The sequence below is a fragment of the Carassius carassius genome, chromosome 7 (assembly GCF_963082965.1).
Source record: "Carassius carassius chromosome 7, fCarCar2.1, whole genome shotgun sequence".
Taxonomy (NCBI): domain Eukaryota; kingdom Metazoa; phylum Chordata; class Actinopteri; order Cypriniformes; family Cyprinidae; genus Carassius; species Carassius carassius.
In genome coordinates, this window is record NC_081761.1 from 11,163,475 (window position 1) to 11,451,832 (window position 288,358).

Genomic DNA, 288,358 nt, shown 5'->3' on the forward strand with positions numbered 1-288,358 from the left:
CATTAATACACTCACAGACATCAATATTGGCATATGAAACACAACAATGATGACATGCTTCATGCCAGTATACAAAACACATTCATGGCTCTTTTTCTTTCTTTCTTTTTTATGTCACCATTGTTGAGAATTGGATGACAACAAGACAAATACAGCATTTCAATGTAATAATGCTACTATAATCGCAGTAACACTGCTGTATAAATCAATAAATGTATGCATTTAGCAGATGCTTTTATCAAAAGCAACTTACAGTGCATTCAGTCTAACATTTTTTACCTATCATGTGTCCCTCTGGGAATCAAACCCACAACCTTGTGCTGCTAATGCAATGCTCTACTACTTGAGCCACAGGAACAATATAAACACAGTGCTTTATTGTATTAAAATGACTAAAAATTACTTGCTGAAAATTCATAGCAAATAGTTCCCAGGAACTTCCTTTAAGATTACAGTAAAAAAATGTAACAGTGTAAACTGCATATATAAGTAAAAAAAAAAAAAAAAAAATATATATATATATATATATATATATATATACATTATGTATTATGTAGCTATTCTCACATTGTAGCCTACTTATCCTCTAGGCATCAATGTTATGCACATGAATCAAATCCAAGAAAGCGGCATTGTTAATGTCATTAACTACAACAATGCATTTATGCTTTAACAAGTAAATTGATTACAATCTGTCAAATTAATATGAACTAAATATAAATCTTGTATAATGTGAATAATATAATATTTATTCAACTGTGTTTTACAAACAGCTAACTGCTGCACACTAATTGTTGCCTTTCTTTTGTTTTGTGATTGTTTTCTGGATAACCTGTCTTACCACCACCAACCCTCTACACTCTACACAATAATGGAGGTGCAAGAAATGTTGTGCTCATCATCTACGAATAAAGAGTATGTAGACCTCACTCCAGTCATGGGGAATAGTGGAGGCCCCGCAAGGAGCACCTGTTACTCCTCAGTACCAACAGGGAGAGCTTGTGCCTGCCAGGTCCCCTGAGGAAGACCAAGAGGAAGTACCTCTGCCAGGCTCATTCCCTGAAGCGGCAATAGTGTCCACCTTGGGCCAAGAGGAAGCACCAGTGCCTATCTTGTCCCCTGAGGAAGTGCTGGTGGCAGATGGGTCCCTGCAGGGAGCACCGGTGCCTGCCAGGCAGCAACTGAAGGGAAAACTAAAAATGAGAAAACATGAGACTTTATTTAACAAGGGATGCCATCTTGACACCCTTGCCACTAAGGCCCCCAAAGGGACCACCAAGGCCTGACATGTCTCCAAAAGGAGCATCAATCCCCGCTTCATCCCCTGGAGAAGCACCTGTTCCCACCAGGTTCCCAGAGGAAGCCCCGGTGCCCGCCTCAGCCCAAGTGGGAGCCCCAGTGCCTAAAGAATCACCAATGGCCTCCTTGCCTCAAAAGGAAGAATCTGTTTCTCCTCCTTTGAAAAAGCCCTCATGGCAGATGGTTGCCTACAGGGAGCACCTGTGCCTGCCAAACACCGATTTAGGGGGAAATGAACGTTTCAGAAAATATGAGACTTTTCTAAAAAGCGATGTCATCTTGACACCCTTGCCCCTAAGGCCCCCAAAGGGACCACCACCAAAGCCTGCTAAGGCTCCAAAAGGAGCAGCAGTGCCTGACTCATCCATGGGGGAAATACCTGTGCTCTCCTTGTCCCCAAAGAAAGGGCCTGTGCCCACCTCATCTCAAACAAAAGCACCAATGTCTGCCTCATGCCAAGGGGAACCACAAGTTGTCCACTGCAACTGCTGAAGAAGTACTTGTTCCTGCCAGGTCCTCAGAGAAAGCAGCGGTGCCTGCCTCATCCCAGGAGGGAGCACCTCTGACCACTGCATCCTCAAAGGAAGCACCAATGCCTGCCATTTCCCTCAAGAGATCACCAGGACTCTCTGTGTCTCTACAGGGAGCAACCAAATCCACTCTAAAGAGACCATGCCCATGGAGCACTGGGGATTTGGTAAGTTTCTCCTGTCTTTCATTTTTACTTTTCAGATACATTAAATAAATAAAGAACATCTCTATTTCAAATCCTTCCTATTACTTTTCATTCGAAATTATGTTTTGATTTTGTCTCTCATTCCACCAACCCATTACATGATGTTGTCCGTTCTTTCAACGGGAAAATGCAGATGTTGCTCCGCACAAGAAAATCTCAAAAAAAAAAAAAAAAAAAAAAAAAAAAAATATATATATATATATATATATATATATATATATATATAGTCTTTGTGGTCCAGGGTCACATTTCTAAAATGACAATGAAAAGAGGCAAGGCATAATCGGAATGTGGACGTTTTTTTTTTAATGCAAACATCAAATGTTTGTTTGCCTTAGTGGGTAACCTGTTGTTCATGTGTAGGAAGCCATCTATCCAGCAGAGGGCGATATTGTAGCGCAATAGACTAAGTCAGAGGATGGTTACTGTTTAGCCTGTTGAGTACACCATATGGAGTACACTTCCTGGATGCTTAGTTACCGCTGTGTCATCGGAATCCTGTACATTGCAAGCTTCCACTAACAGGATATTTTCACGAATTTGGTAAGCTTCGACTTTATTGTTTTCAAACATTTAAGTTTTAAGTGTTGTGTTTTGTCAATCTTCACTTGTTGTCCGTTTGAACATTCATAAGCAGACAAAGAAACGCCATGAACACGGATGCATAGCTTTAAGATTTTTTACAGATATTAAATAGACAATTTGCATTGCAATAAACACTTTGATTCACTTGTGCACTCGAGTAATTAATTTGATAGACATTCAGAGTTCTTAAAATGTGTTACTGTGTTAATCCAATATTAGCAGAGAACTTGACCTTCCATATATCTATGACCTTCCTTACAGTGGCTGTGTTTTAAAGTCCACACCTAGAGTAGAGCGCGTGGCTGAGCGCTGTGTGAACTCGCTTGTTTGGAACACTATCTAGAAAGTCTGCTCACGAGGGACACGCAGCCATTATTTGAATTATCTACAGCTGTAGGATGTCTTGCTGGTTCTCATTTTGCTCAACCAACTCTTTTTTTTTCTTCTTCACAGCACAGCTGTTAAAGGGTGGCTGTGACATAGTAATGTGTGGTGTGTTTTTCTCTTCTCGTGCAGCTATTCATTGGCTCATCGACAACAACAACAGCAGAATCATCCATCCGGCGCGCGGGCGTGGTTATCATTCTGCCGCGAGCCTGTTATAACGCGCTATACGTCTCCAGTTACACTTCGAACAGCTCCCAAAAGAGACGATTTTCTTATCTTAAAAAGAGTCATCGTTAAACGTTTGGAAATGAACGGAGACTGCGTGGACGCGCGGCGCCAGGACACAACAGAGTAAGTTGATCTTGACGACTGTTGCTATGCAACTTTTGAAAGTGGTTGACAGTTCAGAACAGTATTCAGTTCACTAACACTTGCTTTTCTTTTTTTTTACCATGTTGTTAACATATGTAAACCGACTTGTTCCTGCCTGTTTATAGCATTTAGGACTAATGACGTGAATTTAAACTTTATTATTTATATTAACATATGTGACCCCGGACCACAAAAGTCATGAAGGTCTTTTTTAATTATACATAATGTGAAAGCTGAATAAATAACTTTTCCGTTGATGTATAGCTTGTTTGGATAGGATACAATATTTGGCCAAGATGCAACTATTTAAATGTGGAATCTAAGGGTGAAAAAAAAAACTAAAACAAAATATTGAGAACATTGCCTTTAAAGTTGTCCAAATGAAGTCCTTAGCAATGCATATTACAGAACAAAAATAGTTTTGATACATTTCATATTCTAATGATTTTTGGCATAAAAAAAATCTTTAATTTTGATAATTTGTTGGCTATTTCTACAAATATACTCATGCTTTTTAACACTGGTTTTGTGGTCCAGGGTCACACATTATATTTAGTCCATAAACTTCCATAAACATTACAGTCCAAAATTTATAAAATATAAATTAAAGAACAGGACCACACAAATCGGTCTAGCTATTAATCTCTCATATTAAATAGAGCTTAACCCTTTGATGCACAATATGGGTCTAAAGTGACTGGACTGAGTTTATTTTTTCTATATCTTTGCAAGAAATTAATTTCATCATTAAGAATTCCTCAATTAGCTTGTTTTTTGGTCATCACAAATCCTTATTTTTTTATTTCTTACTTTTTGAATAAAAATCATTTTTGTATCACTTCCCTTCCTTCTAATGCACAAAATGGGTCTAAAATGAGGGATTTTTGTAACTTGTGCATCAAAGGGTTAATATTCCTGCATGTAATCTGTTTGTCCAGTCCTGGTAAGGATGGGGCATCAGGAGCACAGGCCATGGAGGTTGATGCTAAAGCCCAGTCACATGCCTTCAGATACAGTCTGAACTACCCCAGCATTGGACACTGCATAATCATCAATAACAAGAACTTTGATCGCAGGACAGGTAACTCTTGTTTTGTGCTGTTGAAGGTGTTGTTTTTGTAAAAGTTGTCAGTTCGAATGCTCATCAAACTCAGATGATTGTTTAAATGCATTTACCTTATGAACTGAATGGTAATCAGAATAGACTCTAGGCAGGGATGTACCAATATCAAAATTCTTGCTGATACAGATGATTGTTATTTTGATCTTGGATTATAATTCTTAAATGGCCTGTATTAAATATTGACAATTGAATCCAATAATAGCCTATAGCATGAGAAATTCATAAGCAATTTTTTTGTAGGATAGTCATTTTTTACTGGAAGCACCACACATGTAACAAGGATGGGGAAAAAGTTCTTAAACATTAAACTCTTAAACATTTGATATTTACACCCTTTGTGAGCAAAGTTTTAGACAATGTAATAACTTTATATAGCATTTGTGGGATTTAGAAAATACAGTCTGGGTTAAAAATGACCAGATCACAAAATATGATATAAAATAAATATTAATAAATGCTCCTGGTGAAGTGAAGTAACATAGCATTATACGGTAATTGGAAGTATAAAAGACAGATATTAATTTGGGGTTCTGCTCTATCTATCTATTTTGTCACTATTATCAATATGTCATGAAAATATTATGCAGTTTTATGCATATTTGTCATGTAAATCTTTTTGTGCTTTTTTTTCGTAGTCATGTAGTAACCTGTTCTTGACTTCTTTCAGGCATGAACCAACGGAACGGTACTGATGTAGATGCAGGAAATGTAATGAATGTGTTTCGGAAGCTGGGATACACTGTGAAAGTCTACAATGATCAGACAGTTGCACAGATTATGCAGGTTTTAACTGCAGGTATGGTGCTTTCAAATAAATTCTTGTATTTTGTTTCTTAGCACTTTGACTCCGTATCAGTCTATGAATCTTAAAGTGCCCCTATTATGGGTAATGAAAGGTTAAAATTTTGATTTTGGGTGTCACTAAGAACAGTATAACTTGCTTGTAAGGTCAAAAAATATTTTTATAGTCTTATAATATGCATTTATTTTTACCTTACTTGCTGAACGACTCCCAAATTTTTCCAACCCCCTCCTTTGCGTGACGCTAATCTGCAGTGATTGGTCCGATTGGTCTTATTTTCATTTCATCATCAGGGCTCGACATTAATGCTTGTCCACTTGTCCGAGACAAGTGGATTTTGTGAAGGGGCAAGTGAAAGAGAATTTTACTTGCCCGACTGGACAAGTAACCTAATCAAAATATTAATAACAAACAATAACTAATTCAGCACCGAAACTTGATTCTGATTTTATTACTTTCAGTGTAAACGGTGACTAATAACAGATAACGTATTGACCGTATCGAGGTCGCATCAGTTGAGGCTCATGCAGCCGGTCTGACTCGCGGAGAAATCAAATATTCTGTATAATATATACAACATCACATGACCAGGAGTGATGGTTTCCGAACATTCAGCTTGATTGCAAATGTGATGTTTATTTAACTAGAATTGTATAAAATCAATAAGTAATATTAACTGACTTACATTTTAGACACATTATGGATCATTTTTCTCCATTTCAAACAAAAATTGTTCTAAGCAAAGCCACAGCAGAACAGCCGAGCAACACACAACATTCTTTCATTGCTAAATGATTCATTTTTGAACGAGTCAATGAATCAGTGAGCCATTTATAAAAAACGTTACTTGCTTTATTTATTGAATGAATCAGCCATTTGAATGAATTGGTTGAACCAATGATTCACTCATTAAGACAGTAACTTGCCACCACCTACTGGTGGTTTAATTTCATATTTAAAAGTATCATTGCATTTTTCCAACATTTCAAATTTGTATGTCAAAAAGCAAAACATTAATCTAATAACATTATTTATGCATTTGGACGGATTAATTTTGTTGATACTGATTTAATTTGAATAGTAACAACCATATGGTGTCTTATTATTCTAACTTAAAGCATTAGTTCACCCAAAAATAAAAATTATGTCATTAATAATTCATCCTCATTCCGTTCCAAACCAGTAAGACCTCCGTTTATCTTTGGAATACAGTTTAAGATATTTTAGATTTAGTCCGAGAGCTCTCAGTCCCTCCATTGAAACCGTGTGTACGGTCTACTGTCCATGTCCAGAAAGGTAAGAAAAAATCATCATCAGAGTAGTCAATGTGACATCAGAGGGTCAGTTAAAAAATTTTGAAGCATCGAAAATACATTTTGGTCCAAAAATAGCAAAAACTACGACTTTATTCAGCATTGTCTTCTCTTCCGTGTCTGTTGTGAGAGAGTTCAAGTTTGTCATATCCGGTTCGCGAATGAATCATTCGATGTAACCGGATCTTTTTGAAACAGTTCACCAAATCAAACTGAATCGTTTTAAACGGTTCACGTCTCCAATACGCATTAATCCACAAATGACTTAAGCTGTTAACTTTTTTAATGTGGCTGACACTCCCTCTGAGTTTAAACAAACCAATATCCTGGAGTAATTCATGTACTCAAACAGTTCACGTGGAGAGAGAACTGAAGATGAACACCGAGTCGAGCCAGAAAATGACAAATGGAGACATTTAATCAGTTTAGGAAAATATTGTCCTTCATAAAGTTAAAAAAGTGTAACGGCAATCAATTTAAGGCAAATATAAAAAATATGCTGATTAAATTAATACCTGATGGAGCACTGATGAGGCTTCAGAATAAATTACATTTGTGCCAAAAAAAAAATCCTTTTTTTTTTTCCCCTGGACAAGTAACTGTTTTACTCGGACAAGTGAATGACTGATTTACTTGTCTGAAGGACAAAGCATAATGTTGTGCCCTGATCATGTATGTAATGCCTGTTAAAGCAGCTTTTGTGCAGGGCTGTTTTGTGTACAGTGTTAGCGGGGAAACCGCTATTTTTATTTTTCCAAAAGCAGCACCTAGTGGGAAAGAATTAATTTGCATTTTCATTCAGACCAATACGAAAAGAAGTGGGCTGGCAATATGCTTATGTTTCGGCTCGAGATTCATTTTAAAAATGACTCGTTTCAATGATTCAGAGTCGACTCTTTCTTTTGAGAGACAAAAATTTATACACTTTTTCAGATTTAAAACTTTGCAGGATGTTTTCATTCACTTAGAGCTGCACACTGCATGAAAGGTAATTTTCAAAAATCCATAATAGGGGCACTTTAAAATCCCAAAAATGCCTGTTGTTGAGATCAGGCCTTAAGTAAGGGATAATGCATGGCTATCTGTGCATTAAACAGTTTAATGCACAGCTAGCTGTGCATTATCCTGCTTATACCATGGTCATTATCCAGCATTGACAATTTAAAGCTGTTAATGATATTTTCAGCGCAATATTTGACCAGAAAGGTAAAAATGAGTTATTTTGTCAGTTATATCTCGTTAGCTCTAGCATTCTGCCCGCTTCAAATCAGACTCAGAGATGAATTAGCGCAGTGAGATCAGTTATTTGAATGAATTATAGCATTTAATTTGTAATTATCGATCGATCGATTGATTGAGAGAGAGAGTGTGTGTTACTTGCATCTATGCATCTTTCTACAAAAAAAAAGCTGTGTTTAGTCACTTCAGAAACAGTGATTTAACCTCCTTGTTGCTGAGGAGGTAGGATATAATGTAGCGATGTATTATTAAGGCTATTTTATTAAAGTCGTGGGGCAGCGCTGACAACAAGTGTGCGGCACGCAATCTGTGATCTCCCTCCAACAGCTCTTTCATTAAAAAGGTCTTAAAAAGTCTTAAATTTAACTTGTTCACATCTGTAGAAACCCTGCACTCTGTTTTTGTGTCGGTTTGTGTGCATCAATTAAAGCTGCGCAATAATATAGAATGATGAATAAACTAACCTAGAACTACCTGTGCATTAAACGTTTTAAAGCATACCTGCCAGCCAATCAGAATTGATTCAGACCGTGGTATGTCATTATTAAAATGTAACTATGCCTGTTAATAATTAAAACAGGCCTGTTGGTGTTATAAATGAAATATTACCAAATTACACTGAATCAGTTGCCTGTACCCAGGTGTTATGGTAGTTCTTAATTATACTTTTTTAGTTTTTTTGATCAATTGTGAGTATACATGGCTGTTTGTTGTTCTATCACAGTTGCCCAGGATGACCACAGACGCTGTGCTTCGTTAGTGTGTGTAATGCTCAGTCATGGAGATGAGGGATTGTTTTATGGCACTGATACTTCTGTGGAGCTCAAGACCTTAACCAGCCTTTTCAGAGGAGACCGCTGCCCATCACTAGTGGGAAAACCGAAACTTTTCTTCATACAGGTATGTCCAGATTATCCTCTAATGTTTGTGCATTAAAATGAGTGAGTTTTTTTCTGGGTTGACGTTTATAACAAGCTGGCTTGGAGTGCTTGTTTCCACTCTTGAGATTTACGCTGGTTTTGTTTATTTAGGCTTGTAGAGGTACAGAACTTGATCCTGGTGTAGAGGCTGACAGCTCCGATAGTTCTATGAGGATTCCTGTGGAGGCAGATTTCCTCTATGCCTACTCTACGGCACCAGGTACAGAACCATGCAAACCACACAAACACTTCCTGTGAATATCGGATAAAATAATCACGAAAAGTTTGAAGCCGGTAAGATCTAAAAAAAAAAGTTGTTGATACATTTATTCAGCAAGGACAGATTCAATTCATCAAAAGCAATAGTAAAAACAATTATAATGTTATAAAACTTTTATTTTCCAAATAAAAGCTGTCCTGTTGAACTTTGTATAAATGAAAGAATCTGGAAAAAGCATCAGTTTCCACTAGGAGTGTGCGATATATATCGTCTTCGATAATAGCGTAATTGTTGTTTTAACAATGTGCAATTTGACCTTATTGAGTACTTAGCAAAAACCATTCATAACCCCTACAGAGTGCATGCATGTATTACGTGAAATCTAGACCTAGTGTGCATATATTAAAGTGCGTTCTTTCACTGCATGATTGAGTCTAATAAAATGCATTTAGAATGATCACAAATTCAAGATTTGAAGGCAGAAAATGTATTTATTTATACCACTTCATAAACTTAAGAGTGCTGTTTTTCTTGATTACAAATGTGATATTGATTTTTTACAACAGTTCAATAAACAAGAAGTTAATTAAGAGACTTACTATATAGATGCCATATTTCCTGATTTTGTGCTATTTTAACAACAAAAATAATTCCAAACACAGCCACAATGCTGTTTTGCATTTCTGAGCAACATGACCGAGTTTCCTTTCGTTTAAATGATTCAGTTCAACCGCAGTCACTAACTTATTTACAGTCACTTGCTGCCACCTACTGGCGGTTTTAATGTCACGTTTAAAGTATTTTTTATTATTGAAATAATTTCAAATATCTTCATTTTATGTTTAATATCAAAACATTTTTATGCATTTGTAACTGTGGGTTAAATGCATTCATGTCCTGCATTTAAAAGTGGGTAAATACATCTAAATTCCCCTTCAGATGCAGCTTCAGTGTTTCCTCTGCATTACAAAGATACATTTTGTTGATACTGATTTAATTTGCTTGGTAACAGCCCAAGTATTCTATTCTAATTATTCTTATTCACTGATTAAAAGCAAGAATTTGACTCAAAAGATAATGGACACTTTTAGAAAAAAATGGCTTCATAAAGGTAAAAGTGCCTGTTCAATGTAAAAATCTGTTTAAACTTATTGGAAAAGATTTTCTCTCAGTGTGAACTGACCACCACACAGAATATGAAGAATATTAAAAACTTTGAGTCAACTGTCCATGGTAGTCCTGAAGATATCAGCACAATAACCCACTCAGCAAGAATATAATTTAATTATCGTTATCAATATAATCTCAGAAATCGCACACCATTTGTTTCCACAGAAATATTAAGGAGCACCACTGTTTTCAGCGTTGATAATAAGAGATGCTTCTTGGACCAAATCAGCTTATTAGAATGATTTCCAAAGGATCATGTGACACTGAAAACTAGAGTAATGACTGAACTAAATTCATTTTTTCATCACAGGAATAAATTGCATTTTAAAATATCTGTTGACATAGAAAACAGTCATTTAATAATAGTTTGCAATATTATAGTTTTAACTGTTCTCTTGTGTCTAATTGTGGCTACTGATAGTGTTTCTTATTTTTTTAGGGCTGCCAATAAATTTTTTATTTTAATAAAATTAATTGCATGATGTGCTGCTTAATCAGTTAAGTAGTCATATATATTGGTATTTACTGAGAAAATCCTAATGAATATTATTTTAATACTTCACATGTCAAGTGAAGTTTTTCTTAATGGGTTCCTCTTTCAGGTTACTACTCCTGGAGAAACACCCAGACTGGTTCTTGGTTCATTCAGTCCCTTTGTGAAATGATGGCAAAGTATGGCAGAGAACTAGAGCTCATGCAGATCATGACCAGGGTCAACCATAAAGTGGCACTCGACTTTGAGTCAACCTCCAACCAGCCTGGCTTTGACGCTAAGAAACAAATCCCCTGCATTGTCTCAATGCTCACCAAAGAGATGCACTTCACTGCTTGAAGGGACAAGGGAACTATTAGTGATTCTTGTATTTCAGCTATTCTGTAAACGCAGCTATAGGATATAGATTTAGGGATGAGTTTAAGACCCTTTTTTCACAGTAGCATTTGCTGGTCATGCTCACTTTGGAATTTCTCTGTCTCAGGAGTGGTGTTATGGTTCTTATTGGGTTTTACAATACTGTATGTGAAAACAGGTACTCAGGTTTTTATTTACCTTGTGACTAAATACCATTTTGCCTCTGGGTTTGTAATTAAAATATAATAATGAACAATCACCAGTGGCTGGAGAGGTTGGGATTTTTTTAAAATTACATTAATCAGGGACTTTTATAGGCTACTGCACTAGTTTGACTGTTGAAATGGGAATCGTAATTGGGCATTAAATTGTTGAGATTATCTTAATCGAAGCAAAGACAGTGTGCTAATTTAACGTGAAAAAGCAAAGAACAACAATCAGAACTATTCCCAAGTGCCTGTCAGTGAACCATGTGAACAGATTTTGGTGCTACTTCTGAAATGTCATGTGTAGGTTTCTATTAGGACACAAAGCATTTTTTTTAGGGCTGAAACGATTCCTCGAGTAACTCGATTACAAAAAAATGATCGAGGCAAATTCCTCTGCCTCGAAGCCTCTTTTAATTTATTTTAAATCTCACGTCAGGTTCTTTCGCAATGATTTTTTTTTTATGTGACACAACGCGTTTACGTCACCCACAAAGCGGAAGGAGACAGAAGCGCTGCATCCGAAATCTCATACTGCATGGAGTCAGCAGTGTTTTGATTTGAGGGCGCGAGCAAACGTGAAGAGAACGTCGTGACGTGTGTCCATTGCAAGATAGAGCTGGCATACCACAACTAGGGCCCTATGATTTCTGCGATGCAGAAAACGCGGAGGGAATCGCGGAATCCAGTCATAAAAACGGAATTTACAGTTTAATGCGGAATGGCACGGAATTTGCCACATTTTGAATGAATTAATCAAAAATAGGTCATTGCACGTACATCAAATCACGATATGGACTAATATCTGTAAATATTAAGCCGGAACAGTCTATTTAAATATGAATCCTGCATGTTCTGCGTGTCTCTGTTAATGAATGGAGCAGAAGCGCGTCTTCCTTTTTTTAACACTGAAGCGCGCATGACGCTCCGGTAATTTCAGCGTCTGCTGTCTCCCTAAATAAGGACTTAAACACATGAACAACATCTGCAGAACTGCACTGACAGTCACTTCATGATCATTTGACCGTTTGATTTGAGTAAAACTAGCGTCACATCACATACACAGAGCTGTAAAGGTACGTCAACCCGTCAAAATAAAAGTCCGGTTAAAGACTATTCAGCAGAATTTACATAGCCTACTACTACAAAAAAAAAAAAAAAAATCAAACATTATTTTTTGGGGGGTTTAATCTCACAACATTTCTTCCATGTTTTATTTTTAATAGTAAATCCCCTTTGTTTACCAAAAAGTTAAGTTAATTTTCAATAATTAAAAGATAAATTAAATGAATGTTCATTTGTTTGATGTTTAATGTGCATCTCAGAAAATGCTTTATTTTAAACCCCAACTGAATGGCACTTAAATGCACTTAATTCATCTGTCAACTTTATTGTCATTGTTCACAGTACAAGTATAGACAGAGAAACAATGGGTAATAATTAAATGTTTATTTTGATGTATGCATTGCATTCTATGCATTTAAAAAATACAAATTTTTTTTTTTCTAAAAAAGGAAACTTAGCTGTTCATTTTAAGAGACCCAGGAGTCTTATTTTCTCTTGCATAATTAATATTACACTTTAATTAAGCAAAAACACATTTTATCCGATTACTCGATTAATCGACGGAATTTTTGGTAGAATACTCGATTACTAAAATATTCGATAGCTACAGCCCTAGTATTGGTGACATCTAGTCCATACCTAAAGAAAGAGAAAAAAAAATTCAAATTGACAGCTATGGATTTACACTGGAGTCTAGGGGCTAAACAACTAAAAAAAAACACACACACACTTTTTTTAGTATTAGACACCAATACTACCATAGTGCTTAAATTATATTTAATCTGGACTGTCTCTTCAAGATGATTATGTAAAGCATGATAGCATTAGTCACCTGAGAAAAGTCACATAGAATTCTTTCAGTTAAGGTCATGCATGCATTGCGTGTTTGAGATGTTCCTAATGTACGCATACATAAAAAAAAAAATTAGAAAAAAAAACTTTGTTCATGTTTATTGTACAATCATGTTTACTATACATATATGCTTTTTTTGTGTATAAGCCAGTGCTCTTGTACGTATTTTAACAGCTCTGTAGTGTTCTGTATGATAATACATATTTCACTGAGATTCTGAGTAGGTGTTTCATTAAGACTGAATATTGAGCATGCATTTAACACATATTTAAGAACATTTTCTATTATAATCGACTGATGATTGGAGACTATAGAAATGTATTTCCAGAGGATAGTTGCATCTATCATGGGTGTTTGTTGGTTACTATTATCTTTAATATTTAGGTTGGGAAATGTTTTCTGTGACAAAAAAAAGTGTTTAGAACACTGACTGCCAGTGAGACTAGTTTCTTGAATTTCAAGATGGGTGTTTGTATTTAGAAAGCTTGTTCAGGTGTATCAATATAGCCGTAGGCTCAGGGGTGTATTCCAGAAAGCAGGGTTAACTTACCGTGAACTAAACCCTGAACTCTCGGTTGATTAACCCCAAACCTTGCTTACTCGATGTATGTGGTTCCAAAAAAAATACTGGAGTTCATTCAACTCAGAGTATGTTCCTGGTTAAAACTCAAGACACTCTCAACAGAGCGACGAATCGACGAAACGGACGAGAAGAAAAAGCGTGCCAAGCTGTTTCTTTCTTCTTCTTTTGTTCATTAGTTGTTTACATGCTTAGTGCATATCGGCACCTAATATCTGTGCAATCATTTAAAAAAAAATTTCCATTTAATCTTTAATCCTTGAGAATGTGAATTATATTGTTTGTTTTTTGCTAATTATACATTAAGTCATATCAGATATGTATTTTGATCTAGAATTTAGACATTATATACCGCTACAATGAGTTCTATGACCAATGCAAGGCGGAAAGAAAAAAAATCTGGACACGTGATTTATTTTTTTGCCATATGTCTAAACATTTTGTTACTATTTTGACAACTTTCTGATAAAGCTCTATTTGGTTTTCTTTTGGAAATATGATTCAAATTCATACTGAATGCATTTATGACTGTAAAGCATGTTTGTGTGTGTGAAAATCGTGCTTAAAATCAAAATCGCAAAATTGATCAAAGAAATCGCGATAGGTTTTTTTGTCCATATTGCACAGCCCTACTACTGTATATAGGCATTTCTGCAAAATATAAAACAGAAATACTGCAAATCAGTTATGCAGTGCTCATATATTTTTTTTAAATACAGGCACTGGAATCATTACCAAAGTTAAAGAACAGGAACCCAAACACTATTAAGAGAATGCCATCGGTTTATTTCTCTCTTCAACAACTACATGCTACAAATAACTGTTTGCACAATTTACATGATCCAGAATACAATAAAGATGTACAAATATAAATAGACAACCTATATACACGTGTTAATCTCCAGAAGAGAGGCACATTTGAGATTTCAAAGTGCTGTTAGTAGAATCGGGAGTATGACAGGAACTAATTTGTGTAAACCAATGTCATTTCACTGTCAATTTCAGTGGAAATGATTTATTCAGATATGAATATATATATATATATATATATATATATATATATATATTTTATATATATTTTAAACACATGGTTAGGTTTACAATAACAAAAGCATTGTGACTTACAATCAAAAGCATACATTTAAATAGTAAACACTGATAAATATCCATTACAGAAGTTTAATAGAAATAACTATATTTTAAATAAGTTTTAAGTAAATTATCTGCACTTGGATTAACAAATCAGAAACATATCAGCACTTTGTGGCATATGAATATCAGCTGTCTCAGTCTGTTCTGTTGTATATGATCTTGCAGATGTGCTCTCGGTTATTAGACTGGCATTCACTGACCTAAGGCATTGAGGTGGTTCACTTCCAGTTTTCTTGAACTGTCATTGCAAGTGAATAGCAGGGCTCATGATTTGTTTGGTATGTGCATCGCTGGCAGGACTATACTTCACCTCTTTTGAGATGACTGTGGCACATGACAAAAGAACCAGATACAATGGTCCTTCTCTCCCCCTCGCTCCTGTGTGAGTGACACAACAACACGACAGAACTGGAGCATCCCTTTCATAATCATCACCACTCCGCAAGTATGTTCTAGTTCAGCGACTCTCGCGTAGATGGCGTCTCTCTCTACTAGTTCACATTTTGATTTTAGCATAGAGCTGGTCAATCTGCTGTCTGAAGTGGTTTCTCAGCTCGGCTCTCTTTGCTTTCAGTGTTGGTGTGAGAAGTCCATTCTGAACAGAGAACATTTCCATGTGCATGACAATGTCTCTCACCTACACACACACACACACACACACACACACACAAAGAGATTTTAATAAAAAAATATACAATAATTTGTAGTGTGTTAATACTATATAACATAGCTTAAATATTATAAGTATAATAATATAATATTGTTCTAAAATAATTGTAATATTTATGAATATATTATTTTTATAAGGTTATTGGACATATCAACCATATATAAAAAAAAAAATAGAAATATCATGAACATTCCTGGTGTTATTTATGAGTTAATGAACCCCAATACGATAAATTTAACCGACTCCCAGGGGTCCACAGACCCTGGTTGAAAAAAAGACCCTTTCTCGAGTACTTCTGTATTTTGAGTATTCACAACAGATAAAACCAAATAAGAAGTTAACAGATAAATCGTGTAAAACATTTTACAGTATGTGAAGGTTTGTGATTTGTGGTACATTTGTCAAGAAGTAAAAGAGTTGGTTTTGTACATGAACCTGTTCAAAGGACTTCAGTCCAGCTTCTTTCCCTAGCCGAATGATATCTTCCAGGATGGCATTTTTGAGTTCCTGGTTAAAACAATATCAGAAGTCAGGGATGGTACAAGTCCTCATATTTCATCAAATATGAATCCAAAGCCTCCAAATCCGAAGTGTTGTACCTTGCTTTTGCACATTTCAGTATAGGATCCCTCAATGCCTCTTTTCTTTGCCCATCCAGGCAGAAAATCTGGATCAGGAACCACAATGCCCACTAAACAAGCCTACAAAGAGACACAGGACGGGTTTACTCCAATGATCAATAATAGCACACACACACACATATATATGCTAACCCAGACAGCAACATAGTGTTGGCCCAGATCCGGCCCGCATGAAATCCAGGTGTGGGCCTGCTCTGGGCCGACACTGGCTGATGTCTGGGAAAGCACATCCACACTCTGATTCACTGCTATGAGGAAGCCACGGTCATTCAGTCCCGTCTCTCACCTGCAGACTGTCTCCATGTACAAAGACCTGAGCCAGAGGGTCACTGCGGATGTAGATGTTCTCAATCTTCTCTGGAGCGATGTATTCACCCTGGGCCAGCTTAAAGATGTGTTTCTTCCTGTCTATAATCTTCAGAGTCCCATTCTAAAACAATAAATACTCAACTTCACTAACTAATTAAAAGAAGGTGGAAGGGTTCTGTTCTCTTAAAACGCAATAATTAGTTTGAAAATATGTTCAAAATGTGCAAAACTTTAATGCTTCACTTATCTACAGTTGTATTGACAGGAGCTTGTGAGGTTTCCAGTATGAGTTTCAGTGGACTCACAAGCATTAATATGCACATTTTTAAAAAGAATTCTAAAACAAATTTTTTTTTAGAATACATGGTGAGCATAAAATACAAGACATTTACTCATAAGTTAAGGCCCTTTCACTCAAAGAATGATAACCATAAAGATAACTATAACAATAACTATATTAGTGTGTGTTTATGCTGCAGTTAGGAGAGCATAAAAGGCTTTTCGAAAGAAAATTGTAAAGGGTAAAATGAATACTAAATATGGTTAGTGAGTCAGTCACTGAGTTGATGTCAGTTCATTTTAAAATCTGATTCACTGAATCAAGTAGAAGACTTGCAGAAATAAGGACAACTGATTAGGAGACACAAAAAACAAAAATATTACAAATGAGAGTAAATAAGCAGCAGAAGTGCTAAGAGAAGATGTGAAATTTACCGGAAGCCATTTGCCAACATCTCCAGTGTGCAGCCAGCCGTCTTTATCTATGGCTTCTGAGGTTCGCTCTGGGTCCTTCAGGTAACCTTGAAACACATTTGATCCTTTCACACACACCTGTGTAAAACACCCACACACACCAGTCAATTGAGAGGTACACCATTAGCATTATGCCACAAAAAGAGCTTAACTTGTATTGAACCCAGAATATTCCTTTAAAATTCAATATTTTAACTGTTGACAAACCTCTCCCTCTCCATTTGCTGCAAAATAATTCATCTCAGCCACATCCACAAGCTTGACGAAGTTACAGGGCAGTGGTGCTCCCACATGACCTGAGAGCAGAGACCAGGAGAGTGTGTGTTACTGCGCAGGTTGTTTATACTGTATATAATCCAAGGTGTGTCTGTTTGGTTTTGTGTGTTAATATGTGTACAGTACACTGACACTGTATTACCTGCTGTCCAATCTCCAGGAAGTGACATAGTGCAGCCTGCAGTACACTCTGTCTGCCCATAACCCTCATAAAACTTAAAAAAGAATAATCAAAAAAACAAAACAAAAAACAATAACCTTAAAACCAGTTGTGGGAATCCTGACTAGCAGGAGAACAGAGATGTGTGTGTGTGTGTGTGTGTGTACCTGGCAGCCCAGCGCTGCTCGCAGGAAGGTGAGGACGGTGGGAGAGACCGGAGCGGATCCTGTGATCATAAGCCTCACACGTCCACCCAGACTGGCCTGCAGGGTCACAGGAGAAAGATTTAGGTACACAAAGTAGCAGAAAATTGTTGTCACAGTTCAGTTTGGAGTGTTATGTTAATACTCAGTTACTAAAAGATTAGTTCAATTAATTAACAATCGCATTTTATATCTGGGTGAGAGATCTGGACAAGCTATTGTAGATTCGACATAAGCAGAAAAACTCTGTAAGCTTTTTTTATCTATTTATAGCATGGCTTAATATTGTGGTATTTTGGTGAAAAAAAACCTTCACATAAATGCTGTTGTTTTGAACTTTCTATAAATCAAAGAATCCTGAAGAACAATAAATCACCTCCCACAAAAATAATACACAATAGTACAATGGTTTTCATGATAAAAAAATGTTTCCTGAGCAGCAAATCAGCATGTTTGAATGATTTCTGAAGGAGCGTGTGATACTGAAGACTGGAGTAACAATGCTGAAAATTCAGCTCTGCCACCGCATGAATAAATGACATTTTAAAATGTGTTCAAATAGAAAACAGTGATTTTCAGTTATAATAATATTTCATAATCTAACTTTATTATTGATTAAATAAAAGCAGACTTGGTGAGCATTGGAAACTTTTTCAAAACTTGACAAAATACCAAGAATGCTAACTGACAACTATAAATGTAACTATAAACAATATAATTTCCATTCCCACCAACACACTCTGCAGTTATGTTATCTGCCACTTTAAGAGCTTGGGTGAATTCTGATCAAGGTAAGGTAAGGTAAACTTTTATTGTCCCCAGTAGGGAAATTTGTCTTGGGCCGTCACCCATGCTGCAACCATACAATACACACATTAGACAAATACAATTCTCAAAATACACAAAATATTAATACATAAAATTACAGCTCCATACTTACTCTATTTAACAATGTTTTTTGATGATCATTCATCAGCTAAAAAGATCATTCTGAAAAGGATTCCAACAACATTGTTCCTTTGCATCCATATTGTTATAGTTGTGTTGAGGACTTACACATATAGAGAAAAAAGACTCATACGTCAGAATGCTGTTCATAGACTTCAGTTTAGCATTCAACACAATCATCCCTCAACAGCTCATTTACAAACTGATCCAGCTGGGGCTCAACACTTCCCTGTCCAACTGGCTGTTGGACTTTCTGACTGGAAGACCTCAGGCAGTACGGGTCGGCAACAACACATCCACCACCATCAAACTCTCCTCTTCACTCTGCTGACCCACAACTGCGCAATGCACACAATTCCAACCTCTTCATTAAGTTTGCGGATGACACGACTGTGGTGGGTCTCATTAGCAACAAAGATGAGACAAACTACAGAAGCGTGGTGAGCCGCCTGGCCAAGTGGTGCAGTGACAACAATCTCTCTCTGAACGTGGAGAAGATGAAGGAGATTGTTGTTGACTTCAGGAGAGCGCACACTCAGCACGTTCCTCTGACCATCAACGGTGCGACTGTGAAGAGAGTGAGCAGCACCAAGTTCCTGGGTGTGCACATCACAGAGGACCTCTCCTGGACTGACAACACTGCAGCACTGGCCAAGAAATCACAGCAATGTCTTTACTTCCTCCGCAAAGTGAGAAGAGCCAGAGCCCCACCCCCCATCATGTACACCTTCTACAGAGACACCATCGAGAGCATCCTGTCGAGCTGCATCACTGTGTGGTATGGCGCCTGCAACGCGTCCTGTCGAAACACTCTGCAACGCATAGTGAGAGCAGCTGAGAAGATCATTGGTGTCTCTCTCCCCTCCCTCCAGGACATTTATGGAACCCGTCTCACACATAAAGCCCTCTGCATCACAGGTGATCCCACTCACCCGTCACGCTGCCATCAGGGAGGAGACTGCGGAGTCTCCAGGCCAGGACCAGCAGACTGAAGGACAGCTTAATCCATCAGGCTGTCAGGAAGCTGAACTCGCTCCCGAACTTGCCCCCCCTCTGCCCCAGGCACCACTGAACTATGAACCCTCTTTTTTTTACATTCCCTTATTGTATAGTTGTTTCTTATATTTTATATTTGATCTAGATTTTTAGGCTCTACTGTTAATGTTATCTGTATGCACCGGGGGTCTGAGAGTAACGCAATTTCGATTCTCTGTCTGTATGTACTGTACATGTGGAAGAACTGACAATAAAGCAGACTTGAATTGACTTGACTTCCATGTTCTTATAGAACTAGAATGAGCTTTAAACTTTACATTCATAGTTATTGACCTTGATGTAAACGAGCCTTTGGATGAGACGTGATTTGCTTTTGTTTTTTGTTTTTTTCCATAAATGTCAGACATTTGGATGCTGAGTATTTTGGAATTTGTGTGTTGCTAGGCAACAGAGTCTTTATAGGTGCTCTATGGTTTCATCTGATTGTTCTGTTCTAGGGCTCTACACACTCTTTCTCCATTTCTTCTGGTTACCTGCACTTTGCTGAAGATCAGTTTGTCCCACATGCTATCCTTCCTGACAACTCCACTTTTAAGCTCTGCCTCTTTCCTGCTGGTGGCAAAATCCAGAAGCCATCTTTTGAGAGGAGTGTTCGCTTGTCCGAAGATCTTAATGCAAACACACAAATGTATAATGAGCAAAGATCACGGATGTATTTAAGTACAGACTTCAATGCAAACAGTTTATGTGTGTAAACTTAACACAAATACCTTATCGAACATGCGGTTGAGTAGTCTGGGCACTACAGGAAATATAGTGGGCTTAAGAGTCTTCAAATCATCCATCAACAGACGGATATCACCCTGAAAATATCCTATCCTGGCCCCGTGGACCAGAAGCACACCCTACATACACAAAAATCAATTATGCAACAAGAATATAATGCCAGTTTGTTTCTATAGAGGCACAAATACAGTCAAGAAATTACAATAACAGTTCTGTTTGTAAGAAACAAATCCATTTTCTGGCCAGAGCACAAGTACATAATACATAACACATCCCCCAGTGAAAAAGTTCATGTGTTCTCACATCAAAATCAAATTCAACAAACACATTTGTTTAGAACTATTTTGGACAGTTTTTGACTGTAAATGCTGCATGATCTGTGCATGTTCTCCTCTGATTCAGAGGAATTGACTCTTTCGCTGGAGGAAGCATTATGGATGGAAGACTCTGTCGGAAGCGGTTAAAAATTTCTTACAAACACACCACTTTTCACTTTACAGGACATTAATTGATAGATTGGAGTCATGTGGGTTACTTTTGGATTATTATGATGTTTTTATCAGCTGTATTGGCTCCAATTCTGACGGCACCCATTTACTGAAGAGGATCCACTTGTGAGTAAGTTTTAGGTGAACTATCCCTTTAAGTACACTACAAACTAAATTTGTTACAAACTGTATAGAAAATATCTGAAACAATTGTTTAATGACAGTGGGCATGCATAATACATACCTCGACCACTCTCTCAAACATGTGTGCTAGTGGCAGGTAAGAAATGTGAATGTCTGTCTGGTTGAGCATGCAGTGAACCTGTAAAACACGCACACACATGTGCAGTGTGAAATGCAGCGTACCTCTACTACTCTTTCAAACATATGTGCTAGCGGTAAGAAGGAGACAAGAACATCTTGAGGACTAGGTTTCAACAACCCCTAACCACACACACATACACATATACAAATACATCAACACAGGACAGGAAACAGATAATTACATGAGGAAATGAGGCACAAGAAGAGGTGAACCTAACAGGAAGACAGAACTTGATTTGAAGAAAACATTTACTAACATGTATTAAGTGACAAACAAAATGAACGGAAGATGCTCCTAAAAACTTCCCAGATATGATCTGTCATTTAAATCTCACTGGTTGTCATTTTTGCTCGTTTTCCAAAAAATGCTTCACTACAGTTTAGTTTTCGAATTTATAGCGCATGCCTTAAAAAAATCTCTTGGCTTACCGCTGTAACTTTAATGAAAGCAGAACAATTGGAAACAACATTTCCATGTGTGATCATTGCTCCCTTTGGACTTCCTGTTGAAAAAAAAAATAATAATTTATTCTTCAAGTTGGAGCACTAAAAATGCCAAAATATTGCCTCATCATATCCGGTCATATCTGAAAGAGAAATTAAATATGTGTTCTATGTGTATTGTTTGTAAACGGAAAAAAAGGAAAGAAATTGGACAGAAAAAATTATTTCTTTTCCTGTGAATTTCTGAAAAATGTATTAGTTTTTCTTTTTAAATTAATTAAAATGAATTTGGACTAGGGTTGTCAAACTCCCTAAAATGACAAAAAAACATCATAAATGTGATTTGTATGACTCAGGTGCTATAAGTCCTCCAAAGCCTTCTAAAGGAATAGTAATTATTAACTGAAAATCTTGAAAATGTCAAAATAATTATGCCTATTTAATTACAATTAAATGCATATATAAATACATATATAAACCCTTTTACCTGTAGTTCCACTTGTGAAGCAAATCAGTGCAAGGTCCTCTGATTTAGGTGGCTAGAAATAAAATCAAAACTAAGATGCATTAAATTACCATGAAGCAAAAAAGCAATAATAAAGCAACCAAATAATCAATTCACTATTCGCATATAAAGTTACAAGTCTGTAAATGAATACAGCGCTCAGTTTTACTCACAATGGGTGTCTTGTAGTTCACTTTGCCAATAGCCTGCCAAAAGAAAGACTTCATTTAGTGAAGCACAAATACAAGATTAATGGGATCACTGCTTACCAAGGGCGTCTAAGTGTGTGTGTGTGTGTGTGTGTGTGTGCATGTATGTGTGTTTAATCAAACCTCAAGCTCCTCGAGGCTCAGGATCTCAATGCCTTTCTGTTGTGCCTGTGCTGTCAGTTCACTGTCATAGTTTTCCATGATCACTATGGTTGTGATGCTGTGTTTCCGACCAGACACACAGTCCAGGATCAGACGAGCCTTATCCGCGATGTCACAGATCACAGTGGAGATGCTGGCTACAACACAGGCTCTGTTACAAATTTCTCACATTTTCAACATGTCACAATGTCAACACAATTTCCAACTTCTTTCAAATCTCCAAATGAAATTCAAATTAGTTCTGGTGATTAATTAAATACTTAAATGGGATTAAATATGAAGCATTTTAAAATTATTTATATAATATCAAGTTCAGGCTGAATGTCGCAAGGCTGATAGATTCTTTAGAAGCAATCTAATCACATCATGATTGTACATGTTTGGACTGGCCTCTGCTGATTCAAACAGATTCGATTAGCCAATGCTTGCTGAACTTTTAAATAGCCTGGTTCAGTTTTAGAGTTCCTCTAAAACCCTCCACCTCCCCCAGCTCCACCTGTCTAGATCTGCTATAAGCTGTATGCTCAGCAGTAGCAGCGTGAATAGTTGCTCTAGCCATCCAAGACCTAGTATATTAATTTTGTCATATCCATTATCATGCTAAAACTATTCCAAGAGTTCTTATGATTGAAATAAGATTACTAATGCTCTAATTAACAGGATTTTCTATTACAGTGAACAAAACACTTTTCTAAAGTAGGACACAGAATTGGTGCTACATACTATTTTGAAAGTCCTCAATAATTTTTTTTTTCTAATACTTATTTGCAGAATTAAAAAATGAATATATGGGAAATATACAACTATTTCACAGAATTGGGAAAAGATGCTGTGTGCTTACTTACCTTTGTCAATGATATAGCTGATGGCCTCTGTACCAAGTGTGTCATACAGTGGCACTGCCACCAGTGAATATGTGTAACATGCCAGCTCTGAAATCGTCCACTGCAGAAATGTGCACAAAACTTAATCAGTTGTGGGATGTACATACTTGCTAATCTTATATAGAATTAATCTAAAATGAACAAAACAGAATTGCAAAGTGTTGCCACACCTGCTGTATAATAAGCAAAGCAATCAATGTACTGTAGAATTCAAGCCTGACCATCAATGTGTAACAAAGTAATTAATTAGATGATATTTTGATCATAAAAACCATCATGTTAGAGGTAGACAACTTCAGAAATCTGTGCCTGTGAGCATGTGATTACCTCTGGCCTGTTCTGGGCAAAGATGCCAATGTATTTGTCTCCTGTTTGACAATGACCTCTGTGTAGTAATGCTGAACCTGCGAACTCTGCCCTGTCTGCTACCTACACACATGAACAGCATACGAAAATACAAAACTTACTCAAATGCACAGCCATATATGATAAATTGCAAACCAGACAGAGTTCAATAAACATCCACAGAAAAAAAGGCTAAACTAGCTTTATAGAAATCTTACCTCTTTATATGAAAGCCATTTATATGGCTTGCCCGGTTTACGAGATCCCAAACAAGGACCATTATCTATAAAAATAGAACACAAAAATGTAAAAGATATCAAACATGATGACAAAAAAGAGCTGCTTTTTTGGGTGAACTACGGATTTTTAACGAATTGAGGCAAACAGCTATTTGACTTACTTGACACTCGTAGTCCTCGTAAGAAAAATTCATACATCGTCTGAGCGTCTTTGTAGTAGTATGTCATGTATGTGTCACTGTCCTGTAGAATAGACCGACGTGCATTTCCACTCCCCTGAAAAACAAAGCCAAAAATCTATGGTATTATGAACCAAACAATTAAATAACTCCTTACTCCGGGGAAAACCACTCCTGCTCGGTTCCCAACAGACAGCTAATCTGGGAGAGCATGAACAGAAACAGTGCAGCAAACAGTGGTTTTAAAATGTACATCAGAAATCTTGTTACACCATAATGCCAATTAAATTTGAGGACCAGAACTAAACATTAATATCATTTATGCATAAACAATGCTTACAGCAGAATTAGGTTTAGAATTTGTTAAAAAAAAAAAAGACTAGGCCATTAACAGCAGAGGGAAGGAAGACTTCATGCTAAAGGAATTTACAGATGATAGCTGTCCAGTGGATCTGACTGGCTTTATAGCTGCTGCCAACATGCTTCAGGGTGTTACCATAGCAAACATACAAGAAATGGTGAGAATACACAACTCTTTCAGGCAAAGACAGAGACAGAAATCAAGGACATGCATTGCAAGTTAGCGTTTATATTTTTTATAGTCTCTTTTGCTCACCAAGTCTGCATTTATTTGATGAAAATACAGTAACAACTGTAATATTACAAAATATTATTGTAATTTATTTTATTTTATTCCTGTGGCTCAAACAAGTATAACATGGGTTTGATTCCCAGAGAAAACAAGAACTGATAAAATGCAAACTAAAGTGACGTGAAATTCAGCCAAGTATGGTATACTCAGAATTCATGCTTGCATTTAACCCATCCAAAGTGCACACACACAGCAGTGAACACACACACCCGGAGCAGTGGGCAGCCATTTATACTGAGGTACCTGGGGAGCAGTTGGGGGTTCAGTACCTTGCTCAAGGGCACCTCAGTCGTGGTATTGCCGGCCCGAGACTCGAACCCACAACCTGTAGGCCACAACTTCCCCAGAACTATACCTTCAATGCAATGTCGCCTTGGAAAAAAGTGTTGGCCAAAGGCATGAATATATGTAATGTATTTATATATATATATTTATTTATTTATTAATAGTGTCACATGATGATTTATTGGTTAATCATCATCAGTTTTAAGAATGTTAAAAATAGTTGTGCTGCTTAATGTTTTTGTGGAAACCATTAAAACATCTTTTTTATTATTATTATTATTATTATTTATTTAGTTATTAATTTAGGATTCTTTGATTTTGAAAGAAAGCTCAAAATAACAGCATTTATAGAAATCTCTTTTTATTTTCTCCCCATAAATGTGCCTGCTGAATTAAAGTATTATTTTCAAATGGTAGTGTATTCACTTTTTCAAGCTTTTCTTTTACTGTCAGGAAGTAGACAAGATCTTAAAAAAATTAAAAACCTTGCTATGTGTTAGACTTACTCAGATCTGTCTAGTTGTTTCTATTTCGCTTTGGATAAAGGCGTCTGCTAAATGATTAAATGTAAAAATAAATGATAAAAAAACACAAAATGCAAGAAACAGCAAACACTTTCTCCACCAAGACCTTATTGCATGTATGTCTGAGGAAACAGATGGGTAACTCAGGAAAGAGTTCATGAATGCATACAAAAAGACAGTTTTTTGACACAGCTAGTAACCTTTTCACATGTTGGGATAAACCCAGAGGAAGCCACAGTCTGCACTACTAAACTGTTTCTTACAGGAAGTTTGAAAATAATCATCATCATCGCATCAGACGACTTCACCCTTTCACCTCTAAAATGCATTCAAAGGACTTTGAGTTAAACATGTTTAAGAAATTTGAATGTGATGGTGTACACAACTTCTTATGACCTTGGTGGATTTGCAAGCCATGGCTGCTAAGTAACTGTTGGAAACCAGAATGCACTAGTTTTTTAATCAATCTTCAGGGAATCCATTTTTAATTTAATTTAATTTAATTTAATTTAATTTAATTTAATTTAATTTAATTTAATTTAATTTAATTTAATTTAATTTAATTTAATTTAATTTAATTTAATTTAATTTAATAATTTAATTTAATTTAATTTAAATTTAATTTTTTAACCAGGTGGTCACAATGAGAATTTCCAATGAAGAATTAGTCATTTGATTTCCAAAAGTTTAAATTTTGCGTCAAAACACATTCAGTGGGTTAGTAACACTGAAACAAGATATCCTCAAGTGCAATGTGTATTTTGCTATCTTTGCCAAATAAAGGCATAATCAGAGGTGGAAAGAGTACAAAAATATTCTACTCAAGTAAAAGTACCATTACATTAATGAAATTTTACTTAAGTACAAGTAAAAGTACCAGTCTAAAAAATCAACTCAAGTAAAAGTAAAAAGTAGCTCATTTAAAATTTACTCAGAGTAAAAATTACTTAGTTACATTTTAACAGTGGGAGGGAGTCAAAAATGGGACAGGCCAAGGGTGTCAAACTCCTGCACAGTCCTGCACAGTTTAGATATAACCCTAATTAAACACACCTGATCCAGCTAATCTAATCATTTAGGTTTATTTGAAAACTACATGATATGTGTGCTGGAGCAGGGTTAGAACTAAACTATGGCTATGGCCCTCCAGGAACTGAGTTTGACACCCCTGGGATAGGCCTATTAATCTCAAACTAGTTGTTTTTAATTAAAGGAATCAGTTATTTAGAATAATAAAACATTTGGGCTGTTACCAGGCAAATCAGTATCAACAAACTCATCTTTTCAATACAGAGGAAATGCAAAAGCTTCATCGGACGTGGCATTTAGATGTATTTACACACTGTTTAGTGCAGGACAAGAATGCATTTAACCTGCAGTTACAAATGCATGAATAATGTTTTGATATGCCAGACATAAAATGTTGAATGCTCATTTGATATTATAAAAACTTAATTATAAAAAAAAAAAATCAAAAGATACTTTAAATGTGAAATTAAAATGGCCAGTATGTGTCAGCAAGTCACTGTTAATAAGTGAGTCATTGCGATTGAACCAAATCATTTAAACGGTTGATTCATTCAGAAACGAAACACTGTCATGTTGCTCAGAGATGCAAAATTTTGCTTTGGTGGCTGTGTTTGGAATAAATTTTTGTTGTAGAAATAGAGCAAAAACCGGCAATATGGTGTCTAAAACGCAAGTCTCTTAGTTTATTGTCCTGTTGTAAAAAAAAAACAAAATAATAATATATATATATATATATATATATATATAAATATATATATATAAATATAAATATATATTTAATAAATATAAATATATAAATATATATATATATATATATATCAGTGGCGGCTGCTGGTCTTTCAAAGAGGGGAAGCTCATTTTCGGCCTACATTATAACCCTCTGATGGTCTTCATTTGTAGTGACACTCTGGGTCTTTTTGACCCCAGACAATAACATTTCTTTTTGTAATAGTAAAATATTTAAATTTTTTACAAATATAATTTTACTCTGTTCATTTATGTTTTTACTAAACTTTGTACAGTTTTTGGAGGATTTAAATCTTTTACATTTCTATAAATAAATAAATATTTATTTAAATAGGCTTTTTTTTTTTTACAAAAAAAGAAAAAAGCATTTCAGGTAAAATTCACTTCATAAAAGACCCAGATTTCTGACTTTCATACATGGGGATACCATGGATAATTTTATAAGGTTTAATGTAAGATTTTTGCCCATTTTTGGGGAAATTCAGTTTAAAAATTGTAATAAATCACTTTAACCACTAGATGGCTATAGTGTGTGTGTCTGTGTGTGTGTGTGTGCTCGCACATTTTCAATCTGTCTTAGTTACCAATTCAATTTTGTGGTGGTTCTGCATTTTACAAATATCAAGAAATATTGCCGCAGTTTGTCTTTCGAATACACTTGAGAAATCCGCGATCATGGGACTGAGCGTGAAACAGCTTCACCGACTTCTTATGGTGCAGACCGCTGTCAGTCAAAAGGAGATCGACAGATCCTCCAATCATCACGCGGAAGCCCAGTCTTCATTCACCTCCAGAGACGCTGAGCGTCCATGGGCGGGACATAATCGCATCATTTATCCAATGACCGTCTAGCTTCGGAGCACTGAAAAAAACTGTTCAAAGCAGCCCCATTGAAGTCGCTCGGCTTCATCAGGGAAATGCACTGTGACGCTACGGGAATGTATGAGAAGAAAATCGAGTCAGCCGACATGTAGCTGATTAACACAATACATAATACACAATAGTACATATTTGACAGTTGTTGTTTTTTTTTTACATTACGTGGGGTTGATGTCTTGTCGAGATTTTATAAACTGCTAGTTTGGTCTCCCTAGGCAAGCACAGCATACACAGCATAAATATGGGCAGGGGTTCACTTAATTTCCTTCAAGTTCAACTTCAGAATATGACGGGGTTTCGTTTTCAGCGGTGTCTGCACCACTAACGCCTGTTTTGTCCGTCTGCATCTTTCTTGTGATTTTAGCGCCAGTTTGCCCTCCTGCCCATTATTTACTGACATAGCTTCCAGGGAGCGATTTTTTTTTTACTCCGTAATTAATGTGTTTTAAAATGTAGCGAAGTACAATACTTCAAACAAAATATACTTAAGTAAAAGTACAATTACAGATTAAAAAAAATACTTAAAAAAGTAGAAGTACACAAAAAAGCTACTCAATTACAGTAACGCGAGTAAATGTAATTCGTTACTTTCCACCTCTGGGCATAATTAATTGTCAGTAATCTCAAAATAAAACAGTGACCACTTCATTGCATGTCAGAGAATTAATGTTATTATCTAAATGGTGTTTTTTTGTTTTACATGTAGATCATATGGGTCCTTCCTGTTTATGTGGCTTGAAAAAGAAAAGTAAAATGTATTTTATACACATTTATAATTTTATACACAGTCTGATTCTGAAAGACTATTCTTACCCTGGACAATTTCACCTCACCATTGATTTTCATTGGTTTTGCTGTGTAAAACCTTTGAGGAAGCATTCTGACACTTACCTGTACCTCCACGGACTGCATGGCAAGGTCACAGGGTGGTTTAAGTGCTTTGGGACGGGTGGCCAGCCAGTATGTGGTGATGGCAGCGAAAGCGCCCATGCCCATGAGGGTGTTGGTGGGTAAACTGCGCACATACTGCCTCAAGTCGTCCAGCTCAGGTATCCGCAGGTGCCGGATCAGATCCTGGGCCTGCATGGCTCTGCCAATTCAGCTTACTCACGTCTGAAAGAAGAAAACAAAGAAGGAGACTGTAGTTGAAGAGTAATTCAACATTTATTTTTTGATACAGTAGACTTCAAATGCACAATTATATTTATGGTCATCTTTCATTGTATCCCTGTATTTCTCTGCCTTGATCGTGACAGCTCTATATGAGCAGAAAATGGGGCTATAATAAAAAAGGCAATAAATATTTCAGCTGCATCGGCCCATAGCCTCTAGCTGTGTTTCTCTGTACAGTCTCTCCTCATGGAAGTGGACCAATTACAGACAGGAAGAGGGTCCTTCATTCAGCTGAGACCTCAGAGACTTCTGCAGCTTGACTTCACTGCTCTAACAACAAAGTAGAAAATTTCCTCTAAAGGGTGGCAGCTTCTTTGTATCAGTGTTTGCTGATAATATCTCTGAAACCACTTGTTCTTCACACTGAGGGTGAAATTAAGTGCTAAATCCTGTGAGGAGAACTGTTAATGTGATGCAGATAATATGGCGGGCCTTCAACTCAGAGGTCTGTGTGACATTGATGCACTGTTTCATATTCAGACCTCTAACATTTAAACTTCAAGAAATATAGTAAAACAGTAATATTGTGAAATATTATTACAATTTATTTAACTAAAGTCTTTTTGAAAAGTAGTATATTACGGTTTACATCAACATTAAAACATTTGTACCAATATTGTTCTATTTAGCATTATATAATAGAGTCACGGTTGGTAAAACCGTGGCCTCGGGTTTTGCACTATGTGGGTGGAGTGAGTGTGTGTCTTGCGTCAGCACTGATTGTTTCATGTGGGCGTCTCCGTTTATTGTTCATTATCACCAGCTGCAACTCATTACCCATTCCCTACTTATTGCCCTGTCTTTCGTTTTGTGTTTGTCAGAGCGTTGTATGCAGTCCCAAGTGTTACTTCCTGATTCTCTCGTTCCTGTTTCATGTTCTTCTCGTCGCTGGATTGTCTTGTCTCAGAACCCCATCCACTCCTCAACTTCCACAGACTTCACCACTCACCTTCACGGCTCTCCCACCGCAGTTCCTGTGTCATGCTCTCCTGCTGCCAACTTACCACCACGTCCTGGATCACCAGTGAGCATTGTCACTTCCCGGATCGCTACCAGACCTGCAATATTCACCCAGACTCCTGTCTTCGTATTATTTGTTTGTCTGACTGTTTAATAAATTCTTATTACTTGCACTTGCTTCCTCACCTCCTTCCATACATTACAGAACGCTCTGACCAACATGGAAGCAGCGAGTTCCACTTCTCTCACAGACTTTATTCTCCACAGCATCACCCGCATGGATCAGCAGCAGGAGAGCATAGTTAACACCGGATGCGCGGTCCAAGCGCTGGTGACACAGGTGTCTGAGCTCACCAAGCAAATCCATCAGTTGACCACTCCCACTGCGCCACCCACACCGTCCGTTCCCCGGGACATCCCCGAGAACCACTACCGGCCCGAACCTCGTCTTCCGGTGCCGGAGAGCTACTCTGGTGAGCCTAATTACTGCAGAACATTCTTGACAAAATGTTCCATGCGTTTTTCCCACAGCCTCGCACCTTTGAGACGGAAGAGTCCAAGGTGGCGTTTGTCCTAACACTACTCTCTGGTTGGGCCGCTCTGTGGGGAACGGCGGTGTGGGAGAACCACGACCCATGCTACGCCTCATTCCACTCCCTCTCCGAGGAGATGAAGAGGGTGTTCGACCGGCCTGTGGCCGACAAGGAAACGGCCCGTGAGCTCGCGGATCTTAAGCAAGGAAATCACTCCGTGGCTGACTATTCCATCAAGTTTTGCACCTTGGCGGCTGCGTGCAAGTGGAACGAGGAGGTCCAGAGGAATATATTCCTGCATGGGTTGGCCGACCGTCTTCACAAGGAGATCTACCTCGAGTTGCCAACCAGCCTCAACGGACTCATCAACTTGGCGCTCCGTGTGGACGCTCGGATTGACCGTTTGTGGGCCCAGACCAGTCACACACACCTTCTCAGTACCCCGGAGAGTGGCAAGTCTCGTGCTGCTTCTCTTCCTCTGCATCATCCCTATGACTGTGCCATAGAGTTAGTTCCAGGTAAGTCCCCGCCTAAAGGCAAACTTTACTCTCTTTCCATTCCAGAGAGGGAGGCCATGGAGAAATATATTTCTGATTCTCTGGCATCGAGGTTCATCCGCCCTTCCTCTTCTCCAGCGGGGGCGGGATTCTTTTTTGTTGGTAAGAAGGATGGTTCTCTGCGACCTTGTATTGATTACCGAGAGCTGAACAACATCACGGTAAAGAATACCTATCCTTTGCCGTTGATGTCTTCAGCATTCGAGAGGTTACAGGGAGCATCTGTCTTCACAAAACTGGATTTACGTAATGCTTATTATTTAGTCCACATCAGGAAGGGGGATGAGTGGAAAACCGCCTTTAACACCCCTAGAGGGCACTTTGAATACTTGGTCATGACGTTCTGGCTCTCCAACTCGCCAGGGGTTTTCCAAGCACTCGTGAATGACGTGTTGAGAGACATGGTAGATCAGTTTATATGTTTACCTGGATGAAATACTGATTTTTTCCTCATCTCTCCAGGAACACGTGCAACAGGTCTCTGTTCCAGAGATTACTAGAGAATGGGCTTTTTGTCAAAGCGGAGAAATGCGTATTCCATGCACAGTCTGTTCCCTTACTAGGGTACATCGTCTCGTCTGAGGGGAATACGTATGGATCCTGACAAGGTTAAGGCTGTGATAGATTGGCCAAGTCCAGATTCCCTACAGCGGTTTCTGGGGTTTGCCAATTTTTATCTGCGTTTTATTCGCAATTTCAGCCAACTAGTCTTACCTCTGACCGCCTTGACCTCCCCCAGTACTGCGTTCAGGTGGTCTAATACAGCCGAAACTGTATTTTCCAACCTCAAGAGCCGCTTCGTTTCGGCTTCCATCTTAGTAGCCCCTGATCCCACACGTCAGTTCGTGGTGGAGGTCGACGCATCAGAGGTAGGAGTAGGTGCAGTTCTTTCCCAACGTGCTGCCTCAGACGACAAGATGCATCCATGCACGTTTTTTACTCTTTATTTATCTCCTGAGTGGCGTCATTGGTTGGAGGGGTCAGGGGAACCTTTCATTTTCTGGACCGATCATAAGAACCTAGAATATATTAGAACTGCTAAAAGACTCAACTCTAGGCAGGCTTGGTGGGCACTTTTTTTCGGTCGCTTAGATTTTTCCCTATCGTACCGCCTTGGTTCCAAAAACTTCAAACCTGATTCTTTTTCATGTCTTTTTGATCCTTCCGAATGCCCGGTGACTCCAGAGTGCATTTTACCTCAGAGTATAGTCGTCTCCTCACTCATATGGGAGGTCGAATCGAAGGTCAAGGAAAGGAGTTACGGTCCAAAATTATTCAGTGGGGTCACTGCTCTAATGTAGCTTGTCATCCAGGGATAAGCCGCACCAACTGCTTAGTAAAGCAACGATTCTGGTGGGCAGTGATGGCTCGCGACGTTCACGATTTTGTTTTGGCCTGCTCAGTTTGCGCAGTGGAAAGTCGTCTAACCGACCTCCAGATGGGCTTCTTCAACCACTGTCTGTCCCTTCGAGACCCTGGTCCCACATCGCTCTAGATTTTGTTACCGCCCTCCCGCTCTCTAATGGCATGACAGTCGTTTTGACCGTAGTGGACTGATTCTCGATGGCGGCACATTTCATTCCTTTGCCCGAATTACCTTTAGCCAAGGAGACAGCGGTCACTGTTATTGATCACGTCTTTCGGTTACATGGCCTCCTGGTAGACGTGGTTTCTGACAGGGGATCCCAATTTGTGTCCAAATTTTGGAGAGAGTTTTGTAAATTGTTAGGAGCGACGGTTAGTCTGTCTTCGGGTTATCACCCACAGAGCAACGGTCAGTCTGAGCAGGGAAACCAAGATTTAGAGAGAACGTTGCGATGTTTAGTCTCCAAGAATCCTTCTTCCTGGAGCCAACAACTCTCTATGGTTGAGTACGCTCAAAACTCGTTACCAGTGTCAGCCACGGGCCTCTCTCCATTTCAGTGTAGCATAGGTTACCAGCCACCTGTTTTTCCTAGTCTGGAATCTGAAGTCGCGGTGACAAAGAAGACCTAAGACAGTTGAGCAACTAGAAGCCTGTATAAGATAAGAATGGGACAACATTCCTATTCCTAAACTTGAGCAACTTGTCTCCTCAGTCCCCAGATGTTTGCAGACTGTTATAAAAAAAGAGGGGATGCCACACAGTGGTAAACATGGCCTTGTCCCAATTTTTTTGAGATGTGTTGATGCCATGAAATTTAAAATCAACTTATTTTTCCCTTAAAATTATAAATTTTCTCAGTTTAAACATTTGATATGTCATCGATGTTGTATTCTGAATAAAATATTGAAATTTGAAACTTCCAAATCATAGCATTCTGTTTTTATTCACTATTTGTACAGTGTCCCAACTTTTTAGGAATCGGGTTTGTATTTACAACACTGTTCCAGAACAGTTCAACCCAAATATTTGAGTGTTTGCAGCACATTTTATGGAGGATTTTTTTCTGATCCTGGGAGTGAAGACTACAATGCCAGCTGTTCTGACTCACAGTCTGTAAGTATGTTTACATGTTTAAAGGATTTGCCACTGACGATTCAAACACGAGTTTTAAGCAGTGTAGAGTTGTGCTTGTTGTTTGTCGTTTCTTCAATCACAAATGCAGACATGGTTTTATGTTTACACGTGATGCAACGTAATGCATAAAAAGACAGTACAAGTCATTATAATCTGTAATTATGCCCCCACTGGATGCAATAAATGGCTTGTTTGTAATGGGTTTTATTGTTTTTGTCCTGTCGCACTGGTGTTCTGACCAGGACACACATCACAGTATGGTAAGGGGCTAACATTTCCGTCACATGCTTGAGGCATTCGGCCAATCACAATGCACTGGATAGCTGGCCTATCAGAACACACCTCCCTTTTCAAACCGATGAGCTTTGTAAAAAATATTATGCATTTCAACAAGGCGGGGCATAGGGGAGAAAAAATTATGTACAGTATGTGGAAAATGTTTTTTTTAAACCTTAAACCACATAAACATTTCATTACACCAAATACACAAAATAATGTTCTTTTTAGCAGCATCATATGACCCCTTTAAACCCTGTACGTAGTCTGTTTTAGCAGATGCAATCGTGTGTATGTGTGTGTGTGGTTGTTATGTATGTGTATGAAGTGGGTCTTTTGAAATGCATCAAAACACATGGAGTTGCTGGCATGCCACACATCAATACAAAGCGTACTGTTGCTTTTCTTATCTCAGAAACATAAGCACACAAATCCAATCCAAAGAGCTGACATTGCTGTGTTTGTGTGCGAAATTCCTGATGAACAGCACAGCAGCTGATAGTCGTGTAGCAGATCTGCTCTTTAATACGAGAACAAGAGATGTGTGGCAGCTCACACACTCTGCTACTTAAACACAATGCAGTAATTCACAAACATAAAGAGAAATTAATTAAAAATATTTTTCTATAATTTATTGGTGCGGGTTCAATGGTTTTTATAAGATATTTAACACTGAATTCTGAATTCACTTTTAAAAGCTTTTTTCAACATCATTGAAGGTTTAAACATCTGTTTGTGGCTGCACATTGTTCAATTGAGTTATTCCAAAAATATGTACTGCTTATGTCCACATAAGTCTGTTTCTAAGAGGGTTAAATTGACGGTGTGTGTGTGTAAATGTTAGTGCCAGCAGCTGTGTGTATCTGGCTCACAGATGGGAAATGTCATGTTGATCACATGGCAGGACTGACAGTACTTGTCCCTGAAGTGAAAACTAACCTCTCTCCATACTTGGGCTGCAGACAGTATAAACCAATGACAGAGCTACACTCACAATCAGCCCACTGGGAGAAAGACAGTGAGACAGACAGACAGACAGACAGACACACAGACAGACAGGAAGTCCAACGGCAGAAGCCAGAGGAACTTTTTATAACTCACACAGGTGAAACTTGTAAGAAACCCGGAAGTGTGTATTTGGCACAGAAATACTCTGTTATACGTCCAAATAATTTTTGAAACTTTTGACCATGTTTAGCATGAGAATCCTACTCTTTAACAGTGTAAATAACTCGACATCCATGAAAAACCTTTAATGAGGATTCTTTTAAATATCAACTTGACCTCTTACGTTTCAACTAATTTTTTTTTTTTTTTTTTTATAAATTTTTTTAAATTAGATACAAATCAAGAAACTAATTTTCAAAAACATCTAAGCAACAGGAGAATCTACCAAAGGGTTCTGCATTTACTCTTAATGCTGAATAAGAGAAACAACTGAGATATTAAAGATACTTTAGGCTGAGAAAGCTCTGTAAAGCATTATGTCACATAAATGGAACCCAAATGGAAAGAGAGAGAGAGAGAGAGAGAGAGAAAGAAGCTAGAAAAAACAGATGTTCTGACAAATGGGATTTAGGATACCAAACTCATGACAGACACACACATGCACACACACGTTTGAAGTTCTGTAAAAGCTTGAACATGTCAAGGTGAATGTGCAAATGCCATAAAAACTCATGATGGAACAGACGCACAAAAACAGGAAAGAAATATTCTCTACCTGCAAAATGGAACTAAACACTGATGAAAATGATATACAAAAGTATTCTCTCTGCAATGAGTCAAAAAACAAACAAACAAAAATAATGGTAATAATAATATACACTCACAGGCCACTTTATTAGGTACACCTTGCTAGTACCGGGTTGAACCCCCTGTTGCCTTCAGAACTGCCTTTATTTTTCGTGGCATAGATTCAACAAGATGTTGGAAACATTCCTCAGAGATTTTGGCCCATATTGACATGATAGCATCACACAGATTTGCCGGCTGAACATCCATGATGCGAATCTCCTGTTCCACCACATCCCAAAGGTGCTCCGGTGGATTGCGATGTGGTGACTGTGGAGGTCATTTGAGTAAAGAGAACTCATTGTCATGTTCAAGAAACCAGTCTGAGATGATTTGAGCTTTGTGGCATGGTGCATTATCTTGCTGGAAGTAGCCATCAGAAGATGGGTACACTGTAGTCATAAAGGGATGGACATGGTCAGCAACAATACTCAGGTAGGCTGTGTTGTGTAAATAATGCTCAAGGTTATAAGGGCCCCAATGAGTGCCAAGAAAAAAATCCCCCACACCATTACACCACCAGCAGCAGCCTGAACCGTTGAGACAGGGCAGGGTGGATCCATGATTTTAAGTTCTTTACACCAAATTCTGACCCTACCATCTGAATGTCGCAGCATAAATTGAGACTCATCAGACCAGGCAACGTTTTTCCAATCTTCTATTGTCCAATTTTGGTGAGCTTGTGCAAATTGTAGCCTCGGTTTCCTGTTCTTACCTGACAGTAGCAGCACCCGGTGTGGTCTTCTGCTGCTGTAGCTCATCTGCTTCAGGGTTCGAAGTGTTGTGCATTCAGAGATGGTATTATGCATACCTTGATTGTGATTGAGTGGTTATTTGAGTTACTGTTGCCTTTCTATCATCTCTAACCAATTTACCCATTCTTCTCTGACCTCTGACATCAACAAGGCATTTTGTCCACACAAATGCTGCTCACTGGATATTTTCTTTTTCTGACCATTCTCTGTAAACCCTAGAGATGGTTGTGCATGAAAATCCCAGCATATCAGAAGTTTTTGAAATACCCAAACCAGCTCGTCTGGTACCAACAACCATTCCATGTTCAAAATCACTTAAATCCCCTTTCTTCCCCATTCTGATGCTCGGTTTGAGTTGCATTGAGTTGCATTGAGTTGCTGCCATCTGATCTGCTAATTAGCAATTTGTGATACCAAGCAATTGAACAGGTGAGTGGCTATATATATATATATATATATATACACACACACACATATATATATATATATATATATATATATATATATATATATATATATATATATATATATATATATATGATTTTATCAGACTGTGACATAAAAGCTATTTGCAGTTTTATAAAAAGATCATCCCATTTCCATTTTAATTGGAATGGCATATTTGTCTATCAAACCTTTTAATTGGTTATTTTTGGGGAAAAAAAGCACTGCTTTTTTACATTTCTGAGAAGTCAAACTGGACATTTGGCCCTTAGTATCCCATAGTAATATGTTGTGTAATTCCAGCAATTGTATCTCATAAAACTGACATCTGCATAACTGCAGAACTCCAACAGCGGCCCATTCACATTTTTTTAAAATAAGGATTGTGGTTAAAAAATAAATAAATAGATAAATAAATAAATAAAAAATCTTGTCACATAGATTTCGTGTTCTCCAGTCTGTCAGAGCATCATAGCAGCTGTTGAAATATTCATGGGCTCCCTGAAGGAAAGACAGCTAATGCACACTGATCTAGATAGATGTTTTTGTCCGTCTATGTATTGATAATCAGAGAAGAAAGAGCAATGCAATCCAACAGACTGGTAATCTTAAAAGCAACAGCCAAGATATAATTGAGGAGCACTATCATTTTATTTGTCCATTAGTTTTATAAAATATGTATACAATATATTAATAGCTTTCATGGATAAATTACGATAAACAATATATGACAATGTCTTTATTTGTCTTTATGTCTTAACAATTCAGTCGAGACATAAATGTCTTGATGGATTTTGTTACAAACATGCAGCTTTTCGCATCTTATAATTGGTGGACTGGAGACATTTGGATCACCTGTTGATTATTGTTTTGTTTTTATTAGCTGTTTGAACTCATTATGATGGCAGTGCACCCACTCCTATTCCTTAAAATTGCTATGCACAACCCATTAACTACCAACTTACATCAAGCTTATTTCACCAGTCATCGAACAGTAAATGACAGACACAAGTGTGTTCACAACTATACACCATATTTGTGTTTTTCTATGATCTAATTCTACATGTTTTCAGAGGTTTTATATGAATCTCATTATTTCATGGAAGTTAGTCTTCCAGAAGCTACAAATAAAGACAGACCAGGCTACAGATTATGGTCTGAAATGGGCTTGATCATGTTTAAACTCTTTCTAACACCTAAAGCTTTCTATAACAAGAATAAAAGTGGAGCAGCACATAATACAAACCATTTTCTATAGAAGCCCAGAGGGCAGTTTTGGCTTTTGTGAGAAGAAAAACTTACAATAGAAATGGAAGGTCTGAAATTCGAGACAGGTGCTTTTACAAATACTGTATATTTAACAGATTCTTTCGAAATTGTCTATAGAATATGCAAATATCAATACAAAGAACAAGAAGTTAAAATTTCTATGTAATCTTAACCTTGAAAGAAGGTTAACGTGACCACAAACCCTGAAGATGCAGAACAAACTGTCTGCATGAATATGAGAAAAACAGAAGGAAATGAAAACAGCATTACCTCAGACTGCTAGAAGGCCAAAATTCCGAACATTCCTGAGTGAGTCTGCTGCTCATATACCACAAACTAGTTTAAAATTACAACATATTCACACACTATCTTTTTTTGTTTACCCTACCACAAAGAAAAAAAAATATTGAAAAAATATACAAATATATCTTTCTGTTTCATGCAAAATTCAACTATCTGACATTAATTCTTACATTATCTCTTCTGCTTTTTTAAAATAGAGGGAAAGTGTGAACTGTAAGTAAATTTTAATTAATTACATAAATATAATTCCCCTGATGTGATTATGATCCAAAAATAAGTTAATCTTTCAGCCACTGCATCAACAAAATGAGGCCAAATTAACTGTGTTAAGAGGTCTTCTCTTCTGCAAACCTGTTGCATAACCATGTTCTATTTGGATGTTCTCTCTGAACCTTTATTACCTTTTTTTTTTTTTTGCATCAAATAAATTGCATGTCAAGCATTGCAGGTTAAATGTTTCATAGTTCATGATGGCGCCTATAATTTGTGATGATGACCAGTGATAATTGATATGGGCAAATGGAAGGTAACACGACAAAAAGTGATGCGACAACATGCCGAGGACAAGCGCTGCATTGTTTCCATGTCCGATTTCGTTCTGTATTAACTAATTATCTAACAATAGAGCACGCGAAGCACCGACAAGCGTCTCAGACACGCTCCATCTCCGCCCCTCTCTTTGTCTTCACACGAACCTCCGCTGAACTTCAGCCATCACTGACATAAGAGTGCAACTGCCAAGTAAATGCATGTTGGGTTAACACTTATACCTAGCTATATATTGTGGGGAATTTTTTTCTGCTTAATACACAAGATGTGGAGGCGCTCTTTGCTGCGTTCGCTCGTGCTTTGCTCGGTCCAATTTCTGATTGATTTCTTCTTTTGAGTCGGATCTTTTCAACGAATCGTTTGAACCTGTTTACAAAACAATCTGTGCTATTAGATCACGATTTGGACGGAACTGGCCCCAAACGGTTCGTAAGCTAATAAATCAATTAATTTACTAAAAAAAAATAAAAATTACAGATTCGACCAATGACTGTGCTGATGGTATAAATCATTTGGAGTGAACCGAGGATTTTGACTGATGGGGAAGTTACTTTTAATAGCATTAATATTATAAATTACACACATAAAGCGCAGTGGAACTGTATGAGTTACATACAGACCAGGGCAGCATTCAATACGATTTATCATTACATATTATTTACATCAGGCGTAGTGTTTACTATGCAACAACTGCACGTCAGAAGTAATTTTTGCATTGAAACCGGTTGAAACCATTACAGTCGATGGTTGAAACGAACTGTTCAAAAGAACCGATTGAACCTAAATGAGTCTGTTTCGTCCCACCTCTACGATACTCTGCTTCAAAAAGAACTCGCTGCATGAAAACATCCCCAAACGTGGCATCATCGCTGCATTTATGTGTTAAACTGAGCAAGCATATGAGGTTGAGCAGATGTAGTGACGCCCAATTTGCATTTGAACGGTTTTCTCCGTGATATATGTATTTAATGTGCACGGTTTGGATGTTTTCAAGCGTTATTCGTTTCCATCTACTAAAATAATAATATAAATCCAGCCAAAATAAAGGAAGAACTGTACAAACCTGAATGGTGTAACTGTAGCGTCCACACAGCTGTTAATTGGAGGCGTGTATGGCTCTCAGAACTGTCTTCACTCTTCAGATAGAAACCGGACGCTCGACCAATCAGAACACCCGTTTCATATCTACACTCGTACGAAGTAAAAGACTGAGTTTAATTGGCTATTTTTGGGTAAATTTGCATACGCACTGTTGTGACGTTAATAAATATAAACTGCGATGTTCTCTAATAAAGCGGATGAAGATTCAGTTTTTTTTCATGTATTCATCTATTAGTATCCTAATAAATATGAGTTATAAAAATATGTGACAAGTTTATATAAGTAGGCTACAATTAGTCTAGCTACATGATCAATAATTACACTTTCTCTGTTGACCATAACCTATATAACACACTTTTCGTTTTTTAATAAACTTTATTGCTAGTCATTAGCTTTATTAGCCTAAAATGTATGCATTTCATTTTTCACTGAGAATGAAAAATGAAAACTCTTCCACATAAATGATCAAGGTTAAATCTGGCTGATACAAAACGTGAGATCTGAGAAGTGTATCAAAAGTGCTCTTTCTTTCTTTCTTTCTTTCTTTCTTTCTTTCTTTCAACAAGAGTTTAGTTTACTTCTATGTCTCCCTCTAGTGAGCATGACTAGCGTTCATGTTCAAGATAAATTTATAAGGGGAAAAAATAGACACGAGGCTTTACATTTATGCAGTGAGCGATATATATATGATTTCGGACGATTTTTCTGAATATTAAGGATGCTCTATTGTGATGCATGAACAATGCTGAATGTCTCGTGTGAAGTGATGCAGAGGAGACTCACGGTGGCGCGCGAAGCTAAAGGATTGTGTGTGTCTCTGGACGGGGGTCATCACGGGTCATCGCCTCTTGCATGACAACACATCGTCTGGAGGATCAAAATTTTTTCCCATCAACGTAGGAATTTTAAATCTAACAAATGTGCGCAACATACTAAATGACAAAAGTTTATAGCATGCGTATTATAGGGTACTTGCAGATGCGATTGCAGCTACAAAACCGCTTAGTTGATAATTAAAATAAAGAGCTAATAAAACTAATAAGTTAATAATGTTGAAACTATTGTCTGACCCAAACATAAATTAATACACGTTTTTTAATAAACAGAATTCAAATTTCTAATGATTTTTAAGACAATGGCTTCAAAGGCGACGTGTAAGTTTTGTTGAAATCTCCACACGATGGCGCTTTGGATTTAGTAGTAATTAACCTATCCAAGTCAGGCAAAAGGCATCTTCAAACATTTTCTTTAACTAAAAGTTTTCTAATCAAGTTCTGAGAAGGCCATGATCATTACAGGAAAACAATATAAATGATCAATATTGATTTAGGCTATTTATTTATTTTAATCCACAAGTAATTATTACACTTGAAAGAAAAGTGATGTTTTATCTATCAGAAGTAAAAAAAAAAAAAAAAAAAAAGTAAAGTGTAAAGGCAGTAGGACAGGGCAATTACTTTTTACTTTTTAAACCACTCAATAAAAGATTTGCCGTGGCAACCCTTCACACAAGCGCAAGCATCCCCTCCTGTCCGAAAAAGCCCAGACTGGTTAGTGTGTCTGTGAAAAAGTCTTAGGTTGGTTGGGAAATAAGGCGAACTGTACTGCTGTAATCAGGGTGACATGCATGACTGCGCTCCTCTAATTCTCTTTCACATGGATAGATCCTTACAGACAGAGTTCAGCTTTCAGGTAGCCCCTCTTTAAGACTGTGATCCCCATACAGAAGCTGGTTTAGACAGCTTTAAACAGCTATATGGCACAGCAATGAAACATTGATTCGACAATTAGTAGATTTTATGACTTGTATCAGATACAAACACCTTTACCCAGACTCATACATTTTTATAAATTATACTTATATTTTTGTCAATTCTTTATTCAGTTAATCAGAATTTTTTTATTAGTATTATAATTCCAAAACGTTGTATAGGCCTAGTTTTAATCACCTGTGTATGGAAATGAAAAAATAAAATGATAATAAATCTTGTCATTCAGAAAAAAATATATTTTCATTCAGAGGGCTTTGTGATTATAACAGTAAAAGACTAAAAAAAATGCTACAGTAAAAACCTGTTAATTGGTTATCAAAATGAGTCATTGTACAATTTACAGTATATATATATATATATATATATATATATATATATATATATATATATATTCCCTGCATGACACTTCATATTTTATGTTTTTTATGAAATAACTACGTTTCTACTTAGTTTTTTTCTTATCAGTTGTGTACATTAGGGTTTTATCTTGCATCTAATGTTGTTAAATTAATGTTTATTGCATTATTGCAGTATCATGTGTGTTACTATGATGGTGTTTAGTGTTTGTGTGAATGACATTGTGCACCTTATATATACTTTCCTCTTCAGCTTGTTGAAGAGTTGTTTGTGATGAGATTTGATTCATCATGTGACTTTCTTATCACCATCTGTTTTTGGTGTTTATCAGTATTACAATGGTTCAAAAACGTTGTTAGTACTTCAATATGCTGGTTTAAAACATTACATCAGTTAATGAAATACGTTTTTATTATTATTATTGTGAACTTAAGTCTGTAAAACCTAAAATGTTGCTACCATAGTTTAACGGTGAAGTTCTGGCAACCACTGCTGTAGGTATTCTATCGTAAATGTCACGGCTTTTTATTTTATTTTCATGTTTTATTTTTTTTTTTGTCATAAATATCATTATTTAAAAAAAGCATTTTTAAAATTGTTTAAAAGGTAACGTACGCACCTGACCATAAAACAAACCAAAACAAATAAAAGAGTTTGGTTATTTTTTAGTTTTTACACTTTATAAAGTACAAAATATACATTTGACATGTTATATTTTATAATTGTATAATACATATCGACAATTATTTATATAACGATAATAAAACACATTTGCATGTGAATATTTTACGCAGTGTCATATTTGCATGAAAATATATCAGGAATGTGTAAAAACATTTAAAACCAGACGTTTGAGAAACACAACTGCACAATTGTCTTTTTCATATAACGTATATCATTATTAGCATTAAATATGGGATGAACTTGTTGCGTGCACTGAAGCTTTGGTGCAGCTTTGTGCATTCTTTTTTTTTTACTTTAAATGCTACCTCCAAAGAAACATAAATGTGGAATATCAGCTCATTCTTAAGATGTTAAAATACAGTAATCTTTTTTTGTATTGGTTTGTTTGGTGTAATGTTGGACAATTAAATGACATTGTGATTGGAGAAAATTCTGTTGACGTATTGCTCTTCTTCAATGCACAACACACGTTAAAAAAAAACACCACCAGATCATAAATAGTCACATTACAGAACTTAAGGATCCGAAATCAAGTTAAAAAGGTTTGTTGTGTCGGCTCCAAAGAGCGTTTGCATAAAATCTTGTGGTAAATTCAACAATAAATGTAATGGGATTTTATGCTTTAGTCTGTTTCACTGGTGCTTTTCTTTTGCGCGCTGTATAAAAAGTCTCCGTTGCTTTGGATATCCAAAGGGCTTGGATTCTTTAAAAGAAAAGAAAAAAAAAAAACCTCACATCTTTGATTTTTCCCTCCATGATGCAACACGATCTCGCACTTTAAAGCATAGCCAACCTTCAGGATTAAAACGTTCCCAGTGAAAAAAGCATAAGATCCGGGCGTTTTGGCGCATGAAGTCCGAGGCTGGGAGCCTGGGAGAACACAATAAACCTGTTGTTAACCTTGCTGTGAAAATATGTTTGATGAAAACAGCCAATTATTGTATGAAATGTATTCAAGTATAAAATAATGCCCTTTGTTGGGCCCAAACTTGAGCAATGTGGGGGTACAAAAGTCCCCTGTGGCATGAATTGCGCTTTGGCGTCGCCACTTGGCGCGTTACCCAGACCCCTCTATACGCGATTGTTTCTTTCTTTCTAATGGCATTTACCGGATCAAAACATTCTGTTAATTCGATCAGAAAGCTTCACCCTTCACAACAATACCAGAATAATTTCTTCCAAAGTTTGTTAAGTTGACCGAAATTAGGCAAATGAATAGAGGTCTCCAGGCGCAGGTGACGGAGAATAATGCGCGTCAGGACCAGCTGCATTCTTCTTTATTTCTCCTTTTCTTTTCTTTCACTGCATTATTAAAATTTAGGCCAATGAAACTATTCATTCCGCTCAATAGACATTTTCTTATAGGATAATAGGATACAAATTGAGCCCCTCTGAAGGGAATCCAGCGGTGGGTAACCCTCGTGTGCCAAAGACGTCTGGAGTCTCTAACATGGTCGGAGAGGCCGCTCGTGTGCCAGGCCGGGTCCCCACACCTGCCGAGGCCCCTAACAAATCTAGAGAATGTAAACAAAAACCCGTAGCCTATGAAAGATGGACGTGTCACCAAGTCGTGTGAGAAACGCCACGAACAAACGGGGGGACTCCGTCTCCAAAAGGTCTCCCCTGAACTCGGCGGAACAGCCTATTATGTGCTTACTTAATTACTATAATAACAGTAGACAGGCTTTAAACCTGAGACGGGCTTGGGATGGAAGTTAAGATGGCTTGCTGGGACCCATAAACAGGCGATCGTGTGAGAAACGTGACGTGGAGCAGAAAGAGACGCCTTGCTCCGGGGCCTTTGTTTTCAATGCGCGCGCTGCACTGCGCTCGCTCGCGAGTCATCTCCAACAAGGCCTGTTACCCTGCAAATAATATTCTACAACCTATCACGTGTCTTTAGACAGGCCACGTGGATTAACAAAGTAGGTCTGCCCCCCGCTAGCCCACAGCTTCAGGTTTTACTATTTCTTTAACTGATCCTAAGTGCACACATTAACCAAAAGCTCGCCTTTAATCCTATGGAATAATTTAGACCATGAATGCGCCAGAGCTTTATAAGCGGCTGCCTCCAGTCAGCTCATCTCAGTCTGAAGCGTCTGGAAACAGCAGAACCTATTACTACTAGTCTAGCTACAATAGTTCCACAATTCTATCATTTTTTCTATATTTTTTAAATCAAATGATGGCGTCTAAGATGAAGGATCGCAAGGTATGTGGATACTTTAGTGGCGCACACATGATGCCAGTAACTGCATGCAGTCCAAATACTCCTTGCATGTTTTATTTTGATTTTTCTACCGCTATTATAACTATTAACATGTTTCGCGTGATGTCAGCTTTTTCCAGAATTGCACAATATTGATATTTTCTACCGAAACAAGCGTTTCAGTATTGCTCGCGCGCATTTTCTGAAGACTATATAAGGGTGGGCTATAGACCGGTAGCTATTACTTGATTTCCCTGCTCTTGAATTAAATGCAAGCCAGTGTTTTATACTAATTAAATTAATTATATTTAGTAACTTTATTGCGATGTAAATGCGCTTTCCGTTATTTATGTAGACTATGTTTTGCGCGCAGGGAAAGAGAAGCGCGGCTCTCCATATGACTAACATCTTATGTATATGACAAATGTAATTTACAGTAGGCTGTTTTTTTTTTTTTTAACAAATAGCTTATCTTCCCGAGTTATATCGTGACTTCATATTCGCTGACTGCTTTTTCCATTTAGAAAAACTTATCCGGCTCACAATACAGCCAAGCTAATTTTGTGTTTGGTAGTGGCACTTTTCATCCCTTTACTCACTATTATCTTATTATGTTCTCTTCCCACAGAAAACTCCTGTTTCTCACAAGGTCATTGAGAAAAGAAGAAGAGACCGAATCAACAGATGTCTAAACGAGCTGGGAAAGACTGTTCCTATGGCACTGGCTAAACAGGTGCGCAGCTGAAACATTTAAGTTTGAATGCGCTAAGTGACAATGTCTGCATTAATTGTTAGAGCATATATGATGACTGACCGGCTTCGTGTATTAAAACAGAATTCTGGGAAACTCGAGAAAGCAGAAATCCTGGAAATGACTGTGCAGTATCTGCGCGCGCTCCACTCCGCAGACTTTCCGCGCGGGAGAGAAAAAGGTGTGTAAGAAATACCGATACACCACTTAACAGATTAACAGATTTAAGTACATCAATTAACACACTTAATAACGATTCCTCGCTCACACCGTGAAAGTCAAATTATTCACTTTTTAAAACGTCAAATCCAGCCCTTTCTTCCCTGCTCATCTCTAACACCGTTCTTCGTTTTCGCAGGAGAACTGCTGACAGAGTTTGCGAACTACTTTCACTACGGCTATCACGAGTGCATGAAGAACCTCGTTCACTATCTGACCACCGTGGAGCGAATGGAGACCAAAGACACCAAGTACGCACGGATCCTCGCCTTCCTGCAGTCCAAAGTGGTTACCGAGCCCGTGTTCGGCTCGTTAGGTACAATCTCTCCAGACCCTACGGACCTTCTGTGCCAGCTGGAGTACCAGAGTCCGAGTCCAACCGAGTCGGTGTTTCAGCAGAGCCCTCCCGGACACTTTTCCTGGCACAGCTCGGCGCGGAGCCCCACGCTCGCGTACCCAGCGATGTCTCAGCACAGCGGATACTTGTCACCGGTTCAGGGACTCGATCACCATTACATGAACTTCATCGGGCACTCACACCCACACAACGCCTTCAGCTTACACAATGCACAACACGCTGCTCTGTAAATACGTCTGCGGATGTCCTTAATTTATATATGTGTACATGTTTTATTTTAATACGTAGATGGATCATGAAATAAATGATGTTTGAATAAATTCTGAGTTTGGCACGATGTTGGAAATTCTTTATGCTAGGAATCGTTGATGTAGTGTGTTCTCCTTGGGATCTTCTGAATACTCTAGTATTAATAAATAAACGAAATAACCTAATTCATAATTTTAGCATAATTTGAGCCAAAAATAAATAAATAATAATAATGGGCATGAACAAGGAAGTAGACAATGTGATGTTTTTTTTTAATGAATCAAGTTCTCTTAACAGCCCAAATTTTATTATGCATTTAAAATCTGCCCAGCTCCTTTCAAATATTATAACATTATGAGAAAACAAGCTAATTTTCATTTATTCTGATGTTTTGAACTGAGCATAGGATAGCAAATAGGTTTAGGGAACATTTATGCATCCACTTTGGTTCTGAAGTAGCATTGTGTTATGATAAGTTAGAAGAGGAAATTTGTAGGGAAAATTTTACAATGAATAATGAAATTAAATAAAATGAAAAATAAATAGAACTTTTTATGAGAATGTAACCTAATAGCTAAATATTTATCTGTCCATCATTAAAATATTTTATTGCACAACAATACTTCAAGAAAATCTAATTCTTAATATCAGTTGTGACATGCACAAATTCTTATGAAGATACCATGGCTAAATTTGTCTTTCTAGACTGTATTGTCTCTTAAGATTAACCCTTGGCGTAATGGTCTGTTGGCCTGAGACCCCTTGATTGACAATAAGCCTCTTTTTAGGGGAATCCATTTGGACACAAATCCAGCCCCCCATCCTATCCCAGTGTCTCTCCCACCTATATTTAAATAGGATGCAAATAACAAATCAAACTGCTAAATACTAAGTATTGGAGTGAGTTTAATGGATGTAAGATGTTTTAACACAGGCTGTTTTAACAGAGGCAGTGTTCATACGGCTACAGTTGCAGTAATGAGTTTGTGAACAATTAAAAAATATCTACATTTCTGCATTGCTTACTCATAAAATGAGTCTTATCTTAATCCAAGTCACCATTATTCAGACAAATACAAATTGACTAAACTAATAACACACAAAGAAGCACTAAACCATGATGCCTCTTTCATCATGCTTTACAGTGTTGGGAAGAGGTTTTGATGTGTGTGTGCAGTGGCCTTTTTCCTCTGAACAAAGCCGGTTTTGGCTCTAAATATTTTTTTTCCAGCTTTGTAGGAAAAAAAGGGAGAGTGGCAATATATTTTTTATTTTTGTAGACAAAGTATATATAGATTCATGTACACCCAGGTCTTTAGCAATGCTTTCTTAGCCTTTCCCAGCTTTGTGCATCTCTGTAATGCTTTTTTAAGGTCTAATGAAAGCTTTTGGGATTGAGGCATAGTTCACACTAACCCATCTTTCTCGATATTTGTCAGCAGGCTTTGTGTGCTTTTATTCATCTGTTCTCCTTGATTGACTGTCGAAACACAGAGCTTCAGTTACATTCCATACCTACTCAATGTCTTCAGCAAAACTGAGAAACTTAAAGTGTGAAAAGTAAAGCTGTGTTTGTGAGTTAGATTGAGTTCATAAATGAGCAATGCAGAAAACCATAAGGGTTCACAAACATATTCTTGTGATGTCAGTCTTTCCCTCTCTCACACAAACATACAACGCTTTCACAATTTTCTACATCAATTAAATCTTCATTTTGCATACAAAAACAAATTTCCCTGTAATTCTCAATATTTTACTACTAATAAAAGTAACACATTATTTAATTTTATTTAAAACTGTTTAAGTGAAGTGGCACTCAGCCAAGTATGGTGATCCATACTCAGAATTTGTGCTCTGCATTTAACCCATCCGAAGTGCACACACACAGCAGTGAACACACACACACACACTGTGAACACACACCCGGAGCAGTGGGCAGCCATTTATGCTACGGCGCCCGGGGGGGAGGTGGGGGTTCAGTGCCTTGCTCAAGGGCACCTAAGTCGTGGTATTGAGGGTGGAGAGAGCACTGTAGCACATGCACTCCCCCCACCTACAATTCCTGCCGGCCTGAGACTCAAACTCACAACCTTTCAATTGCCAGTCCAACTCTCAAACCATTAGGCCACGACTTCCCATAATGGACTGCATTTATATAGCGCTTTTAACAGACCACATGACCATCCAAAGCGCTTTACAATTTGCCTCACATTCACCCATTCACACACTCATTCATACACCGACTGCGGTGTCAGCCATTCAAGGCGCCATCCAGCTCGTCGGGAGCAGCTGGGGTTAGGTGTCTTGCTCAAGGACACCTCAAGACACTTGGTCAGATGGAGCCTTGGATTGAACCACAAACCTTCCAGTTTGTAGACAACCTACATGAACCACTGAGCCACTGCCGCCCAATTTAAATATAAAGCTGTTAGTAATTTAAAAGAACTTTTCTTTTTTAAACATTATAAATGAACCCATTCATTACATTACACTATAAACCACAACAGTAATTTACTTTTACAGTGTGTTATATTGACTGTAACTAATGCACAGCTATATATGCTTAGGCCATATTACACAGTGCCGTTATATATGTGATATGTGAATCAGTCTCAAGAATATGTGCCATTTCCATACTTGACTTAAGCAAATCAGACAGACAGTTGCTCACTGTGGCCAAGATCAGCTTAAGGGAAAGACGGCCACCATAGTGGAATATAAAAGAACTCTACCCACATTGCATATCATTTTACCAGGTTCCAGTCAGCCATGACGCTGATTGTTTCTGAGATGTTGGCACTTGTGTCCCACCCTCTTTAACTGTAGAGGGTTTACTCTCTTTGGCCTCTACAATGGCATAGAAGAAGTGAGCCACGCCCCTCTCTCCACCCCCGTCCCGCACGCTTCTGACACCCCAAATACTACCAGAAACCAATATCACTCAGAGCTCCTCAAACAGGACACCTGAGAGAGAGAGAGAGAGAGAGAGAGAGAGAGAATGAGATAAAGAGCTAAAGGGACATAATATCATGATGGGAACAAAACCGGTGTGATTCTGTCCTGAAAGGTGACTTATCCCTGGGACCTCTCCTTCCCAAAGCCTGAATTCATCCCATCACCGTTAAGTCTTTCTTTAAGTAAGTTGTATGGCACCAGCTTCCAAAAAAGCACCACGAAAAGAGAAAAGGGAGCGAGAGGGATTCTAGAGAAGGAGTGAGAAGTTGTGGTACTTTGGTGGGGGTTGCTCCATTGTGATGGAGCTGAAAGGAAGACAATTTTGGGTTCCTTGGGCTTCATCCTTGAGTGGACTTGAAGAAAAATAATCAGCCCCTTGAAATCAAAGCTCCTAAACAGAGCGCCAGAATTCAGGCATGAGATTGGGAAGCAGGACACAACCACACACTCAGATGCAATATTATATTATATTATATTATATTATATTATATTATATTATATTATATTATATTATATTATATTATATTATATTATATTATATTATATTATATTATATTATATTATATTATATTATATTATATTATATTATATTATATTATATTATATTATATTATATTATAATATAATATATTATATTATATTATATTATATTATATTATATTATATTATATTATATATTTTTAATATTATCTTAAAACATTTGTTTTTATCGTTTATTTATTTTTGAAAGAAGTCTCTAATGCTCACCAAGGCTGAATTTAATTATTAAAAAATATGGTAAAATATTGTTAGAATTTCAAATCTGTGTTTCCTATTTTAATATATTTAAAAACGAAATGTATTCATTTTGATGGCAATGCCAAATTTTCAGCTGCCATCACTTTAGTCTTCAATGTCACATGATCCTTCTGAAATCACTCAGGATTCAGGATTTCTTTGTACAGAATTTACTTGAAATAAATATTTTTCATAATTATAGATGTTAAATTGACACTGTCATTTTTTTATCAATTTAATGCATCCTTGCTGAAAGAATTAAATAATTAAAAAAAGTTTTGATGATAGTGGATGCATCGAAGCTCACCAAGACCCTCCGATGTCCAAAGAGAAATAGGATCTGTCTTAGTGCATGTACAACACAAACACCTGCATTAGCACTTTTGGGAAGAAAAGCACTGGTGCCTGTCATCCAACTGTCAAAGCAAGTAACTGATTGATGAACAGACAGATACATGGATGGATGAACGGATGATTGGGTGGATAACACAAGCTGTTTGCCAAACTGTGTTCAAAACATTGGTGCGGAAAAGAGGAGAGAAGAGGAATAGAAGACAAAGAGGGCATGCAGATGGGAGAAACGATAATGCCATGAAAGACGAAAGCGATGAAAGAGCACTGAGTGACCAACAAGCCAATATTAGTTTAAATCCGCAGAGGAAACACTGTGTTAAGCGGAGGGAGAAGAGCTGGTAAAATTAGAGTCTTTTAGCTTCATCACATAGTATGAATCAAAACAAATGAAGCAGAGCTAAAATGGCTTAGGGTTTTATTCTATTGTCATGTAAAATATCTTAAAATGCCAAAGAAAGCAGCCAAGAAAGTTTCTTATCAGAAAATTTCTTAAAAGAGAGACCATATTACTCCTGTACTGCAATCCTTACATTGGCTTCTGGTCAAATTCAGGATTGATTTTAAAATTCTCTTGTTTGTCAATCTCTCGTTGTAATCTAAAATCAAAAGGAGATGGTGCTTTTTCTGTAGTAGGTCCCAAACTCTAGAATAGTCTCCCATTCCATGTGAGGTCAGCTCCATCGGTAACAACTTTTAAGTCCTATTTAAAAACGTATTTGTTTTCTGTAGCTTTTGAATAAGATATGTTTATTTTATTGTATGATTTTAATTTTATACATTTTGTAAAGCACTTTGGGGCAGCGTCTGTTGTTTAAAAAAAGTGCTATATAAAAAAAGTTGCTTGCTTGCTTGCTAATACACAAGTGATTTTGTTGAGAAAACTGCGGGTCTTTTCTAAACTAAACACATAAGAGACTGCTGGGTGGTGCATGAAACACCAGTGTGGTGATGTGGTGCTTCATATTCCCGTGTTCACTCGAATGACTTTAGCAGAGGACATCCGCCTGAGAGCCTTCTCAGATAGTAGTCCAGATTTCACTGCATCTTAAAAATGTCCTTCAATAATATGTATTTAGAAACAAAGACATTTTTATATTCAGTTTAAACAGTTTTGGTGTAAAATTTGCAAAAAAAACTTTTTTGGATTTACTAGTCCTTACAGTTACAGTCCTGTGAAACATTTATATAGTACAAATAATATACCAAATGTTGTTCAAAAGGTTGTTTAAAATATGTTTTAGAAGTATGTCACAAGAGTATTTCATATCTAAGAGACTGAAAGCAAATTCAGTTTAATGTAATTACAATGTTAATCAATTTGCAGTAAAATCAGTTGACAAACTCTTTTTACTTGAATCAGTTTTATTACGCACTGCTTTGAAAACATGAACACACACTACACTGTAAAGCATTGAAATACAGTTCATTTGACTCTAACCAAATCTAATATAAAGAAATACAATATTAATGTCATGATTATAACTTGAATATTGATTGTGTGTCTTTATTTCTGCATGAAGCTAGTAGGGTTAATATATTTAGTTATATATTATCTTAATATTATCTTGCATCTTGCATGGCAACAGCTCCAACTTACAAATGTACTAAGTCAATTTAGCTATCATTTGTTTTAAACAGCTGACCTATTGACTCCTGTGGCTAAGCAGGTGCTTGGTCTGCTGGTTGTGACTGGATGTCCTGTGTTTGTCCATTAGGAGCGGGCGGTAGTCCAGGAGTCCAGACGGGTGTGTGTGAAGGGTAGAGAACACACTCTTCAGCTCTTCCTGGCTCTGACACACTCCAAACAGCTGTAGCACAGCACCCAGCTCAGCTGCAGACAGAAGCCCAGTGCCGGAGCCATCCATCCGGGCACAGGCCTTGCTAAGAGCCCTGGCCTTACGCTGGAGCTTCAACACCAAAATACAAGAGGAAAATGTAAATTTTAACATTCATTAACACATAGTATCGCCTATAAACAATGCATAACCTTTTTCCTGATCTTGCTACTTAATGTTTCCGGAGAGGCAACTTCTTTAGTTTCTCTGGGAGTCTGCAGAGCAGCTGCCATGTTGGATCCATGCTTCCATATTTGACTCTGGGATAGAAAAGGCTTGAGGAATTCTGTATAGGATACGCTGATATGAAAAAAAAAAAAACATTCCATGAGGACATGAAATGCTCAGTTATGTCTTATCTTATAGATTTATATTTTGATAAAGTTTTGATAGGCTTCATCACAAAAACATATTGATACCTGTGTTTTCAGTGCTTCAAGACATTAATAGCTTTCAATATTACCAATAATAGTATGGTCACATTTTATTTTAAGGTCAAATCCTCGATATTAACAAACCATTAACTACGACTTTTACGTCAATAAATTTGATTTTAAATTTGCTGCTTATTAATAGTTAGTAAGGTGGTTGTTAAGTCTAGGTATTGGAAAGGATTACGGATATAGAATATGGTCATGCAGAATATGTGCTTTATAAGCACTAATATTCAACCAATATGTTAAGTTACTAGTTAACTAGTTAATAGTAAGAACTGGTCCCTATAATACTAAAGTGTTACAAATTTAATCATATTCTTTTGCAATTGTTCATGCCAGTTTACTTGCAACGGATAAAACATTGTTGGTTTTAAACCTGGTCACAAATTATCAGTTATTTTATTCACAAACTGAAGTATCACATTTCTTGATTTGGTAACACCTGAAGCCTTTTTGTATAATACATTTTAAAAAATATTCATAATGTGCATTGTAATGCATTATATATTTTCATAAGAAACTGTAACCAAAGTTCAAATGCATTTGAATATTTGTACATTTCTTGAAATGAATTGCCTGTCATGTGTTTTAATTCTTTATACTTTCTAAAGGTGTAATAATTATAAGAAATGCATTGTAATGTATAATGTGGTTGCAGTTTTAATGATATCAAAATGCATTATGAGGTGCATTTCAAGACATAATTAATGAATTAAAATACTTTTATACTGCATTATATATGAAGGCTTCAAGCAAAGTGTTATATAATCATCACATCTCCTATGCATGAATGTCTTGATTTATTTATTTATCTGTTTTGGTCTTCCCTAATGTAAGTGTATCTACCTGCCATCAAGGTTGATGTCAAACTTCTTGGCCAACAGATCACACTCATACTGGCTGAGATGAACACACAGACTCATAAGGATGTCTTTAAATTCATCACTGCTAACAAAACCTGTTCCAGAAAAGTCCATTTCGGAGAACTCAGTCCAGAGCTCAGAAACAGACAACTCCACCTGTTTGCGAGAGAGAAACCAGTTCATAAAATTATCTACATAACATAATCATATCTCAGCTCAAAGAACTTTACACCATCCTGAGGTATTTCCACACCCCCACCTTGGCCCGTAGAGCATCCACTAATATATCTGAGACGCAGTTGAGTCTTTTGGAGAGGCGCATCAAGTCATTGTCTCCACGTTTGGGGGGATTGTGCTTGGCATTGGGGTAACAGCAGGATTTGGGAGACGGGCCAAAGTGACGTATAAACTGTTGAAAGTCCACAGATCCATCCTGCTGAGTGAACAATGAGGACCACAACCTCCGGACCTCTCCACGAGTTACCTCAGGATGGAGCTCTAACCTGAGCAGGGCGAGAGAAAGAATGACAAACAAGGACAGAGGGATACATGATGGGGAGAGGGAAATGGAGAGAATAGTGGGATTCATGAATGTAAAGAATACACCTCAAATTCTTAGAAGAATGCAAACACTGTACCCTTTAAAGCCCTCCAAACCCCACATACCCCCCCCCCCCCCCCCCACCCCACCTTATTTATCTGAGCTGCATTTAAGCAAAATCTTGGCAACCAACAGCACAGAAGCAACAGTTTCTCTTACACAAATCACGTTTAAAGAAAGGACAGTACTGTGAGAAAACACACTATAAGGGGATCTGACAGCAAACAAACACCAGTCTGTATCACACGACCCTGATCTCCACTCTGTTTTGTTAAACATGGATATTTAATTAGAAAGGTTACATGCATTTGGTCTTAGGTACTTATATTTACAGTAAAGCATGTGCTGTATTAAAATAGTATACTTATTAGGTTAGGTTATGTTTTATTTAACTATATACTATAATTCCACAGTGAATACACTATACATTAAATAATTGGGATCACTCAGATATTTTTAAAAAGAAGTTTCAAAGAGGGTCTCTTATACTTAAAAAGACTGCATTTATTTGTTTGAAAAAAAAAAACCCTGTAATATTGTGAACTTATCTATTTGAATATATTTTAAAATGTAATTTATTCCTGGCAAAATCACAAAGCTGAATTACTCCAGTCTTCAGAGTCACACGAACCTTCAGAAATAATTCTAATACTCTAATTTGGTTTAAATAGTATTTATTCGGGGCTTAAAGTTGATTAAAATATGTATTTCATTTTCTTTGCCAGGTATTGTTATTAAAGACTGCCCTTCATAATCTGAGGACGCGTTCAGTGTTTAAGGATGTTTGATGTACTGACTAATATTAGTATACATATTTTTACTAAATATATTTAATAGTTTTTCAATCGTTACACTTATACAACATATGTGTTTTGAATGTGTAATTGATCTTTGTGTACTTTTAATTGTACTTAATGAATTACGTTATATTTAATTGTTTTAGGCTTTTCAGAGTAAAACTGTGGTCACATTTATCATTGTTTGGTAAATATTTGGTTTAGTTATTTCTATAGGAATCCATGCAATCTTAAATCTGTGCTTATTTCGCAACTGGTTCAAGTTAGTCCCGCAAATTCTCTCCACTGAAAGCTGCTCGGTTTGAAATTGACTTCTGTGTGAGCTTTGCGTCATAAATCATTGTGCTACAGACAATAGACAATGGGCCTTTTTTGCAATGTAACATTTAGCTAAACAGACCACACCTTAAATGTGCAAAGACACAATTTCTAACACATGAATCTAGAAGACTAAATTTCTCTGGCGCTTCAGTGGGTTCCTTCAGTTCAGTTTGAACTATTGTATATGTGGCACTGATACAGTACATGTGAACATACACATATGCATTTGTCTCTGCCTTGTAAGAATCCATCAAAGAAGCAACCGTTTCTCACCAGACACACATGCACACACACACGCACGCACGCACGCACGCACGCACTCATACTCAGTGCTCACTGTGGGAGCCAGAGAAGTTGGCACTGATATGTCAGCCAAACCCTCTGTGAACTCGGCTGCTGTAAAGCCTGTTAGTGTCACTAATCTCTGAGCTGGCGAGGAGAGTTCAGTTCACCTTGGACTGGTTGGCACCGTTTCTCTCTGTGTCTGTGCACCAGTGCCACGCCACAGATTATGCAAATCCACTCGCGATGCCCCCCATTCAGACCACGACTCCTTTTAGGCCTGCCGCCATATTGCAGCCAAAAAATGAATAGAGAGATAAAAGAGGGTGATGTAGAAAATGAATGAAAAAAGGGAGGGAGAGAAATCACAAAAGGGTCAAAGGAAGATCTGCAAAAACAGCACAGGGAGGGGAGGGACCAGAGTAAATAAACAGATAAATAATTTATAGAAATGGAGGAGTTTCTCACATGAGCTGAACAGTTCGGAAGAGTTCAGGACTCTTAACTCAGGTCACCACAACAATGTATTAAATTCACAGACAAGAAAGAAAAGAGAAAGATATGGGAGAGGCGTAGAAGACAAGTGAATCACTTAAAGAGCAATTACATGATGCAAAGTGCGATTAATACAGACAATGACAAGAATACATTTCTTCCACAATTAATATTATGCAATGTCATGCAATTTATTTCATATGTGTTCATTTTGATATTTTTGGTGGGGCATAATTTCAAAGCTGGGGTAAAAGTCTAGAGAAATCCTAACGTCTACGGAGTAGTTTGGTATAATCTTTTACTATTAAGCAATTCAATTTTGTTTAAAGTTCACTGAACTTTAAAATCAATATTAGTGTGATATGACCAATAAGCACCAAGTCATTTACTTGTCATACAAAAACAAAAAAGGAAAGAAACAAATATATAAAAATAAAATAAATATCTACTTTTTATTATATCATTTATTTTATTTGTTAATTTGTAAAATATATATATATATATATATATATATATATATATATATATATATATATATATATATATATATATATATATATATAATGTTATAATGCCTTCAGAATTCATGATTCAATAATTCATGATATTGGGAAAAATGATAATATTTGAAAATAATAGTTAACCTACATGTAACCTACATGTTATATTTTCTAATGAAAATGTGCTTTTTGGCCATGTAAAATATTGGGTGTTTTGGTGGTTGCCAGGGCTATGTGGTTGCTAGGATTTTCCGGGTTGTTGCAAAGTGGTTGACTTTGCTTTTAAAGTTACAATAAGTAAACTTTTATTATTTACTGTATGTAGCAAAATATTTTTATTATACAGGATGAGACACAAGTATAATAAAAACTATATATGTGCAATAATAATAGTAATGGTTGCAAGCACCACTAACTGAGCAATTCAGATACACAGGACAGTACAGTAGTGTAGCTAAAAGTGAAGCAGGCATGGGAACATCTAAACAAGCGTGCAGTAGACCATAGAAAACCAACAGCCTCAGATCTTCACCGTGCCAACAGCTCTCTCAGACTCCGTACACCAAACACATTGTTATTCATGGGAAAAAAAGAGTAGGTTGTTAACTTGCACAATTAAGGCATCATTTGCCAAGAAAAAAGGCCTGCTTTCCGTTGCCATTGTCTTAGGAGACAAAAGAGTGCAAGAGCTCTGTAAGACCCATGGCTGGGAGACTCGGGCGGACCGCATAGGTCTTGTGAGACACACAAGGGATGCTTGTGTCACGACCACTGACTCTGGGAGACACCCAGGACATGAACACCGCCGGGAAAGACGTGAAGTGATTTGGCATGGTGTTAAAGACAATGAGGAGGAATGCATTCCACATTCCAGCATATTCTTCAATAGCGTGTGTGAGACAACTATATAAATGTCCTGCAGATAATCTTCTGAAGTATAAACTGAAGTAACTAATAAAAGACTAATAAAGACATTATGCCCGAAAACAAATCAATTATTCATTTGATATTCATGCATAACATAGGCTGTCAGTATTACTATTATGCTCTACAGGTTTGTATTCAGGTTTGTAAATCAATGGCATATGGAAGAAAACCAATGTAAGGGAATATTTTTATTTTGTGTAAGTGGCTCATCACCTTTTAAGCAACTGGTACATGTCCTCCTGAGTGAGACGTCTGGTATTTTTCTCATCCAGTTCTTCAAACTCTCTAAGCACATCTCTATAACGATTTGCCACCAAATTCTTCACCAGACGAATCAGCTGAAACACAATAAATGTGCATTAATGGTACTGATCTGGAAAAGTTTTACTTGACGTAAAGGAGTTTAAAATATACTGTATAGTGTAATGTACTTTGTATTGTACCCCTAAACAAAAAAATCAAGAAACTGTAATAATAATAAATGTTCCTATTGTTACTATTATTATTACATTCAGGATTATAATAGTTATTAAGATTTATTTATTTTTTTGTTTTTTGATTCCTGTTTAACAGTTGTTTTCACCTGTATTTTTATTTTTCTGATGGTCCTAGACAGTTTTTTTTTCTCTGGGAGAATCTAGACTACTATTCAAAAGTAGTTTTATTTTTAAGAAATTAATACTTTAAATTAATACATTAAATTGATCAAAAGTGAAGACCATTACACTCTTTTGATCACTCTATTCATCAAAGAATCCTGAAAAAATTATCACAGTTTCCACAAAAATATTAAGCACGACAAACGTTTTCAACATGTGTTTTGAGCACCAAATCAGCATATTAGAATTATTTCTGGATCATGTGACACTGAAGACCAGGAGTAATGGCAGCTGAAAAGTTTGCCATCATGGGAATGAATTACAATGTGAAATATATTAAAATATGAAACATGTTATTCTACATTGCAATAAATCTCTATCTAAAAATATGACATTTTTGATCAAATAATTGCAGTCTTAATGAGCATAAGGGACTTCTTTGAAAAACATCAAGACATTTTACCAATCCCAAACATTTGAATGCTTTAGGTTGAATTTTTTAATTGTTATGTAATAACATGAGATTGTACCTCATGGTCTCTCCGATCATCCTCTGAGCCCTTCTCCTCACATGAATCACGGTTCAAGGCAGGCTGGGCGGGTGTCTGGAAGAGGCTGGGAACTCCTTTCCTGAGGGAACAAGAAGAAGTTCTTTGAGGCTATAACTTTGGTTTTAGATCTTTTATTATTACCTCATATCATACAAGAGAAGCCCTGAGAAACCCTAAGAACGAGCTATTCGCTTTGTGCCATTCTCGCTTGAGTGGCAAACAGGGAGAGCTACAAGACCTGACATGGAAATGGCCTTGCTGCACTGACCGCTTTGAGAGCAACTGGAGTGGTCAAACCAGGCAGACACATGATGAGCTTGAAGTGTTAGCACATGAGAAATGCCAGATGCACAAAGCCCAGCCTCGGCTAATGAGTTCCCTGTGCGCTTGGATGGGTTGATGGGGCTCGGCTGAGCAGATAGCTGTGGCTCTTTTGTGCTCAAGAGAGGACAGCCACTCCCTAGGCTATAGGCCAGTGGTCTGGGCCATCTTAGGGCCACAGTCCAAACGAGGTGGGCGGACTGCTGGCTTGAGAGGTCACGGGCTAGAGCAGAGTTAGTCGCACTGTGTAAAGGAAGAAATAGAAAGGAGAGACAGAGAAATATGGTGAGATTTAAAAGACACAGATTCTTCAAATAATGCTGATAGCAGTTCAAAGAGGCAAACACCAGTGACACTGACTGCAAGAGGCATTATGTTTGTGTTTGTGCATTGTGTTGATGACAACATGAACGTGCCTTTAGGATTTTCTCAAGACTGACTGCTCTTTTCAACAGTTAAGCTGACCTGAATGAGCCAGGAATAGCAATAGGCCACGACTGTATGGTAAAATAAGTGTTTACTATAAGCTCTGCGAGAAAAGTTCCTGAAAAATCCTACTAGACAAAGAGGGAGTCTCCATTTGCCAAACTGCTTGTCACAGCAGAAAAAAATTTAGAGCTAAATACTGAGAATTCATCATATTCAGCGGTCGAGTCTATTAGTGGACCTCTTGGATGCCGAGGGAAGAGACCTTGTGACCCAGCCACGGACATCTCAGCAGGACTCCCATGTCCAACAGCCCTGCCACAAAACTAACACAGCAGGACGTGACTTTGGCATAAAGCCAAATAAACACACTAGCGTTTCACAGACAAACTAAAAAATGGAATGAGACAAAGATCCTCTGTAATTCGAAGATCCATAGAAATTCAAACTCTAAAATCTAAGTCATTCCCTTGCTAAATTTTTTAATTTGAATAAAGATTTTATTTTTTATTTATTTTTTTCTGATTCCATGTAAGCTACACCTATAAGTGAAGTAAATACTTGGACGTGACATTTCATTTGAATGGAAGCACTACAATTGTTTTAATGATAATAACAATAATAATAATAAACTAGTAATAAATAGTAGTAATGTCAAATAAAATATCAATAAATAGTAAACTTATAAAATAAAAAAGTACTAGAAACTATATATAGTTTCTATTATATATATTCTATATATCTATTATAGCTTTCTAAACTGTACAAACATTAGCAGCTTTCGCAATTGTTATCAAAAAAATAAATAAAAAAGAAAACCCTTCAAGGTAATTCACATGTCTCTTTTATGCCCATTAGGGGGCACATGGCTCTTAAGTTGACCTAATAGTAAAGCTGGAAAAAAAAAATCAAAACCTTTAAGTAAATGTATCCATCCAAAAATGTGCAATGTTTTAGAATATGATTGGCTTGTAATACAATTTTATTTTATTTTTTTACTGATATCACAAGACTTAAAAAATAAATAAATAAATAAATACTTCACTTTGCACCAGGAAGAATATATCACTTGTTGTAATGTTATATAGATATGGAAGAAGAATTCTTAGAGAGCAGGAACAAATTCAGTTTAACATGATTTAATGCTGTAGTTAGTTACTTTTCTGTATATAATATATATATATACAGTACAGACCAAAAGTTTAGACACACCTTCTCATTCAAAGAGTTTTCTTTATTTTCATGACTATGAAAATTGTAGAGTCACACTGAAGGCATCAAGGGCTATTTGACCAAGAAGGAGAGTGATGGGGTGCTGCGCCAGATGACCTGGCCTCCACAGTCACCGGGCCTGAACCCAATCGAGATGGTTTAGGGGTGAGCTGGACCGCAGACAGAAGGCAAAAGGGCCAACAAGTGCTAAGCATCTCTCGGGGAACTCCTTCAAGACTGTTGGAAGACCATTTCAGGTGACTACCTCTTGAAGCTCATCAAGAGAATGCCAAGAGTGTGCAAAGCAGTTATCAAAGCAAAAGGTGGCTACTTTGAAGAACCTAGAATATGACATATTTTCAGTTGTTTCACACTTTTTTGTTATGTATATAATTCCATATATAATTCCACATGTGTTAATTCATAGTTTTGATGCCTTCAGTGTGAATCTACGATTTTCATAGTCATGAAAATAAAGAAAACTCCTTGAATTAGAAGGTGTGTCCAAACTGGTCTGTACTATATATATATATAAAATAAGTAATTTTTTCTTAATATTCTTAATCATATAAAACCCTCCAATTACTCATTTTAGTTTTAATTAAATGTTTTTTTTTCAATTAAATCTTTAGTAAGGTAGTTGTTAAGTTTTTGTTGCTTATTAATAGTTAGTAAGGTAGTTGTTAAGTTTGTGCTGCTTATTAATAGTTAGTTTGTTAAGTCTGTGCTGATTATTAATAGTAAGTAAGGCAGTTGTTCAGCTTAGGTATTGGGTCAGGTTAAGGGATCTAGAACATGGTCATACAGAGCATTAATGTGTGCTTTAAGTGCTATAAGTAGTAATAAATAGCCAATATTATATAAATATGCATGCTAATAAGCAACTAATGAGAATTTGACCATAAAATAAAGTGTTATAATTCAAAGGTATAATTTGCTTTTAAAATTGTCCTCCCCCATATCTGCTTAGTTCTGCGAGTTCAAAATGTGTGATGGCTCTTGAATTTAAAATTAGATTTAGATGCTGTATTACTTCGATTAATATACATGTATTTCAGATTGCCACCCAAGTTCAGATCTTATTCAGAGTCATTGGCAGACCCCCTCTCTGCCTCAGACGACTGATCTTCAGAGAGGAGAGACAACATGTTGTTTTAACAGACGAGGGGTTGCTTGAACTCCTTGCTGACCCACTGTTCTCCACAAGCTGGAGATGGAGGGATTTGAAATTAAAAGAAGAGGGAATTTGAGGGAGGAAAGAGTCCCATCACTCGCAGAGACGAGACGCCCACAGAGATAACTTCTGAATGAATGGGCTGCTTATTTTGCTTTCATTTCATCTCGTCTGAGGATGGATGGACTGAGTGAGGAAGTAAAAGAGAGGAATAAGTAGATGCACATTTATCACGTTTGCACTGTATTGTTCTGTTTAATCTGGGCCACCATCTGAGAACAGGAGACGTGTGTGTGTGAGAGGAATGTGTGAAAGAGACTACAAGAGCCACATGAGTGAGCTGCAGGGGCTCAGACTGAGAATGGCTGTGTGTTTGTGAGATTCGCTTTAAAAAGATAATTTACCCCAAAATTACAATTGTCATCATTAACTCACTCTGATGTTGTTCCAGGTCAGTTTGCAGTTTTGGACCTTTCATTATATGGACCTGAACTTTCATTGTATGGACAAAAACAGCTGGAATGTTCTTCAAAATATCTTCTTTTGAGTTCCACAAAATACATAAGCGTTACAGCTTTGATGTATGATATGAATGATACATCAAATCAAGATGCTTGTAAAAAAAAAAGTGTGCTATTAGTTTTCCAAACAATCAGTCCTAAGATTTGACATAAACAAACTTTCTAGAAACCATCCACAGCAACAACCAAAATATAAATATAATATAAAAACACAGCTGTTCAAAAGTTTGGGGTTGGTTAGATTTGTAAACATCAAAAAAAAAAAAAAAAAAGATGATGATTACCAATGCTGCATTTATTTCCTCAAAAATAAAATAAAATGTATTATGTATATATAAATATATAAATATCTATCTATCTATCTATCTATCTATCTATCTATCTATCTATCTATCTATCTATCTATAAATACACACACATATGGTATATATTTTTAAATTATTTACTGTATTTACATGTATATATTTATAATTATAGAATTTATATTATATAAAATATTTTTAATATATAAACATAACTTGTGTATATATGGTGTATAAGCATTACTCGCTACTGTCTTTCCACAGTCAAGCTGCCTCATAATTTGTGTAATGCAATTTTGATATTAAAAGTGCTTTTTAGGTTGTTTTTTTTGATGGTCAGTTTGTCTGTCAATATCGACCTCCATAATTTTATGTATGTTTTCAATGCCTCTTTCATACAAGGAGTCACATTGTATAGTCACCAGTGTGTGTGTGTTTGTGTGTGTGTCCAGTTTCCTCTACAGCTGCAGCTTCAGCGGATTACCCATCATCCACACGGCAACATTACACAAGTCGTTCTTTGAACAAAAGTCATGGCTGCTATTAATGAGATGGTAATCCTGGGCACCACTGCCTCCCAGATCTGCTTCCACTGACAGGGGAAGAATGTCCAAACGGCCTGCTCACAACACCCAGCACAACACTGAGGCCATTGTCAGCAGTGCTGGTCTGAGCCCTGGACCCAGCTCAAGGAGTTATCCCCTTCCATCCCGATCCTGTCCCCACACCCCCGTCTCTACCCCTTCACACCCCATGAATAAAAATGAAAGCCCTAAATGGGTGGAGGGACGAAAGGAAAGAGAGAGAGGGACCGAAGAGAGAGAAAGAGGAAAAACAAAATGTTTTGCTGGAGATTAGGGTGGGATATCTGGGATTTTGACGTCTGAGGTTCCCACACGAAGATCTGACATCTACCCATCCTATAACTGCTTGGCTTCTCGGTCTCACCATAGGGACCACACAAACTGTGAGGGGCCCAACAACCCTTTAAAACCACAGAGAGAGGCAGACAAATCCAGTCGAGGCTGATAAACTATGAATTACTAGATGTCCACAGTATAAAAACACTAATATAGTTAAATCTTTCATAATGGAGGTCATGTAAAAAGTAAATAACTGATGACATATTCTTCAGATCTTGACTCCTTTTGAGTAGTAAATATGCAAAGGGAATACAGTGTGAAATCAACTCAAAAATTTCTAGAAAAGTATGAATTTCCAGATCTGAGTTTCTTAAAGGAAACTGAAAGGGAATATAATATAATATAATATAATATAATATAATATAATATAATATAATATAATATAATATAATATAATATAATATAATATAATATAATATAATATAATATAATATAATATAATATAATATAATATAATATAATATAATATAATATAATATAATATAATATAATCCCCTTTCAGGTTCCTTGTTCACCAAGGCTTCATTTACTTAAAAATGAAGTTTAAAAACATGTTTATTGTAAAATATTAGTAAAGTCTTTAGTGTTACATGATCCTTCATAAATAATTATAATATGCTGATTTCTTTGAGTTACACACAGATCAAAATCATTTCATTTTAAATAGAAATTGTCTGTATCATTATAAATGTCTTTACTGTCACTTTTTTATTACTAATATATACTTTTGAACAATGTAATATAGTTAAATATTTCATGCTAGAGGTAATCAAAAAGTAAATAACTGATGATATATTAATTAAGATCTTTATACAGTCAAAAGTTTACATATAGAATTTGCAAAATGTTAATTACTTTACCAAAACAAGAGGGATCATACAAAATGCATGTTCTTGTTTATTTAGTACTGACCTGAATGTGATATGTCACATAAAAGATGTTTACATATAGTTCACTTCACAAGAGAAAATAATAGCTGAATTTATAAAAATGACCCCGTTCAAAAGTTTGCATACAGTACACTTTATTCTAAATACTGTGTTGTGACCTGATTGATGCATTTTTATTTTTATTTTTTGTGATTAGTTGTTCATGAGTTTGAACCCTCAATTGTCCTCGGTGTGAAAAGATGGATCTGAAAATCATATGATAATTTGTTGGAAAGGGTACAAATACACAAAAATATGTGGGATCTGAATTGATTGATTGATTTATTAATTTATTGATTTATTAATTTTTAAGAAAAGAAGGCAGTTTAACTGTTCAGGACAAACAAGGTACACATGAACAACTATCACAAAAAAAATTAAAAAATTAAAAGCTTTGTAATACACATTATTACAAATCAAAGGGATGTAAACATTTGACTGGGACATTTTATACATTCAACTATTATTTTCTCTTGTGGACTATATGTAAACATCTTTTATGTGAGTTATCTTATTCAGTTCAGTACTAAATAAACAATAACATGCATTTTGTATTTTGGTAAAATTCTCAATTCTCAAGGTTTGTGTAAACTTTTGACTTCAACTGTACTTTTTGAGCAGTAAATGTGCAGAGGGAATACATAAATCTGTACAAGTTATGACAACCACTGTGCAAATGTATATATTTTAACAACAAACAGAGATGTTATAATTTAGAAGTTGTTAAAATTATTATTATTGTTTTTATTATTATTATATTAAATTTGGGGTCTGTTGTTAACCTTATATTAATGAAAAAGGGCTCCCTATAGTTTAGAACATAAGCTAAGGAGGTAGGCTAGATTTTAATTCCTTTTTTATTTTTTTATTTTTATTATAAGTAAACAGTAAACCACTGTTATGTTTAGTTTTCCCCATTCCTGTACCGAAACCATACCAAACTGGGATGTGAAAACTAGGTACATACCAAACATCATGTTTGTGTCCAGTAACGCCCCTATTATATTCAGGGATAAGGGGTAGAAACATAATACATTTGCATTCCCTTTGTTTGTTACAAAGACATGGTCCAAGCTGACCAAAGACACAATTAAAATTCAATAAATTCTGCTTATTTTAAACAGCCTTTCATCATCTGGCTCCTGCTCTTCCTAACATCTGGCTGATAAATACTTCAAGTTATCAGCAAAATCTGAGATTTCAGAGGTCTGGATCTCTATATATATATATATATATATATATATATATATATATATATATATATATATATATATATATATATATATATAAACATGATTTCGGACAATACACATGAACACAAATGTATTTATTTTGTATTGTTGCTATTAAATGTTCAATATAAGGCCCAATAATGTGATTAAACTCAGAAGAAAGCTGGAGCAGGATGTGAGCGATGGTAATCTGGTGAGGTCTGAATGTTGACAGCTAAAGCTCTTGTCAAAGTTTCACCCAAACAGAGGAAATGCCACACAGGAACTAGTGACACTGGGATCGGGCCGCTTTAGCATGAATGATTTAACATTTCTCATGGGAGAGAGGGAGAGCAAGAGAGAGAGCGAGAGTTTGTAGCTGTCATTGGCGGGGCATGGTCGGCCTTTCTCACTGTTCTCCGCAAGTATAGAAGTTTTAAAGTTTTCTTTCTCTCTATTCACGAGGTCCCTTGGTGCATGGGCTTTTTCCCCACTGTTAGTATTACAAAATCCCCATTCACTCTAACCCTTGTCATCTGTCAACTAAGCCAGGCTGGTTTTCTAGGTCTTTATCCCCTACACACACTGAGAGAGAAAATAAAATGAGCAGCTAAGCTTATACCCTACCCCCATTTGATGCATGCACACACCCTAGAAACACACACACACACTAAAACCAAATGTCTCAGAGCTGCTACTCTAGCAGATTAAAATTCATTACCCTGGTCTATTTAAGAAACGTTTACATTGCGTTGGTTATCGTGGGTCATTCATTAGGTGGTTAGGGGAGTTCACATGGGTCCCCCAGGGTGGTCAGAACCTAATCCTCATCTCCAAACATTTTTAAGCATCTTCACACACAAACACATAATGTGATAAGCTCATTGCAACAAATACATACCATATTTGGTTATTCTCTTATTTCTCTATTTACTTGTTTCTTGTTCTACATGCTGCATTTACTTTGTCACCGGTTCACTGCTGTTTTCGACAGCATCCGTTTGAGTTCAAAACATTGTGTTTAAATTTAAGTTTAGATATTACGATATCTTACAAGTTTGGTTGATTCAGCAATTCTTTGGTAATTGAAATGAAAATTATTTATGCCAGGGAATCTCTCAAGAAAATACTTTTAAGTTAAAAGACTGAAATGTAATCTGACTGATTTACAAAAGCTTGTTCAATTCTAGGATGATTGTTCTTGCATATTAGCTTCAGTCTTGTACACATATATAAAACTGTTATATAGATTAAAATATATATAATAAATTATTCATGTTTAGGTTAACGTATTTCTTTCTGAGCCATCCTGCCAGTCCAGCACAATGACAAAAATACAAAAGCAAAGAACAGAGCCGCCCTAAAGCATGATGTCACTATAGACCTAATCTCTTCCCTCATCTTGAATACAAATGACGCAAACTGTTGTAGCTATATTTACAAAAAACAAAAACAAATAAATAAATACAGAAATAATACCTTACTCAGAGTTATATACAAATATAATTCAAATGCTTTTCATTTAAATGATGGCTTGCCCCCCAGTGCAAGGGGTCGACACTCCACCTCTCTTCGTCTGATAAGGTGGATGTGGAGACTATTAGGGATTCGCCACCCCTATTGCCCCATTATGAGGAGCTGTTGGAGGTGGTTACTCCTGCAGTTGATAAATTAAAAATCGAGTGGCCTGCAGAGAAAAAATCTGAATCGCAGAAAAGTAAATTAGATGAGCGGTTTCTGCGGCCGAGACAGCCACCTCCAGCCTGGAGCCTTCCCTTTTTTCCCGATCTCCACGAAGAATAGCGAGATCGTGGAAACACCCTTATTCGACCCGTCTCTTCGGCCCCGACTCTCAATATTATGGCAATGTCGCGGGGCTCGATGAGCGAGGGTACAGAGCGATGCCCCGGGTTGAGCATACACTTGCAAGCTATCTGTCACCTGATTCGGCGTCGTCTCTGAAGGCTCCGGCCTTGCCCACAAAACCGTTAAATATATGTGGCAGCAGGTCAGGCGGGGGCGTGCCTTCACACTATGGCCATCCTCCAAGCATATCAAGCTGACCTGCTGAGAGATGTAGACGAGGGAGAGGGGATCAAGTCCGACGATATTGCAGAGCTTAGACGGACCGCTGATCTCTCCCTCCGCGCCACCAAAGAGACTGCTCGTGCGATTGGGTGGTCTATGGCAGCCTTGGTGGCCGCGGAGAGGCATTTATGGCTGACCCTGTCTCAGATAAGAGAGCGTGACAGGGTCTGCCTCCTGGACGCCCCGCTTCAAGCCTCGGGCCTGTTCGGCGACACAGTCAATACTGTCGTCGACAGGTTCCAGGAGGCACGCAAACAGGCGGCGGCATTCCAGAGTTTCCTCCCTCGTCGCTCTCGTGGGTTATCTGGGCGGGAGATACCCACGCCACAGGCCGGCTCCTCATACCGCGAGGCTCAAAAGCAGAGTGTCGCCACTCGTGCTCCCCCACATCGGGACCGAGGGTCTAAGCGACGCTCTGAGTCGGGGACTTCCAAGGCAAAATCAGACCTTCGTGCAATTATCGAAGCTAGGAAGTCCTCGACAAAGAGGTCCTGACGCCAGAAGCGCAGCGACCCTGAGGGTAGCCCCTACTGGGGTAGAGCGGTGTCCACCTCATTATACGGTGCCCGTCTCACCCCAGTGCCCTCTGGAGGGCGGTCTGCCAACCCTGCCAGTGTTTCAGGGCGCAGCGGTCTCCCATGAGTGTCACTCCCAGTTATGTCCGCCCGTGAGCGTAGCGGAGCTGGGAAGCTCGCCACCCCTTCGGGGGCCTCTTACACCAGAGATCAGTCTCAAGAGACTGATTCCCTTAGTACATTATTTAGCAGCATGGAAACTACTGCCAAATGTATCTCAATGGGTCCTGCACACAGTAGAAAGAGGCTATTGTATTCAGTTCGCCCGTCCACCGCCGAGATTCAATGGGGTTACACCGACAGTCGTTGGCCCCCAGCAGGCTCTGGTGATGGAACAAGAAGTGAATACCCTATTAAGGAAGGAGGCCATCGAGGTGGTCCCTCCTCTAGACAGGGAGTCCGGGTTTTATAGCCGGTATTTCATAGTTCCAAAGAAGGATGGGGGGTAGCGTCCGATCTTAGACTTACGTCAATTAAACCTCTCAGTAATGTCACTGAAGTTCAAAATGCTCACTGTCTAACAGGTTGTAGCTCAAATCAGATCCGAGGACTGGTTTGTCACAATAGATCTCAAAGATGCATACTTCCATATATCCATCCTTCCACAACACAGGAAGTTCCTGAGGTTCGCTTTCGGGGGCAAAGCCTACCAAATATCGAGAACTTCCCTTCGGCCTTGCACTCTCACCCCGCACGTTCACGAAATGTGTAGATGCGGCTCTGGTACCCCTACGTATGCAGGGCAGCCGCATTCTGAACTATATCGACGATTGGTTGATTTTAGCTCAATCAGAGCAGATGGCAGTTCGACATTGAGGTGCCATTCTCATCCATATGGGGGAGCTGGGTTTGAGACTGAACGCCAAGAAGAGTGTACTTTCTCCAGTTCAGAGAATCACCTATCTAGGCCTAGTGTGGGATTCGACTATGATGCAGGCATGTATGTCTCCTGCTCGGATCGAGTCAATCCTTTCCTCAGTCAAGAGAGTCAGAGAAGGCCAGTCACTCACTGTCAAGCAGTTTCAGAGACTGTTAGGGCTCATGGCAGCTGCGTCCAACGTGATACCTTTTGGCCTCCTGCACATGAGGCCCCTGCAGTGGTGGCTCAAGACCAAGGGGGTTTCCCCGAGGGAAAATCCATTCCGAACTATCAAGGTAATGCGGCGATACCTTCGTGCATTAGACATATGGAAGAAACCTTGGTTCCTGAATCAGGGCCGGGTGTTGGGAGCTCTTGGTCGCCGTGTAACGCTAGCGACATATGCGTCCCTCACCGGTTGGGGTGCGGTCATGAGTGGACACCCTGCCCGCGGTCTGTGGAGTGGTCGCCATCTGACATGGCACATCAATTGTCTAGAAATGCTAGCAGTGTATCGAGCATTGAAATATTTCCTCCCAGACCTCCGTCATGTGTTGGTGCGCACCGACAACACATCAGTGGTCTCTTATATCAATCACCAGGGAGGTCTGCGTTCACGCCCCTTATACAAGCTGGTATACCAGATCCTCCTGTGGTCCCAGGGCAAACTCCTCTCGTTAAGAGCAGTATATATTCCTGGGAGATTGAATGTGGGAGCAGACATGCTGTCGAGACAGGGGCCGAGGCCCAGGGAATGGATGCTTCACCCCCCGAGGAGGTGAAACAGATATGGCAGATATTTGGCAAAGCTCAGGTGGACCTCTTCGCGACTCAAGAGACATCACAATGTCCCCTCTGGTTCTCTCTAGTTCACCCAGCTCCACTTGGACTAGATGCCATGACACAGACCTGGCCGAGGCTTCGTCTGTATGCCTTTCCCCCCACTGTTCTGCTCCTGGGAGTTCTGGGGAGAGTACGCCAGGACGGGGTCCGTCTGTTGCTAGTAGCCCCGTTCTGGCCGGGCCAAGTATGGTTCGCGGATCTGGTCTCTCTCCTCGACGGCTCTCCATGGGAGATTCTGATCAGGACAGATCTACTCTCTCAGGTGCAGGGCAAAATATTCCACCCTTGCCCAGAGCTGTGGAAGTTGGGGGTTTGGCCCCTGAGGGGGCACAGTTCATAGCTTCCGGTCTCTCAACTGAGGTTGTTGAGACCCTCCTCCAATCCAGAGCTCCCTCTACGAGGAAACTGTACGCCCTGAGGTGGAAACTCTTCACATCATTGTGCAGAGACCACCAGCTTGACCCTGTTAACTGCCCAGTTGGTACAGTTCTTGAGTTTCTACAAGCTAGGCTCTCTGCGGGGTTAACTCACTCCACTTTAAAGGTGTACGTGGCGGCCATAGCTGCGTACCACGTCCCTTTCGATGGTCAGTCAGTGTGTAGGCACCCCCTAGTTACACATTTCCTCCGCGGTGCACTGAGGCTGAGACCTCCAGTACGGTCCCGTATTCCCCCGTGGGACTTGGTCGTGGTGTTAGAGGCTCTCTGCAAAGCTCCATTCGAGCCAATTCAAGATATATCAGATAGACATCTGACCCTTAAGACTGCCCTGTTACTGGCTATTACGTCTCTAAAGAGAGTTGGAGACCTTCAGGCCCTTTCGGTGGCCCCTAACTACTTAGACTTTGCCCCTGGTATGGCCAAAGCATTCTTATACCCTCGAGCGGGTCATGTTCCCAAAGTTCCCTCTGTTACACCACAACCTATTGTACTGCAGGCCTTCTGCCCTCCTCACTTTCGGGAGCCAGACCAGGAGAAGCTAAATTGTATGTGTCCAGTGCGAGCGCTGGACGCATACGTCCACAGAGCTGCCCTGTGGAGAAAATCTGACCAATTGCTTGTTTGCTATGGTCCTCCTAAAAAGGGTTCCCCTGCCTCTAAGCAGACCCTTAGTTGTTGGATAGTCAAGGCTATCAATGTCTCCTATGAGTCCTCTGGTCTTCCCCTTCCTTTGGGAGCCAAGGCTCACTACGCTACGCGGAGTATGGCTGCCTCTAAGGCCTTTCTAGCAGGTGTGTCCCTCTTGGACATCTGCAACGCTGCGGGATGGTCCACGCCCTCTACATTTGCCAGATTTTACAATTTCTTTATGTGAGCCGCTCCTGGTTCTTCTGTCCTCATGCCTTAGCTGTGCTCTTCGGATACACACTAGGCAGGGGATTGGTAGTCTGGCAGCATTGGCACATCGTTCCCCAAAGCGCTTTTGACGCAGCTCGAGTTCCTGAAGAGGAACGTCTCTAGGTTACGAATGTAACCCTAGTTCCTCGAAGGAACGAGACGCTGCTGCGTCGCAGAGCCATACTCCCGGCACCCCTGCCGGCGCTTGCTTCCCTACTCGAAGCTGAAGACAGCTGCGTGGCACGTGCCTTTATAGCTTCCTGGTCGCTACGTCACCCAGCCTGTGACGTCACGCTCTTCCATTGGACTGATTGCACACGATATTCAGAGTTGATCTTGCCAAAGGCGTTTCCCCAAAGCGCTTTTGACGCAGCGCCTTGTTCCTTCGAGGAACTAGGGTTACATTCGTAACCTAGAGATGTTTTCATCCAACGAGTCAAAGAGAACAAAAACGTCACTTCCTGATAAACTGGTGATAAATATCTCTAAGAAAACTGGGAGAATAATTTTCATATGTAATAAATTACTAGCGCTTTAGAGAGAGCAGACAGTACACAATAAATATGGTCATTGCTTTTAGAGGTGGATGCCTGCTGTTTGGGAATGCAGTCATGTAAGACTTGGAATTTATTCGGTAAATGTGTTTCCATCATAGTTTGATCAGATATAAAAAATTTTATCCTACTCAGTTGTGCGCATAAGTTTTTTATGCGCATTTTTAGAATTTATGCGTATCCTGGTGTTTCCATCCAGCATTTTTATTTAATTATGTATTTTTTTTTTTTGTGATAATCCAAAATAGGTGGATGGAAACATAGCTAGTGCAAAAAATATATATTATTTGAAATCTGAAACAGATTGCAAGACTCCATAAAAATCTCTTCTTAAAAAAAAGCTCTAAAAAGTTATTTTTAGTTTGAATGGAGATTATTAGTCAAATCATTCTTAGTCAATTACATTTGTAATATTTATGTGGTACTACTTCTATGCTAATTAATTTTTACATTATGAAATAACATTCAACAAATCCAAAGCTAGCGTGCAGTGAACAGTGATAAAACAAATGCTGACCTGACCGGTCAAAAGGGTCTGTACCTTGTGTCAAAGGCTGCCATGAAGATCGGGTACTGCACATTTCCGTGGCGGTCTAGAGGGAGCCTGTCCAACAGCTGCTCAAACTGAGGGTCAGAAATCTCTAGGCCAAACCTGTGGAGAAGGTCAGGGGAAGGTCAGCACGAGATCACTGATGTCACCACAGCCGAGAGTCCACTCATCAGGGCCAGCCAGTCCAGCAGGCCTTAAGCATACGCCACTCATTGACCCCCTTGCACATTGCAGAGTCAAGAGGTCATAAGGTCAACTGCCCTCTTCACCCGGGCCATCGCACAGAGCTGGACACACAGTGGCCAGTCAATCAAGGGATTAGACTTTACATACACGTATGCACACTCTAAAATATTCACTCACATAAACTACAACCATCACTCGCTCCAGAAAACACAGATAAAGACAAATGAACTTATCAAAGATTATGAATAAAAATGTGAGATTGTCCTTCAGAACAGAAAGACACGGTCCACACCGACTACAATGCTACATACTCAAACAAAGAGGATTATGGTGAGGTAAATGTGTTTTAAAGGACAGAGAGAAAAGACAGGGAGTTTAAAACTTTCATAATATGACTAAATTGGGTTATCACTCAATTTAGACCCAGACCCAGGGCAGGGTCCTTCTAGAGGGGGCACCAGTCAGGGTCCTGGTTTACTTGCAGTAGGCAAGAGAAGACGTGACCAAAGAAAAAATACAAAATAATTAGTAATTCATCACATGCAGATGTCAGTCTAGTACAGTCAGTAGTTCACAAACAGAGTGCCAGAGCCCAATAGGGGGTCTTTTTTAAACTTTCAATGTGCTGCAAGATGGCTTAAAATTATGCAATATAAATAAAGATCAAAAAATTTAAATGTTAGATGACATTGTATTTCTTAATTTCATTGGACGCCTCAACAACAAATCCCTGGAACAGGATTCTCAGTCTTGAAAACCTGGATATATGAGGGATTTGTAAAAGTGTGATTTATAAGTCAAAAAACAAACAAATAAATAAATTCATGTATATTTTTATAATTAATTAATGAGAATAATGTTGTTCAAGTTATGTAAAACTTTGTAAAAAAAATATCAGGTGGATATACCTACCTACCTGTAGACAAACAACTAGAAAAGTCACTTGAATTCAAATGTGATAAAAAGCAAATATTCTGAAAGTAAGACTTGATTAGACCATGTGAATGTGCAATTTCAGTCAAAACAATTGAGAAAAACAACTTCTGCATGCCTACAATAATCATGTATGCTTAATTCGAGATAGAAATAGTATACCTGCTCTCCACAGCAGCTCGGAATTCTTCTTTACTAACGGTCCCTTTATTGAGCTTGTCAATGTTCCTATACAAATACATACATGCAGAGAAACACACACATATATTTCTAAATGAAATTACATTCAATTTTCAAACAGCATTAAAGCATTTTCCAAACTCATAAGCTTTAGGTAAGAGAATATGCTTTTCAAACTCAAGAGAGATGCTTTAAAAGATCTAGAGTTAAAAGGCTTCAAAATGAATCTAATTTGAGCAGAAGGGTTTCTGTGATGAGGTTCTTAGTAACAGTGCAAAGTTATAATTAAATAGACCAAAAAAGTGCCAACCTTCGACCCTAAATTTAGTGAAACATCTTGTGTGTTAAAAGAGATAGAAAAGATACCTGTTCTCAATTTAGTGTGTGTTAATGGGGTCTTGGTCTCAAGGAGAAAAGTGGAGAAAGAGTAGAAAGAAGAAAAGAGAGAATGGGGTTGGACTCACTGAAAGGTCTGGAGGAGTGAGAGGTACTCCGACTGAAACAGGCGAGTTAATTTGGCCTCTATGGCACTTAGAGAGGAGACACAACTGAGGTTCTCATCAGAATGAAACCTGCAGAAAATGAAAAGATTTTTCAAAACACTTTTTTTTCTGAAGAATATAAAAAAGATTAAGGTTCAAACATGCACTAGGAACAACTCTGAGTAAGAGTTGATTAAAAAAAAAAAAAAGTAAAGTTAGTTTGGAGTAAAGTTCTATCATCTTTTGTTTACAAGTTGCATTTGATATAACATTTTGTTTCTTACCTTCTGCAATAAAATTCATAGATTGTAAAGAGAGGCTTTAGTATCCTAATACTTTCTGGGGCCACTGTATTTTGTCACCATAGTGAAAGGTTCTATACATTGCAACTGTTTGTTTGCCCCATTTTATTCATCCTCCAATCCTTTAAGCTGTGGACCACCCCAATCAAACCAAACACAGTCAGTCTAGGCCTAGTGTTCAGCAGCTGTTTACTGATCTCTGTGTGCTGGGTGACCCAGGGCAGGGGAGAACTATGGGCTGTGAGCTTGTTTGAAATGGAAAGAGTTTGACTACAAGGTTTAAGATCACTTTCTCTGGATGCTTCTGTGTAATTTGGGTTCTGTGTAAGCACAGAAAAAACTCAAGAGTTTCTATTTCCACACTGCACTGTTACCGATGACCGAACAGAATTATCTGCTCATCAGAATCAGTTTTGAATGTGGTAATGTTCAGATTAAAACCCACAATATACACTGAATACTATTAGAGTAATTTGATCAAAAATACAATAAACACAATACTATTTTTTACTATTTAAATTACTATTTAAATATATTTAAAAAATGCAATTCATTGCTGTGATGGCAAAGCTGAATTTTCAGCATCATTTCTCCAGACTTCAGTGTCACACAAGCCTTTAAAACTTGTCCGAATATGCCGATTTGGTGCTCATGTAACATATCTGACCACAAAACCAGTTATAAGGGTCAATTTTATCTAAATTGAGATTTATACATCCACTGAAAGCTGAATAAATAAGCTTTCCTTTGATGCACGGTTTGTTATGATATGACAATATTTGGCTGAAAATCTGGAGTCTGAGCGTGCAAAACAATCTAAATAATGAGAAATTTCCTTTAAAGTTGTCCAAATGAAGTCCTTAGCAATGCATATTACTTATAAAAAAATTAGTTTTGATATATTTACTGTAGGAAATTTACAAAATATCTTCATGCAACAATCTTTACTTAATGTTCTAATAGTAATGTACAATATACTTGCTAAAAATATACCCAAGCGATGGTCCAGGGCAACATATATTGTTATTATCAATTTTGAAACATTTGTCCTGTTTAATATTTTTTTGTGGAAACTGACATTGATTGATTGATTGATTGATTGATTGATTGATTGATATGAATAAAAAGATGAATAAAAAGTTCAAAATAAGATAGAAATACTGTTTGTGGCATTGTAAATTGGATTCATTTAATAAATCTTTGATGAATGTAACTATTCATTTCTTTCAAAAATAAAATCTTGCTTACCCCATACATTTGAAGAGTAGTGTACAAAGTATTCTCCTTGCAAAATTCTGATAAATATTCTGATATTAAATTTAGATTACAATTGAATTATATATGTGTCATGTAAATTCAGCAAAGTGATTGTCATATCCCAGTAAATTCAAAATTCTTGTTTCTAGAAATCAGAAAAAGACTGGCAACTGGTATTAATCCACTTGAATATGGTCTGTTAATTTCTATTTATATTATGCCCCTATGGAAATATTAGGAATGCCCTCTCTTGCCACTGATGAAGCATATTGTTGCAGTTGTTTGGAACCTGGAGGGATCAAAGCTCCATATGAGTAAATATCTTTAGGATATTGCTGTGATGTAAATCTGACCTGTGTTTTGGGTTGGAGATGATCTTATGAGTGATGCCGTCTGAACTTCTGTCCTGGAAGGTGCGCAGAAAGTTCAGGTACTGTACACAACCCTTTTTTAGCTTCAGACCACACCGAGACAAAAACAGACCCAGGTGCTCTCTCTTCAGATGCAGGTCAAACTTCCTCAGCACCTGCAGAAAGTCTGCACCCCTCACCTACAAACAGAACGCAGGATATTTACATCAATCAATAAGACTTAAACATTTTTTGTACCAGTCTGTTTGTGAAGTCTGGTGGCATTTGCTACCTTTCCACTGTTCTCAAGATCCAGTTTATCAAACTCAGCTTTCATCCTCTGAGCTCCTTCCCTGAATCTGTCCTTCAACCAATCCTCTATGGCGATAGAAGTGTGACGCTCCTCTTCCGCCTTAGAGAGTGTCCTAGCAGGAGCTGAGGGAAAGAGGAAGGTATGACAGGAAACTGTGTATTACATTACTATTTAAACATACTAATAACAGGCCTCTTATAATTTAGTCATCTGATGAGCTCATTTTAAAACAGGCAAATGCTTAATCCCTAAAGAGAAGACCCCTGACGAAACAGGACCACAGCACCCTCTATAGGTGGACTGTTGCTCAACTACACATTAGTATAAAGCAAACTAGTGTCTCCAATACCAATGCAAAACTTGTCCCTCTATTTCTGAGACTATCAATACTATTTTTCTATACTTACTTCAATTAATCATTAAAGTACAATAATATCTGAAGTTCCATTTACTTTTAATTATAAAAATGATTGGACACAAACAGTTCTACAGACTACTGTTGATACATTTGATTATTGATTATTTTCTAAACTGACGGATGAGGATACGTTATAATAAAATTTTTTTAATGATTCAGCTGATGAAACAGTACTGGTTAGTCTACAAATGAGATTATCATTAGCTTTACCTTTGGTGTCTTCAGCTTTAACAGAAATAGAAGTGTTTCTCTCATTGTTTGGTTCAGTCCTTCTGCTCAATCCCAACTTCTTTAGAAAAATCGTCTGCTTAACTGCACCAAATCCATCCAGATCTAGCCTGTTTAAAAGAGATGGAGAATTTTTTATTACAGTTTTTTATTACTATTATTATTACAATTTTATTCTAAAATCTATAAAGCGATTTGATAGCAGAATTAATAAATGAATAATAAATAAATGAACAAATAAATCAATTCAAACCTTTTCCACAATTTTTCGAAATCTGGATCTTTCAGGTGAAGCTTGAGTTTGTTGAGGATATTTCTGAACTCTGGGGCAGAAATCCAGCTTTCAGTAAGATTGTCTGACTTGCACAAAACCTCTACACTCTCCAGAAACCTACAGTAGGAGAAATGGTTTCACAATCATCACAAACAGCTACTCAAGAGCTAATTTTTCATGTTTAAAAATAATACATTTTTGATTAATAGAAAACTCAAAAGAGCAGCATTTATATGAAACAGAAATCTTTTGTAAGATTAAAAATGTCTTTACTGACACTTTTTATCAATTTCATGTGTGCTTGGCTGCTGAATACTTTTTTTTATTAAAATAAATTAATTATCAACATCATGATCTTATTGAGCCCATTTTTTTTAAGCCCAAGAATAGTGTATGCTGTCTCAGTGTGACATATTTTAATCCTTCAAAATACTGACATACTGATTTTTTTTTAATTTGGCTTAAAAAAAGAAAAGTATTTTTTTCTTTTTTTATTTGGTTTATTTTTCCATGCTTTTGTTACCATATATATATACTTTTTTATTATTAATTTTTATTTGTGTGTATGGGTGTGAGAGAGACCCTCTAGGAGCATTGAAGAAATTGTATAAAAGTCCTGTTTTTGTTTCTCCTTTCTTTGTCTCTCTCTCACACATACACAAACTGTCAATCATACATATGATTGTCCTTATTTTGTCCCTTTGTGTCTTTCACTTATCCTTTCTTTCTATTTTCAATCCTTTTGGATTCATAAAGCTGCCTTTTGCACATTTTTATGTGTGCCACATTTCTCTTCTTTCCTGTTGCTCTTTCATCTTTATCCCTCTCTTGCTGTCTTTTTATTCAGTCTTTCCCCCCCCTTCATCCTATCTTTCCCATCTCTCACTTGGACACTCATAGTCAATGTGTCTGTAAGAAAGAGAGGGAAAATGTGTGAGATTAGTCACAGAGATTTCTTTCTTTTTTTCTTTTTTCTTTTTTGCTCATGGCTGGAGTGTGTCTTGGTCTGACCAGGTCTTACGCAATCAGTATGACACACACACCAACCAACCACACTTTCACACTCTCGTGCACTCCCTCTACAACCTTATTGTATTACACTGATGCTTTAAACAGTTAAGTACAATAGTTACAGTATTACAGAGAGGGAGAAATGGAGGGGGCTCCAGAAGGGTAAGCTGCTTTGCTGACCATCCTTTTGCTTTCTGTCTACCCTGGGCACAAGACGGACTCTGAGCTCCCCGCTGGTGAACTTTGAGTGCGAGCAGTTCACAGTCTCTGTTTCTGAACCGTTATCTCTTTCTAGAGCACTGTTTGTGTGCTAACTTTTCTTTTTTCAAAAATCAGCATTAAATGTACATTAAATCTACAAATACAATTAAATTTAGCTTTAGCTGCTTAATAAATAAGAAGATAACTTACACTAAACACAAAGTATTTAAGACCTGTTCTTGCCTATTTTTGTTCCACTAACATTGCACGTCCAAGAGTAGTGCGTTTCCTGAATGTATATTTGAATGAATCAGTGTTTTCGAACGAATTGGTTGATTCAAAGAGTCACTGAAACACTGCCACCTGCTGGCATGACGATATACTTTGCAGAAAGAGCTGTTTAAGGGGTCATGACATGAGAAATACAATTTGCCTTGATCTTTTGCCATATACAAGGACGTTATACAATTAAAACATGCTGCAAGTTTCAACGTCCTCCTCATTATAGCCTACACAAAGCATTTTTTTTTTTTAAATCAAGCTCCAAAAATGGGTTGTTTTGGATCTGAGGTGACTTCATCCGGCCACAGACATTTGCATAAACACTGGCTCCAGAGCAAGACATCGACTTGCTCACTGGCATTCAGTAACGGCTGACATATGGTTACACTGAATGTGAGTTTGCAAAAGAAAACAGAAATTACAATCACTGCTGCTATTTCATCTACACTGGGTGTTCACGTTATGACAGTCCACCTGCTTGAGTCTGTCATACATGCAAATGGAGTGAAAGAACGTTTGCTTTTGGTTTACGTTTGGTTTAAACAAGTTCATTTCGCATCTGTATAGATATCAGAAGTTTCCAGCATAACGAAAAAAGTGGATCGTTTATTTTGAATGGCATCCCGGATCATATCAGAGGATTGATCTGAGCGTTTTGTTTTATAAACAAGACACAGTGTCATTGAAGTTCACAAAGAAACATTTGATGAAAGATGAAGTGGTGCCAGATCTGACTGCAGCTGCATCACAAACCATAAGTAATTGATTTCATAATGCTTTATCTGGAAATGATCATGTTGTCAAAACACTCAAAACAACATGCAATAGCAAGAAGGCATTGGTTTCCTATGCAATGACATTATTAGCCAATCATAACAGTGTAAGATTCCTGTCATGTCTTAAAGGACCCGCCTCTTAAAACAAGTCATTTTAGACAGAGTCAGCTTGCAAATAATACATTTTTCACATATTTATTTGTTTGTTTGTTTATTGTTAAAAAAAACTTTATTAACGTTATAAGTAAACAACAGGGAACATATTAAAATAATAATAATAAAAAAAATCCATATTGTGGCCTCTTTATTTTCTTGTTATTTTTTGTTAATTAGGTGATTTGAAATAATTGTTTATGAAGTAGCTTTTGATATTTTGATAATAAAACATTTTGATATTTTATTCTGAACTTTCCCACATGACAACAAAGAATATCATATTCAATATGGCATTCCTCTAAAGTTCACTGACCATTCATTTCAGCAAAACTATAGCAGTGAGTCAGGACTGCAGGGATCTCACCTGCTGCGTGCAGGTCCTCTCAGCAGGGCCATTGTCTGAGGAATTGTAAGAAGACCTGCGGGGTTACTTTTATTGGAGTCTGGGTCTTTCAGGGCACCATAAAACTCCTCAAAACTGATAAGCACTCGGTCAGAGAGGTGCAGACTGCACACAGAGAGCAAAACATTATATCTTTTAATTAATTATATGGCTCTTGAAACAATAATAATTAGACAGGCCTTTAAAGTACAACAACACCATTTTTGTTTTAAGAATCGTTAGAGCATTGTCACTACTTACCAAAATAGAAGGTTTTTCAGCTGTTTAGCTGTGACAGGCCTCCTTAGGAAATTTGTAAGGATTTCAAGTAAAGTAGATCTAGGAAAACAACAAACTATAAGGCAATGGGGGAAAATCTGATATTTACATCTCAGATATGTGTGTCTGTTTTCACCTGTTCACCAGAGGTTTGCCATCAGGGTGGTTATTCTTGAACAGGATTTTGAGCATCAGAGCTCCTGTATTTTGAATGCGCTCTTTTAGCTCAACTTCCAGCTATAAAAGAAAGAGTGAAATTGGTATATTGGTTTAGTGATGTTTCTGTATTTCTGTCTTTCTTTTTTATAATGCATTTATACAAAAATCAAGAGGTCAAAACTAAACACTCAACATTACTTTCACTTGCAATCCTAACACACTGAATTGAGTTTGTTTTTTATTTACTTTTCTGGAAATGATATATTACAGCAAATCAACTGCTGTAAATGAAAGAACTGAGTTTGAATTAATTTTTTTTTTTTCTTTTTTCTTTTTTTTGTGAACCAAAAACAGCATGACTGGATTGAAATTGAAAGATTCTTCAAAGAAAGAATATTATGAACCAGATCAACTCCTGAATGAATGATTCTGATTGGCCAGTTCTTTTAAAAATTGAGCAAGGCCATTATTTTCATTTTTTGCTCAAATGACTTTAATGAGCTGGTTGTTTTATTACGAATCATATGACAAATATAGTCCAGTTCCCAAACGACTGACTCTTATGAGTTGACCAAATGACCAAAATATTTATGTTTATATATATATATATATATATATATATACAGTATATTTAATAACTCTTACGTTGCATGTTCCTTCCCGGAGACCATCCACATTTATGCAGATATAATTTGACTGAGATAAATGAACTAAACAATCATAAACTGATCACAGAAGATCTGTTCTAAACTAAAGGGTGTAATAATAACAGAGGTAATCTCCACCCTATGGGCAGCATGCATATTAATTTAGAAACTGCAGTAACTGAAAGATTTTAAAGGACTGAATGTATTAAATATGATGAGTGACAGCATTTTGAGCTTTTTTTGTGAGCGGGATTGGATGAAGTACGTTTGTACGTTTACCCATACACCCTCTCTGACTCTTGTGACGCGCGCGTGTGTGTGTGTTTGTGTGTGTGTGTGTGTGTGTGTGTTTGTGTGAGTGTGTGTGTGCGTGTGTGATTGTACCCCCACTGTGTGCCTAAGGCAGCTCTCGTGACCAGGCGGAGTCGAGGGGGCATGTGTGCTGGATTCAGTCGGTCAGACAGACAGGACCCCAGGGATAAGACTGGCAGGGTTAATCACACACAACACCCCCTCTAGAAGACAGACACCTGCAGGTTTCCAGGACTTTCTCTCTCACAGACTTATTTGCACATGTACTCCCTCCTTCTCCTTCTCTTTATCTCTCTTTGCTAATATCCCTCTTGGGTAAACTCGGTGTTAACCACTGAGATGCAGCTGAGATTTTATCAGTTCTTATGTTTTATTCTACATGAGCAGTAGCTCTGTTTCTCAATGGGATAATGCCAGACTTTGATGTCAAAAGGAGGAACACAGGACAGCAACTTGGTCACTGAGAGGAAACACATGGGGATACTTGAAAATATCCCTGTATTCATGCACTGCATCCAGAATTATACTCCATTGAACCACATGTGAATGGAAAGCTATGCAAACTTATACACAGTGCTCCAAAACATATGTGAATGTAATATATATATAGATATTTGGCACTAATATCACTTATCTCATCACTTCAACTATGCACCTCAATCCACATGCAAAGTATGGAATAATTCTGTTTTTATTATTATTATTATTATTAGGTTTTTGAAAGTCATCTCTTACACTTACGAATGCTGCATTTATTTGATCAAATACACAGTAAAAATAGCAATATTTCAATATTAAAATTTAAAAGAACTGTTTTCTGTGCTATATTTTTCAGTATTTGATGAAATTTGTTTTTTTTTAAATTTGAAACAGAAATCCTTTCTAACATAATAAATAATTCTAAACATTATAAAATATTTTATTTAAAAAATTATAAAATAATAATAACTATTATTAGAAGTGTATCATTGTTTCCTCAAAATTATTAACTGTTTTCAACATTGGTAATAAAAAGAAATGTTACTTGAGCACTAAAATTAGCATATTATTATGATTTCTGTGACACTGACAGGAGTAAAGGCTGCTGAAAAATTCAGATATACCATCACAGGAAAAAAACAAAATTTTAATAAATATTAAAATAGAAAATTGTTCATTTAAATTGAAATTATATTTCACAATATTACGCCACAGTACAGCATTTTGAACAAATAAATGCAGATTAAATAATTATTATTAATAAACAATATATCTTTTTTTCTTTCACGTAGCATAACACCTATTTTAAAACCTTTAGGATGAATATCATTCTTGAATAAATATCATAAAATAACCTATAATTCCTGATTTGTGTACCTGATCTGTTTGATCGGTCATCCATGGCTCAGTGCTGGAATAAGTTGTATGAGAGACTCTGCTTATGGAGCGATTTTCTGATGCTGCCCTATGACCTATAAAAGCACAAAATAACAGACACATTACAGCATTAAATACATCCATAAGGAATGGGTGACCAAGGTAAAAAGCAAAAAAAAAATTCCAAACCTGGTAATTAAAAAAAAAAAAAATGCAAATATTATTTACAATAAAAATTATGCTTCGTTTTCTGGTACTATATATTTTGATATAATGGATACTAGTCCTTTAAATTTAAATTATAAGTATTTATACAATAAGTAACTGAGACTGAGCAAGAAAGATCTTTAAAATTTCACTGACCACCAAACAGTTCATTCCCGTGATGAGACAGCGCCCCCGTGTGGACTAAAACGTCGAACGAAACCTGAGCAATCGTAAAACTTTAGTAAAGAACCGGTTTTGGTTTCATAGTCTCTTGAACTCTGAAAAAGTAGTCTAATAGAAGCAGTTTTCGTCCAGGAATCGGCAAGCAGGCTACTAGCTACTGTTGACTGAAATAGTAGGCTATTTATTTTCTTGTAAAACGTAGCCTACTACAATAATCTTTGTTTCCTATTTATCTGTGTTTATTTTTAATTAATTAAATTAAATGAAGGCCTAACTTTACATTTAATTTAATTTAATTAGCATTTTTTATACCAGTAAACGAATTGATAAAAGTATCTTTCCCGACATTTCTGATTGACTCTCTTCAATGAACTACACTAAAATAATTTAAAGACTGAACGTATTTTTTTTTTTTTTTTTTTATAATTCTGAAATAATCTCATAATTTGCCAGCAATCTACCGAGGGCTGAAAATGCTTTAGGTACATTTCTATATTTTCACCTCAAAATTAGTTAAAAGAATCGTTTACGGAAATGATTTCTAACTGCGTAAAAAGTCAAAAGCAGCCGTGATATAGATGTTTCACAGTCAGCAGTTTATCAGTCCTCTGGCGCTGTTTCTAGTGCTGAAAATCTGAATTACATCAGACCTCCATAAATTCACAAATCATTAGCATTACATTATGATCAGCCTTCGTACTATAACGAGTTCCATCAACGATCAGGCTAGTGACTCACGGAAGACAGGTAATCTGGCTTTATCCTGGTCTTGGATGATTTCATCTGCCTCGGAGATTAGCTCTGGGATGTCTAATCCTCCTCTTTTTCCATTTTCCATCAGGGAACTGATATCACTTCTTCTGCTCTCACTGCGAAAAGCAGAGTCCAGGCTTTCTGTCCCTGGAGACTGAGGTCTGGCTCCTCTCTGAGGCATCCAGCATCTCTGATCTCTGCCGCAGTCTGTGGAATAACCCCGGAGAGAGATGAGCTCTGGATCTCCAAGTCTCGATGAAGGGTGCTGAATGGCCGGGAGCCGCACAGAAGCCACCGTGGACATCCTGACTGAAGGGTTTTAAATCCTAACACAACTCTTCTGAGAAGCGCTTTTCCAAAGTGAGTTATGCGCTAAGAAAGATGATTTAATTTGATAAATTACGCATCAAGCTCAGGCGCTTTATAATGCCTTAAATGTCAAAAGTGTTGAATAGTTTTAAAAGAGACACTGTCTGCTTACTCTTTTACAGTAGACTAGCCAAGTTGCCCTTAGCAACAGCAAGCGCTCGCGCCTAGGGTTGCAGATTGCACGAGCAAATCTAGAAGCGCGTGATGTTCGTACGCGAGACCATCAAGAGTATCCGTGAGTGTGTGTAGGTAATTGATCCTTAACCTAATCCGTAAAAGAAAACGTTAGCACTAACGAGCAGGCTTATTTTAACTATTATTAGGCTACATTAATAAACAAATTTGCAAGTAAGTTTTGGAATCCGTTTTTTTTCCATGCATATTAATTTTTTTTTTAATAATATTCCAGCTTCAAGGGAGAGAGAAAGATAATTATATGGCTTTGTTCTGAAATTTGAGCTGATGTGTTATTACAGCCTTGCACCCATTAAAACTTCCATTGTGTTGTTAAGAATTGTCTCCTGCTTTGTTTTTAGTTACATTCAAAACACCTCAAGGATAATTCAGCTGTACTGTAGCCAGGAAACAGACCTAACTAACAGACGGGGGTTTGGGGAAGGGGGATGGGGGGTTCCTTGTGTCTTATTGACAATCTGTCACGTGACACACGAGTGGAGGTCGTTTAACCTCAAAGTGAAACTTATGCTATAATACGTAGGGCGAGTTCAGAAAAGTGGAATAGGCCTAGTTCTCAAAGTAGTTTCTTGATCAGTTTTTCATGTAAACAACAGGAACCAATCAAATGCAGTAACTAATAATTGGCAGTAAGTTTGAATGAAATGCAATGCCTATGTGCATTTAGAATCAGCACAAAATCACAAACACACACACACACACACACACACAAAACTTCATTGAAATAGCATTCCTGTAAACATCTAATGCAATGTAGACAAGGCTCTGTGGTAAAATTACTACTGCTTACAAATTTTGCCTATTTTAATTTTATAACATAGCTATAAAACGTTGTCCCAGCGGTAATGAATCGAATAGTTTTATGGCAATACATTTGTGGGCTATTAGAAATAACATTTGTCCTTTAAATGTCCCTAGTTCCATGACCCGGGACATTAACTAACTTACGTAAGATTTATAGCCTGTGACCCGGGATATTTATTCAGCTTCGAGATTCTGTTCGGTCTCTCGTGTATCCATCATCTGCTCCTCTCGCGATAATAAGTGCAGATATATTAGGAGCAAACACGAGCACTAGTCCATTTGAAGGGACGTCGCTGGGGTTCTTACTGTTGGTGAGATTGTCATTCAGGAGATAGGACATCATGTCTGACGCGGTGATCAGCTTCTTGAAGGATTTCTTGGCCGGTGGTGTGGCCGCTGCCATCTCCAAGACAGCTGTGGCCCCCATTGAAAGAGTCAAACTGTTATTGCAGGTACGGTTTAAAATCAGGATAAATTAAGGAATAACTATTCACAGTTATTTTAAATAGCTCAAAAAATTTGCACGAGTCACAGTTGCGTAGATTAAAAAGAGGGTGCCATGAACATGCATTAAAAGTTTTTTGTTTTTTTTAGTAAATTAATCGAATAATTAAACATGGTAGACTAACCAAAAGTAAGAGCTTTACTGATAATGCATATACAATTTATGGCGCTGTCCATGGTGCTGCTTTATAAAGCGTTTCTAAAAACTGTCAAAAAGTGTAATTTCAGCACAGAGTCAGTTTAATTAATGTTAAATGAATGTTATTTTTCATTTAAGTAGTGCATTTCCCAAAACAATTGTGGATACTACTGCTATTGATAATAATACATTGAAATATTTGACCTTGACAACTTCCGTCACTCTTTCCATCAGTGCCAGAGTTCATCAAGGCCAATCATGTGTGCTAAGATCGTGACTGTGAAGAGCAGCGATATTTGGTGTAAGTTTAAAGTTAAAAATAGTCTAGATGCTGCAACCCAATACTTAAACCCCGCGCACAAGTGGGGTATGACGCCAAATGCAGCTCGCGCACGTGGTCAAGCGGATCCCTGAGTGTAAAGAATTAAACTATTTTTATTTCAAATCAGAGACAGCTTTTGGCGTTTCCCATACAAGATGATCATGCAGCATTGGCACATAACCATAAATAAAATCTCGAAAATCCACAACATATTAACACAATTCATATATGATGTGATCACAATGATATAAAGTGTGCCACCTGATGCTCCACAGGTCCAGCATGCCAGCAAACAGATCACAGTTGACAAACAGTACAAAGGGATCATCGACTGTGTAGTGAGAATTCCCAAAGAGCAGGGATTCCTGTCTTTCTGGAGAGGCAACCTCGCCAACGTCATCAGATACTTCCCCACACAAGCCCTCAACTTTGCCTTCAAGGACAAGTACAAGACGATCTTCCTTGGAGGAGTGAACCAGAAGACCCAGTTCTGGCGTTACTTTGCTGGTAACCTGGCCTCTGGTGGTGCTGCCGGTGCCACCTCTCTGTGCTTTGTCTACCCTCTCGATTTCGCCAGAACAAGGCTTGCTGCTGATATCGGCAAAGGTGCAGCGGAGAGAGAGTTTACTGGTCTTGGGAACTGCCTTGCCAAGATTTACAAGTCTGATGGTCTTAGGGGTCTCTACCTTGGCTTCAACGTTTCTGTCCAGGGCATTATTATCTACAGAGCTGCGTACTTTGGTGTCTATGATACAGCTAAAGGTAAGCAACTAATGGAAAACATCTGACGTGGATAAAACAAACTGCTTGTCAAATATACCTCAATGACATTGCCTAACTCTGTCACTCAGGTATGCTCCCAGACCCCAAGAACACGCACATTGTCATCAGCTGGATGATTGCCCAGACTGTCACAGCTGCTGCTGGTATCATTTCATATCCCTTCGACACCGTCAGACGTCGTATGATGATGCAGTCTGGACGCAAAGGAGGTAGGCCAAGGGATCAGGCAGTTTAGCACCAACTTTTTTGTATGAAAATAAAAGCTTCTTGACGATCAATCTAACGCACACTTTTCTTTCCCAAAAGCTGACATCATGTACAAGGGCACAATCGACTGTTGGAAGAAGATCACCAAGGATGAGGGAACCAAAGCTTTCTTCAAGGGTGCCTGGTCTAACGTGCTCAGAGGCATGGGTGGTGCTTTTGTGCTGGTCCTGTATGACGAGATCAAGAAGTTCACATAAACATTCTCCATCCACCATGTCCATCCCACCAAAGGAAACCCTGAGAGCTGTGTGTGTCTTTATTGTGTGGAGTGTTAACAACCAGGGAGATGTAAGTGTACTTAGCCAAACTGGCCCTGGGGTGGACTGAGATCATGTGATCGTAGGTAGCCACTGCAGCCTCCACCCCAACACTTGTAAATATATTTAAATCTACATACTGCCCTTCAGTTTTAGATGACTTTCAGTATGGTCAGGTTGAAAGTGAATTTTTTTTCTCATTTATTTATTTGAATCAATCAATAATGTTCTACAGTGGCTCCTCTCTTCAGCAGCTAGCTGAACACATTTCCTCCCGGACTGAAGTGGCTGTACACTGGAAAGCTGACTGTTCTTGTGGTGTATTCCACCTTATGTGTTCTTTTAATAAGAATAAAGATGAAAACACTTCTTGGTGCTTGTGGTTTCTTTCTGTGACATTATTATACGTCTCACTGTCAGATCTGACAAATTTGATATAACAAAGTCAAAAGTTTTGTGTCAGCTCTGTAATGGTAATGAACTCATATTAGTTCAAATTCCTTCACAAACGTTTACATGAACAGAATTAATGAATAACTATTGAAATTTCATCAGTGTCATATTAGGCTCCACAATATACATTACATACACTACCATTCAGGTTTGGGGTCAGTGAGATTTTTTCAAAGAAATCAATACTTCTATTAATCAAGGATGCATTAAATTATAAAAAAAAATTCTAATAAATCCTGTTCTTTTGAATTTTCTATTCATCAAGGAATCCTGTATCTCAGTTTTCCCAAAAATATTAATCAGAACAACAATTTTTAACACTGACAATATTAATTTGTTTTTTACCTGAGAACCAAAAAGCATTTTAGAAAGATTTCTCAAAAATCACATGGCACTTAAGACTGGATTAATGGCTACTAAAAATTCAGCTTTGCCATCATAATAATTTACTTTTAGTTAGCTATCTCAAATTGTAATAATATATATATATATATATATCTTTTTTAGCAAATAAATGCAGCCTTGGTGAGCCAAAGAAACCTCTTTTACATTAGAAACATTAAAATATCTTACCAACCTCAAGCAGTATAGTGTATAACATCACTATATTAGATAAATTAAAATATTTTATATTATAACATTAATATATGCTTACAAATAAAATTTACTAAATTTACTTTATTTACTAAAAAAAGTAAATAAATCATTACTTAATGTTGAATGTGCATTAAATAATGATCTGCAAAGAAATATATGTAATGCTTTTTAACTGCATTAAAGTGTCATTATACTGTTATAACAGTGAAGGCTGAGTAAAAGCCAGTAACAGTAACTAGTAACAGCAATGTGAGCAAAACAACATAACAGAGGCTTCCTCATAAATTACTAATATGCCAGTCTGTGTGCTTGCATAATTAGCTTGTTAGTCTGTCAGCAAGTGTCAACCAGCCTTTTCTAAAGCACTTTAGAAGTGACAGGTGAATAACTAGCATTGTTACATTAATTGTAACAGACGGGGAAACTGTCTGAGCATGTGTGTCACTTCATATCAGCATGCCAAGTATTCAAGTGTCATACAGCTGGGTCAATAAACAAATCACTTTGCCTCCTGAAAAATGTAACACTGAAAATCACCACGACTAATAAAGCTTTATTTCACTTAGACTTCATTTCTGACAGACGTGTCACGTAATTAATTATTCTGATAACTGCAGCAATGGCTTTACAATACACCTCTTAAACATACATACAGTCTTTTTGCTGTCTGTCACATATAGGCACTAGTTTGCGTGTGAATATCTCAGAAAATGGATTGTCACGCTTTATGGTCCTGAGCAGTATTGACTGAATTCACTTAAGTCTCCTACCAAAGCTAAAAATAACATATATAAAAAAGCCACACACTTTCAAATAATTTAACAGATTGTTGAGCTGTGTAGATTTTCTTACAAGTATTTTAATTCATATCACTCCACATCTGGAGAAATTACCATGAGCTCAAGACGTTTTGCAACATTTATCCAAAAGGTTTTGTGTTGTGACCTGCAGTCATATTTTCTACTTACAGAACATGTAAGTGAAAGTGTTAGGGGTAGAGAAAGAGAAGGAAAAAATATGAGGATCAGGACCAAGCAGGACGTGGTGTTGTACTGTTGAGTTTAGCAGTTTCCGGTCTAGATTTGTGAGGACTACTGCCAGGTCTTGAAGTCCTTCCTGTATTCATGGAAATACAAGAGTTGTGTTACTGGTACTGTTAATTTGAAGTTTAACGATATTAAATATGTTTAACAAAATGAAATGCATGAAATTCAGTTAAAGCACTTAGACATTACAAAAGTAGTTTGAGTTCAATACACAAATTTCACTAGTTAGACAAGTTTATTAGTAAATAAAGCCCTACCTAGCAAATATATTATATATATTGTATAAAAGATAAAAAATGTATATCTGCAACATGCAGCTGAATTTGGAATAATGTAATAGAAATGACATGCAGATAACTGAACATACTCTCTTCATTTAAAGTGCTTCATACAAACTATGGTTTAAATGTGTATGTTGTGTGTAAGAAAGTACCAGGTGTTTTGCTGGACTTGAGTTTGACTGGTGGAATAGCTGTACTGTGTGTTCCCAGGTAATGGCACTGCCGCTGGTAATCAGCAAGCTGTTCATCTCGGGTCATGCCAGGAGTGGGCTTCACAGATTCTAGACGCTTCAGGAATGCCTGAAACCACACATATTTACACATACAATAACATACAAATCAATTGATTCAATAAAATTATTGGTTGAGGATACTTCCTATTAAACATTGTGTTATACAGTAATCACAGATTAAATTCACTTTCTGAACTGAATTCAACATACAGTGGGTAAAATATTTATTTTTTATCCCCTGTTGATTTTGTAAGTTTGCTAACTTACAAAGAAATAAAGGGTCTGTAATCTTTATAGTAGGTGTATTTTAACAGATAGAGACAGAATATCAACCAAAACACCCAGAAAAAAAAAACCAAACAAACAAAAAAACACATTATACAAGGGTTAGAAATTGATTTGCATTTCAGTGGGTGAAATAAGTATTTGATCCCCAAGCAAAACATGACTTTGTTCTTGGTGCACAAAACCTTGTTGGCAAGCACAGAGGTGAGACATTTTTTGTAGTAAGTCACCAGGTTTGCACATATCTCAGGAGGGATTTTGATCCACTCAGCTTTACAGATCCTTTCTAAATCTTTAAGGTTTATTGGCTGTTGCTTGTCAAATCGAAATTTCAGCTCCCTCCACAGATTTTATGATTGAGGTCTGGAGACTGGCTAGGCCCCTCCATGAGCTTAATGTGCTTCTTCTTGAGTTCTTGAGGTTCTCATTAAAGATTTTATAGTGCATTTGCCCCTCAATGTGGTGAAGTCGTCCTGTATCCTTAGCAGAAAAACAGCCCCAAACTTTTCCACCACAGTGCTTGACTGTAGGGATGGTGTTCTTGAGGTCATAGTCAGCATTTCTCTCTCTCCAAACACAGTCAAAAAGCTCAATTTGGTCTCATCTGACTCCCAAGCCTTCTCTGAATCATTTAAATGTTCAGTGGCACTTTAAACTGGCCTGTACATGTGCCTTCATGAGCAGGGGGATCTTGCGGGCACTGCAGGATTTCAGTCCATTGCGGCGTAGTGTGTTACCAATGTTTTGCTTGGTGACTGTGGTCCCAACTGCCTTAAGGTCATTAACAAGCTCCTCCCAAGTAGTTCGGGGCTGATCCCTCACCTTTCTCATGCTTACCCCATGAGGCGAGATCTTGCACGGAGCTTCAGACCGAGGCTGATTGATGGTTATTTTGTATTTCTTCCACTTCCAAATAATCAAACCAACAGTTATCTGCTTCTCACCAAGCTTCTTGCTGGTGTCTTGTAGTCCAATCAAGCCTTGTGCAGATCGACAATCTTGTCTCTGACATCCTTTGACAGCTCTTTGGTCTTGCCCATAGTGGTGGGAGGATTGGAATGGAAGATACTGATTGTGTGGACAGGTGTCTTTTATACAACTAGTGAGTTTACATTAGGAGTAACTTCTTATAGTGGCAGGACTAATCTGTGATCCACATGGGGACATAACCAGTCGGTGGGAGCCAGAATTCTTGCTGGTTGGTAGGGGATCAAATAATTATTTCACTTACTGAAACTCAAATAAATTTCTAACTTATATATAATGTATGTTTTTCAGGATTTTTGGGTTGATATTCTGTCTCTACCTATTAAAATAAACCTACAATAAAAATTACACTTGACAATTCATTTCTTTGTAAGTGGGCAAACTTACAAAATCAGCAGGGGATCAAATATTTTCCCTACTGTACAGAATTAGAACATTAATTATTATTACAAATTAATTATTATTATTAGCAGCCTGGCCAATATCATCTTTATTTAGCTTGGCCAAATTAATTGTTGTATAATGATGGTTTAAATAAAAAAGACAATGACATGACATGTCAATTAAATTGTGCAATAATTTAAAGTCACAAATTTACATAAATCTATAAATATTTGATTATTACTAATGAATACTTTTACACTGTATACAATTTTTACCATTAATTAATAAAACAATAATAACAATAATACTTTTTTGCATTACAGTGATGACAATTTTGGAAACGTGCTTAATTGTCACAAAAAATACCACAAAGGTCCTTTAATAGACTTTTAGCAAAACGTTTTTACTTCTCTTTTTCTTTTTAAAGGTTGATATATGACAGAAATTTTCTTGACATTATGTGATTTATCCTAAATAATAAAATCTTTTGGACATCTATAAAGTAATATTAACTAGCCTCAAACAGGATAACCAAGAAAATAGTGTGCCTACAACTATGTACTCTGAAAAGCCACAGTGAGCCATTGAGAATAAAAATAACCAGTGCACAAGGATCAGAATGTCACAGGCTGTCATGCCTCCGTACGTCGGTACAAACAGCCGTTTGGAAATTTCCAAGTAAGCAAAACCCATGAAAAGAGCTGGGACTGGAAATAGAGTAAAGGTGAAGTTAGAGGACAGCTCGCTCACTGCTCTTAAAGAAAGAGAGTGGCTGTCTTGTACTTGGTCTTTTGTTCCAGCATTAGTTGCTAGGCAGTAAAATGCTAACAAGACATAGTGGAACATGCAGCCTGAGTCACAGCTCATATTCCCTTTTCTACTGATTAAGGGGTGTTTTAACTATATTTTATTTAATAAAAACTCGCAGAGAGGAGGGTCTAACTCTCTAAGGAACTGTGAGGTCTATAAAGATGGCCGAAAAAAAAAAAAAAGTCCAGCATGTGGGCAAAACTGCTTCCACCTGTCTCTTCTCGTCTCAGTCAGGTGGTAACTGTCTCTCTGCTTTTACTGGCTGAGGCTGACAGTGCCCCTACCCCATGCACACACACTTTCACAGAATACTAAAATAAGCACTCTGTCAGAACACTATTACATCAATGAATAAAAGTAGAAAAACAATCCAAAAATACACTACCATTCAAAGTCTGGGGGTGGTAGGATTTTATGCTCATCAAGTCTGCATTTATGCAATTAATGTAATTAATTCCTGTGATGGGAAAAGCTGAATTTTCAGCAGCCATTAGACTTCATTAGACTTCAGTGTCAGATGATCCTTCAGAAATCATTTAAATATGCTGAAAGAAACATTTCTTATTATTAATTTTAAAGGGTTAGTTCAGCCAAAAATGATAATTCCGTAGTTAATTACTCACTTTTATGTTGTTCCAAACCCTTAAGAACTTTGCTAATTTTCAGAACACAAATTAAGATATTTTTGATTATATCCAAGAGCTTTCCAACCCTCCATAGACAGCAGTGCAACTACCATGTTCAAGGCCCAGGAGGTAGTAAGGACATCATTAAAATAGTCCATGTAACATCAGTGGTTCAACCTTAATTTTATGAAGCTACAAGAATACTTTTTGTGCACAAAGAAAACAATAATAACGACTTTAACAAATGAATGAATTATTTTTCACAAGCATTAAAAATGCTCTGTCCCTTCTCCTATGAACACTCTGATTTCCTGGTTTTATGAAGCCCCTCCCTCAGAAATACGCAATGGGCTTAGATTGGTTGGCTGGTCCAGTGTGTTTTGATTTGCTAAACCACCTTGTACAGTCCAGAAACGTCACATCCCTCACACCAGTGGCATTATACTGTAAACAATGACGTCTTCGATATTACTTGTCAATTTGACCCCAAATGATATCCAAATAATATTAGTTAAGAGGATCGTGCAGAACTTGTGCAAGCAAGCAGGTTTCAGAATGGTATGTTTTTTTGTTTTTTGTTGTCATACTTTTAGATGCACTGTTATTTGTATATGCTACTGCTTATGCTTGCTTCTAATATACGGTTTATCCTGATTAAAACTGTAATTCAGCACAATACATGATTGCATTGTAGCATTTTTGTAAAGTGATTGTTTATTTTGTAACAGTAAGAAGTGTTTGCCAGAAAGTACTGTCCGCTACCATGGTAACCGTGTGCTTCTCAGATGTTTAACAGTTTTCGTAGCTATGTGGAAAAATATAACTGGAACACAGTTCATTGATGGAGCTGAGCTGATAATCTGAATGAGAGAGAGAGAGATGCAGAGTAGAGCGTGTGCAGATCAGGGCGACGTGAGGAACAGAATTAAGAACATTGCTTTAGAAAACTGAAACTTGTGAATCCATTAAAATCGTTAGAAGACAGAATCCTGATTCATATATGAATAGATTTTTTTGGTGCACCCCATAGTTTTGGCGCTGTGGCAACAACTCTTCCTCTTCTCTAAAGCAGGGCAGCATGGCGGGGTTTCTAAACATTTCTGGGTTTTTGATATCAACAACTGGGAAGTAGCTCATTGTAGTCCCTACCAACTGTATTTGTAGGAATTAAACTGCCAGAATTGTAAAATTTGCGTTGAACTTTCAGCGTTGTTACTTTGTTACGTTGTTCTGATTTGTGTGCCCTAAAATGACTGATTTTGCTGCTGCTTTTTTCAAAATTTGTGGTAATATTTGTGGCCTTTCTTATTGTTTTGCAGTGAAAATATACCACAGACAACACTGTTATGACTTTTATGACTTTGAGAAACACTGAAGGTCTCCAGACTAACATTTGAGGAAAACCAGCACCAGTGCCATGAAGTTCTACAGAAGCTAGCACCAGCACCTGACAGTAAAGCACTCACCCTAATCGCAGATGTATCTCTGAGATGTCTATTTAATGTTTGCATATACATATGCGAGATGTATAGACATTTAGAATGCATGTAAAACTGCTTCTGAGACGTTTATTAGAGTACACAGCAGATGTTTCCCAGATCTTTAGCAGACGTCTTATAGATGATTGATTTACAGATGTTCTTGTAGATCAGTCATGATGAGAACGCATGTCTGTTCATTCCATTTTTGGAACTGAGACACAACCTTTCTTTGACTGAATGTGCATTGCGATGACGTCACGAGACACGTCTAAGGCCAAAATCTGCAGCAATTACGAAAATTTGCGAGCTTTGTAGCTCAATTGGTAGAGCATTGCGCTATCATGGTTGGGGTTTCGAATCCCCGGGAACACATGATAGGTAAAAATTGATAGCCTGAATGCACTGTAAGTCGCTTTGGATAAAAGCGCCTGCTAAATGCATAAATTTAATTTAATTTAAATTATTTTTTTAAAGGGGAAGTCGTGGCCTAATGGTTAGAGAGTTGGACTCGCAATCGAAGGGTTGTGAGTTCAAGTCTCGGGCCGGCAGGAATTGTGGGTGGGGGGAGGGCATGTGCAGTGCTCTCTCCACCCTCAATACCATGACTTAGGTGCTCTTGAGCAAGGCACTGAACCCCCAACTGCTCCCTGGGCGCTGCAGCATAAATGGCTGCCCACTGCTCCGGGTGTGTGTGTGTGTGTGTGTGTGTTCACTGCTCTGTGTGTGTGCACTTCGGATGGGTTAAATGCAGAGCACGAATTCTGAGTATGGGTCACCATACTTGGCTGAATGTCACGTCACTTTCACTTTTCACTTTCAAAATCCTGGATTGAAATCTTACGGGTTTGGAATGGGATGAGGGACAAACTAATGAAAGAATTTTCATTTTTGAGTGAACTATGAGTTAAAAAAATGCTGCTTTATATTTTTGTGGAAATCGTTAATGAATAGAAAGTTCACAAGAACAGCCTTCTTTGTAAAATGTGGTTTTGTAAGACATATCTTTACTGTCACTTTTGATCAACTGAATGCATCCTTGCTGAACAAAGTATACTTTAAAATATTTTTTACATGCATATGCTCAACAACAGCACACTCAAATATAAAATCTCTTGCTTGAATGAGGCTGACAAATAATTGAAGTTTATCTCTTAAAATAGGAGTTGCTCTCAAGTGTGATTTAAGTCTAATCTAATGCTAGAGAGGACTTCACTGCATAACTAAAAAGATGGGGAATATCTCCCTCTGGTGGAGTGAGAGAGAATATTTTCTTGTTACTTTAAAAGACTAACCAGATTTTCCTTCTGAATTCGCTCTTGCTCTCGTTGTCTGTTGAGGGTGCTGTGATAAAGGCGTATGGGTGGTGCACTACTCCTGCGACTGCTGGTTTTCGAGCAGGAAGACCTGTCGTTACGTGAACGTGCCGATGACCGGGACAGTTCACATAATAGCCGCTGGTTCTCCCGATCGATATCCCGTACCTCTTTATTTTTGAAGGAATAGTTCTTACGGCTGCTGCCAACACTGCCAGGACTGGAGACCATAAGTACTCGGTTTAATTGTTTCTCTGCATTTAAAAACGCTGCAAAGGAGAGAAAGAGACTCTTAAGAAACAACCACAACAACAACAAAAAATATCTCGATTCACAACACAAACCTGGTCCATCCTCTCCTTCTGAACTTATACTGTCCTGACCATCTGAAACATCATTTGAAACCTTCTTCTCAGTAACACTGGGCTGTTGTTCCTGTTGAACATCTTTTGCCACAAGTTCAAAAGGCAGAAACACATCAATGAACTGAGAAGGACTAACATTTGGTGACGAGAGAGGGGTAACATCAGTAACTGTGTCTTCAGATTCTGACGTTTCTTTTTGTCGTTCTTTCTGGTAAACTGAACCGACCCGCTGATCTTTTACAGGTGATTTCTGAGATTGAAAAAAGCTTCTCTCTTCACTACTGGGGGAGGACTCAGGGTCAGATTGTGATGAACGGCTACAGCTCAGCTTGTGGAATTTTCCCGCAGATTTTTTAGGTGTTCCGTTGGACACTTCCTTATGTTTCATTGATCGCGTGACTGGGGATATCACATCCTCCTCACTTTCATCGTCACTACGATGGTATCCATCATCATCGCTGTTAACATTAACATTGTGTTTACTCAGTTTAAAATCATCATCCAGCTCTCTTTCCTCATCAGATAAGTATGAATGCAGACTAGATCCTTCATCTGATTGCCCATTGTTCACGGTCTCTAAACTTTTGGCACTTGGGAGTGATGAAGAGCCTTTGAAAAATCCATCACTACTTCGTCGCTCTCTTTCATATGCTGTCTCATCACTTTGCCCCTTGCTGCCCCGCTTTGAATCATCATCCAGTTTTGCTTTATCTTTACTGTTCCTTACACTTTGAGCTTCACTTCCTATCTGATCCATTGAAACATGGGATTCTTCACCTGTTTTCTTATCTCGTCTTTCCATGGCCTTCTGTTTATTGAGCTGCCCATCATTAGAAGCAAGTCCACTAGCTTCACAGTCACTGTCAAAGAACGAGTGGTAAACTTCTCCCTCTAGCTCTTTGGGGCTGTACATTTCTGGAGCGTGTCTTCCAAATATTCCCTCATTCAATGGAACCTGAATGGAAAAAGAAAAAGATGTTGCAGTAAAAATAAATAAATAAAACCAAATTACTACCAACAACTCTGATAATGATTCATGCATGTGAAAAAAAATAAAATAATAATAAGTCTATGATTCACTATATTTGTTATTTTAATTCACCTCCTCAACAGCCGTTCCTACTGCCCAGAATTTTTTTTTTATACTTTTAAAATAATTTTATTAAAAAAAAAAATTCTAGCTATTCTAATGTCTTTCTTTTCTTTTAATTCTAAACATTAATCCTTGTCCAATAAAATCACAAACAACCGGAAGTCATGGGGGTTCACACATGGCCAGACATAACACAATCCTATAAACAAACAAACAAATAAAAGTAATCTCAATATTAAGGGAGTGGTAACCGATTTAACAGAAATGACAATGTTTAAACCGATTATCAGTGCCTCTCTGTTGTTTCCTTGCATTTATAAAAACAACAATACACTGGAGAATCTTTCATAGCTGTTAAGCTAACGGGAAAAAGCAAAATTTACATTTATAAAGCAGAGATTAGAGCAGTGTATCTGAACATGCTTACAATACACACACAGGGTCATGTTTCAAAAGCTGTTTAGCAATGCTGCCCCAGAATCAGACTGGCAAGCTCTGCTATGTTTAATGTATGTTACATATTTTATTTAATTACAAATTAGACAATAAATTTAGTGTATAGATGCAAAACTCGCACAAGTCATACGGCTAACGTTAGTTAGCAGCGCCTACCTTCTGAAATTCACATCAAAACATGCGCGACCGCGACACTGTCAAACTAAATCTCCAAAACACAAAGCTAACGTCTTCATTTTATTTCCCTGTATATCTTGAAATGCTGTCTAGAAAGATGTTGTTTGAAGATAAGAGCTAAAACAGGCTGTTTCAGTTGTCCACCTCAAGTAGGCACAGAAGAGTGTGTGTGGGTTCGTTAGCTACTGTAACTAGGTGACGTCATTTTCTCAAAGAGTTCGCGCCGCAAAGACAGTGCAGTCTGCTGTGTTTATTTTCACTTTATTTGTTTTATTTTGCACTGGTATTTTGTTTCTTACAACTAACGAAGCTGGGATATTATACAGTTGATTTGCCATGTGTAATGCATCCACTCCTGTTTTTATACATGATCCACTCCCATATAATGTTGAATAAAAGTTGAAAACAGTTGTGTCGATTCATTTTTTCAGATTCTCTCTCTCTCTCTCTTTTTCTTTTTTCGGGATTCTTTGATGAATTGAAAGTTCACTGTTCTAAAGTTTGAGTTGTGTAAGCTAATTATTTTCATTCATTTACGAGAAAGAAATTAATACTTTTATTCAACAAGGATCTGTTAAATTGATAAAAGTTGATGGTGAAGACTTAAATTAGAAAATATTTCTATTTTAATTTATATTTTGTCAATTTATATTATTTATATTTATAAAAAAAAATAAGCTTATCACAAGTTCCAATAATAATAATGATAATAATAATAAAAATAATCATTAAGAGGCACAACTGTTTCCAACATTGATGTGACACTGAAGAGTGGAGTAATGGCTGATGACCCATTTAAAAACCCTTGCCATACATGTCCCATGAATGAATGAATAACAAATGCCTTAACAACATTATTACATTCATATCAATACATTAAAAAGAAAAGATATGTTAAGGATGTTTAAATGCTGGTAAATGCAAGTCAATTTATATCTTTTATGTCTAATTTTTTATTGTCTAAATAATGTGTTGGACTAAATTGCATGTGATGCATCATGCATTCATTTATTTATGTCAGTGACATATCAACCATCTCTATCCAGGTGAGCTGCATTTTTTAATCTTTGTAATATCACTCAAGCTGTTAAACAAGCATTAACTGTGTCTGTTATAGGCTGTTATAGCCTGGTACAGTAGGCTGTGTGACAACTGTACATGTTTACTGATGCTGCTGCCAACTCTTTCTTAAAGGCTGGCATTCTGCTAGATTGTGGGCGTGCAGAACACAAGTGGCATGGCAGATCCATCATCCTCACACCTGGCAAAGGCAAGACTTGCAAATCCACCAACCATATTCAGATGCCACCCTCTGCTTCTAAAAAAAAACGTATAATAGGCTATTTGCACTTGTACATGACCAAGTAAAGGACAGTGTAGAGCTGTGCAACAACGCTTTATATGTATTAACATAAATTCACCTTTTCAGTTTTGTTTAACGTAATTTGTGACAGATAATTCTGCAGCAAATAAAAGAGTGTTAACATAATTTGAGAAGTCAGTAGATGCAAAATAACCATAAACTCATAAGCATGAAGGAAGAAACAACAACAACAACAACACAGTCCAACAAAAACAGTGTAATTTGTCTTTGACCAACTCATTTCAACTTCAAAATACCAGTTCGATTTCTTTCTCAAATAAGACAGGTACAATTTTCGGAAGACCATAATGTTAACAGTTTTTTTCAGCAGAGTATCTCAGATGAACAAACTGCGTAAGTGTGGAACTGCACAGTTTGTCCGCGAGCTGTTGGAGGATTGATAGAGTCACGTTATAATGACCGCCCATTCTCGATCATGATTGGTCGGTAACAAAGAACCACGTGTTCTAAACAGCATTACTTCTGCTTTTTCATTGTACTTCATGGGTCTGTGTGCTTGTTTGATTGCAGAACACTTCTGATCAGCAGCGAAGCGACTGTGTCTCACGCCCAGTTAAACTTTTATACGGAATATTATTTGTGAAATTATCGGACATCATGTTTTTGCTTGAGACAGAGTCGGTGAGTCAATTAATGAATTGATACTATTATGTGCATGAAAAGAAAACATCATGTCTAAGTAGAAAAAGAAAATCCTGTTTCAAGCATTTAAAAATAATAAAAATGATATTTGTAAATTATTAAAACTCGAACGCGCTTTAAATCTTTTATTAGAAAACGGTAAATCTTAAGGTTCAAATGTTGTTTCTGTTTCATTACACATCCGTTCAGCTGGACTGCACGAGTAACCTTTTTGAAAGCGGGTTCGCGGTGAATGGAGGTTTGAATGGTCCCGGACTGTCTCCTGCTCATCTCCTGGCATACGGAGGGCAGGCTTTCTGCTTGCTTTGGCTGTTGCATTTCCTGTTTCAACTTTTTGTGACTTTCTTAAGGACGCGAGTGGAGAGACACCGATGCATAAAGCAGCCAGAGCGGGCATCTTGGAGTCCATCAGTGTGCTGATGGCAAGTGATGCACATTTTGAGTAAGTGTATCGTTTCATATTTCCTGTTTCAAGCATTTGTTTGATAGAGAGAAAATGCTAAATATTCACAATATTTGCATATTTAGAAACCAAAAGTATAATGCCATACTTGGTATGAAGTAGGCTACATGTACATTTATTGTCCCAATCATGTTATAATCTTACTTGGTTGGAAATCATATTTTATCGTCTTTCGTCACAGTAGCCTGCCACATGTTCGTAAACATAAGAGTTCACATTGAAATAATAATTATATATTTTCTCCCCTTAAGAATATTGTTTTCTTTGGTTATCCTTTTAAAGATTTTCATATGTTCAATATCACTTTTTGGTATTATATCACACACACACACACACACACACACACACACACACACACACACACTTGGTGGTTTGTCTCACTTTAAAACATTCATACAATCTTATAAATTACAATAATAATATATATTTTAATTTCATGTATAAATTTTTTATTGTAAAAACTATCAAAATGTAAAATCAAAAGACATTAAAATATGTTGTATGATTAGAAAATATTATTTTTATTTACACTACCATTCATAGTTTTAGGGTCATTAAGATTTTTCTATTGTTTTTGAAAGTACAGTCGTGGCCAAAAGTTTTGAGAATTACATAAATATTAGTTTTCAAAAAGTTTGCTGCTAAACTGCTTTTAGATCTTTGTTTCAGTTGTTTCTGTGATGTACTGAAATATAATTACAAGCACTTCATACGTTTCAAAGGCTTTTATCGACAATTACATGACATTTATGCAAAGAGTCAGTATTTGCAGTGTTGGCCCTTCTTTTTCAGGACCTCTGCAATTCGACTGGGCATGCTCTCTATCAACTTCTGGACCAAATCCTGACTGATAGCAACCCATTCTTTCATAAATACTTCTTGGAGTTTGTCAGAATTAGTGGGTTTTTGTTTGTCCACCCGCCTCTTGAGGATTGACCACAAGTTCTCAATGGGATTAAGATCTGGGGAGTTTCCAGGCCATGGACCCAAAATTTCAACATTCTGGTCCCCGAGCCACTTAGTTATCACTTTTGCCTTATGGCACGGTGCTCCATCGTGCTGGAAAATGCATTGTTCTTCACCAAACTGTTGTTGGATTGTTGGAAGAGGTTGCTGTTGGAGGGTGTTTTGGTACCATTCTTTATTCATGGCTGTGTTTTTGGGCAGAATTGTGAGCGAGCCCACTCCCTTGGATGAGAAGCAACCCCACACATGAATGGTGTCATGATGCTTTACTGTTGGCATGACACAGGACTGATGGTAGCACTCACCTTTTCTTCTACGGACAAGCTTTTTTCCAGATGCCCCAAACAATCGGAAAGGGGCTTCATCGGAGAATATGACTTTGCCCCAGTCCTCAGCAGTCCATTCACTATACTTTCTGCAGAAGATCAATCTGTCCCTGATGTTTTTTTTTGGAAAGAAGTGGCTTCTTTGCTGCCCTTCTTGACACCAGGCCATCTTCCAAAAGTCTTGGCCTCACTGTGCGTGTAGATGCGCTCACACCTGCCTGCTGCCATTCCTGAGCAAGCTCTGCACTGGTGGCACTCCGATCCCTCAGCTGAATCCTCTTTAGGAGACGATCCTGGCGCTTGCTGGACTTTCTTGGACGCCCTGAAGCCTTCTTTACAAGAATTGAACCTCTTTCCTTGAAGTTCTTGATGATCCTATAAATTGTTGATTTAGGTGCAATCTTAGTAGCCACAATATCGTTGCCTGTGAAGCCATTTTTATGCAACGCAATGATGGCTGCACGCGTTTCTTTGCAGGTCACCATGGTTAACAATGGAAGAACAATGATTTCAAGCATCACCCTCCTTTTAACATGTCAAGTCTGCCATTCTAACCCAATCAGCCTGACATAATGATCTCCAGCCTTGTGCTCGTCAACATTCTCACCTGAGTTAACAAGACGATTACTGAAATGATCTCAGCAGGTCCTTTAATGACAGCAATGAAATGCCGTGGAAAGGTTTTTTTGGGATTAAGTTAATTTTCATGGCAAAGAAGGACTATGCAATTCATCTGATCACTCTTCATAACATTCTGGAGTATATGCATATTGCTATTATAAAAACTTAAGCAGCAACCTAATAATTTCCAATATTTATGTAATTCTCAAAACTTTTGGCCATGACTGTAGTCTCTTATGCTCACCAAGGCTGTGAAATAGATTATATTTATGATTACAAACAGTGTTGAAAACAGTTGTGCTGCTTAAAATTTTAGGGAAACCATAATACATTTTCAGATTCTTTGACTTTCTATTTAGCCTATTTTGTGTGACAGTCTTTACTGCCACATTTGTTGAATAAAAGCATAAATTTCCTTCAAAAGAAAAAAGAATCTTACTTTTAATATCTAAACCAGCTGACACCACGCTCTTAGAAATAAAAGGTTATTTTTTGGCATCAATGATTCCAGAAAGATGCCATCCATGGAACCCTTTCATTCACATTTACACTGGAAAAAAGGTTCTTTAGATTAATTATTAAAACGTTCCAATTTCTTTACTGAAAAATGCCTATCTTTGTTAATGTTATTATCAATGTTTATATAATCAATCAAAAGGCACAGTTAATACAATTCTTGAGATTAGACATAGGCATATTAATTTTCAAAAGAGCTCAAACATAACAGGAATGCCATAACAGGAATTGTTAAAGCAAACATCATCCTCAACAACTATAACCATCTTATGAAGAGAAACACTTCTCTAATTAACTATTCAATTTTCCACTCAGCATTTGCAACAACGGTGGACAGACAGCCGAAGATATTGCATGGTCTTGTGGGTTTGAGGAGTGCGGGAGGTTTTTGAACATGCATCGCAGAACACGAGCCTTAAAGAACGCTTCATCATCCTTCTGTGAACAGCACATACTGAGCAGCACTCTTGCAGGACAGAAGAGAGGCCGTGAATGCTCCAGTGCTCAAGACGGAAAGAAAGCACGGGACTGGTGATGAATATTCTCAGAGAGAGAGAATTTGAAGTAACATATAGAATGTTAAACCATTACTGGTGTGAATGGTAAACAAAAGTATCAGTATGTGGACATTTGGTATGGAGCCTCAACAGTCAAGATAAATTGACACTGTTCTGGGTTCAGTGATTTGGAGTCTTAAGTACAATAGTAATGACTGACACTAGTACTCCAGAACAGTTCGGAGCCACGCTCCATACATTTACCTGCCAACATAGAGCAGAAAGGAATCAAGGAAAAGGGAGAGAATTTTAACTTAAAATTTAACTTGGATCAAGTGTGTTGTGAACCAATCACATAAAAACCCTGATGGCACTGAAATACTTTCAGAGTTTTATGACGCTGTATATATATGTGAATGCAATGAGCAAAAGAGAAGAGAGCTGACTTCCTGCCAAGCTTGGCTAATCAAGACTTTCTAAATAAGGCAAGATTAGTTAAGCAGAGGTTCTAGTCTCCCCAAAGGTCTCTGAGAAAAGTCAGAGATTTTGCAATAATCAATGAATAAGAAAACATTTGCCGTTTTAGGAAGATATTTTAGCTGCTGTTTCTTTTTTTTCTTTCTTTTCTTTTTTCGTTCTTATCTTATGTAAATGGTATATCTTGTGAATTTAATGTATGATGAACTGGTAAAAGTCTTGAGGATATGTTGTCATTAATATCATCCGTTTGCAGCTTGACTGAAAATCAAACGTGATGTTTCTGAAATGAAAGTAACCTTTAGCGTGACTGAGAATGGCTGTTAAAATAGGCATAGACATTTAAAACAGTTTAAGGACAATGAGTAATAAATCACTCTTTTGTGACATGTCGGTTTGCACTCCTTGATATGATAATTGAAATCATACTTTTTGTGTATCAATAAAAGTGGATAAGTGTCATGCACGTGACTCAGATGGTCTTGGGTCTCTGGGGAAGGCAGAGGTTGTAATAAGCATTTTGATCCCAGAACTCTGGCCCCTTCCATCCACACCAGCCCTGAAAAATATCACATCAGTGAATGAGTTGTTAATTATGAAGTTAGTGATGTTTTAAACCATATGTTACAGTTTAAATCCCATGTGTGTCTGGATATAATGAAATAAAATATTGTTGTTATTATCAAAATAGATTGTTATTATTAAGACAGAATAGAACCATTCTATGTTTGTTTATTTTTAATTCAAATGAAAAGGTCTCACTAGTGTAGTGTTGTCAAAGGTACTGTACTTTGTCAGTTATGGTCTGCGGTTCCTCTCCAGCAGTAAAGTGAGGGTCCAAGATAAGAAAGCGTATTTGTCCAGTGTTCTCACTCCATGCTACGCCTAGAATAGTGTGCGCAAGTACTCCACCACCTGGCGAGAATAATATTGGCTTTATTTTTCAAATCTAAAAATAGCAACAACAACAAAAAAATTAAGACCAGAGTTCCTTCAGCCCTTGGTTGCCAGCTCGGATCCCTGATCCCTAACAGAAAGACAATCATTTTTATAATTGAAACCATTCAGAAACTTTTATTGTGAATCTATTTTAGCACAGGCATGCATCAGCTTTAATTAAACTTAAAGCTGGAATACCCTACAGGGCTTGCCTAGATTTTTGCCCTGATTTATAGTCTAGAGGAGTCAGTGCTACACAATCTGACTTGTAGCAAATTTGTCCCAGTTGACAGATTTCACAGATTCCCAGTTTAGGGCATCCAGCCAAGGATATCAAATACTTTTCATATTCTGAGTTCATTTTAGACCACATATTTTTGTGCCTGGAACTGTGTGATCCTTTGTTATGATACTATGTATTCAAATTTATTATGATAAAATAAAAAAATTGTATTCCAGCCTTTAACCAAAATACATAGCCTCTTGCAGTGGTATATGGAAGAAAAAGTGGCCAGTTTTTTCTGAATCTATTCCAGAAGAATGTTTTTACCATCCAAGAGGAAAACATTATTACCAACCTAAACAAATGAACATAATAAGCAAACACATTAAACACTCGATATACCTGACAAGCATGATCTTTGAAGTGACCCCCAGCAGCTGATAAAGGACAGTGTGAACTTTGATGGAGCCAATCCACTGACGTGTCGTGAACCCACAAATCATGGCTCTTTATCCCCATCATCCACAAGAGCCTGAAAAAGCAACAAATGTTCCTCTTAAATACATATAAAAAGAAAGCAAATTCCACTGTGTGACAATTTTCTGTACTTGCTGGATTGTGTGTGTGGGCACAGCTGTCTGAAGGGAACTATATGCACATCCCCAGCCATCATCATCCACACAATCCTGCATGTAGTGATGATAACTGTACACTCCCTGCACCAGATACAGCTACAGAGAGAAAAAAACAAGACAAAAACAAGAGTGTTAATGGTTAAACTTTACTTCTGACATCAATAGATTTTGCTCTTTAAAAAGTGCTGATGAACATATTAAACCACCTTTAAAATGGGTTGTTCACCAATAAATGAAATGAAATGTTGCCATCATTTGCTCACCACCCATGCAATTTTCTTTGCCATTTATCATCAGTTATGCCAATCTTTAAGTTAACAAGCCAAATGTGCCATTGGGAAGATCTGATCCGTTTCTCATTTAAAACTATCATTTCACTTCAAAAGTTTTTGACCATAATTTAACAAAAGTTGTATGGAATATTATGTATACTGGCGTATTTTTTGTAGCTTGGACTGTCTCTGTAAAAAAAAAAAAAAAAAAAAGAGCAGTGTGAACTTTTTTTTTATATTATCCTTTTGTGTTGAAAAGATAATATATATATACAATACAGACCAAAAGTTTGGACACACCTTCTCATTCAAAGAGTTTTCTTTATTTTCATGACTATGAAAATTGTAGAGTCACACTGAAGGCATCAAGGGCTATTTGACCAAGAAGGAGAGTGATGGGGTGCTGCGCCAGATGACCTGGCCTCCACAGTCACCGGGCCTGAACCCAATTCAGATGGTTTAGGGGTGAGCTGGACCGCAGACAGAAGGCAAAAGGGACAACAAGTGCTAAGCATCTCTCGGGGAACTCCTTCAAGACTGTTGGAAGACCATTTCAGGTGACTACCTCTTGAAGCTCATCAAGAGAATGCCAAGAGTGTGCAAAGCAGTTATCAAAGCAAAAGGTGGCTACTTTGAAGAACCTAGAATATGACATATTTTCAGTTGTTTCACACTTTTTTGTTATGTATATAATTCCATATATAATTCCACATGTGTTAATTCATAGTTTTGATGCCTTCAGTGTGAATCTACAATTTTCAATATCATGAAAATAAAGAAAACTCTTTGAATGAGAAGGTGTGTCCAAACTTTTGGTCTGTACTGTATATATATATATATATATATATATATATATATATATATATATTTATAGGCTGCGTCAGGGAAATGAAAGGCATTGACACGTCTCAAGTACGGCCTGTCACTTGGCAACTCAAACCTCCTGTGTCCTATACACAATGGAAGGTACCTGGTTTAGAGAGCACTCATTTGAGTCAATAATAAATAGCAATTCTTAAGATTGAGATATTGTCCAAAATTCTGTGGTCAGTAAGTTTATTTTTTGAATAGATGGGTCCAGGCCTCTTATGCTCACCAAGGCTGCATTTATTTGAACAAAAATACTGGTAAAACAGTAATAAAGTGAAACTTTATTACAATTTAAAGTAAATGTTTTATTTTTCTAGGAAAGTTTAGAATTTATTTTATTCCAGTGATGACAAAGCTGAATTTTCAGCAGCCATGACTTCAGTCTTCAGTGTCACAAGATCCTTCAGAAATCATACCAATATGGTGTTTTGGTGATCAAGAAACAGATTATTACTATTATTATTAAAGTTGAAAACAGTTGTGCTGTTTAATATTTTTGTGAAAAGTGTATTATATTTTTCCAGGGTTCTTTGATGAACAGTGAGTACAAAAATGTTATTACTTTATTATTATTAAAATAATCTCTCGCTCTCTTTATATATATATATATATATATATATATATATATATATATATTTTGTCTGTTTATTATTATTCTTACTGACGCTAAACCAGGAGTGTCAAAAATCGGTCCTGGAGGGCCGGTGTCCTATAGAGTTTACCTCCCACTTGCCTCAACACACATGACTGGAGGTTTCAGGTGTGCCTAGTAAGACATAGGGGTGTAAGAAATTATCGATTCACGCGAGTATCACAATATTTTGTCTGATGTTATTTCTTGATTGTTTGTTTTAGTTTTGAGTTTATATCTTGACCGCTATAGCAGTTTTCATTTATAAATTTAAAATTTAAAGGAAATACTAGCATAAGGGCACTCACCTAATGTTAGCATGTAATGTAATGAAATAATCTGTAATGTAATGTAAGCTGAAGTGTGGCATCATCTGGGTGAAATCCAAGCGGAAAGGTTCTGAAAATTTTCAACATCTATTTATTTTATTGTTTTACAATTGTTTGCTTTTCTTCAGGAATCCAGCAAGCACTTTATTTTTCATTGATACTAAGCAGATGTAATTATTTTGTTCGAAGTGTTTAACTACTATAATATAAAAAAACAAAACAAAACAAAACAAACCTTGCAAACTGAAAGACTCAACTAATTACTGTAATAAATTCAAGCCTCTCAACTGGGTGACATCAAATGGCCACTCAAAAGCCCTCCAGAAGGCCTTCTAGAAGGCCTTGACATAAGAAGACCTGTTTCTCATCTCCTGTCGTAGTCTTACAAGATCCATTTTGGAACCTGATGGATCTAGACCAGGGTTATTTAAATATTGCCCTGGAGGGCCAGTGCACTTTGGGATCATTAAAAAAAAATCACAGGTAGGTGGGTTTGATCAGGGTTGGAGCTAAACTCTGCAGTGCACTGGCCCTCCAGGGCAAGATTTGAATAACCCTGGTCTAGACCATACTGCTTGCAAAGGCGCCGCAGCAAATCAACCTGCACATACAAGGTTGGAATAAAAAATTATACAAAAGATTTATTTGTTTGTGTAAAAGCAAAACAACAAGACATCCTTAAGATTGGTAAGCACATCTTCTAGCCTCTCTTCAGTAACTTCAAGTTCAGCTTCTTCAGTAGCTGGTCTTGGGGCGTGCATCTTGGCATACTCAGTCTTTAACAAACGGTATCTTTTCTGGTGTTGGGAGTCCAGTAGTTGTATGATGGTGACACAAAAAAGGATTTTGACAGGCACCTGAAAAAATTTACATTATCATTAAGTAAAACAGTGAAACCTTCTAAATATATACATTTGGTTAATACATTCCTTTGCTAAATTTAGTATAATGCAATTATTGTAAAATAAGTGTAATTTTAGCTATGTATGATGCAACATATGTCTAACTCTAACATAAACAAAATAATTCCTTTCTGCCCAAGAGGCGCTGTCAAACTATTTCAGCAGTCACGGATGCAATAAAGGCTTTCATATTGACTCAACCATCATACTCATGTGGTGGAGCAGGAATGTCACTCACTGGAATAAGAATTCTCAATGAAACAAAGACCATGTATTTTTTATATTATTAAGTAACTAATTTTGATATGACCAACCAGGCATACTAAATGTCAACTTTTTGTGAAGAGCCATCACAACAACTGCTGGATGGTTGCCGCTCTTAACACAGAGGTATGTGTATTTGTGGTCTGTTAGTGCTTCAAAATGCATGACAACATGACGGATTTAGTCTTTACTTGGAAATTTCTGTGTGTTGTGGTCTCCAAAATCTCCACAGCTCTGCAAATGGCATGTTTTGACAAGATTATTAGCACACAGACGATATAAGAACACCATATAATTAATTCCTTCAATAACATCAATCCTGGAGTGAATGGAGCAGGGTAATGCACATGTGTAATGACATCTGAAAATGATCCTCAAAATTGTGCAGATCATCAGTCCACTCTTGATAACAACATTTTAGACCAAGTTGCTGCATTTGTGGTAGTATGTTGAAAATCCTGTTTAAAAAAGAAAAATGTATTAAATCACAAACAAAAATGATTTATACACACAGCTTAACATAGTGATGTTACAATAATTAGATTTTACTCATACTTACCCTCAACAATGCCAGTGTATGTTATAAGCTTTCCTTTAGAAGTAACTAACACTGGCCCGTACATTCAGAGCAAACAGTCTTCTTTGGCACAAGGTGTTTGGGAATGTCAGTGAGCCCATGATGTACAGTATTTCTGGTGGAGTTTTGGCTGGTAGTGTTTTGTTTTTCATCAGGTAATACACCATCTTTTTTAGACCTTTACCACTAGGCGATAATCCAATCTGGTACTTTCCTGACAAGCTCAGTAGCCCCCTCACTGCAGAACGCAAGATCTAGGGGGTGTGGTTGGATCCACATCTGGGGGTGGAGATGGTAGAGGTTGATGGGTTTAGGGATCACGGGGTGGAGACTGGTAAGTTTATGTATATGTAACGTGGGAGGAGTTAAATCTGGATTCAACCACGCCCCCTGGATCTTGTGTTCTGCATTGAGAGCCATCTCAACAAGCATGTTCTTGTGCTAGGCACTGTGCATGTCTGTCGATGGGTAATGATACAAACAACTGCCTGTGCAGCTGGAAAAGATGCCACCTGGCTATGTTTTTGTGCAAACAAGATCCTCTTGGCTTAGCACAGGGACAATGCCATGTGTTGCGAGTGCTGTCATAGGAAGCAACGACTCTACCAAGTCTGCTGTAGTATGACACTTTGGATTCATACACAGAAATGTACTTCTTTGTAGAAGGACCTCCAATAGTCAACTCAACAGACAATGGAACACCAGCCAAATTTGCTGCTGCCTTTGTAGCCACACAGGTTGCCTTGGTCTGTTCCCCAAAGACATTTGGGGCTATCATGTCTACCAGAACATCTTCATCAAGGACAACTGGTATCTTGTTGGGCCATGGACAGAACTGCAGTGACTTCAAATGTATACACTCAAAGTGCTGAAAGCCACTTCGAGCGGCAAATTCTACACTGGAAATGCATTCATCCATTTCACATGTGACAACAGGATGTGGACCTGAGGTTTTTTTCTGTACATGGATTACAGAACATGGTCTGTGAAATGACTTTTCAACCGCATATATACCACTCACTGGGTCAATGCACTGTGAAGGTAGGTGACGGTCTTCCAAAACATCACAGATCTTACCAGTGTGCTTTCTTTTAACATGAATATCTAGATTTTTCTTGTTGACAGTTATTCCACAATGACCGCACTGCACTTTTTTCTGAATACGCAATTTTTTGGGAACAAGCAGGGATTTAATAGGCAAAGGGACACCTTCAGCCACAGCTGATTCTTTAAAGTCAACTGGTGCACTGGGAACAACTGGTTCATTGATGTCAACTGATGCACTGGGGACAATGGGTTCACAGGTGACAACTGGTTCACTGATTGTAGCTGGTTCAACAGTGGCTGGTTCTGTAGGTGGAACTTGTCTTTTTTTGCATGATGCTAAATGTTTTACAATCTGGATTTTCCTTATAACTGTGTTTGGGCAATAGCAACAGTGAAAATGTGCCTGTTCTCTACACTGTAAGTTGCACTTGACAATCAGGAATTCTGAAAATGAAAACAAAATGTATATTTTACAGTAAATAAAGGGATGACACTTTAGTAAAAGTGGCATAAGTTAAAGTTGTGGTAATGCAGGCATGATAGAACTGATTAAATAAATGAACAATTAACGCATTATTATTATATATATAATAATATATATAATAATATTATTATAACGCATTATTTTGATTATTTTACTAAAAACTTAATTCAGTGTATGACTTATGACATTGGCTAATGAAAGATGCATGCTAAAAAAAAAGTCAACGATACATTATTGTATTGTTCAAGCGTTGCAATACTGCGAGGCTAACATTAAACAAATTAGGCAAAATTAGCACCCGTTAACATCAGTAAAATAATATTAACAATGACTACGAATAAAATAAATAAATCAATTGCCTTCATGGTGTACTGCCAAAGATAAGTGGTTGCAGACATGATTCTCCACCACATGAAGATTCATGGTGGGTTTGAACACTTTTGGTCCGCAGAAGGGGCAATGGTAATTAGAGCAACAGCTCTGGCATCTCTGAAGGGCAATCTTCTCATCCCGCAGCAACACTGTTCTGTGCATCTATGGACAATGTCAGATGTATTTCAAATGTTATTTCTTGCCAAGTTAGAGATGAGTAACCTGGCTAGTGGGCAGTGTGTATTTGTGTATTTACAGACGTACACAACATTAGGAATCTATCTTGACTATATTATTAATCAAATGGAGACTTACATTGATAAGCGTTAACGTTGGCGACCACGGTCTGCAATTTCACAAATATCTATGCAGGTTCTTCTTCTTGTACTATTTAATGGCGGTTGACAAGCCAACTTATGGTGTATTACCGCCACCAGCTGGACTGGAGTGTGAAGCATTAACGGGAAAGATGGAAAAGAGGGCGAAAAAAAAAACATGTATGCAGGTTCATCCCGTGGAACAAAGTTCATAACGTAAGAGGAGTTGGATCTGGATCCAACCTCGCGCCCTGGATCTTGTGTTCCGCAGCAAAGAGTATAGAAAACCAAGAGGCGAAACTCTGTTGCTTTTTGTCAGTGAGGACCATCGCTTAAGTTAATTTCGTATCACAGGGAAAGTAGTCTCTTAGTGCCCCCTGCTGTGACTGCTCAATTTGTAAATAATCCAATATATATATTTATATATATTATAATATATATATATTTTTTTTGTTCGTTTCATAACAAGCAATTTTTCTTGGTAAAGTTTATTTAATTCATTTTTTAGACTTCAACTGTAAAAATAAACAATAGTTGTGGGAGAGAAAAAAAATGGCACAACAGTTATGAAACCATGACAATAATATTTAAAATTTAATGACAGAATATTGTTAATGAACTTTTTATCAAATCGGATTAATTAATAATGATACAAATTAAAATTTATATATTAAATACAATTTAATACAATTTAAATAACAAAAAGCATCCACTTTACTCTTACACTTTTACTGGCTATTATTTCAAGTTAACATATCTGTTTTAGACGCCATTCAGTTCTCTGATATATTATCCAGATCTTGTATTTCCTCTTTTTTTTTTTTTTTTTTTTGATTCTTTATTTCTTAAACAATTTAGATTTATAACTTTACAAAAAGAATCCCAAGATCCGCCCACATTCATAAGATACAGAGATAAGTAGAAAAAATAAATAAAAATAAAAAATAATAAAAAATAAAATAAAATAAAATTAAATAAAATTAAATAAAAATAAAAAAAAGAGAGAGAGAGGGGAATCATTGTTTAGAGGTATAACCAATACCTCTCAAGATTTCAAGAGGTCTGATAAAGTCTCAACAAGGTCCAACCAAAACTGTATTGTCCTTCTGGTGGCGTATTTCCTCATTCTTCATGGCTATAAGTTTTTAAATTGAAGATTTATCTGCTATGATGTGTCTTCTCCTATCATTCAAAAATAAAGTAAACTTGTAAGTAGTAAACACAATCAATATTTTCAGCATTTTTAATGTTTGTTTCAACTAGTCTTTCCTGGATGCTGAACTGGGCTTTACTGTGGTGGACTGTAAAACAAGACTCTCAGGGGTTTCCCTGAGACCGGCAGCTTTGTTGTTTTCTTTCAGCTGCATTGAGATGATGTTAGTAAGGCTGATATATTCCTTATGAAGCCTCTTTACTTCCTGCCACAGTAGATTCCTCTCAGTCTGCACAGTGAGCAGGCAGCACTTTAGTTCATCCAGCTCCTCCTGAACTCTCTCTGCTCTACTCTCAGCATCTTTTATGACCTGACCGCTGTGGTCGAGTCTCTCTCTTAGAGTCTTCTGATGTAGCTGAGTTAGGATCTTCTTCTCTTCAGTCATTTCTCAATCCTGTTGCATTCCATGAGATTTCCCGACTGGTTCTGTTAAGTTAAGTTATTCACCTTCTCATGGAGCACAAAGGCGGTTTATGTAAGTTGCTGCGTCTCCTGGTGTCTCAAGATCTTCAGACTGAGGTCTGTTCTGCTTTAAGACCTCTGTAAATCTTTGCCTCATTTGCTGGTTTTTAATGAGAAGTGTTTTTTGTTCTTTGCATCCAGGTCTTTGTTGATGTTTTTAAACTCTTTAAACCTCTTCACAAATCTCTGCAGCTTTGTTTCGCATTCTCTTGAATAGGTCTCCATCTTTTTCAGCTTCTTCTTAACTTCTAGGTTTTCTTTCTCTAATTGTGTGCACTTTTCTAAATACGCCTCAAATGGACACTTACGGGTAGAACAGCTTGCTTCTTGTTCTTTCTTATTCAAGCTAACCTCTTTAAGACACACAGTGCCTTTAAGGTTTGTGGATGTGAAACTTGCTGTCCATAGCATGGTCTCCTCCTGCTCTTGTTTGTATGGCAGGGTTAGAATTTAACCCAAATGGTGAAATACTATCTGAAAATCTGGTCTTCTCCATGATATCTGTGGCTTTGAGAGATGTGTGTCCTTTATCAGGTCTATGTAAAGCTATTTGCTTTCTCATTTAGTTAAGTAATACAAGAAGCTTCTTTCCTTTTGTGTCTGATTCCTGAAAAGGATAACCTAATTTACCTCAATTTAGAGTAGCAACCATTTGAACCGATTTTAATTACTAAAAACAAGAAATATATCTACAATATCATGTGTTATCACAACTGTGTATGTTAAACCAACTGAGTAAAATTAATTTAGGTCCATTCACACCAACAATACAAATACCGTAAAGATAACTAACATAATTTTATTAGTTTATAACCAAGGTTTTATTTAAAACCTAAATATATAAAAGGAATAATATTAACAGAGCAGGAGTAAATTTACATGTATAACCTATTACCTATTAGTAACATTAGCTAAATTGTACAAGATGCCAACCTTTTTTTAGGCTATACCATTTATCTCCTAATAATTTTTAATATTTGCCTCATTAGGTTATCCTGATTCTATCTGTGGGTGAAAAAATACATTACCACGAAGTGGAAGACACTTTAATTTACTTGGGCTACATTAATTTGAGTATATCTATAGTAACATGCTAGTTAATCAATTAAAGATATTAGCTGCGTGTTAGTTCAATATTGTTTTATTGGGTAATTTTGACGATCGATTTAAGGTTATAAATTTTTAGGTTCAAAACTTACATTATCCCTCTGCTGATCTATTAATTAATATACAGCATGCAGTCTATTGTTTGTTGGTATTGATGATACATATATTTGGCTATACACTGTATACCATGGAATGGCATCACATCACTCCAGGTGACAGTATAATTCCAAAGCAGGCTTTTCTACAAATAATAACAGATGAAGAGCAAAGAAGGAATTCAGAACTGAAATTAATAAATGTTTACTTGTAACTCCTAACATATAGTCTATTGAATCAGTAAATCTTCCTGTGACCTGCAGGCACATCAAGACATCAAGACAGACATTGTTGGACATGCTCCCCTTTTCTGCTCAAACACACCTGATAAAGAGATATTATGATTCTTCAAAAAAACAAAACCTTTATTCATACACACATATTTTAGTCAACACATCCTACTCCTATAAAGTTAGTGCAAAAAACTGCAACCCAGCACACGACACAACAATGCACTATCCATAAATGTGTCTCCATAAATGTGTCTCTTAGTATCTGGTGGACATGATTGTGCTTGAATTGTGGTGAAATTTTATGCCTGTGGTTAAAACAAGATGTTCGTAAACAGGGTAGCTGACTTGTAGTATGTGTTCTCATGTAATTAAAAGAAGAATGAGAAGGTCAAAGGTCTGGACTCTCAGGAGGCTTTGCCCTGGCATGAGCATGGGTTTCACAGTATAGCTCATCATCTATAAAATAGTATCCTTTTTGCTTAAGGTTTTCTTCACATTCAGCGCACACAAAACAGTCCGGATGACGAAACTTATCCTGAACCTTCACAACCGTCCCACTGAGAAAACAGACAGACAGAACCAATCAGAGATAGCCATGCACAGAGATACATTTAACGTTCTTAATTCCTGAATAAAACTATGAACTTCCACTGTCCTGACTTACATTATGCCGTTACCACACTTATCACACATTGGTAGCTTGTGCAAGTTCCCCGCAGGAGCAGATGACTTGGTCATAGGGGCGCGGACTTTCCTTGTCACTAATGGACGTGTACCTGTCAGTCAAAAAGATCTGAATCAGTCATGTTTACATTTTGTAAAGCTGAATGAATCCAATCCAGCTGGAGATTTTGGAAGTACTGTTTAATGTAGGTACCGTATTTTCCGCACTATAAAGCGCACCGGATTATAAGGCGCACCTTCAGTGAATGGCCTATTTTAGAACTCTTTTCATATATACTGTAGGGTGCACCGGATTATAAGGCGCATAGAATAGAAGATACTGCAGTCAAACGTTTGACTTGGTTTTGCGTTATGCATCCACTAGATGGAGCTGTGTAAAGGGAATGTCAACATTTTGACAGAGCACCTCGATCCATATATAAGGAGCTCCGGATTATAAGGTGCACTGTAGTTTTTTAGAAAATTGAAAGCTTTTAAGTGTGCCTTATAGTGCGGAAAATACGGTATCCTAAACACTGCAATTTGAATATTTGTTTACATGTGCAATATCTACCGTATTTTCCGGACTATAAGTCGCACTTTTTTCATAGTTTGGCTGGTCCTGCAACTTATAGTCAGGTGCGACGTATCAAAATTAATTTGACATGAACCGAGAGAAATGAACTAACAGAAAACATTACCGTCTACAGCCGCAAGAGGGCGCTCTATGCTGCCAGAGATGCTGATCAGTGCTCCTGTAGTCTACACTGAGCGCCCCCTCGCGGCTGTAGACGATAATGTTTTCTCTTGGTTCTTGGTTCTAAATAAATGCGACTTATAGTCCAGTGCGACTTATATATGTTTTTTTCCTCATCATGACATATTTTTGGACTGATGCGACTTATACTCAGGTGCTATTTATAGTCCGAAAAATACGGTATTCAGAGGAAACATGTCACCCGATCTAATATGAGCAAAACCCCCAGTTTTTTCTTAAGGACTCCTAAAATAGGTCAGAAATTTGTTTTGGCAAATATTCCAGTGTTGATTTAATGTATTATTTAACAAAAGTGAACAATAATGCAATATTGATGCCGTAGATCAGCGTTACATCTAATATGAAGTGTTCTTGAGGGTTAAGTGTGTATATGCATGTGGGTATTATGTTCTCACTCTTGTATTGTTTATAGTACTGTATATTGTATACTTTAAAAAATGCAGTAGTAAATAAAACAAATATTACTGGAGCATGTTTTACAAGAAAATACAATTTCAGTTTGTCTACTTAAAGTGACACATTTAATTCAGTATGTTCAAATGAATGTGTTGAACTTGCCATTTCTTGTTTTTTTTTTTTTAATCAATTTACTAGCAATTTATGAGTGGAAACTGTATCAAAGTAAATCCTACCCCATTTTTTTAGTGTGTAGTGCACATCCAAGAGTGCATAATAAATATGCAGTCTCTCTTGTTTTTGTGTCTTTCTGTTGCTGTTAATGTGTGTTTGTCATACCCTCACTGTCAATAAAGCTCTGTATTGCTTTAAAGGATCCCGACTGTCGTGGTTCATGAGGTTCATCCTCATCTTGATCTCTTTGCAGCATCCGATATACTTCGGACTCCTCTATATTGTTAAGTTTCCTAGGACTACACACACATAATTTCAATGTAGAATCAAACTGGATGTTCACTGGATTTCGATAAACAATGATACCCGAGCATGAAGTGTGTGAAGTGTTGAACATTCACCTTCCTGGTTTGCTATGGATGAGGCCCTTGAGTTGCCCTTGTAAGGCGTCCTGGATATTGCCTGAAGAGTAAAGGCCAATAGGGGAGTTGTAGGTTGGGCTCACCACCTGACGTGTTTCATCGATGTTGGCTGCGGCCACAAATGGCGAAGCCTTTCGATTATGGCCTGTTCCTATTGGACTGTACTCCTTTCAGGCGAAATTATAAGCATTAGATCATATCAGACCACATTATACAGATGGACATCGTACACAAAATATGAAGACACATACTTGTCTCTCTGCCTCTAGGTTCATTTTAAATGGATGGCTTTTGTTTTGTTCAGTGACACTTGGTGACCACAGCTTAGTCTCTGGTCTGCAAAACAATAATATGATCTCATGTGTAATTATTTCCTGCTTTTCCTATTTGGTCTGTTTAGAATTATTCAAATACATTCAAACCCCCCAAAATCTTAAAAAGCTAATGTACATCAACTGCCATCTAATGCATGTGGTGTAGTGTGCAAAATTATGTGCTGCTGTCCAGCAAGTTCTACCCAAGCACATTCATATGACCTCTGACCTCTCTACAGTAAGTGTGAGCTGGTAGGTGGCATCCTTGATTAGATTCTGAGCCTCAGAGTGCATCATGTTTTCTGCAGAAACTCCATCTATCGCTAAGATGATGTCTCCTGGAGAGAGGTTGACTCTGGAAGCTTTACTTCCTGGTGATATCTGAAAACACACAAAAAAGTAGAGCCAACTATAGGAGCCAACTAAAATTGTTAGCTAATAGCAAAGCTCCAATTCCCATTCTTACTCATGTTTAATATACACAAGATGTTTAAAAAGTAAATTCTTCTTCTTCTTCTTCTTTTCTTCTTTTTTTTTTGCAAGCAAAGGTCTTTTTGGAATAGTAATATTTTAAGATGAACACTTACTGAAGAATTATCCATCTTATTAACATCAAGTGATTGTCATAAAGAGATTTTGAAATATTATGTTGAAATGTGAATAGCAAATATGATTCACAAGACTTTTGAGGAACATTTACTTGTAAATCTCTCAGTCATCAATGTATCATTGCTTTGTATGTTTTGCTCCTCACAATAAAAACTACAGAGCGTTGATCATTAAAATAAGCATTTAAATGTGATTTTACTAAGACTTACTGTATTACTGGAAGATGTAGAGTGATCACTGATTTTTATATGCATTTTATTTAAGCCTGTTAAACTGTTTTAAAGATCTCATTGATTTCATATCAGAATTTATAAAAGTCAGCAGCTGCTGACCTGGTATGTCATAGGAACCAGAAGTCGCCACAAGGATAGAAGTAGCTACTAGTAAATGTTTACCTTGTGGGGACATTTTTAGTCCCCATGAGGAATACGGTTTATAAATAATACAGAATTAAGTGTTTTGAAAATCTAAAAATGCAGAATGTTTTGTGTGAAGGGTAAATCTATAGGGTGAGGGTAAGGGGATAGACAATGAAGTTTATACATAAAAAACCATTACATCCATTGAATGTCCTCATAAAACATGGAAACCTGTATCTCTCTCTCTCTCTGTTTGTGTGTGTGTGTGTGTGTGTGTCTGAATGTGTATGTGTAAGTCCTTGTCATTGGTATGTGCACCCATGTAAACTACTCTCCACAGTAAACATGCTGGGGAAAATAACAGTCCCAAGAGAAGTTCTGCAGTCCCGCTGTTATCAGTGCTCAGAACAAACTGCTGGAGAAGAATTATATGAAACTGCACATGCACTGCATTATTTGACTTGCATTACATGAGCAGAATGGCATGCATTATGCTATAAGAACCAAATGTAAAGGTGCATCCATCATATCGTTCATATATCATAAGGCATTCTGGGTGCAGAGGGGTTATCTGTGGAATTGCACTGGTTTGGAAATGGTTCAAATCCTGACTCCTACAGTAAATAAGCTCTTTATCAGCAAGCACAAAGAAGGATCAAGAACCTCAATATGTTTCTTATAGTCTCTTATCCATTCATCCCAGATGTACTTTTAGTACTGCAGAGCAGCTTTCTTTTTTAATTTGATTTCTAAATTCATGAGTCCCTTTATACTTTATATGCTCAAATATAATCCACTATAAGGCATTTGCTCCACAAACAGAGCAGAACAGACACAATCAAGATGATTTTCACATAGCAAAACAAAGATTTTTATTCTGTATTTATGTCTTTTTTTCTAGTTAAATATCTCAACATCCTTAAAACATGATCAGTCTTGTTCATAAGTACAACTGCATAATATAGCAAGTCTGTTTTAAAGGCGCAATATGTAATTTTTCTGCTTTAAAAATAGCAGATATCACTATATCTATGTTATATATATATGTATATTTTTGTTGTGTACTTACATTATCCCGACAGTTTCCACGAACTTTCAAATCCGGAGAAAATTATAGTTTAATTAGAAGACATGGCATGTTTCTTTATTTCCGTTTTGTCGCCCGTCTATGGCGTCATATAAACTTTGACCCCTCTAGTTTATCTAACTTCCTGCGGAACCGCCAAATACAAAGGTGAACAGAAGCAAAGACGAGACGAAGAAGAAAAATTAGTAGCTAGCCTTTATCGAGACTATTATATTTTATATTTATATTGTTTATATTCATATTTATACCTCAATCAATAACTTGGTTATGGATCATGATTATGCTTTGCCTGCACGTTCCGTGAAGCGCAAACGTACGGGTGAAATAAATGACCTGAGAAGGTTTTGGGACGAAGAAGAAACGAGACACGGGTAAATATTGGAGTTGCATTTCCAAGATAGAGAGAGCTTCGTGACAAGCTAAACTACAGAGAGATGCTTGCATTCTAATAAACAGGTATGCATCCATTCAGCTAACTGTATCTATCCGTATATTTTGTGAAACGATGATGTCTTGTGTAAAACGCAGACGGACTAGCTCTCATGTAGAGTATAATGTAAATCTACATGTGTTCTATATCTAGCTGGATAAAGTAGCTTCAAATGCAGTTCACTATCTTGTTCGATATCATAGTATAAACGTAGCCTAATTATAATTATTAACGAAAGGCAACCGTGTTTTTTTAACATATATTACTACTAGCTAGATGGAATATTGATTTGATAGGGGTCTGATAATTCATATATCTCTCCGTTCGAAAATACGTGATTGTCAAAATACTAAGGCCGGTGACACACTGGCTGCGTGGCGTCTCTGCTGCGTGCCAGAAGCGTGGCGCGCTGCCTCACGTTTTCTGTGTCTTTACACACCAGAACCGTGCCTGACGCGGCAAGCCGCGCTGCTGCTGCTGTAGGTGACATAGAGGGAGACAGCCGACAGACGAGGCTCTTGTCTTCATGACAACAATATCTATACTTCATGTTGAACATAAATATAAAGCCTACTGATAAAGGACACCGTCAACAGTATTGACGGCAAAATAGACTATGTTTGACAGGTGCAATATTTGAAAATCGATAATTATTTATTTATTTTTTAAATTCCATTTGTATCTGAATTTGTCAACCTATAGACTTTCAAACATCAAAATGTCATGAATTAATATGTATTTGTGTACAAAATTACATATAAACATATTTTCCTATTATATTTTGCCTGGAAACGCTTGAAAAATAGGCGTCGGTTCTATTTCTAGCATGCACACGTTTTCTGCGCGGCTCGAGCCGGGCCTGAGACACGCGTCTCACGCAGACAGTCTGCAAGCTCTAACCTATTAACATGGGAGCCGAATTAAAAACTGACACAACACGCAGCTGAGACGCTTGCGCCACACATCCAGTGTGTCGCCGGCCTCAGTTAAAATGAGTGAGGAATGTGGGGAGCGACAGAGCACGTGTTCCAATGAACAACTCCCATGAGCCTACGCTCTTTCCCGACGTCATCAAAGTACGTCTCATGTTATTATTTTGATTGAGTGACCCCTGGTGGCCAAAAATTCCGTACTGCACGTTTAAGCATAAATCAAACAACATTTTGTAATGTTTATGTAATTTTATATCACCCAGTTCTGTAAAATCCAGTTTTAAACTTGATACATTTTAAATTCTCAGTTTCTAGAATTCCACACTTCCACACTGTTTATTGTCATTTCTAAAGCCTACAAATCCCATTCTTAAATTTTGAGTTCAGTCCAACAACCTGCTGTTGGTAAAACAGGACTGTTTTCCAAACACTTTGATTAATAAAGTCCAGGTTACAGTCCTAGCTGTAAGTAAAAACAACCCCCAAGGCCCAGAGACAGAGGACAGGAGGGTGTTTGACCAAAAATGGCTGTACAATGTTGATATTAAATAACAGTGTCATGCTGAACCGCAGAGTGAGCAGAGAATGTTCCAAGTGTGAAATCTCATTAAAGCAAAGTAGAAATCCAAAACTAGAGCTGCACAAAGAACATAGGCATAAAACCTCTGTACAAACAGATCAGCACTATAACTTCATTGTGTATTTCAATACTGGACTTTTAATAATGCATTAGGTTGTAACACAGTAAAAGTTATTTAAACAATCCTTTATTTTTATTATTATTCTTGTGTAAAGTATCTAGATTATGTAAAGATTCAGTTTTCATTACATATGAGTTTTAAGAAGCTTTTATGAAAGGCTTATTCTATGACTGTTTGGCAAAAGGCTCAGTTTGGATAAGCACAGCCAGGACGTTCCTCCAAAAACACAACAACAACAGAGACGTTTGATTCAGACTGTGCTCTTATCGCTCTTTTAGACTCTCTCTGACATTTGTTTAGACGCAGAATACACAAATCCACTGCCACAACAGGTGTGTGGAACCAAATGTTAGTTCCAGTGTCAATGATTCATCAACAATTTTAGCTACACACATAAATAGAGCATGAGGATAGCCATTGTTCTCCCCCATGAAACATTCTCTTTTTAAATGATGACAAACTGCAATCCTCATGTCAGATTTTGGTGTATACAGTTTTTTCTATCAAATTGTCTTGTTTCTTTTCTTTTACACACCCTGTTTGTGTTTTATGGATTTTATTAATTCTTTATCAGTATTATTTATTGTGAGGCACTGTGAAATGTCTTTTATTTTTATATTTGTATAGATATATCGTCCCCTTGGAATTATAAGGTTCTATCTGACATTTTTGTCAAAATTTAGTTATTCACATATTCTTATTCTGTGTCAACGTATTCAAATTATGTGATAGATTTTTTATGTTGTGTACATTATGGGACTTTTTATTTAAAAAACAATAAGGTTCTATCTACACAGTCAAATAGAACACAAAAACTTTGAAGCTCAATATCTCAAAACTACTCGGAATGCAGATAGAACCTTAAAATTCCAAGGGGACGATATGTCCATATAATGATAACAACAACAATGATTATAGTTGTTTTTATTGTTATATGAATTAACATATTGTTTTTCTTTTCTAAAGGAATTACATTTTTACATTTATCTAAATTTTTATAACTTATCTTCATAAATAACACAATCAATGAGAAAAATAATTCATATAGGCCATATGAACGCACTTCCTAAAACAGATAAGTGATTCAGCTGTCATGTCTGCTGTCTGATTAAGTGTATTTGTCTATATCTATATTGGTGATGTAAGATGCTATTTCTATAAATGTTACATGCCCTTGTGGACATGAGAAAGTTCTTTACAACACACAGTGCACTTTTGTTTTTCAGTGATTTACAACTGAATTAAATCCAAATCTGGTAAATCTACACACACACACACACACACTCACTTTGGCGACGGTGAGGGGTTGGCTGAAGTCCCGTCCTCCAATAAGACGAAAACCCCACGGTGCGTGTCCATCCAGCACAACAGAGAACAGCATATCCACAGCAGGTGTGTGTGTCTCGAGTGTGATGGTGAATTCAGCTCGAAATCCTTTAGAGGAGAAGGAAGACCACTCCTCCAAAGTGAGGGCTATCTCTCTCTCTTTATATCTTTCTCTCTCTCTTTTTTCTTTTTCATAATGCTCTTCCCTCTCTATCTCTCTGTTCATCTCTGCCTCTTCTCTGCCCTACTAAATTCTCATTTTACTCACTACATTTCTGTGCTTCTTTCTCTCCATTTACATCTTAATCTGTTTTATCACATCACCAATCTTAATCACCTCAATCTGATATCAGAATGATACATTAATGGCAGCATGCCAAGTTTGTTTACACATTTTTTTCCCCTAGTTGTCTATCTGTCTGTCTGTCTATTTAGGAATATGCCTACACTAGTGCAAAAGTAAAGACAAAATAATTAAATAATTTTTAGTAAAGAAAGAAAAAATTGAGGAAATAAAAACAAACAGTTTATTTATTTACTTACTTTTTATTCAATAGTAACTTGCATACTTGTTATTGGCCTATAATTGGTTTAGAGTGTGAGAAAGAAAATTATACACATGCTATTTTACTTCTAGGGTGGTCAGTTTGGATCAATTTCACTTTTGTTGATTTATTGCTTCCTAAATATAAGTTGTTGACAATGTGTGGCCGTTTTTTTTTATAGTTTAAGAGGGTTAAGCATTAGTTCAAGGCGCCCTTTACTGCTAGTATAAGAATGACTGATCTTCGAAACATACAGCTTCCAGAGATGGAGGCAGCAATCTGCTGCCCACCCTGGTCCTCATGGCTGCTTGCATGGGCCTGAAGACGGGACTCACTGCTTCTGCCCTTATTTGGTGAGTGAACAATGTGGAGGCTTGTGAAGTCTCACAGGCATTCTTTTATTGCCAATCTGGATCACACTGTTACACATTTAAGAAGAGCCCAGTTCAGTTTCTCTAATTTTTAAATCTTCTCCTCTTGTGTGGCCTAATTATACTCTTCCAATCTGTCTAGTAATTATAAACTCAAGGCAGCAGACATGGATCCAAATGTAAACTCTTCTCTGTTTCCTTCCATTGCTTTTCTCAGACACAAACAGTTGGGCTTACTTCTCCTCTCATCTTATCTGGTCCATTCCTACTTTTCATTCTTTTGTTTCAGGCCACTTTAAATATATAAACATAAAAAACTGAGCTCTATTATAATACATGTATATTCAGGTTTAACAACAATGTAACGATGTACCCCAAAGACATTGCCAGAAATCAGATTTCAATGGGCCAGATTGATTTATTCCATAAAAGGGGGTAAGGCCAAACTGAATAAAAGTCAATGACCGTAAATCCTTTATCCTTTTTTATCCCCATACCCCCCCCCCCCCCCCCGGAATTCTTTTGTTGTAAGATACCCGTGATTTAATGGTGATTTCCTTTTTTATTTCAGACTGTTGGCAATACAGAATATTACAATACAGAAGTCAATCTACTTCATCTCATTATATTGTATCCTGACCCCGATATACCATCCTGTATTCTGTCCCTAAAGAGCTAGTATAACTGTATAATCTCAAAAATACACTCTCAAAAGAAAAAAAAAACACCTGAGACTGTGTAATGCTGAACAACCAAACGTTTTATTAACAAAATTTATTATGTACATTAGTATTTACACTAAAAAAAAATACTCTGCAACAAGGAAACAAATCTAAATAAATATAATAACCTTTTTCTATTATAAACACCATTTACCCTCCAGTACACTCTTTATGTACGTTTATGTTGACTGCAACATTCTAAGTTAAGGTAACGTTACAGGCTAATTGACATTCAGTTACTTGCTAACGTAGCATTTTATCATCCTGGGTAACACATACTATCACCAGTTGATAATATTTTCCACAGTAGAATCTTCATTTGAAAGCCTAGTCAGTCAATACTGCTAGTTTATTTATGTGGCTCGCTAGTTATTTTGCCTACTTACACTCTGACTCTGCTTTATGAAAAAGCTTCTTATGTCCCCTTTTTTCTTCTTGGGTGGCATGTCCAAAATTACAAAAAGGGGCAAAAAAACGGAATATTAAAATGTTTTTACTCTGGCCTTTGTATGTGGCAGAGAGACAGCCCTGGTAAATTACCGTCGGCGTCGTCAACATGCGCACACACACACACACACACACCACCACCACCCGCTCGCTGCTAGTGCAAGCACAAAAGTAGTCCCGGCCAGCGCGTGTAGCCTGTCAGATACCCCGCCGCCAATCAAATTACGGCGTTTCTTGTACTGTCGTCGTCCTGGCCGTTAGAATCGATCCAAATAGCAGTGCAAAGATCCAAATAGCAGTACAAATGAGCTTGCTAAATATTGGTGGGGACAAATTTGTAATCTCAAAATATTGATAGGGACTAGTACCTACGCCCATGATTGTAATGCACTTCTAGGTGGTTGTCCTGCTTCTAAAATAAACAAGGTACAGGTAGTCCAAAAATTCAGCGACTAGAGTCCTTACCAGGTCAAGAAAATATGATCATATTACACCAATTTTACAATTTTACACCAATAATTATTAATTAATTATATTAATAATGTTCATCGTCTAGCTGACTACGTCTTGTATACATTTTTTCTAAAAATCCTGTCATAAGTGCACAAACTGACAGCCACCACCATAAGCTACTACTAAATATTGTAGAAACATAATTTTCTGTAAAGTTGCTTTGTAACGATTTGTATTGTAAAAAGCGCTATACAAATAAACTTGAATTGAATTGAATTGAATCTACTCATAATGATTCCTGAAAAAAAAAAATAATATATTTAATATAATTTCTTAAACATCATGATTTCTTCAGAATCTAAAGAATAAAGTCTTTACACTAAACACTAAAGACTGCATTAATGGCTGCTGACAATTTAGCTTTTTATCATAGGAATAAATTTAATTTTAAAATATATATTAAATTACAAAACAATTAAATAATAATGTTTGACTATAAAACTGTATTTGCTGCATTTGGTATGAAGTAAATGCAGCCTTGGTAACTACAAAAACAAACTAAAAACAAAAATGTAACTGAATGTAAACTACAAACAAACATAACAAATATTAATACTGATAAAATACTAATACACGTTGTAGTTTTATAATTTAATGCCATGTAGAAAATATTTAATGTCCATTAGTGAAATCATTTTCTTAACCTGTTTTTTTTTTATGTATTTTTTTTTTTTTTTTTTTTACAATAAATAACAATCGCTTTGCTATTTTAGAGTTTTTTTTTTGGTGCAGACAAAACTTAAAATGTTGCAAAATACTTGAAATGCATATAAAAAATTAAATCCCACAGTTTGTACAGGCAATGATAAACAGAGGCTCAAATAACTAAGCAAAAATTTATTGGATATGGAACAACAAAAAGAGACAGAGGGAAAGAGAGACAGAGAAAGATAGAGAGAAAGAGAAAGAAATCTTTATTTGAAAGTGAGCAGGTTAAACTTGATTCTCTCAAGCTTATCAGCTCATCAAGCACACACATCAAATAACACTATATGCTGTTCAGTCAAAAGGCTATACGGAAAAGGCAAAAAATATCTTCCAAAAATCCACTGTCTTTAGTAGAGGACAGTAGTTTGCAAACTGTGACAAAATCTCCTAAATCCAGTTTGACTAGAGTGTGCATCAGTCTCCATCCTGTACTGAAGAAAGTCCTTTATTAGTCCCCAAGAATCCTTTTTGTCTGTTTTTTGCATACGTTTTCTTTCTTTTTTTTGCACCAGAGTTGTTGAAGAATAAATTTGGCACATGGGATGAAATATTAAGGACTAAAACAGATGAAAGAAAGCAAAAGTGAGAAAGGAAGGGCTTTATAATGCAAGTGAAACTCATTTACATTACAATACAAAAGGACATATAAAGAATCAGGAAACAGCCGTGAAGCTGGAAAATGCAAACAGTGTGATTAAAACATTTTAAAGCTGAAGTGTGTCATTTCTGTCCCATCAAACATTATTGCAATTGTTTTCAAACAGGTTTCCAAAACACTTCCCATCTGCCATTGGTCAGGCAAACAGAAAGCCCCACCCCAAACTCATACCATTGATCGTGCTCAGATGAACAAAGCTATAAATTATTCAACCTATGCAAGGTTTACTTAGTTGTCCCTGCATGTTAATCTACGAAAGGAGATAATATTTTATTACTCAAATTCTTACACACTTCAACTTTAAAGAAAAAAAAAATAGAACCAATAAATGTTTAAGGTGCTTTAAGATTGCTCTGCTGTCTGTGAAATTCATAGACACACTTTTCCTTATACTGAATATACATACTTGTAAAAGCCAATGCAACAAAAGCTTTATGCTTTCAGATGAGAACACAAAAAGTGATACACTTAGTGCAGAAAATACTGATATACAAATCCTTCGAAAAACATAACACTTTGAACGTCAGACAAGCATACAGACATTCATCAAAGACCAACAACTCTCTCTATTATGTTATATGAGGCAATTTTAAAAGAGTGAATCTCATGAGAATCGTGGCAGATAAATGACATCATTTAAGTTTTATATCAGAGATCAAACTTTCAAAATTACGTTTTAGATAAATTAGTTAATTTAGGTTAACAAATAAGAAATTGAAACATCAGAGCAGGCTCACCTTGTTGTTGTAACATTGTTGTCAATCATTACTAAAACAAGCAATGATTTAATCTTGATTTACATGTTTGTTTGTTTGTTATTTTTATTATTTCTTAATTTTTTTTTAAAGCTGGTTCACTGACACCTGGTTTACAATTCTAAAACTCAGTCTGTTCATAAAAATTCACAAGTAAACATTAGAAAAAAGTTCACTAATCAAATATTTGTTACCAAATTCCATAAAAGCATCTTTTCTTTCCAGAATGTCAATGCAGTTTCAACAGACAATGTATACAAATACCCACAATGCACTGATTACATTATCCTATGGTATATGAATGATTGCCACTTCAGCAACAGCAAAAATTGCTCAATGACAGTTATTTTCTAATTCTGTATGTCAAAAGTATTGTTACCTATACAACTGTTTAAAGCACATCTGGTCCTATCACTTATTGATTTTGGCCACACACAAGGGGAATGAGCAATTTCATAATTGTCCAGGATTTCACCTTTAGCTAATTTTAATAAAACTATCCATCCTCATCTATAACCAGTGGACTCTATTGCTATTAACTTTGTACTGTTTAATACACAATACTCATACACACATACACACACTCAGTTGAACACTGATGCCTGAGGTTTCTTCTCAGACACACTTTCCCATGTGTCTACTATTTATACTGATCTACTGACCTCACTCAATACCATGGCTGCTTCAATCCTCGCCATACTAACTCTGAGTTAGTGCATCCTGAAAAATAACAAAATGCCAATATAACAGGAACAACATTCATGAATGAGCTGTTGTCAGAATAGCAGATAAAAGAACAGTAAGGAGACTCTGTGATGGCAAAAAAAAAAAAAGAGCTCAAGGTGAAATAAACTTCAGTTGTGTGGACATGACAGAGCTAAAACTGCTGTGGTTGTGAACACACTCACACATATGGACACACACACTTTCTCAAAGGTGAGGTGCCTTGTTGGCCCTACACAGTAGGCACTGGAGTGGCCATATTTGTGCCATTTCTTCCTTTTTGTTAAAGCGGTTTAACATAGTTTCCTGGGAACGTTCCAAATAACCTGGTTCTCCGCGAGGTACCTAAAAAAAGAGCAAAAAAATCAGCAAAGCATGATTACATTACATAATGCATAAAAGATGATAATATAATGTACATTATGTACAAATGTATTTGAAATATTTGTTTTGTAACAATGTAAAAGTCTTTTTTAAACAGCTTTAAAAATTTTATCAATTTTATACATCCTTGCTAAATAACAGCATTAATTTATTAAAAAAAAAAATCTTGCTGACCCCCAAAATTTTAATAGTAGTGTACATACATTTAATTTATTAAGTCATACTGAGTAGTCTCATTAATAAAAAAGTATATACCATTTGCAGAGGTGCTGTAATTATAAAAAAAAAAACTTACCCACAAACCAGCCATCATCACATTTCTCGATAACATCAATAACGTCCCCATCCTTCAGCTCCAGCTCATCCTCATTACGAGGCACATAGTTGTACACAGCTCGGAAGCTTAAGTGAAATTAAAATAATTTACATTTGTAAATGTGCTGTTTATGTTCAGACGGTGAATAAACAAAATAACAGTGAAACGTATCTGAAAAATTAAAAAGTTTACTTACGGGTCACCACCTGAATGCTGAGAATCCTGCATCATTTTCTGAGAGAAAGAGAGAGGGAAGTGTCAGTATGGTGTGCATACAAGACTCTAAGGAGTCAGAATATCATGCCAAATCCAGCCACAGGATGTCATAGTGTGAGACTTCATCGCCATCACAGAGTTTAGAGAAGACCTGTTGTGTTACAACACACACAAAGAGGAAATCCACCCATGATGCGTCCAGAGAATTATAAAAGGGATTAGAAAGGACTTCATTTCCCAGTCTGCACTGCTGCTAGTGTCACAGCACACTCCATCCTACCCTTCTTGCTTTATTGGGTGATAAACACGGAGATAAACAGCGCCTCCTGGTGGAAATGGGGCTAAGTGGTGGCTTACCCTCAACCACCACTTCCTGCTTATAAACTGTCTGCAAGAATCAAATTCAAGGCAACCAATCAGAGATCAGCACGCTCATACAAAATCCATCTAAGTGTTATGTACAATGTCATTTTCAGTCTTAAGCTTAATACCAATGTTAATTCTATTTTAGTTTAGTCATTCCTTGAATTATTAGGGATATGATAACTTCAGTCCAAAACATAGTTATACATATAAAAACTCACCCTCCTCACTCACACTATTATCAATACGTGCCATATTTAATATAATGAAATGATGAATATAAAAACTGTCATATATCTTGCAATAAAAAGTCATATTAATCACTAGCTGTTAAAGGGGTCATATGACCTAGCTAAAAATCTGGTGTAATTTGCAGTTTAAGGTTAAAAAACCAAATAATTTTCCACATACTGTACATTATTGTTTCTCCTCTGTGCCCCGCCTTTCTGAAACATGTCGATTTCTACAAAGCTCATCGGTCTGAAAAGCGAGTTTATGCTGATTGGCCAGCTATCCAGTACGTTGTGATTGGGGTGGTGAATACCTTAAGCTTGTGAAATGTTACGTCCCTTAACATAAAATTGAAACGACATCATATGGCCCATTTAAGATCTAATAAGTACAGAAATGCAAGGATGTACAGATATTAAAATCTTGTCTGATACACAAAAATCAGTCATTAAAATAAAATAAAATAAAAAATATGTAATTCTGTCACTGTATGTTATGACTCATTAACAATAAATTGCTAATCTTAAAATTATATACTGTTTGGTATCAATTAAAAATAAAAATAATTAAAAATAAACACTAATACTAAAACAATAATTAAGGAATTTTCTGGTCGACTAGTAGTCGTTCATTTGAAGCATTAGTGAACTAATCGCACGTTTATTAATAAACCATTTAAATCATTATAATGAGTCTTTCATTGCCTACATAGCCTAATAAGTGCTCAAGCACATGCATAAAGCTTGCCACAGCGCACCGCAGAAGTAATGATTATGAATGTGTCAGGAAAAAACGATAAGGAGACCGCATTTACATTCACAGAGACACCACTCAAGTTCACAGAGACAGAGACAGCAGAAAGCACATCCTGTTTGCTTTCATTATTTTACAGGATTTATTACTCTTATCCATATGACAAAAATAAGAGAGTATTTTAAGAGCAAGTGATGCACCTGCGCCTCCATCTGTCCTGCAGTGATCACTACTGATCATCTTCCACACGCTGCACAGACACTTCAATAGTGCACATCTCTCAAGCTTAAATATAGAAGATTAAGTGGCCATGTAAAGTTGCTAATACATGTTTCAGATGAACAGCCATATTTGAGGTCGATGAATGATAGGCGAGCATTTGGATGTCCTGCCTGATGTACTGTATTACCATAGAATTGCTCTTAACAATCTGTCCATCACGAACTGAGTGACTTCACTAATGTCGATTTATATTTTTATGTTTTTTTCTGTGGCTAAAAATTTTTTGTAGACCATGCCTCTTCTGGTCGACTAACGATTAAGGTGGGCATACACGGTGCGAATTCGGATTGTCGGAAGATCGTATGTCCACGCACACGACACGAGTGAGTTTATCTGAAAATCGTACAGACGAGGTGATATACGACATGATTTTACGACCTGCCAACTTCCGAAGCAATCGCACAAAGTTGATAGGCGTGTTCAACCTGAAGCAGCGCTGCACAGAAGGATCACTGTATGACATTAAAGTACCATGTGAGCGATAAGGCTGGGCATACACTATGCGATTTCTGTGCTATTTCGGCAAGGTACCAACTCACACTGTACGAGTAGATCGCATAGGATGTAAAGCCAAAGCTCACTATTTTTATGCGCTCACTGTACGGTCCGATCTTCAAGTTGCGATTTGACTGCTCACACTAACGGCAAACGACGCACGAAAATGCTGAAAATCGGCCCGACCTGAAAAAGAGTCGCATGAGTCAGAATTCGGCTCAAAATTGGATGAAAATCGCACAGTGTATGCCCGGCTTAAGAGAGCACACGGATCCAATGCATTTGAATCGCTCTCGCTATACTTTGATGTCATAGAAGTGATCAAGTCGAATGCGTGTATGGTTTATGGGGACACAAATGTCTATAATGACATGGGTATTACAACGTAAACATGGTTTATGAGCACACTTCCCGTGCCCTCGTAAACCAAATGTCTTTAAAAAAATACTAAACGGTGTTTAATTGAAATTTTAAACATGAATTTTTTCATTGATTGATAGAGGTAGTGAATGGGGATAGAATACACAGTTTGTACAGTATAGAAAACCGTTACGTCTATGGAGAGTCCCCGTAAACTACATATGCGTGTGTGTGTATGTGTGTGAGAGAGAGAGCAAGAGAGAGAATTAAAAAGCATGGTACACGCTGCTAGAAAAATCATACAGCGCTCGCTGTTCCTGTCAGAGTTCAGCGAGTTTATCCTCCTGGTCAATAGCGTCAATAGTCCACATTAGCCGTGGCACTGCAGTCTTCGTCTTTCTTCTTCTGTGGTTTTCCTAGTTCATGATTGGTCAACTTCAGATAGATCAACAAATCGGGTCGTTAAACCACACGTCACAAATTCAAACCGATAGCTCACAAACTTTTTAGACATGTTTAAAAATTATCGGGAGGTCGGGAAGTGCTTGTAAGGCACTCTGCTCGGCTCGTAATTCCTCGCACATGATACGAGCCACGACCATACACAACGATTGAAAAAAATTGCATGCGAACTCGTACGACAGCAAAAATCACACCGTGTATGCCCACCTTTAGTCGACTATTAGGGGGCAGCCCTAAATTCAGCATGCATAATTTAATATCCAATTTCAGTCAATAAAGGTAAATCAATAAATCAATTAATAATCAATATTGTATTGATAATATTTTGCATGGCAACAGAAAACACCAAAAAGGCACCATAAAAGTGGTTCATATGTCACAGCTTGGCTCTGCTCATCAGGAACAGCATGGCAGCTTGATATTTCTATTGGTGTTTGGAACAATATGAAGATGCATATATAATAACAACATTTTCATTTTGGGGTCAACTAGCCCTTTAAGAACTTACTTAAAACCCTTGTCATTGTGTCAAATTAATACTTCTGCAACACAAGCCTTTTTTCCCCTGAGGGTTCAAGATGCATAACCACATATGATCATATGATACTTTTAATCTTTGTTTAATGTTGAAAACATTACAGGTTGTATCACATGCATCACACAGCAACCCTGAATACATTGTTTTGTTCATTCTTTTTACCTTAATCTTAGGAGAACGAAGATGTGAACGTGGGGAGAGAGGAGGAAAAGAGGGCTGAGTGGAGACTACAGGCACAGAGGATGGAGGAGGAGAGGTGAGGAGTGAAGGAGACCTGGGAGGAGATGGGATGTGGTCTGAAGAAGATGGAGGAGGAGAGGGAGTGGAGGGTGGAGAGGCTGGAATAGTTGGTAGAAGGGGCTGGCAGGAGGAATAAAGAGGAGGATGCAAAGAAGGAATAGGAGATGAAGGAGGAGATGGAGGGATTTGGGAGAGATGGGGAGAAGAAGAGTGGGAGGAAGGGATATTTGAGAAAATAGGAGTGGAAGTAAGAGAGGAAAGGTGAGTGGATGGAGGAAGGGGTTGCGGAAATGAGGGAGGTGGAGAAGGAGATGACTGATAGTTAGAAGGGAAAGAAATAGGCAAAGAAGTAGGAATATTGAGAGTCGATGAAGGAGGAGGAGGAAGAGGGATTGGGGAGTTTGGAGGAGATGGAGGAGGAGTGGAGAGAGATAATGGAGGGAGAGGAGAGTCTGAAGGAGAAGAAGCAACTGAGGTTTGGAGGACAGAGGAGGAATAAGGCACCAAAGGAAGAGATGAAGCAAGAGGAATAGAAGAAGGAGGAGGACATGGAGAAGCTTTGGAAGAAGACGGTGGAGAATAGTGAACAGCAGAGGCAGATGATTTAATGTGTGGTGGAGAAAAACTAGTGGAAGAGAGAGTAAAGGAGGAATTAGGCATGGGGGAGGTGGAGAATGGCAGAGATGGAGTGATGGAGGAGGAGTCAGCCTGGCAAAGAGAAAGACAGAGCTGTTCAACTACAACTTCCACAACTTTGAACTAGATTGTCAAAGTTATACACACGACTAGTGTGACAAAGACTATTAAAAGGGGCCATATCATAGTTAACAGGATTTTCCTTGATCTTTTGAAACAGGATTGATAGGTAGCTATATATTTATGTTCAGAAATCTTTACCACATAACCACCAGTTATCGTATCAACCCCCTGTTTTATTATTTTTAAAAAATTATTTTTTTTACAATAATGAGAATAAGACTCTGTTAAACACTGTGGCAAAGAGAATTTGAGGGATAAAATAAGCTCTATTGCCCTGAAAATAAATATAAAATCTTTAAATATTTTTTTCTAATAGTAGACCTTTTTCCCCTATTCTTTTTTTTTTTGTTTTAGCAAAATTGTTATCTAGACACCTTTCCAAGCTATATTGGACACTGCTTAAGACCTGCAACCAAAAAGTAACCATTGTTTCTTATATGTCATTTACAAGTCTCTTCACACCAAGGACAATAACTGTAATAATAACTAAGGATTTAATAATCATTATAATTCCATAAGAATAGGGAAGTCCACGCCACAGCTATAAGAATAACAGCAGAAGAACAATATAGCTGAAATCATTTTCTTTTTTGATTAACTCATGAATGATAAAAACATTGACAGCCAATAAGAATCCATTGCTTGAGCATTTAAAGCAGCAGACAACAATAACTGCAGCATATGCTTATAATATAACAGAACATTATAATCATTGAGTGGGCATACATTTGTGGAATTTAAAGAAAAAAAACAAAGTTGAATATGGCCCCTTTAATTTAGTCAATGAACATGCAAATAATGTTCTGTACAACATTTTTTTTTTTTTTTGAAAGTTTTCAGAATTTAAAAATTGTATTGTTAAACTTAAGGTTATAAGAGTTTTCACACCAGACTATCATGCTTTTGTCACACTGCATGTTCTACCTCTTTTTTTGAAACAGTTTCCAAGCCTGATCTGTTGTTTGTTTCATCATCCTCTTCCTTTATGTACAACTCAGGAAGTTCCTCCCATTTTATAGCCTCTACTGGACTGTAAATCTCTGTTTTCTCATTCAAAATAACTGACAGCAGCTCCTCAGCCTTTTTCTCATAGATATCATGATGTTTATCCAGTATATTTTCTGATTTGTGGCTTGCACTGATGGACAGTGGCTTATCAGGTAATACTTCTCGTTTAGCCATGTTTTTTGATCGACTGGCCAATCGGAATTCAAGTTCATTATAAAGTTGATTTTTCAGAAACATTGAAATAAGTTCGCCATGTGGGTCAGGTTTGTTTATTAGCCGGGATGGGTCATAGTTTTGTTTCATGCTTTGCTCCTTTAAATACATGTCTTCTAAGAAATTTTTACTGTCATGCCCCTTTCTTTCCATTCCTAACAGAGCTTGATTATGGCCTGTAATCTGTTTCACTGGTAAACCAAATGTTTCTGGTACATCTATTGCTGTCAGATCATCTCTGTAGAGATGTTCATGAGAATAAAGCAAAATGTTTGAGAACTCTGAAGTAATTGGTCCTTGGCTAGGAAAAGGGGAGCATTTTGAGGAAAGCCTTCGCACAAGTGGAGCGGGGGACTGGGAGCCAGCGTAGTGTAGATTGCTGGGTAATGGAGGAGGGGTGGGTGGGGGTGGACTGCCACGGGAAGATGGGTAAGTGGTAGAGACACCCAATGTGAGAGACAGCCATTCGCTAGTGACTGTCTGAAGGTGTGTCTTAGTGGCAGAATCAAGACACTGCAAATGGGAGGACTCTGTATAGTCCTTGAGCAAAGGAAAAAGAAATCAAGGAGACTGGTTTATGAACTTATTGGACTTACAGGACAGACAGACAAAAACCGATGCTATAGACTTACCTTATGTGCCCTGTATGTGTGCTTGTCTCCTTGGTGACTGGGGCTCTTGGAAGGAGAGCCCTTGGTCACATCGACATAGGACATTGGGAAAATGCCCTGCTTGTTTGAACCAGGAATCTTTCCTTCATACCAATTCTGATCCACCTTCCTTAAAAGGATCACTCGCTCCCCCTACAACAGCAAAAACATGCATGCATGCTTTAAATATGCAATTCATGGTGGGGTGCAATAGAGAGTGCATGACTGAAAGATGGTAGTGTGATACAGGGGTTTATACTCACCTTTCTAAGAGAAAGCTCCACGTTAGTGTCAGCATTGAAGTTGTATCGTGCTATGGCTTCTCCCATCTCTCGAACCTGAGCCGGAGGAGGGGGCCTGACAGGCTGCCTCCGCTCTGGAGACGCCACCTTCTAAAGGAGAAAATGAGAGAAATAATGAGGAAGCGAGAGGGAATGTGATTACGCATGTGTCAGCATTTAGTTCAATAAAATAGATTATTTCAAATTTACCTCGACATAAGAGATGGGGAAAATCCCAATCCGTCCTCTGTGTTCCCCTTCATACCAGTTACTGTCAATCTGTCTGATGATGCTGACAGCATCACCTTTCTTAAAGGAAATTTCCCTGCAATATGCAATAAACATGCATATGTGACCATAAACATTAATTACATATACAATAAAGAGAACATTTATACCAGTGACTCGCCTAAATCTATATTCTGTATATCACATTTCTAATTTTTCTACTGAAGCAACCAAGCTGACAATTTCATGCAATGACACTGAGCTCAGAGCAGGATTGCTGATCCAGAGACCAATTTGACATAAAGCAAGTTAGTATGCAAGAAGCACAAGAGCAAAAACTGCACGAAGGAAAATGCAAAACAAATTGAAAGAAAAAGCTTTGAATGGATAGGCTAGAGTAGAATTAATTAAACACACTTTCACAAACAAAAAGCTGACTTAGCTCTTTGTGAATTCAAATTCAGTGAGATGCTGTGATGTTATCTGCATGCGCCAGACAGAGTTTCTCAGATTAATTATATATACTCACTTTGCAGACTGAGCTTTAAAATCATAAATAGCCCTGGCACACTGTTTCTGATGAAGGAGAGAAGACAATATTAGATAGGTCGTCTGCTTAGAGGCCAGCAAAAAGACCATCAGCTATCCAACATATGCACAGCCAAGCCATATACAGACCTTGACCAAAATGAAGGTTACAGGGTCATGGGATTTATGGTATAGAGCAATAATGATTCAGTATTTAAGATCGCCATATAATTATTTACTAATCATTGTTAAATGAAAACTAATTAATGTAAAAATGGTATGAGTAAAGCAGCATTTCTACCTCTCTTTCTGGCATGGGTCTTCTGCTTTGTGGTGTGTGACGTCCTGTATCAGAGCCCTGATCTGTGGAAACAGAGAAAACGTCAACCGAAAGAAAACTACTGAGTTCATGGTGGCATCACATGCATTCCATTGGTGTCAAAAGGAAAATGAGACTTCTTTAAAATTATACAAATATTTATTTCAAATTTAGGGTAAAAAAAGAGGGATGATCTGGATATACACAATATGACATAAAATGGCATGCACTTGACCTAAAATAATGGCCCAAATATTAGTCATCATAGAGCCATTTGATAAAAAAAAAAAAAAACATAAAAAATACAGTACATACAAAGAAAGCAAATACACATCTGTACAACAGTATTTCATACATCAGAAAAAAAAACAAAAAAAATAATTAAATAAATAATACAATGGTAAGGGCACAAAATCAAAAGGCAAAATTAAAGCTCAGTAAAACATATCATGCATATACCGGACTGACATTTATTGCCCCACGAACTGCTAATACTTCTTTTCCACTTTTATCATTATAAATGAACAGAAAGAAATTAAATATTCCATGTATTCATAATCAGAGCTTTTGTGTTAGCATTAAAGCTAACTATTAGCTAATGTACTCTAAAAAGAACAAAAACATTGAAAACTGATTTTTGTCCAATGAAATACTTTCTAGAATGAGAATCTCCCCCAAAAACGAGCTGACTCCTTTATTTATGGTTCTAACTTTCTGTCTCAATTTATGAACATAGGAAGTCAAAGGACGTCGCTTCAAAAAAACAAACAAAAAAAACAAACATAAAATCAGTCAATCTAAATATACTATAATTTATAATTACATAAATATAAAAATATTCCAAATACCTAATTGGACACTTGGTGCCATGATAATGACGCATTCGGTTTAGGTGAAAAAGAAGTAAAAGCACTTGCATGTTTTGGGTAGGGAATGCTTGCGGTAATGACGTGAGGATTTTGCAATAATGATTCGAAATAAAAGGAAAACTTTGAGAACTAGCTGCACCTGAGTAGCAGTGCACATTAGCATTAGCATTATGCTGGTTGTTGTTGGAGGCGTCTGTAAGGTGGTGTTGCTGCTGGTAGGAGGCACATTGGTGGGCTCCATGGTAAGGCTGGTTGACATTGAGCGAGGAGGAGGAGCCGGACCCTCTCTGAGCCCGCAAGGAGGAGCTACGTTTGGGCACGTCTGGTAGCAACTCCTCCAATAACCGCCGCAATATGCTATCATCTGGTAACCTTGCTGGTCCCTGCCCCCTTTCCGCCCTTATGTGGTCGTAAATGTCCTGCAAAGCGGCATCTAAAGCCTCATAAATTGCAGTTTTGGATTTCGGCCGACCGCTTCTGCTGTGTCGCCGTTGGGTTGGTGGGGAGCCTTGTTTTCGGCGGAAAGGCACAGGGCTGACCAGGAAGGCCAATTTTGAAAGGCCTGACTCACTGGGTGACTGTTGGGCTAGTGGAGACGTAGCGGCAGTGTGGGACTCCTGCCGAGCCCTTTCTTGTTGTCTCTCGTGTTTTAGCATGGTGGTGAATCGTGTATAGGATGCCGGGCAGCGACCCTTACAGGAGCTGATGAGGTGGCGGTGTTGGTAACCTTGACTCTGACCCACACTCTGGTGGAGGTGATGGTGGCGGTGGTAACGGTGTCCATGATGATGGTGTCCATGATGGTGATGCTGCCCAGAACCAAAGAAGCTTTCCGATGAGGTAAGTGAGCAATGATCCAGGTCGCTCTCGCTACACAGTGAAGACCCTTCTATGTGGATGTCACTCATTTCGGAGGCACAGGCGTCTTGCTCACTGTCTGAGTAGTCTTGATGCTGCCTCTTGTTCTTCCCATAAATTGGCACCAGGCTACTGTTGTCTGGTCCTGGTCTTGGCTGTCCCTCAGGGGGACTTCGAGCCCTTTCTGGAGGATCCTCCTCCTCCAAAAGTGATTCCACAGAAAAGCGTCGTTTGGGACAGCTGCTGGCCCTCGAGGACCCTGGTGTGGTGGTGCCTGATGGGGCATTTTCATCACCAAGGTCTGGCATGGACTTGGATTTCTGGATAAGCTGTTCATATTCGGATATACGGTTTGGGACCATGTGTCGTGGTACCTCATTACTGAAAGGTGCCCATCCGTGGAGGTTGTGCCTCTGTTGTTGTTGCAGCCGCTCAAGCTCAAGGATTCTTGCACGTACAGAACGGATCACCTCTGAGGGCAATAACTGCTCTCTGTCTATGTGGTGCATTTTCTTGTAGAGCTGAAGGAAACCTGGAGCATCGTGTGGCATCTTACGCCGGTGATGTCGGCGCCCCCTGGGAGATGAGGTAAGACTTTTTACTTGAGGTTTCTGTGGAGTGTCTTCATTAAGCAATGAACTTGCACTTTCAGAGCGAGTGGTAGTCACAGAAGTGGACGCACTCCCATTATTATTAGCACCATGTCCGTCAGACAACAAGTCATCACAGCTGCGTGATTTGAGCCGTGGTGATGAAGGAGTCACGACAGATTCATCGTCAACACTACTCCAAGTCTCCGCAGCTTCATGCCGGCCTGTCTGCCAACCGTTCTTGAAGCAGATGGAGCGCTTGGAGCCACGCCAGGTTGGTGTGGAGATAGTGAGGGAGTCCGAGGAGAGATGGGAGGAAGGGCGCTCCATACCTGGAGAGCTCATACAGGAGGAGAGTGACTCACTAGCGTCTCCAGCTGTGAATTAAAATAACATCCAATGCAGCATGACAAAGAGGAGACAGGAAAGCTGGTTAGTGAGCTCAGCTGAGTGAGAGAAAACAGATATCAGTAAAAGTGACAGTTAGTGAGAATGCGTCAGTATAGTTAAGATAGACAGAGGAGAATATGCAGTCTCAAGCAGTTACAGTCATCTAAAAATTGTACACAGGTAACAACCACAAATGTGATGATCTAATGATAGAAAAAGAGAAGTGCGGTCTTTTCGGTTTCTGGCACAAATCAAACAATACATACTGATGGTAAATGGTAACAGAACAAATCCATCAAACAGTTCCTCTGCACAAAATAATGGAGTGCTAATTTAATATGTCATTAGACAATAATGCATAATCTAAATGTCTTCAACAGGATTCGATCAGTTTAGCATCTTCTGTTCGAGTTTGAGTGTGTCTAAAATTACCTTTGGGTCTGGACGGTGAGGAGGGCGAGGAACGTATGGTGGGCTTCTTCAGTGTCTGTGCTTTACTGGCATCCAGTGGGTGGGAAAACACTTGACTGACATTCTGCTCACTTCCTGTGTTGGCTTGAGATGGTTCTGACTTTCGCCTCGTCTTGTAGTCACTTGGGGAACTACGAATCCCCAAAAATCCCAGATCAATAATGAAATAAAATAACCAAAGAAAAAAATTATTAATGACTTTAAAGTTTTATAGAATTACTGAATACTTTGATGCAACATTTTTAAAAACATTTAAGGCCTAAAATACATAATTAAGGGACTAGCTGTGTAATTTTATAATACAAATGACTAAGCTATTCATGCAATTTTTGAAAATGGAAACATCACCCAAAATGATCCAGCTAGTGGACAATAAACCCTTTTACTTATATTGACAATGAAACTCAGAATACAGGGTCTCCTACCCATTAGATATTCCAAAATATGGGTTCCCATATCCAGTACTCTATAGATTCCATATGAACAGCAAGTGTTTTTGAGCTAGAAATTATCTGTACGGGGTACGAACAATTAATCCTCAAATACACACGGGTGTATGGGATGTCAAATTCATATATATATATATATATATATATATATATATACACAGTATATACACACACAGCAAAAAAAATAAATAAAAATAAAATAAACAGTGGCAGTGACAGTGACAGTCTTCCAATGGATATCCAAAGGGCATCTCTCTGAGAAATTAAAGAGCCTGAATGAGAAACACTGATATAAGAATGAAAGGGACGCTTACCTTGTAGTGCCGTCAGGTCGTTCAGAAGGCGAGAGATAGATGGATGACTGAAAGAGAGCAGACAACAAAAGAGAAGAGTGAGATCCATGGGAACAAAGAAGTGTAACACTCCCGTGCTGCGCTACAATCTAAACCTTCCCCCCCGCATGCGCAAAAACAGCCGTGACCGATGAGGGTTCCACATCTCTCAATCCCACCTTGAAGGACTATTAAAAATGAACTTTGACCTCCTGTAAGAATAAAAAAGGGCCAGGGCCCCACAGTAAGCGGAGCCCAACAAAAGCCAGAGAACAAAACAGTACAGATCCAGAAAGTCTGCACGTGGCACCAGGTCACAAGAAGCTCTGTCTATTATGTTGTCCAGGATCGCCACGCCTCCTTTCCTTTCACACAGCCTGGGGTGAATTTGAACAAATCTGAGCACAATACAGCAATCTCTGGTGTTCATTCAGGCTTATCCATGCGACTTGGATCAGAGAAAAGGAAGGACTCACTTGCTGACAACACAGCCTTTTTAACACACCAATCCTGATAGGTCAAATAAGAAGATAAATAAAAAGCCAGTTCACAGGCACAGAAGAGGATGCATTTCAGTAGTACTTGTGAGCATGTGACTCTTCTCAAACAACATGTTTTAAAACAACAAACCTATAAAACTCACAACACAAACATGCACATAGACACATTCATTCATCAGAGGAAAACTGTAAGAGAGAGAGAGAAAAAAAAGAAGAAAATTTTATCATCATTTATGTATCCTCATGTCATTCAAAACCTGTATGATTTTCTTTTTTCTGTGGAACATTAATTAGTATATTAAGAAATATCTCAACGTATATACAATGGAAGTTAAACCAAAGTCAAACCAGTTTAACAGCATGTTTCAAAATATCGTCTTTTGTGTTTTGCTAGAAAGATCAAGTCAAGATCAAGAATGACATGAGGGTGAGCAAATCTGACAGCAAAATAAAATAATAAAAAAAATACATTCTGATCTAAAAAAGCAGTTATGAAAAAGCATTTGTCTGTGTTCATTATTTAGCTATATTTTTCAGTAGTGTCACTCCAGGAAAGCGCAAATGAAGTTTCACATTTAGTTTTGTATTTGTTTTATTAAAAAGACATTCTAACTCGCAGATTTCTAGTAAAAACTAAAATAAACTAAAAAAATATATATATATATGTTCTTGTCACTGAAAAAAGTGATGTACAAACATTTTTCCCTCAACAGAGTACACACTACTCTAATAAACTAAAAATAAATATTTACACTATATGGGAAATTTTTTTTGGCATTTGTTGTTTGCTAAATAAATGATGGGGCAGGAGAAAAGGCAATAGGAAAAGAGAAAGATGGAGATATAGTACAAACAAACAGCAAAGGAAAGATGGATGCATGGACAGGAAGGTAGATTTACCTGTGCCACAGCATGTGTGGAGTAGTCAGGGTTATAATCCAACCTCTTTTTAGGAGGCTAGGAGCCCCATCACCCGAACGAACGAACGAACAGCACAGAGGTGAAGAGGTGAAGATGAGGTGGAAAAGCAGGTGCATCATGGTAAAAAGACACATGTGGAGAGAGTGACAGCATTAGGGCATGGAGAAACAGAGATCACACAAAACACACACAGTGTACAAACAAACGAAGGGTGAATACAGTGAACCTTGGTGTGTTAGTAAGTAACCGACTACACAAGTGCCCAGGCATGCTTCACCTACCTTACACACACACTGCTGCTTGTGTGTATAATACACACAATGATGAAACTACATAAAGGTTTCACACATATTTTGCTTGTTTACATATGATAGCAGCACACTCAATCAGTAAACAAGCCAGTGTATTTATAAAAGCTGGAGGAACTGTGCATAAATATCTCATTTATGAACATACATTGGCCTACAACATACATCATTTTTTAATGAATTTATTAGATTAAAATTAGTATTGCATTAGATTAAAATAAAATAAAAATTCCTAAATTTGGAACAGATAACAGTCCTCTTAGTCACCTAATATCATTTTAGGGGATATTGGCAACATTGAAAAGTCTGGGGTCAATATGATTTTTTTTAAATACGGCGCACAATGCTAATTGCTAATAATACAATGTTAAATGCAAAAAGGAAGCAGGAAATGATGAAAATCAGCATTGATCGTTTTACTACCGGTATATATATTAACAATTTACTGCCTTTTCATGAATCACTTACACTTAGTTTTTGGGTCAGTAAGGTTTAAAAAAGCAATAATAATAATAATAATACGTTCATTAGTGACACTAAAGACAAAAGTTTATTATTTCAAATAAATGCTGTTCTTTTGTACTTTCTATTCATTAAAGAATGATGGGACACTGAAGACTGGAGTAATGGTTGCTGAAAATTCAGCTTTGCAATCACAGGAATAAATTACATTATAAAACATATTCAAATTTTAATAGTATTACACATACTAAAAAAATTATATTACTGTTTTTACAGTATTTTTGATCAAATAAATGTAGCTTTGGTGAGCATAAGTGACTTGATGAGTGTTCGCAACATAAATCTCCATAGATACTGAAGGTGATGCATATCCTTCCAAATTAATACTTCAAAATTCTACATAATAAACAAATAATTATAATAGCGCTCATACATTTTAGTGAATTTATAAGTGAACTATTATTTTACCTTTGGCCACCAAATCATTAATACTTGGTTGCATTATAATAGTAGAATACATGCTGAACTAAATAAGTTGTCTATTCTTTTAGTATTTAGAATTTTTTGATGTGTCCAAATCCTTTTTCCCGAATCTTTTCATTTTTATTAATAAAAACAAAAATGTAAAAAGAGTTAAACTTAAACTTTAGACTTGATAGTGTTTTCTGCACAGGTTCTGCAGCTGTAAGAGCTTTTAGCAACAGAACAGAACAGGTGTGTGATACAGCAAACAAAAGTAAAAACGCAGTGTTACACACTCAAACGCAGTGTTACACACTCAAAGTTAAATGTTTTAAAAACCAATGACATTCTTCTAAAGACAACATTGTACCCCATAAATTGAGCACAAGTACAGATAAAGTTGCTCTTTTGGTGAGAGTTTTGAAAACAGAGCATAATTATTTACTTTAAAAATGCCTCGAGCATTGTTATTGTGCAAATTGTTATCGCGGTGATGTTAAATGTCTTTTTTTTTCAGTTTTCAGTGTGCAAATAACACACTGAACAAGTCAGAACTAGAATTTGAAAAAAAAAAAAAAAACTACACACACACATACAGTACCCCCACACACACACACACACACACACACACACACACACACACACACACACACACACACACAGCTTGTCATTACACATCAGCATGTGTGTACCGGACAAGGAGATTACAGCCTACAGCATGCCAACCTGCCGCACCCTCACTCAACTTACCGGCCGTCCAAACTCCAGCTCGGAAAAGAATTTAAACCAAGGCTCATTCTCTAAATCTATGTCATCTGGGTTTAAATCAAACATCTGGAGCAAGAAGCAACATAGAAAAAGAGAGGTCAGGGAAAGAAGAAAAACAATGAAAGGTAAAGAGAGATGGAAATCAGGGTTAGGAGGACCAAAATATGCTGCAAGGACTGGTGAGCAAAGAACAGAGGAGGAGGATGTTGTGGGTCATCAACACTCTTTCTGTCACACACACAAAATGTGTGTAATGAAAAATCATAACAATTAATAAGACTTAAAGAGATTCCAAAAACACATGCCTCATAACACCTTGAACATAAAAGAAGATATTTTGAAAAATGTTTGTAACCAAACAGTTTCAGGGCCCATTGACCTCCAATGTATGGAGTAATAATACACTGGAAATTCAATAGGAACTTAAACTGTTTGGTTACTACATTTCTTCCAAATATGTTGAACAGTATACTATGCAAGAGAGAAGATATTTTGAAGAATGTTGTTCTGTGTGATATGAGTGTGCCTCTCAGAACTGTCCAAAAGGGGGAGACATTGTGCTTCTTCCCCTCTTCTCTCTAAAGTCTCTCTCTCTTCCTCAAGCTATGACTGTACATGCTGAGAAAGCTGCCCACTCATTTTGCCACTTTGGACATCTACCGTCACATCCACTGTGTTTGTGCTGAGGGCAGTGCAATGATTCAACCTGCTGACATTTCATCTCATTGTTCCCTAAACTGAGTCACTGTCCCGCTTTGTCTGACACCCTTCAAGTATTTTACATCTGCATTGCAAAACAAATGATCAACTGCTTTCAAAGGAGACATAAAACACTGTGGGAACTCCTCTACTGAGGCATTTCATTTGTCTTGCTTTATTAGACAAACACAGTAGAAAGAGGCATTGTTAGGGGAGTTTGGGACATACTGCATTGCTGGCAAAATTAAAAACTGCATTGTCCCCATCATGACCACAGCACAATGGCTCTAACTGACTGCTTTTAGAGCAAACCTTTCCCAATATTTTACTAACTATATGAACTAATATCCAAAGGAAAAGAAAGCTGCAGCACCACATTGCTCATGATAAGCAAACTCATGGCTGATGGTCCATTATTTGGTCGAACGACCCATGAAACAGAAGGAAAACACAGCTTTAACACATATCCAATCAGCAGGCTGGAAAATTGCAGTTTGACTCTGTAGTAAACAGTAAGATAGGCCTGCAACACCTTAATAAAGCGATCCTCAAATAGCTGTACAGGCTACAATGAAATTGAGAGTTTTCATAAGACTGGATGGCAATGTAATTACCGTACGTTGCTGTTCGAAAGTTTGGGGTCAGTAAGATTTTTTTGAAAGACAGTAGCAATAGCACTGTAAAATATTACCACAATGTAAATGAAGTGTCTTCTATCTGAATGTGTTTTAAACTGCATTTTATTCCTGTGTATTAGTGGTGGGCGTAGACTAATTTTTTTAATCTAGATTAATCTCACTGTAATCTTGGAATTAATCTAGATTAATCTTGATTAAAATGGCTCATTTGAATTCTGCCGAAGGCATTCAGAATATGTGTGCTACCCAAATAAAATAATGACTAAAAGTAACGTTAAGTCTTTGAAAACGGGTTTCTCAAGACAGGTGGTGCATTAGACCAGGGGCTCATCTCCTGTTTCCAAAATGCATCACAAACTGCTTGAGAAAGCTGTAAACTAATTCCACATTGCACAAGGTGCAAACAACCTTACGCCTGTTTCACACATAATCCGTCTGCAGTGCGTATGCGTTTCGTATTTTTTTACACACCCATGTAAACGGATTCCAGCGTTCACGCGGTTGCAGTCCGTCAGTGCGTTCCAGGAGCGTTGCGTCTGCAGCAGTGCAGCGATCGTTCATGTACCAAGTAGCAGACTGCAAATGCGTCCTGTGTGAAAGCACAATGAGTATGAGTCCGTGCTGCTTCTGCACCACATACGAAAGACACACGGACTGCATACGCACTGCAGACGGGGTATGTGTGAAACAGGCGTGCATCTTGTCGAGGTTTCCATTGGGAAGCTTATTTGAAAAAATAAAAAATTTCCCTGAAGCAAACCCTGCAGCATCTTAGCTGCATCCATGTTAGCACATCACGTTTGATGTGCTAATTTCACAGTAGGCATAAACACAAGTTTAAAAACTCATTCTCGCCCCCTACAGATTCGGCTAGGTATACATCCGCGCTAAAATATCAAGGTGAAAGTCATCATCGCTCGCGTAGTATAGACACAGCTCCCAACCCAACTTTGAGAATAGATTAACATTAACAATATTTTTTTTATCGCCCGATAAGTGTCTGACGTTAACGCAGCACGTTAATGCAGATAACGGCCCGCCACTAATATATATATAAAAAATCTTACTGACATATTTTTGAATGGTTCTGTGTACATACGATAAAGAGAGAAGCACAAAAAGTGTCAACATAAAACAAACAAAAACTAAAGAAAGAAAGAAAAAATTCTGTAAATGATTAATTATATTAATAAATATTTATTTCATGCATGAAACATCGTTTTGAGGTCAAATGATAGCTTTGTCTGAGAAACAGACCACACTTTGTCTTTATTTACTGAAAATATGGCACTGCAGATATGAAGGACATCAATGCGAAACATGAGAACTAGTAACATGGTTAAAAAAAAAACTGGTGTGTTGCGTCATATTTGAATGTATATGTTTGTGTTACACAGAAAAAAGCAAATCATACAGTTCTGGAACAACATGAAGGTGAGTAAATAGTTTTTGGTGAGCTACTTCTTCAAAACTTTTTACAGATTCTGGGACACAAATTTGGCTTTACATAGAACTAAAGATTTTTAAAAGGCAAGTCTGCTAACATAGCAATTTAAAGTCTAATCTTCACAGGAGCCTGACCCTGTATGTTTGATTTTGTGATTAAACAGACTGGAACAGCACTGAATTACTCTACAGTAAAATGAAACAGGATTTCCTTTAGACCTTAGCAACCTTGGGTCCATGTTATGTGAGGATTTTTACAGCAGTTTAAATTAAATTTATGAATAATAATCACTTAGATATAATGATTCAATTAAATAAGATTACTCACAGGCCTTTCTTGCTCAAGGATTGAGGATTTGCCAGGCTCATATTCAAAGATGCTCCGTGGTTCTGCTCGGTATTTACGTGTGTCCACTTTTCGATCTGGAGGACCCCACTCATTTCTGTAGATGAGAATAAGAATAAGAACCAATCAGAGTTGTTTTTAACCAATCAGAAGCCAGTACACTGAAAAATATGTGGCACAGGATTTACTGAAACTTTTTAACCAGATATTTTCAGAATTTTTAACCAGAAATTTCACAAACAATTACAGAGAAATTACAATTAACCCCTTGAATTAAACATGCAATTTTGAAGTTGAAATACTGCAATAGTATTTTCTTGCAAACTGCACTCTTTTACAGTGTAGCTCAGGAGGTCAGGTGTCTTACAGGTCGTGCGAGAACTCTTTCTCTCTGTCCATGTCTCGTGAGCGGAGCTGGAGGAGAGAGGGCATCGGAGGGGGTGGAGGGGGCACGGGAGATGGCGAGAGCTCCCGGCGGGTGGCACTGTCTGGCGTGTCTGAGGTATTTCTAGAGAGAGGCCGGTAGGTGTGCGTTCGAGGGGGCGGGTGGGCATGGACAGGAGGGTAATTTTCTAAAACAGAAGCACAATATTCAGAGTAATATAATAGATCAATAAAACAAATGTACAGTTGCTATACATACATTACAGCTAAATATAAACACATGACTGTACACTATCTAAATTTTGGGGTTGGTAAGTTTTTCTGCTCATGCTCATCAAGTCTGCATTTATATAAAAAATATATTAACAAAGCAATATAATAAGAAACAAAATTGCTTATTTTAAAGAAAAATGTCCCTAGGTTACGAATGTAACCCTAGTTCCTCGAGGGAACGAGACGCTGCGTCGAGCGCTTTTGGGGAACGCCTTTGGCAAGAACAACTCTGAATATCGTGTGCAATCAGTCCAATGGAAGAGCGTGACGTCACGGGCGGGGTGACGTAGCGACCAGGAAGCTATAAAGGCACCGGCCACACAGCTGACTTCAGCTTCGAGTAGGGAAGCAAGCGCCGGCACGGGTGCCGGGAGTATGGCTCTGCGACGCAGCGTCTCGTTCCCTCGAGGAACTAAGGTTACATTCGTAACCTAGAGACGTTCCTCTTCGGGAACTCGAGCTGCATCGAGCGCTTTTGGGGAACGATATGCCAACGCTGCCAGACTACCAAACCCCTGCCTAGTGTGTATCCGAAGAGCACAGCTAAGGCGAGAGGACAGAAGAGCCAGGAGCTGCTCTCATATCAAGATTGTAAAATCTGGCAAATGCAGATGTCCAAGAGGGAGACACCTGCTAGAAAGGCCTTAGAGGCAGCCATACCCCGTGTAGAGTGAGCCTTGGCTCCCAAAGGAAGGGGAAGACCAGAGGACTCATAGGAGACGTTGATAGCCTCGACTATCCAACGACTAAGGGTCTGCTTAGAGGCAGGGGAACCCTTTTTAGGAGGACCGAAGCAAACAAGCAATTGGTCAGATTTTTTTCCACAGCAGCTCTGTGGACGTATGCGTCCAGTCCTCGAACTGGACACATACAATTTAGCTTCTCCTGGTCTGGCTCCCAAAAGGGAGGAGGGCAGAAGGCCTGCAGTACTATGGGTTGTGGCGTAACAGAGGGAACTTTAGGAACATAACCCGCTCGAGGGTATAAAAATGCTTTGGCCATACCAGGGGCAAAGTCTAAGTAGGTAGGGGCCACCGAGGGGGCCTGAAGGTCTCCAACTCTCTTTAGAGAAGTAATAGCCAGTTATAGTCATGAATCGGCTCAAATGGAGCTTTACAAAGAGCCTCGAACACCACAACCAAGTCCCAGGGGGAAAACGGGACCGTACTGGAGGTCTCAGCCTCAGCGCACCGTGGAGGAAACGTGTAACTAGGGGGTATCTACCCACTGACTGACCGTTGAAAGGGACGTGGTAAGCATCTATGGCCGCCACGTACACCTTTAGGGTGGAGTGAGTTAACCCTTCAGAGAGCCTAGCTTGGAGAAACTCCAGAACTGTACCAACTGGGCAGTTAACAGGGTCAAGCTGGCGGTCTCTGCACCATGAGGAGAAGAGTTTCAACCTCAGGGCGTACAGTTTCCTCGTAGAGGGAGCTCTGGATTGGAGGGGGGTCTCAACAACCTCGGTTGAGAGACCGGAAGCTATGAGCTGTGCCCCCTCAGGGACCACACCGACAACTTCCGGGCGAGGGTGAATTATTTTGCCCTGCGCCTGAGAGAGTAGATCTGTCCTGATCGGAATCTCCCATAGAGGCCGTCGAGGAGAGAGATCAGATCTGCGAGCCATACTGGGCCCGGCCAGAATGGGCTACTAATAGAAGACAGACCCCGTCCTGGCGTACTCTCGCCAGAGCTCCCGGGAGCAGAGCGATAGGGGGAAAGGCGTACAGACGAGGCCTCAGCCTGGTCTGTACCATAGCGTCCAGTCCCAGAGGAGCTGGATGAACTAAAGAGAAACAAAGGGGACATTGCGATATCTCTTGAGTCGCAAAGAGGTCCAAAAACTCTCCATATCTGCTTCACCACCTCGGGGTGAAGCCCCCCGGGCCTCGGCCCCTGTCTCAACAGTACGTCTGCTCCCACAGTCAATCTCCCAGGAATATACACTGCTCCGAATGAGAGGAGTTTGTCCTGGGACCACAGAAGGATCTGGTGTGCCAGCTTGTACAAGGGGCACGAAAGCAGATATCTCTGGTGACTGATATAAGAGATCTCCAACACATGGTGACCTCTCAGGTCTGGGAGGAAATATTTCAATGCTCGATGCACCGCTAGCATCTTTAGACAACTGGTATGCCATGTCGGATGGCGACCGCTCCACAGACCGCGGGCAGGGTGGCCACTCATGACTGCACCCCAACCGGTGAGGGATGCGTCTGTCGCTAGCGTTACACGGCGACCAAGAGCTCCCAGCACCGGGCCCTGATTCAAGAACCAAGGTTTCTTTCACATGTCTAAGGCACGGGGAAAATCCCTAGGTCTTGAGCCACCACTGTAGGGGTCTTATGTGCAGGAGGCCAAAAGGTATCCCGTTGGACGCAGCTGCCATAAGCCCTAACAGTCTCTGAAACTGCTTGACAGCCAACAATAAATAAGACTCACGAGACAGACTTTAGACATGCACACACAGAGCGCTTGCTGAAAGACGCGAAGCTGAAGTCAGCTGTGTGGCAGGTGCCTTTATAGCTTCCTGGTCGCTACGTCACCCCGCCCGTGACGTCACGCTCTTCCATTGGACTGATTGCACACGATATTCAGAGTTGTTCTTGCCAAAGGCGTTCCCCAAAAGCGCTCGACGCAGGAACTAAATATTTTTTAGAAATGCCCAATATAGAATGTAATGTAATAATATAAAATGATACTGCTTTTAAGAAGTTTGGGATCAGTAAGATTTTTTATGTTTTTAAATAATTTTCTTATACTCATCAAGGCTATATCTATTTGATCAAAAAGAAAACAAATATAATTTTGTGAAATATTATTGCAATTTAAAATAAAATTTAATATACTTTAAAATATAATTATACTTGTGAAGCAAAGCTGAATTTCAGCATCATACTCTGTTCTACAGTGTCACATGATCCTTCAGAAATATGCTGATTTATTATCAATGTTTGCTGCTTAATAGTTTATTTTTATTTATTTTTTTGGGACCTTTTTTAAGGATTCTTTGATATATAAAAAGTTAAAAAGAACAGTGTTTATTCAAAATAGAAATGTGTTGTGTTACAATATACACTACTACTCAAAAGTACGGGGTCAGTACATTTGTTCTTTCTTTTTTTAAATAAATTAATACTTTTGTTCAGCAATGATGTGTTAAACGGATAAAAAGTGAGAGTAAAGACTTATATTGTTAGACAATATTTATATTTTTAACCAATTCTGTTTTTAACTTTTTATTAATCAAAGAATCAAAGATAAAAGTATCACAGGTTGCAAAAAAATATTGAACAGCACAACAGTTTCAACAGTGATAATAAATAAACATATTAGAATTTCTGAAGCATCATGTGACATTGCAGACTGGACCAATGGCTGATGAAAACATTATACATTTTACATAGTACATTATCCACTCACTGGCAACTTTAATAGGTATACCTGTTCAATTGCTTGGTAACACTAATAGCTAATCAGCCAATCACATGGCAGCAACTCAAAAAGAGAAAATATCCAGTGAGCGGCAGTTGCAAAAGGGGGTCCAACCCGGTACTAGCAAGGTATACCTAATAAAGTGTCCTGTGTGTGTGTGTGTGTGTGTGTGTGTGTTGTGTGTGTATACCCCACCATCATATATATAAAACCCTTCTTATATAAAGGAACACAGACATGATTTAAACTTATACTACATACATGTGTTGCATTAAGCTGATATGAAAGTTAATATCAGAACTTACCATTGTTTATGACAGCATATGTTGCATTGTATGTGTCTGCATAGTCATCATCTGGTGAAAACATTAAACAGAAATAAAATCAAACGCAGTGTGTGTTTGTGAGTCATCCGAAATGAATACTGCAGGATACGTTTTGTGTGTCCTCCCACTCACTCACCTGCTTTATGAACCATGTGGATCTGTTTGAACATGGTCTTGTACCAGTCCTTGGGTCTGTCCACAGTCTAAATAGAAGCACACACACACACACACACACACGCGTGCACAATTTGCCTTGTCAGTGTGCTGGTTAAGCTCACAAACAGCTAACAGCATTTGTCATTACCTGACAACCAACAAAATCACCAGAGCACAGAGTGAGAGAGACAGACAGGGAGTATCATAGTAACCTTCCAGGAAAGAGCCAGGAATGTTCTCTTCCCCTCACAAACACACACATTCACAGACAGTCTGAACTGCTGAGAGCTCAGAAGCATTCCTCTAACCACAATAAGAGGATCAAATGTCAAAATAAATTAATCACAAATTAAGAAAAATGCCCTCAAAACAGATGATTAACAGCTTGTCTGTTGTTTTAAACTGAACAGTGAGAGAAAACAGATGTTGTGCTGTTTAAAACCATTCAGAAAGAAAGAAAGATTGTTTTATTTTGTTTTGATAAGGCAACAAGTAATAAAACATCATGTAAATCTCAGTTTTTGTATTAACCAGTCACAAGCGCGATAAGCAGTAGAATATTCTGTCAATATTTTGGGGTTTCTATCAGAGGTGGAAAGTAACGAATTACATTTACTCGCGTTACTGTAATTGAGTAGCTTTTTTGTGTACCAATACTTTTTAAAGTAATTTTTTAAATTTGTAATTTTACTTTTACTTAAGTATATTTTGATTGAAGTATTGTACTTCACTACATTTTAAAACACATTAATTACTGAGTAAAAAAAAATAAGAATAAAAAAAATAAATCGCTCCCTGGAAACTACGGCAGTAAATAATGGGCAGGAGGGCAAACTGGCGCTAAAATCACAAGAAAGATGCAGACGGACAAAACAGGCGTTAGTGGTGCAGACACAGCTGAAAACGAAACTCCGTCATATTCTGAAGTTGAACCCGAAGGAATTGAAGTGAACCCCTGGCCATATGTATGCTCTATTATGCAGTGTAAGCTGTACTTGCCTAGGAAGACCAAACTAGCAGCTTATAAAATCTCGACAAGACATCAACCCTTCGCAAGAATGTAGAGGTAAGCTAAATAATTGCATCGTTGCATTGGTGGTTAAAATGAAGCTTTGACATTTTAGCAAGAGGTTTTGCACAAATTAGCCAAAAAGACAGTGGTGAGGAGTGTGCTATTTTTGTTTTAATGATGTGTGCGCGCATTTATAGTGCGTTCTTTCACTGTGTGATTCAGTCTCCTAAAATGCATTTAGAATGATCACAAAATTGAAGATATAGGGGCAGAAAATTCACATATTTATATAATTTCATATATTAAATCAAAATCACACAAAGAATGCCATCTTTTCCTCCAAAAATCATCATGAATATATACATACATATATATAACAGTTCAGTAAACAAGTTAATTAAGAGACTTGCGTTTTAGACACCATATTGCCTTTTTTAGCTCTATTTCTACAACAGAAAATAATTCCAAACACAGCCACCAAAGCACAGTTTTGCGTCTCCTAGCAACGTGACAGTGTTTCGTTTCTGAATGAATCAAACGTTAAATGATTCGGTTCAATCGCAATGACTCACTTATTAACAGTGACTTGCTGACACATACTGGCCATTTTAATTTCACATTTAAAGTATCTTTTGATTTTTTAAAATAATTAATTTCTTATCATTTCAAATGAGTATTCAACATTTTATGTCTTGTATATCAAAACATTATTCATGCATTTGTAACTGCAGGTTAAATGCATTCTTGTCCAGCACTACACAGTGTAATACATCTAAATGCCACTTCCAATGAATCTTCTGCATTTCCTCTGCATTAAAAGATGAGTTTGTTGATACAGATTTCCCTGGCAACAGCCCAAATGTATTATTATTCTAAATAACTGATTCCTTTAATTAAAAACAACTACAACCCGAATTCCGGAAAAGTTGGGACGTTTTTTAAATTTTAATAAAATGAAAACTAAAAGACTTTCAAATCACATGAGCCAATATTTTATTCACAATAGAACATAGATAACATAGCAAATGTTTAAACTGAGAAAGTTTACAATTTTATGCACAAAATGAGCTCATTTCAATTTTGATTTCTGCTACAGGTCTCAAAATAGTTGGGACGGGGCATGTTTACCATGGTGTAGCATCTCCTTTTCTTTTCAAAACAGTTTGAAGACGTCTGGGCATTGAGGCTATGAGTTGCTGGAGTTTTGCTGTTGGAATTTGGTCCCATTCTTGCCTTATATAGATTTCCAGCTTCTGAAGAGTTCGTGGTCGTCTTTGACGTATTTTTCGTTTAATGATGCGCCAAATGTTCTCTATAGGTGAAAGATCTGGACTGCAGGCAGGCCAGGTTAGCACCCGTACTCTTCTACGACGAAGCCATGCTGTTGTTATAGCTGCAGTATATGGTTTTGCATTGTCCTGCTGAAATAAACAAGGCCATCCCTGAAATAGACGTTGTTTGGAGGGAAGCATATTTTGCTCTAAAACCTTTATATACCTTTCAGCATTCACAGAGCCTTCCAAAACATGCAAGCTGCCCATACCGTATGCACTTATGCACCCCCATACCATCAGAGATGCTGGCTTTTGAACTGAACGCTGATAACATGCTGGAAGGTCTCCCTCCTCTTTAGCCCGGAGGTCCGTGATTTCCAACAAGAATGTCAAATTTGGACTCGTCTGACCATAAAACACTATTCCACTTTGAAATAGTCCATTTTAAATGAGCCTTGGCCCACAGGACACGACGGCGCTTCTGGACCATGTTCACATATGGCTTCCTTTTTGCATGATAGAGCTTTAGTTGGCATCTGCTGATGGCACGGCGGATTGTGTTTACCGACAGTGGTTTCTGAAAGTATTCCTGGGCCCATTTAGTAATGTCATTGACACAATCATGCCGATGAGTGATGCAGTGTCGTCTGAGAGCCCGAAGACCACGGGCATCCAATAAAGGTCTCCGGCCTTGTCCCTTACGCACAGAGATTTCTCCAGTTTCTCTGAATCTTTTGATGATGTTATGCACTGTAGATGATGAGATTTGCAAAGCCTTTGCAATTTAACGTTGAGGAACATTGTTTTTAAAGTTTTCCACAATTTTTTTACGCAGTCTTTCACAGATTGGAGAGCCTCTGCCCATCTTTACTTCTGAGAGACTCTGCTTCTCTAAGACAAAGCTTTTATAGCTAATCATGTTACAGACCTGATATCAATTAACTTAATTAATCACTAGATGTTCTCCCAGCTGAATTTTTCAAAACTGCTTGCTTTTTTAGCCATTTGTTGCCCCCGTGCCAACTTTTTTGAGACCTGTAGCAGGCATTAAATTTTAAATGAGCTAATTAAGTGGATAAAAGTGTAAAATTTCTCAGTTTAAACATTTGCTACGTTATCTATGTTCTATTGTGAATAAAATATTGGCTCATGTGATTTGAAATTCCTTTAGTTTTCATTTTATTAAAATTTTAAAAACGTCCCAACTTTTCCGGAATTCGGGTTGTAGTTTGAGATTAATAGACCTATCCCAGGGGTGTCAAACTCAGTTCCTGGAGGGCCGTAGCCCTGCAGAGTTTAGTTCTAACCCTGCTCCAGCACACATATCATGTAGTTTTCAAATAAACCTAAATGATTAGATTAGCTGGATCAGGTGTGTTTAATTAGGGTTAGATCTAAACTGCAGGACTGTGGCCCTCCAGGAACTGAGTTTGACGACCTTGGCCTGTCCCATTTTTGACTCCCTCCCACTGTTAAAATGTAACTAAGTAATTTTTACTCTGAGTAAATTTTAAATGAGCTACTTTTTACTTTTACTTGAGTAGATTTTTAGACTGGTACTTTTACTTGTACTTAAGTAAAATTTCATTAATGTAATGGTACTTTTACTTGAGTAGAATATTTTTGTACTCTTTCCACCTCTGGTTTCTATTTATGTGCCTTCATGTTGTAGAGCACCATCAACTCTAAATCTCATTGCTAGTACATGTTAACAGTTCAATATATGGAATTATTACTACAAAAATATTTCCAAATTAAGTCAAAGCCACTCACGTCTTCTGAGCGACACACAGATGTCTTTTTTGTAAATGAATCTGTGTTTTGAACTAATCAGTTGAATAAATGATTCAATAAGCCCTTTCACACATGCAGACTTTTCCTGAAAATTACCGGTAAATTGCCATAAAGACATCATGTGTGAACAGGATCTTTAAAAAAATACCGGTAAATTCGTTCTGCCAATTTACCAGTTTGAGAAGTTGTAACATTACCAGTTAATTGTAAATTATGCTGTGTGAGAACGCAGAAGGAAAATTACCAGTATGAGCACGTACGAGTTTAGAACGCGGTGACTCATAAAAATGTGATGCATTCAAGCACTGTTTACAAAAATAAAATAAATGTCATCCAATTGGAGCAACAGTGAAATTAAAGCGCTTTTCCTTATTCGGGCGAATTAAGAAATTTGTCGACATCTGAGAGGAACTGTTAGTGATGCAGTAACATATGATAAAAAATTATAGTCCAATCTATAGAAAACTTTAAATTACTACTTAACGAATAAAACAAAAGATGACGAGTCAGGCAACTTCATCCTTGCGATACAGAATCAGAAAACACTATTAGTAAATAATTCAAATATCTCCTTACTATTTCCCCCTGTCACATTCACGGTAATTACTTTTGCCGGTGCTTTGCACCATCTTTTGAACTCATTTTGAACACATTTGAATGCAGAACTGTTCATCTGCGCTGACGGCACATAGACTATTTGATATTAATTTGGATCAGTATAGGCTACATTAGTGGAAGCACCTTTTCTGCAATGTCGCGTGTCTCACAGACTGCATTTTACAACTTAATTGTGCTATTACTCCTTCAAGCCAAATTTCACTCAATTGGTCAGCTCCCGACAGCATCAGGTGTTTTATTAATGGTGAGCATAATTATTTATATATTTATTTAAATGAATGTAATCGATTAGATATCATAATATTTAGGCTATAATAGTCTATTATAAAGCTGGTTGGTTTGTATCGGTGACATAATATTTAAATGATATGCGTGTGCCCCGTGAGTCTTGCACTAGGACCATAGTGTGGCCCAGTGAAAAAAAGGTTGAGAACCACTGCTCTAAACAGTAGCTTGAATTCAGAGGAACCCCAAACCAGTGTCGCCGAGGACGCATGTGATGAAGCACGTCGTCGAGTCAGTCGGCCGTCGACTCTTATGATGTCTATTACGATATCTCTGCAACAAAAACAGTTGCATGACCCTTACGAAAGGAAAATATATTTACCAATATATTTCTTAAAATATATTGTGATATATTGTAATATATTATTTTCCCTTTTTATTTTCTAATATTTTATATATTTGAATACATTTAATAATATATTGATGATACATATATTATATAATATATTGCAAAATATACAAATGATTGCTGCTTTCAATATATTGCAATATATTGGAAAAAATAAATATATATAAGAATATATGCCTAATATATTACATGATATTTTCCAATATACTGCAATATATTTTTGTTTCATAAGGGGAATGCTAAAGTTTGAAAGAAAAATGTAACATCAACAAAAATACTGACCGCATATACCCCTTCATGTTTACAAATACAAGCGCAGCTGTTTAGAGGTTAAAGGGTTAGTTCACCGAAAAATGAAAATTATGTCATTAATAACTCACCCTCATGTCGTTCCAAACCCGTAAGACCTCTGTTCATCTTCGGAACACAGTTTAAGATATTTTAGCTTTAGTCCGAGAGCTCTCAGTCCCTCCATTGAAACTGTGTGTACGGTATACTGTCCATGTCCAGAAAGGTAATAAAAACATCTTCAAAGTAGACCATGTGACATCAGAGGGTCAGTTAGAATTGTTTGAAGCATCGAAAATACATTTTGGTCCAAAAATAGCAAAAACCATAACTTTATTCAGCATTGTCTTCTCTTCCGTGTCTGTTGTGAGAGAGTTCAAAACAACAGTTCAATGATATCCGGTTCGCGAACGAATCACTCGATGTAACCGGATCTTCTTGAACCAGTTCACCAAATCGAACTGAATCGTTTGAAACGGTTCTCGTCTCCAATACGCATTAATCCACAAATGACTTAAGCTGTTAACTTTTTTTAATGTGGCTGACACTCCCTCTGAGTTCAAACAAACCAATATCCCGGAGTAATTCATTTACTCAAACAGTACACTGACTGAACTGCTGTGAAGAGAGAACTGAAGATGAACACCGAGCCGAGCCAGATAATGAACAAAAGATTGACTTGTTCTCTAGTCAAGAACCGTTTCTGTCGGACGCGTCCGATTCGAGAACCGAGGAGCTGATGATACTGCGCATTTGTGATTCAGTGTGAAGCAGACTGACACACAGAGCGTCTGAAATGAACTGGTTGCGTCTGAACTGAACTGGTTATTTGGAGATTGATTCAAACGATTCAGTTCGATTTGGTGATCTGGTTCAAGAAGATCCGGTTATATCGAGTGATTCGTTTGCGAACCGGATATCATTGAACTGTTGTGTTTTGAACTCGCTCACAACAGACACGATAGAGAAGACAATGCTGAATAAACTCATAGTTTTTGCTATTTTTGTACCAAAATGTATTTTCGATGCTTCAAAAAATTCTAACTGACCCTCTGATGTCAGATGGACTACTTTGAAGATGTTTTTACTACCTTTCTGGACATGGACAGTATACCGTGCACACAGTTTCAATGGAGGGACTGAGAGCTCTCGGACTAAATCTAAAATATCTTAAACTGTATTCCGAAAATGAATGGAGGTCTTACGGGTTTGGAATGACATGAGGGTGAGTTATTTATGACATAATTTTCATTTTTCGCTAAACTAACCCTTTAAAGGTGTCACAGAATTTACCGGTATTTTGGAATGGATGTGTGAATTGTGCTTTTCTGGAAAAAAAACACGTAATGTCATTGACTGTGGGAACACCGCATTTTTAATGTACCGGTAAAGTCGTTCCGGTAATTTTACAGCAATTTACTGGTATTACTGTGTGAAAGGGGCTACAGACTCATTTCTAAAGACAGTCCTTTGTTGCAACATACATACACATAAATATGTAACTTGACAAAATACTTATCTGTAAATATATCATTCATAACTTTAGACAAAAGCCAAGAAAAAAAAATCACTAAATACTTAGCAAAAGTGTCATCATGACACATTAATGACAAAACTGTGTATACATTTAAATGTATATATAATGAACTGTGGCTACAGTGAAACATGGGTGAAATAAATTTAAAGGAGCAAAATACACTGGAAAATTTACTCTGCAATAATTTTCACTCCAAATTTGCTTGCAAAATTCACAAATAATAACAAAGGAACAGCAATACCACATTGAAAATGCTTTTTTTAAGTAGACAAACTGAAATTGTATTTATTTGTAAACCTTACTTCAATAATCTTTATTTTATTAAGCAATAAGGACGATCTTTTTTAAAGTGTAGTTGTTTTTAATTTGTAATTTTTGTCAATTCCCTTAAAAATGTCTGGATATCACTCACCGTTCGGATGGCGATGGGAATGCCTGACTCATCCACTGGTCCAATGCCTTCGTAATGGGGAGCTTTTATGATGGACACCTTCTTTTCTTCCTCTGAGAAACGAGCGATGGGCACAGAGCTACTGACCACTGTCTGACCAGAGACAACGGTCTCTCTCTTCACCGTCTCTGAACCCTCTGAGTGTGTGTGTGTGTGAGAGATAGAGAGAGAGAGAGAGAGAGAGAGAGAGAGAGGTAAGAGACAGATAAAAAGAGTAAAAAAAAAAGTGCTGTGCAATTGATTCTTGTCAAATTGTGACCTAAGTGAGTTCCTGGGTAACAGAGAGGGTAGACAGTGCACTACCTAGTATAAACCTTTTCAACTAAACATCTCTCCCTCACACATGCATCATTGATTGCTGTGCTGCAATTGGCTGTTCATTAGACTGCTTCCATAGATACAGCCACACTGCAGGACTCAAAATTGGTTACCGTCAGTACTTCATTGTATGCTAATATTAATCAGAAAGGCAACTAATTGGCCAATCCGTGAGAATGTCACACTAAGCAATCAAAAACTGCCTTTAATGAAAGCAATCTATTATGTTTTCCAAAATTTTATGAGATGGCATAATCAGGGCAAATATTACACAGTGTCAGCCACCCCCCCCCCAAAAAAAACAACAACAACTATATATATATATATAGTATATATATATTGATATATATTGATATATATTGATATATAGTGACATAAGTCTAAGCTGGACAGTCACAGTCAAATCTAATTTAATAGAGCAGGAACACTGACATGGCACAATCTCTCACCCTGACTAAGCACCCTGAACTATGAAATATGTATGACACAGCATAAATGAGACAGCTACTTTTATTCCTTCACCTATGCTAAGTTAGCACTAGCAAAAGGCAACGACATGAGGAAACACTAAAGCAAACTTTTTGTCAGCATCTTTTCTTTAAACCACTACAACAATAGTATGAATTTGCCTTTCTAAGCAAATCCCAACCAAAGTGTCAGAGCTTTGCCTCTCCTCAGTTTCCCTCTGTTCAGGTATTGATTGCTCCGGTCTGGCCTAATGGATGCAAATGCATCATATCCTGAGGACTGGACTGCACCGTTAACTGGCATCAACTAACAAGAACTGTGCATTACAAATCCATTATTTTAGAGCACCAAAACTAGGACTCAATCCATAGAAGGACAAAAAAAAAATTGAGGAAAATTGTTTTTTAGAAAACATCTCATGTGTCCAAATAGGCTTACTTACATACTGAGTATGCAAAAAACATTACACCAAAGAGTGTCTAAATGGTATGCTAAAATAAAATATGCAAAAGTACCTGGATGACCTACTATGTCCGGCAAGATTTTAGAGTGCCATGGACACGTTACTATCACATAAGGCCAAATAGTCGTGAAGTAAGTTTCAAACAAAAAGTAGTATCTACTAGGCTATTTTCATACAGATTTTGTCTGATGCAGTTACTATCTCTCTTTTTATGTCTAGTCTACATCACATACAAAAACTAGTTTTACATGTGGGTGAGACATCCTATTCCAGTCTAAGTGGGTGGTTTAAGGCCTGAATAAGCAATGTTCGGCTGGTAGTCCAAACTCCGCTTTGCAATACTAGCCAGAGGTCTGTGTGGGACTTTCCTCTCACCTGAACTACAACCCTGCTGGATCTTTACCAGGCCTGGGCTGAGGTTTGGGGGTGGAGGCGGGTACACAGGCGGAGAAAAGGGCCTCCGAGATTGAGAGCTTCCGTTCACTGCCATCTGACCCTAGGCAACATAAAAAATAAATCAGTTTACAAGAGATGGAAATATGTAATTTGTAGAGTCACTTTAGGTCAAACAAGTATGAGTGGGTGACAGCTATGGGACAATAAGAAGTTAGAAGAATGAGAAATGCAAGACACAAGAGCACACATCAAAAGATACTGTACAATAGATGTATAATGTATAATAAATGCATTACTGAGGAAAACTCTTGTTACAAAAAAGATAAAGTTGTTTCTGTAGTAAGACAAGTGGAATGATGGATGACACATGAAGAGGTAACTGAAAAACTGTTAAGACTACATGACAACAAACACACTTTGAAAGAACCTTCAGTATATAATGAGTGCAGGACAATCTATGTGAGAAAGAGTGTTAACACTGGAATATGCTATATTATACATTCATTTTCCAAAGAAGTTCAAGTTTTCAGTCAACAGCAGCAATATAAAATGCAAATGTTAATCTCAAACAAACTTCATCAAAGGAGACAGAACATCACAGGTCATCATAAGAACCCTAAAGTCTACATTAAATTAAACTGTCCTCTTTCTTCATACACATACCTGGACTTCATACTTCTATTAATATATAGTATGAAATATTATATATACATTATAATTTAAATGTTTCTGTTCAGTAAGATTTTATTATTATTATTATTATTTTTTAATAAGACATGAATAATTCTATTTGACAAGAATGCATTAAATTAATCAAAAAGTGATAGTAAAGATATTTATATTTCTATCTAATCAAAGCATCTTTAAAAATGCATCATGGGTTTAAAAAAAAAAATTAAGCAAATCTTCTTATAAACACTCATATTTATAATAAATGTTTTGTGAGCACCATATCAGCACATTAGAATATAATAATCAACACCAAAGACTGGAGTAATGGCTGTTAAAAATATGGCGTTGACATCACAGGAATTAATTGCATTATTTAAAATATATTAAATCTTATTTTGTACAAAAATATATTTTTGATCAAATAAATGCAGCCTCAGGATAAGGATCTTTTAAAAAGACCAAAAATCTTACAGACTCAAAACTTTAGAACAGTAGTGCACATTTATATATTAATAAACATTATATATATATATATATATATATATATATATATATATATATATATATATATATATATACAGTATCCGTTTTTCCAGATACAGTTTTTAATACTGATTCAGTTTTAAAACATGTCACATTATGTGTGCATGTTGACTTTGAATGGGAAACAACATACATATCATACAATGAAATACTGCATACATAAAACAGAGTGAGAATCAAGCGTAAAACAAAAGACAAAGCAGCCACCTGCTGTAAGCTGACACATTCAAGCATGTGACTCAAAGTTAGACATTCAACAGTGCTGAAAGACTAATTGAGGACATACAAACACGAGCAGATTCAAGCAAACGTGACACCAGACTGGAGTGAGGTGTGCCAGTTGAGCGTGATAGTTACGTTAGTGCCCATGGCAGTTGACGGGGCGGTAGGAAGCTCGTCAGGGACGTTGGAGGCATGGCTGAGTGTGGGGGATGGGGTGGGTGTGCCTGCGGGGGAAGAGTCCATGCCGCAGATCTGCAGCTCCTCCAGCCCGGCTGTGGATGATGAATAATGACTCAACGCAGACACGGTTACTGGTGACGGGGCAGGTGAGGCCAACATTAGCCCAGAACGTTCCAGAGGAGCGTAGGGTGTTGGTGACAGGGCTTTAGGCAATAGCCCTGACAGGAAGTCAGGGGAATCCTGACTGGCCCGGCTATACGGTGACCGGCGAGCTGAAGGGTCTGGGGAGGGCGGTCCAGAAGAGAACGGCCCGGTGCTCCCTCTTACAGGGGAAAACTCACGCTGATGGAGGAGGGTGGGAGGGAGGGAATAAAAGGGAAGGAAGACAAGAATTGAAAGTGAACATAAAGCAAAGCCAGTGAGCAAGAAGTGACATACGGGCACAGGCGGATTGAACCATGTTGAGTGAAGAAAAACAAGTGGAACTGTGGGAAGGAATAAAAGGTTGCTGGAAAAATAAAATAAAATAGTAATTAGCAGTAAACACACGTTCTTTCATCAAGCTTTCTGTGTATGTTCACTTCAGATGAAGATGAATGAATGCTAAATGGGTCACACTCCATGAGTATACCGTAAGAAATAGAGACACCAAAATCTTCAAAAATTTGGAATAATTAAGATTTCACCAAGGCTGCATTTATTTGCTGAAAAATACAGTAAAATGTATAAATATTATTATAATTTTAAATTATAATTTTAAATAGTTTGGTGATTAAGAAACATTTATTTTTTTCAGTGTTGAAAAACGTGCTGCTTAATTTTATTTTATTTTTATTTATTTTTTTGTGGAAACTGTGACACACTACTATTCAATAGTTGGAGGTAAGTCCGATTTAAAATAATAATAATAATTAAAAAATATTAAATACATTATTAAAATAATGTATTACTTATATTCAACAAAAATGCATTACATTGATTAAAAGTGACAGTAAAGGCACTTTATAATGTGTAAAGATTTCTATTTCAAAGAAATGCTGTTCATTTGAATTTTCTGTTTAAAGAATCCTCAACATTCAGTAGAGAGTTCAAGTTTTAAACAGATTATAATAATACAATTATTAATAACTGAATACCAATAATAAATGACAACAACTAAGCAATAAATCAGCATATTATAATGATTTCTATAGGTCAATCATTATAAATGTCATCATGTGTCATCATCATACTGGAGAAATGGCTGTTGAAAATGTAGCTTTCTCATCACAGTTTTAAATGGTATTTATCACAACATTTCTGTTTCTACTGTAGTTTTAATCAAATAAATGCAGCCTTTTAAAAATTTTAATTTAAAAATTATTCCAAACTTTTGACCAGTAGTATAAGTGTACATTAACACTGTAAATAAATGACAGTAATACCACCAAACTGCTTGCTGGTCTTGGTGGTACAACAGGGGCTCGCATGGGGTCAGCTGGGTCCACTGCGTTTGTCCTGGATCTAGTCTCAAGCCCTGACTGGGCCTCTGCTTGAGGTTCTGGACTGCGAGGAGCTAACTGGATGGAGAGAGAAGCTACGTGTGTTTCAGAAGTAGCAGTGGGGTCTTGAGGTGGGAAAGCAGATGGCTTAGTTTTAGACTTAGGGTCAGTTTTAATTATGTTCATCTTGTTAGGTGCTTCATTTAGTAGATCGCTTGAGAATTTTGAGGATGACAATTTGTTCCCCAGAACCCGAGTGATAAAACTGTTAGCATTAGCCTGTTGGGACAAGGGGGGCTCCTCGAGTGGGGCTCCAGAGGTGCTAGTGGAGGTTCGGGTGTTCTTAGAGTATGAGTATGAGGAGGTGGCACTAGATTGGATGGTGTAAGAGCCTGAGGAAGTGACTTCATTACTCTGTGGGGAAGAGAGGGAGGTGTCTGACAGCAATGCAAGGGAACTGTAAGATGGGGGGTTAGGGGTCATGTGATAGCTCTCTCTCCGAGGGGGCGGCGAGGGGACCTGATAGAGAAAAGGTCAATTCAAATATGTAAAGTCAGTTTAAATAAAGCACATTTTCTCAGAGATATTTCAAATCAACTGCTTTAGGGGTCAAGAAAATCACACTTGATTTGAATCCTATAGAAAGACGTTATCATATTGGAAAAAGAGCATGACCAATATTAATCCAAACAGTTGTGAAGCAAAATCTTTTCAAAGTAGCACATAACATGAAAGCAGAGGATTGCTTGTTGTGAGAAGAAAAAGAATAGGGTGCAAAAAAATCTAACAGCAGTATGATAAAGAAGCAGGAATGCATTAATAGCTTATTTACAAAAAAAAAAAAAAAAAAAGTATTATAGATGAATATGTACCGGTGTCTGAGATTTTTGATCCTGTAGGTTTGGTGTAATGCTGCGGAAGCCTTTAGCAGTCAAGGACGAGCTGCTGGGATCTCCATTCCTTAACCCCTCAGACACACTGTGTGAACGCCAGGCATCTACACACACACACACACACACACACACACACACACACGCACACACACACACATATATATATAAATGTATATATAACACATTAATATTTATACAACACATCAATGAAGACAGACACACATGCAACAACAAACACTTGCCTGAATCTGATGACTGGGAATCACTACCTGTGAAAAGTAAAGAAGCATTAAAACATATAACATAAAAATGCATTTACCATGATAACACCATAGAATGACCTCAGAAAAGCAATACAAACATATGACAAAAGACACAAAACATGCAGAAAGGTCATACCCATTGAAACTAAGAGAAAGTGGATCAGTTTTTTTTTTCAATACTCCTATGCTATGCCTATATTTTGAACTACTAAGCTGTGAACCAAGCTGTTTTTTCTTTAGTTATGTCTAATTTTGCTTATTACACCATGTGAGATGGTCCTGCCATTGGTGCATAATGGCTAGAATATGGGAATGAAAAGAGAGATGCAGAAATACAGAGAACAAGAAGATTACAGAGCAGAAGCTGCTGCTGAACACAAGGAAAGAAAGAGACCGCTAGTAAGACCACACAAAGTTTGAAACACCTACTACTCGCATAATGATAATTAAAATTACAATATATAAACTCAAAGATTGGAAGAACACGAGCTTAAATTTTGAATAAAACTAATATACTTTACAACAGTTAATAAACATGATCACATGCTGTCCTAATGATAGAGGTTGCAGCATTGTATGGGCTATTACAAGTAAAAGTGAAAGGCATAGTCTCCATGTTGCTATTCAAACATCTGCTGTATTTTGTCAAACCAGTCCATGCATTAAAAGAGTACAACTGTGCATCTCTGAATGAATGCTTGACTGCCTGTATGTGGCCAGCAGCTTTTCAAAACTAAAAGACGTGTTGTCATATCTCTGGAAGGTCTTGACAGCATGTCACTTTTTCAGCAGACTCACTCAACCAGCAGAATATGACCGAGAAAATGCCTGGATCCTTGTAACTATCAGCACAGAAAAATTGCAGCTAGTCTTTTTATTTTTACATTGAAATATCATTGAGTGTGTGTGTGTGTGTGTGTGTGTGTGTTTTGAAAAGGTAAATGATTTTATTGATTTAATTTAAACCTGAACAGTCTACAACACATAGGATTCAATATAGCTGACTGCAGACTGAGCATTATTTTTTAATTCAGAAGGCAGATTAGATTACATTCAATCGGAAAACCGTTATAGAAAAGCTTACATTCAGAGAAAAGGCTATTGAGAAAGCTATGTCCCTTTTTTCAATAGTATATTATTATTGCATCAAAAGCTCTTATTTAATGTAGGGCTATCAATCGATTAGACAGTGCAAACAAATTAACTTTATTCTTAAATTGCTCTGAAATGAAAAAAAAAATAATAATAAAAAAACAAATACATATGACTACATTTAAATATGGGATAAGACACAAATATTATAACCACCTGAAATTAACTCGGTAAATTGACAGGGTTAATTTAAAGATGTTAAACAATTACAGTTTGTACTGTATGTATAATAGAAAATAAAACATATTAAACAGGAAACTCTTATTTGGCCTTTAAAATTATTCCTTTTAAATTTGATCATATACTGTATACTGACAACATGGAAGATCCTTAATCTAATACTTCTGTTCTCATCTCATCAGACCATAAAAAGATTCATAAAAAAATAAAGAAAAAAAATAAAAATAAACAAATGTAGCATGACAAATATGGAACACAACAGATGTAGTGAACACATGTAAAACAAACTAACATAACACAAATAGAACACCGGGAAGAAAATGCATTTAAATAACTAAGGCAGATGAACGTTAAGCAAAAGGAGATAACACCTTCTAGAAAGTCTATTTTAAAGATCTGTGTCTTAGATAGCTCTGCTCCATTACTGATACCTGCAGCAGTGTACAGGTTGGGTGAGCTCTGGACCCTCTTCACAGGCCAGAGAGTAAGCGACAGGGATGCTCTTTTATGAGCATATCCTCCGTTATCTGGAGTATGTTTGTTTGCACATGCACACGCAGAAGCACACATGCAAAACAAACACAAAGCAAAGCACATGCATTGTTAATGCAACATTATTGCACTAAAGATAATGCAAAAAATAAATTAAAAATTTAATTAAACGATGAATGATTACCTACCATTCAAATGTTTTTTTTTAAACAAGGATGCATTAAATTGTTAAATTGTAAACCATAAAGACATGTATAATGTAAAAAAATATTACACAAGTACCTATTTTAATAATGGACTTACCTGTATTCATGATGAAGATCTCTGCTGAACTGTGCTCTGAAGAAGGACACTTTCACCTGTAAAACACATCAAGCTATTCTTAATAATCTCAGAATCAATTCATTTTCATCTACATACAGTAAATAGATGCTTAAATTAGATCTTATGTATAAGCAAGCTAATTTATTAGCATGCACTGCACTGTCTTGTTGTTGTGCTAAAGTGCCTAAACTGTTTAGCGACCGTGTATTTTTATCTAGCAGTTCTTTGACTAGTACAGGTTATATTTACTCAGATTGACAGATATAGAAGATAGGCCTATTCTGTTTTAAACATGTTTGTTGTGTATCAAATGGAGACATAGTCCTTAATATGGATCCATGACAGTCAACAGCTAGAAACTGTGGCGTCTGTGTGTGTCTAGTATGTAGTAATACTCTGACTGACACCAGACAGTCTGGACACCAGGAATACACTCGATGTGCCTGCGATGTGTTAATTTTACAGTGCATTACACACATATTCTCTCTCTCTCTCTCTCTCTCTCTCTCTCTCTCGACACTATCAGTATTTGCAAACATGAAGCATGAGGTGTGGAATGTGTGTGGTGGAATCTCATCATAGCATCTGTCTCATATGAATACTAAATAATGTTTCCCAATAGACATGTTAACAAGATAAGAGATAGAATTTATGTCTATATGATGTTATGATGATGGTGCTCCACTTCTGAATAGCAACAGTTGAGGATTTCCAAACACTCCTTACAATAACTGATAATGTGCATCTCATGTTCACTGAGGCTAACAGGGAGCAGACATAATGGATTAAAGAGAGAGAGAGAGAGAGAGAGAGAGAGAGAGAGAGCATTTAGACATAAAAATAAGATCCAGTTGTCAGATATCCCTTTGCCACTGACAGATTTATAACTTGCCAGGAGAAACATTCTACACTCAGGGAGTGAAAACGTTGTCAACACTATTTGAATCTCAGTGGTCCTAATGTGACCCAGAATTCCACATTACTTTTTAACCATTAAACTTGACATATTAAATGAATAAAGTCTTGGTTAAATGAAGCTGACACTCTATAAGACTATAAGACGTCAGATCATAGACTGCCGACAAAAAAAGAATACAAATCTCAATACATTCACTAAGTTGCTATGTACTTTTCAGTTGTCCCCTACAGTATTGCAAAAAGTAGAAGAACACTCTAGAAGTATTTATACACGTAACATGCTGTGTGACCCAGCTAATGCCATGAAGGTTCTTCCCAAACTTGGTTGGCCCAAAATAAAGACACTAAAAGCACTAATAATAGTCTGTAGCATCTTTAAAAAGAATGAGTCTCTGGGACATCAAGAAAATGGAAGCAAAACACAGACTATTTAAGGATCATCTGCACTATCCAGTAGGCTACCAATTTACTATTTTACTATGAAGCTGTCCTATTTCCAACACACTATTTTAGGTTTTGGTGAAGCGATGGTGAATTATTGGTGAAACAGTGGTTATTATTAAAGCAAACCTGTACGCACTGAATTGACTGTGATATGAACGATGTGAATTCTGAGTGAGTGAGTGAGTGAGTGAGTGATAGATTCCTGAAGTGGAGTGTGTTTTTATGATGTGAGTGAAGTAATGATTGTATGTATTATTCTGTATATATTTTATGAACTTTTGTACGTAGGGCCTATAACATCTACCTGTCCAGGGACTGCGGGTGGAAATTAGCATTTTTTGCTATAACCTGACAAATGACATCTCTTCTTTTTAGACTATTGTTATTTTTGTGCATTGCACTCACTCACTCACTCACTCAGAATTCACATCGTTCATATCACAGTCAATTCAGTGCGTACAGGTTTGCTTTAATAATAACCACTGTTTCACCAATAATTCACCATCGCTTCACCAAAAATGTTATCTCAATATACAGTAACGAATCAACTGATAAACATGCTACACTCTTACTTATACCATACATTTTCCTTATTTTTCTACTTCCCATCATCCATTTGGTTTCATTGTGGTAAATGTGACTCAAACCTTTTTACAATCCAATTCCCGATGGATAAAATCACGTCCTGTCCATCCAACCTCAAAATGTTATATTCTAATCCACAGCTGCAGCTCTGAGCACCTGATTAGTTACTGGCAATATTAGTGCAAATCCCTCTGGGTGCACTTGAGTGTGACAAACATTCAGTTCCATCTGCAGCTTGCGTTAACAGGCAATTAAGCTGGCATTTCCGTTATGTAATGGACTAGCTGCCACAGCTATTCACTTTGCATGAATACTGTAATTCTCCATTGTTTGACAAGGCTCAGCTGGAAGATATTTGTGTTTTCAGATATTCAGTTTTTGGCACAAATAGCCAAAGGCAGCTCAGTACAGATTTTGTCAGTAGCTTTGAGTGTTTGCTTGCAAATTTCATGAAAGGACTTAGAGACTAATAAAGTTGTTCTTAGCTATTTTCTTGCACAGATATGGGCTTTCACACTTGATATTGCTAATTGAGACATTTTTAACCAGGGGTTAGTGATAACACACTCATTTGTGGTCTCTTAAATTCTCTTTTTCACACACACTCATACTGCCCATGTCAGTGGCATACAGTAGTGCACTGTGCAAACTCTTTAGTGCAAATTAATTTAGTTAATACTAATTTTATTTGATCGATAACTTATTATTCTTATTCCATTGTCTTTTTTTTTGGGGGGGGGGGGTATTGGGGTATCACAGTATACTCACTACAAAAAACTAGGCTACACCACTGAATGTACACATTCAAGGCACGTAGGCCTATTTCCTCATAATATTTCATAAAATATAGCCTATTATATAGAACTAAAGTGTGTAAAATTTATTTATTCAGAAATGTCATGTTTGTGTGTTTTTGTTTTCTTTTCGTTGTTTCGTTGATAGGCTACTGTAACAGACAAGAGGAACGATTACATTATAGTACCGACAGAAAATGAGCCAGATAAGGCTGATATTATCCTATGCAGTACAGAAAACAAGGCTGATGCTATTGTAGCGTTACCTGGAACATCAAAGAAAAAAAAGCTAGGATATGTTATCATTAATGTAACTGTAACAGCAGGGGATTGTTGGCATATAAAAACAATGAGTGATTTCAATAAACAAAAAGTTAATATTAAGTTGTCTCACATTGTCTGACTATAACAATATTGCCTGATTTTGCTCTATTTTGGCAACTAAAATAGTTTCAAACAAACTCACAACTGAACCTCTGCACATCTCCATTCAAACACAGCGTTGTTTTCGAATGAATCTGCGTTTTTAACCGAATCATTTCAACGAGTCAATTCAATTATCCATTCATAAAGACAGTCACATGCTTTGTTCCTGAGCGATTCAGCCTTTCGAACGAATCAACTGAGTGAAAGATTCAATGATAAAATCAGTAACTTGCCACCACCTAATGGCAGATTTAGTTTAATTTTTAAAGTATTATTTCAGTTTTTTAAATCATTGAATATTTCTAAACTCAAAATGTTATATTTTAACATTATTCTCAACATAAATTTATAAAGTTCACTGCACTCATGCAACCTCTGAGCCTCATTAACTGTCTGTAAATACCTACAGACCACTTTTGTGTTCTTCTGTACTGACTACAAAAAACTAGGCTACACCAATGAATGTAGCACATTCAAGGCACGTAGGCCTATTTCCTCATCATATTTCAAAAAATAATTTTTATTTGATTTATTTATTAATTCATTATTTAAATGAATAGATATATTTGGAAACAGGTGCACTCAAAAAAAAAATTAATTTGCTAAATTTTTTAAGGTCAAGTCAATTTATTTTAGATACATTTATATTAACACATTTAGTTGACTAACTTTCAGTGTTTTATTAATTTTTATATTTATTATTTATGTAGCTAAAATAAGTGATTTGCAACCATTTACCTTAAAAATCTTATATTTATAATTTTTTCAGTGCAGTTAATTGCTGGTGTCGGTCACAAAACTTATGAAAATATGCTTTGTGAAGATGACTGGCAACAGCTGGTCTTAAATTCTTTAGACAGCACAAAATATTATATTTGCATAATAAACTGGGAGGGCATTTCATCAGATTGGACGGGCCTGTGCCCCTCAGATTCATCCACTGCCTACACCCCTGGCCTATGGAAGGTGGGCACTATAGATCAGCATACAGAGAGAGGACAGGACATGGATCGAGTTTTAATGGGCATACCAGAGGCATCACAACAGCTGTATAATGGAACACACACTATTCTTTTTAAAATAAGTCTCCTATGCTTACCAAGGCTGCATATATTGGGAAAATATTATTACAATATACAGTTTTCAGTGTGACATCATCATTTAGAAATCATTCTAATATGCTAATTTGGTGCTCAGGAAAAACATTCTCATTATTATCAACATTAAAAACAGTTGTGCTGTTTAATGTATTTGCATAATATTAAATAAATACCTTTTGTAACATAAAATGTCAGAATAAGTCTCAGGATAAATCTTTTTACTTACAGACCCCAAACGTGTGTATGTTCATATGCTGTCCAATTCTGAAGTGTTACATAAATGAGTGTTGTGAAGACCGTAAGAGTTCTCTAGGGATCTTTCTCATTTTGTGAAGGAGTAAAATATAGAAAGCAATATTAGAGCAATATGAGACGAAGGAGAACACGCAATTTCAAATTGTGAAATCCATCATAAAGTTCTTCCATGATTCTCAAAAAACAGTTTGTGATCATGAATATAGTCTGTCTGAAGGGAACTGATCTAATAGCTGATTCACAGGAGCTCCGACAAATATAAGAACATCAATATGAACCACATGACAGAAGATATTTTACGTCTGACAGCACTACAGATATATTTGCTATTTATACATCTAAAGGCATCCATCAACTTCTCCCGTAACGGGATATTTAGAATTTAAGTAAATGAAATTCAATGTTATTTTTTATTCTTTCATATAAAACAGCTGAAATAATATTCATGTTCATGTTTCAATTTGAATGAATTATTCCATTAAGCCTGTAGCTGTTATTTAAGAGTATTTGGCAGCATTTGTAAATATTTCTAAGCACCTATTAAGCCTTGTAATTCTTAACTGAGACAGCTTCAGGACTGTTATGTACTTAATCAAACATGGCCTCTATTGATGACATTTTCCTGAGAGGTACAGTAAAGAATGGCTCTTAATAATAAAACACTTAATCTTCTTTATATGACAGAACTGGTGGCAGACAACATTTCTCTGTAATAAGGTCATTTTTATGCCATATATAACAGCTGGTAAGGTAAATGTAGGACGGTTATACATTACGAATCTGCTGTGTGTATGAGTGAATGTGCGTTTGTCTTGTAAGCATAAATAAAATCACTCAGAATAGGCCACTATCGTCCGCCAAAGAATTTATTTCGCAATATTTTTAAACCACTATGACAGATTTAAAGGGGCCAGAGAATTCAACTCAGCTAAATAAATCAGCTCTACTTAACTTGATGATAGAATCTACAAAACAGGGGAGGACAACATCAAGCTTGAGCTGGAACAACAAAATGACTGGTGATGTTTAGCCTGATTAGCTATTCTATCTAAAGCTAGTGGGAGTGAGAGGAGGAAGCTATAAGAGGTTGTTTTGCTGTTGTGCGTGTGTTTGTGCCATTAGAGAGATGTGAAAGGCTGTGTGGGTTTCTAAGTTACACCAAAGTTGTCATTAGTGTTATATTGGATGCCCAAATGAAAATGTGTGTTTCTAAAAGTTTTGTGTAGATCCTTTACGCTCCTGTCTGCTTCGTCCCTGCCCAAACCACAGACTCTCTGCTTCCCTCTGTCAGAGACGCTGATTCATTAGTGGCTTCACCGTAGCGCCACAAACCACATTCCACTTCCTATTAGTGCAGTGAAGCGTCTGGCGCAGTTCACAGCAAGTAAACTAGGCTCATGTTTTGAACTAAACCAGTTCTTTTAACTGAGTTTACACAAAAGCAGTGTTTTACCACAATGCTAAATGCTAATAATATAATGCTAAATGCTATAGGAAACAAGAACGGAATGGGAATCTGGTGGGAATTTATTACCATTGATCCGAAAGTCTTTCTTCTATACAATTTTTTGCACAAGTTATAAGTTACTCATTATGAATCGATTACTGTTAAAGTTTTGGATCAGTAGTGCACGAATGCCGATTTAACCATATCTATTTTATTGTGACTGAAATAGAGCCAAAAAATAATAAAGTTAGAGCAAATCGATAAAATGATTTTGGAAAGTAGTCCTACTGACAGTGCTCCAGTATACTGCAGAGTGATTTATGATTTATTTTCGATTTAGGACGATGTGGTTTACGGTAGAATTCAGTTATTTTTGTATCATGTGGTTAACTGTGTGACACAGGGCAGTATGGTTACACGAGGAACTCAGAAAGCAATAATGCTGTGAAATAAAGCAGAGCTCCATCAGTCAAGTTTTATTCAGTTCTGTACTGCCTCATATTATTTTAACTGATATGACTGGAACATGATCCAGATTCCTGCTACTGTGACAGACATAGAAAATCCTAAACTGGTGAATGCCACAGCCACAAAGAAATTTTGCATGCAGAAATAAACCATTATAAAACATATGACATTCTGCCCATGTGCTATACTCATATAATGGGAAACCACACACACAGAAAAATAAAATACAATAACTTAACACAGAAAGTCACATTCATTCATTGCAAAAGAAAAGAAAAAAAGGAAAAGAAGAAAAGAAAGGAAAAGAAAAATAACTAAATTAAAATGTTCAAAATCGGAAAAGAAAAAAAGAAAGAAAGAATCAGTATTTGGTCCTCTTTATCAGGAAATATGCAAAATATCTAAAATGTTTAAAACAAGACTAATTTACTTTTGAAAGCAAAAGAAAAAATATCTAAAATATATTTCAAATAATAAATCGAGCTAAATTGAATGAGATTTGAATGAGATGATATTTATATATATATTTAAGGGGAAAGGTCACAGCATATCAGGGCCACCATGGTGGGCACACTTACAGACCGTCACCACTTAAGATTATGTGTGTGCATATAAGTGTGTATGCCCCTATTTAAAGCTGTACAAGAGAGGAGCAGACTCACCTATACAGTTTCAATCTTTGTTAAGTTAGCAACACGCAGCTTACATGCCACTTAAATGCAAATTCAGTTCAACACTGAGGACAGCAAACATATCCTTCCTTCAGAATTTCAAGCCAGAACATAAATCTGAATGTAGACACAGAAAGTCTCGAGTCCCTTCCGATCACAAGACCCATCCAAATAAGGAAGAATCCATTTTGTTTTCCTTCTGAAACAGGTCCAAGATATTTGCTTAGTACATTTTTGTGGGATATTTGTCAAAGCCTCATACCTTAAAAACATTTTATCAGGAGTTGCAAAAAGGCGTTTAAGCGGCTCTGGGTGGTTAAATACCAGCTGCTGTTGCTGGGTCCAGATTGCTCCCTTGGTTTCCCTACTGACCACAGATATTCTAGTTAACTGCAATCAGGCACTTCTGTTTCCCTGGAGCTTTAACCTTATGATCTCCAAAACAAAAAAGACAATAAAGGCTAATGAAACATTGCTGGTCCAAAATATTCTCAATCCAAAATAATAATCTACTGCATTCTCTATTCCTGTTGCTATATTAAACAGAATAGGAATAGAATAGTCAATCAAAGTTTGATTAACTTTCATTAACATTACTTACATTCCTTTTCATTTACTGCAAAGAAGTTACTATTAGACCTATTAGATTGTTTCTTTGTTGGAACAGATTTGATGATATGCATATGATTATGTCACTTGCTCACTAAGTGCAGTGAATGGGTGCCGTCAAAATTATTGTTTCAAGGAGATGCTTCTGGCCAAAATCCATAATCCATCCCCCAGTTGTCCTTTCACAACAAAATCCACCAATACATTCGTTTAGAACTGGTTCTGACCATATTGCTTTTTAAACCGAGCTTGATATGTGCATATTTCTCTCCTGATTCAGATGAGACAACTTTTCCATTAGAGAAACTGGATAGAGGATTTGTATTTTGGCCAGAAACAACAGTTTGAAGTTTTCACTGCAGAGGATCCATTGGTTAGCAAGTGATGTAATGCTCCATTTCTCCAAATCTGTTCTGAAACAAACTCCTCTTCACCTTGGATGTACATGTTGGAACTTTGAAACCATAAAGAGCAATACTTTAGAAGCCACTGTATATAAAAAAAAAAAATCAAATTGGGTGAAATGAAAAATTTGCACAATTGTATTATGCAGTAAAGAATAAAGATTTAATATGCTTCAGCAGAATATGAAGAGGATGAAAACAGGGAGAGAGACAGGAGGGTAATTAAACAACATAAACCACAAGGACAGAGAAATGAGAAATTCCATGAGAGCCTGTGGCATGCAGTATTATGTATGATGAATAAGCTCCTTCAGGACAGGATATTAACAAAGAGCAATTCCTCACACACATACACACCACAGCATAAACTTCATTAGGGCTCAGTGCTAATTGCTGTGGTTTGTGTGCACCATAAAATATGGTAAGAGTTTGGCTCATTATAGGAACATGAACAATGCCTCTTTTATACGCACACACTAAATAGATGCAAACACTACACAGACTCATGCAGCAAATGTGCAGACTGTTGCTAAAACTCACACATTTTAACATATGCAATTAATGTCTTAAATATGGAAAAAGGCACATGCATTCATTCCCATGATTTTTTTTCTTCTTCTCACTTCATAATTTCCATTGCCCAACAGGGTTTTTCATTATAATATTACTTCAGAAGGCTCAAGATAGAGTGCATGAGTCATGCACACAATGGTGGTTAATTCTCTGTCATTTCTCTATAGTCATATTTATAAAACACATCATGACTGTGCTGAAATCAGTTCACAATAAATAGCATGTATTCTGAAAAATCACATACAATACAGTGATACACCTTTGGAAAAACAACACAAAGGTGAGAAATATTTCACTGGCTACGTTACGGTCTCTTGGTCTATGTACTATACACAAACTCTCTTTAGAAACTTGCTTCCTAAAAGTCATTGGAGGGCATAGCACAGACAACATCACACACTTAACTTCAATTACAGGAAAAGGGTAGACACACATCCACTCCAGTACAAATTCCACTGATATGATGAGTCTAAATATAAAACCTTGCACTGCTATCCTTTCATGCTCAGTCATCTATAAAAATAAATTTCTACAAGTGTTTGGAGGGCATACTTTTGGTTCAGGTGATAATACTTAAGTATCGTTTAAATGTTTGGGGTCGGTAAACTTTTTAAATGTTTCTGAAAGTCAACAAATAAATACCCATTTCCTACTTTAATATGCTGGTTTAGTGATCAAGAAACATTTCCTAATATTATTATCAGCTGAGTTCTGTTTAATTTTTTTGTTGTTGTTGAAACCAAGATCATTTTATTTTCTGGATTCTTTGATAAATTGAAAGCTCATCAAGCTCATCAAGAATAACATTGTAAAAGCACATACTTGTTTCCTTATGTTTTGTTACTGTGTGTAAAAAAGTATTAATAAGTCTGACTGGTAATAAATTGTTTGTTGTTTGTGTATATATTATTGGTCAGAGTATGAGCATTTGGGTTAGTCAGCATTATTTATAATTATTCAAACATAAAACAATAGAATTATATTGTTTGTTCCTATTTAGGCTACTGAATGTGATTATCTGTGTGTGTGTGTGTGTGTGTGTGTGCCTGCATGTCCTGTTTGGCCAGGTTTACAAGTATTCCCAGACCACTGAAACTCAAACTCACTGTTCCCTTTTGAGGCCTTTGTTGTGGTGGAAGCTAGTGAGCTTAAACAAATCACACACAAACAGAGGAATGAGGAAGAGAGGGAAAATACACATAAAGAGCTGTTACACACATCCTCTCACTCTCCCTTTCCATCTACTTGATCTCTAATAAACAAACACAGAGAAAGTCAAATAACAATGGGTTACAATGAGTTAGCCTCATTTGTCAGAGTTACAGGGATCTGCTACTGTAAATATCAGATAAATAATTAAAACTGCAGAGAATTATTCCACCTGTTACTGGGAGCGAACGAGTTGTAGTATTAGATGTTGGGTGCAGATGTGCATGTGTTGGAGTTTGTGTGTGTGCGTGTGTAATGCAATCAGGGATCTCACTTTCTATGTACTTTAGGGGTGATGAAGTCAAGGTGACGTTCCTGTAGCAGACAGCCTTCATCCTATCATTCTGTGTTATTCTGTGTTATCAATGAATTATCAAATTATCAAAGAACTTTCAAAATAGTCTGTAAAACATAGATCCCACTTTATATTAGGTGCCTTAACTACTATGTACTTATTGTGTACCATGTACTTATTGTGTTAATATTGTATTGCAAAACACTTTTGCTGCTATTGAGGTGGGATACGGGTAAGGTTAGGGACAGGTCTGGTGGTATGGTTAGGTTTAAGGGTGAGTTAAGGTGTAAGGGATAAGTTAAAAGTTTAATTATAAATGTAATTATAGAAATTAATTACAGATGTAATTACATGCAGGTATTTTTAAAATATAAGTACAATGTAAAACATGTATGTACAAAGTAGTTAAGGCCACCATATATAAAGTGGGACCTTACATTAAATGTTGTGTCAATCTGATTGTGACCATATAAGAACAGATTTATTTGCAGTAATTATTCTGCCTCACATTTAATTAATAAAATCTCAAAATTAAACATTTAATTTATGGAAGCAAAATCTAAATATCTCAAAATCTGAGCAACTTCACAGTGCATGCAAACAAGTGTAGTTTATCGCATACGGGCAGTTCTTTAAAAATATTTATTTGAAAAATCCTTTTGGTTTCATTTGACGTCTCTGGTCTAAACTGCAGGCTGACTTTTTGTGTTCTATTTCTAGGAAAGTGTTGGGCTAGAACCACAACCTTATTTTGACGCTGGCTTTATTCTGTCATCAATGGAAAGAAAGAAAGAAAGAAAGAAAGAAAGAAAGAAAGAAAGAAAGAAAGAAAGAAAATACCAGATGCACTTCAGATGTTCCTTTAAAATTGCGATTTTAGTTATTTTGGTGTTTGAAAGGTAGTCATGTTTATTAATAACTTAATTGTGTTTGAATATATCAGTATTTGAATTACTCTGAAACAATAATGACAAATGTGTTTTTATCTTCTATACATAACAGTAGCACAGGCTAAAATGCTGCAGTCCTCCCTGGGAGACTCACTGCAGCTTTTGCAGCAATATGACTTGCACTGCACTGACCTACTCACCAGTCACATCTATAAAAGTGTACCTGACTTCAATGAGATCATTTGTTTTTCAATATCCATGCAAGTCAAAATCTAGAGAGATCAGCGCTGCTTAAGCTAACATGATTTTTTTTTTTAATTATTATTACTATTTTTATTTATTTTTTTTATATTAAAGCAATTTCCTGATAATATATTAGCCTTCTAATACATTAGCTGGTATTTTCAAGTCAAGTCACCTTTATTTATATAGCACTTTATACAATATAGATTGTTTCAAAGCAGGAAAATTACAGAATTAATGATGCACTTCATTAATGCTGATGAACTTCATTAAATATGAGACCATTTCAAATTCTGGTGTAAAACATCTCTCCAAAGATGTTTACTGATATATTCACACAGTATTTAGCTCAAGTCAGTTTAGTGTTGATTCAGTACAGATCAATAACTGTGCAAAAATCTTTTATAAAAAGAGTTCAATGCTATAAGCAACTCTACAGAAGACAACAGTGTCTTTATTCACCTCAAGCCAGTAGGGTCATCATTACTGAAGTATTGCCATATTATTGAATATTTAGTGTATTTTAAGTAAGGGATAATGCACATCCAGCATGTACATTATCCCACTTTTTACACGGCTACTTGCCGCATAGTTATCTTATAATCCAAACAATCCGTACAAAACAATCGTAGCAAAATGGCAGAAGCTGTTTTTGTATGAAACGATAGAGTGTGTCCGCAATACCAGGATGACATAATTAAATATTTGTACACCATTTTGAATCAAGTTTTAATATTTTATTAGCTAAACAAACACAAAGCTTCCACCAAGAAAAACAGTTCCTAGCAAGAGTACAGCCCCGACTTCAGTTAGCCGGATGAGCCTGTGTTATCAGCTTTAATCGATTGTTATAGAGGGATAACTTACCTCGGAATGTCGTGACTGACCAATCAGAATACAGTATTCTGCAGAGCTGTATAATAAAGTGCAGTAAATGGTACAACTATTTCTGGAACAATCTAGTGTGTTTATGATTATGATAATGGATTAAAATAATATGATAACAAATACCAGTTAGCATAATCAAGTGAAGTAAAGGTAAAGGAAAGCAGAAGTCTTGTGAAGATAAAAATGACCATGCCTTCTTTTAAGTTAAAAATAAGGTGAATACTACGCATAAAAAATGCACAGCACAAACAAATATTTGGTAAGATCATACATTTTAATTACTCTGACCTAATTTTTATAATCCGCATTCATCTCACTTCCTGGTCTATCTCATTGAAATGCATTCTGGGATGGTCTTAGAATTTCCCCTTAGAATTGGGTTACAACAAGGTTAGGAGGCAGCATAATTAAACTATGTACCATTTGGAGCAATCGATCCAAAGCGTGGGAAGTGCCGCTATTCTGCTTCTGTAGTGCTTTACTTGGTTTTGGAAAAGAGAACATCTCTTTCTATGATTGAGAAATAATATCAACCTGATCTATAGAGCCCAAAAAACTGGACACCAGACACTCTGACTCCGACTCCAGTTTTCGCACAGATTTTTTTTGTTTGTTTGTTGTTAATAGAGATGCAGTCAGACACATGAAGAGACAATGCCATTTCACTCTAGTAAAAGATGCGTGATCAGCATAATAATAAGAGAGAAAGCAAGAGATGGGGGGATGGAAAGAGAGGATGAGAGACAGAGGGACAGAACAAGCATGAATGATCCTACCGTCATATAAATTCCACTCTCACTCTTGTACAAACGTCAGTCAAAGAAATGTCAGCATGGCACTTTTTTCTTTCCTTTTTTTTTTTTAACCTATTAGTTTTACTTTTTTAATTAGATTTTTCCTCTGTCCTCAGGCTATTCTTGTCAAGTCCAGAACAGAGCACCACTCCTGGGGGACAGGGGGGTTAGACAGTGAAAGATAGGTGGGGTGAGAGAAAAAGAGGGTGAGAGATCAGATAGGTCTATTTTGGTAGTCGGACATGCTTCTGTAGTGCCTAGAAAGTTCCCTTATGGGGTCTGTATGGCTCCACCTGTCACGTCTGAATCAGTGACCCAACCTCTTCACATCCGCTGCAAGCAGCTTAATGACCTCAGGGAAATTTAACAAGCCATAAAGCACCTTAAAGTGCTTCACATTTAAATGATGGTCCCAAAGAGAGACTCATAATGTTCAAGAGAGGAGTTTGATAAATGTGCATACCTCATCTACTGACCTAGCATTTAAGAGACACATACATCACCACATCAAAATGCTGTCTGCTGATGAAGAACTCTGCTGGGTCTCAGGCTAATGATTTGTGTGTGAAGCTGTTTTTAGTGTCAGTGTAAGCAGCTGTACAGTTACATTAAATCAATGTAAAAAGTCACACATGTACACACACACACACACACATTATATATGTGACCCTGGACCACAAAACCAGTAATAAGTAGCACAGGTACATTTAGAGCACTAGCCAACAATACATTGTATGGGTCAAAATGTTATATTTTTCTTTTAAGCCAAAAATCTTTAGGATATTGAGTATATTAATCATGTTCCATGAATATATTTTGTAAATTATCAACCGTAAATATATGAAAAAGTACTTTTTGATTAGTAATATGCATTGCAAACCCTCAGATTCCAGATTTTCAAATAGTTGTATCTTGTCCAAATATTATATAACAGTTGTATCTTGGCCAATTTAAATATGAATCAAAAGTTCAGTAACTACACTGAAGTCAAACAGTCAACAGTCTTTATGCTAAAGGCAGATGCAGATGTACCAAACAGTCATTTAAGATTATGTGACATATCTTATAAAATTCTATAATTAAACCTAATAATGCATCTGTACTAAACTTAAATTTACTCTCAAAAAAATCTGGATTAGTTCACACAATTGTGGAGAATGATTTCTGCAAATTGGTCACTGATTCGTAATCATGTACAGTTTTTACAATTTATTTTCCGTAAAATTCACAAAGTAAGAATTCATACAAATTCGCCACATAGTAAAATAGTTACGTTTTACGAAAAAGGATGTGATCACAGGTCATGTACATGCCAGGGATGACTGTGTTATCGCAACAAGCAGCAAACGGACACTATGCACACCAATGATGTAATGGTGAGAACATTTTCCAGTAGCCTGATAAAACTACAGTCGGGAATGAAATACAAATGATGGCTGTTCTAGGGAAGAGATCATGCCAATAAAAGACAACAAAGTATGGGAAAGAGGAAAGCTGATCCTAATCCATTGATTTATGTTATTTCATTTACATCATCAGTTCAACATGATACTATGACACAGCATATACTTCACAAGCTATGTAGCTTTAATTTCCACTCCATTTCCTCACTAAACTAATACAAATACAAATTATGCAACAAATTGTTTTTACAATTAAACAAACTCTTGTTTGAATTCACAGTGGAGGGAATGGATAGACACTACCTCTGCTGACCCATCTCAACACCCAATCCATTATCACAGTGAATACCAGCCAAACATTCCTGACACAGCAAGTGAGAGGTTATAAAAAGCATTGCTGTTAAGTAAACACATGTATAATCATATATCTGTGGGTCGATACAGCAGTCACTGCTACTGTATTGCCATTTGATCTTTACGGCAACACTAGTTTTAGTTAGAGATAAATGGAGTGTGCAAAAAAAAAAAAAAAGAAAATTACAATATATCATCTAAATGCTCTGTACCCCATTAACCAAATCGTCTTATTTTCATGTCCTGTTTCCCAAAAGCACCATACATTAAATAGCACTTAAAATCACCATAAATCTACCATAAATCACTCAATGGCTGGATGTCTAAGTGGTGCCCACAGAATAACATAGGTTTCATAGACAATTGGACGAGCTTTTGGGGCAGACCTGACCTGTTTAAAAGAGATGGTCTTCATCCCTCCTGGGGTGGCGCCACTCTTCTCTCTAGAAATATGGCAAATAGTCTTAGTGTTTATACTTGACTAACTGGGGCCCAGGTCAGGAAGCAGACAGACTGGCTAAACCGACCGTCTGCTAGCTGCCTTCCGTCACAGAGGTCAGTTAATTCTCAGCACATAGAGACTCTTTCACCTAGATATCACACTATAGAGACCGTGTCTGTTCCCCGAACTAGAAAATACAAAAAACGTCCAAACCAAGTTAAGATTAACAATTTAATTGAGGTTCAACAAATAAAAAACAGAAGCAATATGGATAAACAAATGATAAAGCTTGGCTTATTGAATATCAGATCCCTTTCTACGAAAACACTTTTTGTAAATAATATGATCACTGATCATAATATAGATGTACTCTGTTTGACAGAAACCTGGCTAAAACCTGATGATTACATTATTTTAAATGAGTCCACCCCCCAAGATTACTGTTATAAACATGAGCCACGTCTAAAAGGCAAAGGTGGAGGTGTTGCTTCAATTTATAACAACGTTTTCAGGATTTCTCAGAGGGCAGGCTACAAGTATAACTCGTCTGAAGTAATGGTACTTCATATAACATTATCCAAAGAAACAAATGTTAATGATAAATCCCCTGTTATGTTTGTACTGGCTACTGTATACAGGCCACCAGGGCACCATACAGACTTTATTAGAGAGTTTGGTGATTTTACATCCGAGTTAGTTCTGGCTGCAGATAAAGTTTTAATAGTTGGTGATTTTAATATCCATGTTGATAATGAAAACGATGCATTGGGATCAGCATTTATAGACATTCTGAACTCTATTGGTGTTAGACAACACGTTTCAGGACCTACTCATTGTCGAAATCATACTCTAGATTTAATACTGTCACATGGAATTGATGTTGATGGTGTTGAAATTATTCAGCCAAGTGATGATATCTCAGATCATTATTTAGTTCTTTGCAAAATTCATATAGCCAAAATTGTAAATTCTACTTCTTGTTACAAGTATGGAAGAACCATCACTTCTAACACAAAAGACTGATTTTTAAGTTATCTTCCTGATGTATCCAAATTCCTTAGCATATCCAAAACCTCAGAACAACTTGATGATGTAACAGAAACTATGGACTCTCTCTTTTCTAGCACTTTAAATAAAGTTGCTCCTTTACGCTTAAGGAAGGTTAAGGAAAACAGTTTGACACCATAGTATAATGAGCATACTCGCACCCTAAAGAGAGCACCCAGAAAAATGGAGCGCAGCTGGAGGAAAACAAAACTAAAGAAATTTTGTATTGCTTGGCGGGAAAGTAACATATCCTACAGAAAAGCATTAAAAACTGCTAGATCCGATTACTTTTCTTCTCTTTTAGAAGAAAACAAACATAACCCCAGGTATTTATTCAATACAGTGGCTAAATTAACGAAAAATAAAGCCTCAACAATTGTTGACATTTCCCAACACCACAGCAGTAATGACTTTATGAACTACTTTACTTCTAAAATCGATACTATTAGAGATAAAATTGCAACCATTCAGCCGTCAGCTACAGTATCACATCAGACAGTGCACTATAGACCCCCTGAGGAACAGTTCCACTCATTCTCTACCATAGGAGAGGAAGAATTGTATAAACTTGTTAAATCATCTAAACCAACAACATGTATGTTAGACCCTATACCATCTAAGCTCCTAAAAGAGGTGCTTCCAGAAGTCATAGATCCTCTTCTGACTATTATTAATTCCTCATTGTCATTAGGATATGTCCCCAAAACCTTCAAACTGGCTGTTATTAAACCTCTCATCAAAAAACCACATCTTGACCCCAAAGAACTAGTTAATTATAGACCAATCTCGAATCTCCCTTTTCTGTCCAAGATACTAGAAAAGGTGGTATCCACACAATTATATTCCTTCTTAGAGAAAAATGGTATATGTGAGGATTTCCAGTCAGGATTTAGACCGTATCATAGTACTGAGACTGCTCTCCTTAGAGTTACAAATGATCTGCTCTTATCATCTGATCGTGGGTGTATCTCTCTATTAGTTTTATTGGATCTTAGTGCTGCGTTTGACACAATTGACCACAACATTCTTTTGCATAGACTTGAACACTTTGTTGGCATCAGTGGAAGTGCATTAGCATGGTTTAAATCGTACTTATATGACCGCCATCAGTTCGTAGCAGTGAATGAAGATGTATCCTATCGATCACAAGTGCAGTATGGAGTACCTCAAGGCTCAGTACTAGGGCCGCTACTCTTCACGCTTTATATGTTACCCTTGGGAGATATCATCAGGAAACATGGTGTTAGCTTTCACTGTTATGCTGATGATACTCAGCTCTATATTTCTTTGCAGCCCGGTGAAACACACCAATTTGAAAAACTAATGGATTGCATAGTCGATATAAAAAACTGGATGACGAGTAATTTCTTACTGATAAATTTTGAAAAAACAGAGGTGTTAATTATAGGACCTAACAACTCTGCTTGTAATAACCTAGAACACTGTCTAAGACTTGATGGTTGCTCTGTCAATTCTTCATCATCAGTTAGGAACCTAGGTGTGCTATTTGATCGCAATCTTTCCTTAGAAAGCCACGTTTCTAGCATTTGTAAAACTGCATTTTTCCATCTCAAAAATATATCTAAATTACGGCCTATGCTCTCAATGTCAAATTCAGAAATGTTAATCCATGCATTTATGACCTCAAGGTTAGATTATTGTAATGCTTTATTGGGTGGTTGTTCTGCACGCTTAGTAAACAAACTACAGCTAGTCCAAAATGCAGCAGCAAGAGTTCTTACTAGAACCAGGAAGTATGACCATATTAGCCCGGTCCTGTCAACACTGCACTGGCTCCCTATCAAGCATCGCATAGATTTTAAAATATTGCTTATTACTTATAAAGCCCTGAATGGTTTAGCACCTCAGTATTTGAATGAGCTCCTTTTACATTATAATCCTCTACGTCCGCTACGTTCTCAAAACTCAGGCAATTTGATAATACCTAGAATATCAAGATCAACTGCAGGCGGCAGATCCTTTTCCTATTTGGCGCCCAAACTCTGGAATGACCTACGTAACATTGTTCGGGAGGCAGACACACTCTTGCAGTTTAAATCTAGATTAAAGACCCATCTCTTTAACCTGGCATACACATAACATACTAATATGCTCTTATTATCCAAATCCGTTAAAGGATTTTTAGGCTGCATTAATTAGGTAAACCGGAACCGGAAACACTTCCCATAACACCCTATGTACTTGCTACATCATTAGAAGAATGGCATCTATGCTAATATTTGTCTGTTTCTCTCTTGTTCCGAGGTCACCGTGGCCACCAGATCCAGTCTGTGTCCAGATCAGAGGGTCACTGCAGTCACCCGGATCCAGTACGTATCCAGACCAGATGCTGGATCAGCACCTAGAAAGGACCTCTACATCCCTGAAAGACAGTGGAAACCAGGACAACTAGAGCCCCAGATACAGATCCCCTGTAAAGACCTTGTCTCAGAGGAGCACCAGGACAAGACCACAGGAAACAGATGATTCTTCTGCACAATCTGACTTTGCTGCAGCCTGGAATTGAACTACTGGTTTCGTCTGGTCAGAGGAGAACTGGCCCCCCAACTGAGCCTGGTTTCTCCCAAGGTTTTTTTCTCCATTCTGTCACCGATGGAGTTTCGGTTCCTTGCCGCTGTCGCCTCTGGCTTGCTTAGTTGGGGACACTTCATCTACAGCGATATCGTTGACTTGATTGCAAATAAATGCACAGACACTATTTAACTGAACAGAGATGACATAACTGAATCCAATGATGAACTGCCTTTAACTATCATTTTTGCATTATTGACACTGTTTTCCTAATGAATGTTGTTCAGTTGCTTTGACGCAATGTATTTTGTTTAAAGCGCTATATAAATAAAGGTGACATTGACATTGTTAAATTGCTAAGTGCATCAAAATTGCAATGCTTTATTCATTGTACAATATGAGATATGTTTATTTAATACATATTTTAAATTAAAATAACAGGGCCCTATTTTAACGATCTAAATACAAAGTGTAAAGCGCACGGTGCAGGTGCACTCAGGGTGTGTCCAAATCCACTTTTGCTATTTTAACGAGGGAAAAACGGTGACCATCCATTATGACATGTCGGCATTTATATATATATATATATATATATATATATATATATATATATATATATATATATATATATATATATATATATATATACATATATTAGTGGTGGGCATAGATTAATTTTTTTAATATAGATTAATCTCACTGTGATCTTGAAATTAATCTAGATTAATCTAGATTAAAATGGCTCATTCGAATTCTGCCGAAGGCATTTAGAGTATGTGTTTTACCCAAATAAAACTGACAAACAGTAAGTCTTTGAGAAGGGCTTTATCAAGCTAGGTGGTGCATTAGAAAAGCGGCTCATCTCCTGTTTCCAAAATGCATCACAAAGCACTTGAAAAAGCTGTAAACTAATTCCACATTGCACAAGTTGCAAACAACCTTACGCCTTTTTCACACATACTCCGTCTGCGGTGCGTATGCGTTGCATATTTTTTTAAATGGTTGTACCAGTGGGCCCTGTTTGAAATTGTTTAATTTGTATGTTCGTTTATTTGTATTTATTTGTACTATTTACACAATGTTTAAGTTTTTTTCAAGTTTGTAGGTGTCAAGGTACAGAAACCAAATAATTAAATGTAAAATAGCACTGGATAGTCTTCAATGTAAAAATGAAATATACAATCAAACCTACATTCAGACACCTTCAACATTTCCCACATTTAAACAGTTTATATATATATATATATATATATATATATATATATATAAAATTATATCTGGTGTCTTAATAATTTTTGGTTTGACTTAAAACTACAAAGTAATTCAGTCAAGAGCAGTGAGTGATTTTCATTTTCTTGGATTAACATTACAGCAGCCAGTAGCTAAATTAGGCGCAGTCACTTTAAGAGACGATGAATGCATCCAATATAATATACATCCCATTTTTTCCCTCAACGGTTTACTTTCACTTAAGAAATAACTTACAGTTTTTTCGAGCATAATTTCCAAGGTGGATATTTTGACATATTTTGTATGTATTTGTCGGCACAAGAGCAAAAATGAGCAAATTCGATGTTCAAGTGTTTTGAGACGCCTTCTCTGCGTGAGCCCTGAACACCAGAACACCGCGAGTACTGAATTGGGCTCTTTCACATCTTTTTGTTTGTTCAAACTGCGATTTGTATTTGTTCGTTCAGGTGCAGGAGGGACTTCGAGGAGAACTTAGCAGAAGAGAGCTCGGTTCAGTGTTGCTGTCCGTGATACGCGGCTATCTCTCTCTCTCCGCACCGAACACAGCGCGCGAGTAACCAGCTACTCTGTTCAGCTTTTCCGCGTCTTGTGTTTGGATGCTTTAATGTTTAAATCGACAAGCGGTAAGGCTTAAAAACACGTGAAAAAGATAAGCTTTCGTGACGATGCGCAGCAGTAGCCCGTCAACTGTCCTGAGCATCTTTTTAGGCTGACCTCAGCCAGTCGGTTATATAAAATATCAAGGTGAAAGTCATCATAGCTTGCTTAGTATAGACCCAGCTCTCAACCCAACTTTGAGAATAGATTAACGGCGATATTTTTTTAGCGTTTTTTTATCGCAGCACGTTAACGCCGATAATGGCCCACCACTAATATATATATATATATATATTTAATTAGCCTACAAAATTTTTTTATGTATAGCAATCCTTTAATTTGTAATATTTGGCATGTTTGTGTGCTGCTGTACACCCAGCAGATCTGTATTTAATAAGCAGCGTGTATGCACGTTGCGGACCACCTATACTAACATGCTCTTTGAAAAAAAAGAAAAAACATTGCGCCAGACTTTAGACCAGGTTTGAGTTGGTCTATGGCGCAGTCTATTTTCAGCTACATAAAATAAGAATTGCGCCAGCAATGCACCTGAACACACCTCTTTTTTAGACCAGCAACGCCCATGGGTGCACAAATGAGCGTAATGCATTTGCTAATTAAACGACGTGACGCTGGACGGGAAAATGCGAACGGCGCCAGACTGAAACTAGCAAACACACTTGTGCCGCATTGCGCCGGGTGTATTATAGGGCCCATAAACTGAAATAATTCAATTAAATTAAAATTTTTATAAAATTAAATCTATTTTAAATGGAAGTTATCCACTAAGTTACTAAATATTTTTTGACCTCATATATGTAAAAGTTTATATATGGTGATATGTAAAGCTATATGGTTCATGTACTGTAAAATGCATTCATAACCAGGGCTATTATATTTAACTAAAAATAAAAACAAAAACTGTAATTATATGAAATAAAATATTAATTAAAAAAATAAACATTAATAGTATAAAATAATTACTTTTTTTTCAGCAAGTTGTCAAAGCAGCATTTCCAATAATTTCCAATAATTATATTATTTCAATGATACTACATAACCATGCAGACTTAGGATCCACGTTAATTATATATATATATATATATATATATATATATATATATATATATATATATATATATAACAAATATCACATAATGTACAATTATTCCACACCATAACGCTTCTCATTGCTTTGTGAAAATAAATGTATAAATGGAACAGTTAGTTGGAGCTGATTTGATGATCTGAACGAGCGAGCGAGAGAGAGCAGGGTGACGTGAGGAAGAGGATTGAGAATCAATGATTTAGAACATTGATTTTGAAACTTGTGAATCCATTAGAATCGATAGAAGACAGAATCGCGATTCATATATGCATACATTTTTACGTGCACCCCTAGTTTTCTCTTCCTCTTCTCTAAAGTAGCACAACATGGCCTTGCCCACTTTGTTGCGTGTACCCAGGGGCAGGGTTTATCAGGGTTCGTGATGTAAGGAACCTGGGAAGAAGCTCGTTGTAGTCCCTGACCAGCCATTTTTGTAGGCATTAAACTGCCAGAATTTTAAAAGTTAAAAAAATATATATTTTTTTTCCATTTGCATTATACCTTCAACTATGCAACTTTGAAGATATTGTTAGTGCTCAAACAGAAACATTACAAACAAACTAATGTTAAAAAAAGTGAAATCGCAATCAACCACCTCTTTAAAGTAGGGATCAAACCATTTGCCATGTGTCCAAAGAATATTCTTCTCACTCCTGCAGATACTGTGGGTCTTATGTAGAGAATAATCTGCACTTTATCCAGCACTATTCTAGGGATCTCTACCCAGTAAAATTAGACAAATGTACACAGACACCTTGACTTCAGGCATGCACATCTCATCACTCAAACACATGCTTTCTTTAGCACTTCACTCCTTTTTGACACTGTTGCGCTACATGCATGTGTCTGTCTGTCTCTATGTCTGTCTGTCAGATGTCCTTACCTTTTTTAAAAATTCTGATTATTTTCTAATTGAACACATTGTTACATAGCAGTTTTATAGAGAGCACACACAAGATTCATAAACTTTGAGAATGAGCCATAAAGCCTGCATTAAATATGAATGATGAGGAATTAATGTTAAGTAACTTCAGAGAGAGCTTCATTTGCCTCACCCCACCACCCCCACCCCCAGAGCAGCATTTTTAATAGACTCCTTAATTATGTAAATGCTGTGACTGAAAGCTTTCATTTTTGTATCTGTATACATTATGTGCTACTGTACATACTTTAGAATGATGGTAACTAGTAAACTGCAATTCCTTCATATGCAAGTTAGTCAAATTAATCTAACCTTCAAATTATTTGATTTATTTCATAATTATGTAAGTTTTCAATTTCAGTGTGAGGTCAATGGTATAATTACATTACCTGGCGTGCCCTTTCCCCACTAGTTAATCACCCACAAGAACAGTATTTAAATGAATGTGCAATACTGATATCCAGAGATAAAGTGAGATAGAGGGATAGAAATCCTAATTTACCTGTCATGACATCATCCTATATATGCACAATATCAAACAGATCTTGTTCACAAGAGATTAAAGCACCACCATTCTCTCTGTTCTGCTTAGAAACACATATAGCATTCTGTCCCCGGGCCATAGTCAGCTATTCAGCTCTTTGACTATGGCAACCTCACCACTTAAACAACAAACTTTTTCTGATTTCTACAGTGAGTTCATTAGTACATCCACCATCTGAATAAACTATAAGTTTAATAAAACATAAAAGCATAAATAAACCGGAATTAATATTTATATGTAAAAAATTAATTAAAGCAAACATAATAATAATAATAATAATATTATTATTGCTATTATTATTACTATTGTTATTATTATTATTACAATATACAGTTATATTATTAAAATTTTACTAAATATATATACAATTAAATGCTATATACTTAACACAAATGATTATATATATATATATATATATATATATATGTATGTTACATTGTAATATATCATATCATTATTATATACAATTATATTGTAAATGTTGTATAATTACATGATGTTAATTATTATTATTACTATTACATTTGAATCAACATTATTACATTTTAATAACATTTTAAATAAATGCTATATAAAATAGAGAAATATATCATTTATATAATTATTTATATATTATGGTGTATATTTATATTTATATTTTAATTGGTATATTATATAAATACATATTTTCTTTCTAACTTACAAGAAGAGCTTCACTGCGCAAAAAAAAACCAACAACAATAAACACTGTGTAACAGGCTCAAAATAATGGTTGAATTAGTTGATTGTGGAAACAGTTCTGATTTTTTTATGAAATTACATCCCAGGACCTCGCTAATGAGCGGGTAATGACAAGCCTCTTAATTGTTATGTTAATCAATTAAGCCAAAAGATCTTGGCGCAAGATTCTGGTACACAAGCGCTCTTTGTTGTCGTGCAAGGTCACGCCAGATTGAGTTACGGGTAATCAGTTCCACTCTCTGCATATCCACACTCCAAACGCATCTGAATTCGGAATTATGGACAAAACTTGTTGGGTCAACTATTAGGCTACAACATATCAGAATCTGAGAGCAAAAAGTCTTAAAATGAAACTGGAATCCTAGAGTATTGCAGCACCATCCAAATATGCAGCAGTGCTACTTTAACGATGTAATCACCGCCATGTAGCTACTGCAAACTGAGAGCAGTAGAGAATAAAAAATAGGTGATGAAAAAGTGTTACAACATATGATAGATGTACATTACGTTTTGAGGTCACAAACTTGGTCATAAATAGTACATTTTTGGTTTACGCATAGCTACAGTCTTCCTGTTAAAGGATCCTTATTTAAATCTCTATTTAATGTTCCATAATGAACTGAAATCTCTATTTGGAATGACGTTATTCTGCAATAGGCTACAAACATTTACTAATATCTGCCTTTGGAATCGAACTCTGAATCTGCATTAAAATCTGCACCTAAGTTTTGTATCTGGAATTCTCTGAAAACTACATTTAAAATGCATTATTTCGTTGTTTCTGAAATTTGTCTTTAAAATCTGCCTCAGGAATCGCAAACTCTTCTCATTCTGTCTGCGCCGTTGTGGTTCTGTCAGCGCGTGACCGCGAAACAAGCGTCCTTACCCTGAGCAATAAGCACGCATATGGAGTCATCCACCGAAGTTAACGCGCCGCACGTAAGTCCATCAAAGTCAGAGACGAGAGAGATGAGGTCTGAATCTAGACTGAAAGCTCACACCTGCTCCGCTCGCTTCTCTGCGAGTCGACTCCAAATAAACGCGTAAACGCGCATGGACTATGCCAGTGCGCGGCACCACCCTTTCCTCTTGGGTCAGTGGCTCTCGCACGGAGCTGGAGAGCTATTGAACTAGCATTGCGGTAAAACTGTCTCTTTACACATGACGAAACGCCTCTCCTTATCGGCTCGTTTTGCATACTCAAAACGACGCGATGCTTGCGCACGTCACGAACGCGAGAGGTTAGTGCTTAATAGAGACTTTATCCAGACATCATCCAATCGTCGCTTGAGGAGTATTTTATATCACAGCCTATAGAGTGAGATAGAGAGCAGCGCCGCGCATCGGTCCCTCACAGGTTCTCAGTAGTCATGGCAACCAGAACACTTCAATCGGGAACGCAGATATGAGATGCTGATGCTGAGGTCACCTCTGCCACTCAAGGGCAAAAAGACCGTACCGAACTGCTGTACAAATCTCGAAGTTTGATGGAAATATTTTCTTCTTCATTGCTAAAACCTTGAAACTGACAACAATGTTTTGGCAAAGTGGTGTGTTTTGTAAACTGGGACAGCGTTTATGTAATTTTAACAGAGATCAAATAAATTCTAGTTCAGAATGAGCTTTATTGCCATGTATGTTTACACATACGAGGAATTTGTTTTCGTTATAGAAGCTCCGCAGTGCAACAGAATGACAGTGACAGAACAAAAAGCACATAATAAAAGAATAAAAAATACAAATACAAATACAAAAAAAATATAAATAAGTTGGTTAGGAAAAATTATACTTTACCATGACATAAATATTATTTCTAGCTCCTTAGTTCACTCTAGAAGCTTTGGATGTTATGTAAAGGTATTCTTAAGGTATCTTGTTGGTATAAATAAATAAATAAATAATTAAATAAATAACAATAATAATAATAATAATAATAATAATAATAATAATAATAATAATGGATTGGTAGGGGTGTATTTGTGAGGGATGCTGTATATGGGAAGAATAGGTTACAACAGCAGCTAGTAAAAAAATATATATAGATCATATAAAATATAATATTGCTGTATTTGAAAGAACTAGTTGTCCTACTTTATAAATGTGTCCCAGTTTGCCTATGTGTAATACCTGTGATTTTGTTTTGTAGAATTTCAGGTTTACAGTATGTATTGAATATTTCTTCATATTAGTTAATATATTATTTGATTATTTCTTAATGTGTGAGGCGCCAAGCCATTTGGACTATGTATTTAAACAATGTGAATGATACATTAAAAGAATGCCTCACTTTGCATGCCTCACTTTGCCTGCATTTTTCTAATCAACTGGACATCATTTGATTAAACACAATGTGATTTGGATATACACAGATTGTGTCACCCTATAAAAGGTTAAAGTGACACTGTGCCATTGTTACGACTGGCAAAACCAGTTTATTTAGAGTTTACCATGTCTAGTTTTAAAATGTCTTTTTCAGTGCACACATTAAACAAGACTCTACCAAGGCTCATTCTGCCACACACACACACACACACACACACACACACGCACACGCACACGCACACGCACGCACGCACGCACGCGCACGCACGCACACACACACACACACACACACACACACACACACACACACACACACACACACACACACACACACACACACACACACATTAATATTTTATTCAGTGGCAGCATGGTGGGTTTCCCTACAATTTGACCTACATATTGAAAGACCAAGTCATACAGCATCCCTCCCTCACACCTACTAATCCAAACAGACCTCAGAAATGCAAAACCAGACAAACCAAACTTCACAAATCATTTACTTACTGATTTATAACACTAGTAGTCTGTATATTCTCCCTCAGAACCCCTGTGCATTATGAGGATTGTTAGCAATGGGAATACACCATTCAGAGCAGCTGTTAACTGGAATTCTGATAGCTTATCTTATCATGTATACAGGATTTAACTAACTGAATGGTTTCATCTTTGCCAGTGTATAATTATAATGTCACAGCCACAGAAGGGAGTCTGAAAGCTGAAATTACAATACACCTCATTGTCTTTTTTTCCTCATTATCTGCTTAGAGTTGATCATTATCTATTTTTTAAGCTAAACAATGAATTTAATGTGGTCTTACAAGCACTAAAACATATTAAATTACATTTTATTGGTTAAGATTAAAATTGCAAAATGTATTACAGTACATAACACTAAATATAAATCAAAGAGTTTAAAGGTACAGTAATGATTCCTCTGATACAGTTGCTCTGATCCTCAATATAATATAATATAATATAATATAATATAATATAATATAATATAATATAATATAATATAATATAATATAATATAATATAATATAATATAATATACAATGGCACTGTTTTAGAAGTCACTGGTACATGGTAAAACCAGCTGTTTTGTGGCTGGATGCCATGTTCTCATTACATTTTTTAATGGTTTTCCTCAGAAGACTTTTAGTCATGGTCTGGTGGAATTCAGACAGACAGTAGATGCAGGACATTTTATCAAAATATCTTAACCATCTATTTTACTGTACTTGTCTATTTTTACAATAACTGTTTTTAAAACATTGCCTCCTTATAATAATAATAATCTCATAAGAGCATTAAGGAGAAATAACGAGAGGGCATTTACGGTGAGATTTCAGCTCTGTCACAAATTCCCCACTGCACTGCTATACTGCCGTGGAGACTGAGTCTCAAATACCCCATGTCAGTAGCACCTCGGACCACTGCAGATCAAAGATGTCCAAATATAATCTCTTCACTCATAACTGACCTTTGCAATAGAATATGATTGTACAAGTGTGTATGTGTTTGAGTATGTGTATAGTCTTAGCAGCTAGCCAGGGCTCTTGGTTATCTGAACTGGAAAATTCACCATGACATTGAGGGGATATTTTCGAGGGGCCAGTCATCAACACGTGGGATCTCAGTGGGACAACGATAATGAATATAAATACAAATGTTCATTGTTGGTTCATAAATGAAAATTTACTTACCCTTAGGTTGTTCCAAACCTGTATGGGAAAATAAAAGAAGATATTCTGAAGAATATTGATAACTAAAAAATTGCTGGTAGCCACTGACATTCATAGAAGGGGACAGTCAATGGCTACCAGCAACTGTTTGGTTATCCTGGTCATCCCTGATCTTTCTTGTGAGGCTAGATGACCATAAAGGTTTTTCTGGTTAAGATAGTTCAAAGGATCAGGGCTAAAACCAAGCTAATTTACACCGTGGAAGAGTAAACAACCTGAAAACACACGGATGAGTGCCCACATACACACATAGCATGTCACATGTCAGAGCCCTCCACTTACAGCATGACGTCATGCACTAGTCTCTAATTATCTCACATGTGAGCACCAAAAATACCATGGAATGTAGCTTGCATGCTTTCAGTTCACACATACACACACAGCCACACTTTGTTGTGTCTGCAATATGTGATGAAATGCACAGGAAAAAATAACACCCTTATCTCCCGGTACTGTTCACTCCATATTCCCTGCACTTGATAGTGTGGCTTTATCTCTGTCTGCTTAGCTTTAGCCACAGAGCATTCTAGGCAGGAACATTCCAGGATGAGGTCATTTTCTAAGAGTAATGAATGGATTCAAGAGCTCTTTTGGTCACCTTTGATCTTGAGATGGTGGAAACTTTTCTGAATGTGCACTCTATTTTTTTATGTTGCGGTGGCTAATATTGCAGCCATATCAGATTTGTACTGACACCAAGGAGTTTTACAAAGTCTGTAGTAAACAATGGCACTGTAGAAATGTGTTATTCACTGTGTTTGTGTGTGTGTGTGTGTGTGTGTGTGTGTGTGTGTGTGTGTGTGTGTGTGTGTGTGTGTGTGTGTGTGTGTGTGTGTGTGACCCTGGACCACAAATACAGTCTTAAAGGTGCTCTAAGCGATGCCGGGAGTCGTAACTTCTTGTTGACGTTCAAATTGTTGTCAAACAAAACGGTGGCTAGCTAGACCCTCCGTCCTCCTCATCCGTGCACTAACCCCCCAAACCCCACCCCCAAATCTTTCTTGTCGGTTATTGGCTGGAACAGTTTGTTATGTTTTGTGGTGCAGGTGAGCCCAGTTTGTTTTTCTTGTTGTTTGTGGAGCCTGTGGTGTCTAGAGAGACCACGTTTTTTTACAGTGTGTTCAGGGGACAAGCTGCTAGCGAATAGTGAGGAGATGTTTGCTGGATGTGACAAAAAATGTTTTGGCCTAAAAAATGTGTGACATCACTTAGAGCACCTTTAAGAAATAAAGAAATGTATACATCACCTGAAAGCTAAATAAATAAGCTTTCCATTGATGTATGGTTTATTAGGATTGAATATTTGGCTGAGATACAACTATTTGAAGAACTGGAATCTGAGGGTCCAAAAAATCTAAATATTGAGAAAATTGTCTTTGAAGTTGTCCAAATTAATTACAAATCAAAAATTAAGTTTTTATATGTTTACAGTAGGAAATTTACTAAATATTTTCATGGAACATGATCTTTACTTAATATTCTAATTATTTTTAATATTCTATCTTTTTTTTTAAAAGAAAAATCGATAATTTTGACCCATACAATGTTTTTGTGGCTATTTTCACTAAAAATATACCCCAGCGACTTAAGACTGGTTCTGTGGTCCAGGGTCACACACACACACACACACACACACACACACACACACACACACACACACACAGACAGATGCATATATATATATATATATATATATATATATATATATATATATATATATATATACGAGGACACGAAAGGTTCAGTAGACTTTTTGCTTTAAATGAATGGTTGTTGTCATGGTGTAAAGAACAGAAACTGCTATTTGTTAATAACTGGAATCTTTTCTGGGAGCGTCCTAGGCTGTTTCGCGCTGATGGATTACACCCCAGCAGAATCGGAGCGGAGCTGCTCTCTGACAACATCTCCAGGACACTTCGCTCCATGTGACTAGTAAGACAATTCTCTAATAACTATTATGATGAGTTTTGTTCCACCCGCTTAAATGATAAAAGTACTTGTGCTGTAAAAACTAATAAAGACTGTGTCTGTTCCCCGAATAGTGAGGTCAAAATATAATGTAGGATCTAGAAAAAATCTTATCGTAATTAAACCAGAAAAATGTAAAGTAAATGAACAAAAACAATTTTTAAAGTTTGGGCTCATAAATATTAGATCACTCACACCCAAAGCAGTTATTGTAAATGAAATGATCACAGAAAATAGTTTTGATGTACTCTGCTTGACTGAAACCTGGCTAAAACCAAATGATTATTTTGGTCTAAATGAGTCTACTCCACCAAACTACTGTTATAAGCATGAGCCCCGTCAGACTGGTCGTGGAGGAGGTGTTGCAACAATATATATTGATATTCTCAATGTTACCCAGAAAACAGGATACAGGTTTAACTCTTTTGAAATACTTCTGCTAAATGTTACACTGTCAGACATGCAAAAGAAATCTAATGTATCTCTTGCTCTGGCTACTGTGTATAGACCACCAGGGCCGTATACAGAATTCCTAAAAGAATTTGCAGATTTCCTCTCAGACCTTCTAGTTACAGTTGATAAGGCGCTAATCATGGGAGATTTTAATATTCACGTTGATAATGCAAATGATACATTAGGACTTGCGTTTACTGACCTAATAAACTCCTTTGGAGTCAAGCAAAATGTCACCGGGCCCACTCATCGTTTTAATCATACACTAGATCTAATTATATCGCATGGAATCGATCTTACTGCTATAGATATTGTACCCCAATGTGATGATATTACAGACCATTTCCTTGTATCGTGCATGCTGCGTATAACTGATATTAACTATATGTCTCAGCGTTACCGTCTGGGCAGAAATATTGTTCCAGCCACCAAAGACAGATTCGCAAATAACCTGCCTGATCTATCTCAACTGCTATTTGTACCCAAAAATACACATGAATTAGACGAAATTACTGACAACATGGGCACTATTTTCTCTAATACATTAGAAGCTGTTGCCCCCATCAAATTGAAAAAGGTTAGAGAAAAACGTACTGTGCCATGGTATAACAGTAATACTCACTCTCTCAAGAAAGTAACTCGTAGTCTTGAACGCAAATGGAGAAAAACTAACTTGGAAGTTTTTAAAATTGCTGGAAAAACAGTATGTCCAGCTATAGACAGGCTCTAAAAACTGCTAGGGCAGAGCATATCCGCAAACTCATTGAAAATAACCAAAACAATCCAAGGTTTTTATTTAGCAAAGTGGCTAAATTAACAAATTACCAGACGCCACCTGATTCAAATATTCCACCAACGTTAAATAGTAATGACTTTATGAATTTCTTCACTGATAAAATAGATAACATTAGAAATACAATAGCGAATGTAGATTCTACAGCGTCTAACACTTCAGTTTCATCCATCGCACCCAAAAATAAACTGCAGTGCTTTACAAATATAGGACAGGAAGAGCTAAATAAACTTATCACTGTATCTAAACCAACAACATGTTTATTAGATCCTGTACCCACTAAATTACTAAAAGAGCTGTTACCTGTAGCCGAAGAACCGCTTCTCAATATCATTAACTCGTCGTTATCTTTAGGTCACGTCCCAAAACCATTCAAGCTGGCGGTTATCAAGCCTCTTATTAAGAAACCAAAACTAGATCCTAGTGTACTGGCAAATTATAGGCCTATTTCAAATCTTCCATTTATGTCTAAAATTTTAGAAAAAGTTGTGTCTGCTCAATTGAGCACCTTCCTGCATAAAAATGATCTGTATGAAGAATTTCAGTCAGGTTTTAGGCCCCACCATAGCACAGAAACTGCACTTGTTAAAATTACAAATTACCTGCTTCTTGCGTCAGATCAAGGCTGCATCTCATTTCTAGTCTTACTTGATCTTAGTGCTGCGTTCGACACCATAGATCATGACATACTCATAGATCGATTACAAAACTATACAGGTATTCAAGGGCAGGCTCTAAGATGGTTTAGATCCTACCTGTCCGATCGCTACCATTTTGTTTACTTAAATGGGGTGTCATCTCATTTATCATTAGTAAAATATGGAGTGCCACAAGGATCCGTCCTAGGTCCCCTTCTATTTTCAATATACATGTTGCCCCTTGGTAATATTATTAGAAAATACGGAATTAGCTTCCACTGTTATGCTGATGATACTCAGCTATATATTTCAACGAGACCAGATGAAACTTCCCAATTATCTAAGCTAACAGAGTGTGTTAAAAATGTAAAAGATTGGATGACAAATAATTTTCTCCAATTAAATTCGGATAAGACAGAGATATTAATTATTGGACCAAAAAACACCACACAGAATCTTGTAGATTACAATCTGCAACTAGACGGATGTACTGTTACTTCCTCTACAGTCAGAAATCTGGGTGTTATATTAGACAGCAATTTGTCTTTTGAAAATCATATTTCCAATGTTACAAAAACCGCATTCTTCCATCTTAGAAACATTGCCAAGCTACGAAACATGTTATCTGTTTCTGATGCAGAAAAGCTAGTTCATGCTTTCATGACCTCTAGACTGGACTATTGTAATGGACTTCTAGGTGGTTGTCCTGCTTCGTCAATAAACAAGCTACAGGTAGTCCAAAATGCAGCAGCTAGAGTCCTTACCAGGTCAAGAAAATATGATCATATTACCCCAATTTTACAGTCTCTGCACTGGCTACCTATTAAGTTCCGTATCTGTTACAAATTATCATTACTTACCTATAAGGCCCTAAATGGTTTAGCTCCTGCGTACCTAACTAGCCTTCTACCACGCTACAACCCATCACGCACCCTAAGGTCACAAAACGCTGGACTTTTGGTAGTTCCTAGGATAGCAAAGTCCACTAAAGGAGGTAGAGCTTTTTCACATTTGGCTCCCAAACTCTGGAATAGCCTTCCTGATAATGTTCGGGGTTCAGACACACTCTCTCTGTTTAAATCTAGATTAAAAACGCATCTCTTTCGCCAAGCATTCGAATAATGTATCTCTTAAATTGTGAGTGTAGTTGCATCTGCATTTTTATTCTTTAGCTTGGGTTAAACTAATTTTACTTTGTTGGATCAGCAGCTATGCTAATGATGTCTCTATTTTGTTTCTATGTTTTGCCACGGGATTTACATCCCGTGGTAACTAGGATTTACACAAGCTCCAGTCTGGATACAGAACACCTGAGAAGAGATGATGCTGACCCTCAGAGGACCCCAGATGATGCTAACCCTGAATCAACAAACAGAACTAACAATTATTGCTACATGTGTGACTGCATCCTATAATTACTATTAATTAATAATATTGATAGTTCATCATCTAGCTGACTACGTCTTGTATTATTATTATTATTTTTATTTTTCTAAAATCCTGTCAAACGTGCACAAACTACTAGCTACTACTAAATATTGTAGAAACATAATTTTCTGTAAAGTTGCTTTGTAACGATTTGTATTGTAAAAAGCGCTATACAAATAAAACTTGAATTGAATATATATATATATATATATATATATATATATATATATATATATATATATATATATATATATATATATATATATATATATATATATATATATATATATATATACACGTGTGTGTGTGTATGTGACCCTGGACCACAAAACCAGTCTATATATAAAATCAGTTTTAGGTTTGTTTCTTGTGTCTAGTGTCAGCACATAGTTAGTAGGTGTGTTCGACATCGGCTGCGGCTGGATGCAACCGATCGGCGAGAGTAGCCGCGTGCAGGTGGGGAGGAGCTGCAAACGGAGATATGAAGCCAGACACGTTGTGGCTCCCGTAGTTTGCTGCAATTACGTCAGTCATGGCAGATCACGTGGCGTTTGCTTACTTGATCGCAGACGAGCTGGAAACAATAGAAAATCCATTATTTTTGCAATACATTGAGCACAATGAGCAACGAAGGTGAGTAAAGGTTAAATGTAAAAAGTATATTTTTAAACAAATTATAGACACATTATCAATTTAGCTTTAAAGTTACTAGACCTATACCTAGAATTGGAAAATTATATGTTGTATAAAAATACTGTATCGAAAGTCTAAAGTCTTTGCAATGATGTAATGAGTGTTTTTTGTAATCAATAGCTCTTGTTGCTTGCCTTTTAACAATAATTGTTATTATTTTGGTTTAATTAGAGAGAATGACTCATTCTGACAAATAAATAATTGAGTTTTACTCAAATTTTGACACTTCTGTATATACTAATTATTTAATTAAAATCCCTATTCAACATAAAATACTGATAATAAATGTTTGACTAATGTTACATGTGTGTTCAGGTAGGCTACATGTACTGTATATAGTGAGTACAATTCCTCTTGTTCTTATATATTGTTCCAAAAATAGACAATTTTGTGGAGGATGTTGTCCCTCTCTACAGTCTCTCAGAATTTAGAAGTCATTTCAGGCTTTTCAGTGAACAAGTGGAGGTTTGTACTGGACTGGGGTGCGTTCTCCGAAACTACCTTAACGCTACGTCGTTCTTAAGTTGTACCTTAAGAAGTACCTTATCGTTAATACGTGGTTTCCGAAACCTTCTTAGTTAAGTATACCTTCTGTAAGTCATGCGTTCGTAAGGTTGGTCTGGAGCGCTCTTAGCTATACCTTATCGCTGCTGACGGTTCATACCGCTAGTGGCCACCACTACGCAAAAAGATTTTTTACATCGCAGTTTAATTACACATAGAAAATTTTATATGAACATTTAATATAAAATCTGATTTAGTATTAAAATTACATTTTTACTTTACTTTAAAATTATACACATAAAATACTTAAGTTGTTATAGCTTACACCCAGTGTATGGAAGTGTTTTCAGTAATAAAGTTTCCATACACTAATGGTTGTTAGCTTTTTTATTTACTATCCTAAGGCACATCAGCTGGCGAACCATTTGACAGAAAAGGCTTAGGAGTCTATATAAAGAAAGATGAGTTTACACAAACTTTATAGCTATGGCAGCGAGACAGCGAGTACTTGTTTTAAATCAAAGACGGCGGCGTCCGCGGAGCCAGTTAGTGTATGTCAACTACTTTATAAGAGAACATTTTAGTTTACAAGAGACCATTGTAAAAAAAAAATTGCCTGCCACGGGAGCAAATACTGCAGCTCTTGCATCTTGTTGGCCCAGATTTTTAAGACAAACTCGACAGAGCTACCCCCTCAGCCCCGAAATTGAGCTGCTGGCGGCTCTTCGTTTTTATGCCTTGGGGAGTTTTCTGGAGGTTGTTGGGGATGGATATGGGCTGAGTAAGACCTCAGTGTGGCTGGGCGATCTCTTTTTGCTGACTTTTTTCCCCGACATAGTGAATGTCGGTATGTCTCTCATGTTTGCGCTTTTATTGAGGAAATCATCCAATTACAGAAATGAGCGATTTACGGCAATAATGTGATACGGCTGGTGGATAATCAGCATACGTTGTGGAGAACATTAACACACTTATGGCCGTGAGGGTTTGGGATTGTACACTTGCTAAATTATAAACACATACTCATATTTATTTCTGCATGTACTTATTTCAATAAGCCCCGAAAAATGCAGTTTGTACTATTTCTAAAACGCTTCTTTATAAAGAACATTGTTTTCTCAATACTTTACCTATACCACTGTGAAGGAAAGAGCGCACAATCGATCATCGAGGCGTCGATATCAACCTATTCAGCACCTCCACCATGGACAGCAACTGCTAAGGTCGAACTTAAGAAGGTTTACCTTAAGCAACATCCTAAGGTATAGTTCGGAGAACACACGTAGCAAAGGTATACCTGTAGTTAAGGTGTACCTTTTGAGTATTCGTAGCGCGCTAAGAGACAACGTTATCGGAGAACGCACCCCTGGTTAATATAAAATTCATTGAACTATTACAAGTGTTAGCATGTTGTCTTAATTACCTATTTTTCTACCTTTGCAGGATGTCATCAATACCCTTGGTCCTGTGTATATGAATTTACAACAGACCAAACTGCCACTCACGAACAGTGTTCTTGCCTGCCTTTGGACATTGGTGAATCAGGAGTCATATCGTGGGGTGGCAGATAGATTTAACATGTCAAAATCCACTCTTGCCAAGCATCTCCATGAGTTTTGTTACAATATTAACACATACATGGCCCACCACATATCCTGGCCCAGAGGTCAAAGGCTGGAGATGTCAAAGTTAGGGTTTGACACAGCATGTTTCCCCAACACTGTATGTGCAGTAGATGGGTGTCACATTCCTATAATGAGACCCCACTGTGATAATCCCCTAGCATACATGAATAGGAAACAGTTTTACTATGTAAATTTAACTGGGTTTTGTGACAGTCAGCGGCGCTTCTGTCACATTAGTGTGGGTCACCCTGGGAGTTGGCATGATGCCAGAGCATTTCGCTTCGCAGAAGTTTGTCGTGTTCTTGAAGAAGATCCTCATTCACTTGTTCCACAGGGAATGCACATAATTGGGGATTCTGCCTACCCTTTGTTGCCTCAACTTATGAGGCCTTATTGAGACAATGGCCACTTGTCTGCTAGGCAAAGATATTTTAACAGAAAGCTCAATGCAGCTCGCGTGGTCATTGAGCATTCATTTGGCATTCTAAAATCTAAGTTTAGGAGGCTCCATTACCTGCAAATGAGAAGCATTTCTAATATCAGCTCAGCAGTCTCAGCCTGCTGCATTTTGCATAATCTTTGTTTAGAGCCCAGTGATCAAGTTGTTGTGGTAGGTGATGGTGTTGATGATGAACCATACCCCCAGCCAGGGGCGGAGTGGGACCAAAAAATCTACCGGTAAATTTCGTAAACCACCGGCCCTCCATGGTCAAAAAAAAAAAAAAAATGCTAAAAAATATATACTACTAACGTCATAACCCTTGCAAAATTATTTTAAATATATTAAGAAAGCCACCGTTACTGGTCACGTGGTCTATGGTTAGACTGATTTGTTTAGATCCAGTGAAATTGCTACCTTGACAACGCCACGTGAGAGGCGTTCACACCGCCGCTGACTTGAGCTTCCAAAGTTACCGGAAGTCATTCATTTCCAATGGAAGCTGGCTTCTCTCAGCTGCAAGGAGCGTCAAATTCCTTGAAATTGCGTTTTGAGTGACCAGAGCGTCAATCTGAGAGTTGAAAGTGGCTCAACTTTATGGTAATAATGAGCTATGACGCGGTTCAGCGGCAAAACGCCAGCAACCAATCGGAATATAGACGTCCTTCGCGCTGGCCGATTCCGCAGAAACATACGATGTAAACTTTCGTTCAAAACATACTTAAAATGTGAGCATATCACTTGATATTCATTTATGAATGTTTTTGTAAATTATATAGTTTATCATAAACTAACCACTTATAAATTACTTACAACTGAACTTTTATTATAAAGTGTTACTGATTATTGATTGGCGTTGGCGACATCATTATAGTATGAATATATATAATACAAACACCACTGTCTACCTACCACTAATTAGATTAGTCATTATTATTAGGCTACCAACATTTACTAGCTTGTGCTAGTTCACGGGCGGCTAGCAATAACGTACGTTAATGCTTGAGCGGCGCCACTGTTTTTTCTGTCAATTCACCAGTTGAGGCCTGATTTCGGAATAAATCCGTAATTTTTGAGCACTTTGATGCATTCTCCTCCAGCATCCGCTTCTTCTTCATTCTGGCCTTTTCGGCCCCTCCTTTGTCCTTTCTCTTCTTGCCTTCCATGGGGGTATCGTTAAATGTTATGCAACCACGCTAATCCTTCCTGACTGTCAATTTTTTTTTCTAGAATTTGCGCGCTTTCTCTCTCTCTCTAGTCTGGCGTGTGCCATTTTTGGGTCATGCCATTAGACGAGGGGGCAGGGGGCGCTCATTATCTCCCTACATTTCTGTAAACAGACTTGACCTGCAGTCGGTTCACTGGATAAAAGAATTCCCCATTCCCAGGAGGTTTTACTCCATTTTTATGTTAATTTAAGAACAAACAAATGAATTAAATACTCGTTTTTTGTTAGTTTTTTTGTGACCATGAAAGTTCTGTATGAAGAATATGATGGGGGAGATGAGATGAGTTTGCAGGGGGGTAACTATGACTGAGAAATACAGTGCCGGCCGCCGCGCTCCTGCTCCCGCTCCGGCCACTCTCACGGCCGTTATGAATAATTTATAATGGGCCGATCATGAAAATTCATCAACCGGCCGGCCGGTCGACCGGGAAAAGTCCTAATCGTCCCGATTGCCACTCCGCCCCTACACCCAGCAACCCCACAACACTAATGCATGTCGTTATAGAGACCAGATTTGTGGCCAGATCTAATTTGTATGTGTATACTTAACATACAAAACAAAAGATGAAAAGTAAAGATTTGAATGTTCAGAAATATTCAACAAATGATAAAACAAACAAACAGATTTTGTGTTGAAATAAAGAAATTTTTTTTATTGAACAAAATTAGTTTGTCATTAGAAATTGTTATTTCGGGGAAAAAAAACTTAGGACATTTTGGGGAAAGGTGTAAATCAAAAGAGATAACATCTTTAGATTATAATTTTATTGGGGTTCATGTGGGTTCTGTAATAGATGCATAATTTGCTCTTGTCTTTTCCCCATTTTTTTTCCACAATTGTTCCCAAGCTGGTCACCATCTTTTTTTCGAGGGACCTTCTCTGCCTCTCCTTAAGTCGCCGCCATCTCTCCAGATCTGGCCTTACCAGGGACTCAAGCACAGCAGTCCTTCTCTCTGCATGCTCTTCATAAGCGTCCAGGAATTGTAAGGGTTGTGGTCTTCTTTGCCTTCTTGTGATGTTTGAATTTTGTATGGTAGCAGTTCCTGGCTGTTCATCCATACTAGCACCTACCGGCTGGTCTTGAAGAGAAGACGTTGTGGGCCTGCTTGTGGAAGAGGTCTCTTCCAAACCCAGAGGTGTGGAGTGAATGGTGCCAGGTGGTGCAGTACCGATCCCCGATGACCCAAATAACTCATCCATTAGCTGGTGGGGGTGGATGTAAAATGAAAATGACCAATGTTTCAGTCTTGTAACACATGACAATGTTATTTCAGAAACAAAGTAAAGCAGTCTTCGACTTACTGTATAGTACTCCCAGGTGATCTTCCCTTCCCCAGTTGCACGGAGCCTGTCTTTCACTCTCTTATAAGTGGTTAACATGTTTGCTAGTTTTTTTTTCGAATTTTCTCACTTGACAAGTTGTAGCCCTTTAGTGAGAATAAGTTTTGTATTTTTTTATAGAATGCCATTTTGTTCCGAAATAAAGGTGCTGATGAGTTTGTGTAAGGTCCAGTAGAAATAGTGTCATTGTATGTGTTATTTCTGTAAAATGGAGGGGATAAGGAGAGAAATAGATCAACAAAGAAAATTATGTAATTTAACAACAGTATTGCCATTTATCTTCCTTACAGTATTTGATGCAATACCTTGAGATTCATGCCTGTCTGACTGGAAGGAAGGGGATGAAGGTTGAATGGATGCTAAAGGGTTTCCACACACTGCACCAGGTTGCAGAGTGGAAGGTGGTGGGTCCTTGACAGTGGAGGGAAGTAGTACAGGGGGCCTAGTGGTAGTAATGGGGCACTGGCTGGTGGATGGTGGAGGTGGTACAGGGGGCCTAGTGGTAGTAATGGGACACTGGCTGGTGGATGGTGGAGGTGGTACAGGGGGCCTAGTGGTAGTAATGGGGCACTGGCTGGTGGATGATGGTTTCACAAAACTGAGGTTTAGGGGTGCCGGCGACCTAGTGGAGGTAGTGGGACATGGAATAGGAGGTTGGAGAAGCTTTGCAGCACAAGCTGAGCCACTGAGGAGAGCTGTTTGGAGAGAAGATTGTAGATGTGGTCAGTGTCACTCAAGAATTATTTCCTGTATATTCTTGTTCATTAAGTAAATGTGTACCTTTTGTTTCAACAGCTGATACTTTCTCATTGACAGAGGAAAGGAACATTTGATCTGGGGGAATAAATGATAAATAAAACACTTGCACAAATCATTGGTGACTTATAATTATTTCACAGTCATGTGGTTTACTTACTATTTTGCATCCTTTCAGCGATGTCCTTGGAAACCACTAGCATGACAACATTGCCTTTGCTGTCTAACACATTAATGGTTACGTTGTCCATTTTGTTGTGTGTTACACAGGGTAATGCAGGTTCTTTATATATTATAAGGAACCATGGGACCATAGCCAACACCTGTTCCATTCATTATTACTTATAGTTAGCAACAATTGCAATTACCATTTTAAGTCCACTTTCAGTTTTGGCTCAACATTTGTATCAGTGATTTCCATTGTTTTCATGATTTAGTGATTAAGTAACTATGTATTAATGGTATTATCACGTGTTTAAGATGTGTGTATAAGTGGTGTTTTGGAAGGGTGTCTTCCAAAACAAGATAACATATTGGATATATCCTTTAGCAGTATGACATGGGTGTTTCTGCTAATACAAAATTTTAAAAGTAACCTATAAAAAAATTCCCTGGTGGGTATGTGTTTTTAAGAAGGTTTCAGCAACAAGATTTACAGTACCCTCCAGCTGAGCTCTTTTTAACATTTTAAACATAACACCATTGATTTTCATATACAGAAAAGCACAATTCTGTTGGATTTATATTGTGATTTAGACCAACTATTTGAAAGTGAACAGAATGTTGTCAAGTTGTTAAGTTGAAGTTACAGCAAGTTGTTAGCAGTTTGCTAACCACATGCAGGTGGAGTATAAACACAGCAAAATAAACTAGAGAATATGAAGAAACCAAACAAATGGAGGAACATAATTTATTATGTATCATTTGTATAGGAGCATACATTTATGACCACATTAGATTGTATGTTTTTAAGATTAACATTTTAGTTATTAAAAATGCTAATTTGAATGGGTTATGCTGCTGAATACTGTAAAAGGTCTGTATAAAAAAGAAATTCATGCAAAATAAACATACACAAACTCTATATTAACAATAAAGTAAATACAGTAAAACAATATTTAAAAAATATGATTTATAAGATGAAGACAACATAAAAACGTATTGAACTGTTTTAAAAGTCCATATGAGAATTTCTGAAACTGGAGTCGTCGCAATAAACTTGAAACACACGTCATCATGTCATCAGTGAATCCAGCCAATCGTGGATCAGTTGTGTCATCATCAGAACCTGTGCAGCCGCTCTTCAGAAGCTGCGCTGGCTGAGTTCTCCGGCTACTCTCGAATCGCTCTCTCGGTACTTTGATGGCACACGTCACAGTCACGTGGTATCAGCGCTGTATCTAGTCGGACAAAATTTCTAACCAGCATGCACTGCTTCAAGTCAGCCGACGATCGGTCTGCGCAGAGCTGCATGAAGTCGAACAAGCCTACTTTCTCGGCCATGTACTCCTTTAGCCCCTCCTCCTTGTTTCCTCTTTACCACACTCTCTTGTTACCCTAGTTGGTCTAATTGTGCTCACCTGTCCCTCATGTATTTTCCTCCCTATTTATAGTGCACCTTACCCTTTTGTGTTTGCTGGTCCGTTGTCATTCTCATCCCCCTCTGTCTGTGGATGTGGCTGAATATGTGTCTGTGTCTCCCTGTCTGGTTGGTCTTGTGATTCTATGTTCTTGACTTGCTCCTTGTTTTGGTAACTTGTTTGTTCTTGCCCTTTGCTTTCATTTGTAATATTTATTTATTTAGTTTTCTAGTCTTGATTCTTGGTATTGTTTGATCATTCTCTTAAGTTGGTTAAATTGGTAATTTCTTATTTTGTTACTTTACTTTTATTAGTTCATTGGTTTATATTTGTCTTGGATTTAATTTGTGGAGCTTTGTCCTTTCTAGTCTTGTGTTCGAGTTCCTGACCTGTCCCCATGTGCCCTGCCCTGGTTCTTCCAGCCTGGCATCTGGTCTGTCTCCAGAGTCAGTGGTCAACAAGTTTCTGAGCTCTGCTCTATGGTGCCTTGTGTGGCCTTCTCTATCAGCCTGGTCTTGCTGCCCCCTCTGTTGCCCAAGCATTCTGCCAGTTGTTTCCTGAAGCCTTCCCAGTGGCCTTCCTTAGCTGTTCTGTTTGTGTTCCTGTTGTGGTATCTGTTGTGCACTTCACTACCTCTTGTATCAGTCAATAAAACCTTGTGTAGCAGAAATGACTCGAACCAGACAAATTAAAGAGTCGATCAGGGCTGTGGCTGAAACATGAGCCAAATTCCTCAGTAAGGCAACAGGAAGTCATAAAACATTCTGTGCCACAAGTCCCAAGCAAGATAACCAACCAACCAACGCTTTCACAGAACAGCTTTCAACATTAACACCACTAGAACAATTATTGACAATTTTAATTCGCAGAAGAGATTGTCAAATTTGTTGTTCGTAAGTGAGATGCAACGTCGGACATCACATGTAAACCCATGAGAGTTAAACACTTCCCCCACCTAGCAGAACCAGACTGAAATTCCTAAGGGGGGGGGGGGGGGGTCTTTGAACCTCTGGTCTCCACAGAAATCTTTGTCAGATAATGACAAAGAAACTGTCTTTTGTACATATATATGGACCAAAATGAACTCCAAAATGACTTCTAAATGAATATCAGTCCATCGCTTAACTCCATATTCATTTATATGTAACCCACACATTTGACTATCATGTTATAATCACTTATTGTGTATGTCTTTTAATAACTATGGGATAGCTTAAGGATACATATTCATGTCTAGTATCTATGTAATCGAATCTGCTTGCTTGAAATAGTCCTGACCATCAGTTATTTGTCAAATGTATCATATTCTTGTTATAGGAATCATGTCCAAAATTAGACCCTGCAAGAGCGGGAAAATTCGGACCACATGCTTGGTAAGATAACATATGATTTATGATACGCCCGAGCCAAGACAATATCTGATTGGTCAAGACAACATTTGAGGTGTGGCCAACAGGCCAGTTTAAATACTCAGGACACCATAAAATTTAGCTTTTAGCTTCTAGCTTTGCTCTGCTATTAGTCATGTATGCTTTTAGTTTTAGCTCTGCTTTTGCTATCAGTCATGCCAGCTTTTAGTATGCTTTTAGCTTTGCTTCTTAGCTTTAGCTTTTAGCCATGCTGTTAGTCATCACTGTTCTTTGAGCGCGGTTCCAGCGTGCTTCGGCCTGCCTGCTGCTACTTAGCCACCATGAGAAGAAACACCACCTAGTCTCGTCAAACTTTACTTCTTTTCTTTTCCGTTTGAGAGTTTCGTGTTCTGAGTTAAGTTTTGTAACGCCGTGTCGGACCTCGACTGCCCGTTCAACTTCAACCAGCCCACACAACTCTGCATCTTCAGCCAACGCCCAACCACGGGCTTCCCAAGACGTCACTTCAACGACTACTGAACTTCCAGCCAATCAGCGACATCGGGAAAAACCCCCTTTCAACGACAACTTAACACAGGAGACGCAAGTACTACCTCCAGACATTTGTACCGGTGTATCTAATATAATTCTAACCTCATTGAGGAACTCAATGCGAGGGCTAATTAAATGATTGATGGTTGTTCATGTCTATGCAATTTAACATATTGCTGTAAACTTGGGATTTCACATTTTCATTCTCTTTAACTCATCCTTGCCTAACTTTTGATCTTTCTGCAACTTGTGTGAATGTATGAGTGCATGCGTTTATGTGTTAGATTAGTTTATATGTCTTAGATTTATCTAATAAAACCTTATTCAAATAAATTTGTCATTTGTTTCTTTATAAATATATTCACTGTGTCATTATACACCTTGACAAATATATTAATAATGATTAATATAAAATTATGACGCACAAATTTGTCCATGTCCCACAACATAATATTGAAATATGTAAAATAAGCTAATTAATTACAATTTGACATTATTTCAAATAGAACTGTTTAATATACATATTAATATACAGCATCTTAAATTTTTTTTATTATTTACTGATCATTTTTAAGATTTTTTTTCAAATAAATGTGCCTGTCCCACACTTTTGAGTATGCACCGCAACAATGAAAAAAGGCTTTTATTATGACATTTTATCAAAGACAAACAAGTCTAGATTCTATGGAAACAGAATTTAGCATGTGAGCACAGCAGCTGCATTTCCACTGTCGGGCCAAAAGCGGGAGTGCTAGTGCGTGCCAGGGCCAGTCGCGTTTGCACTGTCACTTCCCGTGCTTGTTTGTGCCTCGTTGGTGCTTCTTCGGGGCCAACGAAATGACAGAAAATATGACATGACAGACTCCTCAAAAATATAAGGTAAATATCAAATTTTCTGTGTCAGTATTTATTGAGTGTCCTTGCCATACAGCTTATTAATTTTGTACTTTGAACTATATTTTAAAATTAAATGTATATTACTGTTTAATTCATGTGTATTAAGGTGCTAACAGTCAAAACTAATGTAGACCTTGCTAGTTGCCAATTAGCTGCAATATTAGCAAAAATGGTCTTGTGATGTGTTAGAGACAAGTTCAAGGTTTACTGTAAATAAAATTACAAATATTCAGTCTATATGTTTTCTGCTTCTTTTATACTGTTGTTCTCTATTGTAGCCTGTTTTTAATTGCATTTTAACATTGTGATTGATGTCATTATCGCAACTCTATTTTTTTGTTCTTCATATTTTTATTTACTAAATTTGATTTATACATTGAAATTGCAACATTTGTCATACAAAGCTAAATATGTTATCTTTAGTGTGTATGCATGACGTGTTGGTGGGTTTTTGTTAAATGTGAGCCAAAATCATCACAATTAAAGGATCCAAAGACTTTTTACTAAATTATCATGCAATTCAGTTTATGCAACATATTTGAAAGAGGCTGAGAAGATAGGAAGCACTGTTCATTAAAAAAAAAATCCCATAACGTTTGAGCACTACCTCTGTCCTCAGTTGATTAATCTGGTGTCTTTTGTCTCATTCTCTGCATTTGTTTCTGTCCTCCCCATTGTCTATCATGTTAAACTTTATTGGCTTTGCATTCAAGCAGAATTAAACTGTGCATTATTGATCTTCCACTAGCTGTGCTGAAGTGGATTATCACTCTTTCTCTCTCTCCCCTCATTTTTGCTCTATCAGAATAAAAATGGGGGTTAAATACAAAACATGCACCATGCAATATCTTAGCAGGTTTTGCACTGTTATTTAACAATGTCTTCTGCCTCAGAGTTAAACGTTTTAAAAAAGTAATTGTAAGATAAATATTAAAATAAAGTGTGATATGAAATAACACTATGGGGTATCAGTGAAAAAAGGCAAAATTGGGAGAAATAAAGTTGCAATTGTGAATATAAAGGTTACCTTTTCTGTTTTACTCTGAGGTGGAAAGAGCTTCCATAGTTGCCTGTTTTCACTTTTACCAGAATGTGTGTTCAAGTAAACATTGTTATCACTCTGTGTTTTGACATTGTTCATTTTACTACAGTGGCCATCTGAATCATGATGACACAAACGTCTTGGGACCCTACGTCACTAGTGTTACAACTAACAATCGTACTCGGGCCCGGTTCATGGCAACCATGCCTAGTGTGAGTACACCCTTAAACACACTCTTGCCACTGTACAGACCCTAAGGCCTCTGACCACACATATACACACTAGCTATTTATACCCATCTGGACACTCTATTTTGAAAAAATCCAGTCTGAATTTGAAATTAACTATAGATTCAGTTCCTGATACTGAGAAAGTGAGAGAAAGAGAGACATTATGACAGGATGCAATGGAAGAGAGGACACCAAAGGAAACAGACTAAGAGGGAAAAGAGGAAAGCAAAACTGAGAAGACCGAAACAGAGGGTGAGACTGACTCTGTCATGTTTAACATCTCCATCACTTTCACAGCTGAGAGATGAGAGTGGGGGAAGGGCAATGATTTCCAAATAAGTTTACCTTGCTGTCTAAATGAGAGCACACTATAGACTTCTATTGTTTTAATATAAAGTCGTTTTTTTAATAACTATAGGCAAATCTTGTAGAAAGTAGAAATAACTACTAAATAACTAATTTTTTCTTAGAAAAGCAAAGTTTGTCAAGCAAATGTTGGTTTAACAACACTTTGTTTGAAAGTTAAAGAAAAATATTTAGATAAAAGATACATAGACATAAAATGATAGACAGATACAGTATGATAAAAATATATATAGATAGACAACAAATAGATATAATGACATAATTATATATAAAACGATAGACAGACAGATAGATAGATATTTTGTATTGTATTATGTAAAAGTATGTAATAGGCATTCAAATTTTGATGCAAGCATTTTTGCCCACACACAGCCTATCGAGCACAGGCTGATGCAACATCAGACCAATAAGGGCGCTTCGCGCCCTTCTTGCCACTTCCCGCCGAAACGGGTGTGGCCCAACCTATAAAAGGAGCTCGAAAAGGCTGACTCACCTGATTTATTTCATCGCCGAAGCGAACCAGAGTGAAACGTGCGCACGGCAGAGAACGCAGTACTCGTTCGCTCTTCTAGAGAGAACCGAGGTTACGTTTAGTAACCGAGTACGTTCTCTTACGAGAGCTCTCTCGTACTGCGTCTTAGCTAAGACGCTACGGGAACCCAATGTAAAACGCCATGCGCGCAGGGATCACACACTAATAAACCTGAAGCAACGCCCAGGATTTACAGTGCACAATCACCTGAGGGACTCACAGAGAGTCCAGGACAGAAAAAGGGGGAAAGCCCTCCGTCCCATATCTAGCAGCATCCGTAGATGCGGCAATATGACATCACACAGCCGAGGCAAAGCCTGACCAATGTGGCAATGCGGGTCTTACGCAATACTGCCCATATAACAGTCGGCAGCGCATCATGAACTCAGAATTCCCCTCAGGGCCCTGATTCGACTATACCGACAGCAGCCTTGCTTGCAAAGCGGGAACCTCCAGGTTATAGAACCTGATAAATGTAGACGGCGAGGCCCAACCTCCCGCCATTCATATATCCTGCAAGGAGATCCCAGTAGACCACGCCCACGACGAGGCGACGCCTCTTGTGGAGTGTGCTCTGACGCCCAACGGGCACTGAAGGCCCCTGGAAGCGTAAGCTAACGCTATGGCGTCAACTATCCATCTGGATAGAGTCTGTCTCAAAACAGCCATTCCCTTGGAACGTCCACCGAACGAGACAAACAGCTGCTCCGTCTGCCCGAAAGGCAGCAGAGCGAGACACATAAGCTCTTAAAACCCTGACAGGGCAAAGAAGACTCGAGTCTCTATCTTCTCCTGACACCGGCAAGGCAGACAGGGCAATAACCTGAGCCCGAAACGGCGTGTTGAGGGATTTCGGCACATAACCGTGCCTAGGTTTGAGTAAGACCCTTGAGTCATTAGGCCCAAACTCCAAGCACGACTGGCTCACCGAGAGCGCGTGCAAATCACCCACACGCTTCACCGAAGCGAGAGCCAACAAGAATACTCTATTGAACGACAGATGCTGAAGGCTAACCGATTGGATAGGCTCAAAAGGGGGACCCTTCATGGCCTCCAAAACCGCCGCGAGGTCCCACATAGGGACTGACGGAGGTCTGGGAAGATTCAGCCTCCTAGCTCCTCTGAGGAACCGGATGACCAAATCATTCCTTCCTATTAACTGACCGAGAGCTGTTTCAGAAAATGCTGCGATGGCCGCCACATAAACTTTGAGCGTGGATGGGGCTCTGCCCTTATCCAACAGCTCCTGTAGGAAGGAGAGAACCTCCGTCACCTCACAACTAAGGGGTGAATATCCTCGAGCTGTGCACCAGCTGGAGAACACCGACCACTTTGAGGCATACAGACGTCATGTCGACGGAGCTCTAGCCTGAGTGATGGTATTCAGCACTCCCACTGCGAGATCAGCGGGTAACCGTTGAGCGCCCACACATGGAGGGACCACAACTCTGGTTGAGGGTGCCAAATCGAGCCCCTGGCCTGCGAGAGGAGGTCCCTCCTCAACGGTACTGGCCACGGGGCGACATCTGCTAACTGCATCAAATCTGGGAACCATGGTTGGTTCTTCCAAAGAGGTGCTACAAGCAGTATTGAACATCTTGTTTCTCTCACCCGTTCTATCACCTGCGGAAGGAGGGAGACGGGAGGGAAAGCATAAAGCGGGCAGCACGGCCATTCCCATGACAGCGCGCTTTCGTTCTTGGAAAAGAACGCAGGGCAGTGAGCGTTTTCGTGGGACGCGAAGAGGTCCACCTCCGCCCTGCCAAATCTCTCCCACAACAGCCGGACTGTTTGCGGGTGTAGAGACCATTCGCCCGTAGGAACATTGCCTCTGGACAGCCTGTCTGGACCCAGATTCTGTAGCCCAGGCACATGCACTGCCCTCAGCGAACGCACGTTGCGCTGAGCCCAAACCAGGAGGCGTTCCGCTAGCCTGTACAGGTTTCAGGACCCGAGACCACCCTGGCGATTTATGAAGGACACCACAGACATGTTGTCCGAACGGACTAAGACGTGGTGATCCTTGATTTGGGGACAAAAGCGCATCAGCGCGTTCTCCACTGCCAGCATTTCCAGACAGTTGACATGATGGAGCTTTTCCCGTTCTGACCATAGGCCAAAGGACGGTCTGCCCTTGAGCAGCGCTCCCCATCCCGAAGTGGAGGCGTCCGTTGACACCCTCTTCACATTCGGGGAAGTCCCCAGGCTTACACCTGATCGATACCAGCCGTTCGCTGTCCAAGGTGCCAGAGCTGTGACACAGCTCTGATTGACCTTGAGATGCAGCCGGCCAGACGCCCACGCTCTGCGCGGCACCCACGTCTTCAGCCAGAACTGCAGGGGGCGCATGCGGAGCAGGCCCAGCTGCAGAGCCGGAGATGCTGAGGCCATGAGGCCCAGCATCTTCTGACAGTGTTTGAGCGACACGGTCGCGCCGCAGCGGAAAGAACTCGCTGCGCGCTGAATGCCCATCATGCGCTGTGGTGACAGCCGCGCCGTCATGGAACACGAGTTCAGAACTATACCCAGAAACAGAATCGTCTGCCTGGGGTTCAGCGAACTCTTCGCCCAATTGACACTGAGGCCGAGCTTCTCGAGGTGATCGAGTAAAACGGCCCTGTGGTCCACGAGCTCCGCTCGTGATCGGGCCAGAACCAGCCAGTCATCCAAATAATTCAGCACTCGCATGCCTCTGAGTCTGAGAGGAGCGAGCGCTGCATCCATGCACCTCGTAAACGTACGAGGAGCCACGGACAAGCCGAACGGCAGGACTGTAAACTGGTATGCCTGGCGCTCGAAGGCGAATCTCAAATATCGCCTGTGGTTTGACGCTATCTGTATTTGAAAATACGCGTCCTTCAGATCTATTGACATGAACCAGTCCCCTCTGCGAATCTGCGCGAGGAGTTTCCTGGTCGTAAGCATTTTGAAACTGCGTTTCATCAATGCCTTGTTCAGCTGTCTTAGATCCAGTATGGGCCTGAGACCCCCGTCTCTCTTGGGCACCAGAAAGTATCTGCTGTACAGCCCCCCCTCGCTTTGAGCTTGAGACACAGGCTCTACAGCCCCTTTGCTCAACAGTTTTAATATTTCGGCCCGAAGTATGTGTGCTACTTCTGTTTTGACAGTAGTTTCGACACGCGCTGAAAAGCGCGGAGGGCGTCGAAAAAAACTGTAGTGAGTAGCCTCTCTTTATAATGCCTAGCACCCAATCCGAAACCCCTGGAAGCGCTGACCATGCATCTGCATGAATGGCTAAGGGCTGGATGCGAAGCACGCTCTGTTGACTGGGCAACGGCGGCGCTCGGGTGTGCTGCGCATTTGAGGCGGGGAGCGCGCTGATCACAGCGGGCAGATCGCTCCTCCTCGACCCCGTAACCGACTGGGGGAAGGCTGAGCAGGTCCCGTGGGACTCGATATGTCTGCGAGTAACTGTGGGCTGCATATGTGCACATTTACCACTTTCAACTCGCTGTCTGCCTGTGCAGAGCGTACGTGCACGGGCCTCGTTTTTACAGAAGCCACGCGCCGTATGTGACATAGTGTATGTGGGCACTAGGGAGTGGGCACGTTTACTATGCGGCGCGCTCAACCGATCTGTGTCGATCTTATGTGCGCGAGCCCTGTGTGCAGGGCTGTGCTTACATGTGGAGATGGGCACTGAGGAGTGGGCCGGACGAGCGTGCACGGGTTTTGTTTTTACAGAAACCCCATGACGCGTGTGACAGTAATTGTGGGCACTGAGGGGTGGGCACGCTTACTATGCAGTGTGCGCGATCGACTTGAGTCGCTTTTATGGGCGCAGGCCCTGTGTGCAGGGCTGTGCTTACATGTGGAGATGGGCACTAAGCAGTGGGCATCGTCACTACATTTATAGCACCATCGGCCGTGGCCGGACGAACGTACACGGGTTTCATTTTTACAGAAACCACATGACGCGTGTGACATAGTGATTGTGGGCACTGAGGAGTGGGCACGTCTACTATGTAGTGCGCGTGATCGACTTGAGTCGCTTTTATGGGCGTGAGCCCTGTGTGAAGGGCTGTGCTTATATGTGGAGATGGGCACTAAGCAGTGGGCATCGTCACTACATTTATAGCACCATCGGCCGTGGCCGGGACACCAGAAATTACACCTTTTGGAACTGAAATAGCGGTGCGCTTAGGTGAGAGCCCGGCCACAGCGGAACTCGTACACCGGCGCTTCGATGAAGCAGCCATCGTGTGTAGTGCAGACGCAGCGTCATGCAGCATGCATAGATGGCTTTCCTAGGATGGCTTCGGGGCTCCTGGCCTCACCGTAATCCTCTGCCGCGGTTCCCGCGGTGCGGGGCGACGGCCGGTAGAGCGAGAACGGGGGTCTCGAGCTGCGTTGCTGAAGCTGTTGTGATAACGGCTTTTGTGTGCAGGCAAGCGGGCAACTGTGCAGGCTTGCGCGTTGCAGAAAACGCTGAGACAGTCACAATTGCAACACCGCTTTTGCCGCCGTCCTGCAGAGGGCGGACAAAGGTGCGTCGCTATCGCCTGTTCCACCGGTGGAAGTGACTGGTAGTACCTGTTTTTAGCATCATCAGTGTGGAGAATGCTAGTGAGACAGACGAACAAGTTCGCGCTGAATATGGAGCGTTCCAAGCCTTCGCCACCTCTTCGTGAAGCTCAGGAAGAAATGAGGCGGGCTTTGAGAAGTACGCTCATCCGAAAGGAAAATACCATCCAGCTGGGAACGAGAGGGGGGGCGCTGGTGCAGACCACTCGCGGCCGAGACTCGTCGCGGCCAACGCGAGCATTCGCCCCTGCTCCCTCTCGATGTCAGCTTGTCTGCTGGGCTTCTGAGCAGAAGGCGCGAGATCCTCGGAGCTCGCCCAGCCCTCACTGCCCAAAGCTAGCAGAGAGCGCGTGTCCTCTTCCCCCGACGCGGCCCTAAGATCGACTTCCTCGGACGACGCGCCGGCAAACAGCGGGCGCTGCCCACCGGGAAGCGATGCAGGGGGGGGCCGGTGAAGCAGGGCGAACCGGCGAGCTCGGTTGAGCTGAAGACTGTTCCGGAATCCGCTGGAAGCGACGCTTTTACGGCGCCTCAGCGCAGCGGAGAATGCAGGCTCAGAGAAAAAGGTCAGGCGAGTCCTCAGAGTCACCATGGCAACAGCTCGCAGTGAGGGCATCCGCCGTCAGCGAGCGCGAGCGCTGCATGATCTTCACCCAGGCAGGAGACACAGATGACGTACCGGTCTCCCTCGCTGAGTGGGGCTCTGACGAGCCGCAGGAAGGCATCTTAAAAAAGATGCAAGCTCTTTTACGCAGGGCGCAGGGCGAACACACACACACATAAAGAACAGTTGGATATAACAGAATTGAAAGGATATAGGCGCCGGACAGCGCAGCAGGAACGGCAGTGGAAGGCGGCGATGCCAGCAGCTTCAGAATGGCTCGTCCCGCTGATATGCTTTCTCAGACGGCGCTTGCTTCCTCCGTGATACAGCGATGCGTGAGCTTCGCTGAAGAGATGAAAAATCAGGTGAGTCAGCCTTTTCGAGCTCCTTTTATAGGTTGGGCCACACCCGTTTCGGCGGGAAGTGGCAAGAAGGGCGCGAAGCCTTGTAATACCTGTGTCATACCCATGTCATTATATGGAGTTGTGTCCTGATATATCACAAATACATTCCCACACCTTTTGGTTTGACCATTTTTTGGTAATTCAAAGTATGTGCACACACATCCTGTGTTTGTGATGAATGTAAAAATAAATGGCTGGAATAAATGGTCTGCCATGCCAGGGTGTGGTACACACACTCACTCTTAGCATACTTCACTCATAAGGCATCAAAGCCACCTCTGCAGAATAATAGCGCATAATAATAGGGCCGGCTCTCAGCAGCACTTAGCAATCAGCAACTCTCCCACACTTAAGCTGGCTAGCACCTACACACTCAAACAGCGAGAGACACGCACACACACACTCTGGGCATACACTGTTTAGAGCTGCAGGTCATTTACAAAGAACTGTACTTAGATTCATTTACTGAAAAAAAGAAGCTTTTCTCCTGCTCTCTACCGCTCTCTCATTAGCAGATGCAGGGGATCGGCGCTTTGGCACACTGGCATAAGGAGATGAAGCTAACAATTGGATTGCTCTGTCACAATATGGATGTAAATACACCCACGCATTTGCACAAGCACACAAAACAGAAAACACAACATTACGTCTGTTTCAGTAGAGCATTGTGTGAGTGTCTGCTTGATTTGCATGACTGTTATAACATCTGATCTCTCTTAAAACACAGATGGAGATTAAATGCTTACTGTGATTTTGCCAAATAAGATGTGTTCCCACATCAACATCAACAACAACAATAATATTCCAGTTAGAAAGTTTTTATATTCAGGTTAGAACAAGGTTTTTTTTTTATTATTATTATTAGTCTGCCTGGAAACAATTGCCTTTAAAAAGCACAACAAGTATTTTAAGGATGAAAGGAAGGATGGAATATATATATATATATATATATATATATATATATATATATGTCAAATGTGGAACATCTGTCTGTCTATAGTATTGAACCCTTTTGTATGTTGTTTATTTCACCCATGTAATTGATTTGGTTTGTGTGTGTATTTTGATTATTTAATGCTGTGTCACGGGTTGTTTATGTGTGGGTCTAAATACTTCCGAACAGTTATGATTGACAGACCCAACCCTCTTGCTGTGACATTGGTGGCATTTGACAGCCTGCCCGGACTAATGGAGTAATTAAGGACAGGTGCGGCAGTTGGTATAAGAGAAGGCAAGCGAGAAACAAGGGAACGGGGGGCAGAGTGAAGGGGTACGGAGGAACGCACGCATACCGCGAGCTGAACGTACGGGAAAGGAACACAGATCGCTGCGATTGATTTCAGGAAGTCACAGCCAGACGAACAGTGGGCACGGATCTGAGTACAACGCATACTGGAGATAAGTGAAAGCGGATCAGAAGAGGGACGCAGAGGTTCATGCGGTGGATTCAACGCCTGATCTGAGCTAAGTAAAGGAAAGTTGTCCTGCCTATCAACTTATGTGTGTGTGCGAGAGCTGTACTATAAATTTGCGTGAGACTAAGGGCTACGTTTATTCCTCCTCAGGGCTGCCGCCGTTTGCATTGGAATCACGGAGCTGCGTACAGGGACAGACTATTTAGACTACGGTACCTCATCTGAATCAGCACTCTCTTCCGTGGTCCGCTCATCTGGCGGATTTCCATATAAGGCCCATAGACCTTGAATGTGGTTTGGGATTTGACTACAGACTGACGAACTCTTTTTTTATTCATTTCATTTTTATGCTTTGATTTTATATATTGATGTAGGATGGAATTTGGAGTATAGATTTAAGCTGATGAATTGTGGTGAATTGTGTTGCAGCATTAACTGACCAGTGAGTTGTTTTTTTACCTTTTTTTTCTATTGCCTATTTTATTATTGTGAGTAAATTGTTATATAAATAAACTGTATAAATTCAAGAAGTGGTTGTTGTCCTTTTCCTATCAGTGGAGAAACTAAACGCTGGTATAAACTAAGAACTTCACATTTTAGTGTGACATTATTTGGCGTAGTCGGCAGGATACCAGCTCCACTGATAGGTAATGGACTCGACTCCAGGTAATAGCGGTAACTTGTCAGTAGGTGGTAGCAATAATCCAGCCATTATGGCTCAGTTTGTTATGCCATGGTTTATGGGGGCTGCATGGATTCCGAAATTTGATGGCAATAGAGCTAAATTTGGAGAATGGAGGGTTCAGGTGGAGGCCATGTTGAGGGCCCAAGGATTGAGTGAACAACAGCAAGCAGACTTTTTGCTGGGGGCTCTGGAAGGCGATGCCAAGCGTGAGCTGCATCTTGTGCAACCTTCAAGTAAGAACACAGGAGCAAAAGTATTGCAACAGTTACAGACACTGTATGCTAAACCAACCACTAAGGCGCAGTTGAGAGCAAGTTTTTTTAATTGTAGACAGCGTGCAGAAGAAACTGTGAGTGCTTATATACTAAGGCTGAGAGAATTCTTTTCCAGATGGCAGGAGCGAGATGCAGGTGGTACTGAGGATGGAGAGGACCTACTGTTGGACCAACTGATGGTGGGCCTAGGCGCAGGGCCCATTAAACAGGAGTTAAGCCGCCAGCTCCGGCGAGATGAACGCCTGACTTTCAGTACAGCTTGCAAAGAAGCGCGGGCTCTGGAACAGGAGTTACAGGAGGGGGAGGAGGTTGCCATCTCCCAGAGGGTCACAGCCCCACCACCAAGAAACGACAGATCCCACCTAGAACAACTGAAAAGTCAGTTAAGAGAAGAACTGCAGCAGGACCTAATAGGGGAGATGCGAGAGCAGATGATGGCCCTTTCGGCCAGTTTAATGGAAGAGGTCAGGGTGCAACTAGCAACGAGAGAAGCACCGCCAGCCCCCAGCACTCGACCCACGAGCAGTTCTGCGGCCCCAACAAAGGTGCCCCAGGTGAGGCAACGACAAACGCCCATGTCGGCTTACCAGTGGGACGCAGAGGGCCGGCCCATTTGCTTAGGCTGTGGCGAAGCTGGACATGTGCAACGCTGGTGCCCGCATAGACCGTCCAGGCGGCGGGATTTTTAATTTCCCCTACAGCTGAGGGCCAAGTAGTGGGGGCTGTTGGCCAGGATGAGGGGCCCATGTCGCAAAAGAAATCCGCTTTGATCGGTGAGTGTCTTGATGTTGTTATAAAGATGAATGAAATGTCGGTGCCATTTGTGCTGGATACGGGGTCACAGGTTACCCTTTTGAGCCAAAGTTTGTTTAACAAATACTTGGGAAGTACCTGTTTGACCAATATTGAGGAGACTCCCTGGTTGACCCTACGTGCAGCCAATGGTTTGAAGATTCCATATATTGGCTATGCTCTGGTCGATTGCAGAGTAGGAAGTATCTATGTGCCTGCAAAGGGGGTAATAATTGTGAACGATGAATGCTTGGGGCCAGATAAGGGCATACTTGGTATGAATATTATTAATTCTGTCTGGTCTGCTCTCACTCAAGGGAACCACCCAGGGTTGGCTGCTTTTAAGACGACCATACCGCTGGTCCAAGGCCAGGCTTGGGTTCGAGCGTTTACAGAGTGCCATTGCATTTCCACTAGAGGGTCACTCCCCCCTTACCAAGGCATGGCCAAATTACTACGCCAGCAACCAGTGGTCATTCCACCCCAGACAGAGATGCTTGTGTGGACACAGGTATCTGAAGGTGCCCCCAAACAGGCATGTAATGTAATCATAGAACCCCTCCCTGATAGTGACTCAGAGTGGTGTGTGGGCCGCACACTGGCAGTGCTACATGGTGGGAGAGTTCCATTGCGGCTGTGCAACCCTAACCCATACCCTGTGGAGGTCCCCCAGCGACAGCCATTGGCTCAAGTGACTGAAGTGGCTATGACTGATATCCAAGGGGAACAAGAGCTTGTCCTCAACAGCGTGGCAGCGGATGTGGTGGAGGTAGAGGTGAGACACATTGGGACGGTGGGGGGTACGGACGCAACTGAACCACATCCAGCACTGGCTCTACAGGGAGACGGCCTGACTCCAGACCAGCAGAGGGATATGACAAACCTGTTGCATAAGTGGTCAAAAGCATTTGCCAACCATAATGAAGACTTTGGCTGTACTGGAGTGGTGAAACAACAAATACCCACGGGCTCAGCACCCCCCAGTCGCGAGCGGTACCGTCCCATTCCCCCAAGTTTGTATACCGAACTGAGATCTTTGTTACAGAATATGCTGACAAGTGGCGTGGTAAGAGAGAGCGCAAGCCCTTGGGCAGCCCCAATAGTGCTTGTGAAGAAAAAAGATGGAAATTGGAGATTCTGTGTGGACTACAGAAAACTTAATGCTCTCACCCATAAAGACGCCTATCCGCTGCCCCGTATTGAGGAGGCTTTGACTGGACTTAAATCTGCCAGGTGGTATTCTACATTAGATCTTGCAAGTGGATATTGGCAAGTGGAAATGCATCCCATAGATAGAGAGAAGACCGCATTCACAACTCCTTTTGGGCTGTATGAATTCAATCGGATGCCATTTGGATTATGTAATGCTCCTGCTACATTCCAAAGACTAATGCAACGCTGCTTAGGCAACTTAGTCAATGATTCATTACTGATATATTTGGATGATGTAGTGGTATTTTCCTCAGATTTTAGTAGTCACCTGCAACACCTCGAAGAGGTCTTTCAGTGCCTCCACAACCACGGGCTGAAACTCCAGCCTGCAAAATGCCACTTGTTTCAGCGCAGAGTGACATATCTGGGGCACGTTATCAGTGAGCAGGGGGTGGCAACCGATCCAGAAAAGACCGCTGCGGTAAGGGATTGGCCAATTCCCCAGACCGTGAAACAGGTAAAATCCTTCCTTGGATTTGCAGGGTATTATCGACGGTTTATACCTGCCTTCTCCACAATAGCCACTCCATTGAATGCACTGACACGTGGCACGGCGGCACAGAGTAAGACTGCCACGATTACATGGGCACCTGAATGCCAGCAGGCCTTTGATTTACTTAAGGAAGCGTTACTTACCACACCCATATTGGCTTATGCAGACTTTTCCCAACCATTTAGGCTATATACTGATGCCAGCTTAGAGGGTCTGGGGGCAGTATTGGCTCAAGTACAAGAGGGAAAAGAGAGAGTGATTGCTTATGCTAGCCGTAGTCTCCAGCCAACGGAAAGAAATGATCAGAACTATAGTTCTTTTAAGTTAGAATTGTTAGCCCTGAAATGGGCTGTAACCGAGAAATTCAAAGATTATCTGTATGGAGCTGAATTTACTGTGTTCACAGATAATAACCCATTGGTTCATCTTAACACTGCCCGTCTTGGTGCTGTGGAACAGCGGTGGGTGGCCCAGCTGGCAAACTTCAAGTACGTCGTCAAGTACAGGCCAGGTACCCAAAATAAAAATGCAGATGCTCTCTCCAGTTTACCAGAACCGCAAGATCCAAGGCCATCTCTTTCCAGGAGGGTGATAGTAGGAGAACCATCTTGGGCGGACCTGCAGGCCAAGGACCCAGAGCTAGTGCAGATACGGCAGAGGAAGGAACAGGGACTTCCACCCCGGGAGGTTAGTAGCCCTTTGTCCTCGCATGCAAAACAACTACGACGAGAATGGGATCGGATTGTGCTGCGAGACGGCATTTTGGGACGACTGTACCAGCAAGCAGGGTCTGGAGAAGAGATCTTCCAGGCGGTAGTCCCCAAGCAAGAAGCTAGGAAGGTCTGGGAGACTTACCATGGGGAGATGGGACACCCAAGTAGTGAAAGGACCCTTACTATCCTGCGGCAGCGCTGCTATTGGCCAAGGATGACTGAGGATGTAAAGCAGTGGACGACTACCTGCCCTCAATGTGTCTGTGCCAAGGCTGGGCCAGAGGTGAGGGTTCCTCTTGTATCCATTCTAACTAGTTACCCATTTGAGGTGGTTGGGGTAGACTATCTGTCCCTGGGGCGGCCTGAGGACAGGTACCCTTACATCCTAGTTGTAACTGACCTGTTCTCCAAGTATGCCCTTGCAGTGCCCACGAGAGACCAGTCTGCCAACACAACAGCTCAAGCCTTATACAACAACCTAATCCAGACCTTTGGCTGTCCTGAACGGATCCTGACAGACCGGGGGGCATCATTCGAGTCATCACTGATGAAGGAACTTTGCCAACTTTACGGTTGCCAGAAGAGCCGCACCACAGCCTATCACCCCCAAGGGAATGGAGCTTGTGAAAGGTTCAATCAGACCCTGTTGGGGCTGTTAAACTCCCTGGATGAAACCAGCCAAGCCCAGTGGCCAAACCGGCTTCCCGCTCTTGTCCAGGCATATAACAACACCATTCACAGCACCACCGGAATGACCCCTCACTACGTTGTGTTTGGGAGGCATGCCAGATTGCCTGTCGACTGGGTAACTGGCCTGAAACCTGAAACCGAGTCCCATACCCTGTCGGGGTGGGTAAAGAGGCACCAGGAAGCTTTGAACCATGCCTATCAGACAGTAACCAGGCATACTCAACAACGACAGGACCGAGACCAGGCCAGATACAACAGAAGAGTCAAGCTGGCATCCCTGCTCCCAGGGGAACGAGTGCTTGTCCGCAACTTCCGCAGGAGGGCCAAAGGAAAGTTGAACCTGAGGTGGGCACCAGAACCGTATGTGGTGGTCAAGCAGCTCCGGGAAAACCACCCAGTCTATGTACTTCGACCAGAGGGTAAGGAAGCACCCACCCGCACAGTACATAGGAATAACCTCCAACCATGCCCCTTGGATATGTTGCAGCCTAGTCAGGAACCAGAGGAATCACAACCTCCAGCATGCCGCCCGATAGAATCAATGCCCCCTCCAACCTGGTGGCTTCCTGGCCTAGTGGTGACGTATAATCATCAGCCACCTATTGAAGAGCGAGATCTAGCTTTGGCCCCACCTGACCCTCCAGCAGATTCCATAGGACAGCATGATGAGGCTAGCTTGCCTACTGTACGTCGCTCCGAGCGCCTCAATTTGGGAATGCCCCCAGCCCGCTATCGCAGTAAGTAAGGGGTCGGGACGACCTCTATTAAAGAGGGGGGGAAATGTCAAATGTGGAACATCTGTCTGTCTATAGTATTGAACCCTTTTGTGTGTTGTTTATTTCACCCATGTAATTGATTTGGTTTGTGTGTGTATTTTGATTATTTAATGCTGTGTCACGGGTTGTTTATGTGTGGGTCTAAATACTTCCGAACAGTTATGATTGACAGACCCAACCCTCTTGCTGTGACATTGGTGGCATTTGACAGCCTGCCCGGACTAATGGAGTAATTAAGGACAGGTGCGGCAGTTGGTATAAGAGAAGGCAAGCGAGAAACAAGGGAACGGGGGGCAGAGTGAAGGGGTACGGAGGAACGCACACATACCGCGAGCTGAACGTACGGGAAAGGAACACAGATCGCTGCGATTGATTTCAGGAAGTCACAGCCAGACGAACAGTGGGCACGGATCTGAGTACAACGCATACTGGAGATAAGTGAAAGCGGATCAGAAGAGGGACGCAGAGGTTCATGCGGTGGATTCAACGCCTGATCTGAGCTAAGTAAAGGAAAGTTGTCCTGCCTATCAACTTATGTGTGTGTGCGAGAGCTGTACTATAAATTTGCGTGAGACTAAGGGCTACGTTTATTCCTCCTCAGGGCTGCCGCCGTTTGCATTGGAATCACGGAGCTGCGTACAGGGACAGACTATTTAGACTACGGTACCTCATCTGAATCAGCACTCTCTTCCGTGGTCCGCTCATCTGGCGGATTTCCATATAAGGCCCATAGACCTTGAATGTGGTTTGGGATTTGACTACAGACTGACGAACTCTTTTTTTATTCATTTCATTTTTATGCTTTGATTTTATATATTGATGTAGGATGGAATTTGGAGTATAGATTTAAGCTGATGAATTGTGGTGAATTGTGTTGCAGCATTAACTGACCAGTGAGTTGTTTTTTTACCTTTTTTTTCTATTGCCTATTTTATTATTGTGAGTAAATTGTTATATAAATAAACTGTATAAATTCAAGAAGTGGTTGTTGTCCTTTTCCTATCAGTGGAGAAACTAAACGCTGGTATAAACTAAGAACTTCACATTTTAGTGTGACATATATACCAAATATATAATTATCAAAAAAAAATATATATATATACACTACAGAAGAACAGACTATGGTGTCCTACATGACAAATGCATGGTCACCAAGAGGGAGATACAGTACAAGGTCAAGTGGGATGACTTTTCCACTGGTAGGTAATTAGTTAATGGCTCAATCAATTCTAGCAACCCATAAAAGAGACATCACAATATGGGATTTATTATCCATTGAAAAAAAATCTAAATATACAATTTCTCATTCTCCATCTAAATCTTTGTTTGGCATTATAAAAGTTTTTTTTTTCTTCTTCAGACTGATGAACATGATTAGGAGGCTTCTAAGCAGCTGTACTGAATGGAAAAAAATGTCTTTTCTTTCCCTTCTTTGGTAGCAGCTTTATGTATCTTCTGTCACATGTCTAAAAGCATTATCCTATCATACTCACATTATCGCCACCATAGCCAAAAAGGGATTGAGGACGGATATGTTTTTCACTGATGTAGAAGTCTGGCATGACAAAAATGCAATGAATGGATCAAAAATGCATTCCCACACATTCCACAGCAAACAAAGTGGAATTTCCTGGGAGGGTCAACTACTGTGCAACTTCCTTTAATTAATCAGAGAAAAAGAGCATGTTTGTTGAGCATATGTTACATCTGACCTTCCCAAAATTAGAAATCAAGAAATAATACTTAAAAGAAAAGGTTAAATACAATACAATACAACAGCCTGATGAACTTCTTATTCTCTGTGCTTGTAAATTAGACTAACTGTATGATGTTAACCTTCATATTTTATTTATATGATACCTGATAGCTCAAAAAAAAAACATTCCTTAATTTGACACATTGGCTCAAAAGATAAAGATTTTCCATAATTCTTGATTTTTTTTTGAACAATTGATTGTTTTAATAATAGAATCTATTGAATAATAAATACCATTAATTTATAATTATTAAATTCAACAACAACAATAAAAAATTTACTTTACTATAATTTTATAATAATATGAACTTGTTATGCTCTATTATAATATATTAATTGATGATTAAATACAGTAATATTATTTTATTTTATTTGACTTCATGTCAAATGTTTTTTTATGAGAACTGATTAAACAAAATGCACCCATTTTAATATTAACATTAAAATATGAATTATAATTATATAGTTATTAAAACAGCAACAACAAAAACAGTAATAACAATGGTAATATATGAAAACTGATAAAACTGTAATGTTTAAAAATATATAATAATTATTATTATTATTATTACTACAGCAACATTAATAATACTAATAATAACAACAACAAAAATTATAATAATAATGTTCTTTATCATTATTATTTTTGTTAGTAGTAGTAGTAGTATTGGTTCATTTTAAAATTATTAATAATATTTTACCCACACATTAATTAACAGAAAAATTTCAGTCAGACGATTTCAAGCAAAGCCTTCAATGAAATCTGACTGGTGTTTCCTATACAATTTAATGTTACTCTTGCTGTTTTGTATTGAATTAGAGGATGTGTTTCTTCTCTCCTCAGGGGCCTGTGCCATGATGGTAGCTGAACAAATTCAGAGTTACAGGATACATTTTGAGTAGACAAAACTAAACCTCTCCAATCCGGTTTTGTTGGTACCATAATGCTGATCGTCAACTTTCTTTGTCAACTCAGGCTTTGATCCTGAGTTTGTGGAGCGTGTGCACATGAATGTATGACATCACTGGCGAACAGCCAATCACGAGCCTTGCAACACAAAGCAGGTTTGATTTACTTCTCGCGAGAGACCCAGCGAGATTCAAAACTAAAGGTTAAAGGTTTTGCTAAAGGTTAAGAGATTGAAGAATGACAAATTTAAACGTCATATGAAAAATGAAGGAGGACAAATAAAATAAATAATCTTGCTCTATCAGTTCAGTGGCAAGTGAAACTTGTTAACTTAGTTTATACATTTAAAAATATATAGTGATAGAGACTCGAACATGTAAGGTCATATATATATATATATATATATATATATTTTTTTTTTTTAATAGTACAATCTATTGATACTACAGCTTATTTATATTACATGGCCTGTATACATTAATATTTATTTAAAATAAACAATTTATAATAACTGTTAAACTATAATTGCTTGTGTGTAAAAGATAAATAATAATAATATGAATCACAATTATTATATAAATCATAAAATGACTCAGTAATTATCATTAAAGCCAGACTTCTTCTATTGTTTTTTTTTTTATATATATATATATATATATATATATAGCATAAGTGACCTTTACTTTGGAGCAAGATAAACTGGAGTGACTTTGTGTCAGACATGTGTCACTTTTCTCACATCTGATTGGTCCAACTTCAGTTTGAGATCTCTAACCCAGAACATAACCTACCCCGGAGCAGGTTAGCCCTGGAGTGTAAGTTACTATGGCAATGAATGCTGCTAAAAGCCAAGCCACTTTTACATGGTACCTAAAGCCCAGGATTGTTGCTAACTAACCTGAAACTTACCTGGCTAGACAGCTAATCTAGCTTCATGGTACAGGCCCCTGTTCTGTGCTGAGTTAATGCTGCTGGTCTGGGTGTAGTATTGATGCCCTGCTGCCCCAGGGGGCACATTATGTGTGTGTGAGATGTGTGTGTTTGTGTGGCTGAGTCAGCGATTGGCTTACACTGCAGCTCCTGATGTGAAAAAAGCTTAGTTGTTTTCACACTCTCTCTCTCTCTCTCTCTCTCTCTCTCTCTCTCACACACACACACTGACTCTACCCATTATCCACATACAGTATAAAGCAATGAGGGTTTATGACCCATATACTGTAACATCTTCCTGACCTTTCACTGAAAAGACATTACAAATAAGAAAAGATTGATGCTCTGCTAAGACATGTTCAGTTATTAGATATCCACAGTAGATCTGCCTTGTCTACATGTCCTGTATCTATTTCATCACCATTACTTAACCAGTAGGAATGAAACTGGCCACCGCTATTAACCCACAGCAATTCCTTTTTTCAGCACAACATCAACACTCTGCACACCCACAAACACATTCAATAGAGTAATATGACCTCTAAACACCATTTGTCAGCAAATGAGAATGCAGGCTTGCAATAATGTAATACTCTAGGAAAAGTGTAAACACACTTTAGATAGATAGATAGATAGATAGATAGATAGATAGATAGATAGATAGATAGATAGATAGATAGATAGATAGATAGATCTCTTACCCTGTCTAAAGCAGTACAATCCAATACAATTGCAGTACAATCCAAATCCAGAGAGCTTGTATATTGTATGTATGTGATGCTCAGATTGAGGGATTACTTCAAAACCACTGTTAGGCATTCATTAGCTCTCATTATTTGTCTTTCTGAAACATACTTCTCTGTAGCCGTTTGATGTTATTCCATCTACATGAGTGGACTTTGACACGTGGAAGTAAAGAAATGTCCTACTGTATCCAAGTATGTGTTTCTTCAGAAGTAGATTCTGGCTTGTGAATGTAATAGTGATGTTCTCCCACAACAGCTCTCTCTGTCTTCCTCTCCATTGCTGACTCCAGTGCACAGCTAATTTCTGCAAGGTTTGCTCTCGCTCTCTCTCAGTTGTTTTTCTCTCTTACTTAATTGTCCGTCAGTTTTCTTGAAACCTCTCTTTCTTCCTCTCTCCCTAGTAATATTTTTCATCTGCAATGTTTTTACATTTAACAATATATATATATAGATTCCCTATATATATATATATATATATATATATATATATATATATATATATATATATATATATAGCCTATATTATATCAATATATTAAATATATTAGAGCTGCAATGATTATTTTTTCTGTCGACTACTCTAACGATTATTTTTATTACAATAAATAATTAATCTAATGTTCTTTTTTTTTATTAGCTAATGAATCCTTTGGATAACTTTATAAAAAAAATATAAGTACAACTTCTAATATAATATTTCAACCTTTATTCATTTTCAACCAATGTGGTTGAAGTTTTTACAGTATACAAAAATAAAGAGGCAAAGAAAATTATTTTACTATGGTAAATGAGTTTACGATAGTGCTTATAATTAAACCACAGTAGCCACAAATGTACAGTTGTCTGAGACGTCATGAAATGTTCTTTAGCATCACAAACCATAAAATGTAGTCAGGGTTGGTCAGTGGCGGTTCTACACGGAGGCCTAGGGAGGCCCGTGCCTCTGTAGACATGTCCCTGGCCAGGGGCGGACTGGCCATCGGGAGCACCGGGACATTTCCCGGTGGCCTGGCGGTCATTCTGGCCTGCGGACTGCCGCTGTGTAGTCGATCAGGCTGACGTGCAATAGGCTGGTATGCAACTGCGAATTAATTGACGGTCTTATGAATCTACGAATCAGGCGATCGCGGAGTGAAAATGACACCACCACATGACCAAACATCAGCGAAGCACTGCTAACTTGTGTTAGCTTCACCTAGTGAATCCATTTGCAAGAAAACCAACAGCTCTTTTAAGAGCTTCTTCTATACTACTTGTAACGCACCCCCACTCCTCTCTCTCTCAAAACGTCACTGTCCTATGGTTCTTTATTTTTCTTTCACCTTACTCTCTTTCAGCCTGCCTTTTTGTTTTTCCTGACTTTCCCTATAGCCTCCCTACACCTCGTCCACAATCCTCCTTTTTGTCTATCCATTGTCTATCTTCCTTTGCAATATAGGATTGTTGAAATGTCTGCTCAGCAAAACAGAGGGAAAGCAGAGGATGCTATTTTCCTCGCAGACATGCTTCTTGCATGAAAAGGTGAGTATATTTATTGAGACAGTGATCTTGCAGTTTTGGTGGTACTATTAAATAGTGGGAATTAGAGCACATAATTTCAGTGTTATCATACAATGCTCTCTTTCTGGCATGCAAGGCAAAGGAAGCCAAGGGCAAAGGAACATCCGCCTGTAATAAATTTAATGTCCGATGGGTGGAGAAAGATGCTGAAGGACGCCCACTGCTTTAGGTGGGCCATGTCTTCTGAGATTATTTGTGATTACCCCTACCACCCAATCTTTCTTAACAGAGTGTAACTGCGCCTATTATATATTGATTTATGCTTTGTAACTCAAAAGGATGTTCTTTTTAATAAGTTTGTCATTTAAATATTACATGTTAAACTGTGCCATCAGAAACACCCTATGGTATATCTTTTACTTATGTTATTGGCTTTATCTATTTTTAAATGTGTGTTTGTTATCAAACTAAGACTGTTAACGCATCTTGAGATGTTAACTTCAGCACAACTACTGTACTGCTTAAAAATTCAAAGGTATCAAATGGAATTAAGCAATCAGTGTCCCCACATGATAAAATACTACTACTATAGTAAAGTTTATTATACTGTATATATTATAGTATTCACAACACTTTTGCTACAGCTTACTGTAGTATTAACTATAGTGAACTGATAAACTGTAATAAATACTGTAGTATACTTTAGTTTTTACTTCAGTAAACTGTAGTGTATTCTAGTATATTATAAACCTAGTACAGTATTTTGTTTATATTACTATAGTTGTTATATTACCACATTAACTATATAATTACCACACCAAATTAATTCAAGTACTTTAATAATATATTATGGTTCAAAAAAACTTTAGTATGGTTCAAAAATTAGTATTTACTATAAATGAATATAGTATAGTAGTATTTACTATAAATTAATAAGTATTTTTTTCATGTGGGGTATGTTCATACAAAATTTGATGCAAGGATTTTGTTCCCCATTGTTCTCATGTTCTTCTGTTAAGTGGATTGAAGAATAAACTCCATTTCACTTTATTGATCCATTAAACATGCAGTAAGAATATTCCAGTACTGTAAATTTTCTCTCACTTTTGTGGTAGTAAATTAAATGCTGCTAACATTTCCAGATTTTTGCAGATTATGAGGGGGAAAAAACTTTAAGAGAGCAATGAAATTGTTACAAATGCTAAATAGTCACGTGTATTATAGACTTAAGTCACTATACAAACACTGTATTACTGGGTTTCTCATCTCTGGTCCTTTAGCTCCAAACATGATCAAACACACCTGAATAAGATAAACAAGGTTTTCAGGATTACTAGAGAGGTAAATGCAGGTGAATTTGATCAAGGTTGGAGCTAAACTTGGAGCCAGAGTTGAGATCCCCTGCTGTATTATGTTAATAAGACAAAAAAAGTGTTATCTCTTTAATTTCTAACTAGATTTTTAGTAGTATCTGTAGTTGGCAGTGAGGATGCTACTACTTTTGAGTCAGCTACGGAGGTTCCCACAGTTACCCAATCAAACGGCTCTGAACATTTATTTGGTAAGATGTCATCTTACTTTAATTAAGCAACTTAGCAATAAGCCTGAAAGGAATTATTATTTTTGTTGTTGTTGTTGTTGTTGTTTCTGTTTTACAGAGAGTGAGATGCATCAATTGCAGAACATTCTGACCTCAGCAAATGTTCAAGGCACGAACAAGAATCCTTCAACATCCAAATCTTGGTCCTTGCGCCAATCTGTAGCCCAAGAGGAGTGGCAGAAAGCAAGGTCCCATCACATTAACTGCTTGCTGTCCTGCAGTTTGGTTCCAGAACAGAACTGCAGGCACTGCACATCTCCTGCCATCATTCGCCATTGATCCAACAGAGTGCTGTGTAAAAAAAGATGGGAAATATACACTGGTCAATCAAGGTAGTGTTCTGACCTTTTTGGTGAAGTGGTGAATTTTTTTTTCTTACTTTTATTTAAAATACAATCATAATTGGACATTTTTTATGCTTTCTCACTAATTTTCTTTTCAGTGCGTTTATTGCCTACAGTGAGACCTGTCCATTTATGTACTTGTGACCCTGTAAACACCACTGAATCAGCTGGCAGAGCAATCATTTTGGTTTGCATAAATGGTAAGAACCTATGGTTTTATATTTTAATTAATTCTTGTTCTTTTGTGTGTTAAAGTATAACCAAATATTGTTCTATATTTTAATTTTAGGCCGGTATGATTTGCATTTGCCAAATTTGTTGTGCAAAGTATGTCTGGCACAGTGGTCACCTGACACGAGAGACCTAATAAGAAGTGGGTATTGGCCAGCATCTGTGAATGCTGACACGCTGTTTTCAGTGAATGTCTTTAGGACATTTGAAGAAATGAAAACTATTGCACCCAGTTTATCAAGACAAGGTTTTTTGCAGATGTTGGAAAGGAGGACTTGTCACTTTGGAAGGGTAAGATCAGTGTGGATCAAAGTTGTACTTAAGTATAGATGGAATAATATTAATGTAGCTATTTCATTTTTTTTCTTCACTAATCAAACATACAGGCTGGGAAAAAACATGGAGATGTATTCCAAAAAAGCTTTATGGAATACACATTCTGCCAGTACCAGTGTGAGAAAATGACGAGTTTAGAGCACTTCACCTGCCCAGCATGTTCACCCAACACCCTTGCTCTTTGTGCAGATGGCAACAGAAAACTACACCGATTTAATCAGTCACAAGGGTTAGTTGTTTTATACTTGTATTTTACTTTAAACTGTAAAATTAACACAAAAATAAAATATATGACACTCATAATCTTTTTCTTAATCTATTAAGGTCAGAAGAACCATATTTTGATGGTACCTTCATTGCCAAGGACACTGATGTACACCATTTTGTTAATGAGATCAGGAGTAAAATGAAAAGTGTTAGTAAAATATATGTCTGATTTTTATAAAAGTGTGATTGTTGCTTTCATAAATAGTTAATGTATCCCTCAAGACCACTTAGTGTAAGCTTGTATAATACAGACTAGTATCTTAGTTTGTTACGGACATTACAAGCAATATGTTGCGGTCTTCCAACCAATCTTGTGTTGAGGTTTGAAATTAGATACATGGTATATGTGGTGGCACCCAAAGTCATTAGTTTAGTAACTTGGTCATTCATTTTATAATAGCAGGTCTATGTAATTATGGAAGCATATGGGTAACGATATTCAATTTGGAATGTAATATGCAAAATGACAATGCAATATGTAAAATGGCAATGCATTTCTGTATTTACATTTACATTTTCCAATACATTTGTGCAACGTTTGGTGCAAAATGAAAATGAAAATTAAATTACATAATTTTCATTTGGCATTTCATACACCAGTTTTAATATGTAAAATGAAAGCTAATTTTAACGCTTTATAAGTTGCAAAATTAAAATGAAAATGTATTACAGAAATGATTAGATATGTATAACATGTTCAAGCAAAAACTGTGGCAAAATGATTATTTAAATGCTATTTTTCTTAAATGCATTAACACTCACAGTCAAGACACTTACGATTGCATTTTCATTCAGTGTCCCGCAATGAATGTAGCAAAATTCAATGTGCACATTGAAAATGCATTCCGAGCCGATCACGTCTCCGCCCCCTCCCGCCAGGTCAATCACTGCGTGAACAAGGCGGGGCTTGCAGAAGGTCAGAGACTCAAATCTCAAGAAGAGGATTCAAGTGAGAGAACATGGACAAGACCGTTGGTCCGTGTACGTTTTGATCATTTCAGTTTATGGCTTAAATATTTCATTCGCACTGGTGGGCGGAGCTGAAACGCTGCTTTCATCTGATTGGTCGAATCGCTCCACCTTCAACTCGGTCTTTTCATTCTTTCAGGCAAATTAAGAGTCAGTGCGAGTGAAGCACTGTAATGTCTGAAACCACGGCTCACTGTTAATTAGCATAATATTTGAATCAGATGTAGCTGGGCACATAATTCGTGCTGCTGAGACCTGCAATTTATTTCTAGGTTGTAGTATTGTATGAATATTGTCCCACTGATAAATACAGTGCAAATAGTTCTGTCTCTTTGGAAAAAAGTGAAGTGGAAATAAAAATCAATAATAGACTGAACAGTTCCATGTCTGTAACATTTACCACTCTCATCTTTTAAGTCATAAGGCACTAGGTATGCGTGTCTGACATTAATAAATAATTGTAAAAATTAATATTGTTACATTTCGAAATAAAAATAGTAAAATTAGCTCTATGCTGCTCAGTGCTCCTGTAGCCTACCCCAGAGTAGACGGTTGCGGCTGTAGACGGTAATGTTTTCTCTTGGTTCTGAATAAATGCGACTTATATATGTTTTTTTCCTCGTCATGACGTATTTTTGGACTGATGCAACTTATACCAAAAAATACGGGTAACATTATTATTATTATTTATTATGAGAGTAATTGACACAGACTAGAACTTTAATGTTTCACCAAATTCAGCTCAGATCTTCAGACTCGTCTGACTCGTGTTGCTGTATAACTGGCCAGACTTACCTTCCCAAAAAATCTTATTTAATTTTATTTAATAAATTTAACTATATTTATTTCCACTTCACTTTTATCCAAGGAGACAGAACTATTTGCACTGTTTTTATCAGTGGGACAATATTTATACAATACTATAACCTAGAAATAATTTAACGGGGTCTCTTGCAAGTCACAGCAGCACGAATTATGTGGCCAGCATCATCTGATTCAAATATTATGCTAATTAACAGTGAGCAGTGGTTTCAGACATTACAGTGCTTCACTCCCACTGACTCTCTGAAGGTGGAGCGATTCGACCAATCAGATGAAAGGAGCGCTTCAGCACCGCCCACAAGTGCGAATGAAATAAACCGAAATGATCAAAACGAACACGGACCAACGGTCTTGTCCATGTTCTCTCACTCGAATCCTCTTCTTGAGATTTGAGTCTCAGACCTTCTGCAAGCCCCGCCTTGTTCACGCAGTGAATGACATGGTGGGAGGGGGTGGACACGTGATCGGCTCGGAATGCATTTTCAATGTGCACATTGAATTTTGCTACATTCATTGCGGGACACTGAATGAAAATGCAATCGTAAGTGTCTTGACTGTGAGTGTTAATGCATTTAAGAAAAATTGCATTTAAATGATAATTTTGCCACAGTTTTTGCTTGAACATGTTATACATATCTAATCATTTCTGTAATACATTTTCATTTTAATTTTGCAACTTATAAAGCGTTAAAATTAGTATTCATTTTACAATGCCAAATGAAATGCCAAATGAAAATTATGTAATTTAATTTTCATTTTGCACCAAACGTTGCACACATGTATTGTAAAATGTAAATGTAAATACAGAAATGCATTGCCATTTTACATATTGCATTGTCATTTTGCATATTACATTGCAAATTGAATATCGCTACCCATATGCTTCCATATGTAATAGATAGTGACTGTGCATGCAGTTTGTTACCCTGCCTTTCATATAGCTTGTGTAGCTGGAGTAGAGAAAGGGGAGGATGCACTTTCTGTCGCTCCCTGAGCTCTGACAAAACCTTTATTATGGCGCTTTTCCACTACACAGTACCAGCTCGCCTCGGCTCGCCTCGACTCGGCTCTGTTTGGTTTTCCACTGTGTAAAAGTTGTACCTGTACCGGCTTCCAGGTACTTTTTTTCGTACCACCTCCGGCGAGGTTCCAAGCGAGCTGAGGCGATACTATAATGTGACGTGAAAACACAGCAGACTGCTGATTGGTCAGAGAGAATCGTCACTATTCACTGCGTCATCATTACACGTGCCAGCAATAGTATCAAGATAGTATCCAGAATAACCCCGCCATTTTTAAAAAGTTTGGCCAGAGATTGCGTGATATATCCAATATATCCCGAGGATCAAAAACAACATGCACTCGATTTCCTCCATTGTCCTGTGTGTGTGGGTAGCGGGTGTGTGTCGCGTAGAAGATTACGTCACGGCAGTTTCCTGCAGCGTCGCTATGACAACCAGGTACTATTGTGGAGGTACTATCTGCAATGGAAAACGGAGCGAAAAGCGAGCCGAGGCGAGTCGAGCCGAGCCGAGTCGAGTCGAGCTGGTACTGGTAATGGAAAAGCGCCATTAGTAGTCTGAAAGTAAATCTTCAATGTCTCAAAGGATTACATTGATGGTGTGAATTTGTGTGACGTAACCTGTAATCCTGATACAGGAACTAACTAGTTAGATAAAAAATCACAACTTTTAATTTTAACCAGAATTATTTTGTCATGCAGACTGCTGGCAGAGGGATCTGTGGAGCCAGTCAGTGGTCTGCTGCACGTGAAACTGCCAGAAGAGCAAGCAAACTGGATGAAGAGGGTCTTGAGGTGGTTGTCTGCAGACAAGGACTACTACTCAAGGCTCTTAACATGTACAGAGGGGAAATATTCGCCTATCCACTGTACCTGCAGAAGGAGTTTCAAGCAGCCACAAATGGACGGATATTGCATGCAAGTATTGGCCCTACCTAGAGAAGCTGGCAGTCTCCATGTTGGAACTCAGACCTTTACTGCAGATGAGACCATTCCTTTCTGTCATGCATGCCAAGGCTCATTCAACCAAGTGTGAGGTACTTCATATTCTTAATCATACCATTTGAAATTATATAAAAAAATATTTTTATTACTGGTATAATACAATATATGATTAAATATAAGTGTCACACTGATTTATTAGATAATCTGGAGTGGCAAGAATCTGGCACAACTGCAGGGGAGGAGGTTGAAATGGTAAACAGCTACCTGTCTCGTTGTGCCCTCACAACCAAGTACATGACAAAATCTGGTAATTGTTGGTTATTTATATTATTTTAGAAAACCTTTCTTTTATTCTTTTTTTCTTTTTATTATTTTTATTCTTTGTCAAAAACTTTGTCGGATATTGCATAAATTACATACATTAAGGAGATTACATTAATAAAACTGCATTACATCTCTCTTGAATTAAAACTAAATGGTCAATGTGTGGATGAACTGAAATACCATGTAATAGGTCTACTCTCCATCACATAATTCTGTTGTTAAAAGCCAGGAATGACATGCTAACGATCCATGCTAGTTGGTGGAACCGACGGAAGTGGGAAGGCCTTCATCTTGCATTATCCAGCAGATACATCAAGGTATGATGCGAATACAAAGCTTTTCATAATTTTTTCAGTTTTTAAGATTGCAAAGTTAAAAACCTGGTTCATCTTTAATATTTACGTAAAACAGGGCCGTGCAGAGACCTTTGGAGGGGCAGGTGCTCGAAGTATAAAAGGGGCACATGGAACAAGGCTTTAAATGGCACTGTTCAAAATATCAATACACAGAGGTGGAAAGTAACGAATTACATTTACTCGCGTTACTGTAATTGAGTAGCTTTTTTGTGTACTAATACTTTTTAAAGTAATTTTTTAAATTTGTAATTTTACTTTTACTTAAGTATATTTTGATTGAAGTATTGTACTTCGCTACATTTTAAAACACATTAATTACTGAGTAATAAAAATAAAAAAAATAAATCGCTCCCTGGAAACTACGGCAGTAAATAATGAGCAGGAGGGCAAACTGGCGCTAAAATCAAAAGAAAGATGCAGACGGACAAAACAGGCGTTAGTGGTGCAGACACCGCTGAAAACGAAACCCCGTCATATTCTGAAGTTGAACTCGAAGGAAATGAAGTGAACCCCTGGCCATATGTATGCTCTATTATGCAGTGTAAGCTGTACTTGCCTAAAACCAAACTAGCAGCTTATAAAATCTCGACAAGACATCAACCCTTCGCAAGAATGTAGAGGTAAGCTAAATAATTGCATCGTTGCATTGGTGGTTAAAATGAAGCTTTGACATTTTAGCAAGAGGTTTTGCACAAATTAGCCAAAAAGACAGTGGTGAGGAGTGTGCTATTTTTGTTTTAATGATGTGCGCGCGCATTTATAGTGCGTTCTTTCACTGTGTGATTCAGTCTCCTAAAATGCATTTAGAATGATCACAAAATTGAAGATATAGGGGCAGAAAATTCACATATTTATATAATTTCATATATTAAATCAAAATCACACAAAGAATGCCATCTTTTCCATGAATATATACATACATATATATAACAGACAAGTTAATTAAGAGACTTGCGTTTTAGACACCATATTGCCTTTTTTAGCTCTATTTCTACAACAGAAAATAATTCCAAACACAGCCACCAAAGCACAGTTTTGCGTCTCTGAGCAACGTGACAGTGTTTCGTTCCTGAATTAATCAAACGTTTAAATGATTCGGTTCAATCGCAATGACTCACTTATTAACAGTGACTTGCTGACACATACTGGCCATTTTAATTTCACATTTAAAGTAGGCTATCTTTTGATTTTTTTAAATAATTAATTTCTTATCATTTCAAATGAGTATTCAACATTTTATGTCTTGTATATCAAAACATTATTCATGCATTTGTAACTGCAGGTTAAATGCATTCTTGTCCAGCACTACACAGTGTGATACATCTAAATGCCACTTCCAATGAATATTCTGCATTTCCTCTGCATTAAAAGATGAGTTTGTTGATACTGATTTCCTTGGCAACAGCCCAAATGTATTATTATTCTAAATAACTGATTCCTTTAATTAAAAACAACTACAACCCGAATTCCGGAAAAGTTGGGACGTTTTTTAAATTTTAATAAAATGAAAACTAAAAGACTTTCAAATCACATGAGCCAATATTTTATTCACAATAGAACATAGATAACATAGCAAATGTTTAAACTGAGAAAGTTTACAATTTTATGCACAAAATGAGCTCATTTCAATTTTGATTTCTGCTACAGGTCTCAAAATAGTTGGGACGGGGCATGTTTACCATGGTGTAGCATCTCCTTTTCTTTTCAAAACAGTTTGAAGACGTCTGGGCATTGAGGCTGTGAGTTGCTGGAGTTTTGCTGTTGGAATTTGGTCCCATTCTTGCCTTATATAGATTTCCAGCTGCTGAAGAGTTCGTGGTCATCTTTGACGTATTTTTCGTTTAATGATGCGCCAAATGTTCTCTATAGGTGAAAGATCTGGACTGCAGGCAGGCCAGGTTAGCACCCGGACTCTTCTACGACGAAGCCATGCTGTTGTTATAGCTGCAGTATGTGGTTTTGCATTGTCCTGCTGAAATAAACAAGGCCTTCCCTGAAATAGACGTTGTTTGGAGGGAAGCATATGTTGCTCTAAAACCTTTATATACCTTTCAGCATTCACAGAGCCTTCCAAAACATGCAAGCTGCCCATACCATATGCACTTATGCACCCCCATACCATCAGAGATGCTGGCTTTTGAACTGAACGCTGATAACATGCTGGAAGGTCTCCCTCCTCTTTAGCCCGGAGGACACGGCGTCCGTGATTTCCAACAAGAATGTCAAATTTGGACTCGTCTGACCATAAAACACTATTCCACTTTGAAATAGTCCATTTTAAATGAGCCTTGGCCCACAGGACACGACGGCGCTTCTGGACCATGTTCACATATGGCTTCCTTTTTGCATGATAGAGCTTTAGTTGGCATCTGCTGATGGCACGGCGGATTGTGTTTACCGTAGGGCTGGGCGATATACAAAAAAAAATGATATCTCGATATGGTCAAATTTTTTACGATATTCGATATATATCTCGATATGTTTGCATTTAAATAATAAAAAATAAAACATGATTTTCTTTTGCCCATTAAAAAAAACAAAAAACATTTAGATTAAACAGCTAATTTAAGCAGTTAAAAAATCTAGACCAAGAGATCACTTACTGCTTTTTATTAATGAATACATGTAGGCCTATATGTAACTGAAGCAGTGCAAATTAAGTAACAGTTACAGAAAGTGCATTCTGTCAACTTTTTAGTGCATGCAATTCACAATTTAAACTATGCAACTGGGATAAGTATTTTATTTTAATTTTTTAACAAGTTTTTAAGCTAAGAACACAAGTCTGTCAACTGTCTGTGGTTTTAAGAGAAGCTCTGTGGCATGAAACTATGTTCCTACTGACACTAAAAACCCTCTTAGATGGGGAGCTAGTTGCTGAAGCACATAGCTATTTCTTATATATATATATATATATATCAATGAATACCAAAGACTTTTGCATTCTCTCTGTCTATATTATGGAAACTGGTAAACATATCAGTGAAATTCCCCAATAGTAATTCCAAATGGCCATAGCCTATGTTTCTCTATTCAAACATCAGCGGTCGATTAAGTGCATTTATTTTGCGATCACAAATGCAAACAATACAGTTGAGATCTCACGACAGAACACAGACCGGCTGAACGACGCTTTCATTAGATCGCTCAATTCCAGCTTGTTAGTGTTTTCAGATTATCGTCGGCGGCTCTTCCGCAATGAGGAGTGAGCACGTGCGCATGGCTGCCAGATTGCTTAAAATAAGCAAACACCGGGCAGAAAATGTATCCTTGTAACAGTGGAGCTCTGATTGGGAGATTTAAACTCTTGTTATCTGGCAACCGCTATCATTACAGCTCTCGTAGTAGAGGGGCGTAGAGCAGTCAGCAGTTACAGGTTCCTTTTTTGGACATTCGGCGCGTTCTTTTGGGAAAGTATGCTTGAATTTGAAATTTTCGATATTCCCGATATATTCAAATTGTACATCGTCGTCAAAATTATTCCGATAGTATCGCTAATATTCGATATATCGCCCAGCCCTAGTTTACCGACAGTGGTTTCTGAAAGTATTCCTGGGCCCATTTAGTAATGTCATTGACACAATCATGCCGATGAGTGATGCAGTGTCGTCTGAGAGCCCGAAGACCACGGGCATCCAATAAAGGTCTCCGGCCTTGTCCCTTACACACAGAGATTTCTCCAGTTTCTCTGAATCTTTTGATGATGTTATGCACTGTAGATGATGAGATTTGAAAAGCCTTTGCAATTTGACGTTGAGGAACATTGTTTTTAAAGTTTTCCACAATTTTTTTACGTAGTCTTTCACAGATTGGAGAGCCTCTGCCCATCTTTACTTCTGAGAGACTCTGCTTCTCTAAGACAAAGCTTTTATAGCTAATCATGTTACAGACCTGATATCAATTAACTTAATTAATCACTAGATGTTCTCCCAGCTGAATCTTTTCAAAAATGCTTGCTTTTTTAGCCATTTGTTGCCCCCGTGGCAACTTTTTTGAGACCTGTAGCAGGCATTAAATTTTAAATGAGCTAATTAAGTGGATAAAAGTGTAAAATTTCTCAGTTTAAACATTTGCTATGTTATCTATGTTCTATTGTGAATAAAATATTGGCTCATGTGATTTGAAATTCCTTTAGTTTTCATTTTATTAAAATTTAAAAAACGTCCCAACTTTTCCGGAATTCGGGTTGTAGTTTGAGATTAATAAACCTATCCCAGGGGTGTCAAACTCAGTTCCTGGAGGGCCGTAGCCCTGCAGAGTTTAGTTCTAACCCTGCTCCAGCACACATATCATGTAGTTTTCAAATAAACCTAAATGATTAGATTAGCTGGATTAGGTGTGTTTAATTAGGGTTATATCTAAACTGTGCAGGACTGTGGCCCTCCAGGAACTGAGTTTGACAACCTTGGCCTGTCCCATTTTTGACTCCCTCCCACTGTTAAAATGTAACTAAGTAATTTTTACTCTGAGTAAATTTTAAATGAGCTACTTTTTACTTTTACTTGAGTAGATTTTTAGACTGGTACTTTTACTTGTACTTAAGTAAAATTTCATTAATGTAATGGTACTTTTACTTGAGTAGAATATTTTTGTACTCTTTCCACCTCTGTCAATACAGCAATATATTGTGATGCATTCCTTGCTGATCCGCGTATCGATATGGATGATTATGTATTGATACGGCAGCAAATGCTCTGATGCAGTTTTGAAAAAGAAAAAATAGAAAAGACAATTTTAAGTTTAAAAGTTACATTTTCTTTCCACCTAATAATAGTTCTGGGATCAGAAACTGAAATGTCTTAAGTTGTCACAACCTGATGGCTTTTTCTTCTCTGTTCTACAGAATAATTAAGAACAGCTACAGTAAAAACTATAGAAAACACTTGTGCCTCTACATGTTCCTCTTTCTCACCAGCCTCTGTCTCCTGGCTTGCTGTTCCCTGCTATCTTTCTGTCACTTGTGCCTCTACATTTCCCTCTTTTTCTTCCTCTGTTCAATCTCCTCATCTGGGGCCCGTTTCACAAAGGAGGTTAAGTGAAAACTCAGAGTATGTTAACCCTGAAATGAGGGAAACTCTAGGTTTTCTGTTTCAGAATGGGAGGTTTGTCAAACCTGAGAAAGCAGGGTAAGTCAAGCCGTTTCTGAAAGAGAGCTAACTTACACTCAGAGTCAGTTACCATGGTAAGATACTCTATGAACCTAACCTGGTTGGGAGCAGGGGGGTATTCCAGAAAGCAGGTTATGTGACATACCTGGGTATGTTTAAAGGGTAAGTTCGTGGATAACCTCAACGTTCGGTTCCAAAAACAGAGGTAACTTTCTGGGTATGTATGTAACCATAGCAACTGACTCTCTGAAGATAAGCTGCTCGAGAGCAGGTTATGTTTCAGTGTAACTTCGTTTCAGAAGGTTGGTGAGCATGGCGTGCCCTTTTGATGAGGATCCTGTGGACGTAGAAGCACAAATTATACGAGGTTTTTTTTGTTGGGAGAGGGTTATAAGACCGGGTATTGATGTGTTTGCATACCCTAATGAATATTTAAACGAGCGTTATCGTTTTTCAAAAGATTCATTAGTTTATTTAACACATCTTTTAAAACCGCATATCGCAAATGTGACAAACCGCGGCTCTGCACTTAGCACACTGTTCCTCGTGTACATACTATGTACTTTTTATAGTAATTACAATAACTATGTAGTAACTAGGTACTAACCCTGTACCTACCCCAAAACCTAACCCTACCCCATGTAGTTACCTTGTATTACCAGAACTTTCTTAGATAAATACACTGTAAATACACTATAAGTACATGTTATTACACGTACTGTAAAATAAAGTGCAACCGAAAACATTCTGTGCATAGCACTTAGGTTTTTTGCGTCTGGCCATTTTTTGTACAGTGTGGGCGATTCAGAGCATGTGGGAAAGGCTACTGTGTGTAGAGCCGTTCGTACAGTGTGTCTGGCACTTAAACAGTTGTTACCCACGTTTGTACAGTTCCCTGGCCATAAACCTCTGCTTGTTATTAAAGACGAATTCCACAGAGTGGCAGGTTTGTCCTTTGTAGTAAAATATATGACGCATATTTAAAATTTAGTCATATTATTAATATCTATACATGTATTCATTATGCACACACTTCATACTTCCATAACTTTCTGTTTCAGGGTTTCCAAATGTAATTGGGTGCATTGATGGCACTCACATTCCTATTAAAGCTCCATCAATAAATGAGGGAGACTATGTTAATAGGAAATCTATTCATAGTATCAATGTGCAGGTAACAACTTAATTTTTTCCCCTTCCTAAAATCATCAAAGTCATTACTTTTTCCACTAACTATAGGTAATATGTGAGGCAACCCAAATCATCACCAATGTCGAGGCAAAATGGCCAGGATCTGTGCATGATGCCAGAATTTTCTGCGAGTCATCATTATGCCAGACATTTCAGCAGGGTATGATTTGCTTTATACAATTTTTGTTTTTTCGTTTTTTCTATATTTGTGTTGTACACTTCAATCATTACAGGACAGTACAATGGTTACTTGCTGGGGGACAGAGGATACCCTTGTCTGCCCTATTTAATGACACCCTACCCTGAACCTGACCCTGGACCACAGACACGGTTTAACCTGGCTCACAGCCGAACACGGGCCAAGGTGGAGATGACTATAGGGATCCTCAAATCTCGGTTTCAGTGTCTGCGTGGGCTCCGGGTTAGTCCAGAGAGGGCATGCGACATTATTGTGGCTTGTGTTGTGCTTCACAATATTGCCACTATAAGAGGAGAGAGCCACCCTCCTTGTATTGAGGAAGATGGCCCAGAGGAACACCGACAGATTTTAGAGGCCAACAGAGACGGAAGACTTTTGAGAGACAGGATTTGTCAAAATTACTTTTATTTGTTTTTTTTGCACTGGTCTGCCAGGCAGTTTATTTCTTAATTTCCTGAAAAACAATAAAAGTACAATTCATTAAAATGTTTTTTTTATATTGCTTTACACATACATACATACATATAGATAGATAGATAGATAGATAGATAGATAGATAGATAGATAGATAGAGACAGACACAGACAGACAGACAGACAGACAGACAGACCACTTTTAACATGCAACAGATTAATATTCAGACAAGTTCTCACCTTAAGGCGATTCTCAAGTAATTCTGTTTCAAATGCTGCTTTTTTAATGAGGAGCCTTTTCTCTTCCATTTGAAACTGTATAAGGTCCATCTCCATGTCACTTTTTCTTATTTGTTTTTGAAGATGGACCTTATACAGCTCCTTTGCTGGCAACTAAGGTGAAAAAATGTAATAAATGAGATTGTTTGGTCAGACAATAAAATTCAAATATGGACACATGGACACAAGTTCTTACCCTGCTTAGATTGTGTGCTGAGGCTGAAGGACCCTCATCAGTGGGCAAATCCCTAGGTATGTACTATGAAAGGACAATGACAGTTTGTTACTCTAATGCAAAAAGGGGCCATACATCATAATGGTATGCATCATACCTCAGTGGATCTACCAGCATTGTCCACTTCTGTCACAGCAGATGTGGTCTCTTCATCGTCATCATCATCTTCATCCTACAAGACAAATATTCAAGTATACATTATTTGGCAAAAAAATAAAATAAAAAACCTAAAAGTACCTGACAACAAATCACTTACAACTGTGACAGACTGTGTTCTTTCTGGAGAGTCCAATAATACAATCCGTCCATCAGTATCTATAAGAACACACAACCTGTTAAATTCTCAATATTATCAAAGAAAATAATACATCATATGCAGTTAAATAAAATAAGCCTACATAAAAAATTAATCTTGTTCAAAAAGCCTTTAACCCTTAGGGTACTAAGCCCTTTTTGGTCCGTTTTCTCTATTTTTACATTTCGGCTTATAAACCATATGTAATGATGATGGACCACCATGTATTTGGTATCGATGGATTCAGAAGACCCTAAGCTACCATAAGCATGCATGCAATATGTTTATAAAGGAAGTATGAGTGAAAAATTGTACAATAAACTAGAGAATTTCAAAACAAAAATGAGATTTTTGTCATTTATTACTGAAAATCCTACCTCACACAACAAAAGTGAAAAGTTTTTGACCCAAAAATATATTTTTCAAACCCTTTGCTTGACAGAAATGGGTTAATGTTCAATCAAATGTGTAAAGAACAATTCAATAATTAACTTTATTTACAAACAGTCCTAGGCGTTTTTTTTTTATTTTTGGGACTAAGCCCTTTTTGGTCTGTTTTCTCTATTTTTACATTTCGGCTTATAAACCATATGTAATGATGATGGACCACCATGTATTTGGTATCGATGGATTCAGAAGACCCTAAGCTACCATAAGCATGCATGCAATGTGTTTATAAAGGAAGTATGAGTGAAAAATTGTACAATAAACTAGAGAATTTCAAAAACGAAAATTAGATTTTTTTTTTGTCATTTATTACTGAAAAACACACAATATAGAACAGTTTTTGAAAAAAAATTTTTTTTTCAAACTCTTTGCTTGACAGAAATGTGTTATTGTTTAATCAAATGTGTAAAGAACAATTAAATAATTAACTTTTTTTTACAAACAGTCCTAGGCATGCCAGTGAGCAAAGCAAGGCCAGGAGGTCTTGTTGTACACTTTGCTTGCCTTGCAGTGCTCACAGTACTTTCTGACATCTGCAGGCTTGTGTGCAGGGTTTGCTGGGTCCAAGGGACAATAGGTAGGGGTGTGCGGCGAGTTGTCCTGTCTGCATCCTGCATCAGAGCAAATACACAATCAAACTGGAAGCTTTTTTTGTGTCAAAATTCAATGTAGAAAAAATAACTCCTATAAACTCATGTAACCCTATGAAACTCCACTGTACACTAAAAACACATTTCACCTCTCTTGACCTGAGCAGTTTACTTAGTTGAGTAAGTCAGTCTATTGAAACAAATTGCACACCACTCTTGAACTGAGTTTACAGGGAAAGAGTAGTATGGTACACTAAAACAAATATTTCATGCCTCAATCGCTATCTGACTAAAAATCCAAAACATATACATACTCAAGATGTATGATATAATAAATTATAATGATAAAGAGGTTATTTGAAGTTACATACCAGTCCTCAAATGGATCTTCCCCATCCTGGTAAAATACTTCGTCATCTGTGTAAAAGCAGTCTGCTCCAGATTTCCCCTCGTCACTTTCCAGTAATTGTTCCAGAGCTTGTTCTGCCCTAAATCTTTTACTGCTTGCAATTTTGATAAAACAATTCTGTAATAATGCTATATCTCTCTCGAATTTATCTCTTTGTGCTCGCTAATACTCCGATCGTTCTCTGTAACACTCCGATCGCTTTCTGCTTTCTCCACCTCATGCTGATTCTCCGATCGGTTATTGATTACACCTGGCTGGAGGTCGTTTTACTATAGTCCAGCCCAGCTTTTACAAGGCTACAGCAGAGCTACAGAGTCCTCTGAATGGCTAGAATAAATCATGGTAACCTTCCTCTGATTGGGTTAGAAAAATATTCCTCCCAGCGGTTTTTACATTGGTTGTTGCGTGTTGAATCTGCCTAACATAATAGTTTTCATTGGCCTGTTTACGCAGTGGTATTGCGCAATAAGGGAAGCGTGTTTAATATACAAACTGGATACCGCTGTTTTCAGTGGAATCTGAGGAAGACGGCAAAAAAAACCGCATCTCTCTAGCATTAATAGTTTTTGAGATAACTACACATTTGTAAAAGTATGCCATTTTGGGCGGTACCGCCCAATCCGTCCCCAGAGGGTTAAGTGACAGAGATCGTAATTTATCAGGACAAAAAAATGAAAACAAATCATAGAGGTAAACTTACATGTCACCCTTTTTTCACCATCACTTGTGGTGCATAGTATGTGTGATGAACTGCCCCCTGGAATGCCAGCAACCACTGGTCATCCTTAATAAAGGGACCCTTTATTAAGGGACAGAGCCAGCTCCTCAGATGGGGTGAGGGAAGGTGGTGGTGGCCCCCCGCCAGTTAGACGGGCTTCAGTCTTCTTTCTGTTAGCTGCATGACAGAATGAATATACTAAATCCTGTTATAATAATAGTTCAGTAATTGTGTAATCAAATATTACCTTTTTGCAGAATGTTTTTGTGTTTCATTTTGACTTGGCTTAACTGTAAACCCTAATGTTGTCTTGACTTAAAAAATCAAGTAATGTTGACTAAACATTACTCAAAATTTTGCATTTTGGCCCTGTCACACAAATATGAGTTAATTTAACTAATTTACCTTCAAAATCCATAAACTTAAGATTTCAAGTGTTGTGAGCTCAAAATCATGAGTAATCCTTTGGATAAACTCAAAGTCACTCTGTTCTTCCATTAATGTGATTGGCCATGGGAGGAATTCTGCCTAGCAACAAGATAACAAAAGCACTGATTGGTGGATTACAAAATTCGTCCTTTTGGTCTGTTAGGTTTGATGAACTACATTTCAAGAGGACATTTTTTTTAGTGTATTATGTTAGAGGAGTAAGGTTATGTAGATATAAAGTTGTTTTGCATGATTTCTACTAGTGGAATATGTTATCCTTTTGGTACGTGATTTTGATATGGTATGATTATTGAAACGACAACTTATAGTATTTGATGAAGTGGCCCAATCGTTTTCCTTTGAGAGAAAGAACATGGCAGCTAATGTTACTGCTTAACTCGTTAGACCAATACACTGGAAACCCTAATAAGTTGACTGAACTAAATTGATTGAGTAAACTCGTTGCCTCAATTTAATTGAGTAATGGAGTCTCCCAAAACTTACATATTTAAGTTTATTTAACTTGACGCTTTTGTAGAAAACCCTAATAAGTTGACTGAACTAAATTGATTGAGTAAACTCGTTGCCTCAATTTAATTGAGTAATGGAGTTTCCAAAAACTTACATATTTAAGTTTATTTAACTTGACGGTTTTGTAGATTGTACTTAAATCACTCAGTTCACCAAACTTGGTGCTTATTTAATGTACTTAAACGATTATGTTCACTTAACTTGGTATTAATTTCAAGTCCATCCATCCATCCATCCATCTTCTTCCGCTTATCCGGGGCCGGGTCGCGGGGGCAGCAGTCTAAGCAGAGAACCCCAGACTTCCCTCTCCCTAGACACTTCCTCCAGCTCTTCTGGGGGGACACCGAGGCGTTCCCAGGCCAGCCGGGAGACATAGTCTCTCCAGCGTGTCCTAGGTCTTCTCCGGGGTCTCCTCCCAGTGGGACGCGCCCGGAACACCTTCCCGGGAAGGCGTCCAGGAGGCATCCGGAACAGATGCCCGAGCCACCTCAGCTGACCCCTCTCGATGTGGAGGAGCAGCGGCTCTACTCCTCCCGGGTGACTGAGCTTCTCACCCTATCTCTAAGGGATCGCCCAGCCACCTTGCGGAGAAAGCTCATTTCTCATTTTGCTCATTTCAGAAGCTGCACCGATCCGTCTGTCAATCTCCCGTTCCATCCTTCTCTCACTCGTGAACAACACCCCAAGATACTTAAACTCCTCCACTTGAGGCAGGAACTCTCCACCAACCTGAAGTGGGCAAGCCACCCTTTTCCGATTGAGGACCATGGCCTCAGATTTGGAGGTGCTGATTCTCATCCCAGCCGCTTCACACTCAGCTGCAAACCGTCCCAGTGCATGCTGAAGGTCCTGGCTTGATGAGGCCAACACGACAACATCATCCGCAAAGAGCACAGACGAAATCGTGTTGTCACCAAACCTGACCCCCTCCGGCCCCTGGCTGCGCCTAGAATTTCTTTCCATAAAAATCATGAACAGAACCGGCGACAAAGGGCAGCCCTGCCGGAGTCCAACACGCACCGGGAACAAGTCTGACTTATTGCTGGCAATACGAACCAAGCTCCTGCTCCGGTCGTACAGGGACCGGATAGCCCTTAGCAAAGGGCCCCGGACCCCATACTCCCGGAGCACCCTCCACAGGCCGCCGCGAGGGACACAGTCGAATGCCTTCTCCAAATCCACAAAGCAAATGTGGACTGGTTGGGCAAACTCCCATGAACCCTCCAGCACCCTGTAGAAGGTATAGAGCTGGTCCAGTGTTCCACGGCCTGGGCGAAAACCACACTGTTCCTCCTGAATCCGAGGTTCTACTATCGGCCGGATTCTCCTCTCCAGTACCCTGGCATAGACTTTCCCAGGGAGGCTGAGAAGTGTGATCCCCCTGTAGTTGGAACACACCCTCCGGTCCCCCTTCTTAAAACATCGGGATTGAAGATCCTTGAAGTATTCCTTCCACCGTCCAACGACATCCCCAGTTGAGGTCAACAGCTCCCCACCTCTACTGTAAACAGCGTTGATAGGGCACTGCTCCCCTCTCCTGAGGCGCCGGACGGTTTGCCAGAATCTCTACGAGGCTGACCGATAGTCCTTCTCCATGGCCTCACCGAACTCCTCCCAAGCCCGAGTTTTTGCCTCCACAACCACCCGGGCTGCAGTCCGCTTGGCCTGCCGGTACCTGTCAGCTGCCTCAGGAGTCCCACAAGCCAACCAGGCCCGATAGGACTCCTTCTTCAGCTTGACGGCATTCCTTACTTCCGGTGTCCACCACCGGGTTCGGGGATTGCCGCCCCGACAGGCACCGGAGACCTTACGGCCACAGCTCTGAGCGGCCGCTTCGACAATGGAGGTGGAGAACATGGTCCACTCGGACTCAATATCTCCAGCCTCTGCCGAGTCTCTCCAGCTTCCTCCCCCGCCATTGGATCCAACTCACCACCAGGTGGTGATCAGTTGACAGCTCCGCCCCTCTCTTCACCCGAGTGTCCAAGACATACGGTCGGAGGTCGGATGAAATGACCACAAAGTCGATCATTGACTTACGGCCTAGGGTGTCCTGGTGCCACGTGTACTGATGGACACCCTTATAATTGAACATGGTGTTCGTTATGGACAAACTGTAACTAGCACAGAAGTCCAATAAATGAACACCGCTCGGGTTCAGATCAGGGGGGCCGTTTCTCCCAATCACGCCCCTCCAGGTGTCACTGTTGTTGCCCACGTGGGCGTTGAAGTCCCCCAGTAAAATGACGGAGTCCCCAGTCGGAGCACTTTCCAGCACCCCTCCCAGAGACTCCAAGAAGGCCGGGTACTCTGCACTGCCGTTCGGCCCGTAGGCACAAACGACAGTGAGAGACCTATCCCCGGCCCGAAGGCGCAGGGAAGCGACCCTCTCGTTCACCGGGGTAAACTCCAACACATGGCAGCTGAGCTGGGGGGCTATAATCAAACCCACACCAGCCCGCCGCCTCTCACCATGGGCAACTCCAGAGTGGTGAAGAGTCCATCCTCTCTCGAGGAGTGTGGTTCCAGAGCCCAAGCTGTGCGTAGAGGTGAGCCCGACTATCGCTAGTCGGAACCTCTCAACCTCACGCACAATCTCGGGCTCCTTCCCCGCCAGTGAGGTGACGTTCCACGTCCCTAGAGCTAGTTTCCGTGTCCAGGGATCGGGCTGTCGAGGCCCCCGCCTTCGACTGCCGCCCGATTCTCTAAGCACCGGCCCCTTACGGTCCCTCCTGTACCTGTCAGCTGCCTCAGGAGTCCCACAAGCAAACCAGGCCCGATAGGACTCCATCTTCAACCCGCCTTCGACTGCCGCCCGATTCTCTAAGCACCGGCCCCTTACGGTCCCTCCTGTAGGTGGGTAGCCCACGGGAAGGCGGCCCCACGTCGCTCCTTCGGGCTGAGCCTGGCCGGACCCCGTGGGGGGAGGCCCGGCCACCAGGCGCTCGCATACGAGCCCCAACCCCGGGCCTGGCTCCAGGGTGGGGCCCCGGCTGCGCCATACCGGGCGACGTCACGGCCCTTTGATTTAATCTCCTCATAAGGGGTTTCTGAACCGCTCTTAGTCTGACCCGTTGCCTAGGACCTGTTTGCCTTGGGAGACCCTACCAGGGGCATATAGCCCCGGACAACATAGCTCCTAGGGTCATTCGGGTACTCAAACCCCTCCACCACGTTAAGGTGGCAGTTCAAGGAGGGGTTAATTTCAAGTGTACTTATATATTTAAGTTAACTCAACATGTAAATTTAACTGAAAATAATGTTCTTATTTTTGACCGCACACTTTTTGCACACTGAAGTAAAACAAATAACAGCATATTTAAACTTTGACCTTTTGACAAAATGTCACAATATTTAAGAAAATACAGTAAACCCTATACTGCACTTTAAAAAAAAAAGTTGTGTCAACTTAAAAAAATAAGGCAACTTATCGCAAGCGCTTTTTTGAGTAAACTTAACAAAAAATTACTATGTTTGTGTATTTTAACATCAACCTAATCAATTGGGCAAAGTTACGTCCAGTGGACGTCTTTTTATGTCTTTGCAGACGTTGAAAAGATGTCCACTGAGGAGACAGAATGTTTTATGATGTCTTTTTTTAAATGTTTTTTTATGTCTTCTGTACGTCCGATATAGACGTTTACAGATCCTCCTTACAAGGTTCTGTGACTTTATTTCTGTCAGACATCTAGGCCCGGTTCCACAGACAGGGCTTAGACTAAGCCAGGATTAGGCCATAGTTCAGTTAGGACATGTGAGTAAAACATATTTAACATGCCTTTGAAAAAACATTACTGGTGTGCATCTTGTGACAAAACAACGGCACTGATATATTTTAAAATCAGTCAGTGCAAATTCCTTTCAGTTGAAACAGCTCAGGATTACATTTTAGTCTGGTACTAGGCTTAAGCCTTGTCTGTGAAACAGGGGGTTAGAGAAGCTCTTATTGAGAATTAACAGAGGTTTGAATGTTGATACTTTATACATTTGAAGTCACCATTGTGGTGGAAAGTGTTTGGTTTAGTTGGGATCTTGGTCCAGTTACTTCTTGTGTAAGCTTGTCTTTTGCTGCTGTAACAGTGTATTTTAAAACACTGTTTTTGTGGTGAAGAAAGACAAACTTAAATAAGCTCAGGTGTTATCAGCTCTTTGCTGGTGTTGGCTTGTCTCTTGCTGCTGTAGCTTGTGTGTTGTAAAACACTGTTATTGTGGCAATGAGAGTTGAGATCAAACATGCAAATCTTGCCTGTAATGGTGACAAGTTAAAATAAAATGTATTGCTGCAACTGTGGATTCACTTTTATGGATAGAAACCTAGTAGATAAAATAATGTACTTACTTTTTGAAAACAGATCACGTCGTCACAAACAGACATCAAGATTTTGGATATGCATCACATCAATGGTGATAATCAGAACAAAAAAGGCTGTAAAATAAGGATGAGTTTGTGCTATGGAGCTCTTTTGTTTGTCACAGTTGTTGTGATGCATATGCTAAATCTAGAAGTCTGTGTGTGTGAGTACTTGAGTCTTTTACTCAAAATATTTCAAATGCATTCATTTTGTCCATCTTCAAAATAAGTATTTTGCTCTTGGTGCCTGTTATAAATATCAAACAAAACTTATTTTATGATCTCAAATACGTATTATGTGATGACTTTCTCATCAACAAAAAACATCTGATAACACCTGAGCTCATTTAAATTTGTCTTTGTTCACCAAATAAAACAGCGTTTTAAAATACACCAACCCAGCAGCAACTGGACCAAGATCCCAACTAAACCAAACACTTTCCACCACAATGGTGACTTCAAATGAATCAAGTATCAACATTTAAACCTCTGAGTGATTTAGGTACAGTCTACAAAACCGTCAAGTTAAATAAACTTAAATATGTAAGTTTTGGGACACTTCATTACTCAATTAAATTGAGGCAACAAGTTTACTCAATCAATTTAGTTCAGTCAACTTATTAGGGTTTTCAGTGTGTGGCTCCAGAAGGATTACACCTTATTAAATAAGAAATATACATTATTATTTCAAGCTAAAGAAATAAATGGCAGGAAAAGTAAATGCTTTCATAGTGATTTAACATATTCAAAAGGATGTATAAGTCATACTTCATTATTTTGCATTTCAATAAAACGGGAGCCAATACCAAATTTGTAATTTAATACACTCACGCTTTTACTCTGTCCGTTATTTTTTGCCAAGCCAGCTCTCTTGCTTTAGCCGATGCAGCTGTATTGCTTCTTTTTAATATTATTGGCTTAAACTCCTCATAAGCCTGCATTAAAACTTCCAACTCCGCCTCTGTGAAATACGCCGCTCTCTTTTTTTCGCTTTGAGTTTCCATGGTGACTCGTGAAATCGGCGATCCATTGAAAATGTCTTTACACATGCACCGTGCACGCGCATTAACTCTGGGTAACCAGTCAGAGGTTGATTAAACTAAATCTTCTCAGGTGTTTTGGAACCGACATACTCATGGTATGCCTGTTTGGGGTAAATCAACCCAGAGGTTATAGTTTATCAAATGGTAAGTTAACCAAGCTTTCTGGAATACCCCCCAGGTTTTCTTCTGTAAACCCAGAGTTTCTTTCGGTCTCCTCCCCCTTTTTAAACACTTCATTAATGCACGCTGGAAAAATGCTCTTCTTACTAAGTGTTTTTTTTTCTTCTTTTTTTGCCCAAGTACAAATATAAAAAATAAATATAAAATAAAGATTGATTCTCTATATAAGAAAATGATATAAGAAATTGTGTCGTTTCCTGGGGGGGGATCTAAATTAAGTGCATTTTACTTAAGCAAAATTATATGCCAGTGTGGTAATAAAAATAATCTTAATGCAAATGGTAAAACTTCTGAGTGTGAGTGTCTAGTACTAAGTGCAAATCTACTGTATCTCTGCCCTCCATCGACACATAAGGTTAAATATGACACATGTGAGTAATGGCTTCAGTGGTGTAGGCAGTAATGTAAACGGAAACTAGCTTGTAACGCGATTGATTGGGTTACAGTCCGGCTTTTGCCGAGCTCATTCTTCTCACTTTTCCCATCACATGTCACATTAGAATTTATTTTCAATAAAAATGAACAAGTTTAAGTTAACTCATGGCTTCAAGATAAGTTAACTCGTGGCCTCAAGATAAGTTAACCCTCTGGAGTCGATTAACGCGGATACGCGTTTTGAGTCATTTTCTCCTGACAACCCCGAAAAGAACTTAAATTACACTTTCAGTTTTAATCGTACAGATAAGTACGGAGCTACGGAGCCCCTCTGGTCCAACTTTGTCAAAAAAAAATATATATATAACTAACTCGTGGCCTCAAGATACTAACTCGTGGCCTCAAGATAAGTTAACTCGTGGCCTCAAGATAAGTTAACTCGTGGCCTCAAGATAAGTTAACTCGTGGCCTCAAGAGAGTGAAGTGTCTGACACATGGACCCTTTGTTATTAAACTGGACCCTGTACTGTAGTGCAATGTAATACTTCACATTCTGTGCAATATTATCTGTTTTAATATTCAGTGTAATATAATTTGCTGCAGTTCTGTTTCTATTTATTTACTAGTACTGTTCATCACAATCAATTCAATTCTGTTAATACAGTAATGTAAATCTTGTAGGCTGCATATCCATAGTCCTTTATAATTCTTCTTCATATTTTATAGCATATTTTTATACTTTTTACATGTATATAGGCTACTTGTTTATTTACCAACTTCTATTATTATTTATATTCCTTTAAATGTCTTGATGTGCAAATCAACTGTGACACAAGAATTGTCCCCCGGGTTATCAATATCAATAAAGATCAAAGTATTTCTGATTCTGATTTTAAGTTAGCCTATAGTAGTGTGCAGACTGGTTCATTAATTATTGAAGTGTTTCACATTTTGGAAAAGCATGTCTGTGTAGCCTATGATAAAACGTCAGAAGAGGGCGTTCTATGCTTAGGTCACGGTACCTCCGTCTGGCTGTATGTATTTATGTGTAGCCTATTTCCCGGTATTTCCCAGTTGACGGCAAGGAGTTGCGGGATGAGAATGCGTTAGATGATCATATGAATAATTGTGACGGCTTTACAGAGGTAAGAGTGTTTTAATTAGAATGGTTAATGGTTATATTATTTGTATATTATCTGTGTAGTGTAGTGTAAGCATTCTGAATTCTTGACATTCATAAATAAATATTAAATTGTGAAATGTATGATTGCCTGATTGAATTTTATAAGAGTAATAATAGTAATTTGTTTTTATTAACATGTTTAGATTGTGTAAAATTACTGTGTAGATTTTTTCAATAATTACTTTTTGTATTTATTTGCATTACATTTAAATAAAATATGTTGCCATTTTTAATGTGCCCCTCTGGTTAAACAATGGCCCCTCCTTGGCCCCCCTAGTAAAATTTGTCTAGAGCCGCCACTGGGGTTGGTTTAGCATGGTTTCCAGAGATCTAGAGCTGATTCTGGGTAGCTCGGTGGTTTGTGACTGTTGTCTCTTTTAAAGAAGCCGTTTACATATCGCGTCTTGTGCGTGCACAAGTTCGTTATTTCCAATGTAGGCGCGCTCATAATGAAAGCGACGCGTTCGCGACGCGCACGCGAAAACAGGCGCGTCCACACCGCGTAGTTAGAGTTAAAACATCTTAACTTTTCAGAATGCCGCAAGCGCACCGCGGGTCATGTGACATGAACTAACCAATCAGCTTCATCCTTTCCCGTAACAACGTTCAAATAAATTTAGTAGCAGAGCTACTGCAAGCGATTTTTAGTGCTGCAAATCCATTTATCCTTTGCTGAAATTTGTGTCTTCATGGATAGAGCACGTCATGGTTGCTTAGCCACGGCAGACGCCCCAGGGGCGCAGCTGCCCGAGCGCTTTGGAAAGAAGGAGAAAGCGGCGCGACTAGCGTTTTCCACGCATTTTAGGCGCGATATGTGAACGCCCCTAACACTTGTTCGAAACCCGCAACAACACAGACTTACTTTATTTTTTTATTTTATCCTTACTTCAGCCGCTACAAGTGATCATACCAATAACTTGTAATCTTTACAAGAATATCCGAATCATGCAAAGAGCAAGTCTGCGTTTATTAGACACTTAGTAATATCACATCAGTTTGTAATAATGCTGCCTTGGTTAGCATAAAATACTTCTTCTAAAACATAAAAAATATTCTTCTTATTCTTCTTAATTCTTCTAATAAATTATCTTACAATTGTCTTATAAGTCTTATTGCTGTATATTAAAGCATTGTATATTGCATTTTGACCTTTTCACTTCAATGCCATCAAGGGTCAGATCTTTCTGTTCTGATCTCTGAAAGAATGCTTGGGAATAACACACTGAAAGAGACTGCTGAGAGAAGAGATAAAAGGAGAACACAAAAGAGTAGTTAAAGAGAAAGAAAGCATGTTATGTTATCGCTTCAATTATGCATGAACTGAACAGGTACAGAGGCAGGTTGGAGATTTTTTAACTCATATGGAGGAAAGACTGTTGTTGATACAAAGTATTGTTTAAAATAGAATAATGACAAATGGATATAATGAACATCTCTAATGGTCATGTTATCTGTTATTCACATTCAAAAGCTGAGAATGCAGTCTCTATGGGTAACTTGTATACATTTTTATTAATAATTTGACATAAAGCAAGCCTATGTTTCAAAAGGGTCATGGTAATCTGAGACCATAAGTGATTTTTTTTATGTGTATATAAAAATGGCCTTATCAGCTGGATACATCTGCTAGCACAAACTCCAATGTTTCATTTCTGCACTTGAGGCTTATAACAAGAGGATATAAGCTTTTATCTGCACAGTCACTGGTTACTGAACTTGCTTTAACCTCATCCTTTAACATGCAAATTCATACACTCCATAAATTATGCAAAATTTCTAATGGTTCAGGCATCACCTACCGCTGATTTTTTCAGGGTCACAGAGCGTACATTAGAGTCTGTGCCTGCCGTGATGGATTGCCTGCAGTAACTATCTGTGAGAATAGCTGTATGTTACTATTAACTGCATCAGCGAAACAGGCACAGGTTGACCAGCATTACACACAGAATATTGATCGCTTGTGTGGAGTGAATATTTGCTGACCATGAAAGGACACAAATGCACACACATAAATACCTTCCCAGCATTGTTCAGTCACTATAGTAATGAGAGATACTTGGAATAAAAGATAAAGAAAATACAGGCTATATTGATGCGGCTGAAATTAAAAAAGGGAAGTGTCATGACCAGTACAAATCTGGTGTTATTTTTAATATTGTATCTGTATTTAACAGATGCTGATGGAATAAACATCCTGAAAGGTCTCCTGTCTAAAGGCCATGAGCTATACTGATGCAGAGAGTGGTACCCTGCTGTTTGTCAATGAGTCATCAGATTCCAGGTGCCCTTCCACTTCCTGCTGCAGTTGCTAGGTAACAGCACACATCAGAATACAAATACTTTAAAACCACAGAGATTCCTCAAGACACTTTCTTTGCCGAGCTCTTGACACCAGAGTGTTCACTGCAGTCTTATGAAAATAAATGCTGAGTTCGAATGACATTTTCCGAATTTAAATAATATTATTATAGACACAGAGAAAGCATATTAATACCTCGGAATTCAGCTAAAGCTGCCTGTGCCTTCAAAGTGTGTAGCATAACATTTCATGTTTAACTATAGGCTACTATACTATCCAATATATTTTATAATAACTATTAATTCAAGGAGGCTAAATATTTATCAGTGTTACGAGATTCACGTTTTCATTTTCGTTTTCTAATACAGACTTTTTTTTTCTTCTCATTTTGAAATCTGTGTCGCCCATATATATATATATATATATATATATATATATATATATATATATATATATATATATATATATATATATATATATATATATATATATATATGTGTGTGTGTGTGTGTGTTTTGATTCTGCCGTTTCAGGGAGAGCCTTTGTAACACACAAAGCACAAAGTCTATGTTTTACTTCTTATGGGGGGCTCCCTAATGCCTTATGGGGGTTCCCGGATCCCCTGAGCCCCCACTTCATTTCGAGCACTGGCTACATTTTTGCATCTAAAATGGGCAATCCCTGTCGGTTTACTCAGTCCTTTAAAAAAAAAATTAAGATGTAAAACTATATTAGAAATAGCAGAAACGAAAGTGGCATCTGGGGATGCCACCGGAGGCGCTGCGACCAGCCGCTGCCAGGACTTGCGCTTGCTCTCTCATCGTTCATTTGATAATATAAGGAAGTGGGTTATTTTAATCGCTGACTAAAAAAAAAAAAAAACCTGCCAGATGCGATTTTAATCGTCATGAATTAAAAAAAAACGATCGAATGTGCATTCAAATAATGAGAGAAACGTATAATCTATTATAAGTAATCACAGAGCTTGAGCTGTGTCGAATATGAGTGACGTAATTTAATATCTAGGACACGTCCGCGGGAGATGATCCGCCTCTTCGTTTGTTTCACTTCTGAAAGAAGCGGAATTGTTCCTTATTGAATGTTATTTTCCCCCATGCAAATAATATATCAGCTATACAAGACTGCCTTGAGTTGCTTCACACTTGAAACACGTTAACCATGCTGATATTTGACCTGAACGAGGGAAATTAGATCGGCACGATTCATGTAAGTCCATGATGATCATCACACGCATTAAAACTTTGCAACAGATACGTTCTCGTGTATAATGTAATTGTTAAAAAGTTGCTATGCGGTTTAATTAATTTTCAGTAGCAAATATTTTACCTAACATAAATTATTTTGTGGCAAATTGTTGTGTATAAACTTGTCTATAACCTTTCATACCGTGAATGAAATACTGTTATGTTCATTACAGCTTGACTTGAGGAAAAAATAGGAAAGCAAGAAACTATATGGAACTGATGAAACTCATATTGTTGCCCTTGTTCTGCATGTGTTTCCATGGCCACTGTGCAGGCACTGCATACCCACACAAGTCAAAATGTACAATTGGGAATACCAAAGCAGACTGTAGTCATATGAATCTGGATGCAGTTCCAACGGACTTACCCAAAAATATCACCACATTGGATGTGTCTCACAACAGATTAAAAAATCTGTCTTCTCTGCATTTGTATTCAAATCTGATGGATATAGATGCCAGCTACAACACTTTAACGATCATAGAAGAGGATCTATGTCTTTCTCTGCCACACCTGCAAAGTCTTAATATGCAACACAATGAAGTGCATTTGTTAAACGAGAAAGACCTGAAAAACTGTTCTCACTTAACGCGACTTGACCTGTCTTACAATAGGCTGAAGCTAAATGGGGAGCCTTTCTCTGTTCTTAAGGTATGTTTATGAAGACGTTTAAGTAAATATTAAATGCAATAAAAAGTTTGAGGTGGCTTTTTATGTTCTTGTTTAAAGTATAATTCAGTATGGTGCCTCCTGGCTACACTGTTTTCTAGCACTAATATTTACATAGAGGGACAGGCTATTATGATTAATTGTGTGTGTAACCATAGAGACACGATCAGTACTGTCATATATATGAATGATAATCAATGATAATAATTTAATGATATGAATGATAATAATGTGTAACAGAAAATACTGTGTGCAGCATCATTGGTTTGTTTACATTAAATACGCTCTATCCCTTTCTCTATTGCTTTTTCAGTCTGTTATGGTCTTATAGATATTACTTTTTTTTAACATTTCCTCTCTATGTAGAGTCTGACGTGGTTGGATGTATCCCGGAACACACTTAAATCGGCTAAATTGGGAACACAACCTCAACTGCCAAACCTGGTGACCCTTGTTCTATCTGGAAATGAAATTTCTGTTCTGCAAAAAAATGACTTCTCATTCCTCAGCAATTCCTCTGCATTTCGGGTTCTGATACTCTCATCTCTGTCTCTTAAAAAGGTAAGAGGAAAAGAATGTGACATATGTCCTGTTATTTTCACTGAAAGCACATGAGTATCTATATAAAACCCATACAGAATTTCAGATACTACCATTCATGTTTGCCACAGTGTGTGTTTACTCGCATCTAACCTTATCTCTTTTGGAAAGCTGTTAGGAGTACATTTCCATTTTTGGTGCTCATATAACTGGACTTTGCTGTGATGTATTCTTTGTGAAACAATACTGAGAAACTTTTGACTCTGATTACTGACATGACCTAAAAACATCATGCAAATTTATGAAATGTAGTATTGTCAAGTGCTTTTGTAGCATTAGATCAACAATCAAATGCAACATGAACTAAACCTTTAAATAAGGGACAGTCAATTAGTATGTTTATATGCATTTAAAGAAATAAGTTTGCATGTGAACCAACTCAATGCTATAATGTGTAGTTTCTTGAATCTGGTTTAGCTCTGTCATTCTCACTCCAACAAACCTTTGTCTTCTTTTACAATTGTTTTGTTAACCTAGGTAGAGAATGGCTGTTTCCAGACTATTGCTAGACTTACTGACTTAGTGCTGGACTACAGCAAGATCAGCCTTCAGTTTACCCCCAGTCTTTGTGAAGAACTTGCAGGCACAGCTTTGCGAAACCTTTCCCTTAAGAACACTCAACAGGTCACCCTCTCAAACACAACTTTCCAAGGTCTAGACAAGACTAACATCACAGTGCTCGACCTCAGCAGCAACACAATGACAAAGATTGCTGATGGCACCTTTCAGTGGTTTCCCAGACTGGAAAGTTTATCCCTGGGGCATAACTCCCTTAAACACCTAACTAAGGACACCTTCCTTGGATTGGGAAACCTGAGACAGCTTAACCTGCAGAAAGCACTGATTAAGAGTCATAGTTCATCCTTACCAGTTATTGAAGACTTCTCTTTCCACCATTTAGTCCAATTAGAGCATCTATGCATGACAAATACTGCATTTCGAGAGATAACTGAACATATCTTTTCTGGGCTTCTGAACCTTAAGACACTGGATTTGAGTTGGAGCATCACAGGGTTGAAGACAGTCACAAACACAACATTTGCTTCTTTGCAAGAATCTCCACACCTTCAGACTCTTAATCTTACTGCCACGGGTATCAACAAGTTGGCACCTGGGGCCTTTTCAAGTTTGGGCAACCTCTCTACACTTCTACTCAGTCACAATTTCATTAATCAGCAGCTGAAAGGACATGAGTTAGAGGGCCTTTCAAACATTAAAGAGCTTGACATGTCTGAAAACCAGCAATGTATTTCCCTTACCAATACCTCATTCATCCATGTCCCTACATTAAGGACTCTAAAGCTTGGCCGTGCACTAAAAGGGACCCTAGATATAGAACCATCTCCGTTTAGGCCACTTGTCAACCTCACAATTCTAGATCTCAATAACAACAATATTGCAAACATAAATGCTGGCTTGCTGAAAGGATTGTACCATCTGAAGGTACTGAAAATGCAGCACAACAACTTAGCTAGGTTGTGGAAGACGGCCAATCCTGGTGGTCCAGTGTTGTTCCTCAAGGATGCCACAAAACTGTCTGTTCTGGATTTGGATTACAATGGTTTAGATGAGATTCCACTTAATGCTTTGCGTGGCTTCTTTGAGTTACGTGAGCTAAGTCTCCGTGGTAATTTATTGGATCAGCTGCATGCCTCTGTTTTTGATGACCTACAGTCTTTAAAGTATTTGCATCTTCAAAAGAACCTTATAACATCTGTTCTACGTGTCACGTTTGGTGTGCCACTTTCCAACCTGACAGAACTCTACATGGACCACAACCCCTTTGACTGCACCTGCGAGAGCATCCTGTGGTTCTCTGAGTGGCTTAACTCCACCAATGTCAGCGTTCCTGGGTTCCCTCAAAGTTATATATGTAACACACCAAATGCCTACTTTAACCGCTCTGTTATGGACTTTGACCCATTGTCCTGCAAGGATATGACACCTTTTAAGGCCCTGTACATTCTGAGTAGCACAGCAGTGTTAATGTTGTTATTCACAGCTTTCCTGGTACACTTCCAAGGATGGAGAATCCAGTTCTTCTGGAGCATAATGGTGAACCGTATGCTGGGGTCACTGAAGGATGAAAGCATTACTGAGGGTAGATATGAATTTGATGCATATATCATCCACAGTGCTGAAGATAGGCCATGGGTTGATCGAAGCTTGCTTCCCCTAGAGGATGAAAAATGCAATTTTTTTCTTGAAGACAGAGATGCAGTACCTGGTGTTTCTCAACTTAACACCATTGTTGAAAACATGGGGCATTCCAGGAAAATAATTTTTGTTATTACAGAAATGCTTCTGAAGGATCCTTGGTGTAGGCAGTAAGTAAACTTTTCCTTATTATCTATAACTGATTCAGAAAGGCTGTCTACTAATATGTTTAGTGACCATTAATTAAGTGTAAACCACTGACCAGTTTCAAGGTGTGCAGTACATTCAGATCCTCAGAGAAACACCTCACATATTCACCAAATTCATGTTTCCTTTTCTGTAATTAACTGAAATACACAGGTGGTTTACCAAATTCGAGAGCTATTTATACTTTCTCCTTCTCCTACTTTCAGATTCAAAGCCCATCATGCACTTCACCAGGTAATGGAGGACAATCGTGACTCACTGATTCTGATTTTTTTGCAAGATGTAACTGATTACAATCTGAACCGCTCTCTGTATCTTCGTCGTGGCATGTTGAAACCTCACTGTGTACTAAACTGGCCTTTACACAGGGAACGAATCCCAGCTTTCCATGAGAAACTCCGCTCAGCACTAGCTTCTACCAACAGAGTCAACTAGAATGTTTTTTTTTTCCCCATATGCAGAGCACGTTTAATTTGTCCTCAATATTTGTACTACAATCCTTACTTTCATTCTCTGTTTCATTTCTTTACATTTCATACATTTACATTTCAAAAGAATTAGCAAGTGAGATTATAGAGTGCTGCTTCCAAGCAAACACCACCTACTAGACATGACATCCAATGGCATTCTATGGAAAAAGCTAAATGTGCACTCACATGAAAAGTTTCACTATACCTTTTTATCCTCTTTTGAAATCATAATAGATAAATACCATTGCGACTCCAAACTAGATAATTGGGCAGACAAATTAGAGCCCTAGTTTATATATATATATATATATATATATATATATATATATATATATATATATATATAGATCTCATTAGACAAACTCTCGTTTTTGACCATAAAAGTTACATTTATTGTGACCTTTAGCTGCGCATTGCCATCAGGGTCAAATATATATATATATATATATATATAAATAAAAAAATAACATTTTTCTATTCTAATTTTTCCTCCTCCTTTTTTAAGTTTTAGTCAAACAAAATACAGTGGAGCAGTATAAAGTAATTGGAGCAGTGTGGGAAGCTTTGGTATTTTCTCTTAGATACTAACTATTTGAGAGAACATGAGTTGTATACTACTTTACAAATTTACGTTGCACTTTGGCTGTTAATTTAAGTCTGTGTTAATGATAAATGGTGTAAATGTCTTATGTTTGAGTATTGTAACCAATTGAAATATTTTGTACAATGCAGCCATCCAGTGGTCATTTCAAGATGAAAACTAATTTAATTTGCTTGGGTTTATTTTATTTTTTTATTGTATAGGGAAGACCGGGGCAAGTTGCAACCTGAATATTTCTTACTTCGGTTTTAATTTTTTTCAAAGTCTAGTGAACCTATAGAGATAATGCCATATTACACAACTTTCCCATGTGATAACTAGTCTTGGTCTCCCATATAATGTATACAATTAAAAGGATAAAGTATTACTAAAATATCAGTGCTACAAGAAATCTTTTTGATTTATTATTTTTCATGAAACATTAAATGAAAATTTTGATAACATTTTTGGTTTTTCTGCTTTTATTCTACACGACAAACAAAGTCTTGGTGGGTATTTGAAAGTCTAACACATCCCATGGCTTAAGTGGGGAGTAACACACATTTTCAAGTTCCCATTTAACAGGCGAGGAGCTCCTCTAAAACCTACTACCAGTGGCGGCTCCAGGATTTTTTTTGTTGTTGGGGGTGCTAAGGAGGGGCTTAACAGTTCAGACGGGGTGCTAAAAAACTAATTAAATTGAGTAAAAGTAATGAACGTCTATAAGCTTAAGCTATCTAAATAGCAAGCAAATTCAGCCACCTTGTGTTTTTTATATATGGCAGCTTTGAGGGCTAAGGAAGTTTCTGATGTGGCTATAGACCCGTCAAGCCCAGCCCAAGCGCCACCATTGCCTAGCCTACTACAGATCTAACAAAACGTAAAAAATGCTAGTTGGTGAACTGTTGAATGATCTCCAAAATGGGGCGTGAACTCCAAAATTGGGCAGAACCTCATTCGCAAAGACTTTTGTTACTGATTTACATTTCAAAATAAAACTTTATAAATTCATTGTTTCTAGTTTATCTAAAAATAAAATATGCTATATAAATAAATGTTCTCCATGAGTGCAGAGGCCAAAGCTTGTGGCCAGTGGTGTTTGGACCCAAGTTTGAACCTCTGCTTCATGATGTAAATCACTCAGGAGCCGTCCACTTCACTAGCAAGTACACTGGGTGTTATGGGAAGTGTTGCCGGTTCTGGTTTACCTAATTAATGCAGCCTAAAAATCCTTTAACGGATTTAGATATTAGAAGCATATTACTGTGTTATGTGTAAGCCAGGTTAAAGAGATGGGTCTTTTATATAGATTTGAACTGCAAAAGTGTGTCTGCCTCCTGAACAATGTTAGGTAGGTTATTCCACAGTTTTGAGAATGCAGTGGACGTGGAGGTCTATAATGTAACAAGAGCTTGTTCAAATACTGAGGTGCTAATCCATTCAGGGCTTTATAAGTAATAAGCAAAATCTTAAAATCTATACGATGTTTAATAGGTAGTCAGAGCAGTGTTGACAGAACCGGGCTAATATGGTCATACAGTACTTCTTGGTTCTATAAAGAACTCTAGCTGCTGCATTTTGAACCAGCTGAAGTTTGTTTATAAGCGTGCAGAACAATAACCCAATAAAGCATTACAATAATCTAACCTTGAGGTCATAAACGTATGGATTAACATTTCTGCATTTGTTTTTGTTTGTGCACAAAGCATTATAAATTGTTTCCTGTGTTATATGTTTATTCAATGATTACAGCCACTGATTTGCCAGAGGTTACCAATACACTATAAGTAAATGGGGCAACAGCTGTTAAATATTTTCTTATATTCCACTGTTTTGCTATAAAAGTATGTTGTTTGAAGTGTGTAGCCTAAATAGGCTATGGGGGCATAATAAAACTTGCTCACTGTATTGTAAGACTGTAAGGTGAGAGATAAGGAACAATATAAAGACTCTTAGGAAGTAGCTTTTTTTTTTCTTAAAAAAGGTGTCACATGGAAGTGCATGACAGCCTTCCTACAACCAGATTGCAGTTAATGTGGATAAGCTTTTTGTTTGTAATTAATGTATCTGTTACAATTCAGCAGAGTTTGTTACTTGCACTTTTGCTGATTATTTTTTTGTTCCTAGTTTGCAGAATCACTTCTAATGGGGGAGACTTGAATTTCCTCAAGTTATATATATATATATATATATATATATATGAGGCCACTATTACACACATACATGAAGACATGGGTGAAGGTTCTCACAATTAACTTTTGGTTTTGTGTTTGTTTTTTTAATCCGATGCAGGGGATGGTGGATGATGACCAACAGAATGTGTACTTTATCACTGTAATAGTTCAACAAATCAAATGCAAAATATAAAAAAACACACATATTGTTTTATTTTTTGACCAGTTTTACAGTTTAACTACATTTTGTTCCTGAAATCCACAGTTTTGGAATGAAGATAATCAAAGGTAATCAAACCAATCACGACCTAATAACACATGTTTCATGGATAAAGGGTTATGGCAAAGAGAACATATTGGTAGATATTCTACTAATATTAAAAACATCTGGTTTATTCTTGAATGGCCTATTCTGCAGTGCATATAAATCTGGTCCCATTGATTTGAAAGTATGTTTCTTCTCCCAACATTTAGACTGATTTCACTGAGATTGTACATGGTATATAAATATCTATTTGCTGTTCATATATGATTATATAACAGGTTTTAGATATTACTTACCACAAAAATCCTGACGTTTGCTTTCTTGTGTTTATTAGTGGGCCTATCCCTATACATATAGAGTCCAGTAGCTAATTCATTATGAAAAACTGGGATGGGTGAAAAATAGCTATTATTTAGCTATTTTGATCGGGTGTCTGGATTTAAGAATGCGTCCATGTTTATAGCCATGTGTACACGCAAAGCTCAACGTACTATGATGTTAGTATAGGCTGCATTCATACTATCACTTGTAGGTCTGTACGTTTCCTCAGCTTTGCCAAAAGAAATGTCTGTAGCCAGGCTACACTGATTGGAGCTGCAGTTACTCAGCTCCGCGGGAGAGGGAGGTATTGAGCGTGGTAAAGTAGTCAGACAAAACATTTTAATTGTCATCACTGTTTTTATTAGTGCCTTTTACTTAGGTTAACCCTGATACTGTACTGACACATCATGCACTTACACAATATGTTTTTTTTTTTCATTATAAACGGTCATTTTCAAACTGATCATAGAACATTTAAATAAAGTTGGCGCATACACCAAACTAGTTAAACATATTTAATATTATTATATTTGTATATTATATCCTGTAACAGTAATATTGTTTGCAGTTAACTCTTCTGTTAGACTTAAAGTTGACCGTGTTTCCTAGAAACGGGTAAATTGGACTAATCCCAGGGACAGGTTTCAGTTCTCTCCATTTATACATGTAATCTTTAAGCAACTATTTTATGAAAGATAGCTCAAGTAGAAGTGAGACCAAAAAACACAAATCCGTTCAACAGTTCAGCAGCTAGCATTTTAGTTTTTTTTACGTTTTGTTGTTTAAATGTGTGTTACTCCCCCGTTAAACCATGGGATGTGTTAGACTTTCAAGTAAACAGCTTGTTTATTCTGCACAAGCAAAATAAAAGCAGAAAAACCAAAAAATTTGATCACAATTTTCATTTAATGTTTCATGAAAAATAATAAATCATAAAGACTTCTCATAGCGCACAGAGAGGAAATTATATTAGTTTCAAATTGTTACAGAAATGACCACTGGATGGCTGCATTGTACTAAATTTTTCAATTGTTTAAATACTCAAAAGACATTTACACCGTTTAGCATGACAAAGACTTTTGAAAACAGCCAAATGGCAAAGTAAGTTTGTACCAAGTAGTATACAACTCATGTTTTCTCAAATAATTAGTACCTAAGAGAAAATACCAAAGCTTCTTACCCACACTGCTCCACTGTGTTTTGTTTGACTAAAACTTAAAAATGGAGGGGGAAATTAAAACTTATATATATATATATATATATATATATATATATATATATTGACATTTATGTAGTTTAACGGATTTGATTTTCAAAAATGATTCCTAAATACATATATTACCTTTTATATTTGACCCTGATGGCAGTGGCCTGCTGGAGGTCAGAATAAATTAAACTGTTATGGTCCCAAATGTGAGTTTGTCTGAAGTGATCTCTTTGAGCATACAAAATAATAATAATAATAATAATAATAATAATTCCTTGTACCTTACACAGTGTGGGCTCTATTTTGTCTACACACTAGTTGTAGTTTGGAGTAGCGATGGTATTATTCTATTGTGATTACTGAAGAGGATAAAAAGGTATAGTGAAACTTTTCAAGTGAGTTTGATTAAATTAATTTGCCAGGTCACATTTAGCTTTTTTCTTAAAACGGCATTAAATGTCATGTCTAGTAGGTGGTTTTTTCTAGAATGACGCCAATTCGTCGGTTTGCTATTTTCACAATCCTTTCTTTTCTTGCAGGGGTGAGACTGTTAAAACCGATTTGTTTAACAATTTTTTTTATTGTATTTTATTACTTACATTAAATATTTTGAATGAACTTGGCAACAATGGCTGCTTAACTGAAATAAACTGAAATAATGGTTGCTCTGATCCAAAACTTTACTATCACTACCAAAACTAGTCTTTAATAAGCTTAAATATTTTCTTTATCCTGTTTTTTTAGCTTAATTTACACTTTGCAGCATTGGACTTTAACAGTCTGAATTGTATCTTGGAATATTCTTCTAATCTTTAACGTGTATAGCATACATATAATATCTTTTTCTTTTGTCTAATGCACAGTCATCAACTTTTGTGGTGCCACTAAAAAGAGTTCACTCACTAGGTTATCTTGATCTTCAAACATCCACTCATATTGTGTAATATACTTATTGTGTAAGTATAGGCCAAAGACCCCAATCATAACAAGTGATTTATTGTAATTAGTGACACCAGGTGGCCGTTAATTGAGCTGTGGTGAGTAACTTATTGCTAATGTAAAACCAACCTGAATCATTCACATAATAACTATTCTACAGGCCTTTTTTTCATATAACAAGTTTTGTTACATGCTGTTCAGACATTGGCAATAATATTTATTTTAATTTAATACTTGAACATTTGTTTGTCTATAGAAACAAGTAGCTAACCTTTGCCAAATAAGCTAACGTCACTTGTCAGCTAGCAAATAAAGTTCTAGAACAGCTTTTTCTACTGTGCTGTAATAACATTCAAAAACCGGAACTAATTCAGATCCAACAGGATGTCATATGATTCACTTGCACCTAGCCAAATACTATGATATGCTATAGTTGGCAGTACTATTAACACAGGTGAAGAAAGAGCTTTATTGGCAGGTATGTTTACTCATACAACGAATATGTTATAGTGACAAAGGCTTCCACATTTACTCATTATATTTTATTATCTCTGTCTTGTCTTGTCTGCTGTGGAAGCCTTTGTCACTATAACATATTCGTTGTATGAGTAAACATAGGCCTACCTGGCAATAATATATACCACACACACACACACACACACACACACACACACACACACACACACACACACACACACATATATATATATATATATATATATATATATATATATATATATATATACGTATATATATACTGTATGGCATTTGTGTGTAGCCTAAAGCAGTATGTTATGTACAAATGCAAGAAAAGGTAAATAAGAAGCTTGGTGTGTTAAATGGATGTATAAATAGTTTACATTTTTATTTTTTGTGAAGAAAGATATTGTATTTTCCGAGAGTAAAATTAAATAATTGATTATGTATTTTGAGTATTTCAAATACAAAATACTGTCTCTCAAAGTATTTAATTAGGCTACACATTAAGTCTTTCCACGATTTCCCAACATAAACACAGCAACAAAATTTTCCCATTTCAGAGGTTCTGCAGTTCTTTAAATTAATTTGTAGCGGTGCTTGTGCCTTGTGAACTTGCGTTTCGTCAGGATGATCCAAAGTCCAGTAGCAAATTCATTATAAAACACCGTGAAGCTCATATAGACACACGCAACGCCGTGCCTCTCAGTGGCAAGATGGTCTCGTTCGTCGGTGTGTATAGTTTTGGGTTCGTAGCCGCGACGGTTTGCGTTTTTCTTTTGACATACATCACCTACCAGCTGCTGAAAAACTACCTTCACAAATGGAAGGAACTGAAGCCAGTCCCGGGCATTGGAAACACATATCCGTTCATCGGGGACGCGCTGCAGTTTAAATCGAACGCGGGAGGTGAGAAGAGCAATATATAGATCCATTTTTCTTCCAATCATCTTTACGATGTTTTGTCTGCTCTAATCTCGTAAATAAATATAAAACACACATAGAATTTATACATGATAATATTTCAAAATAAAGTTATTATAGAATGACAAAAATAAAACGATTATCAGAAATAATAAAAGCAATGAAACTGTGCACTTTTACATGCTAATATAGGGTCTATGTTATTTCTAATTGTTCAATAAACCAATGCAGTTGACGAAGTTTATGGTATTAATTGTAAGACTACACCCAAGTATGGCCTATTCTGTTTTTTTTATGTTATATTCTAAAGTATTCTATATTTTTTAAATGTCTATTCTAAAAATGTATTTTGATGATCCCTTTAACACATTCTGTTGTAACGTTCCACCTATAGGCTATATCTAACTCTCATTAGAGTGAGTAGTTGACTGTTAGGGCTAGGGTAAGTAGAATAGATGTAAGTAGAAATGTAGCCTACTTGCAAAGACCATCACAATAGAGTTAGCAGATATTATTCATACAGTCTACTAATTCTTTAATGAGAGTTAGTTAATACATAAGTGCAACTTATTGCCAACTCAATTTTCAAAAGAGACCATCAAAAAGTGTATAAAAATATATTCTAAATTGTTCTGTTTTTAAAATTAAAACGACAACCAAAACGTATAGTTCCTTATGTGACAGCTATTCCCTGACTCTAATTTTAACATAGAAAGTTCAGTGTGTGACTTGAATTAAAGTAACCCTTCAAATGCAGTGAAGTATAACAGCTGAAAACTGTCTTTCAGATTTCTTTTGTCAGGTGGTTGGCTACACAAAAGAATTCTGGGATTCTCCTCTGTTTAAATTATGGATCGGACCTATTCCATTTCTCATCTTATACCATGCTGAGACTATCGAGGTATCACTTGCATGCACACTCTCACTTGTTGATCAGGGTCTCTGGCCTATAGTGACAGAATATTACACAATATGAGTTGATGTTTGAAGATCAAGATAACCTCAGTGAGTGAACTATTTAGTGGCACCGCAATAGTTGATGAATGTGCATTAGTTAAAAGAAAAAGATATGATATGTATGATATCTATGTGCAAAGAAAAACATAAAACGTTAAAGATTAGAAGAACATTCAAAGATACCATTCAGTATGTTAAAGTCTAACCCTGCGAAGTGTAAAAGCAGATTAAAGACTAGTTTTGGTGGTGATAGTAAAGCAGAGGAACCATTGTTTCAGTTTTTTTTTTTTTCATTTCAGCAGCCATTGTTGCCAAGTTGATTCAAAGTGTTTCAATATAAGGAATAAAATACAATAAAAATTTAGTTTAAAACATCTGTTTTAACAGTCTCACACCTGGGAGACAAAAAAAGGATTGTGAAACTAGTGTTGCAATATTCAACACAATGTTGCTTAATTCTATATTCCAACAAAATTGTACTTCACATTTTTACATTGCAAGCATATGAATACTTATTATAATACTTAATATATCAACCCTAGTGGTAACAAAGATAAGTCCTCAATTTTATGTTTTATTTGTCACTCTTGCCAAATCCTACCACTTATACAGACAGTGCTCAATAACCCCGTTCACATGGACAAGGCCTACGCATACAAATTTCTGCACCCCTGGCTGGGAACAGGACTACTCACAAGGTAAACTGTATACCAACATTATAAAGGCTCATTTTAAATAATTTCAAGTTGTAGGGAACATTTCAAAGCAACCACACATTATTAAACAGGGTCAGTTAGTAGTATCAGATCAGAACCATTGATGCCAACTTCATCAATATAAGACTAATCCATAGTTTCAGTAAAGTAGCTCTAAAAAAACACACTAATGTCATTATTCAGCTCCAGTCAGTCTCTAATAGCTGTGTAAAGTTCATCATTTATAAATCAAGTTCAGTTCAGAGATTAGCAGTTAAACTGAAGACAGTAGAATTGTGATTGATCATGAGACAGTTTAATACTGATTCTATTTAGTTCAATAATAAAGAGCAGACAAAAAATTATCCCTTTGCTAATAAATAAGACACCTGTTTTAAATTTCCTTCTGTGTTTCATTTTGTTAGCACTGGGGATAAGTGGAGACACAGACGTAAGATGTTGACCCCGACATTTCATTTCTCTATACTAACTGAGTTCCTGGAGGTGATGAATGAACAGGCAGAAGTGCTCATAGAGAAACTTCAGAAACAAGCTGGAAAAGGCTCTTTCAACTGCTTTAACCACATCACTCTCTGTGCCCTTGACATCATTTGTGGTTTGTGTAGTTTTCTGCACATTTTAACATCCTTAAAGTACTGATAGTACCTTAACGTGTACCCTTAACAAGACAAACTTTGAGGGGGTGACAAACTGTGATTTTGGACTATTATACAGACTATTAAGGCATTGTATTATTATGGCATTGTAAAGACTAAATTTATTCCTCACAGCCTCGTTTTCATCCACATAAATGGTGTCTAACCTGACTATGGTCTATTTACATATATTTTGTCTGTGTGTTTATGGTGGTTTTGTTTTTTTGTGAGGGTTTTGGTTTTTAGTGGGGGTGACAATGCAAGTTGTTTGTTTGAAAATGTGGACAAGTATCAAAATTCAAAACAGAAGTGATACATTTCAGAGACTGCCATGGGAAAGAAGATCTATGCACAGAGCAACCATGACTCTGAGTATGTGCGCAGTGTGTACAGGTAAGTTCTTTTTTACAATTATTAATGTTAATATGGAAGGAACATTTTTAGGGTGGATGCTAGACAGATTTAAGGTTGTGCATCCGAGTACAAATCAATACTGGTTTGAAACTCTGCAAATAACTGTGTGTGTTTAACTGGCTTGCTGAGTTAGCTTTTAGTGCTTGGTCATGCTTTATTCCAAAGGCCATGCAAAGGATGACTTTGTATGTTTATTATGGCCTCCTAACAATCCCTATATCTGCTGATTGGCTTCATCACTCTGTCTCCTCTCCACTAATAAGCTGGTGTGTGGTGGGCGTTCTGGCGCAATATGGCTGCCGTCGCATTATCCAAAGTGGATGCTGCACACTGGTGGTGGATGAGGAGATATCCCCTGACAATGTAAAGCGCTTTGAGTGCTTAGAAAAGCACTATATAAATGTAAGGAATTATTACTTTTATTTATTAAAGCAATAAGCCCTAAGAAGTCGTGGTTTACACTGAATTTATAACAGCTAAGGGGCATTGTTAAAACCCTAAAACCCCCTTAGCTGTTATAAATTCATTGTAAATCATGGCTTCATTGGGGTTATTCCTTTTGTAAAATGGTTATTCCATATACGTAGTAAGGTTTCCCAGAGTAAAACAGAGCAAATAAAGTGTAATGATTTAAATAAAAGCTGTTTTCTTTCGCCCAAAAAAATTTAGTTCCTCAGAAACAGTTGTGACTAAGTGGTTGCTGAGCAACAAACATAAGTGAACAAAGGTGTTTGTTTGTAGTGTAATTTACAATAGATTTGAATGCGGCTCAACCAATCAGAATTAAGGATCGTAACTGTCCTTTAAAAAATAAAAAAAATAAAAAAGTCTAGAGTCATGGTTATATTTAGTGCTCTGAAAGTTTCAAAATACTTCAAAATAATTCCAGTTCTAAATAGATGGTTAAGGGGTTCAAAAGTATACAGGGGTCAATAAAGCAATAAGCCCCAAGAAGCCGTGGTTTACAGTGAATTTATAACAGCTAAGGGGCATTGTTAGGGTTAGGGTTACCAAATGAAGACAGAATATATGACATTTACAGCCTTTGATTATGAGTTAATTAATATTTTAACATGAATAGATTGTGAAGTGCTTAAAATGACTAATACAGATATATTTTCACAACATTTGTAAATGTAAAAAGGAGCATTATGTAATATGGGAACTGAAGTTTAATGACATTTGTTCTCATTCAAAAATACATTAAGAAGCTTTAATGTAATTTCTTCTGTCATGAAAACAAATTCCTTGTATGTGTAAACATACCTGGCAATAAAGCTCTGATTCTGATTAAATAATTGTAAACCATCTGTCAAAATAATTTAATATAATAATTTAAAAAGTGAATGATTTGTGAAAGCATCTCTGTCAAGCATTACATAATGTTTGTTAATGATTAATTAATGTAAGTTATTATAAAGTGTTACCAATGAATGAATATGATATTTACTAATACTTGCAATTTCTGTTATTCTAATTGGTACAGAATGAGTGACATCATTACCAAGCGCCAGAGGATGCCCTGGTACTGGCCTGATTTTGTGTATAACTATTTTGGTGAAGGCAGAGAACACAACCGTAGTTTGAAAGTCCTTCACTCCTTCACAGAGAGTGTGAGTGTTTATGTAATATTTAGCCACATTCAGTCTGGTCAAGGCTGCATTCTGATCACCGGTGTGTCTTTCTGTCATGTAGGTGATTAACGAGAGGGCAGAGTACATTAACTACATTGAGTCTGACAGTGAATCAGATCAGGGAATGAGAAAAAGACGGGCTTTCTTGGACATGCTGTTAAAAACAACAGATGAGGATGGGAAAAAGTTAACTCACAAAGATATCCAGGAGGAAGTGGACACCTTTATGTTTGAGGTAGGAACTGTTAAAATGGTGAGAGGAAAAAATTGATTTACTGATCAAAACCGCACAGGCTAGCGGGTTAAACAATGCTATGATAACTCTGAAAAAATAAATAAATACCATTATGAAGGTAAATATGAATGTCCTGTAACATTTTTTCTTTTATTAATGAATAGTTCTTGTTTTGTGTGTTATTAGGCAAGGATTGGCAAACTAGGTCATTATCATCCACATTTTCTGTATTACAGTATTAAAATTCATTTAATTAAAAAAAGAACTTAAATGATAAAACTGATCCAAAGGAGTTAAAACCATTAAACATTTGTTCATAGGTTTACCAAATCAATGGAATTTCTAAATGTTTTGAAACCAAGGTAACTTGGTGAGGTAAACTTTATGTTAAAAAACATTTTTTGCTGCATTTTTGCAGGGTCATGACACAACAGCGGCTGCCATGAACTGGGCTATACACTTGTTAGGCTCCCATCCTGAAATCCAAAAAAAGGCGCAACAAGAACTATTTGAGGTTTTTGGTGCGTTAAGCCCACTTGTGGTTCATATTATTCAGTTAAACACCAAGAACAGGTGTTTAAATCTTTACTTTGTTGTGAGGTAAAAGAGTCTGAAACCATTTGGAATTCATTTGAATAATTTTGCAATGTGTTTGTGTGTGTCAGGCGAGTCTGAGAGGCCAATTAACACAGAGGATTTAAAGAAACTGCGTTATCTGGAGTGTGTGATAAAGGAGTCTCTGCGTCTCTTCCCTTCTGTTCCGTTTTTTGCCCGAACCATCTGTGAGGATATGAAGATCAGTGAGTTCCTTCTACTTGTCACATATTCATTCATTCCTTGGGTCATGCATGCATTGAGTAATGTGGCATTTTGTTAATTCACACAGTTTAGTATTTTTTTTCATCAGTTTCAGCAATAGCTGAATAACAAAGAGGTCCGAACCAGTATGACATTTTTTTTTTCTATGAACTGCAATAAGATCAATTTAATAAATTATTTAATAAATTATTCTCTTAATAATAATGTACTGGTAGCTGATCACTCCCAAACTTTAATTCTGTTGTTATTTACCCCAAATATCACTGCAAATTACAGTGCTGTTCTTTCCACACACACGCACGCACACAAACACACACACACATAAATAATCTTTACTTAGATTTTTTTTCATGCAATAACAATGATAATCATTTTATTTTATTTTATTATATTTTATTTTCAGCTGAAATAATAACACCACACACATTTAAAACAACATAAATATTAAAAAGTAATTTGAGAATTTTCATATTTTGGTAAGCTATTGTAATTCATTTACTGTACCATTTGACATGATACTTGTGTGTGTCTTCTGTAGATGGCTATAAAGTTCCTAAAGGAGCAAATGTCATCATCATAACTTATGCCCTTCACCGTGACCCTCGCTTCTTCCCTGACCCTGAAGAGTTCCGTCCTGAGCGTTTCATGCCAGAGAACTGCGTCGGTCGACATCCTTATGCCTTCATTCCGTTCTCTGCCGGCCTTCGCAACTGTATCGGTGAGACCTACAAGCATAAAGATTATACGTGGAAATAATGTTTCATTCTGTACTTTTCCAGAGTTTTTTTATTTAACTTTTATAATAGTTGACAGTTTTATGTTTGTGTATTCAGGTCAGCGTTTTGCTATAATGGAGGAAAAGGTTATTCTGGCTTCTATTCTGCGCTACTTTAACATAGAGGCATGTCAAAAGAGGGAGGAACTCCGTCCAGTGGGCGAACTGGTACTGCGACCAGAGCGAGGCATCTGGATCAAGTTGGAGCGCAGAAAGCACTAAGCACACACATCTAGTCAAGAAGAGAATTCATTCAAAATGGAAATATTGTATACTGAATGACACAAACCTTAATTAACATAAAGCCCAATTTCTGATTCATTGGACACGAAATTTAAATAACTAGGAGAACAGCAAAGTGCAGTAAATAGTATAGCTATTTGAAAAAAAAAATGTGTTTATGATTGTGATAAATTGAAACAAAATGATAACAAATACCAATTTGCAATATAAAAAAAGCATAACAGACTTCTTATGCATAGGTAAAATAACTGGAAGTCTGTGACCCTGAAATTCTTGCACAGTCAGGTTATTTTAAAAATTAATTTAAGATTATGCAATCTTGTTCAAATAATTGTCAAGAGATTATGTTGAAAGTTACACATTTACACAGAAGTGCAACTGTTCTGTAACTGAAAGTACTGCGAAATGATTAAGGGCTTTTACAAATATACTATAAAATGTAATCTAAGAAAATTTATTTTAATTCCTTCCAGAATGACCATGACTAAAACTCTGTAATAATCTATTCTTAAATTAACTCTGGTTTATGTGGCATTAAATGTTAGCCAGTGCTTTAAGTGGCCCAAAAGAGGTGCCGGTACTCTATTATAGCATATATTATGACTCCCTCCATCCTCTGAGGTAACAACAACTATATTGAAGGGGTTTTATAACATCAGTCAACAGACGACCTTATAAAAAATAATAAATCCTTTTATTAGTTTGTGGATTTTCTTGAGCTAGAAAGTGCAACTGAACATAGATAAAATGTGCAAAAGGATTTTGAAAAAATACCCTTAGAAAGAGTTACTGAACATAAATAAAATGTGCAAAAGGATTTTGAAAAAATACCCTTAGAAAGAGTTACTGCATTACTTCATTAGCTTGCGTCTGACCTGCAGCGATATCATTCTGGCTTGGTGGAGTGTCAGTCAGTAAGTCATCTGAATCTGACCGTGTTCTTTTAGTACTGAGAGTCTGAAGCCAAGAGAGCATATTAAGTGTTGTTCACTGTATTTGTATTTTTACCGAGCCGAGTGTGCGCATTTCACACACCCTCTCCGGCCACGTTGTTGTTGACACTGACAACGGCGCATGCGCATGCGCTTTTCACTTGTAAAACTCAAGCGTGTATGGGTAATGTAGTCTCTGCTCTCGATGGGACAAATTAGGAAGCGTGCATTGTGAAGGGCGCTCTGAATAGCGGCAGCGCAGGCAAAGCATTAAAACCTCTATTAAAACAGATGTCCAAATGAGCGTACCGGTACGCTAAAAGCACGTTCTGGGCGCACGGAGAGGTGGCGGTACGCTCAAGAGCTATATTTGGAAGTGGTGGTACTGAGTACCGGTGCGCAGGGGCGTCGGACTGGGGGGGTAAAGGGTACCGAGTACCCAGGGCCCGAGGCAGGGGGGGGCCCTTAGAAGTCAGTTTTCTATACATACATATACATGCACTTTTGTATAGCATTTATGTACAACTAAAAAAGTTCCTGTGCAAAACTAAACTTGTAGTTAGGCGCTGGTTTGGTATAAAAAAGTCATTTTCATGCTGTGCAGGGCCCCACACCCCTCTCGAATTAATGCAAATGGTACGACCCGCAGGTCAGGTGCTTCTGCTGCGGACCCGCGGTGATTGAATCAGTTGATGAGACAGGAGCTGGAGTGAGCCGTGAAGAGTCATGTCTCTCCTTAAGAAAGGAATATCAGGGGCTCAAAAACGAAAAGAGAAGCAGAATAAAGAGAGAAGGGCAAATGAGGGCAAGCAGTTGCTCACAAATTTTTTTGAAAAGAGAGGTGAGCTCCAAATGCATCATCAAGCATTGACATTGTTTTAACATAAATATCTACTCCCGGTAGAATAGCATACATTTATGTTTGCATTTATGAATAATATACCAATACTTTATAGTATCACACCCTTCATAGCGAGCAAACAATGTTTCTGATTATTACATGGCTTGGCTGAATTCCAATGTAGAATGCGGTCTGTTATTTCTTGATAACAGACCGCTGCGAAGTATAACAGACCGTTGCCATGAAAAACAGCGCGTTGCTATGGACGCGGAACGGACTATTTTCTTTGGCGGAAGCAATACAATCGTTTTTAAATCAATAAACTCCTTTTTAAATCAATAATTCGTGGCAAATTATTTATTTTGTGGGTAGCCATGTAATAAGCGGGATAATGTATAGAGAGGCGGTCGTTATAGCGAATAACAACCCCGACAGGCTGAACAGGACCCCGACACGAAGCGGAGGATAATGTAATCTAACGTTATACATTATCCCTTACGTAAATAACAGGGAGTGAGAAGCAGACGGAGCTCAACACACTGCCACTCCAGGCAGCTGCCTAAACGCTTGTCTCCTCTTCTGCTGCAGTTCTCCCCACTCTCAGAGTCAGAAGTTTACATGAAAACACTGTATATTTCCCTCCATTGTCAAAATCTAACACCCGAGAAAACACAGATCGTTAGCGCCTATTTTACCGTATTGTTATGCAAATTAGCTCGCACACGCTCTTACATTAAGTACAGGATTGTTCTCAGTATAATAATGCACATCTTAATGATTGAAAAATGACTTATTTTAAAACATAATTCAAAGACTGAATGTCTAGTTTGGCGGTTAGTTTACCCTGTGATTCTATAGTCTAGTCTGCATTTATTTTAAACAGACAAATAATCATCAATTATCTTGTACTTAGCCTACACTTTAAAAAAAAGTATTGTGACAATAAAGGATATTTTAGCAACCATTTGAAGCCATATATTTCAGTTTCAGAGTCAGACCCTGCAGCAGCAGGCCCCTCATCATGGCTAGGTGAAAGCAGTGACAGTGAGGTGGATGTGAGTGTGACAGCGAGACAAGGTGAGCTTTTTAACACTTAGTAATTAGTAATTAAGTGTTAAGAGGAAATAAGCAAAATTAGTACATTGTTATTGTACACATTTAAAGTTTAAAGTGTAATTACTAATTACAGTTTAAAGTTTACAGTTTAAAGTTTAAATGTGTACAATAACAATGTACCCATTTTGCTTATTTCCTCTTGTAGCAGAGGCAGAAATAGAAGATGAGGTTGATATTCATATAAGTGATCAGAGGGAAAGTGAAGAATGTGATGAAGGTAGTCAGGAGCAGGAGGACAGAGCTGAAGAGGAAAGAGAAGAGAATGAGAGACTTAGGGATACTGGAGAGGGATTGTCAGAGGACCCAGGATTATGGCCAACAACTCTTACTGATAAGCACAGGAAAACTATTGTTCAAATGCTAGCAAAAAACTGGACTTTAAAGACCTGATCAGCAAATTTGCGCATGCAAAGACCCGTCAATGGGCATTTAGTAAAAACTGACATTATTTAGTTTGTGTTTCAGACCAAAGTTTTTCTCATTTGGTATGGTCATTTTCAGAACTGCTTTACAGTATATTTGATTTAGTCCAGGTTTGGACCTGCTAGACCTTTTGTCATCTCAGTAAGTAGTACTTTCGACAATAAAACAAATATATATTAATCAGAGTGTGGCCTATTTTGTTTACATTTTAAGTGTTTTTATGATAAAAATGCAATACCTTACCTATTGGTATCACTATGGTATTGGGGGCCCAGCAAGATGGTTTGTACCCAGGGCCCAAAATTTGGTGCTACGCCCCTGCCGGTGCGTAACGGCCCACTTAAAGCACTGATGTTAGCAGATAAATTGTTTCAGACATGCAATTTTTTTCTTTCTTTCTACTCTCTTGTTTTACACATTTAAATCTAAAGATGCTAATATAAATTTTTTAACTAATATTTGGTAATCATTTACTGATTGTTACAAGTACAATTAAATACTATTAAAGCATCTTTAGTGTTGGTTTCATTCTCAGTTTTGAGGTTTTGGTTGGTTTTTCATTTTGCATTCTAGCTGTGAGGATCATCATAGAGCACCATAGAGCACATACGCCATAAGCATGAAGAATATTGGATTGCACATGTGAATGAAAGTCAGCATGAAAACATCTGCAATTATGGGACAACATTAGCATACATGATAGAGACCGTAATTACTTGAAAAAGAAAAAGTGTTGAAAATATTCATGCCTTGATAAGACTCAAGAGGGAGATACAATAGTCTGAGAATTAATGACCCCTGGTGCTGTCTTCAGTTAATTAATAATTATTCAGTGTTTTAAATAAAGACACCAGTAATAGCAGTGGACCGCAAAAATCTGTTTAATTCCACATACAGTGGATTGTCCAAGTGTTTGTTGTTTAGCATGACCTCTATTGGTAGATTCCTTATCTATAACATCAAGGGCATCTTTCTAGAATTGATGGCAGTAAAATAATAATAATAATAATAATAATAATAATAATAATACTAATAATAATCTGTATTCAAATGATCTTTTCCCCTTTCCTAATTAGTTCTGAAATTTTGTTTTCATTGATCTGCGCTTATGTAAACAAATTCAAAGTTCTTTCAGTCTGTTATTCACACACAATCATATTAACTAAGACATATGCCTCAATAAACTCTTAATTTGCTGCTTATTAATAGTTAGTAAGGTAGTTGTTAAGTTTACATAAGAGATCTAAAATATGGTCATGCAGAATAATGCATTAATATGTGCTTTATAAGTACCAATAAACGGCCAATATGATAGTAACTGTATGCTAGTTTATAATGAGAATTTGTCCTTGAAATAAACAGTTACCCAAAATATATATTTATTTATTTGATTATTATTATTATAATTAAAGTATACAGAAACATTCTCAAGATAAACATTTAAATTCAGATGTATTTGTATAGCAATTTTCATAATAAATCCTAGGCACTAAATATTGGTATACATTTGTTAAAACTGATGAGTAGTGATTTGCATTTCATATTTGTTATTACTTCCTGTAAACATACACACACACACACACACACACACACACACACACACACACATATATATATATATATATATATATATATAGAAAGAGAGATGTGCCATGGGCCTCTTAGCACTGACATGCTTTAGAGATGTTACTTTGAAAATACAATGCACTAAGACCTAGAGAAAATGGAAAATGTATTTTAAGCATTATTTGCACTTTTAGATGATGCATGGATAAATTGATAATCAATTCCAGGAATTCAATTTACCAAGACTGTTGTTCAGGTCATTGAGGTGAATAGATCATTATTTTATTTCTGACAGCAGCAGAAAGAATAGGGCTGCTCACATCATATGTCCAACCTAATTATTCAGTCTGTCTGATATGAAAGAAACAGTCACTATTGTATCTTAAATTGCAAAGATGGATTATATGAATTATGACAATCAAAGGTTTTGATGTTATCACAAAGAAAATAATTCTCTTAACATCCCTCCACTGGGCACAAGGGCTGTCAGAAAATATGGACCTGTGATGTACAGCACATGCAGAGCTGTTTTTGGCTAAGTTTAATTGCTATAGCACCAAAGTCAAACTCTAATGACTTCCTCCTATCTTCAGACATCATCCAATATAGTCTTGCTCTGTCCTCATTCTTCGGCTCCCTCTCTTCATATTCTCACCTGTGTAATTTCTTTTTCCACCCAACCATCATGGTCCCACGAGACCTTTGAGCACACTTTTTTTTTCCGAAGCCTTACACTTTGCACAGCCTCTAATGGCTAACCTCTTATTTGTTGAAGGAATAGTTCACCCAAAAATGAAAATTTGGATTCTTTACAGTAAATGGGTGATGCCAGAATGACAGTCCAATCTGTTAATAAAAATGCAACAGATAATCCACAAATAACCCACATGACTCCAGTCCATCAATGAACTAATGTCTTGTGGAGTGACACTGTGTTCAGTCAATCAGACATTTTTCACTTTAAATTGTACCTTCTGTCTGCTATCTTATATTGCTTTCTCCAGTGAAAAAGAAATCTCTTTAGAATCATGAGAGTAATATGCACAGATCAAGCACTGTTTAAAAGCATAGCAGTCTAACCAAATACGTCAAGGAATATTGGTGTGAGAGAACAACGGGGCAGGAATTTTTCACTGAATGAAGCGTTATTATGTCCTATGGTCGTATTTTGGCAAGAAACAATGATTTAAAGTTAAAATTCTTTAATGATTCACTTACAAACATGCAGCTTTTCAGTTCACAAGACTTTCATTGGTGGATTTGGATCGTGTGGATTACTTGTGCTTTTATCAGCTGTTTGGACTCATTCAGATGGCACCCATTCACAAAAGAGGATATTTTTAGATTATACTAAATTTCTCCTAATCCGTTCGGACAAAGAAAAAAACTCGTCTACATCTTGAAAGACCTATGGGTGACTACATTTTCAGAAATTTTTCATTTGTTGGTGAACTGTTCTAATAAGTGACAGGCCGTTTTGAAAAAAAAAAAAAATTAACGTGTTTTGGCAGGCTAACATTAGTACATATAGAAGCTGTGGGCCTTATAGTTAGATAGAAGCCCAGGGCCCATGTCTTCTTCCTTTCTTTCTTATTGTTTGTTTTCCCATTTAACATCTCTTTTCGGGTTTCTCTTTGTGCTCTGAAGTGTTTGTTTGGTAGTTGTGAGAAGATACAACACAGTGTCCCTCAGGGCTGCAGTTAATTAAAACTTTCCCTCCCTCTGCTGGCTTTTGTGTTCTCCTCTATGATCTTCTCACATTGACTACTGCATTATTTTGACAGCAAAGCCATTGTTACTGTGCAATTACCCACAACTCTGATGTATGACCTCCCACTTCTTCCATATTAGAGTAGAAATTAAAACAAGGCTAAAAATAAGAGTCTCTTGTGGAAGAGAAAAATTCAAGCATTAATTTTCATCCCTGCCTGAGGCGACAGAAACTTGTGGTATAATTTAACACCCATGATGTGATTGGCAGGCGATATGCTCAGATTGCACTGAAAAACTGCTCTAATCCAATACTTTAATCTTACAATCAAAATTGTTGTGATTTTTGACACAAGAGCTGGTAAATGAGTAATAACATTGTAAAGAATGATGGTGGTGAGGGTTTTAATTGTTGACTGACAGTCACATTGAATGTGAAAAGGATGCAGTGATATCTTCTGAGCACTGAGGGGTGGTGTTGTTCCTCTTTTAGTGTATTTTCTCATGAACAGAGACATGAGAAATTTACTCCGCAATTAAAGGCACCAGACACATGAATGCACATGCAAAGCATATGCACTGAACCCTCTGGCAAAACCCATATGTCCACACAGCAAGAACTCACATTTTTATCAAGATCCAATATCTCTGGTACAAACATTGTAAACAGACTGTCTTTGTCTGTAAGTAAGACTCATACGTCCTTCACTGACACAAAAACAGAAATGTTTCTCCTTTTAATCCCTCTTTTTTTTTAACTAGGCAGCACATTATAATTATGATTAATATTATTATAAATTTCATGAATCTTATTAAAGTCAGTTCTGTACGAATCATTGAAATGTTTGAACAAAATGTATACAACTTTATTGAATATAATATTAATATTCGATTGCTAGTATAGGCAACGATCTATATATATATATATATATATATATATATATATATATATATATATATATATATATATATTACATATTCAACATTACATTATGTTAGAACTCTAAAAAAACAATAACCTTGCTAAATATAAGCACATCGATCGTTTGATAATTCAATTTAAGTAGCTTAAATTACAGACTAGAGAGATAGATAATTACAGACTAGATAGATAGATAGATAGATAGATAGATAGATATATAGAGCATATGTTTTTAACAGCCTGTCTGTCTATCTATCTATCTATCTATCTATCTATCTATCTATCTATCTATCTATCTATGTATGTAGTATGCATGAATTGGGACAAAATACATCTGCCATGCTGTCACTGTCATGTGTTCTACGGCCTCAGTTGCATTGCTTCACTGTCCTTCACAAATCCTCTCCTGTGGCCTCACGGGATTGTAAAGTGTCCATCAGACACACACTTAAAGGCCATGTTGCAGGTTAACCACCACTTTCGATTAATGGGTACATAAATCACTCAAGATATGTATATCATTTTTAAAATGTCTCAAAAATAGTCTTAAAGACCTATTTTTTAAGTTTTTGGTATTAACGTTTTTTTTATGCAACTCGGCGATGACGTCACGTTGGGGAGAAGTCGAGGAAAGGTAGCCTCAGTCTAGTATGA

General features: G+C 37.8%; 13 protein-coding genes, 1 long non-coding RNA gene and 3 pseudogenes across 26 annotated transcripts; 8 read left to right on the forward strand and 9 right to left on the reverse strand.

Annotated features, from left to right (window-relative positions):
• Nucleotides 1-2,495: 2,495 nt before the first annotated feature.
• On the forward strand, nt 2,496-11,275 carry LOC132143521 (caspase-3-like). The gene is made up of 7 exons (XM_059553806.1): nt 2,496-2,578; nt 3,137-3,358; nt 4,318-4,460; nt 5,170-5,298; nt 8,581-8,756; nt 8,888-8,996; nt 10,769-11,275. The coding sequence occupies exons 2-7, from the start codon at nt 3,315-3,317 to the stop codon at nt 10,996-10,998; spliced, it is 831 nt and encodes a 276-aa protein (XP_059409789.1). The 5' UTR covers nt 2,496-2,578; nt 3,137-3,314; the 3' UTR covers nt 10,999-11,275.
• A 3,210-nt stretch (nt 11,276-14,485) lies between these two features.
• Nucleotides 14,486-40,799, reverse strand: LOC132143522 (long-chain-fatty-acid--CoA ligase 1-like). Of its 2 annotated transcripts, none has more exons than XM_059553807.1 (21): nt 40,686-40,799; nt 29,401-29,622; nt 24,376-24,490; nt 24,194-24,258; nt 23,958-24,059; nt 23,592-23,691; nt 22,708-22,883; nt 22,549-22,581; nt 22,358-22,409; nt 21,856-21,929; nt 21,347-21,424; nt 20,599-20,733; nt 20,362-20,496; nt 17,849-17,944; nt 17,664-17,736; nt 17,453-17,541; nt 17,207-17,323; nt 16,470-16,613; nt 16,142-16,243; nt 15,978-16,049; nt 14,486-15,509 (listed from the first exon to the last, which is right to left on the reverse strand). In XM_059553807.1, exons 2-21 carry the CDS (start codon nt 29,593-29,595, stop codon nt 15,369-15,371), a joined length of 2,094 nt encoding a protein of 697 aa, XP_059409790.1. In that variant the 5' UTR covers nt 29,596-29,622; nt 40,686-40,799; the 3' UTR covers nt 14,486-15,368. The 2 variants fall into 2 exon arrangements, with proteins under 2 accessions (XP_059409790.1, XP_059409791.1); XM_059553808.1 differs by lacking the exon at nt 21,347-21,424 and adding an exon at nt 21,469-21,546.
• Nucleotides 40,800-45,549: 4,750 nt separating this feature from the next.
• Nucleotides 45,550-47,392, forward strand: LOC132143039 (hairy and enhancer of split-related protein helt). Its single transcript, XM_059553202.1, has 4 exons — nt 45,550-45,748; nt 46,374-46,478; nt 46,581-46,677; nt 46,855-47,392. Exons 1-4 carry the CDS (start codon nt 45,719-45,721, stop codon nt 47,301-47,303), a joined length of 681 nt encoding a protein of 226 aa, XP_059409185.1. The 5' UTR covers nt 45,550-45,718; the 3' UTR covers nt 47,304-47,392.
• A 5,206-nt stretch (nt 47,393-52,598) lies between these two features.
• On the reverse strand, nt 52,599-85,551 carry LOC132143040 (EF-hand calcium-binding domain-containing protein 6-like). Its single transcript, XM_059553203.1, has 18 exons — nt 85,054-85,551; nt 83,926-84,020; nt 81,588-81,688; nt 81,434-81,511; nt 81,155-81,298; nt 78,344-78,481; nt 78,073-78,200; nt 77,424-77,566; nt 77,135-77,331; nt 75,205-75,312; nt 74,723-74,788; nt 73,433-73,543; nt 59,596-59,695; nt 58,680-58,804; nt 54,803-55,046; nt 54,527-54,699; nt 53,396-53,543; nt 52,599-53,315 (listed from the first exon to the last, which is right to left on the reverse strand). The coding sequence occupies exons 1-18, from the start codon at nt 85,370-85,372 to the stop codon at nt 53,052-53,054; spliced, it is 2,682 nt and encodes an 893-aa protein (XP_059409186.1). The 5' UTR covers nt 85,373-85,551; the 3' UTR covers nt 52,599-53,051.
• Nucleotides 85,552-86,700: 1,149 nt separating this feature from the next.
• On the forward strand, nt 86,701-89,077 carry LOC132143523 (ADP/ATP translocase 1). Its single transcript, XM_059553810.1, has 4 exons — nt 86,701-86,888; nt 87,677-88,163; nt 88,253-88,393; nt 88,491-89,077. The coding sequence occupies exons 1-4, from the start codon at nt 86,778-86,780 to the stop codon at nt 88,646-88,648; spliced, it is 897 nt and encodes a 298-aa protein (XP_059409793.1). The 5' UTR covers nt 86,701-86,777; the 3' UTR covers nt 88,649-89,077.
• A 1,609-nt stretch (nt 89,078-90,686) lies between these two features.
• Nucleotides 90,687-99,496, reverse strand: LOC132143524 (cilia- and flagella-associated protein 97-like). Of its 2 annotated transcripts, XM_059553812.1 has the most exons (6): nt 99,275-99,496; nt 98,819-98,861; nt 97,549-98,509; nt 97,184-97,473; nt 91,238-91,385; nt 90,687-90,874 (listed from the first exon to the last, which is right to left on the reverse strand). In XM_059553812.1, the coding sequence occupies exons 3-6, from the start codon at nt 98,480-98,482 to the stop codon at nt 90,783-90,785; spliced, it is 1,464 nt and encodes a 487-aa protein (XP_059409795.1). In that variant the 5' UTR covers nt 98,483-98,509; nt 98,819-98,861; nt 99,275-99,496; the 3' UTR covers nt 90,687-90,782. The 2 variants fall into 2 exon arrangements, with proteins under 2 accessions (XP_059409795.1, XP_059409794.1); XM_059553811.1 differs by lacking the exon at nt 98,819-98,861.
• A 1,646-nt stretch (nt 99,497-101,142) lies between these two features.
• LOC132143525 (ankyrin repeat domain-containing protein 37-like) lies at nt 101,143-105,576 on the forward strand (annotated as a pseudogene).
• LOC132143273 (ufm1-specific protease 2-like) lies at nt 105,407-109,855 on the reverse strand (annotated as a pseudogene).
• Nucleotides 109,856-110,993: 1,138 nt separating this feature from the next.
• On the reverse strand, nt 110,994-113,188 carry LOC132143274 (uncharacterized). Its single transcript, XM_059553396.1, has 3 exons — nt 113,048-113,188; nt 112,720-112,894; nt 110,994-112,320 (listed from the first exon to the last, which is right to left on the reverse strand). Exons 2-3 carry the CDS (start codon nt 112,892-112,894, stop codon nt 111,251-111,253), a joined length of 1,245 nt encoding a protein of 414 aa, XP_059409379.1. The 5' UTR covers nt 113,048-113,188; the 3' UTR covers nt 110,994-111,250.
• A 1,120-nt stretch (nt 113,189-114,308) lies between these two features.
• Nucleotides 114,309-115,135, reverse strand: LOC132143275 (uncharacterized; annotated as a pseudogene).
• Nucleotides 115,136-116,258: 1,123 nt separating this feature from the next.
• Nucleotides 116,259-124,525, reverse strand: LOC132143041 (PDZ and LIM domain protein 3-like). 2 transcript variants are annotated; one of them, XM_059553205.1, is made up of 7 exons: nt 124,314-124,525; nt 119,137-119,288; nt 118,845-118,929; nt 118,573-118,760; nt 118,343-118,470; nt 116,825-116,936; nt 116,259-116,717 (listed from the first exon to the last, which is right to left on the reverse strand). In XM_059553205.1, the coding sequence occupies exons 1-7, from the start codon at nt 124,404-124,406 to the stop codon at nt 116,549-116,551; spliced, it is 927 nt and encodes a 308-aa protein (XP_059409188.1). In that variant the 5' UTR covers nt 124,407-124,525; the 3' UTR covers nt 116,259-116,548. The 2 variants fall into 2 exon arrangements, with proteins under 2 accessions (XP_059409188.1, XP_059409187.1); XM_059553204.1 differs by having other exon boundaries at nt 118,337-118,470; nt 124,314-124,504.
• Nucleotides 124,526-127,846: 3,321 nt separating this feature from the next.
• On the reverse strand, nt 127,847-232,782 carry LOC132143530 (sorbin and SH3 domain-containing protein 2-like). Of its 9 annotated transcripts, none has more exons than XM_059553819.1 (25): nt 232,477-232,782; nt 169,137-169,192; nt 166,989-167,015; nt 166,726-166,850; nt 165,797-166,372; nt 164,328-164,714; nt 162,735-162,855; nt 161,072-161,247; nt 153,483-153,549; nt 153,326-153,376; nt 149,296-149,500; nt 148,911-149,025; nt 145,782-145,865; nt 143,779-143,835; nt 142,361-142,407; nt 141,559-141,728; nt 139,428-141,113; nt 138,402-138,463; nt 138,102-138,148; nt 137,555-137,669; nt 137,327-137,455; nt 137,046-137,216; nt 130,690-130,727; nt 130,473-130,579; nt 127,847-130,138 (listed from the first exon to the last, which is right to left on the reverse strand). In XM_059553819.1, the coding sequence occupies exons 2-25, from the start codon at nt 169,144-169,146 to the stop codon at nt 130,077-130,079; spliced, it is 4,635 nt and encodes a 1,544-aa protein (XP_059409802.1). In that variant the 5' UTR covers nt 169,147-169,192; nt 232,477-232,782; the 3' UTR covers nt 127,847-130,076. The 9 variants fall into 9 exon arrangements, with proteins under 9 accessions (XP_059409802.1, XP_059409800.1, XP_059409801.1 ...); XM_059553817.1 differs by lacking the exon at nt 232,477-232,782 and adding an exon at nt 193,977-194,271; XM_059553818.1 differs by lacking the exon at nt 232,477-232,782 and adding an exon at nt 182,153-182,375.
• On the reverse strand, nt 130,734-137,012 carry LOC132143532 (uncharacterized). 2 transcript variants are annotated; one of them, XM_059553830.1, is made up of 3 exons: nt 136,117-137,012; nt 134,356-135,141; nt 130,734-131,097 (listed from the first exon to the last, which is right to left on the reverse strand). In XM_059553830.1, exons 1-3 carry the CDS (start codon nt 136,564-136,566, stop codon nt 130,969-130,971), a joined length of 1,365 nt encoding a protein of 454 aa, XP_059409813.1. In that variant the 5' UTR covers nt 136,567-137,012; the 3' UTR covers nt 130,734-130,968. The 2 variants fall into 2 exon arrangements, with proteins under 2 accessions (XP_059409813.1, XP_059409812.1); XM_059553829.1 differs by lacking the exon at nt 130,734-131,097 and having other exon boundaries at nt 133,807-135,141.
• An 8,347-nt stretch (nt 232,783-241,129) lies between the features above and the next one.
• On the forward strand, nt 241,130-248,184 carry LOC132143276 (putative nuclease HARBI1). The gene is made up of 5 exons (XM_059553397.1): nt 241,130-241,197; nt 247,139-247,290; nt 247,406-247,518; nt 247,584-247,695; nt 247,769-248,184. Exons 1-5 carry the CDS (start codon nt 241,130-241,132, stop codon nt 248,182-248,184), a joined length of 861 nt encoding a protein of 286 aa, XP_059409380.1.
• A 14,197-nt stretch (nt 248,185-262,381) lies between these two features.
• Nucleotides 262,382-267,160, forward strand: LOC132143526 (toll-like receptor 3). The gene is made up of 5 exons (XM_059553813.1): nt 262,382-262,738; nt 262,950-263,427; nt 263,812-264,006; nt 264,523-266,372; nt 266,616-267,160. Exons 2-5 carry the CDS (start codon nt 262,987-262,989, stop codon nt 266,842-266,844), a joined length of 2,715 nt encoding a protein of 904 aa, XP_059409796.1. The 5' UTR covers nt 262,382-262,738; nt 262,950-262,986; the 3' UTR covers nt 266,845-267,160.
• Nucleotides 267,161-273,515: 6,355 nt separating this feature from the next.
• Nucleotides 273,516-280,262, forward strand: LOC132143527 (cytochrome P450 4V2). Its single transcript, XM_059553814.1, has 11 exons — nt 273,516-273,751; nt 274,555-274,667; nt 275,336-275,421; nt 275,844-276,034; nt 276,398-276,467; nt 277,975-278,101; nt 278,184-278,357; nt 278,776-278,878; nt 279,023-279,157; nt 279,715-279,894; nt 280,010-280,262. The coding sequence occupies exons 1-11, from the start codon at nt 273,559-273,561 to the stop codon at nt 280,171-280,173; spliced, it is 1,536 nt and encodes a 511-aa protein (XP_059409797.1). The 5' UTR covers nt 273,516-273,558; the 3' UTR covers nt 280,174-280,262.
• Nucleotides 280,263-280,266: 4 nt separating this feature from the next.
• Nucleotides 280,267-284,014, forward strand: LOC132143528 (uncharacterized). The gene is made up of 2 exons (XR_009434255.1): nt 280,267-280,742; nt 283,868-284,014. It is a non-coding gene; the product is annotated as an uncharacterized LOC132143528 (long non-coding RNA).
• The last annotated feature ends 4,344 nt before the right edge of the window (nt 284,015-288,358 follow it).

Bases quoted from the DNA above. Each gene is read 5' to 3' on its own strand.
- LOC132143521 (XM_059553806.1), top strand. From the start codon at position 3,315: ATGAACGGAGACTGCGTGGACGCGCGGCGCCAGGACACAACAGA. The intron at 4,461-5,169 runs GTAACTCTTGTT...GACTTCTTTCAG, and splicing joins GAACTTTGATCGCAGGACAG to GCATGAACCAACGGAACGGT. The intron at 8,997-10,768 runs GTACAGAACCAT...TTCCTCTTTCAG, and splicing joins TGCCTACTCTACGGCACCAG to GTTACTACTCCTGGAGAAAC.
- LOC132143522 (XM_059553807.1), bottom strand. From the start codon at position 29,595: ATGCAGGCCCAGGATCTGATCCGGCACCTGCGGATACCTGAGCTGGAC. The intron at 20,734-21,346 runs GTATGTATTATG...TTGTGTATGTAG, and splicing joins TGTTTGAGAGAGTGGTCGAG to GGTGTGCTTCTGGTCCACGG. The intron at 16,050-16,141 runs GTACAACACTTC...TGTTTTAACCAG, and splicing joins CTGAAATGTGCAAAAGCAAG to GAACTCAAAAATGCCATCCT.
- LOC132143039 (XM_059553202.1), top strand. From the start codon at position 45,719: ATGATGGCGTCTAAGATGAAGGATCGCAAG. The intron at 45,749-46,373 runs GTATGTGGATAC...CTCTTCCCACAG, and splicing joins CTAAGATGAAGGATCGCAAG to AAAACTCCTGTTTCTCACAA. The intron at 46,678-46,854 runs GTGTGTAAGAAA...TCGTTTTCGCAG, and splicing joins TCCGCGCGGGAGAGAAAAAG to GAGAACTGCTGACAGAGTTT.
- LOC132143040 (XM_059553203.1), bottom strand. From the start codon at position 85,372: ATGTCCACGGTGGCTTCTGTGCGGCTCCCGGCCATTCAGCACCCTTCA. The intron at 81,512-81,587 runs GTGAAAACAGAC...TTGTTTTCCTAG, and splicing joins GGCAAACCTCTGGTGAACAG to ATCTACTTTACTTGAAATCC. The intron at 74,789-75,204 runs GTGAGTCCAACC...GTATTTGTATAG, and splicing joins TCACTCCTCCAGACCTTTCA to GAACATTGACAAGCTCAATA.
- LOC132143523 (XM_059553810.1), top strand. From the start codon at position 86,778: ATGTCTGACGCGGTGATCAGCTTCTTGAAGGATTTCTTGGCCGGTGGT. The intron at 86,889-87,676 runs GTACGGTTTAAA...GATGCTCCACAG, and splicing joins GAGTCAAACTGTTATTGCAG to GTCCAGCATGCCAGCAAACA. The intron at 88,164-88,252 runs GTAAGCAACTAA...TCTGTCACTCAG, and splicing joins TGTCTATGATACAGCTAAAG to GTATGCTCCCAGACCCCAAG.
- LOC132143524 (XM_059553811.1), bottom strand. From the start codon at position 98,482: ATGTACAGCCCCAAAGAGCTAGAGGGAGAAGTTTACCACTCGTTCTTT. The intron at 97,474-97,548 runs GTTTGTGTTGTG...TCTCCTTTGCAG, and splicing joins AGAAGGAGAGGATGGACCAG to CGTTTTTAAATGCAGAGAAA. The intron at 90,875-91,237 runs GTACTTTCTTAC...CCATGAATACAG, and splicing joins CAAGTCCAGCAAAACACCTG to GAAGGACTTCAAGACCTGGC.
- LOC132143274 (XM_059553396.1), bottom strand. From the start codon at position 112,894: ATGCACAGAACAGTGTTGCTGCGGGATGAGAAGATTGCCCTTCAGAGA. The intron at 112,321-112,719 runs GCAATTGATTTA...TTTCATTTTCAG, and splicing joins TTTGGCAGTACACCATGAAG to AATTCCTGATTGTCAAGTGC.
- LOC132143041 (XM_059553204.1), bottom strand. From the start codon at position 124,406: ATGCTGTTCTCTGTTGTGCTGGATGGACACGCACCGTGGGGTTTTCGT. The intron at 118,471-118,572 runs GTGAATGTTCAA...ATGTGTGTGTAG, and splicing joins ATCCATAGCAAACCAGGAAG to TCCTAGGAAACTTAACAATA. The intron at 116,718-116,824 runs GTAAGTCAGGAC...CTGTTTTCTCAG, and splicing joins AAGTGTGGTAACGGCATAAT to TGGGACGGTTGTGAAGGTTC.
- LOC132143532 (XM_059553829.1), bottom strand. From the start codon at position 136,566: ATGGAAAGAAAGGGGCATGACAGTAAAAATTTCTTAGAAGACATGTAT. The intron at 135,142-136,116 runs GTAGAACATGCA...TCTCTTTGCCAG, and splicing joins AAACTGTTTCAAAAAAAGAG to GCTGACTCCTCCTCCATCAC.
- LOC132143530 (XM_059553819.1), bottom strand. The intron at 164,715-165,796 runs GTATTACTGTCA...CTCCTCCATCAG, and splicing joins GACCAGCAAGCAGTTTGGTG to CGTGAGTTTTCCCCTGTAAG. The intron at 138,464-139,427 runs GTGCAGCTAGTT...CTGTTTCCACAG, and splicing joins TAATGTGCACTGCTACTCAG to ATCAGGGCTCTGATACAGGA.
- LOC132143276 (XM_059553397.1), top strand. From the start codon at position 241,130: ATGCTAGTTGGTGGAACCGACGGAAGTGGGAAGGCCTTCATCTTGCAT. The intron at 247,291-247,405 runs GTTTGTCCTTTG...TTTCTGTTTCAG, and splicing joins CGAATTCCACAGAGTGGCAG to GGTTTCCAAATGTAATTGGG. The intron at 247,696-247,768 runs GTATGATTTGCT...CAATCATTACAG, and splicing joins ATGCCAGACATTTCAGCAGG to GACAGTACAATGGTTACTTG.
- LOC132143526 (XM_059553813.1), top strand. From the start codon at position 262,987: ATGGAACTGATGAAACTCATATTGTTGCCCTTGTTCTGCATGTGTTTC. The intron at 263,428-263,811 runs GTATGTTTATGA...CTCTCTATGTAG, and splicing joins AGCCTTTCTCTGTTCTTAAG to AGTCTGACGTGGTTGGATGT. The intron at 264,007-264,522 runs GTAAGAGGAAAA...TTGTTAACCTAG, and splicing joins CATCTCTGTCTCTTAAAAAG to GTAGAGAATGGCTGTTTCCA.
- LOC132143527 (XM_059553814.1), top strand. From the start codon at position 273,559: ATGGTCTCGTTCGTCGGTGTGTATAGTTTTGGGTTCGTAGCCGCGACG. The intron at 273,752-274,554 runs GTGAGAAGAGCA...ACTGTCTTTCAG, and splicing joins GTTTAAATCGAACGCGGGAG to ATTTCTTTTGTCAGGTGGTT. The intron at 279,895-280,009 runs GTGAGACCTACA...TTGTGTATTCAG, and splicing joins CGGCCTTCGCAACTGTATCG to GTCAGCGTTTTGCTATAATG.